General features: G+C 38.6%; 1 protein-coding gene across 1 annotated transcript; it reads right to left on the minus strand.

The window, feature by feature from the left end:
- Positions 1-348: 348 nt before the first annotated feature.
- SV2C (synaptic vesicle glycoprotein 2C) lies at positions 349-125,116 on the minus strand. Its single transcript, XM_064438374.1, has 13 exons — positions 124,857-125,116; positions 86,981-87,684; positions 63,840-64,020; positions 48,020-48,171; positions 26,035-26,168; positions 25,790-25,879; positions 21,330-21,440; positions 19,285-19,373; positions 18,764-18,928; positions 15,879-16,012; positions 14,425-14,628; positions 13,356-13,515; positions 349-2,644 (listed from the first exon to the last, which is right to left on the minus strand). The coding sequence occupies exons 2-13, from the start codon at positions 87,558-87,560 to the stop codon at positions 2,461-2,463; spliced, it is 2,184 nt and encodes a 727-aa protein (XP_064294444.1). The 5' UTR covers positions 87,561-87,684; positions 124,857-125,116; the 3' UTR covers positions 349-2,460.
- Between the last annotated feature and the right edge of the window lie 90,360 nt (positions 125,117-215,476).

Here is a 215,476-nt window from a genome sequence, read left to right on the forward strand (position 1 = left end):
CTTTTAAGTGGACAGTACATAGCAAGACAGTGTAATATTTTACCATTGTTGTTGAAGTTTACTCCAAACATGTACAGAGGCTTCAGATTTCAAAATAAGTTGTGCAGTAAGTACAAGGAGGTGGACACATGCTACACATGAATGGCACAGAGAATCAGGGCTCAAATATAATTCTTACTGGAAAAAACAGACTTGGAAAGATATTAAGACTATGACTAGTGGACAAAAGCCACAGATGCAAAACTAAGGACAGCATTTCTTTCTTAACATGGAACTTGTTGAAAAATAGTTCTTCCTTTTTTTTTTTTTTTTTTAACATAGTTTAGAAATTTAAAAGACAAGTTTAAGTCAGTTTTAAATATAAAATATTTCATTTCAAATATCTTGACTGTTTATATTGCAAAATAAAGACACTTCCTAAACTTTGTTTCTTACTATAACATATTTAAATTATCAATATCAAAAAAATATCCCCACTAGTTTTCCATACTTTTTTTTTTTTTTTTTTTTTGTTAAATTCAGCCACTTTTCTCAATTGTTAAAAGCAGAAAACCACATCTTGGGCTAACACTTTGGTGTTGCAATGTGCAGCACAAGCATTTGTTAATAACTGAAAAGATTTAACTTCTAGAATCAGTAAATTAAAGAGTGAAATTTAAATGTAATGAATGATCTTCTTATGTGGACTTTTGCTGACTCTTTCAATACAACTAAGATGATGACTGACACAGAATGCGGTGATAGATATTACTACCCAAGCTAAGTTCATATACACGAGCAAGCAAAAAAGTAACAACAACAACAATAATCTACCCTACTACATGATTACCTTATCTGAAAGCCTAATTTCTTTGGCAATGATTCAACCACCTAATAAATGTTGTCAGACATAATTAGAAAAAATACTGATAAATTTCCCCATATGTTTTTATACCAGATTTGTTCTTTGAAACTTGAAACTGCAGGTAGTTCATCAGCTGATAAAAGTTGCCTTAGTTCCACTGAAAGCAATGGCAATTTCTGTTATCAAAGGATATGCCCCTTTTGTCTGCTAACTTTATAGATGTATTTCTATTTCATTTTTAATGCTAACATTTGAAAGAGATCCCATAGCCTTTTGCAGAGCAGGAATGGTGGGGAACTCTTTACCGTAATCCACAACAGTCCACAGCATACAGCTTAGGAGGAATATATTTACTATCATTTACTCTCCATCCTTGCACTTGGTCTAATAAAGACATTACCACTCCCTGCAGCCTTGCCATGGCTTGTTTCTTAATGGCCTTTCAGAGAGATATTTGAAAGTGTTAAATGGTGAGATATCTCTAAAACTATTAAAAATCAGGTGAGAAAATGGTTATATAAAGAAGTGTATCAACTGTGAAAATAATGAAGGTGGTTTTTATTATTGCTTTTCTTTGTTTTGATATAATTTTTAAAAAATCTTTTGAGATGTTTTCATTACATTATACTCTATATTGAAATTATTACATGACTAAATTTACTAAGTGGCATTCTACAGCCACATATTTTTATAACCGTTCTGTGACAAAGAAAAATGTATGAGAAATGTAAATACCAAACAAACCTTTCTGAAAGCATCTTACTTTTCAGATAGTTCACTGGCCCGATTCTTCCTTTATTCATACTTAAAACAACATAAATATGTGCATTGATTTACTCCCAGATTAAAATGGCAAAAATATTACAGATGCCATGAGTGAGAAGAAAACTAAATTCTTCTGGGAGGTCAGCAGCAAAGAGCCAAAGTGCTTATTTTGTTATTCGCTTTGCTGCTCACCCATATGGGCTTTTCATCTCCCTGCAGTAGCTGTTGCCTTCTCCTCAGCAAATATAGGGTGTAGCTGGTAATTTTTACTTTAGATTGAATCTACCTAAAAAGGTTTCCCAAGAAATAGGCATTGCCACAAGTTTTTACCTTCTAAGCACAGCTGCAGAAGGTCAGTATTCTCACTACTGATGCAGACTGTAGTGTTTCCCAATTAATGCTGCATGCATTGATACATGTAATATTAACATTCTCTGCACCAATATTGCTAAGTAATTGACTTGCATGTCTGTAATATCACAAAAGCTCACAATGCCAAGGCCAAATTTAGCATGTATTTTTATATAATACGACTGCTTGCATTTTAAATATCTAATTATCAGTATGTTTTTTATGTTCCTGGACATGTCAGTGAAAATGTTTTAAGAGGTAGCTTTGCAGTTTGAAGTTAAGTGGTTTTGAATAGCAATGTATGCAAGCAAACAAAAGTAAAATTTAAAACTTTCATACAGAGGTTTCTAAATCTCTGCCACTCCAAAGTATCTTTTGAGTTTGATTTCTGACATCTGAGCACACTACTAAGTGTTGAGAATCTGAAGCCTTTGCACCATCAGTCGGGAGAGTTGACATTTGTACGAAGGAGGAAATAAATAGTAAATGGCTTTTTCCAGTTACATCAACACCTGGGTTCTTGTGTCAGGAAGCCGAAGTCCTACCAGACCTCCACATACTAGAACAGTAGAAGCAAGGAGAATAGGGATTGCCTTGGTGATACCAACAAGGGAACCGAATATTAAGTTTCCAAGTACAGCTGCTGCTTTGCACAGAGCGTTCAAAAAGCCAAAGCCTGTTGCCCTAGAAGAAAAAAAAAGAAAGTTAAAAAATGGGTGAAAGAGGAAAGCCTTTGAGACAAATCGTCAGTGGGAATAAATCAGTATAGCCCCAATATCTTAAATCAAATTTATGTCAACAAGGTTTCTGTGCTTGTTTTTATAATATGAAATCAAAGCTCAGATGCTCAGATGCTATAGCATTTTATTGAGACAAAATCATTCTGCTGCCTCAGGGACGAAAATGTGAAATGAATGACTGAATAGGTAACTTTACACCACTACAGTAGTACAAAGGACTTGCAAATCAAAATTCAGTAACACTTAAAATGCCAGATTGGGAGACAGGAGGTGGGAAATCTTCTGAGAGCTACTTGGTGATTTGGGAAAGAAGTCACCAGAATAAAAGGATGATCATCTTGGGGTACTGAATAGAACTGGATTTCTTACAGGTGGCATACATGTTCAACCAGTGATTTTTCAAAAGGCTAATAAGACTTCCAATAAAAACAAATGCTTGTCTCTTAGAGCTAAAGGGAATAGGGCATAAACACACACACACACACAGATGCTTGGTGCAGAAGAGATATCTGAGGAACTTTGGAAAAAAAGGGAAAGGAAATAGATTGCCAATAGGAAGTATGATTGGGCAACTCAGAGGGGCTTTTGCATTGCAGTGGTGTGGTTTTAGTAGTCTGGATTAAGTATTTTAGATGTTTGGCAACCCATATATAGATGCATGCAAACTGCAATCATTTTAACAAATTCTGTTTTGACATGACTATATGATACATAGTAGCAGGAATAAACTTCTCCTACCAAAAGTGTCCTAGCCAAAATATCTGTATGATAGTAGAATCTCTAACATTTCTCAAATCTCTTAGAAGTGAAAGAGAGGACTATGCAAAGCTCACAGTGTGCTCACTGGGATAAAAAAATAAGAAACTTCTTTTCAGAATAGAATGTTTCTTTTTCGTTAATATGAAATACTGCCGTCAGAAGGAAAAAGCCCCCAGTATAAAAAGGAGGGATTAACAGAAATGCTAATGGTCTGAGTGACTAAAAATAGCCCTAGTTACTGTACTGAGGTGCATGTGAAGGAAAGGAAGAAGTCATGTGCTCAAATGCAGCCTGAATTCCTAGGAGGTAAGTTTGAGAAACTTCTACTGCAGCTCCTAAAGGGCAGCCCAGATCAACTTGAAGTAAGCAGACTTGATCCCAGCTGACAGCAAGGATATAAACTCTCAATGTTCTTCACAGAACCGTTTTGGTTATTTTTAAAATTTTTATAGAGGAGACCATGGTATCAAGAGAGAAGAGATCCTCTCCCTCAAACAGCCAATGGACATGGCCACAGCTCAGAGTGTCACTAGTTCACAGAATTGTAGAATCTTAGACTTAAGGCTGGAAAAGACCTCTAGGATCATCAAGTCCAACCAACAACCCAACACTACCATGTCTCCTAAACCATGCCATGAAGTGCTGCTTTTACATGTCTTTTAAATACCTCCAGGGATGGTGACTCCACCACCTCTCTGGGAAGCCTGTTCCAATGCCTGACCACTATTTCAGTAAAGAAGTTTTTCCTAATATCCAATCTAAGCCACCCCTGATGCAGCTTGAAGCCATTTCCTCTCATGCTGTCATGAGTAACTTGGGAGAAGAGACCAACACTCACCTCACTACAACCTCCTTTCAGGTAGTGGTAGAGAGTGATAAGGTCTCCCCTCAGACTCCTCCAGGCTAAACAACTCCAGTTCCCTCAGCCTCTCCTCATAAGACCTGCTCTCCAGACCCTTCACCAGCTTCATCATCGTCAATGTCCTTCTTGTAGTGAGGGCCCCAAAACCGAAAACAGTACTCGAGGTGCATCCTCACCAGTGCCGAGTACAGGGGCACGATCACTTCCCTGCTCCTCCTGGACTCATTATTCCTGATACAAGCCAGGATGCCATTGGTCTTCTTGGCCGCCTGGGCACACTGCTGGCTCATGTTCAGCCGACTGTCAACCAACACCCCCACGTCCTTCTCTGCTAGGCAGCTCTCCAGCCACTCTTCCCCAGGCCTGTAGCATTGCATGAGGTTGTTGTGACCCAAGTGCAGGACCCTGCACTTGACCTCATACACTTGGCCTCGGCCCATCGACCCATCTCTTCTGCCTTTTTGTGACTCTGGCTGCTGGATCTCAATAGTGTTAATCAGTCAGCCTTTGATGCCCTATATCCAATTCTTATACTGGGGGAGAGGTAAAAACTTCTATCTGGTATAGCTGACCAGGATACGGGGAGTTTCAGCACTGACCGTGCCCTGACTACCTGACATACGGTGCTTCAGAATTATACCAGTCCTGGTATATTTGAGGATTTGCACCAAAAGAATGATGAAGGCGGTCTAGATCCTTCTGGCATATTTCTAAATCACTGTGGTTTGCTCTGAGAAGCAGAACTCTAGATAATGTTCAGAGTCAACTCCAGAAGCTGAACAAGATTCAGAAATGTGCTAATTTGAAGTAATGGTATTTTGACTGTCAAATTCTTAAATCCCTTAAAATGATGTTTGCAGATTGAATTAAGACATAGAAGAGACTAGTTAATACACCCTCAAAAAGTTTTTTCTTTTTCCATTAACATTAAATATTCAGTTGTCCATGGTTGCAGACCAAAGTCAAACCTCTTTGCCTAAAACATTATTGAAGTAAAATCAGAAGAGTTGATACTGTTCCAGTGTCAGCTCTGTGTAGTACATGCCTTTTCTGACCCCAGGAAAAGACAGAAGTTAGTCTCTTTTGCTAGGTAATGATAATAATGGTAAATTTATTATTAGTTTGGCTATATGTCTCTTGCAATTAACAGCAGAGTTTGGTCTCTTTAAAATACCTGCAATTTAGCAAAGTAATTATTATTTTCTCTGAAGTAACCATAATTCCCCTTTGTGCAAAACATGGCACCCATTGAGATACTGCATTACCACAAATATCAGCAATATCTAAGGAAAGAAAGACAGGTCATTCTGATGGCAGAACAGAGACTACCCAGAAACACTGCGAATAAAACAGCAGAAGAGACTCAGATATGCCTCCTGGATATTCAAAGCCCTTATGTGCTTTTTTCCCCCCTACATTTGATTAAATGTGCAGTACTTTTACACGCTACTTATTGCCAAGAAAAACTAAACATGCACATCCTGGAAATAACCATCTCCAAAGTGACATGATCTGCTGGTCAACAGTGCAGTCCAGTGAGGGCTGCCTGAGTTCAGATAAGGAAACTCTGGATGTCTCTTTTGTGAAGCTTTCTGACAGAGAGACAGTTGTAGCAGCTCTTTGAAGATGCCTTTGTCAGAGGAGAAATAAGAAAGCTAAAACTTGCCCATTTTAAGGAAATCTGTTGGAGGAATCAGACCAAAGGGGGAGTGAGAAATGCACTGAAGGAAGCAACGAAGAACCACCCTACTGGAGTAATCTTTCAAAGCCTATAAGAAGACGATCAAATCTCTACCACAGGAACATCTGTACTACAAAGGAAGATAAAGTGGAGCATCAGAAGAATATCTGGAGGAAGCTGGCCAGAATGCGGAGAGGCTCCTGAGAGGGAAGGAGCTCTAGACACATCTTCTAGGGTGAATGAGAGTGTGAATAGAAAGGAGGAGCATCAAGAGGAAAGACTGTGGTAAAATAGGCTTTATTGCAAACAGGTACGAAGAGGTTAAAGAGAACACAGCCAGCCTGGAAAACAGAGTTTATGTGATAGAATAACGGGCTGAAGCTATTTTGAAAAAGACAGGGAAAGAAGGAGAGGAAAAGAGTCAGAATTGTTCTAATTTCAGCCTCTTTTATGCACAGAAAATATTTCTAAAGTTATGGTGGTGACTGGTTGTTATCAGTGTCTGCACATGTAAATACAATTTCTTCAGCTGCCAGTACTGATGTAAAACCAAACTTGCCCCCAAATAACAGTAACAGGCAAAAAACAGTGTTCACATAGAGAAAACAGACAGTTAGTCATCAACAGCCTCAGTATATTCAGACAGATACCAGAAATCCCCAAAGAACACATAAATCTAGCTAAAGCAAATTTGGACAGATACAGGCAGGAAATCTTTGGAAAGGCAATAGCCCAAAACATATGGGGATGCTTTACTTAGATTCAGTGTTGTTTTATACCCTTATAAAGGTAAGCTGTTTCACAGATGCTATTTGCTTATATTAACTAGTTATAAGGTGGGTCTGAACATAAATTTCTGAGCAATTTGGACCACTCCTTTTCACGTGCTGGACTCTACAGATAGCACCTTCGGGGCTGCCACTGCAATCTAGATCTGTTATAGACTACATACCCAAGATTGCCTTATTAATTTTTAAAGTAATTTTGGATTACAATATCTCTCATATCTGATCAAAATCAAGGTAATTCGTTGGCACTGAAAAACCAGTTCTGCTATGTAAAATGGACTTACTCAATTTTTCCAGTTGTAAGGGGTTGTTTTTAGACTAATCCCATTAATGTTACCAAATTACAAACAAAGAAAAGTAAGACAAAGTAAGACCATTTTCATAGCCTTTGGCTGTCCTGATGATACAAAATGAACAACTCAGCAGAATTTCAGTCTTTTGATCTTTAAGCTGTTTTCAGGCATGTCCTTTTGCCTAACATATGCACATCATTGGCAGGAACAGTAAGATTTTTACAGGCTTAAGTAAAATGTTGTTGCAACCTGTACCTGAAAAGCATTGCCACTGTCCAACCTGCTGACTTCATATCCTTTAACTTCAATACTATATTTGAATGTGAACTTCTTGTCTACTAGTAGTCAGTATGAAGTCATTGAGCAAATTGTTGAGCTCTAGGGGTAGCAAATTCAGACTTCCTGGTTTTTAAACATCTTTCTTAGAACAGTGTTTATGATTCAAATATGCTAAAAATTGTATTAATTCATGCCTTTATGACAAATTCTACTGAATCCAGGGGATTAAAAGCAGCAGACAGTAAATATGCTGCAATTCAAACATATATGTGCATAGTCTTTTCTTGCAGCACTAGTATAGTCTTTGCTACAATGTTTGAGGAAAGTGCTAGAGTACACAGAAAGTCTGCAAATGATCAAAGATATGTGATGTGTCATCTCAGCAGCATGAATGAATTAAGTGAAAAATACCAAAGGCATAAGGCCATTACCAAACACACCAATTTCCGTTATGTTGATCAGTTACTGGGCAAAGCACTGGCACAAATATGTCTTTTTGACTCCGTGAGCAAACCTTATTACTAGTCAAGGGTGTTCAGTAGCAAGAAACCCTTGTCCAGCTACAGAATGTCAATAAATCCTTCAGGCACATCAGTAATAACATTGGTGAATCAATTTGGGATTGCCTTGAAAAAAAAAGTTACAGATTTTGACACTGATAGGAGGAAAATGCAAAAGTCCTATAAAAATGCCAGGTCTGAGAGAAAGTTGGATAGTAGAGGAAAGGAATTTTTCCCAATGACTTTTACTTCTCTTGCTGGGAAAGCTGTGACAAAGAAAAACGCTTAGCTTCCTTTCACCCAAGCCCCCCACAAAAATGGCAAGAGTCCAAACAGTTAAAAATAGAGGGATTATCCAAGCCTTTAGATTAGAAGAGCTTGTTTCCTGGTTGCCACGTATGCTCCTTCTTAGACCAGGTACTTATATTCCTACATAAACTACTTCAGGCCCACTTTTTCATTGCTGATAGAGCACCTAAAAACATCATTGTTCTGCAGTGGAATGCTACTAAATGTGTCGCACAGATATTTGATAACCTTCTTGCCAGAGCTAGTGCTAAGCCTCACCAACACTTTACAAAGAACTCTGAATATCACTTTTGTGGGTGTTGTTAATATGCAAAGCTATGAAAACAGAGTTTATGAATGTACTATGGGGAATTTTTTAATGTCCAGACCTTTAAGATCTTTTAAAAAATTAGTACAAAGATGCATATTATAGCCTGGCTAATTAGAGCACTCAGTGTGAAAATAGAACTGCGGAATTTACCTTCCTGCCTTGGACTACTGCCTAAGGCATTGCATAGTTTTGGCACGTGATTCCTTAAAAACATTAACATGAAATTTCAGCAAAATTCTATTGAACCACATCCACAGGATGGCAGTAGAAAATAGCTGTCAGGAATTCTACTGTAAGTCAAAAACTGCTGTCATGACTCAAAAGAATAGAAAACTTCTCTTCTGACAGCTACAACATAAAAAGTTGGACTTAAGATACACTCTGAATAATGTTTATTACTCTGGGGATAGATTCTCAGTGCTCAAGAAGAGAAAAAGGTAAATATAACGAACAGAAAATAGGTGGCTTATTTCTTCACTATGACCAAACCCTTATGAACTTATTTCTGAGGTAATAAAAAAAGGCAAAACAAGATGACTTCATTTTATAGCACACCTTGAATTCTAAATATTCCTGGCCAAGATTCAAACCAAGATGTCTGGCACCTGTGGTAAAACTGATGAATTGTAGTTTATCTGATGCAATCTGACCTTGATTTATTCTGCAGGAGATTACTTATTTCTATTCCACTTTTTGATTAGGTTTGGCTAATTTGTTGTGTCCACTCCTTGATGAAAATCTTGACTTATAAAATTGGTGCTTCCCAAGTTAGTTCACAAAAAGATATTTATCATTTATTTGAAAGTAACAAATGCATTTTAAAGTCACAAAAGTCTCCTAAATGTTAGTTCTTCAGAGAATTTTAACTTTCTTCCATTCATATTTATATTACAGGCAGGGCTAGGAAACTGTGCAATGTTATTGCAAGCCCCTTGGGCATACACATTACAACACAAGCCATAATTACCTCATCGCACAGTATTTTTTCCCCCGCATCGCTCTGCCAATGCACGGAACAAAGAGAGCTTGAGGGGTAAAACGTAAACATAGCAAAGAAAACTTGGTTTCCCTCATGTGCTGCAGAATTTGGAAGCTGCACTGTGAATGAGGCTGGGGACTGCAAGATGAGAAAGCAGTCTCATGGTTAGGTAGTTGAGTGCTCTCAGGAGAAAGTATAGACTCCATGCCCCTCCTGCAGATTTTGTACATGATGCAAGCAAGTCACTTAAAGCTAACTAAACAGTCATTAAATATGCATTTCATATTTTCTGGGTGCATGCTTAGCACCTTCAGGTTTGTGTTGCTGAAGTGCTGAGCACTTACAGCTGCAGTGAACTTATGCTTTCAGCCCATTCCCTCTTCTAAAATGCTCGGTGACTGGGATTGTTGGTACAGCACATGTCAAATTTGGCTCCTAAAATCAGTTTTAGCAATATAATTTTCCTCTGTGCCTCAATTTCTACATCACCTCTTTTCAAAACAGTGTTTGAAAAATGTGGAAAGTTTATGAAAGAGTAAGAAAGCACACTAGGAAACCCAAAAATGTTTGCAAGACATTTAATATCACTCATTCAAAGCAGAGCTTCCATGGCTATGGAGTAGTTTGGTTTGGACCTCAAGAGGGTCGCGACCAACCAAAGACTTCTCAGAACTTGCTGACTGCTGAGCGGTCCAGAATAGCATAGGCCATTAAGAAGATAAGGCAAAAAGACAAGAGAAAAGATGAGGCAAAAGGTGAGTTAATACAAGTTATTTACATTGTGGTGCTGGATTAAACAACTTGCTTATTAGAAATCAGCTAGTTTATAGCTAGTCATCATGAATGTCCTTTACAATTTTTGTATTGAAAAGTATAAAAATTATCGAATGATTATTCATTACCACCAAGTGCGACATCTGGAAGACAGAAACCTACCTACAGCTAGCAGTAGTCACGTATCTTCACCTTTTAACACAACTTCATCATCTATCTGAGAACCACTTTAAATCTATAGTGTCTAGCATCTTATGTTTTAACAGTTGTGCATATCAACTGAGATTTTATAAAGACTATGCAGGCAAAAGCTATGCTAAATGGCATAAAATTTGAAAGTAGCCATCAAGAAATTAAAACAAACTACTAATTACCTGAAGTCCAGGTATTAGTAAGTGAAAGTATAAAGAGGTAGATGAGTGCGAATGCATTCATAATCCAGATCTGTTAAGATTTTGAAGGAACCTTAACTTTGCCCTGTGGGCAGCTGATGAAGAGAAAACTGAAATATGTGCCATGTATCATATACACTGCACTTTTCCAAATTGCTCACCACACCCCTACCTGGCAAAAAGCCAGTATGATCCCTAAATAACCTGGAGTACGATTTATGAAACACCTTTTGTACTTCTTTGCATGACGCTGGCAAAACCCCAGCAGTTTGGCAACTGGCTGGTCTCCAGGAGGAGTCATGCAGGAGGAAAAGGAGGCGCTGCCTAGCCTGGTGTCTTGTGCATGGTAGCATGAACTAGCCTCCTTCCACACACTTTTTCTCTAGCCCAACATACAGCTGCACTTTGCTGCTTGTTTGTGGTCATTTCACTGGTTGGGAGTAGGAAAAAATGTACATATTGGAACAGTAAAATAGTGACAGAATGCACAAAGTTGTGCCTAGACTGCCTTTTAAAGGGAAACTGGAAGCCAGTTCCAGGTCCAGATTCACTCTGGATGCAGCTTTAAAGTGAAAGAGGACATCTCTTAAGCATGAAGAACCCCATATGCAAAAACAGGTCAGGCAGCTTTGTGTACCATATATGGCTGGAAAGGGTGTCCAGCCCTACAGCTACTTGTAGAACCTGGATATTCTTGGCAAACTGTGGCAAGTTGTGCCGGGCTATGGAGACCAGATCTTTCCTTCCCTCTTAGAAGGAAAGACCGGACCGTCGGAGGTGGGGAATGGTGGTTGTTAAACTGTAGCTGGTCTAGATTAAAAAAAGTAGTCAGGGAAAAAAGTGTGGGAAAGAAGTTATCTGAGTGCCTGCAGGTATTACTTTTCAAATGGTTCTATGAAAGATAAAGAAGCTTTGCCCAAGCCTATAAAAAAAAAACCCAAACAACATATCTGGGAAGTGACTTCTAGAATTGCTTGTTTCCTTATAACCCAGCTGGCAATAACTGGCAGTGATGGTTCCATTGCTTTTGGAAGTTTGGAGAAAAAAATCTCATCTACGCTGTATATCAGCAATGTCTTTCCCAGCACAGGTAGATTCTGCCTTTCAGCCTTTTTATATCAATAATATAAAGTGATAAGTTTTCTATCTGAGTTGTTGCAAAAAACCCCAACAACCCAGCTGCAAGTAAATTTCTGAGGTGGAATTCCAGACAGCTATTATTGCACACATAAGCTTTTTAAAAAAAGAAAAAATGGGGAAGAATTTGCTGCAATCCCAAAGCTAGCAGAAATTATTAAAAACAACTATTAGCTACAAATACAGATGCTCTAGAATGGAGTTACATTCTTTTCATTATTCCTAGTAATGATGATTCGTTTTGCTTCCATTAACATCAACAGCTTTTCCAATTATTTTCCTTTACTTCATGTTAAGAAAATATTTGCGGCTGCTACATTCAGGAATACAAAAAGACAGCTATTTCTAAAGGATATTTATTAGAATTATATCATAGAGTTTATATGATTGAATAATTCTTGCCAGAAGAGCAATTTCCTGAGGTGTAATAAAACCAGTAGTGCTTTGGATTAAAGTAGCCTAGTATGGTTATTCGATACAACCACAACAGTGGACACCAATTTCTTGTGTGAAGAAGCATATATTTTTAAAATGCCAATGAAAAGAAAACAGAGAAGCCAGCTAGAGTCTTCATCCCCTGATGGACAATATTAAAACCAGATGCACCTCCGTCCAAAAACTTAGACTTGCCAGCAAGGCACCACACATTTATAAACTGGAAATATTTTTCACCATATTTGAAACTTCTAGTGAATGACATAATGAGTAGCACTGTGACATGAGAAAAGACACACTGTCCTTTGGCAGGAGTCTAGACAATTTTGCCTAAAACTTTTTTAAGGAGGGGAGGGGAAGAAATATCACAGTCTATTCAAGAAAATGCAGCTTTTATGTTTTTACACTCTGCATACAACAGCATATGACTTGACTGTTCTTCCTTCAGACCATTAAGTGACATAACATCAGCATTAAAAAGTACCCTGTATCTGAAAAAAAGCCCATGTCACCTAGCAGAAATGCTTGCAGGATATGAAAGGTGTCCTGAGCTTTCCTGCACAAGCCATGAAGGGTCAGGAGCAGTGCCTGAGATATTTTTATATCCACTTAATGCTGAATATGTACACTGCTAGCAAACCTGCATACAAATTTCTAGCAGACTGATTAATAGCTCAGCATGGTTCAAGCGCACAATCTCTTCCAGAAAATGCTGTTCAGCTCCAGACAGTGATTTTTATTATTATCCCCACCATTTCGCAGCCAATAGACAAACGCAGCTATATTGCTATTTTGGACCAGCTACTCCCTTCACAGCCAGTGGCACTAGGGGAAACCCAGGAATATTTCATTACTGTTTTCAGAAATACTACTCATTAGCTGTGTTTTAAATGAGAGTAGCAGTTAGACCTTCTTTTTTAGTATGAAACTACATTTGTGGTATTTTCCTGATTAGGTGATATTTGATGCAAAATACATACCAAATAGGTCAAAAAATATCTTTTTTCCCCTTGCTATTCATAAGACAAGCTATTTGTTCAGCTCACTCAAAACATCACTGTCGCGGTAAAGCTCATACGTAACCATTTCTATTTACCATTTCTGCTGGTACATAGAGATAGTGTCAGTGAGATTAGGGGAGGTCTATCTGCACATACCTTCTGTCTGTAGGATACAGCTCCACAGTAATGACATCCAGAGAGTTCCACGCTGAGATGGTGAGGCCATTGTAGAGGCACAGCATACCTATCATCATGGATTCACTGGTCCCAAACCAGAGAAAAAAACAGCTGATGCCAGAGAGAACCATGGAACCACCTAGGTACGAGAAAGGTGAAATGAACACAAAGAGGACCTGTATTTAAAGAATGGTCTTTGTTTGTTTTGTCTAGTGTTTCTATTCACTTAGTGTAGCTAAATAGCTGACCCATATATCTGTGTTAAAAACTAGAGCAACCTCTTCTACTTGTTAAGGCCAGCCAGGCAGACCAATGTTATAAGGGGCTCATAGGAAAAAACATGTAACTCCTCAAATATTAGGATATATCATAAAGTATTAAGCTGGAACCCCCTCTGAAGTCCCAAAGGAAGCTGCCCAGGGAAAATAACCCCCATTCTTCCTTCTTCATCATCTTCTACAATTACATGAAACTCATTCATATATTGTAGCAATAAAAACACTGAGTGGAAATCACTTTTATATATTCTCCTAGAAGACTAACACAATGAACTACCACTTAGTTATTTAAGTAAATTGAAAACAGATCTGTCATTGAAGATAATCCACAGGAGATATCTTTCAGCTGTGTTACTTTGCAAAATAGATAACAGACAAAGGACTGTAGAGTCTTCTGAGAAGCTGCTCTACTAGCTGAGGGTCACCTGTGCACATCTTGCTTTCCTTTCAGCTGGAGCAAAGACAAGCCAGTGGCCAGCACTCTCCAAAATCTCATCCCAAGTGCCTAAATAATGGTCTTGTAATATCAGCGTAGAAGAGTAATGACTGATAATGTGGCCTGGCAGAGCTGGTTACAGAACCCTTTGTTCCTAGAGTTTCTAAATTGGGGGCTTTTTAAAATGGCACTTATGATGCTGCATAAGCAAAGCATATGCAGAAGGGATGTTTCACATCTCTCTGAACCAAATCCTTTAAAAAGTGAACATGTTACTTTATCAGGAGAGCTTTAGGTTCTGGTGTTGTTTCCCATTTTAAAGTGATGCCCCTACCTAGCATCGTTAACCGTCCAATTCTATCCATCAGGAGAGCGGACACAATATTCCCCGGTAACACTGCCAAAGTTCCCAGGAAATTAACAAAGTAAATCCAGTAGGCACTGTAGTCATCATCGAAAGAAATCTGGCATCCTGTCCTGATGTGGAAAAACGTGCAATTTATCAGTTCACTGTCAACAAATTTATATTGCTCGAGATCTGTGGAAAGAAGAAAAAGAAACATTTCAGCTAACAGCTGACTCCATGTGCAGCTTTTGATTAAAAACATTTCAAGTTTAGGCAACTTTAATGACAACTCAGAGATTTCACTGCTTCATATAATGGGACTAGTTATTGCTGTTAATTTTGATACCTTTTTATCTTAATAGAAAAATATGCAAAGCTCACGAAAAAGAGCAAACTAAAGCCTGGAATTAGTCAAGTTATATTAACGTATTTCAGCTCTGCTTGGACTGTATTTGGTTAAGGCCTTTCAGCACCTTGCATAAAATACACTGGCTATCTCTATCTGCAAACTTCTATCACTCCATCTTGCTCAATATCAGACCTTCTATTTCCACACCAGACAGCCTTTCAGATGAGACTGCTGATCATACTCGGTGATTTGACTTCCTTTAAAGCAAAATGTTCCTACAGTATTCAGATTAAACTAATTCTCACTTCTGAGAAGACCTAATGGTTTTCAGCTCAAGCACAGATGACTTACTACATACAACTGTTCAGACTATTCTTCCTCCAGCAATATTTCAGAGATCTCTCCCTATACTTCCACTTTCTTTCTGTCCCTTACAACCCTGAATCAGGAATACCTTCTTTCCACACAAAGTTGGGCGTTGCTTGCTCTGAAACTAACTCTTACTGTTATGATTGCTGGAGTTACAGGAAAGTGATAAGTGCCCCATCTTTCCAATAAGATTAGTTGGCCATGTTCTACTTTCAGTTATGTTTTATTAAACGGAAAAAAAAAAAAAAAGAGTCCTCTGTTTAAAAATATGAAAGTACGCATTCCTATTTTTGTTAGAATAATTAGGAGAGTGGAAATTATTATAGATTAGGTAGCTTGAATCCTGAACTCAGATTCCCATGCCACAGCAAGCACAATGAACAAAATACTTCACCACTCCCCTTTAGACTAAATAAAATACACTATTTAAAGCTACCAGTAAAGCAGTAAATATGTTTTCTCCTCTTCAGGCTGAATGTCTTCAGAGAAGATTAAAATCAATGAGATGTTTATTATCTGAGTCAATATTACCTGCAGTATCTCTAGTATGGGTATGATCCTTTCACTTTTCTGTTATAACATTACGGAGCTCTGTTGTTTTTTATAGCTTTTTATTCCCTACAAGAGGGCTTCTAGTACATCTTATTAGAAATCCGGAAATCATAAACATAAGATGAGAACAAGCAGCTAAACAATGGATGTTCAGGGTTTTTTCTCGTAATACCTGTGTTGTAGAAGGTGGTATTCACGAAAGTACAGTTCCTGAAGTATGTGTTCAGTGAAGTAATGTCTTCAAACACACAGTTCTTAAAAAGTGAATCTTCAAAGGTTACCGATTTAAACTTCATCATAATAAACCTGCCCAACACAAATACTTTCTGTCAGTCTACCTTCATAGGTTAGAAAGAGCAAGAGGTCAAGCTGATGCAGCTATACGGGTCTAAAAAATTTCAACCCCAGAAACAGTGATTCTGTTAAGGCATTCTGGAGGTGTAATTAATGATTAGCTGATTCTAGAATATTGTTCTTCAGAAAAAGCATTAATGAGGCAAATATCTCCACATAGCTACTGGCCACAACTGGTAATACAATTTCTTGGATAATATTTCTGTTGTTACTTGCCCTTAACCATCAACCAAAAACAATATTATGACCCTCATGGAATAGCCTTGTAAAATCACTATTACTTGTAATTTGACATTACAGTCATGCTCCAGAAACTCAGTCTCTTGGAACAAACAAGCACCTGCTGGTACCAACAAGCTGGAAATAAAAAATTTTAAAAGAACTTTTATTTCTCTTGATGAACACACTGGGCACCATGTCAGGCCCAAATGGAAAACATACTGGTCCAAGTGTTAAAAAATTGTTTTGCAAAATAATTTAACATGAACACAACATTTACATTGCCATTTATACAGTTAGATATCTAACTGGAAGTATGTGTTTATCCTGTGTCTGTGGATGCAATTGCAATTACTGCATATATAAAACATAAAATCAAGTAATTAACAGAAAAAGTCAATGACAAAGTGTATTACTAGCAGTAACTTTCTACATAAATGTTACTAGATTAAAACAATGCTGTAAGCCTTTTTTTAGTATAATTCAACCAAATAACATCATTACGCTAACAAAAAAAACCCCACAGATTAGCAATACATCATTATTTTTGTGATGTCTTTTACCTCACATGAAGCTGTGGAAAAAGCTACAACTAAAAAAGGGCAATTTTGCTGTCACACTTCACCCAAAGTGTCAAAAGTTTGAAAAGCAGTGCTTTAATTGTTATATGGCAGTAAGAAGTGTTAAACTGGCAAAGACTGCAGGACCTGGCTCTACTCAAACTAAACCTGTTGTGACTAGCTAAGTATTTTTCTTAATGCAAGACTAAAAGCAGGACGAGGAACACATGAAATATGTTACCTATGAAATAATAGGAATAAAACTCTCTCACCAATTAAGTTGTTGGAATCACACCTTTGTGAAAAAGGAGAGCAAAAGGTAACTGTGTTTATCAGAGGAGAGGACCTACTAGCTAATGAATTCTATTTGTGTATTGGTCAGAAGAACGGTGTTTTCAGCCTGTTAGTTTTAGTTACTATATCATTTATAATTTGTGACAGACTCCGATTAAAATCAGGCTGGTGTTCAGTGTCAAATCATTATGTAGCCTAATTCCAGAGGAGAACAAAGAAAGTTTAGCAATTGGATTAGTCAGTTGGAACCAAAATGACAGACTACATGTCCTACATTCTTCTGATGCACTTTTTACCTTTAGACAGGAAACATGTTGTGACTATATTAAAATTGGTGTTGCAATGATTCAAATTAAAATCCAAGAGAAATGTAATGAAGTAAAAAAGTCAAATATTGATGGATTTTCTAGATAACAAAGAACATGAAGGAAACACTGAGACTGAGGGTGAGTGAAGGATTGAAACGTTTGTGGAGGAAGAATATCAAATGAGTTCATACTTCTGTGGAAAATATTTTGTGAATCTCAAATAACTGTCAGAGACCTATTAAATTTCCACATTTGAAAGAGTAAATCGGTGTTTTAGAGTAGATTCATCTTAGATTTAGTGTTTTACAAGAATTTTCAGTTTGAATTTATAAGACCTAGGTTGACAGAGTGCTGTCAGTTACTGACAGTAAATGGTTCCTTGCTTTTAGGAGAACATCTACCTGCTGGAAAGGAGCAGAACTGGGAAGCTATGGCTAGTTTAAAAATGAGATAACTGCTTTTTTTTTTTGTTTCTGCAATGCATTAACCTTTAACGGTGTCAAAACTCAACTTCTTATAAAAATAATTTTAAACCCCCCATATTACCGAAATAATTAATTTTATTTACTTAGATATAGATTTTCCTAAGGAAATAATAATTACTTGGCACCATGACATCCAGGAGACCATTCACATGGTTGTTCTGTATATGTCTTAAGAGAAACCAGATACCTGAAACAGCTGTGTTTAATTTTCCCCTGTTATCTAGTTATCTGTAAAGTCCAGATAGAGACTTAATATGTTTGGATTTAGTTAAAAAAAAACAAACCACCCCCCCAAAAAAAAACCCCAAAAGGCATTGCCAGCATGTTTCCTGTTTCAGAGCTGTTCATACTTTTTATTGATTTATAGTAATATTTAGCTTTTATTTTTCTGTGGTAAGATCCTAACCTCTCAATGTTCAGTTTTTCACAGAAAAGTCTTTCATCAATATAAGAAAAGAACCAGCAACGGAGATGAAAGTACATCCTTCCCTAGCCCCCTACAATATGCTGCATATGTTGGGTCTTAAAACCTCTGAATCCCACTGTGAAAGGAAGTGTCATTAATTTAGGCTTTTTGGTCTGTTTTTCAGGATGACAAGGAAGCTGGGTTTGCATGGGGGATCCTCACACAGGAACCACCAGGGCATGTACAGGTCCACTTCTCCCCACTCCATGAGTCATAAGACATCATGAACAGAAATAAACTCCCACCAAAAAGTAACAAACCCTTCCCTTCTATCATTACCTGATGGAGAAAAACATTAGATTATTAGGACATGTTTTAAAACACTTATTTGTTTATTCCAACTAAGCCAGGATATCAGGAAATCTCTACACCTGTCATTGATGTATTCTCCATTGCTGTGAATCTGATTTTCCAGCGTGAAGTTGAAGACAAAATGTGAAACCTCCTCATTGCGGAAATGTTTCACTCGGGATGCATACTCATCTGACTGCAGATGTTTAATGACATCGGGGAACCAGACAGATAAGCCGTAGTAGCTGTGAAAAACAGAAGAAGCTCAGTTGCCAATCTCGCTTGTTTGGAAATCTGTGCAAGGTGAGCGTGAGCATGAGCAGCTCCCTTGGCTGCTTACATGATAGAGCAGTTGCTCCATCATAATAAAATCCTCCATAAAATAAGAATACTGATAGGTGCTGACCCCAGAAGATCCCTGTTTTCTGAAGCAGATACTCTTGATGAGTCAGGCTTGCAACCGAGAACAGACTAACTGATAAAATATAACATTTTGTGGAAAGATACTGAATAAATATCATAGTGACAGATATTTGCATGCAGATAATTCTTCTGTCTGTCAAGTATATTAAAAATGTTTTAAGATCTCAACCACTCTTACCCAAAAGACAGGGTGAACCATACAGCTGTAAGCTTGATTGTATTATCCTTCACCGGGTAGTTGAAGCATCTCATAAAAGTCAACCAAATCTGTAAATCATTAGGAAATACATTTATTTTCAATTTTATTTTGAAAAATTTTGTTAAATGACAGAAGCTTTTTGATTCTGATTTACTTGCTTCTTCAGGGCATCAGACAGAGCAGATCAGCTCTTTGATATTGGTCATAGATGTACTTCTCATACAAGTATGTTAATCTCCAGCTATAGCCAGGTTGTGCGTGTTCTGTGGCTTTCCAGCTTTAGTTTAAAACCATTACCCCTTGTCCTATTGCAACAGGCCCTATTAAAAAGTCTGTCCTCATCTTTCTTATAAACTCCCTTTAAGTACTGAAAGGCTGCGATAAGGTCTCCCCAGAGCCTTCTCTTCTCCAGTCTGAACAATCTCAAGTCTCTCAGCCTGTCCTCCTAGGAGAGGTGTTCCAGCCCTTGGATCATTTTTGTGGCCCTCTCTGGACCTGCTCCAACATGTCCATGTCTTTCCTGTGCTGAGGGCCCCAGAGCTGGACGCAGCACTGCGGGTGGGGTCTCACCAGAGCAGAGCAGAGGGGCAGAATCACCTCCCTCGACCTGCTGGCCACGCTTCTCTTGATGCAGCCCAGGATACGGTTGGCCTTCTGGGCTGCAAGCATGCATTGCCAGCTCAAATATAACATTTTATCCACCAGTATGGACTGTGTCCATTAATTCCCCCCTGCTCTAATCACTTCAAAGTTTCCTAATCCCTAGGCAGCTCCATTTCACTATCTCAGATAAACCAGAGATCTTCTCAGAAATGTTTTCTTCTCACTTTTACACTGCATTAAGTTTAGGCAAACTGTATTCCATAATTCAACAGGGACACACTCAACATCTGATCCATTATAACCTATGACAGAAATTGGTACTTTAACTATATGAAGAAAAGATGGGACTACCATGTCAGGGACATTACAGCAGAGCTGACTGAGAATGGTGTTTTCCTCTCTCTCTCTCATCTCAAGATGATCTCCTCCTTTTGGAGAGAAGAGGCAGCCTGTCCTAGGAGGTTTCAGCACACACCATGCAACGAGAAAAGTGCTGTGGCCCACAGCTAGTCCAGTGAGATAACAAGGATGTGAGATAACCAAGCAGCAAGTCCTTTAAATCTGGTATGGTAACAAGGCCAAATCATAGCATTTCAATAGTAAACTACTCCATTTTTGGACAAGTAACTATAAAAGAAGACACTTTCTGGATTATTTATTTTTCATAGGGAAAATGTCATTTTTCTAAGCAAAGCAATTTTGTAACAAGCCTGGCTTTACAACACTTCATCAGAGCTCTGGAGAGTTTTAAGATGTGAAATGCTATTTTTGACTTTTTTTTTTTTAATTAATGAGAGACTTTTATCATTTTTCATTACAAAGTTCAAAGATACTGTATCATTTTGTTTTTGCAGAAAAGTAAAAAAGGATATGGAGCACAGCCCCAGTGAGCTTGTACTAAACTCACTGAAATAGCTCTAACATAGCTCTCTGTTAGAAGATCTGACATGGCTAAAAATACATGCAGATACAATGCATTATAAAGTTTTTATTGACATTCATTTACACAATTTATTCACAACTTTACCATTTGTGAGTAATGTGGCCACCTCAAGTCCCTGCTGATATTTTTCATCTCATCATGTGTCATATCTTTCCATAGGTATATATTGAAATGCATTGCCAGTACATATTATGTTTTGGTGCTTGGGAATACGGCTAAGTAACTATTAGCCATCACCTGTGTGAAGACTAATGCAGCATTTTCCTCCTCAGAAGTTGGGACCAACCTCTGTGATTCACCTGTGCCTCTTCTGGTCAGGAAACCAGAACCTTACAGTGGTTCCTGAATCTCCTGGATGCATGGAAAATGTAGCATTGCAGCTATCACCAGCATAAACTCAATCAATCCATCCCATTTCTGAACGCTAATTAAAAAGAACAAAAGTAATTACAGAATAAACAGAGATGTTGTTACTTACACCATATAGCTCTGTGCGAATTCTAACAAAACACCTCCTGTACCAAGTCCCCGTATCACTCTCTATTTCTATGAGCTCGTCTATCTGCTTTGGAGTTTTGATTCTGTTAACCTAGAAATAAAAACAAAGCAGCAAATATTTGCATTTTCTTGAATTATTAACTGCCTGTCAAGGAGTATTGGAAGGTTTTAATAAATCCCATAAACTAAAAATAAGCAGATATTGAACCTGTGTCTACACTAGAAATGCTTTAGAAATAGAAAGGAATAGGAGCACACTATAATGCCAAAAGTTAGTTACGGATACAACTGTATTGGGAAAGTGCTACTTTCAAAGCGTGTAGGAAATCCATTTCCTCCACCTGAACCAAGCTATTACTGTTAAGATTTGACAGAGTGTTGCTGTATGTATCCCTAATGCCACAAAGAACAAAACATTATTTAAACCCTCAGTTAACCATGGGCAGAGTTTGCTATCAAGTTGTTTCTGCGTTGTCATCACAACAGTGTTTAAAATCTATTGACTAAAGATGCAGTAATGAAAATAGAAGTGTTTGAAATGTCAAGAATTAATAGTTGAATAACATTTTCTTTTGTTCTTATTTCCTGCAGTGTTAGACAGGAAACCCTGTCTTTTGGACGTTGACTTTATCCTTTTTAATGAAGAGAGAAAAAGTTAGGTGAAATGATGTGGAACCACGCATGTTATTGCTATTATGAGCAATCATCTACTTCATCTAAAGTGAAATGAGATAAATAGACATCGGGGAAAAATTCAGAATTACCAGTGACAGAGAATGTGTTGTTGCATAAAACGCTAATTTTCACTTACACTTTCTGGCATAGCAGAACAACAATGTGTTATATGGTCTTTCCAGACACTGGACTTGACAAACATATACCATTGTATGGTTTTGGTTTTGGCTTCCGCTCTGGTCCCAGGTATCACAAACGTCAGTTTGTTAATCCACAGTTTATTTAAAAAGAAGGCAAATAGAGAATGGAAAGAAAATAACTAAAATGGGGAAAGGGACTGATATATAAGGAGGGAGAGAGCAACAGTGTTCAACATTTGGCCGCAGTTTCTGTAGGTAGTAATAGCTTATGTTTCTTCTGAACAGAATGAGGACACCACCACCTAGAGATGTATCACAGTGGGTTACAGGACATCAGGGAATCAGGTAAAGCTCTAGTTTTCAGTCCACTGCTTTTACAGATGTACACTGTTTAAGATGCACCAGCAGCCTCATCCCTTGAAAAAAAGCAAACAAAAGCCCACTGAGCTGTTTTAGCTATAACCACCCTCATTTCTGAAATACTGCAGCCCACTGTCTTGTCAAACTATATCAAAAGCCTGTACCTGTCTCATCATGCCTCTTTCAATAGCAATAGTCCTGTCTGCATCATTCCATTGATTTTAAGCTTTTCTTAAACTGCTTTTATGAAACATGTTGTACAAAAGACTGAGTTGAGTCCTCCAAGATTATTTAAGATCTCGTACATACAGACATCCTCACATGCCACACCTCCGGGCAGAAAGGGTATGCATTTTGAATCATGCTGTATAAACCAGTACCACTCTTTAGGCTCAGGGGCAGCCTTTTCACTGTCCTGGCCAGCTGGCTCGTTTGGAGCTGTAGAGGTTGGGGAAACATGTATATATCCTAGGACCACTGTATGTGACTGGGGAAAAAAAGCCCCTGGCCTTGATCGTTCTTTAACATAAGAAAAGTCCTATTGAATCAGGACAATGGTCCATCTGGACCATGCAAATTCAGCTGTCAGTATATGAAGAATGAAAGAAAAAACAGTAAAGAATACCTATTTTAATGAGAATGGAACTTCTGTTCAAAAGAAATGGCTAGAAATAGGCAGCATTTTAAATTTTACAAGATCAGGACATGCTGCAAAGGAAGATGTTTGCAGAAAAAAAAAAAGATTAATTCACGGCAATGCAAAAGTGGAGAGAATTTGTTTTTTAAGATTATAAAGATTTTTTTTCCACTTAAACGAACAGATCTAATGAATGTATATTTTAAGGACCCAGGAAGGTAATTAAGCCTGTACATAAACTTTTAACTTTGGTAATCCCATAATAGAAGATACTATCAACTTAATGCAGTGACTAACTGTGACTGTTAGTGTCACTGCTCTCAGGAGTGATTTTCAAAAGTATTAAGAGCCACTGCCTCCACATTCAGTAACTAGAATACATCCATTTTGGGATTTCTAACTCTAAAACCAACTGTTCATTAGTTGATACTTCTCTTTTCTAAAGGTTTGAAGATAAAATCCTCAATAATATGAATAATAAAAATAAATATGACTTGTGAAAAAGGCTTCTAGAAAAAAATGGCATCAATATAATTAGGAAAACATATAAAGGGGAAGGACACTAAATCAGTAATGTTTACCACACTATACCAGTAATGAAGAAAAAGTTACATCAGCTTTAGACTTAGAAGACATGCTGTCAAAGTGTATCTGATGTAACTAGTGACACGAAGTGGAGGAAAACAGTAATTCTTAAGTCATAGAATGGTACTGGATGAAGCAACAGGGTTTAATAGAGCTATGTGAATAAACTACTGAGATAAAATACCACAATATCCAGGACTAACTTATATTAAAAAAAAAAAAAAAGAGAGAGAGAGAGAATAAAAGCATGTCCCAAACAAATCATGCATAAGTTCTTTGCTTTCTGGGTTTTATATGATGAAGTGTTGATATTGTCCAATGAGGCAACTATGATGCATTTTCTGATCACATTAATGCAAGCTAGAAATAGGGACATGTGTAACCTTGACATACAGTACAGTATTTCTAATCCTTCACCTTCCTAATAACTGGAGTTGAGCTTTTACAATGGTCATGGCAGACATTGGCAAAAATCCCACGGAAGTGATGGCTTTTCCATATTCATGCCTTATTCATGGCTGAACAATTAACAAAAATAGCTATAAATAAAGACCTGAGTTCAACATGGTTCAGTGTCACATTTTAACAACCACAGAGAGAAAGACTTCTTAGATCACAAGAACTGGAAACAACAAGCGTGTGCTTTGTTTTCTCCACGGCTGCTTTAGGACGTGATTATGATTACATCAAACTGATGTGAGACTGTGGCTGATCCTTCCTCCCACCTTTGGTCCCAGCATGTTTCTGTCTTCTTCCTCGTGCCTAAACCAACACCACAGGGGGACAGGGGCTGTGCTATGGCTGACTGTGCAATCAGTCAATGAGTATCAATGCTGGGAGAAGATAAACAAAGAGTGACTGGGGGCAGACATACTCTGTCTGAAAGCAGCTCAGATGAGCAAGAGCCAATTGTGAAATTACACCCTAGGCAAATCCCTTTACTTGTAAATGAAATCAGAAAATAAAGCATCAGGTTAGACGGGATTAAGGGTAGGTCACTGGTGTATAAGTAACTGTGGATTTAACATGATATATGTGCTAACCAGCCTTCTTTCAGGCTGAATATAGGAGCCCTTGAGCTGCTTTGTGGAAAAAATTAAATGGAGGCAATGGAATCTACATCCAAGGCAATAAACTGCAAGTCTCAATCGAATAAAATCATATGGTCAGATGGTCATTCCCTGAGACTGCCTGCAAATGCAGAACCTCTAAGAGGATTTCTTAATTGAGTTGTATGTACATTAAAGTAAGAAGAAAGCTTCTGGAAGGGGAAAAACACCCCACATATGGCTTTGAGAGGGAGCAAAGTGCCAGCACTCCCGCTGCACAGCTTAAGTTGGAAAGGCAAATTGGATTTTGAAGCAAGAAAACGCCTTCTGCTGTTTGGTCCTACTGTATCCAGGAAGACAAAATTGTTGTGTATATTCTTCATAAATAAGGAAGATGCCATAAAAAGTCCCACATCTGAAGTGCCAATTTCTCCTCCAAATAGAAACAGCCCATCAATACTTTGAATATGATCTTATCATTACACCTGCAAGCCAACAAGATGCAGTTGAACTTCCAGGATATTTTCTCAAAATTAAATGTCTGAAATTACTATTTCACAAAAGTGAAAATGAATTTTTAAAAATTACTGCTTTAGCTGGCAAAAATTAAAAATAAAAAACAACTTCCAAAAGCTTTAAAGACATGATAATCAACTAATTTGGACTTCTGTGTTCCTGCTGTTATGATTAAGGGTGAAGTAAACTTAATAAATAAAACACAGGTGGAGTCTTTTAAGTGTCTTGGTACATCAGACAGAATTATCACACTGTGGGTTCATACACTGAAGAATATGCTGGCCAAAGGCTGATATCTTAACATCGGCTGTATGTATAACAATTTCAGTAGGAATTCAGTTCTTTTATATATATTTAGAGTACAAATGATTGGCTTTGTCGTGCAGAGTATTAATACTGATTGCTTAAGTCCTCCAGAGCTTGCCAGTCAGCAAGATCACTGATGTCCCGAGTAAATAGCTTTAAAAGCAATACTCACCGTGAAGACTTTCTCAGGCTGACCACGAGCTCGCATGTTTGTGTCATGAATTTGCTTGAGTATCATCCAAGCTTCATCATGTTTTCCAACCTAAACATTTGATCAAAACATTTAAACAAAACACACATGCAGGTTAAAATATTCACTATAGTCACTGAACAACCTTAATGCCTGTTAAGTAGAGGTCATGATGCAAACACAGAAATAATTTGACTGCAATCTAAAAATGGTTTGGAAAGTTGTACCTCCAGCAAGAACCGTGGGCTTTCTGGCATGAAGGTGAGGGCTACCACAGAAGAGACACAGGGCAGTGCGCAGACAATCACAAATACTCGCCAGCTGTGGAATTGGTAGGCAGATCCCATGCTGAAACTCCATCCTATGAAAGCAGAAATTCACAAAATGTATAGAAATAAGGAGTATTGTATGTGGGAGTCTGCAGCTTCTTAGAGATGCAAAATGATACCTGTATTTATCTGAAGCCTGATCGATCTTTTCTAGTTCCTCAAATATTGATGATCTCACAAATAATCTTACATTATGACTTTCAGCCTCTTGCATGTGACTAGTCATGCTAGAAAATGGCCATATTATGCAGCGTGGGAGACTTCTTTATGTAGGGATGAAGAAGCCTCTTTCAAGTCTCTTAGCAAAATACGCATGAAGGTAGTTATGTGAATCAAACTGGGACAAACTGGGACGCCATCACCATACATAAGAATATATAGACAAAGAAATAGTTTTCTATGAATACTGGAAGAAGGAAGAATTAAAAATGTACACTCAGATGATATATTTTATGGAATTTTACAGCCTTCCTTATTAACATTTTCTACAAAGAGTTAATTTCAATACTCTTAATAAGAGTCTCCTAATATTATACAATGCAACACATAAAGCATATACAGTGTCTAATCTCTGTATCCATCTTGTTCCAGAGCACTATACCACTCCTTAAATTCTGTTAAAAGTAAACTGACACTTGTTCCCCCCACCTCATAACTAGATGTACAGGAAAAAATACTCAGTATTTAAACTTCTATCCGAGAAGACAGCCTTAACACTGAAGTAAAGAGAGAATTTATGATTATATAAAGATTTTAAGAAAAAAGAACAATAGGAAAACAACTCTTCTCATCTGAAAAATTGATCTTGTGATACATCTGAGTGCTGACCAATAACATGCTGTAGAAGCCATTGTTAAAATATACTGAGAAGAACACAAAAGGAAATACTGGAAAACCTGTATGTGAAACTGTAGGGCTTGTAGTTCAGCTTTCTAATAAAATATCATATTGTTTTGTATATTATGACTGGACTATTGAAATGCTAGAATTGTAAGAAACCTAAGAACTTCTCTTAAGAGAGAGACAAAAATTATTTGGGTAACTACCTGGCCTTTTAGTCTGGCTTCAATATAGCAGAAATTTTCAAGTAAAATTTTCAAGGATTACTTATGAGAAGATGAGTAGAAGGTAAGAATAACAATAAAGGACAGAAGAGGTTTCTGGAAGAAAATGGAATGCTGGTTAATGAAAGAGCTGACGCTAGATTAATTTAATGTTTCTTCCCTAAATAATTTTTCTAGACAAAACACATGGTTAATTAAATCTGTCTGGATGTTGGTAAACAACCAGCACAACATGGGACAAAACGGCTTATTAAATAGTTCTTCAAAGGAGGTATTTATCTGTTAAAAGTATAGTGTATTTTGGAATTTAAAGATCTCATGCTGTGGATCATAAATACATTATTGGAAAAAAAAAGCCTTCTCATATTAACGTACTTACATATTACCATATGAAAAATACAGTGAAACCATGATTTATTTTTGCCCTTTGCCAACACCTTGGTGAAACAACTTGATCTGCAGACTTGGGAACCTGTTTTTCTCTTTTTGTGTTTCTGAAATGATATCAGCTTGCTCTACAGTTTCATTTATTCCTGACATCTTTACCCCAGGAAGACAGAGGTAAAGTCAATTACAATGTTGGTAATGATCTTGGAAAGCTGTCTTACTTTTTTTTTAAGTAAGGCTCCAGATAAACATACCTTCCCCCTCCAAAGTTCCCTCCAACAATAAGAGGTTGTCTAAAATTTAATGTTAAATTTAATTAAAAATAAAACTTGGTAATAAAATTTAAGATTAAAAAATATGAACAAAAAAGCATGAAGAAGTGTATTAATATTTACTTTTTACTGATATTTGGAAAATGTAAACTTTGGATCTTATGGCATTCAAAATCTTAAATAATATGGGCATATTTTACATCTAAATTGGGAAGGGAAGGAAACAAAGGAAAGGTTTACAGTGAGTTAATGAGGCAATTAGAAACCATAGCTGTGTTTTGGGTATTCTGTACACATTCTATTATAATCATTGGAATCATATTCTTCATTATCTACTCTAAACTATAGTACAAAATCACCTGACACAAAACTCGCAAAATTACTTCCTTTTGGTTAATTTAGTTTTTGGTTGGGCAGCTGTGCAACTGCAAGCGCCACAGGAAAGGTGGCACAGGATGGGGGTTTTAATCTCTCAGAACAGCACAGTTAAGGTACTGGCTCTTGTTGTCATTAGAAACTGGCCCAGAAATACACAAAGCCATTGGTATAGTTAGACAATCTGCATTTTACTGCTCTGGTTTATGTTTTATGAGATTGAGCTGCATAAAGGGCACTTCTGCGGTGAACAAAATCAACCTGGCTTTATACCCGCTACAAAAAAGCTGCAATATCTTGTGCCCTGTAGCCAGTCCTGGAAAATGCTGATGATAATTTATTTTAAGGTGTCATTTAATAATGCAAGTGAACCATACTACACTTAATTAGAAACCTATGAGTGCACCGTTCATCCTGCTGTCATTCTGCCAACCTGCAAAACATCTTTTTTACTCCTCAAACTATCTGAGGGGCACGTCAAGTGAAATGTTCATTATGGTTTTTATTGTTCTTATTCTGTCTTTTTCTCTATGTATTGTATTAGCTGCTGCAATTTGTCTTGTGATTCAACATATCTGTTGAATTAATGATAATAGTTAATGTCAGGATTTTAAGAAGCAAAAGGTAGAAAAAAAGCCAGCTGCAACACAGCTTTCTCGTGGCACTAGATCAGGAAAACAAATATGTATTTTAAATGCAAAGCAAGTTTAGATTTATTCTTACTTTTAACACATCCCATTTTCCTAGGTCATGAGCTAATCTCGAAAATGGAGCCATTAGAGTAGCTCTGACTTTAGCTCACAAAGTGGCTTTCATTCCTATTGTAAGTCAGTCTTACAACCAAATGGAAGTGTGTTCTTGGCTGTAACTCAATTTGCCTCTTCCTTCCCTGATTTATGACACAATAGCAAAGACAGGGCAGCTCTACACAGTTGCGTTTAGAGCACTGTGCAGCTACATAGAGCTAAACTTCACCCTTGCTCCATGGCTATGCCATATGCAAGAGTCATTTATCTCAAAAATGGTAACAAGTCCCAGTGTTTTATGAATTGTTAAAACATTTGGCCCAAATGCAGCTTGGGAATGATGTGCGGCAGAGCAACGTAAAACCCTCAATGACTGAATCTGAAGCTGCTGCAGCAACCTTTGCGCTGAATACCATTCTCTCACTTTACTGACTGCTGGAAAAGGCCAAGTGAATCACAGACATGGCAATTACCAATTACGGTGGCAATTGCTGATTATAGAAACACAGCAGCACGCAGCAGAGAAAAACCAAAATGTACAAGATGCTAATCTATATCTAAGCACCAATTTATATGACTTCAATGTCAACAAAATCTTTCCTCCCAATACAGCATTTCATCTGCTCCATAATATTAATTAATTAAAAGGTTGTTATAAACAAATTTTTGCTCCAAAGGAGAGAAAAAAGAGTTTATGTTGTAGATTTTCTGAATAAATATAGAGGTAAACCTGCCCATATTATGCTGAATTTTATAAATGTATATTACCTGATAAACAGCGAGTAACTTCAAGGACAAGGATCATCTTTTACAGTGGCTAGGTTCCTCAAAAGTAGACTAATGGGGATGATTTGCTTAATTTTCCAAAAGGAGGGCTGAAAGGGACCATGATAGCTCTCTACAAATCTGTAAGGGTTACGAAGTGCAATGAGGGCAATGAAAAATACGGGTGCTCAGGCTCTATATAAATACTGGCTAGAAAGGGAAACGGTTCAAATACCAAAGAAATAAAGTTGTGAAACACCTTTCAAAGAGAATAATATGGGCAAAGAAAGCCCAACTGAATACAGGGATTTTATGACATGGTTAGCTGAAGCCTGACCATGTTTGATAACAGTTTTTATTAGTCATTCAGTAGGAATCAGAGGAACTAGATTCATGGCAGTATCATAAAATGTCAAAAGCCAAGTATGCATAATCTTCTGTCTTTTGGTAGATCAAAAGAGGGAGTAGATGCAAGAATATCCCTAAATTTAGGGGCACAGGAGAAAGATAGCTGAGGAATTTATAAGAATTCATAGACTCGATAGAGTCTTCTATGAATCCTTTCTATGATTTTTCTTATTTCGGTCTTAACAAAAAAATCTTTGGTCATACCTCAGCTTTCTAGCCTTAATTTTTAATGTTTTACGTTTGAAAAATTTCCAGTAACTAAAACGTGTGATTGCGGGAAATTGCCACGTGGTGGCACCATTACCACACGTAATACAAATACGTTCAAACACCCTACGCAGAAAGCCTTCTGCTATTAAATACTGTTGTTTCGTTGAGTATTTCCCAAATCTAAGCTAAATCAAAATTATATGGAGAACTGGAAATAGTTTGCAGCTGGAAGCACTGAAATACATTATTATTGCACTTTTATTTGGTCTGTCCTGGCATTACCAAGTTTAACTGCAAGTGACATCTAGGATTTGAATCCATATATTTTAATGGTACTGATTAGAACAATGGTAAAACAACACTGTAACTGAAAAAATATAGTTCAGGTGAGTTATATAGCTGAGGAAGCTCAGTTAGACATTTTTACAAGACCAAGTGAAATACATGATTTCTGACAAATGCAGAAATAATGTTTTTAGAATTATTCTGTAATTGCATTAATGTGAAATTCCAGTAACACAAAGTAGAACGGTTGTCTTTCCTGTGATTTGATTATTAATATCACATGGGAAAGGCAGTGTTATTTTTAGCCTGTATAGGTAGTAAGATACTCTACAAACCCACTGGCTCAGCAGGTCAGCTGCTGGTAATTTCTGCAGGAAGAATCCAGAAATAAAATAGCTGAAAAGTGGCAGGCTGTGACGGAGGTACCTCAACAAAGACGCTTGTAGAAGACTCTCTAACTCTCATCTGCATCTGCCTGGCTCTCTAGCTGATGCTAATAGTCCCTGGGAGCCATGAGGATCAACAGTTCAATGAAAGAAAGTAATAGTATTTTGTAGATATATTTTACAAATATAGTAAACTCAGACTTGGTCTGCTGACACTTCAGACTATGATTGAAAGGAACAAGGTATTTTCTAAAGACACATTTCCTTTCCTGCAGAGGAGCCACTAACACTCATCACTCCCCTGTGCTGGCACTGATCTTCTGAAGACCTGATATTATCAGGTCTCCAATCACTCCAGTAACATTATCTGTCATCCAGATAAGCCCAGGACAGCTGCAAGCAGGGCTGACCTCACATAGAAAATAATTTGCACTCTAATAATATCAGACACAACTTCTCGGTACAGTGCATGGCACTACAGTCTCGGTGAGAGCTCCACCTGTAGTACCTCTGAACAGTGACATCAATAATCTACTTTTTAAATGTTTCTAATACCCACTGTAGTACTGCCCAGTTTTATTTGTCATTGAGGAGAAAGCTTGTATATCCTCACATGCCCAAAATTCGAGCTTTAGTAATAATGATATGTCAGCCTTTCACATAACCTTGCGTATACTCTGCACAGAATATAGAGCTGTTAGGTTTATTTCCTTGCTATGAAAATTTTAATATATCTGTGACAGACCTGATAGAAAAACCATAAAAAATAGTTTCAGATCAGCAATGCTGGGGGAAGAAAAGACAAGGGAAGCTTGTAAGTCATTGTGTGCATGCATTGCAATGGTCTGTCTGAAATCTCACTTCATTTGGCCCTAAAATATGTCTGTATCAAGATGCTGTGACTCACAGTAGCCAATACAGGCAAGAAGCTAATCTCTGAGATGGCAGAAGATATGAACAACTGTAACCATATAAGAGAATTAAAGCAGCAATTCCTAATAAGAGAACTGCAGGTACCCAACAGCCTGGTCATGTCATCTGTCTAATCTTGGCAGATGGTAGAGGTGGCAAAAGATGTTTAATAATAATTATTATTATTACGGTCTATTTAGGATTAGGAAATCAGGATCTCACTTGCCTTCCTAGCTAGATAAACATGAATACATGTAGGGACTTGAAGTAGGCTGTTGTCAATACTGAGCCTAATGGGAATGGCATATCTGTATCTTGACTTCAGCAAAGGAAGTTATTCTTTTAATTCAATTTTCTTTACTGGGAAGGATATTGGGCCAACTAGATAAAACAGAGATATAAATAAGGCAAAATCACTCATTAGTGGTTCACATTCTATGAAGTCTTACAGGGCAGACAGGAAGTCATACAGAACCAGAGAGAAAGGACTTGCAAACTCAATTGATCATAATAAATTTTCTACATATTCACCCCATATTCTCCCCTTCAGCGGACTATTCCAAAGATACAATAGTTAAATAGTGGTGAAAGAGTAAAAGAGCTTTCACAAGAAGCAGCTTATGGCTTTTTCAGAATTGGCTTTCCCTCTTCTGCACTTTCTATGTGACTCAGAAAGGTATCATAACAAAAGGATTCCTGTATACTTCACAGCGCTGGAAAAATAACCTTTTTACTTATATAAAGCGGCACTGAAGCAAATAAATCTTAATGAGTACTCATATATGCAAAAAGGATGTTAAAAAGAAAAGAAAGAGAAAATATCTTGGGTAAATGCATTTTGCAGGGAACATTCTGGTTTGAATGGCAGCTGTAAGAGTCAGCTGACAAGCAAACCACCTGACAGGAGATGGAGATTCCTCTCCTTCTTACTTGTCTTACGCAGACATATACATTTGGTTTTTTTCTTTAGTTAATCTCCAAGCCACCACTCTCCCTAACATCATCCAATTACAGGACAAGTTACTGACAATCTGCAGTGTTTTATTGTGCTTTTCTGAGTATTTATATGCTGCATCCCTACCTATAAAACAGTAAGAGCCATCTTACAAGATTAAGTCTTAACTTAGTGCTGGAAGATCTCTGTAACACTGAAGAGGCATGAAAATAAGAGAAAAATCAGAGCCAAAATATACAGAGTTTGGGAGGAGACTGCACTGTCCAAATCCAGAAAGAAAGATGTTGACATGAAATGCAGAGCCATCACCCCATAAGGGGAGAAAGAAGGGATAAACATCAAATTTATGCAAATTCCTCTACCTGGTTTCTTGGTATACCGGCACCTCATTCCTAAGATAATTAGGGTTGTTCTCCAATACCTCCTCAGCCCTGGAGTGGTGCTCAGCTGATGTGGGGTCATCATGGAATCATCACACAGAGCTTTGTGAGCCTTTCCTAGACTGATCCCTTGATTTAAACTATTTGTTGCACCCACTGATATGATACTGCATGAAAATAAGTGCTAAAAGCAAAGTGTCCCACTTAAAGGAAAGGAACAAAGGATGTCACTGCTGAGGAGTGGAAACAACCGTGCAGCCCTTTACTTCTGTTTGTTTAACTTTGGCCACTTAGAATTTTCCATTCTCAAAATAGGGAGAAATACTTGAAATGCATCTTGCTAAGATGTCATGCTGATGTAAATGTCTCCACCTGGTCCTCACCATGCAGGATCCAATTTTGAACTTTAGCAGTTCTGAATACAAGCACATGCAACTATCCTATAGAGCTGGAAACCTACCAAATCTCAAAGACCTCCAACAAAGAATTGCAATGTCTTGGCTTTGGTCACCATTAAGAGTTTCATCTCCATCCTGAGTAGTTTTACCGGACTTCAGACACCTGTTACCAGGAATCAAGGCCGAACAACTTCTGTGTGGCTTCATTCTGTACACAAAAGATGCTATACTCCTTGGGCAGTGGGTATATCCTCACTCATTACAGCCCTTGGATAATAAGTATAGATTTTGAAAAATTTACAGGGAAAATCTATAATTTTCTCCTTAGAATTTAAATCAATGTTTCTGAAACATTCTACTTGTGTGTCTTCAAAATAGTTTCCTTCCTCTCTAGTTCATACTTTATAAAACACAAATCAGTGCAAAAACTCTCTCAAAAAGTATGTAATATATTTCTGAAATTTAAAACGAGAAACACCATGTTGCAATTGAAATTATTAAGTAACTGTGCATATTCCTGTCCAGAATGTTCTGCACTTCCCTTATGTGTACTCATCACCATTATTCAGAGAAAACTGCCCAAGACTACTAGAAATTAATGTAGATGGACACAGGTCAAATTTTGTCCACGGTACAGATGCAAAACTTGGAAAGAGCTGCTACTTGTAATCAAAAAATCAAATGTTCAATTTCCCTATAAATGGCTGGTTCTTTCACATTTCTGAACCTAAACTGGATATGGAAAATTTTCTTCTTTCAGTTTAAGATCTGATACGGATCTACATCTACTTGTAAGTTGAGCTATTAGGACTCGTGTGACACCCTCCTCAATCCTGTCGAAACCAATGTTTCCTGTAAGTGTTTGGATTTAAGATTCTTTTATACATACATTTGCAATCATCCCAATGCCCTTGTAATACTATGGCATCAGAAAAAGTCAAAAGTAGCGCTGGGATGCAGTAGGTCAGTGGTTTGCAGCCTTCCTGAATTTTCATTTTTCAAATGGATGTGTACAGTCCTACAGAGCTAACTAAGACCTATGGATGAAAGACTCATTTGTCTTAATTATTTTTATCGGCATATAGCCTAGAAGCATTTTACAAAATCCCTGCTATTGAAAACCACAGCAGTAGCTGGCAGCATATGGAAAGAAAACTGAATCAAAGAATGGTCTAAGAATTTTCCTACCTTAACAACCAGATAAAAAGTGAGCGTAAAAGTTAAAATGTATTGTTCCAATATGAGCAAGATCTATTAAATAATTGCACTGAGTTTACATTATAGTCCAAAGTGGAGCTGAGACTGAAGAACTGGAAAGATGATGTTCTAATTACTCACATATAAAAAAAAAAAAAACTCAGAATAGGCCACCAAGGGTTAATATTTAGCTGATACCATCAAAAATCTCATTACAAGCACTGTGAAACATAATTGATCTGACTGGCTGACTGAGTCAGTGGCCCCAGAGATTTATGTACTCATGCAAAGCCCTTGCTTGAGTATGGCACTGTGCAGCTGTTCAGTGAAGGCACTTCACAATCTGCAAAGCAAAGGGGTAAAATCTGCTGGCCATGACTCTGACAACATCATAACTTAGAGGCCCATCAGTCTAAGAAGAAAAGGCCATGTCATGCTTTCCAGAGATGAGGGATCAAGCAGATGCAACTAATGTCAAAAGAAGGGGGGGGGGGGGGAATACGTGTTAAAAGATGCTGCTGTCAGAGCTTAAAAATATCATGGTCAGTGTCAACATTGAGACTATGCGATCAAATGTCACTAAAACATGCTTCAAATTTTGTTTGCATCACCTTACTTTGATTTCTTGTTAAGATTTCTACCTCTGGTCTCCTACATGTACGTAGTGGTTTCCACTACTTAATTTTACTACACCTAATCAAGAATTGAAAAATGGTTTGCACAAGAAGTTCAAAACATCTCTTTTGACAATGCTAAAGGCTACAGTAAGAGTAAATCACCAACAGCAGACAAAATAAACTTTTATAAGTAGTCAATGCAAAATTGCCAAATGATTTGTGCAGTAGTCGTTATGAACCAAATCTGAAAGAAAACACTTGTCTGCAACAAAATCTGGTTATCTTGTTGTCCTACCAATATGCAAAAAACACACACAGTGATCTCAGCGTATTTTTCTGTGGTGCCCTCCACAGCCCACCCGTAGCTCTGAGCTCACAAATTGTATTACATTTGGCATGACAAGTTGTTGCAGACACTACTAACAGCAGCTGTTAAATGTGGAAGCTAATTGAAAATTTAAGTGTTCCTGTCCTGGTCCAGGACTTCCAGTGATTTATGGGCATCTGGACTAAGGATATTTAAATGATGGGCTCACAGTGAAGAAGAAAAGAGACGCAATTAATCAAAAAAGACAGTCAGAAAAAGGCACAATAAAACACAGCAGTTTATGAAGAGAAAATGGAGCCTATTTACCTAGCCTAACTTTTACAAACAAAGCAATCACTGAAATGCTGGAACATTTTCTGAAGAATACAGAAAGGATGTGTCTTTTACCAGTGATGTGAGTTTTACCTTTCACGTGCTGCTGCAGTGTAACAACAGAACATGTATGCAATTCAAGAAACTCTTTCAAAATTTAACTTTATTATATTTAATTGAAATTAGTTGCAAGAAAAATCTTGTTTTCAATGAGCATTTCAGTGCTGTGATTTAAGTCTCATTTCCTTTTTTTGTTATTTAATTTACCTCTTATTATCTTATTTTTTATTTTAAACAAAAAGGACCAATATTGTATCAGTAAGAAAGACAGACAGACTAAACAGGCAGTTTATGTGATCTAATAATTAGAAGACCTGATATGCATTCTAAGAATTATCCTTTAATCTAACAACAGTCAATTAAACAAACCTGGTCAGTTGAACACTTTTCTGTACATATGGTGAAACATGGGTCAGAAGTCCTGAATTCAAACTTCAAACACTCCCAACACAAATATTACTTGCACTCACAAATCAAGTGCTGTCAGTTATAACCTATCACAGCTATCCAAGTGGTGGCTGGGGGGAGGTGGATTTTGCCTATGGAAAGGCAGTCGCAGTGCTTCAAATACAATTATCAACAAGGAATATATAGTATATTAAGGAATATATCAACAAGGAATATACAGTATATTAATTAAACAGGGGATTATGTTACATTTTTCCTTTTAAAAAGCTTCATGACTTCCTTACAGAGTCTAGAATATCCAGATATCATGAAGGAATCACATGTTTATCTCAGATTGAAATACATAAGTTTCCTGTGGGAACCTTTAACATTTAATATTTTTCTTTGAGGAAAAGTATAAACAAACTTCCTGAAAAAGAAATCCAATACCATTCTGCAATTGATTATGTTAATTTTATTTTAAAAGCAACTGCACTGCAAATGGAAAAACATATATATCCAATCCACAGACAGACTACAATACTGAACTGAAAACAAACTGTTACTGAAAGGACAATCACTAACTCCTTCAGAACAGACAGTTTTATAAGCCAGACAAACAATATGGAAGTATGGTCAACAAATTTGTACTGTCATAATGTCGTATTGTGAAAATTAATATAATTAGAACATGACCTCTTCTTTTGCCCATCTGTACAGATCACCTCAATTTTCCACCTGTTGTACACCAATCACAAAACCAAAAGCTTTTTTGTCTTTTTAATACTAAAAATTTGAACAAAGAAGGAATCTCATCAGATTAGCGTCTTATTTGTTTCTGGAAGTGAAAAGCAAGGGTTATGCCTGACCCTGCAGACATTTCTGATGGCCATTGGCCAGACTTCTAAGGCAGCTTCTTTAACTTGGGTGTAATTTTTCTTAATTTATACTCAAGGCCAATTTATTGTGTGAAACTGAGCTTTCATTAAAACTAAGGCTGAGGAGTTGCCATTGTTTTATTGCCGAAAAGAATGACTATTACTATGGTTTCTGTGGAAAATTATGTTTATGGCGTTAGACAGTGAAGTTTACAGCAACAATCTGTTCACCTGTCTGTCAGTTCCTCCATGAGCATTGTTTAAAGCCATTGACCTCCTTCAGTCAAACCTGACAGGAAGGAATAGTCTCAAAGATAATCAAATTCCTCAAAGCGCTGTGAAGTGTACTGCTCAGACAGAGGGGAGAGACCCCACCAGATGACAGACGAAAAGGCAGGAGAAGTCAGTGGTCCCTCAAGGGTGCTGCAGCCAGCCTGGGGGCTGGGACTGTGCTGTGGCCATGCCATTCATCAGCTCTGGCACTGGTCTGACCCAAGCCAAGTGTCCTGTCTCCTCCCTGACAGCAGCTAGACCACAGCAGGGCTGTAATACATCAGAGAGCATGGTGAGGGTGTGGGAAGCTGAGTGTTTCTTATTGTACAGTGCTGGGAAAAGGAAAAGGCAACTGTAGAGACTATAGCAGAAAGGGGTCTGGAAAAAATGATTAAAGTACTTCCATGGTACCTTGTAAGGAATATAGGGGAAGACTGGAGAGAAAAGGGTTAGCTAGGATCACAAGTACATTGACAGAAACCCCTAGGAAACTGGGCCTCATAACTTCTCTGCTAACGAAACAACTTGCTAGTTTTTTACTGAACCTCTCAATAAACGTTTTTTCTCTTTCACAATCAACCTAAAGAGCCCAGGAGAAGGTTATATTTGAAGCTCACTAATGAGCATCTTTAGTGCTCATCACGTAGATGTGCTAAAAGCTACTTAAGCTTCTAATGCGTGCAAATATAAACATTTAAATGACCATATCAAACCCATTAGGGCACAGAAAATCACAAACTGATAAACAAAGTTATTTGTTTTGCTTTCCTAGCTGGATTTGCATAAGCAGCTGTTCTAAATTCTGCTGTGTTCTGCCATTCTTGTTGTTCCTGAAGATTAAGATTTTTAAAAAATTATACATATTGAGTATAATCTAATTTCATAGGATTATTTCAAATGAGGAGCAATTCACAAGTAGGAGTTGATAACTCAAGTTAACATTAAAACTGCCTCATAGCCACTTTAATTAACTTGGATTTAAAAAGTATAGATATATATTCAGCCTGCAGAATACCTGATTAATGGAAGTGCACTAAGTATGGGGGGAAGCACAGCACATTGGGGATCATTTTGCCTCTTTGTGGAATGCAAAACAGATCAACAGCTGTTGCATTATGTTGTAGATGTCTTTATGTCTGATTTATTCCATTTGTTCAGCATGACACAGTCTCATAGCAATTTCAGGCTCAACCTTAACAAAGCTCCAACTTCTTATTTTTAAACCGCAAACAGTATTTTTCGTTGGTTGAGGTATCTACAGATCCGTGGATTCTGAAGACAGAAGATGTATCCAAAAAGGCAATTGTATGGAGAAGGCAAAATTGAAGAGCTGCTCTTGGTTTTAAAAACTGGATCAAATGCTTCCTCCAAGTTAAAAAAAAAAATATTCTGCAGATTTATTAGTGTGTTCATGGGCTTTTTACAACTGAGAAAGGACACATACAGCTCTTCCCCAGGCCATCTTCTTTGGCATCTCTCTTTGTTCTGGATGACTAATATAATTCCAAGATCTTCTGCAGAGAACAGAAGCTACTGTGTAATAGATAATGGAGCCTTGGGCTCAGCTTTTTCCAAAACAGCTGCTGCCATGGCTTGGATTTGTTCCGAACCACTACAATAAGGCAGACTAGTACAGAAAGATTTGAGAAAAATTAAAAAATGTTTTTTAAATTAAGAGTCCAGAATTTTCAAGATTAAGGAATTATACACTATTTAATTTCTTTTTCTACCAGTGCAAGGTTATTCAGCAGAGAAACCCCACCTTCCTTTTGCAGCTACCAGCAAGCATAGTTTGATAGACATGTGCTGGGAATGTCCAATGCTTTTCTTTTTGTGTGTTTTTTGTTGTTGTTGTTGGGGTTGGTTTTTTTTTTTTTTGAAGTTGCCTCCTCTTTTTGTCTATGTTTTCTTCATTTGCTCTTTTCTGGCCTACCCCAGCACCCTCTGGAGCTACACTATCTGTTTAATAATTCCTTAAGAACAGGGGCCAATGGGACCTTGAGGGCACAGCCAGAGCATCCACTAGTTCCAAATCAGAATCAAGGATGACCCCTACATTATTCTCAAAATATGTTCAGCTAATTTTTTCTTAAAGACTTACAGTGTCTGGGATTTCACTACTTCCATAGCAGTTTTATTCAGATGTTTACCTAATACACTGTTAGAAGGTCTTTTTCATTATCTTTACTATCTCCCCTTGATAGAAATTTCAGCTCATTACTTTTTGTCTTATCATCAGCAAGCAGTTTATTCCTTTTCCCTTTGCAGCTAATCATGCTTTTCTCCTATTTGCCTTCTTCAAGATTAAAAGACATCACTGATGTACCTTCTGCATGTCTAATAATTGATGGCATCCTATTTCAGCATGTTCCAACTTCGAACAAGGAAACCAAAGAGCCATCACATAATTGTTTTTCCTATTTCCAACTCACATTAATCAGGTGTTGACGTACAAGGAGCTGCAGTAATTCAGCTCTGTAGATATGACTATTGAGTACAGTTTCTTTCTCTGGTTGTTTTGGGCACAGTTACCACAGTGACGCAGCAACAGGAAATCAGTCAGGTATGGATCTTTTTATTATAAATCACATAAGCTCATCCTGGTCTTTTGATTGGATGGGTGCGCTGCCTCAGAGATAGTCATATTCCCCTCTGGGGACTACAGCAAAGGAACGGTGGAAGAAGAAATTTGGTGATCCTTTCCCTAAGATGAAACCATGATTTATAATACATTTATAAGCTGCTGGGCACCTCGCTGCTAAGGAAATGCTGGGAGCAGCTCATGAAATAGCCATGAGTGAAATCGAGCTCTGATGCTCAGACCCACCTCTAACATACATTTCAGAATAGAGAAGTGCCACAACAAATGCAGCAATATCTGTAAAAGTAACAGCCATTTATTTACAGCATCACCATCAACTTTGACACTTTGAAGCTTATAGATTTGAGCAGACAAATTGTATCTAAAGACACTTTACAAATATTAATCTGTGCAATCTCAACAAAGTAATTAATAGGTGTTTTCTACAGACAAGTAATAATGAGGTTAAGACCCTAATGTTTCATAGTAGTCAAGAATCTTCTATACTCACCCTGGTACAGTCCTGATCTAGACCTTCAGATACCGAAGTTCATGGGTTACTGTTGAAAAAATGTAGCCTATACAAGCTGCTACAAAAAATCTGGCTTCTAGTCCTTCATGTCAGTTACAAAGCCATTCATTAACCTTTTAATTTCTACAAAAATAAACGCTGACAAACAGGGAAAGTGACACTTTTTTCCTAATATTCTCTAAAACATATACCATGTAACATTTACTTTCTGGGAAACAACTGTTTCATGGCAGTCATCTTGGAATAATCATCACCACAGAACAGTGCAACCTTTTGACTCTACCTTGTTAATGCAATAAAGTCTTGTCTCCTCTTAATGGGAAGAGTCCAGCAGGCTAGACTGAAACCTCTGTATGTCCAACTTGCAGCTCCCACCACACTGAAAGATCCAGTTCTGCTCATCGGAAGTGCTCAAAGATGGATGGCTCCTAAGATCCTTCTGCTTTTACTGCTCATCAAGTACTTACTATGCCCTATAACTGCACTGATAATACAAAGCATTGGCATAGGATTTTTCTATCCCGATACTGCTGCTGCTATGTGCCGCTGAGAAATCCTTCAGACCAACATAAAAAAGATAGAATAAGGGAGTTAAAAGTTTTTCTGACTTCATTGCCACTGAAGAGTTTTAGTCCATCATGTTCTCAGTTTAGTCTGTATGCTGGTTTTGGCTGAGTTGACAGAGTTAATTTTCTTCATAATAGCTAGTATGGGGCTGTGTTTTGGATTTGTGCTGGAAAGAGTATTGATAAAACAGAGATGTTTTTGCTATTGCTGAGCAGCGCTTACAGAGAGTCAAGGACTTTTCTGTTCCTGACACCGCCCCACCAGCGACTGGGTTGGGGTGGCACAAGAAGCTGGGAGGGGACACAGCCGGGACAGCTGACCCCAGCTGACAAAAGGGATACCCCATACCATACGATGTCATGCTCAGCATATAGAGCTGGGGGAAGAACAAGGAAAGGGGGGACATTCAGGGCAATGGCATTTGTCTTCCCACGTAACCATTATGCGTGATGGAGCCCTGCTTTCCTGGAGATGGCTGAACGCCTGCCTGCCCATGGAAAGCAGTGAATTAATTCCTTGTTCTGCTTTGCTTGTGTGTGTGGTTTTTGCTTTATCTATTAAACTGTCTTTATCTCAACCCATGAGTTTTCTCACGTTTACTCTTCCAATTCTCTCCCTCATTCCACTGCAGGTGAGTGAGCAAGCAGCTGTGTGGGGCTTAATTCTGGTCCCCACTATACAAAAAGGATGTGGACAGGCTGGAAGGGGTCCAGAGAAGGGCCACCAAGATGATCAAAGGACTGGGAAGCCTGCCATATGAGGACAGGCTGGGAGAACTGGGTTTGTTCAGCCTTGAGAAAAGGACGCTTAGAGGGGATCTCATCACCATGTACCAGTACTTAAGGGGCAGCTACAAAGAAGATGGAGACTCCCTTTTTAAACGGAGTCCCATGGAGAGGACAAGGGGGAATGGACACAAGTTGCTCTTGGGGAGATTCCGATTGGACACCAGAGAGAAATTTTTCACAGTGAGAACAGTCACCATTGGAATAATCTCCCCAGGGAAGTGGTTGACTCGGCCACGTTGGACACCTTCAAGAGTCATCTGGACAGGGTGCTGGGCCATCTTGTCTAGCCTGTGCTCTTCCTAGAAAGGTTGGACTAATGACCCCTGAGGTCCCTTCCAACCTGTGATTCTGTGATTCTGTAATTGCAAGGTGGGGTTAAACCACAGCAGTCTGCCACAGGTTGAGAGATTAACTCCTCCATTAACATTGCCTGGTGCTGTACATGCTCTTAGCTGCACAGTGATCTAGTAGCTCTCCATCTCCTCACCTGCATAGCTGCTGCGTGCGGCTCTGCTTAGCACCTTATTTATTTTACTACTGTGCAGTTCATGATGTTTTCATACAGAAGGGGGTTTTACTGCAGTTTTGAAGGTACGTTGGCATAACAAGATGGCAAGATTACACTAGAACAAGGCACATATGACAATAGAAAATACTACAGAAGCCACTCCCGAGGCACCTACCAAAAATGTGATAAAAAGATCTTTTTAATTGCCTGTCAAGTTAATTTCTCAGGTGAATTGATCTGCTTCACCTCAACAATCTTCTGCTACAAACTGAGAAACCTTTTTCAGGCTACTTGGCAAGCCACTTACTCAAAGGGAAATAGATTGCTCCACTCTAATGACACTCAGTTAGAAACAGAAGCCATTTATGGACTCCTGTGCCTAAGAAAAGACTTATGGAAAGTAGAATTAAGATCAGGCAATGGGGGTCCAGCAGTAGGCTTGGTTAATTTAGCATGCTCCTAAACTATTGAAGACTGGCTGTGGTTTGGTGTGCCCTTAAAAACCTCCAGTAATGGAGATTCTGTAAACGCATTTGGTTATTTTCGTTAGTACTTTATTGTATCTGTATTTAAAACTTAATATGTTTCCTATCTAATCTAAATCCCAGTTTCTGCCATTCAAACTCATTTAAGGCTATTGGCAGGAGAAAAGTAAAAGGTGAAGATCTTCAGACAAGAGTGGGAGCAAATACATTTTACAAATCAGAAAAAGAATACAAAATTTCCAGTAGGAGACATAAACAAACATTTTAAAAATAGAAGTTACCGTTAATCTTTTAAATAGTATGTTTTGCACGTCAAGTGTGAGTCCATTGTTTGGACCCTTCTATGTCTGCATTTTAAAGTTCTGTGTTACTGTAAAAAAAGCTATTCCCTTTAAAAAAAATATTCAGGAAAAAATTAGTTTCTTTAGTTTAATAAATTCTAGTCTCTGGAGTAGAAATATAGTTTGTAACTTGTCCTCTTCCAGTCAGGGACAAAACACCATTTGCAGATGCAATGGAAAAATCTGCTTAAATAGCAAGTAAGTTAATACTTTCCTACTTATACCTAGAAAGACACATTACAGCTAGACAAGAAATCTTCTATTTTGAAATGGAATGCTTTTTCCTCAGATTTCTAATTCCACTTCTTTCCAAATTTGTGTTCCCTGAATGGTGCTAAATACCTCTCTTATGAACATAAGTAGCTGATCCTCAAGTAAGTGGAAAAAAGTTTCTACTGATGAAAAATGAATAGTTTAGATGAAGACCTGCTATGCAATGTGATTACACCAGTCTGAATAAAATATTTAGATTAAAGACTTAAATCTACTTTTTGCATTGAGTGTGTTAGAATGTAGCATGTTTCCTATTTCCTTCATTCTGCTTTATTAATTTTTTAGCCTTTTAGTGAATAATCTAGCCTAATTTATTTGGAATTTGATGGATATATATGGAAGTAATGTCTCTGCCTCTGATCATACCATGGAGATTTGTTCACTAAAGCTGTTTGACAAGGTTATCTCCCCTCTCCCCTGCTTAACACCAGAAGTGGCGGGCTTGAGTGTGGCAAAAGCTTCAGATTTCAAGTGCAGCTTATGCTGTAGCAGCCTGGACACCTGCACCGTCCTGGTCATACTCCCCATCACCTGCAGTTCTCTGCCTTGCAATCTAATTTATTTTTTGGCCATGCATAACCCTTCTTGTTCAGGAATAAGATTTACAAATCAATGAGGTCAGTATTTGTTTGTCGCTAAGCAAAATACTGTAAGGAATGTTTGGAATTCTGAAAGGTTTTTCTGGTGTTTATGAAGCCAGAAAAGGCTTATATACATCATGTATGCAAAACAGAAAACTACATAGAATACCAAAACTGACAGGTTAAATAGACTGAAATCCTTATGCAGCTTCCCCTGGTTTTTACTTTGGAGATATGGTACAATAAAAATCAAGACTGATTTTTAAAATAATACATGAGTATGGCAGGCAACTTTTTTTTTTTATTTTCTGTAAAACTGATAATTTTAGAACTTTTTTGTTTTTCTTTTTTATTTAAAAGGGTAAAATAGCTAGAATAACTTGCATATTTCTTTTTTATTCCTATCCTCACCCTAACATATAAACTTAGTGTAACAAAATGGTATATATCACTGTCTGGATTTTAAACTGAAATGTTATTTCTTACTCTAAAGGTTCTTCATTATTTGAAAAATGAGCCTTCTAAAGAATATAGTAATACACATTTGATGCATTTCACAGTCTTTGACCTAATCTACCTTGAAACATGATGCTAAATTTAAAGTTGCACTTGCAAAATGATTTATGAAACAGTAATTATCCTTCCTATCCAGCCTGACCTAAGTAGTGCATAAAGCAATTTCTTCATAGCAGCCTAATCTGGGACTTCGCTAATTGGCAGCAATTAGAAGCATTCCTCTGCAGATGTTTCTTCTAATAGCTTCTCCATGACCTGAACTCCTCTTGCAGAGACCCTGAACAAGTCTACATCCATTTTCTATTTTTAGACAAAAGCCAACAGCTATAGACTTTCAAGAAGCCCCAGGACAGAGATCCTTGTCTTCCAGATGATATTAGCCTTTCTGTATGTGGTCACTGCAGCACTACATCATGCTGATTTCTCTCTTAACAACACCCTGATGCCAAGGCAACTGTTAGCTTCTTTTTATTTTGTGTTTCAGAGCATCACTCAGGTTTCAGACACTCCTATGCTGCTTGAACAGAAACAGAGATAAACTGTTACATATAGAGAATGTAATCTTTGTTTTCTCACAGAAAGATAGAGCTAAATGTTCAACTGTTAAACTTGTATAGCTTCACTGGTTGCCTTGGGCTAGATAATGTATACCAGCTGTGAATCTAGGACTTTTTAAAGTGGCTTACATAAGCGGCAGTACAAATGAAAGGCATACATTTGTAAAAGAGGAAGAAAAAAAAAAAACCAAACCACAAAATGGTTCTACTCGGTTGGCCTGGTATTTTTCTGTTCATTTGAGAATAATTCCAATATGCTCAATGGCAGTTTATTGCTTTCCAGCAGATGCAACTTCATTCACTGCCATTGAGTACCGTCTGAGTTCAGCTGGGAAATATCAGCTCTGTTTAGTCCTCATGTGAGAAGCAGAGAGCTCAGAAATCCCTGTACGCTATATAATGAGCCTTAGAAGTGGGTGGGCTGTTTTGTTTATAATTATGTTTTGCTTCTTGGTCCGTGGAGACATGAATGATGAGAAGGACTGGAAGTGATTTGGATAAAAATCTGTATCTTTCCTTAAAATTCTGGCAAAATACTTCCATGGAAACCATGTAGAAATTGTAAAAGAGAAAATACCGCTACAAGAGCCTCCTCATGAACGCACACGATAAAAATGGTGCAGAGATCTGCGCTGGTATTCACCTGGCCTGGAGTGTTTCCAGGAGGGTAGAGCAATAGGTGACTGTGCTCCCCCAAGTGCCAGAGCAGGGATTGCCGTGGGAGCCCTTGGCAGTGCCTGAGAACTTGGCGCCATCATGATAATGGAGCAGTTTGCCCCTGGTCCTGAGCTGGGGTTATTCCATGTTTGTACTAGAAACTAAGACACAGGTTTTAAACTTCACAACATAACAAAAAAAGTCTGATTTAAAGTGAAGACAATTTTAAGACCTCATGAAAACCCATAAATGCATTCTGTTTAACTTTGCCAAAATGATGCGTAAACCCACTTCTTCTCCTGTGAGAAGAGATTGTTTCTGTTTATAGCTTGCTTTTTAGCCCCACTTTTGGCTATTACAACTTTCTTCAATATAGAGCAAGGAGAGTGATTTATATCTGAAGAATACTCTTTTTAAAAATTGTTTTTTTACATTTTTGTGCCTTAAGTTATTTCATAAATAATTTTGCAGGACACACAAAAAAAATCAGTGTGGCATGGCTTTCTGTTGCTGATACTCTCCCACTGCTAAAGAAAGAAGAAAATTTATTCCCTTTAGTGCCACTGCCTGGGTATAAGGAAGTGTATTATTAGTCATTGAGATATACTGCCATGTGACATTTTAAAAGCACCTCAGTAAAGGTTATTCAATTATTTATAAAATCTACAATGGAATTAGACAACTTATGTAAATCAGTCTGTCATAATGTTTGCTTTTTCCACTGAAATATAAAGAAAATAAAAATCCATAGGAAAGCAAAAAGTACTTGTCATCCAAAGCAATTTACTAACTGGTAAAAAACCAAATCTATATTGTGCCTTGTCAGCAAAATTCCTCTCTTTGATTCCAGCAATTCAAAGCCAAAAGGCAAGGTGGAAGCCATAGATTCAGGTTGTGTGTACTGGACTTCAAAATTCATTTTAATGCAGCAGTCTAGATATTTGATTAGCCCGCATGATTATGATTTATTTCTGGACATTACATATTGCTAAATGTTCTAATCACTTTGGGCAAACCTTATTAAGTTGTCCTCTCTTTCACAATCCAACCGTGATAAACCTCATTGCTTGGCTGAAGCAAGCTGCCTTGGATGCCAGCTAACTCAGAACACTGCTCTACTTGTCTTGAGGAGTGCCAGGGAGAAGTGCTTGCAGAGACAGATTTTAAGAACCCCTGAGCAGTCTCAGCAACCTTGGAGACCCATGAGCACTTAACTCATCTAAAAGGCAAGCCCAAGAGACTAAGAATTGAATCTGTACCTCCACAAAATGTCAGGGCAGTAAAGAGCTCTTTAACAAAGTGGCTTGTATTGTATGTGTGTATAACTTCAGCCACTGCAAACTTTCTGTCTTATTCGCCCTCATTCACCCCTACACCTCTTAAGTGCACTCTGTCCAATTTCTCTATTTCTACACCACTAAAAAGGTCTACTAAGAATGAAACATTCTGCACAGCTTTATATTCAGAACTAGCGCTGCAAACATTAAAACAGTCCTTACTCTTCTTTCTCTAGAATGTAAAACTGATGTTTTATCACTCTATCAAACAAACAAGCAAGCGAGCATGAATTTGACATCCAGCACTTTATTTTCTCTGATGGAAGTCTCTACATCACTTATTTTCTCCAGATTCAACAATTACACCAATTGTACTTTCATGTGTCCATGTTTTCAGTAATTTAAAGATTCTGACTAAACATAGGCATTGGCTAGTTTTTGTGCCTTTTAATATGTTTGTTATTTAGGGTACAACTTATTATTTCCACCAAGAGGAATCAGTTTCTTTCTTAAGAGCAGGGTCAGTATTTTGAGAATGGACACGAAATCCCCTCTTTAGACTATATTTCAAGAGCTTTACTTTTATACTAGAAGAGCTAAAAATTCACAGAGGTGTTTTTCTTACCGTAATGAGGAATTATTGCCCAAGCCATTGCAGAAGCATAGATGCCGCCAATCATCCAAAACATACAGAGCCAACTCAGGTGTTCGCCTCGTTTCTCCCGAGCGAGCACTTCCGAAAAATAGGAGAAGACTGTTGGCACAGCTCCACCAATCCTAAAAGGAGATATAGGTGGTGTATTAAGTCAGAGAGTAACAGCTAGTTGAAGCTTGAATAAGCCCATAGCTGCAGTCATTGAAAACCCAACGTATGAGCAGCTTTTCTGGCAAGACTGTTTTTTCTCAAATTGCACCATGTTTTGGGGAACTCCTGAGGAAACTTTCACCAGTTTGGACACACTTTTTGTCGAATATTTCCTTGAAAATTCTATGTACATTTCATTGCCTTCAGTGATTCAAGGGGATTGTCAATGTGCTAGACGCTGGAACAGAAACCACCATGGTGCATTGACTTTCACCAATAAGAAAATGCTGAAATCATGGCACTCTACTGACAGTTGTGAAAAAACATTGCTTTTAACTGAAAATATTAGTCCTTTTACCAAAGAATAATAGATATATATATATAGCCAGGCCCACTAGAGAGGAGCCTAGGGATGGCACGCCAAGGTTGGGAGTGAAACCAATAGCCCAGCTCAAGTGCATTTACGCCGATGCATGCAGCATGGGCAACAAACAGGAGGAGCTGGAAGCCATTGTGCAGAGGGATAGCTATGACTTATTTGCCATCACAGAGACACGGTGGGATGACTGTTATGACTGGAGCGCTGCAATGGATGGCTATAAGCTCTTCAGAAGGGATAGGCAAGGAAGGAGAGCTGGTGGGGTGGCTCTGTATGTTAGGGAGTGCTTCGATTGCATAGAGCTCAGCGATTATAAGGATAAGGTTGAGTGCTTATGGGAAAGGATGAGAGCAGATATCCTGCTGGGAGTCTGTTATAGACCACCCAACCAGGATGAAGAGGTAGATGAAGTGTTCTACAAGCAGCTGGCAGAAGTCCCACGGTTGCCTTTATTCTAGTGGGGGACTTCAATTTGCCATATATCTGCTGGAAATACAACACAGCAGATAGGAAACAGTCTAGGAGGTTCCTGGAGTGTGTGGAAGATAAATTTCTGACACAGCTGGTAAGTGAGGCTACCACAGGAGGAGCCTCGCTTGACCTCATGTTCACAAACAGAGAAGGAAAGGTGGGAGATGTAGTGTTTGGAGGCTGTCTTGGGCTTAGCAACCATGGTATGACTGAGTTCTCAGTCCTTGGTGAAGTATGAAGGGGGGCCAGCAGAACCACTACCATGGACTTCCAAAGGGCAGACTTTGGCCTGTTCAGGGCACTGGCTGGGAGAGTCCCCTGGGAGAAAGTCCTGAAGGGCAAAGGAGTCCAGCAAGGCTGGGCTTTCTTCAAGAAGACAGTCTTACAGGAGCAGGAGCAGGCTGTCCCCAAGTGCCACAAGACAAACTGGTGGGGAAGACAACTGGCCTGACTGCGCAGGGAGCTTCTGCTGGCACTCAGGAAAAAAAAAGAGAGTCTATTGCTTTTGGAAGAATGGGCAGGCAGCAGAAGAAGAGCACAGACATCTCGTTAGGTCTTGCAGGCAGAAAAATAGGCAAGTAAAAGCCCAGCTAAAACTCAACCTGGCCACTGCTGTAAAGGATTACAAAAATGTTTTTAAAAATACCTTAACAACAAAAAGACAACCAAATAGAATCTCCATCCTCTATTGGACATGGAGGGGAACATTGCAACTGAGGTTGAGAAAAAGTCTGCGGTACTAAATGCCTTCTTTGCCTCAGTCTTTAACAACCAGGCCAGTTATCCCAGGGGTATTCAGCTCCCTAAGCTGGAAGACAGGGATGGATCACTGAATAAACCCCCAATAATCCAGGAGGAAGCAGTTTATGACCTGCTGCTCCATCTGGACATGCACAAGTCTATGGGGCCAGATGGGATCCAACTGAGAGTACTGAGGGAGCTGGTGGAGGAGCTCACCAAGCCACTCTCCATCATTTACCAGCAGTCCTAGTTAACAGGGGAGGCCCCTGACGACTGGAAGCTTGCTGATGTGACGCCCATCTACAAGATGGGCCAGAAGGAGGATCAGGGGAACTACAGGCCTGTCAGCCTGACCTTGGTACTGGAGAAGGTTATGGAGCATTTTGTCCTGAGTGTGCTCACCAGGCATGTGCAGGACAACCAGGGGATCAGGCCCAGTCAGCATGGGTTCATGAAAGGCAGGTCCTATCTGACCAACCGGATCTCCTTCTATGATCAGGTGACCCACCTAGTGGATGACGGAAAGGCTGTGGATGTTGTCTACCTGGACTTTAGCAAAGTCTTTGACACTCTCCCACAGCATCCTCCTGGAGAAGCTGGCAGCTCATGGCTTAGACAGCTGTACTCTTCGCTGGGTTTTTTAAACACGCTGGATGGCTAAGCCCAGAGAGTTGTGGCAAACGGAGCTAAATCCAGTTGCTGGACAGTCGGCCAGTCACAAGTGGGGTTCCCGAGGGCTCAGTTTTGTTTAATATCTTTATCAATGATCTGAATGAGGGGATCAAGTGCACCCTCAGTAAGTTTGCAGATGACACCAAGCTGAGCGGGAGTGTTGATCTGCTTGAGGGTAGGAAGGCTCTGCAAAGGAACCTGGACAGCCTGGATCGATGGGCCAAGGCCAATTGTATGAGATTTAACAAGGCCAAGTGCCGGGTCTTGCACTTGGGTCACAACAACCCCATGCAACACTACAGGCTTGGGGAGGAGTGGCTGGAGAGCTGCCTAGCAGAGAAGGACCTGGGGGTGTTGGTTGACAGTTGGCTGAACATGAGCCAGCAGTGTGCCCAGGTGGCCAAGAAAGCCAACAGCATCCTGGCTTGTATCAGGAATAGTGTGGCCAGCAGGAGCAGGGAGGTGATAGTGCCCCTGTACTCAGCACTGGTGAGGCCGCACCTGGAATACTGTGTTCATTTTTGGGTCCCTCACTACAAGAAGGACATTGAGTTGCTGGAGCGTGTCCAGAGAAGGGCAACGAAGCTGGTGAGGGGTTAGAGAGCAAGACTGATGAGGAGCGGCTGAGGGAACTGGGGTTGTTTGGCCTGGAGAAGAGGAGCCTGAGGGGAGACCTCATTGCTCTCTACAACTACCTGAAAGGAGGTGGTAGCGAGGTGGGTGTTGGTCTCTTCTCCCAAGTTACTAGTGACAGCACGAGAGGAAATGGCTTCAAGCTGCGTCAGGGGTGGTTTAGATTGGATATTAGGAAAAATGTCTTTACCTCAAGAGTGGTCAGGCACTGGAACAGGCTGCCCAGAGAGGTGGTGGAGTCACCATCACTGGAGATATTTAAAAGATTTGTAGACATGGCACTTCAGGGCATGGTTTAGGAGACATGGTAGTGTTGGGTTGACGGTTGGACCTGATAATCATAGAGGTCTTTTCCAACTTTAGTGATTGTATGACCCTATGATTCGACGATATTTTTCTAAGTCTTACCTCTCATGCTTTAGGTAGTCAGCAAGTGACTAAATGGCAACTATGTTACCAATATGTTTTATTTCATGGGTATTTACAAAGATGTTCTGTTCAGTTGCACTATGTGAGTTGCTAAGCTGTTTTTTACTTAAATTTTCTATGAAAAGCCTATGCATTCTTAAATATTCAGTTTTTCATATGGTAAAAATAAACACTGTCTGAAGGTTAGTAGGGTAAAAAAAGAATTCAGCTTGGTTTTACAAAAAAAACAGAGTAACTCAAATTATGTATCATTTTCAGTACCAGCTTCCAGGTCATCTTCTATTGTCAGTCACCTCTTCACTACAAATGCAAGCTGCCAAATGTTCCACAACAGGACAAGTCCTTGTGGATTTTATTTTTTCTGCTGCAGAAAATACCTGTGAATCTTGAAGAGATATTCTCACATACTGCATTACATATTTTAAAGCAGTATCTTGCATGGTTTGAATTTTTAACTGAATTTTAAAGATAAATGCATATTTATGCTGTCATCTGGGAGCTCCCAAACTGGGACCAAAAATAAGGAAGCTTGAAACAGATTTAAAAAAAATATTAAGAAGAAAATATTGAATACAGAAATGATATTTCAGTCCAAAGAAAATTCAGTTTCATAGAATACATTCTATTTAAAGATGTCTTCAGGTACAGTGATCAAATACTGGAATGAACTATTATACTTGTTTCAGGGGTCTGCTGTTTTGTCCCTTCTAACAGCTCTTCATGAAGTACTGGTGGTCAACACTTAGCTTTAAAGTAAATGTTTCCCATAGTTGAGGCTGCTACCGCTTATACTTTCTGCCATTTCTGCTAAGGCTTATACCTCCATGAATTCTTGTTTGATATACAGCTAACAAGGTCTGTATCTCATTTCTTCTCATGGGTGAAAACTCCAAAAGCCTTTACTAGTGAACTGCCATGTCACAGGCAATGGGACACATTTTCCTTGGAGGTTCTCCTGGAAGCCCAGGGTGAGGAGGAGCATAGCCAAGCTTGGAATCACAGGTCATTTTCCTGTGGTAGGGTAGCCCTTCTGCCTCAGCCATGCTAGGCACTCAGGTCTCTTGAGTTCCCAAAGTCTAAGTGGATTACGTCTATGGTTTCTTACCCTCCAGGGCTCAGGCACAGCTTTGAATTGCACTCCCACAATATTGCCCAAATGCAGCACTCCTGGATCTGGAGTTCTCTTTCTAATTTTTAAAATTCACTAGCAGAACCAGAAGCAAGGTCTTCCTTTTTTCTGCCTAAGCTGGTGCTGATGAAGAGTTAGAGGTGCCCACTTCCAAGAAGACCTTAATTAATAGATTGCTCATGGCATGTAGAACAGTATCATTCATGCAATATCACCCTACCTAAAGAATATAATTTTTGGTGTTTTTTTCTCTGATTGCTTCCGCTCATTAAGATAAGCATAGAGAGTGGTAAGTAAGTATATATTTAGTAATTTTCCTGTTTTATTATCTGACCTGTTCTTCTAAATTTACACTTTTCTTCATTTTATATGTCTTTTCATGAAGTACAGAATCTTGTCTTTATACCATAATTTCTATGGTAGTAAATATGACTGAAACTATCTGTGCTATATAGCATAATTAATAATAAATCTCATTTAGTACTTTAATAGTTTTCCTATTGCAACGTCCTTGAAAACTTTCTCTAAAGAGGGTTCATTTCAGGCAAATACAGTCCTTATGCTTATGAAAGGCAAGACAAGATACAATCTTCTGGAAATTGCCCTGAAATCTCCTACGCTGGAATTCCAGTGAAGTGGGTCTTGTGGAAAGTTTCCAATTGGTGGAGTAAGTCACGCATCTGTAGGTCATACAAATGTTTGTGGGATGATGGTTTAGGAAATGAGTGCATGTTTCAAGAGGCAAGAACATATCCTATCTTAATGTCATAAAATGTACAGAGACCCTGAGCAAAGGCAGGAAAAAAGGCATCTCCTACCTGTCAGCATGAACCAGCTGTACCATGGAGGATGGGAGGTAGAGGCAGCTTTAGCATTTAAAACTGATCCAGGTAGGTTGACTCATATGCTATATCCCAAAGGTCCTCCAAGACTACAGAAATAGTATTGTCTGTACTGACCAATTTAATAGGGCAACTTTTCAACAAATAGACCTTTTAGATGTGTAAGAGGAATTTTGGAGCCAGCAAACCAAAATGTTTATTTAGGATATGCAAATAAACAGAAAAAATTAATTAGCTTTGAAAAAAACCAGCTATTCTGTTTCTTCTGATGTGATTGACCCTTCCAATGAGTACACCAATGGGCTAAGAAAAACTTAAAAGTCCAGATATTATGTTCATATTGATTGAACAGTGACAATAACTTGGCTACTAAAGGAGAAATGAAGGATGTATTTTCACCATACAGACAACAGCTCCTATTTAGAGTTGTAGGTCTCTGTTTCACAGCAACTGTGTAGTAAAGTGTATTGTGTACTACTTCACACCTTAAACGTGAATGGAAAACTTACTTCTCAGCTGGTTAAATTCTTCCTTCTGGCCTCATGTAAGAGCAGAGTGATATTGCTGGAAGGTTTTAGGATATCAGTACCTAAAAACCTCTTCCCATGTCACTAATGCAAAGCTATTACCGTGACTAAAAAACTATTATGAAAATCTTAGAGAGGATAATCAACAGCTGAATTGGAGAGAGGAGGGAGGTGGAGAGGAAGCATCCTGCTGCAGAAGACTGTTTGCTCTTAAGCCGGACAATCTCAGGGTGGCAGTAGGTATGCCTCCACTCTCTAAAACTTGTTCCCAAAAGCAGAGCAAGCGACAGCAGAAAGGGAGAACAGGAAGAGCTACCGCTGTTATCACACCAAACAACAATGAGGAAACTCCCTAAAAACTGCATGGACCTAGAGAAGGTTTTTAAGGAGAAAAGACATTTCCGTCTGACTCTTGCAGCAATTTTAATGTGTGCTTGATTCCACAGCCGATTACTACTATACAACTAACATGGTGTCTGGTATATTGAACTTTGTTAGCAGAAGCATAAACTAGCTTTCAAGACTTGGGCAAGAGAAGATCAGAGCACCTCTGACTTCTTCCATCACGCTTTTGTGAGGATCTTTCACATACTTCAGCAGCTATTGAACATTATGAATTAATTCATCAAAAGTTTGTGTTTAAAAACCCCCACCATATCACCCAACAGCTGCAAGAAAGAATGCACTTTCTATAACAAAAAAAAATCCGAGGCTACATCCCACCTTCACCTACACTCATATAAGCCCTTAATAATTCAGTGGCTCTAGTTAAGCCCTTCCATATTTACCTGGAAGGGACTGAATTTGATCATCAACATTTTTGTGTTGTGAGTTTGAAAGCAGACTGCCTCTTTGGTATTGCACCAACTTCGTGTGGAATGGACAGTGGCATGCACAGACGGAAATGCCAAATAAAACCAAAGTCAGAGCTGCCACTGATTTTAAAGTAGGAAGACTTCATCTTTTGTTTTTCAGGAAATGCAAACACTATTTTCCCACAAGATACAGTATTAATTGGTTTGATACAGTGAGCTCTTTACTTTTATTGTGTTTATAAAGTATATGGGTCATCTTCATTTGTAGAAGAGTTTGATACATGAAACGACATTCTTCCCTTCACATGTCTGCACGTGCAGATGAAAAGCCTGTGAAAACCATGCTGCCTTGAGAAGAATGTTTATTCTAAAAGATGGGAAGGATTTTAACTTTCTCAAATACAAATGATTCAAGCAAACTGAAGTTTTTACATCTTAACTGTTATTCATATATGTTATTTCTTCAGTCATCATAGCCAAAGCAGTGGATATAAACTTGTTATCCACAGATCACACTGTGGTCCTTTACAGCAGTAAAGGACCTTTTACTTTTTACTTTTTTTTTCCCTTTACACCCATGCATTACTTCCTAAAGGGTCACAAAAAGTATCTTTGAGGTGTAAATATATTGTATGTACAAATTAACTATACAGGGTTGTTTTACCTCCACTCGAAAATTGCGCAGAATCTGAATATATTTATAAAATATTAAAACCCCACTGGTCTAAAACTCTGGGTTGATGACCATGATAACTGTCTCCAGAATAGGAGATTCTGCATTGAGGCACAGTCTAATACTAGCAAGAGGCAAAACTTTGTTGAGCTTGGCTCAAGGCCATAAAATAAACTTTCTCACTCTACAAGGATCAGTCTCTGCACCTAGAACAACAGGATGCAATCCTTCAGTCTTGTCTTTTTTAATAAATATGTAGGAATAGATGCAAGAATAACATTTAATAAACAGCAGGAGCCTTTTTCTACTGCACATATTGCTCCATATGTGGAGAGAATGGCATAATGGCCATTAAAAGAATGACAAATGTCAGTCATGACCTTCTCCAATTATTTTTCACCTTCTGTAATAAACCCCATCAGAAGTAGGCAGAGCAAGAGCAGAAAGCATAATTTTTTTCTATTTTTGCAGAAACATATAATTCAATTGGAAGGAAATACCAACTAATCAGCATTTTGTTACCCTTTTCAATGCAAAAGATGAGTCAGTTTTGGAGCCTAATGGGTTACTTCTGTATGGAGAAAAAATTAATGACTGAATATGTTATTTGATGCCCCCAAATTCCTATTTTACTCTGAGTTCTTACTCCACTTTTTTTTTTTTTCAGGATTATGTTCTTAATGTCTTTCTAGCTACATTTTACAGTTTGGGCTATTCTTTCTGTCTGCTTTTGCTCATATACAGAATCATACACACAGAGTCCTCCAGTGTCTGGTGTCTATGCCCTGAAGCTGCATTTAGTCTCAAGTGAAAGCCATCTCCTACACAGTTCAGCTTTCACTCAGTGTGCATATGGCATGTGTTTTGGGTGGCAGGTCATATTTGCTCATTTCTGTTACTTCAAAAAAAGAGTTATACTGTTTCTTCTGTTTATTCACAAAGAAGAATTCTCCTCATCCAACACTTTGATGCATTTTTTTAATTTTAGATTTATTTTAGATTAAAAAAAAAGAACAGTTAATCAGGAGGAAATGACAATACAGACATAAGCAACTGATCTAATCCCACTTTTCAGCAAAAGAAGGTTCAATTTTTGACCCCAGAAAATAATCCAAACTGAAAGCTATGCTTTTATAAAGTTGCTTCTGTACACTCTCTGTTCATGTTTCTTCTGTGAAATTGTGGGGAGGGGGAAACCAACAGGGGATTGAACTGATGCACCCTAGGAGAGTGGGATTCAGTGAAACAAACAAAAAGCTAGGGTACATTGCGTTTTCTTTGTCACAAAGAAAGATTATACATGTCTGCTAATCTACCTTCAGAGCTGTGATTTGTCACAACAGATTTTGGCAACTGCACAGTGTGACAGCTGGGATGAAAACATTTCGGCGAGGCATTCAAGAACCTCTGGCTTCAGATAGAAACATTTGTTTATTTGCAGATTCACTAGCCAAAGGGGCTTGAAATCCAAAACCATACAAGGACTAGAGACAATTAGGAAAAAAACCCCTTACAGAATCCTAAGTGCACAAGGCAGGTTGGTGTTCTTCTGCAATACCATATCTTCTCTCTCAAACTTTGACAACATCCAGACTAAAAATTAAGACGGTGTCTGTGTGAGATGGCATTTGCAAGTTGTCACCTTATTATATGCAGTTTGTTAAAAAGTGACAGACCTCAAACACAGATTCAGTGTTACACTCCTGAGATTTGGAAACAGCCCACCACCCTTTGTCTTGTCCAATTTAGCCTATGCTTCCCTCTTCTTACTACAGGTCTCTACCCCCACTATCACAAGTCTTATTAAAAATTATCTGTCATTTTCTTTTCAGAACTGCCATTAGGCTGGCAAAGCATCTAAGAGTGAGCAGCCAGACTGACCAGTTCTACTTGAGAACTGTGGTTAAAGCCCTACAAAACTGCAAGGTGGTATAGACTAAGCTTTACTGATCATTCTACCCGTGTTTAAATACACGTGCCTCTTTGGACGATGTGTACTAGAGAAGTTGTCTTTCAGGTACATATATGACCTGTATGCTATTAATAGCAAAGAGTCCTTGTGATAAGGGTTCATGTGATTATTTATTGAACTGTCCAGCACTGTCATTTCTGATGGAAGCGGAACTGGTGAGTAAATAATATATTCCCCGAATTTACCCAACACTATTTTAAAAAATCAAGTAAAATTTGATGTCAAATTCAAACTTCTAATTGCAAAGAATTTGCCTGCAGTACTTCCTCAGCCAGATATGTCAGATAAATTGCTTTCATATCTGCCAGTATTGCTAATCACAAAATAATTGTTTATGAAAACTTCCTTCTGTGATTTTCTTCTTCTTTTTCATTTCACTTTTCAAGTTTTTACTTTTTCTTTTGATTGTTTTCTGTCATGTCTCTCTACTTTATTTACATGTTTCCTTTGTCTAGTCTTTCTCTCCCTGTTGTATAATCTTCCTTTCCTCATAAGAATACTGTCCCCTTCTCCTAACAGTGTTAGGAAAGACCACTTCTCTCCCGGCTATCCCAGGTTTACATTAGTCAACATTTACCCACAGCTGAAGCAGCAAGGCCTAGATCAAAGCTATGTGGAAAGCTCAGACCGTGCCAACTGCTTTCTTGGCTTGACTGATAAGCATATCTACCCTTGGCATATGCTATCAGCTTTGAAGCCAGTCACCTGCAGAGCTCTTCATTAGCTCGCAGTGTAAAAACACTGATAGCCATGGGTGGGAGACAGCTGGGAGCTGGAGAGGAATTAGAGGCGGTAGGATTACAAACTTTTGAGGGTGAGATGGTGCAAGGTGTTTTGTGAGAAAGAAGTGGAGCAAGTGGGTATGAAGATGTAAAAGTTAAATACAATATGATACTAAATACTGATGACACACAATTACAAAAGCAGCCTGTTGGTCTAGATTTGAAGCTCCTGAAGGCAACCGCTTGTGTAAGCAAAACCATCTTGTGCTGTGTCCATATGGGCCATATATCTACTGGAACATTTTTACAGTTGTCATCCATATGGGCTGCTCGCGTGTCATTCCTGCCTTGGCCATTAAGAGAAGGGGGATATGCAACACTACACGTAATTTACAAAAGCAGTGGTAAAAGTCGGTGTGGGTGTATTTGATGACAAGAAACTTCATTGACATTTTTGGATTTTTGCTAATTGTTGAATCCTCACAAGAGTGTGAAGAATTTGAGAAAAGATCTAAATGATGAGTTTAGTGCTACTACATTGACACCAGCACTCTTTGGTAGATCCCAGTAATGTGGAAGGAGTACCTCACGTAGCTTTAGAGATACTTTCTGAGGAAGATTTAAGAAAGTTGTCTGAAGGTGAGTCTCAGGTTTAATGAAGTATATGGAAAAGAAACACTATATGATAGTAGTTCTACAGAGAGACTCTTATTCACAAGGGGCAACTGGCAGGGAAAAGGCTATGTAATACATTTCAGTTACATAAGTCAACCACATCTAAGCTCTAGTTCCTAATATTTCTGTGGGTTTGGAGAACAAATTTGGCCAAACCGGCAATTTTGGCAAAATAAAAGAAATGTCTCTAGTCTGGACATAATGTCTGTCTAGGACACACTTATTTAGCATTTTTTACTTTACTTATGAAAAAGAATCAGTTTCATCTGGGAGCAAACACATCAGGTTGTCTAAAGAATTTCTAAACTCTAGTTTGTCTCAGGATCTTAATCTCAGATAGCTTTTTACTGCATAAAAAATTTCATTAATTTTAGAATTAACATTTGGACTGGATAAGCATGATACTTTTTCCCAAATTGTATCATCTTTGGTTATTTCAAATAAACCAAAATTAAATTTGCTGGGATAATATAAATATATAGTGCACTTTTAAACACTTTATTCTAAATTGGGTTGTCCTTAGAAAAACTGCATCTAAAATTACCTAAAATTATGAAAACTAATAACTTACATTAAATAATTTTTTTTATAAAAATTCTCTAGCTGAGAATAATACTTCACAGTGGCAGTGTTGAATAGGCTACAGCTCCAGTTCCAGTCAAGTTAGCAATGTTATGAGTCATGTTCTTGTATTAGAGGAAGCTTCCTTTGACAATTTCAGACAGATCTAACACGGTCCTTTTCAATGATAAATCTTTGCTCAATCCCCCAATGATTAATGATGAATAAATCTCACAGCTTCTTGTCTAGGTCTTTTTACTTTTTAGGAAGCTATGTCTAAAGCCTTCCCAGATCTTTATCAGGCTTTTGGATTCAATTTCCTTTTGAGTTTTGATTTTAGATTAATCAATGGATGAATCACAGTTATGATATTATTTTCTGTAAAAGGAAATTATTTTGCAGACTGTTGAACATTTCTTGATTTTTTTTGCTAGCTTAAGTTCACCATTCAGATTTTAATATCTCTCAGTGGCCTCTACCCAGCAATATCTTAATATAATTCATACTGTTTTGTATTCCAAATCACTTTTTTGGATACAAAATTTTTATAGTTTTAGGGTTTTCAGATTAAAAAAAAAATTAGAAGGGATTTGTTTTTTTCCCAGAGTAGTTTAATTCTATAAACACATTTTAACTGGAAGGGAATCTGAGAAGAATCAATTTTATAGTATTTTTTATAAATAAAATCTTCCATTAGATACTGGTTTTATTTTTCATCCTTCTTACTTTATTTTTGTATTATCTAGAAGATAACAGACCAATTTAAACTCTATACACCTAAATGATTTTATATCTTTTGAATTCTTCTCAATATTTTATTGACTTTTATTTGTATGAAGTTGTCCAGACAACTCTCTGCCCCTTCAGAAAGCTCTTCTCCAATCTGAGTAGCAATACTATTTTGCCTGAATGAATATTTTTGTCTGTATGTTTAAAACATATCATTAAGTTCTTTACTTCAAATTATTCCTATTTCATATTTGGGCTCTTTGATTCACACAGAACTACTGGAACAAAACCTCCTTCCTTGGCAACAGAGATATATATTCAGTGTCTTTCAGTAAGAAAGGGCAACTCACATCTACTGTCCAAAGACAGGACCTCTAAAATGGGGAGAGGTTATGAAGAGAAATTAAGTTGAATTTCTATTCCCATCTAACTGACACAACTTCTTTTTCATTTGAGCAAGAGATGGGATGTAGTAAAGAATGTAATGAATGTTCAAGATTTAATTCAAACTGTTTAAGCAAATTTCCTGTCATACTGCAAGAAGATATGGCTTCAAAGTTGGCACAAATATCTGGAAGTTCTTCAGTGAGCAATACCAAAAAGAGTTTGCCTTCTTATACAGCAGCTGATGCAAACTGTCTGGAAGCAGAGACCTGTAAGATGTATGCTCTAGAAGTGGGTATATTTGTGCCCAGCTGTTTAAAACTGACACAATTTTACCTTGCTGCCTCTGCAGCTGGAACATTCTAGCCTCTCCCTTCTTCCTTGGTGTTTGGCGTATGATGTGTCTGTTGCTGTTACAGCTACTCTCAACATAAGATCATATCCCAAATGGGGTCAAAAAGCAGGGGAAAGGCAGATGTGACACAAATATCGTCTTGAATATTGCACTTAAGTGAAAAGTAAGCCTTCTCTGAGACCAAGTGAGCCGGTGAAAAAGAAGGGCTCCAGACATGCAAAGCCTGGTGGAAAAACTGCATCATTACAGGCAAACAGTGAGAATGGTAGAAGGAAGAGCTTTCCCTCATCTTGAGAGTGTGTAGCACAGATTCAGTTCTAGAAACCCTGTGGCTTTTATAATGCAACTCTGATACTAGCTGAAGGATGTTATTCTGGGGAGAAATCCAGTCTTTGAAGAAAACAGCAATGAAAAACCAGTCATGAATCTTTCTCTGCAGTAACTGGTATGATGAATGACTCTGCAGCTCACGCTGCCTGGGGTTTTTGTTCTTGTTGCTGTTGTTTGGTTGATAGGTTGGTTGGGTTTTTTTGGGTGGCTTAAAATATTGTAGATGGTGGCACACTATCTATCATGTAGTCATGCAGTTCTCAAAGATGAGGTGGGAGTAAACACAGTAGGGACCCACACAGAGGTATAAGATACAGCTGTGAATGGCCTGCTCCTTCAAAGGCCATTAATCATAAGCTGGGTACACAATGGAACATGCTTCCCAATCCAGGACATACATCTATCGTGAGTAAAGCTACAGGCACTGTGTGTTACTGGAAAAGCTACTGCTACCCATGAGAAGACCCTGCAGTCAAGTTTGGTATGAGGCGTGACAAATACATATTTTGCCATATGCCCCGAGAGAGACAACCTGCCTGAAAGCTACCAGTGTCCCAAACCTATCTGCCAAAAGACAAACCTTTGTGGCACAAGGGTCCAGTACTGCCCTTATAAACTGGGCAGGCTATGCAGATGCAGGAAATTCTGAACTTGTACAGGATCATGGAAGAGTGAAAGTGTCATGTACAATGTTTCTCTATGGAGAGACAAAATGTAGCACCTGGAACTGATAGTGACATATATGATATGAAGAACATGTAAAGAAGCTGGATAGGATTTTTTGATTTGTTTTTCTCAGTTGTTTTTTTTAAGAATTAGAACAGTTGCCATTTCTTCTTGATCTGTTTCAGAGTCATAGCTGACAATTTGTTGAAAGACTAAAGAGACTCTTCTACCAAGAGGACTCCTCACATCTCCTTCCTACCTCCCCTTGCCCTTCCATACCACTTCATAAATCAGCTTACTAGTACTTAGTGTTATGGCAACTTCTTTTTGATATGAGTGTCTAGCCCTACCCTACTTCAGACCAGGTCAAGGGGTTTCTAAAACTGCAAGCATCACACAACATTAGTGCACTAAGGCTACATCTGTCAACTGAACATGAGCCAGCAGTGTGCTCAGGTGGCCAAGAAGGCCAGCAGCATCCTGGCTTGTATCAGGAATAGTGTGACCAGCAGGAGCAGGGAGGTGATCGTGCCCCCGTACTCGGCACTGGTGAGGCCGCACCTCAAATACTGTGTTCATTTTTGGGTCCCTCACTACAAGACAAGGCACCGAGTTGCTGGAGCATGTCCGAAGAAGGGCAACGAAGCTGGTGAAGGAATTAGAGCACAGGTCTTATGAGGACAGGTTGAGGGAACTGGGGTTTGTTTAGCCTAGAGAAGAGGAGCCTGAGGGGAGACCTTATTGCTCTCTACCACTACCTAAAAGGAGGTTGTAGTGAGGTGGGTATTGGTCTCTTCTCTCAATTTACTAGTGACAGCACGAGAGGAAATGGCTTCAAGCTGCATCAGGGGAGGTTTAGATTGGGTATTAGGAAAAATTTCTTTACTGGAAGAGTAGTCAGGCATTGGAACAGGTTTCCCAGAGAGGTGGTGGAGTCACCATCACTGGAGGTATTTGAAAGATGTGTACATGCAGCAATTCAGGTCATGGTTTAGGAGACATGGTAGTGTTGGGTTGATGGTTGGACTTGATGATCCTAGAGGTCTTTTCCAACCTTAATGATTCTATGACTCTATGATTCCACAAACTGCAGCCAAAAAACCATAAAAGCAGTGGACTTCATGTGTGTGGCTTTACAACACAGCATACTGTGCTGTCCCCAGCTCTGTCTGTTCAGCATCCTAAAGATTGTTAGTGGCCTGAAATGGAATTTTAATTGGGAGGTTTGGTCTGAGCAAGCAACTGACAGAAGTGTTAAACTATCTGCTCTGCAGAAGAGAGCTCTTGATTATCCAAGGATGCAGCAAAAGTAGAAGCTTTCTCATAGTACTTTACTTGTGTCCCTCTATCTCGGCTCATGAAAGTTTAAAATTTTAAACTTAATTAATTGACCATTACCAGTACCCTAAACTTTTCCAACAGCTGAGAAGTTATTTAAATGAAACGGAAAGCAAACACAGGGCCACAACACCATTCTTCTGGAGAGAGCAATAAGATTTGGCACACTCCAGGGCCCCATTTTAAATGCGACAGTCCTGACTGCAGTGGTATTATAAACAATATTATGCACACAAAGACGTTAGAAACTTTACAGATATCACCAAAACCTTATGGTACACCTGTGAGGAGGGTATTGTTTTGCTGACTGACCAAGTAATACATAGAGAAGCTGAGGCATAAAAGAGTTAAACAAGTTGATCAAGTTCACAAAGCAAGTCTGTTCTAAAACAAGAACAGAACTCAATCTCACAGTTTGCAATTTGTGTCTTTTCCCTAAAATCATTATTCTTCTCCTTCAGGTTGTTATTTAGGAGTGTAGTAGCTACCTTGTTTAATTCCTGACATAGATTGCATTTCTACATTAAATAGCGTGCAAACAGAAAAATTTTATTAACACACAGAATTGCAGAAATGTACAAAATCAGAGGAGCTTACCCAAATCCAGAAAACAAGCGACAGAAGAGGAAGAAGCCATAGCCCTGGACAAATGATGACAGGAAGGCAAAGAATCCATTGACAGACATGCATATCAGGAGTGACTGTCTCCTTCCCACCTTGTCTGCCAAGCCTCCCCAGAAGAATGACCCCACCATCATCCCAAGGTATACTATGCTACCTGCAATACACAAAAAAAAGATGTTGTTTTGTGAGCTACATAACTGACCACAACTGACCACACCAAAGACCACTGATTTTCTGTATTTACAAAACAAGCAGTATAGAGATTAATTTCTCAGTGAATAGAAATCACATGCATAGCTTTGCAAATGTATCTAGGGAGAACAAGTTTCCTACAGTGTCTTTGTTATCTGTTCCTGGACATACTGAAGCTTAATATGATTATTGAACAAGGTGCCTCTGGCTAAAACAATTAAAATACAGGCAAATAGGACTGAATTGGAGAAAGAATGCCACTATTTCCTTAGTAATAAACTTTATTAATGTTAAATACTGCAAAAACTTTACCTTCTTCTACAGAAACAAATTGTCTTAACATTTCTAGAATATAAGCAGTCCTGCAGGGTGAATTTTTTAAATGTTGCTGTTTTCAATGTAAAGTACTCTCCACAGAAAGATAAGCTGGTATGTTTAATACTCTGACCATTCGCATCTCAGCATACTGACAAACCTTCTGTGTGACACATTGAGCAGACAGTCAGAAGAAGAAAAAGAAGACAGAACCAACCAGATTTGTATTTTGTTTGATACAAATATTCTGCTTCCTTATTGAACTTCCAAGACTGGGTTTCATCTATGTAGCAGTTGCTGCCATCTTATATGTCTACTGCAGAGCAGGAATTAAATACAAAGTAGCTGGAAGCAGCTGAAATACTAGCAATCCTTGTCCTGTGTCTCTTTCTGATCAGCCACAAGAACGGACAAAAACCCCAGCAACTCTGCTGGGCTTTAATCGCTGTTGTGTAAAATTCTAGTTGCCAAAAGGATCACCTCTGTCCTGCAAGGGTAGTTGAAAGGGAAAGAAAGCTGAATGAAATACTTAAATGCCTAGGCTTGGTTAACTGCATATTAACATAAAGGTCACTCATCAGTATTTCCATGCTTGAAATTCCAGATGTTGACATCTGAAGTGCTGGCATCTGCAGGGTCTCATGCACCCAAAATGTCCCTGTTCCTCCTCACATTTGGTACAAGTTGTTTCCACTGCTGTTTCCTTATGAGACATAGTTTTAAAACATCCTTTTTTAAATACACATAATTGAACACTCATTGTGTTAGAAGTATATTAGCAAGATAGTTATATTTTGCTTAGGTGAGTAAGCTGTTTTCATCCATGCCTTTTGCCATTGATTGTGACCAGTACTAGCAAATCAGTCTTTTCTGCAGCTGTCTTTTTAGCCATCATAGAATAAGAACAGGATATTTCTAGACTGCTCCATGAGTCCATCAGGAGAGGTTGACAGACCCATTGCTGTTCATCACAGGAGCATTAGCTACCTCTTTACCTAAGCAAGATCACCAAGCTCCTTAAGACAAAGCTAAACATCTTCTCAAAACAACTTCTGCCATTTCTCTAATTGTTACTGGGATCTTAGACTTTCATCAAAGGATATTGATGAGCACGTATGTAAATCCAGAATTTGCGGAATTCTTTCATCTTAGCCCAGGAAGAACACAGACACTACAATGTTCTTTTTGGATTAGAGTTGTTTAGCAGCAGACCTTTATCAGATAGCTCCTTCATTCTGATCAGAAATTTTTGTTTGAATAATTGAGATTTTCCTGAGAACGCACACACAGCTCATACATTTTCTGGTCCTAAGGAGACAAAGCTTGGCCAGTGGCTTAGCATATTTGCTCAACTGCTTTAAGATTTCTCCTGTGGGCAAGGTTGCTTTACCATGCTGCTGGTAGACCAGTACTCACAAGCACTTTGGAAACTCCATCCAGTACAGCTGGTGCTTGCTTGTCAATTTTAGTTGAAAGAACTTACCAAAATAGTTCAATAGCTGCATTGCCAGCAGACCAATTTCAAAACAGCAAATAAAATGGTTAATATTTACTCTATAACTGAATTTCCTTACATTCTTCCATACATAAACATTGTTGGGTTTTCCCAGTCAACACCCTAATACTAGAAATGCTCAGAGAAGGCCAATCAAATCTTTATATAGGTAACTTTGAAATATTTTATGCAAATCATCTTGATTTTACCAAGTAACTACTTTCCTTGTGATGCACAGAAATATCAAAACACTATGGATGATGGAAGAAAAAAGATTCCAAGTCTTCAGAGTTTAAAAACATTAACCTTTCTTTTTGATAACAAGTCCTTTGGTCATTGTACTGCCCTTTGGCCTCTCTTATGTCCATGTAATTCTCCCAAAGAGCATTCAAAAGATGCTGCTAAAAATAATATTCTGCTCCTAAAATAAACTGCTATAAATAAGCTGCTCTCTGAGCTGCACCATTAGCTTATTCTTTCTCATTATATTAACTTTGAATTTTTCTTAATTGCCTTGCAGACTCTCCATAATCCCTCTCCCCCATCAAAGATCTGTATCCCTTCCCTCCTGAACCTACTACAACTACCAGTGATACCTGTTTGTGTGTTTTCCTGTCTTTATCCTTTTCCATATTTTCTGTCTCTTGTTGGACAGAACATAACCCTAACTGCAGCCCATAATGGAAGTCCCCTTCTTCTCAACTTTCAAATCATTCCTGAAGACCTTCCCCCCCCCGCCCTCCCCCCCAGTAATATTCACGATAAGCCATAACAGTGACAAAGGGCAAAGGAGAACCCTAACTATGAACTGTTAAAGTAGCCGAACAACCACCTAACAAATGCAATGAACAAATGCAATGACATCAGATTATCATTTTACCCTTCATCATCCTTTCCTTTCTAAACTGTGAAGCTCTTGTTTATTATGTCATCCCACTGGTCAGAACACAAGTCTCATGGGGAAAACGCTATAATTTTTTTTACAACTTCTATAAATCGCATTACATTTTGCATAAATTTATATATGTAAAAATTAAATATCCTGTTGTTGGTCAGATGTTGCTGCCTTTTCTCATTACCTTTAAACATTGGTCATCAAAACAATAAATGTATGGGTGTATATATATGTTTATCGATTTTAATCTAGCATGTCATCCTGAGGGTGGTACTCCCTTTTTGAGCAGCTAGCTACTACCAATCACAAAACTGGTTGCTTTGCTTTTTCTTTTTGCTACAGCATATTTGTGCCTCTGAAGAAGTTAGCTTATACAACACAAGGCACACACTGATTTGACATCCAGCAAGATCCTAGAAACATCTTTTTAAAAATAAAAGTTTATTTTAAAATGCAAAGACTACTAATGATATCTGTAATATGAGTCTCTGATTTCCCCCACAAAGTAATGTGTAATCTCAAACTCTGTAATTTGGTGGAAAGGCACTGAGAAGAGGCAAGTGGCAGCTGAAAAGAAACTCATGCCATGCTAAAATGAATATTCTCTTCCATTGTTCTTTTACCAAGTTTTAACAACCTGTATTTTCTTTCCACAGCAGAAATTCTACATACTTAAATGATTTTTCCCATTATATAAATGTACAAAATACACACTTGCATCCTTTTTGGATGAGGAGACCTGAGTCTGGAACTCATTTACACCATGCACACACTTTGACTACCAGGTGGCTAGATATTTTTTAAACAGGTGTGCACACAGCATCTTTCAGGTTGCTAGCAACAACTTAACCTTACAAAGCAGCTGACCAAGAACTCTCTCAGTATCCCAAAGCTAGTTATGGACAATTTAAGCAATGGGATAAAAATACATGTATGATCAGTCACTGAGGTTCAGTTAAGCAGTATTTCACTCCTTGTGCTGTCATAACTTCATTACTTGCCACTGTCCATTGCAATTCATAGCCTGGTATCTAAATGATAGCCAAAACCTTCTGAGAAATCAGTCTGTAAGTATACAGTTCACTGGGAGAAAATAAAGCAATGAAAGTAGTCAGACTTTTTTGCAACAGAGAGGCACAGGCTATGGGGGTCACTGATGGTCATCCTTTGCTTGAACACACGTACCATAAAGTAGATATAAAATTACTTTTTTCCTGATGTGTTGTTTAGATCATTTATCTGAGTGAGGAATGCATTTCATACAACTGTAAAAATATTCTCATTTAAAAAAATTAATCTAAAAATAAGATTAAAATATTATTCATATTTTGGAAAATGAGATTATAAATGTGATCCTAAGATAGCTCCAAGAGAAGAAAACCTCCTTTCATAAGAATTATACTGTACTTTAATCAGTGTTTTATCTACTTGTACTAGGATCTTCCTATAGGCTATTGTTTAGAATATAACAATTCATAGTGAAGAACTCCAATGTCTATAAGTAGCATAATGAGTAAGAATATCCAGATTTATCTTTGTTTTAACCCCGATAAACAGCATATTCAGAGTTTAAAGGTGATCATCTTTCAGAACTATACTTAATTATAATCTGTTATTAGTTTCTTTGATCAGAAAAGACTTTGACAGGAATTGCAACTTGTCAAACATAATGTCTAATTAACTTTTTATAATAGGAGGTAATTAAAGCAAACATTTTTCCATTAAGACAACAAATATAAGAAAACTGTAATAATTCCAAAATTGGAAGAATTCCATTTTCTAAAGCCACCATCTTTGGATGTCTAAAACTGCCTGTGTAGTCAGAATATTGAATATTCAATTTGTATTTGTTATATTATGCCATTCCCTCCTCAGAGGTACTAATACGCCATCATTCTTACACAAAGAACTGCCAAAAACCTCTCTGTACAAAAACCTCCTCTGTAACAACTATTTCTTCGTTTCTCTGAACAGTGCTTGAAGTGGTGGAACAACAAGCTCTGTATTTTTGGAATGGTAAATTTTTAAGGTGTAGATCTAAGTGGTTAAGGGAGTAAAGCATTAATTGTTCAGCCATCTTAAAAAGTTGATGGGTACTGTTTTCCAACTGGCATGTGAGCCAGCCACCATATTAACTAAAATGAAAATTTTGCGTGAGTCTTTGCAAGTTCAATACTTCTCAAGCCATGGATTTCCTTTATCTAAATGCTAGCTGTTTCCCACATCAATCATTTTGTGTCTTAGCTTCAGATGTTAAATGATTGCTTTTACCTAATAACACACAATATATGCAAATCCCCAAATGCCAAAACATATCAGGCTCTCTTTTCTGTTACTACTCTTCAGACTAATCCTCTCTTCCTGCATTCCCTTTCAGGACAGCTGCAGACAGGCTTCAAGCTGCAATTTCATACTCTCTAGTGTAGATGCTTAATTACACATTCATTTTGAAGCTTTTTGCTCTTCTGCTTGACACATATATATTTACAAACAGTCAAGTTTTACTTACTATTACATTATTAGAATTATTTTTAGCAATCATAGTAATAGGGTTTATCTATTTAAATACATGGAAGGTATAAAGCTATTTTAAAATGAATGCTGAAGATCTTCAGTTTATACAGTGTTTATTATGCTGCAGTGTTTCTTGGACATTCAAGTGTGGCTTGTGGCTGAGTAACCTGTATGCTTGCTTCTCTAACAGTAATAATTGCAAAGCAACAAGTCTTCGCGTGACAGGAACATTTAGCTTTTTTTTGTATTTTTTTTAGCTGCTTAATGTACAAGACATTCTGGATATCCTTCACAGTCAGTAAAAAAGGACAACTTTATCTCCGTAATAACTAAAGAAAGATATAAATTCACACTCATTGAGACAAAGGAAGATACTGAATTCCAGCAAGATCAGTGAAAAAAAAGACTACTTCATCTCCTCTTCTGAAATATGTTGAGCAATACAGAAACATTAATGTTTTCATGAGGGGAAGAAAACTGAAAACTATTGTTTCAATCCAAGACAAGTTTTAAAAGACTTGTTTTTTAAATTTCTTATTAATTTTAATTGTATATAATTAATTTTAATTTAAATTTTTTATTAATTTCTAAAAGTCTGTTTCTCTCTTATTTACATAGGAAAACAACTCAGGGAAATGCTCTGGTGTAAAGGTGACCAAAAATACATAGCATATAATTCATAACTCAAATAAATCAAATAAAAACAATACAATAAACAGCCTGGTTCATCAACAGAAAAAAGAAAACAAGCACCTCCTTGTACCACTTTCAAACATACATACAAAATATTTGCTGACATTCAAACTGATACCAATCCAGAAATTTCACAGAAATAGAAATCAAGTGAACTGTATCTGGTTCTCAGACAAAACGATCCTGTTCTCAGATGATACTGATGAACTGCAATATTTGATAGAGGAACTCAACCATGAAAGTCTGGAAAATGGAACTGAAAGCAAAGCTGAGCAAAAGCAAGGTCATACTCAGTTGACCAGCGTAGGCAGGAAAATGAAAGAGTAACTCATCAGTCCTGTGTGCAAACCTGTTTATGATCTTTACGATAATAAGAGAAGAAACATTATCAGTAACACAAACAACTCAAATAATATAGGTTTGTAATAGTATGACAGGCATAATTTGATGACTTAGACAAACAAAAGCTGTCATGAGGTATCCAACCACTGTACCTCTAAAGAGAAGCCTCATAAATACAAAACAAAGACAGAGCCTAGAAGAAGTAAAAAATATTAAATAGAAATTTAAAAAAAACAACCACGTTTTTTCCCATATTTTTTCCCTTTCAAAAAGATCAGGTCCAAATTTTCCAGAGAACTGAACTCAAAAAGGGAAGTAGATGTAGTAGATGTAGAAGCCCACTATGGAACGTCAAAGAGAGTTGGAAGGCAACTGAAACTAAGTGAAAGGAACTTATAGCATACTCAGAAAGCAGAAAATAATTCTAATGTAAGACAAAATTTGACAATATAAAATTTTATGTCAACAAAATCTTGCACTGAGAAATACCTACAACGTATTTGTCTTGATCTAACATAGAGACTGAAGCAAAAATGGTGTCTCAGCATGGCTACCCAAACTCATGATCACCCAGCTGTGCTCTTCAAAGATGAGCCAGGAAGACAATTATTTTTCCTGGGAGGAAAAGAGAAGTGAGAACAGTGCTGTCCTCTCCTAAATAAAAAAAAAAATACCCACAGGTTTTTCCAGGAAAACAACTTCCATACATTTCCAAATCATGAATCTACTCCAGAGTGTGCTCACCTTGAGGGAAATTCTGGAGGTGAAAATCCATAGCTGGGAAGGTTTGACCAAACCTTTTCCAGTGTTATAACAGAAATACCACCCACATGAAAGTCAAAGGGTTCCACAGCAATCATTCACACAAATTTCATTCAGGTATTAGTTAATTTTTTGGTTTCTTCTGGCAGGCTTGTATTAAATCTTGTGCCTAATATGTCTATTTTTGATTTGTTTCCTGTATTTCAGGTGTGAGATTTACAACCAGAACTGTTTGTGGCATAAGGCTCAATTCAATTCCAACAGGAAAAAAACTGCCATTTTGACTTCATATTTCCTCTCATTGGGTTAATGAGACTAATTCTGTTTTACGTATTAAGTGCAGAACAAGGTGATTTTGCTCTGGACCTTTACTTTATCTGTTCATCTTGAAAACCAAAATATTTTCTTGCTTTAAGAGTCTGTATGTTATTAACTCCTCTTATAGACTTTCACCTTATATCTAAATTTACAAAAGCAAGTGTGCTGATACATACTTCTTTACTAAAAAAATAATGTCTTAACAAATGAGTTTCCTGTGTACTCAGATATTATTTTAACTGAAACACTGTAATAACAAAAGGAATAACTGCTCCTGCTTTTCCTCAGATCTAAATTAGATAAATTAATAAATGCATAGAAGAAGGTCAGTAACTGCAGAGATTGTGACAGGTAATAGATTACTGGCTAGGACGGGCAATTTTCTTCACAGCTGTATTTTCTGATAAGGCAGCAGAATAGACAATATGGTAAACTGGTACCTTTGCAGTACATCGTCACCATCACTTCTCTTTTAGGAATGTTATCATGGCAATAACTAAGCCTTTAAAAACCATACCATCTACTACCAGATACTAGTATCGTTTTTATTTATCCCATAACAGATTTCTCAGGATAAAAATTTGATCAGAGTTATTCCATTTTCTTCATTAGAATCATTTACAAACTGAATACTGGTAGTGATTATTGCAGCAAACAACAATACACTGCTATTTCATACTGCTATTGCTGAAAAAGACCAAAGTACTGCTTCCTTGACACTCACAACAGGAATAATCCATCAGCATTCAAATTTAGCAACACAGGGCTGTAAAAACCAGCCAATATGTGGTATTTTTCTTCCCATAAAGCAATATTTTCACCAGACGGTTATTACCAATATGCAATACACAGAGCACAGACTTTATCAAAAAAGCAGGTAATCCCAGGTGATGATGTGAAGCTGTTTACAGACTCCTTAGGTGTTATCACTGAACATACTATTTTCATCCTATCTTGTCCTTTGATCCAACAGTTCCTTCTGGTATTAGCGAGAAAATCCTAACAGACAAGCTTCAGATAAAAGGCACCTGGATAAGCTGTCCTAATAGCCCTAATTCCTGTTTTCTTCCACTGCAACTGCAAAGGTTTCTCTGGATTTTTCTACTCTCAGGTCTAGACGCTAAATTCAATGCATTCTTTGTCCAGCTCTGAATTGACCCTGGCATGCTAGAAATTGCTGTGACTTTGCAATTTGAAATGCACTTCCATGGAAATCCTAAGAAACAGAATGTTTTTAAATGCTGCATATGATTGAACAGTGCATAGCACTGGGCAATGTGCTAGGATTAATTAAATCTTTAAACAAAAAAGTGAATTTCACTAAAGCTTTAAACTGTCCATGCAGTCATCTACATTTATTATCTCATTTCATATCAAAACTGTTCATTTTGGCTGCAGGTTTTATTGCCTGAATGTTAATTTCATATTTGCCTAGTTCTGCTTCTGACTCAAAATAGAGCAGAGTCTGTGAATATCACTAACTTTTAATTAGTGCTGAATTAAAACAAAAAGCCCAAAGTATACACACATACGTTAATAGCAGATGCATTCAGCTCAGCAAACTAAAGCATGTAATACTAAGAACTAATTAATAGAACTACACTCCTAGTGAAGGTATCTGTACAATATTAAAGCTAACAATGTATTATTTCTTCAGTGTTTAATCAGCCATTAACTCTTCTTACTGTATCTATCTTCCAGTACTGTGTAAACTTCTTTCCTTGCAAATGGGAGGAAATAACTTCTTAAAATTTTGCTTCATCCATAGAGTGGTTGTTACCACCTTTGTTCTAATGAAATGAAAGGGCTGGGGAAGAGAAACAATGCTTAAAAAACAACAACAACAACAACAACAAAACACAAAAAACCAAAACAACAAACAAACCAACCAACCAAACCCAAACAAACCCAAAGCAAAGACCTTCCACTGGTTTCAGAAAAAGACATTGAATTAGGCCTAACCTCATTAGGAACAGGTTAGCAAAATTAATAAAAGTCCGAAACTCACACATCTCCCAAAATGCCTGACAAATGACCTGGTCTACCTCACCTAGCACACAACAGCATATGAGTGAAAAAGGAAATTTCCATTGCTAATGGTCCCACATCTCTGTTTTGACCCATTTAGAGTCAATAAAATAGATTAAGTAATCCAATGTCAGAATTAACAATAGCAGATCAGAATAATCCTCTGTATGGTGCCAATACACCTGCAGGTGCTGGTGATGCTAAACAGGCTTTTTAATTACGTGTTTACAATAGTGCCAGGAGGCACTGTTATAATGTCTAAATGGAAAATTGTTTAGATGACTGTATTTATCAGTTCATGATCTCTGTTTAACAAGGCTTGCAAGTGGGAACTTCAGAACCAACCTTGAAAATCGCCCTGAGTTCTAGCAGATTAGGAAAATATTTGTGCTCTGTGAAAATGAGTGGGTCTGGCAAAAGCCAGACAAAAGCAATACACAGCCCAATAGAGTCACGCATCGCATGGGTTATATTCATCCATACTCCCTCAACTTCATATAAGGCTCTCCACTGCTAACCAGTACACATGCATTTGCCTATCCTTGAGAACACAGACCTTTTTTTAACATTATGAATGTAAAGCCAGTGTCACTTCATACTATTTTCTTAATTTTCCTGCTTTACATTACTCTCACAAATTCCTACAGTTGCCCCAAAAAGTCAGATTAAAAACATGTCTGCCTGACAAACGGGTTTCTGTAAGTCTTTGATGACACTTTGTCCACCACATGTTTATCCTGAGAAAAGCTACTCATTAAGAAAAGCTTGCTGTTAAGAAAAGCTAGAATAACTTGACATATGTAATGTGCCATCAAAAGGCAGATGTTGGATAAAAGGGTCATTGGTTTAAGAGAGCCAGGGAACAATATTTTAGTTAGTGTAGGGAAGAGATTAGTTTATTCTCTTGCCCATCTAGAAGTCTGAGTAGTAAGTAGAATTGTCCTGGGTATAAAATCTGAAATTCTTCAATGAAAAAAGTAGCACATGAAACTGCAAAACAGTTTATATTTATATCACACCCTCCTATTGAGCATTCCTGTTCTGTATAGAGCTGACAAAATGTTGAAAAATAGGTAAGAATAGATCAAAAAATAAATTGTATTATAAATGTCAGTAAAGGACAGTGTCCTGGACAAACTGTTAACTATCACTATAGCTGTTGTTAAACAAGTTTTTGCATGAATAGTTTAAAAAAATTACATATGTCATATTCATGTATCTATTCTGGTAATAACTCAGTATCATTCCATCATTTATGTATTTATTCTTGTATAGCATAGTGACTTTGATTCTGCATCAGCTATGAAATTAGTGATATTTCATGCATTTGAAGTAATACCAAACTGGTACTTCCAAAAAGGGAACCAGGTGTGTACAGTGAGAATAGATGCATCCATCACAAGGAAAGAATTATACCTGCTGTAAAATGCAATCAAAGTAGATTAAAAAAATAGTTGCGTTCCATGCTTTTCAGCACTGACATTCCCTTAAACAAGCCAAAGGTCTGGAATAAGGAGCTATTTCAAACCATATCTACCACAATATACAGTTTGCTTCCAATTCTTCGAAATACTGATAGTACAAGATAAAATGACAAGTCAAACTTTGAAAGATTCTAAAATCCTTGACTGATCAAACCCATGGATAAAATGCATACGAAGACATTTACTCAGCTGTGACAAAGAGCCATTATGTTCGTTGCATGTCTTACTAAGGTTCATTAACACTTACTTTCTCTGTGAAAATATTCCTTCTTGCCAAGGAGCTCATATGTCCTTTCTTTTATTTCATAGCTCAACATTAGATGCAAGGTGCTAAATTAGAGCTACAAACATTCAAATAATGAAGATCAACATTTCTATAAGTGAAAGCTTGCAGATCATAATTTAAATGTGTTGCAGAATTAACAAAACAGGGACTTCGAAGAGAACATACCATCATGTTTAAAACGTTCAGTTCGGCTAAAAAACTCCATTTGACACATTGATTTAAGAAGTGATGTATCATCAGCCAGAGAGCCCATAGCAGTTGAGAGAGGGAGGAAAAAGTGGAGGTGACAGCCAGATTAAATGTGTGAAATCACCATGGCCCTCAGGCTTTTCCTTTGGGAGGCATTTCCTTCTTTTGGCCACTTTTGTAAGATTATAAATTTGTGTGACATAAATGGTAAAATCACTGATCTGTGATGGGATAGGCAGAGCTGGAAAATAACCTGCAGTGCATGAAAAAGCACCCCAGTGATTTTTAACCATTTTAGACACAATCAGTCTCTGAGACAGAGATTTGACGATAACCACAGGTGCATAATTAATTAGCTTTATTTTTGTGTGCAAATAAATGGTACAGGCATATTTGCACATGGTGGCAATGCATGTTTGAAAGTGGCTAAACGTATAAGTATCTTACTGGCTACTCATCCAATCTTCACAAGTACATACGTTATCCCAATTCCCTGATGTATTTTTTGTCATTTAAATAAAAGCAAGTTTCCCAATATCCACTGCACTCATTGAATTCAGCTGAAGCAAGCATAGCTTAAACCTTGAAGAAATTTTATATTCTGGCAACAAATGTGTTGCTCAAAAAGTGACCTCGTACTTTACTAACTGTGTGTACACTGATTGATGGCTGACATTATTCTAAGGCATACAAGCGTAGTTAGGGCCATTTAAAACAAGTAAGTATTATGTTACTACAAAGCTCACAAAAGCTAAGTTGGTTAAAACGGCATTTGGCTGGGCTTAAAATGCATACAAAGACCAAGACTCTCAGCTATGAACTGCAATGCAGTCGTTTCATGTTGGCTTGTATTGTGTGTGTTACTCAGGTTAAAACTGCATGACTGAGACTGGGCATTGAGCCAGGGAAATATTATATTTAAGCCCAGGCTAAATGGTGGAACTCTTGAAAGCAAAGAGGGAATGTGTAAGTTAATGGTGTCAAATAGCTTCTATTCCTCAGTAAGGCTGCATTTGGGAACATGAAAGAGGAAAAACATTTGACATGGTGGTATTCTCCCTGTTAGCACCAGCTTCAATAAGCTGGTTTGGCAGAAACATCATCCTCATAAAGGAAGGGCAGCTGTGACCCACCTTAAATACTGGCTTATAATGGGAGCCTGCAAGAGCACAGAGGACTGAATACACTGCAGTTCATTAATGGCTCAGATCTGTGCTCCCAGTTCCTGTCTTGTGAGAAGCCCATGATATTCTGTGTGAAACAGGTTTGGTCCAGTTCATAACAGACAAAAATTATGTTGCATACTCTCACCGCTGTCCCTTTTTCCCTTCAGAAAAGAAAAACAAACACCTCTACCAGTCCACATAATATAGCTGCTTAGAATGGATAAGGATCTATCACTTAATTTTTGTCCCTCAAATAATTGTGTTTGAAAGGCAGGCAAAAAAACCACTGCAGTAGGAGTACTTTAATAATGTCATTGCAAGGGAACTAGACTGTACCAAAGGTGAACAGCATGCATTATGGCGTTTGCATTTCTGGCATCTCCCCCTGAAGAACAAAGACATTAATCCTACAGGCCAGCTTTCACCTTGCTCTGGAATATTTAGCACACATTTCAATGACTGCAGCTCTGTTTCTAAATCTTTCTAAAGATTTATTAGTACTGTTAACTGTAAATGGAATGGATGCTCACTGTTATTTCAGTAAGATTCCTCAAAGGTCTGTATGGTTTCACCAAGTATTCTTAAACTAGTTGCATTTCTTATGAATACAGTAATTCTCAGATCTGTCTATGAGTGCCTAACATTTTGACCGCTGTGCTCTCTTCAATAAAATTTATACCATGGCCAAAAGTCTGCATTTTAAAAAAATAGTACTGAATCTCTCCCTCTATCCCTGAAGTTTAAAATAAATAAATAAATAAAAACTTCAACATGCTTTCCATAATAAAAATACAGATCTTCCCCTGGGAGTTTCAACCCTATAGTTAAAACAGTAGCACATAACAGTGAAATATAGAGTAGCAGAGCCTGGTTTTCCTTTATTTTACATCACTTGTGGCCTATTATGTCATCACAAATCTGGTACCCTGCTAATAACTGGAATATAACCAGAAGACAATCACTTTCTCCTCACTTTCTTGTACTGTATTGTGTGCAGGAACACACAATAAATCTCTCCTGGATCTAACAACCTACTATAATAAATAATAATAAAGAGAACACTGCAATACATAGAAGCCTACTTATAGCAGCAGGAAGGAGTTTTAGTCACTGCTGTGTAAGGACAGTTTTGTGACAATCTATTAAGATTCAGACCTTTTAATAAGTCAAAAAGTATCAAATATATGGTTAACTGTTCCTGTCTTTTGCATGATAGTATATGGAGGAACAATGCTGTCAAAACCATGTGTCACTGGAATTGAGTAGATAAGAGAAAAACATAGTGCCTGAAGTAGATTTTGTTTTGAAATAAAGTCTTACATGTCTCAATTCTAAGAAGAAATGCAAAACATGAAATCAGCTGCTCAGTATTGTACTTCCCTAGTTTTCAATCACTGAATTCTGGACTTGGCCCAGAGGGCCTAGCAAGCCTAAGAAAGCTCCTCCTCCCCTCCAGATCATGATGCGTCTAGGTATCTGGCCTACACAGAGAATTTATAGCTACTTAACAGAGGGGGAAACAAAGGAATATCACAAGCACTGAATGTCAAAGATAACTCAAGGTAAAATTTTGCTTAAGATCATTTTAGTTTGAACCTCCACAAGAAGAGAAATTTCTCTGAAAGGGAAGTTTGCTGCTTCAGCAACAAGTTACTTGAAGAAAACCTATCCAAGCATGAAAAAGGGAAACCACAGTCTGAGAATAACAATTTGATTCCAGATTTGTCCATATATTTCTGTCTCTAAGGAGGCGTCTGAGGTGTCTAGTGACGTAATGCAGTGCCTAAGCACATTGGAGAATCCCTCTAGGCACGTAGATGCCTGAATATTTGTAAAGTGGACCTCTCAGACTCAGGTCCTGCAGTCCTTTACACATTGAAATTTCGTGTCATGCTCCCAGATTTCTACCAGATCCAGGGAAAATCCATACAGGCTCAAGAGGAGAACAAATAACTCAAGCTATATGACCTTGCCCAAAGAAATTTAAACTCTAGTCTGTGTTTAAACCAGCAAGCCTGTGTACAATGCATGAGTTCAGAACACTATTTCCTTTAAAGGTTTGGTCATGTGTAACAACTGCAGTATGTCTTAATTAGAGGAAGCTGGAAGTGTGGTATATTTACAGACAGTTATTTCTTAATTAATGGAATCAGAAAAACTTGAGTTGGGATGGACCTTTAAGAGCTCTAGTCCAAACTCCTGCTAAAAGTAGGGTTACCTTCAGAGCTAAAGCATGTTGCTCCAGGCCTTCTTCAGTCAACTTTTGAAAATCTTCAAAAGATCGCACAGCTTCTCTGTGCATTGTCTCCCAGTGGCTGACCACCACACTGTGAACTTTCTTTGTTATACCAGAAGTTTCCTGGTTGCAACTTCCAGCCTCTTGTGCTCTTGAGAAAAAATTGATTCTACCTTCTCTATAGCCCTCCTCAATTACATTGGCAAATAGTGCACACAGATCCACTCTTACACACCTTTTCTCCAAGCTAAACAAGCCCAGCTCCTTTTGCTTGTTTTTATATGCCATATATTCCAGCCCTCTAACCACCTCACTGGTCCTTTACTGGATTTGCCCAAATTTGTTGAATCTCTTCTGTCATGTGGCTCCACAACAGGACAGACAGTCCCATGTGTAGCCTCATTTGTGTTGACAAGGGAAAATAATCACTTGCCTCTACTTACTGGCCTTCATCGCTGCGAGGCATTGATGACCCATGTTCAACTTGTTCCCTACTAGGAGCCCTAGATCCTCTTCTGCAGTGCTGTTTTCTACCTACCTGGTCAGTACCTAGCCAGTACAAGTGATCTGGGTCATTCTGTCCCAGGTGAAGGACTTGTATTTGCCATTGAAAAGTTTCATGAAAGGTATTTGTTGTTGCAAAAGATCAGTGCAAAACCAGAATGAAATTAAGTAGCAAAGATCTAGCAAACTAGTACTTTTTAAAACTAGGCAGGGTAGGGAAATTCCGTATTCATCATCTGGTATTCTTAGCAGAGTTTGTAAGCACTTCGCATCAGCTGCTGACCTCTGGGGACCACTTCCTTGCATGTAAGATGAAGGACTGTCTGAATTAGAATTATGCTGGGTTTTATTTAGTAGGTTTTAAAACAGAGTAGATGTAGGAAACATTGCATTAAACCAGCTAATATGCAAATTGGCAATCAATGCAGAAGCGATAAGCGCATGCCTGTTGACCCAGACTGAAAACTACTTCAGACCAGAAGACCTAGTTAATGCCTTTGATACTTTTATTCCTCCAAATATTACACAAAATGTGATTATTATATTCTGATAATAGAGAAAACTATTACATCAAGGCATTATTTGATACTAAATGTGGGGTTTCAGAAAATCCTGTGATATCCAAAAGAAGGCTCTCTTGAGCATAGCAAGCATGAAATGACAAGAGTTTTCAATTATTGGAGAAGCAAGGTGCAGAGTCAGCAGAACTGCTAACTTGGACTTCCAGAGGGCAGACTTCAGCCTGCTTAGGAGACTGGTTGACAAAGTCCCTTGGATGGCAGTCCTGAAGGGCAAAGGAGTCCAGGAAGGCTGGACATTCTTCAAGAGTCTTAAAGGCACAGGAGCAGGCCATCCCCATGTGCTGCAAGATGAGCTGGTGGGGAAGAAGACCAGCCTGGCTGAACAGAGAGGTTTGGCTGGAACTCAGGAAAAAAAAGGAAGTTTAGAACCTTTGGAAGAAGGGGCAGGCAACTCAGGATGACTACAAGGATGTCATGAAGTTATGCAGGGAGAAAATTAGAAAGGCCAAAGTCCAACTAGAACTTAATCTGGCTACTGACATAAAAGACAATTAAAAAAATGTTTCTAGAAATACATTCACACCAAAGGGTGGCCTATGAAGAATCTCCATCATTTATTGGATGTGGGGGGAAACATAGTGACAAAGAATGAGGACAAAGGATGGGGTACTTATTGCCTTCTTTGCCTTGATCTTTAATAGTAAGACTAGTTGTTCTCTGGGTACCCAGCCCCCTGAGCTGGAAGACAGGGATGGGGAGCAGAATGAAGCCCCAGTAATCCAAGGGGAAACAGTTAGTGACCTGCTACACCACTTAGATACACACAAATCTATGGGACTGGACGGGATCCACCCAATGGTACTGAGGGAGCTGGCAGAAGTGCTCACCAAGCCACTTTCAATCATTCATCAGCAGTCCTGGCTAACTGGGGAGGTTCCAGTAGACTGGAAGTTAGCAAATGAGATCCCCATGTACAAGAAGAGCTGGAAGGAGGATCTAGGGAACTACAGGCCTGTCAGCCTGACCTCAGTGTCGGGAATGTTGTAGAGCAAATCATCTTGAGTGCCATCATGCAGCATATACAGGACAACCAGGGGATCAGGCCCAGTCAGCATGGGTTCATGAAAGGCAGGTCCTGCCTGACCAACCGGATCTCCTTCTATGACAAGGCCACCTGTTTAGTGGACAAGAGAAGGCTGTGGATGGTGTTTACCTGGACTTCAGTAAAAGCCCTTAACACTGTTTCCCACCACATTCTCCTGGAGAAACTGGCTGCTTATGGCCTGGATGGGCATAATTTTCACTGGTAAAAAACTGGCTGGATGGCAGGGCCCAGAGAGTTGTGATGAATGAAGCTAAATCCAATTGGTGGTTGGTTACAAGTGGTGTTCCCCAGGGCTCAGTGTTGGGGCCAGTCTTGTTTAATATCTTTATCAATGATCTGGATGAGGGGATCGAGTGCACCCTCAGTAAGTTTGCAGATGACACCAAGTTGAGCGGAGTGTCAATCTGCTTGAGGGTAGGAAGGCTCTGCAGAAGGAACCTGGACAGCCTGGATCGATGGGCCAAGGCCAGTTTTATGAATTTCAACAAGGCCAAGTGCCGGGTCTTGCACTTGGGTCACAACAACCCCATGCAATGCTACAGGCTTGACGAAGAGTGGCTGGAGAGCTGCCCAGCAGAGAAGGACCTGGGGGTGTTGTTCAACAGCTGGCTGAACATGAGCCAGCAGTGTGCCCAGGTGACCAAGAAGGCCAATGGCATCCTGGCTTGTATCAGGAATAGTGTGGCCAGCAGGAGCAGGGAGGTGATAGTGCCCCTGTACTCAGCACTGGTGAGGCCACACCCTGAATATTGTGTTCAGTTTTGGGCCCCTACTACAAGAAGGACATTGAGTTGCTGGAGCATGTCCAAAGAAGGGCAACAAAGTTGGTGAAGGGTCTAGAGAACAAGTTGTATGAGTAGCAGCTGAGGGAGCTGGGTTTGTTTAGCCTGGAGAAGAGGAGTCTGAGGGGAGACCTCATTGCTCTCTACCACTACCTGAAAGGAGGTTGTAGCGAGGTGGGGGTCAGTCTCTTCTCCCTGGTAACAAGCGATAGGACAAGAGGAAATGGCCTCAAGCTGCACCAGGGGAAGTTTAGGTTGAATATTAGGAAAAACTTCTTCACCAAAAGGGTTGTCAGGCATTGTAACAGGCTGCCCAGGGAATGAGTTAAATCACCATCCCTGGAGGTATTTAAAAGATTTGTAGATGTGGTTCTTAGGGACATAGTTTAGTGGTGGACTTGGCAGTGATAGGTTAGCAGTTGGACTCAATGATCTTAAAGGTCTTTTCCAACCTAAATGATTCTATGAGTCTAAGCTGTTTGTTGCTATTCATATTCACAATACCTGTATTACCAGCCCAGCCTTGATACTTAAGTGTTTTAGATGGAAGAAACTGTCTGTATGGCTAATCAACTAATAATATCTTTACATATAAAGATTATTTCTGGTTTTGTTACTGTACTTTCTCTACGAGCCCTTATCAAGGACTTGGGTAACACATTGCTTAACACAATGGTGAGTCACAGAGAACAAAAAAGGACTATTCATGCTCAAGAGATTATTCAGCCTAAACACAGGATGATATATGGATTCAAAATAGACCAGGGAGACTACCAGGAAGCAGTGAGGAACCATTGGTCTCTGGAAAGGATGGAAATTAGAACATATGAGTGGCTAACCACTTGCCAGGTTTTATTGCCATGAATGAAAAAAAAAAAGTTTTAAGGAAGATAATCAGTTATCCTAGGACCTTTTTATGATTTTATTTTCCTAGTGCCAAGGTGATAAAGTACAAAAAAGTGACAGAGCTATCTGTCTGAAAAATGTGCCAACTGAGGCGATTAAGACTGGCCAGTCAAGCAGAAGTCAGCCTGTGTCTACTGCTAGCACTAGCAAGAGCAGTGCAGCTGTCAAGCGTCTTGTACACAAAGGTGAGCACTTTCGTGTCCTATGGGAGAACCAGTGAGGAGGCAGCCAGCAGTAGCATGGCATCCTGAACAGATATAGCTGGGAAAGGCTAGCTTTGCCTAGCTTAGGGAAAAGAATATTTCATTATTTCAGATGCCAAGATGCTGAGGAAAGAAAAGGCTGTAATTTAAATTTTATTAAGAACAATCTGCATGTGAAAACAGAAAACAAAGTTATGTAAACATGTACATCCAAATCAGAGCCCAGAGAACTAACCTAAAACCAGTCTACTACTGAGCTGCATGCAAAACCAAAGGGATAAGATACAGGCAAGAAAAGGGACATCTTCAGGCCTGAGCCTGCAACCTGTCTCATGAAGGTACAGTCCTGCCTCATCAGTGCCAGAAACCAAGAGGTCAACATGGATCCACATACATGCTGGAGTTCACAAGTACAGCCAACTTACAGGTCAGGGAGAGGAGCCCTTTCCCTCATGCATAGTGACATGTCAGTATAATCTTGGGAGACTTTAAGCAAGCCACTTCCCTATTTTTAATATAACAACTTCTTGGAGATGAAGAAATATATTATTTTATTATTTAACTCAAAGGTATAAAAAAACCCCAGTTCATAATTTTGATCGACACTTTCATCACGTAACTTTACAGGCTCTGAAATGCTGCTGGTGATCAATCAACAGTGACCTCAAGCTCATACAAGGGCCAATAGGGAGGGATTTTGGGAAATTGTCCTGGTGCAAGTAAATAAAAACAATGCAACAGGGAGGCTCTGTGAATATTGTCACATGTTTTTAATTAGCTTATGTTCCCTAGTAAACTATTGTGGCGTGACGTATCAGAAATCAGTTTTTACAACTCAGTCAATTAGTGTTTTTTCAATGACAAAATAACAGGTTCTTAAGGTGTTTCTTAACAGTCTAGAAAATTGCCTGGAAAATAAATACTGTTTATGTGTACCAATTCCACCTTATAACTCCTAGCACTGGCCCCATGACTTTAGCATTCTAACAACATTAAAACCCTCTGGATTATGGAATTATAATAATAAAAACAAATTATGCCTGTCTGGAAGACCCCAGTTAGGATGTAATTACGATTGAAATCACAACAGCAAAGTAATAGAAATGCATAGCTGTGAGGGGCTAGTTATGATCATATAAAAATGCTTTCACTAAGTATTCATTGCCCTGGTGAATATTTTGCATCATGGAATTATGGTCATGCTGTCTATAAAGGCTGTATATCTGCACTGGTTATAAGCAATATGTTCTTCACTGTACTGATGTATTGTAGTCTACAATACATTTCTATTAGCAATGGGCAAGTAATATCATTTGTGTGAGGTTATTGATAAAACCACCATGTGTGCAATGCCTTCAACACACACTTGGAAATGAACTGCTTTATCCCTGTTCTTTCCTGCTTTTGTTAATCTTTTACAATAGAGTTATTTGTTTGTTAATACCACAAAACAGAGGCTATCGTTATATTATTTGAAAAGGAAGACATGGGGGTATCCATTACATCTTCTGTATTCTGGGCATAAGAATACATTGCTTGCACACCCAAGCCTTCCAGAGCTGTTTCTTCAATTTTATCAGCAAGTATCTTTCATATATATATATACACACACGCATATATATGAGGTATTTAACAGCTTCTGTACTGAACTTTAGTTAAATGTTGACAGAATCATTCAAATATATATCAAGACCACATCATAAGAAGTCTAGTGACAGGAAAACCCTCAACCCTCTTCTTGACATAGGTCAAACCTTAACAGGTGAATCCTCATGCTCACCTGCTACTGTGGGGACAATACTCCCCACTCCCAATCCCAGACACCTCCATAATGCTTACAACAACTGTTTAAATGAAACACTATTTTTAGAAAATATAATGTATTTGCCCCCAAATTTCAATTCCATATAACAGGTGTAAAAAAAGAAAAAGAGTTATGGCCATGTTCTCCACATTCATAAATTGACAGTCAGAGAAGCCAGGAATACTAAACTGTTCAGAATGTCTTAATTATTAAAAGATCCATTTCCCAGTTTAGCATTTAATATAAATGGAAGAAACTGCACGTGTGGATCAGTAAGCTACTGAATGTGTAAGCACCATGAAGCTCCCTTTTAATGTTGCATAACCTTGTTCTTTTCCTTAACCCCATAGGAACTAATTGCAGAGAGATTTGGTGGCTACACTTATACTGCTATCATCCTGGAGAACAAAGACAACTTTGACAATTCAATGTGTTGGGAACGTGCATGTGGTAAAATAAACAAGGTTGTCAGTAATCAAAAAATGGGGTTGAGATCCATCATTTTTGTTCCAGCGATAGAGAGGACTTAAAAAATTGATTAGTAGAGTTAAAGGGTGTCCTCAACTGCGAAATACAGGGTGACAAAATCACGTTAAAAGCAAGTTGGGCGTACACCACTTTTAAAAAACATGTTACATGTTATTATCTGCACTGACACAGTAACATTTATCTAGAGATAGCTTTTGGGGTTGTTTTGGTTTCTCTGCTTTCTCTCTACTCTTTGAAATACTTCCACAGCTCAAAAATGGCTATAAATAGACAAGTTTATGCACTTTCTTTCTGTAAGAAGTAGATATGGAAACTCACAAGTCCAAGCATGACAAATACGATGTTTGTAGATTTGTGTAAACAAGCAGTACCAAACAGATTATATGCATGCAGCCTCTTTAAATATAAAAACTTAGATAATTTCATTTCTTTTATTAGTTTAATCAATGCACTGTACAAATAGGCAGGGTAGTTCATTTATAACAAGAAATGATCAAATGGCAAGGAATGCCTCAAAGGACCCAGCCATCTGAGAACACAGCTCCTGTTTCCACTCATGGTCCTCTGACCCACAGGAGGTTTAGAGACATAAACGAGGGTGAATACAGTCTACTTTATTGAAACCTATACAGCCAAACTGCCAGTAACAATATGACAGGAATCCAACCTGTTATGGGCTTAACAGTCTACTGAGAAAGCTTCTGTGTTATTTAAATAGCACAAATAGCCTTGTGCTATTTAAAATTCTGGATCTAATTTTGATGCAGTTGGTATCTTAGGGTCCTAACTGATAGTGAACACAGGAATAAAATCAGGAAACTGAGCTAACTTAAAATGAGACTGTTGCAATGGAATCACATGCTATAAAGATGCAGGGGACAAACATCTGCTAGAAGACAAAGGTTCCTAAATATTTTATAAGAAGCCCTCTGTTTCTGTAATAGCCCAGGTCCTTCAGGCCAAGCAGCATATATATAAATATATTCCATTTTATGCCACATTCCAAGCTCCCAAGCTCCTACCTCCCTCTTTCCTCAGGGAACCATTTCTATATCCTTTCTCCTTAGCCCCACCGCATAAGAGCCTTGCTTCATCTGCTGTGCCCAGGCATGCCCAGACAGGGCAAGCATGGACCTGCTCACAGCGCTACTGCTGTCATCGAGTCTCACAAGGTTGGCTCATTCTGCTTATTTGCCGCACCATGGGAGGGAAGAGGCAACAGGATGAGACTCAACCCATCCCCATCAACTGAACAGACACAAAAAGCATACCCCAGGCTCACCTTCAGCCATTTTGACTTCTGTCCCCTGCAACTCAAAATAAACATTATACTTTCGGGATGGCTACAGAAGAGTCATTGGAATAAAAGGTGCAAAAGACAAAAGAAGGGAAAAGTCTAGACAGCATTTTCCCTGGATTTCTTGCACTTCCCAGATTGCATTCCACCTCACTCTTGGGAAGGTTCCCATGCGGGATGACAATGTGGCTGGATAGTTTTGTCACATACTTTTTATTATGCCTGTATAAATCCAGCAGAACGCCAATACTCCAACGGTGGTTCAGTTTCTTTTTCTATAATTAGTTCATCTGGTTGTCTACTCTTGTATATGAAAATAAAATGTGTCCCTCTCCTCTTAAGTTTTATGGTGCAGTCTTCCACTTTAGTGACTTATTTATACTTATTGACTGAAAAAGAAAACAGTTATCTAAAAAATAAAATTATAATCTTCATTAAATCCACGTTAGCTGTTAACACACTTTGTGGCTTATTTATATTCAATACAAACATATTTTCATATAAGCATTAGTGTTGACTCATACATATTTAGGCATACTGTAAGCAACACTTGCAATAACACAAAACCAGAGCTAACACTTTACTCACCAAGCCATCCTGATCCAGAATTAGGTATACACATATCTGTTTCAGCACTGGGCAACACAAATCCAACTACAAAAACTTCAACCCCATCAGCCATTAGGGCCATTCCCAAGACAAAGAAGAGGGCCCACTGGAAACGACCATGACCGCATTCTTGTATTATCAGTTCGTACTGCTGTGCTAGCTCTTCTTCATCAGCTTTCCTCTCTGTTTCCAGTTCATGACGATCCTTATATTCATCACGCATAGGCTGACCTAAGGCCACCATGCCATCCTTGCCCTGCCCTATGTTGGGGATTCCCTGATACTCCCCTTCATAAATTTCATCATCCTCATCATGCCCTTCAGTTGCTTCACTTGATCCTTCATCATCATTAGCTTCTGCACCATAATTTCCTCCTTGGACATAGTAATCATCATCATCTTCCTCATCCTGGAATCGGTTGTAGGACCTCTGTGTGTAGCCATCCTGAGCTTTATCAACAGCTTTACTCACTTTTTTCACTGCTTGCCTCTTCACCTCTTTGGCAATATCTTTCGCCCCTTTCACTAATGAAGTCCTATCTTTATATGTTTCCTCCATCTTATGTCAAAGAAGGATTGCTGTTATGCTGCAGATGAACCTGCTGAATACTGTTTAGAACACCTGTTGCGTCTTGGACATCAGTAGAAAACACCCAACTGCATGTGAAGCTGTAATATTCAACCTGCAAAATATGAGAGGAAAAAAGTTTATACTTTGCTCCTTCTTAGTTGCTTCTTCTCACTGATACTGTACCATAACAATCTTCATTTAAGCACCAGCCACCACAGTTCAGGCTTTCAAATACACAAACCTGGATTTTCTTCCAAGGTGCAAATATCCCAGGTTAAAAGGAAAATACTCTGAAGAGAAATCTAATATCGATACTGGTTTTCAGAATGAAATTCATTACACTGTAATCTTTCAATGGATACCAGGTTTTATTCTGAAAGGAAACAAGCAACTCCTTACACCATACATCGTACTGACCCTGTCTGCAGTGTCCTTCCCCATTTGAACACCCTGCTAGGTAATAAGAGGCTACTAATACGAGCTTTTCTCACAATAAGTTACCATGAAATATCTGTCCTTTGTCCGACCTCCCTCTTACACAAATCTTGTAGGGAGTTAATATTCCTGACATCTGTACCAGCCTCTCAAAGGTGACTGAACTTGGCCAAAGCATTCCCAGTGCATTCACACTGATACTTAGCAATATTTAGTCCCACCCTGAAAAATACCAGCACAAGGAGCTGGGTGTATGGAAGTAGTGACACTTTCACACTTTGTAGATTTCCAATACCTACATCATGGACAGACACATCACTCTCTCTCCTGTCTGTAGTGACAGTAGAAGCAGCCTGGAGCAACTTTACAGTATCAGCCAATATACCCCAGAGTATGTTAGGCCGGCAAGAGTTCATGCCAATCTAGTGTGTGAAAGCACCAAGTCATTTTGTTCCAGTCCCCCTCACTGCTCTGCTGTACCTTTCCATCTCTTCCTTTATGCAGCCCCAGGATCACAAATGCAGACATGGTGAGTCAAGAACAGCTTGCTTATTTATCCAACGACTAACCATGCCCTGCTTTTCTGGGCGGTTTTCAGTCATATCTGCAGAGCAATTTGCTCATCACACATCAACACGATCACTAAGGGTCGTAGAAAGAAATGGCAGCAGCGGGCAAGCAGAGGGAGGGAAGAAGGGCAGGATCCTTCTTTGGCAACAGTCCATAGCTAGAAGAGCTGAAATCAGTTACAAAACTGCACCACTACTGATGTGTCTAAGGCCAAGGCAGTGTGAATCTGGGCACAGCAACAGGATTGCAGAAGCTTCACCTCTGGGACAAAGCAGGCTAAAATTTCTGTAGCACTGCTTCCAAGAAAACACTGCCTGCTTCCAGCTTGGAGAAAAGGTTATTTTTAACCATGGTCATTTTAATGATCTATGTTCCAGCATGACCTCAGAAAAAGCCACAGTAGCACAACTAAGGAGGCTGCAAGATGTAACGCAGGAGTAAGAATAAATGGCTGGAAATTTCTGAAGTAAATCCTATTCCCCCTGTTAAAGTAGTGCGAACTGTCCCCCAAAGCTTCATGGGAGAAGATCAAGGTAGTGCTTTGAGAAGCTGTCCTTTACTCATTCGGTTGTACATAGTGTCCCCAGAAGTATATTCCAGGCATCAATTTTAAGACTGATAATGTTTTGAGGGACAGGAAGAATTACAGGCTGCATTACATAAACTAAGGACATGATGTACCTCTGATAAAAGAAAACCAACCCTAAAATCACACAGACATGCAGGTAGTTCAACTAAAGAAGCTAAAAGATACTTCCCTAGCTTTTTTAATGACTCTATTAATTCACCTATAGTGGGAAATATCTTTAATTTTAGTCCCTTCCTCTAGATTAATATCATACACTCTGAATGTTTCTCAAAGAAAGCAGATGTGATGGCACTTTTCAACTGTTCAATGCAAATGGAAGCATTTACTAGAAGAGAAATGAAGCCTTAAAAAAGCCAGGATGAGATATTTATGCCTGAAAACTATGGCCTAATTTTAGGTACATGATTGTCCTTCTAAGTAGGTCACCCTGGTGAATCTTTTATGTTAAGTCCATTTCTCTAGTTACAGATTTTCAGTTTTCAAGGTGCTCCTTAGAAGTTATTCTTTGTGTACTGAATTAGGCATCTGATCCTTACTGTTACCTGTATGTGACCACAGTATCTACTAGCTGTTATTGAATATGCAATGCATAAAAACATTCACTGGGTCTGCTGTAGCCTTCCACAAATAATTTCAAGAACTTCATGAACTCCTAACAGGTATTCTTCTGAGGGTTAATGATTACACGGTGTTCCTAGATTTTTACTATTTTAGATTCTTTTAGACTGCATGCAACCTATTTAACCTAAACTCTGAATTCCTCTAATTCTTAGGTTTCTGTGGGGTTTTGTGGGGGTTTTTTTGGTTGGTTGGTTTGTTGTTGTGGGTTTTTTTTTTCCAGCGAGTACAGTCTTCTTTCAAGGATTTTTAGTTCTCAAATTCCATTTTACTGTAGTGTATGTCAATGGATGCAAGACAGCAAGAGTTTAGGAATACTGAATGAACATGAAGTCTAGATGCCAACACTGGCAAAACTGTGCTTTGCGCTCTTGTAGTACACCTACTGTGTGAGTTCAGCAGACTATAAATACACAAATTTGCCAAAGCAGCTGAGCTTACACTGCAGTTTATGAGAGACCAGTATCCTGGTTTTGGCTCGGATAGAGCTAATATTCTTCATAATAGCTAGTATGGGGCTATGTTTTGGATTTGTGCTGAAAACAGTGTTGATAATGGGAAGATGTTTTAATTGTTGCTGTGTAGTGCTTACACAGACTCAAGGCCTTTTCAGCTTCCCATGCTCTGCCAGGGGCACAAGACATTGGGAGGGGACACAGTGGGGACAGCTGATGCCAACTGACTAAAGGATATTCCATACCACATGATGTCATGCCCAACATATAAAGTTGGGGGACGAACGAGGGAACAGGGCACGTTCAGAGTGATGGCCTTACTGTATATTAGAGTCTGGTGCTTGTTAGTGGCTGCTTTTTGCTTTTGCTGCTTGCTATACTGCTGGTCATCTGACTCTGCTGTGGCTGGGAGCATTTTAATAACAGCAAGGTTCAGGTGCCTGGGCTGGCAGATGGCCACGGCGTCATTGCTGTTTCTGTGCTGCTGTACTCAACAGTGTGAACTCGAGTCAAAGGGACTGTGACCTGTGGATGACTCCACGTGGGAGCAGGACACCCCAAAGCATGTGTGGCTGTGGATAAGTCCATGCCACAGCAGGTACACCTCAAAGTGTCTGTGGCCATGGTTATGTCTGTGCCACAGCAGCTGTACCTCTGAAGGGATTGTGGCCCAAGGACAAGTCCACACTGGACAAGGTACACATCAAAGCATCTATGGCTGTGGATAAATCCATGCTGCAGCAGGTACAGCTTGAAGCATCAGTGCCTGTGCATGAGGTCATGCTGGAGCACCTGAAAACCTGTAGCCATGGATAAGCCCACAACAGAGCAGGTACTACCCTGGAGGGACTGCAGCCATGGCCAAGGCCATGTTGGAGCAGGTTTACTTTTGAACTAACTGTGGCTGTGGGTAAGGCCATACTGGAGGCATTGCGGCCCATGGAGAAGGCCATGCTGGAACAGGTGCACCTCAAAGTTACTGTGGCTGTGGATAAGTCTATGCCACAGTGGGTATAGCCCTGGAGATACTGTGGCTCATAGATAAGGCTCCACTTGGAGCAGGTACAACCCTAAGGGACTGCAGTCTATGGGTAAGCCCAAGCAGAAGCAGGGGCAAGGGGAGGAGTTCATTGCAATGTTAAACCTGATGATCTGGTCCAAAGGGACCAGGGGTGGAGACTGTGACGGAAATACCTTAAATTGTTGTAACCCAGGATTTTAGCTGCATGTTATCGAATTACTATAGCAGAAACCCCTTGTTGCTAGCCAGGCTGGGAGCAAGGGGAGGAGTTCATTGCAATGTTAAATCCTATAACTGGGCCCAAAGGGACCAGGTGTGGGGACTGTAATGGTTCTAACTTTAAATTGTTGTAACCCATGATTTAAGTTGCATGTTATAGGTATTATTGCAGCAGGAACCACCTGAACTAATGGAGCACAAGCCTTTCAAGAAGCAGTGCAAGTGCAGCAGTGACCCGATCTGAGCTGGCTTTGGTGCCCGGTAACATCATGGAACACATCACTCTCCTGTCCTGAGTGACCACCATAACAGGTGGAGCCCAAAGTCATGGACTAAATGAACTCAGTGGAGATTTTGTGGACATCTGTGGACATTTTAAAGATGTTTTACAGGGGCAGTCACAGACTAAGGGAACGATATCTGTGTATTATATTAAAGGATGAGAAGGGGTGGGAGTCATTAATGAGGTTGTGTTGGATAGTGTGGGACCTGAGCATGACAATGTCAATGACTATGTCAATAAGGAATTACATCTGTTCAAACTCATTAACAGCATAACTCTGCTAGCAAAAACCTGCACATAGACCGAGTCAAATTTCTGAAAGATGTATGGAGTAAGAAATCAGAAATTTCTCTTTGTCTTGCGTAAGTTTCCAAGCAGCACACCTAATTTGAACACTGTTCTTTTAAACAGCTTTGCTTTCTCAATTAGCTGAAATCCCTGCCTTAAGGGTGATAAGTACAGAGAGGAATTATTTACAGCCTATGCATGATAGCTCCCCGCCCTTTTAATTATGTTAGACTGATTGACTACAAGTAAGCAACTGGAAAGTCTGAAAGAGTGAGGATTAATGACTACCTGAGTAGCATAAAGCAGGAAAAGCACAGATGAGAGTCTAGCTGTATACTCTTGTTTGTTCCAAGTGTCTTACCCAACAAGCCTGCTCACTTTCACTATACTAAACACTACATTCCTATTCAATTCCTTTAATTAAAAAAAAAATCCTAGGAAAATAGTGATTTCACCTGAAATAAAAATAGTATTTCAAGAAATACCTACAAAAGTTTTTTTTGCAAAACATTCAAAGATACATGCACAAAAAAAAATATTTGTTTGCTGTAACATTTAGTCTTTTCCATTCTATTACATTCACAAATTTCAGTATAGTTACCACTTTGTACGTTGTGCTACATCTGAAATAAAGGTCAGACATTACAGACTATATCAGTGAGGTCTCATGAAGAAGTAAATCTATGAAATGTCAGAAAAAGCATTCCCACAAAGACTTACATCTTTGGTTAACATAACACATGAGAAGACTCACTCCAGACTAACAACACATGATATTAACTATATGCCTATCTTTAGATAATACATTTTTCAGAATGGGCCTGGAAGTCACACTCAGATGGAGCTATGACATTTTGATACACTTGGGGACTTAGTATAGCGTCTTTCCTGTTTTGACTCTGTAATTCTTTTTCAAAGAAAAATAAAATAATAAAAAACATTTCTTATTTAAGTCGATGCCTTTTTAAATGCACCTTTTACCCAACGTTTTAATTCTGGTTTCATTTCTGGTTTTCTACCTTTGTTTTTTATTATCAACGACCTTTGCATGGATACAAGTGTTTTGTTTCTTCTGAATTTATCTGTTGCTCCAAGTTAGTCTACATCTGAAGACATGCTTTTCTGTTAGATCATAACTGCTTCCAATTATCCTACTCTGATGTGTGAAATGATTTTACTTCCAGGTGAAATATAGGAACATGAACTACATAAACTCAGAAACAGAAGATATATTGTTCTTGCATGGGCTCTCAGTTATAAAAAAAGGGTAAGAAATAAAAAAGGATTATGCATTGCTGTCTCACGACAAAGAAAAATGGTATTTAAATTTTTCTAAAGTTCTCCAACAATTTTTACATGGTACAGTTCAAATAACACAAAGGATTTAATCCTACAAGTCACCACAGACCTGAGACATATGCAGAGGTATAATCCATCCTTGAATTTACTGGGATACCAGCAAACTTCCTCTCCATTTCTCCACGCACAAAACTGTTCTAGAAGAGCTGTTATTTTATTGTTCCAGGCAGTACTTGTTTCAGTATGCCCCGATAAAGAATAGATACCTCAATAAGAGGTATTTATTTATTTATAATAACTAAGAGCTGGCACCAAAGCTGGTAAGAGTGGGATTCTTTTTCTGGTAGTATTAGTAGATTCAGAGATAAGCTTCTATAGTCTAAGCACATTTTCTTTCTCTCATGTCAAGAGTCACACACTCAGGCTGCAGCTCTTCTATCGCAGGCTACAATTGCCAAAGCCATATAAATCACTGTAAGGCTGCAGTGCCACCAACAGTGGCAGTCCCCGGCCCTCTCCCAGTTCAGATGGCATCCTCACCACTTGCCCTCTACCAGCACTTTTCACCATTTATCTTCAGTGCAGCCACAAAATGTATATAAGATGAGTTTGGGAATTCATTAGTCTAGTGATCAGTCATGATCAAAGATCATGAGCTCAGCAGAGAAGGGGGTTTCATGGAACACTGCAATCTCTCTGTTTCTCTGTAACTGTTTCTCTCTCTGCACTACATGCTCTACCTGCCCAGCTTCTCTTAAACTATTTAATTAATTTACCTAATCAGAATAAACCAAAAGGACTTGCCTTTAACTTGTTTTTGCTTGAAATTTGATAACCTTTGTCAGAAAAAAAGGGACATTTTTGCCTGAAAGCATGTTTGTCTTTTCTGTGTACATCAGCCATAAAAGTACTATCTTTAACTGCCTCTTAGGGCCTTAAATGATCACTAAAACCAAATAATTCCACTAATTCTGTTCTCACAATGCTTTTGATAACAGGCCTAATTCTTCCTCACTTACAGCTGGATAAATAAGCACAGAAATAGGATCTTCAAAAGCCTAAAGCAGTACAAAACCAAAAACCTAATGGCACTGTAAAATCAGACCAAATGCATGTGTAGGACCAAAAATGAAAAAAATCAGGAAATCTTAACTGAATAATCAGTGCTAAATATTCAATAATATAATAAAAACGAATTCTCATTTATCAAAGGTCAGTGCAAAGTTCGGAGGTGAGCCACTCTTCACTTTGTACTTGCACTATATTACTCCTTCCTGCACTACTTCTGAGCTCTAAATATCTTTCAAAGAATATCCTAAAGGAGCGTTCCACAGTACTGATAAGTTTTTTCAGCACCACCATCCTTTTAAACAGTGACATAGATACATCTAATTCAGCTGGCTGTCATTAAACAGACTCAGGCTTCTAAAGCCCTCTGATCCAGTTTCACCTAAGGTCACAATCTGGATTGAGGATTCATCTGTGGTCCACCCTGTTTTATTAAGCTCTTTTCACACTTTGACTACACAATAGCAAGGAAAGATACTATCTACTCTCTGGTTGTAACACGTACCAACCCACCTAATTCCTCAGAAGTAGAGTCAGCTCAATGCCCCTCCAACAGTAGAACAAGGCAGTGTTACAAAACTGAAACAGTTGTAGCTATTCACAGAATCACAGAATGGTAGGGGTTGGAAGGGACCTGTACAGATCGTCTTGTCCAACCCCCTTGCTTGAGCAGGGACACCCAGAGCAGGGGGCACAGGAACGCATCCAGGCAGGGTTTGAATGTCTCCAGGGAAGGAGACTCCACAGCCTCCCTGGGCAGCCTGTGCCGCTGCTCTGTCACCCTCACAGGAAAGAAGTTTTTTCTCATGTTTAAGTGGAACTTCCTGTGTTCCAACTTGTGCCCATTGCCCCTTGGCCTGTCATTGGGCACCACTGAAATGAGTCCAGTCCCATCATCCTGACACCCACCCTTCAGACACTTACAAGTATTGACAATATCTCCCCTCAGTCTTCTCTTCTTCAGTCTGAACAAACCCAAGTCTCTCAGCCTTTCCTCATATGGGAGATGCTCCAGTCCCCTGATCATCTTGGTAGCTCTCTGCTGGACTTGCTCAAGCAGGTCCCTGTCCTTCTTAAAGTGGGGGGCCCAAAACTGGACACAGTACTCCAGATGTGGCCTCGCTAGGGCAGAGCAGAGGGGGAGGATAACCTCCCTCATCCTGCTGTCTACGCTCCTTTTACTGCAGCCCAGGATACTGCTGGCCTTCTTGGCCACAAGGGCACACTGCTGGCTCAGGGTCACCTTGTTGTCCACCAGCACTCCCAGATCCTTCTCAACAGAGCCGCTTTCCAGTAGGTCAGCCCCCAGCCTGTACTGGCGCATGGGGTTGTTCCTCCCCAGGTGCAGGACCTTACGCTTGCTTTTGTTGAATTTCATTATGTTCCCCTCGGCCCAGCTCTCCAGCCTATCCAGGTCTCATTGGATGGCAGCACAGCCTTCTGGTGTATCATCCACTCCTCCCAGCTTGGTATCACCAGTGAACTTGCTGAGGTTACACTCTATCCCTTTGTCCAGGTCATTGATGAATACACTGGACAGCACTGGACCCAGTACAGACCCCTGGGGAACACCACTAATTACAGGCCTCCAACCAGATTCTGCCCTGTTGATCACGACCCTCTGAGTTCTGTTGCTGAGCCAGTTCTCAGTCCACCTCACTGTTCTCTCATCTAACCCACACCTCCTTAGCTTGTCTGTCAGGATGTTATGGGAGACAGTGTCAAATGCCTTACTGAAGTTGAAATGAACTACATCCACTGCTCTCCCTTCATCGACCCAGCCAGTCATGCCATCACAGAAGGCTATCAGGTTGGCCAGGCATGATCTTCTCTTGGTGAATCCATGCTGACTACTTCTGATAACCTTCTTTTCCTTTACATGCCTAGAGCTGACATCCAGGATGAGCTGTTCCATCACCTTTCTGGGGATGGAGGTGAGGCTGACTGGCCTATAGTTTCCCAGTTCCTCTTTCTTGCCCTTTTTGAAGACTGGGGTGACATTTGCTTTTCTCCAGTCCTTGGGCACCTCTCCTGTCATCCATAACCTTTCAAAGATGATGGACAGTGGCTGGGCAAGAACATCCACCAGCTCCTTCAGCACTCATGGGTGCATCCCATCAGGGCCCATGGATTTGTGAGGATCCAGTTTGCCTAGGTGAACTCTGACCCAATACTCCTCAACCAAGGGAAAGTCCTCCTTTCTCCAGATTTTCTTTCTCACCTCTGGGGGGTGTGATGCCTGAGGGCCAGCCTTAGCTGTAAAGACTGAAGCAAAGAAAGCATTCAGTAACTCCACCTTCTCTGCATCCTTCATCACCAGGGCGCCTTCCTTGTTCAGCAGTCGGCCCACTGTTTCCCCAGTCTTTCTTTTACTGCTGGTGTAGTTAAAGAAGCCCTTCTTGTTATCCTTGACATCCCTCGCCAGATTTCATTCTAAGTGGGCCTTGGCCTTCCTTGTTGCATCTCTGCATACCCTGGCAACATTCCTATATTCCTCCCAAGTTGCCAGTCCCTTTTTCCACACACTTTGAACCTTCCTCTTCGATTTGAGTTTCTCTAGAAGCTCTTTAGTCATCCATGCAGGTCTCCTGACTTCTTTGCTTGACCTCTTTCTCCTGGGGATGCACCGATCTTGAGGTCAGAGGAAGTGGTCTTTGAATACTGACCAGCTCTCTCGGACCCCCCTGCCTTCTAGAGCCGTAGCCTATGGGATTCCTCCTAGCAGTTCTTTGAAGAGGCCAAAGTTGGCTTCCTTGAAATACAAGGTTGTAATCCTACTTGTTGCCCTGCTTCTACCATGCAGGATCATGACTCTACCATCTAATGGTCACTGCAGCCAAGACTACCCCTAACTCTCACATCCTCAACCAGCCCTTCCTTGTTTGTTAGTGTAAGGTCAAGTAGCACATTTTGCCTTGTTGGTTCCTCCACCACCTGCTTCAAAAAGTTATCCTCAATGCTCTGCAGGAACCTCTTGGATCGTTCATGTTGCTTTTCCAGCAAATATGAGGGTGGTTGAAGTGCTGTTAAATAAATTATAGCAGCACAACTGTAAAGACTCTACAGTGGAATGATCCTTTCCTTTGAGTTTTTTTTTAATCAAGGGCTTACTTTTCTAGGAAAATGTGACTGAAAAAGAATAGGGCATACTTAGAAATTTCTTGTTATCTTTTACACAGTAAACTAATAAAAGAGAATAGCACGTGAAGAAAATAAGTTTTTTTTAAAATCTAATGCTAATTACTGCTTTGCCATATTGTATGCAAATACTAGAGTTTTAATTGCTTTTGTTGGTTTTGCAAACAGTCTGATCACTATCTGGCTACTCGAAGATGTTACTTGTTTTTACATGGCAAACACCGAAAAAGTTGTTCTCATTAAAGACAAGGCAAGATGGTTGGAATGCTCTTCCAACATTTTGGTTTTAATTGGCACAGTGAACACTCTTCCATGACACCTCTGGGCCTCTTAAATGAGCATTTCCAGAATCTCTGCTGAGTGATGGCTACTAAAATGCCATCACTATAATGCCATACTAACTTGTTCAGTAAGTATTGACAAGAATCAAGCAAGGAGAAATTTCAGCCAAACTGGATGACAAAAACTAAGTCTTTTCAGTGAAAGTTAATGAGATTGCATACTATACCCACACTACCTGCGATGACTACTCAAATCTTGGGGAAGTTGAAATGTGATTATTTTCAAACTTTCATTTTAACCAAATACATTTAAACATATTCTGAACTTTTCAGACTGTCACAGTGAAAGAAAATGATATTTCCTACTGGAATCAAGAGCTATCACCCTTCTCATACCTATTTCTCTTGAAAATTAACTTTCTTCAGAGTATGTGCATCAAATATGTTTTGTACTTTTCTGTTGTCAGAGTCACAGTGAAAACAATTATCCTGCAATTCAATAGTGAGGGAATAGCACAAAGCAGGTGGGCAAGCAAATTTCGATTGCTCAACGCTGCCAATCAAAAGAACCCTATCAAATCACACCAACCAGCACCTTCTGTCTTGTGTCTGCCATGGTCATGTATGCTGCTGCACACAAAGGATACCTGAGTCTCCTCTGAAAGTAAAGGCCCACCAACTGTCAAGAATGGCTCAAGGTTGAAAGAAGATGGAAAAATTATTTCCCTTACAATGGAGAAGACAGATAGAAAACCAGGGGATAGGTATCTAGAAAAATGTAGTTTAAAAGCACTGAGCCTGAAGTGAAGTTCTAAGAACAATCAACAAGGAGTCCTGCCCTGGAAGAAAAATAACAGAATCATGTATTGTAGAAACTGTCCAGGGAATAAAATCTGTGAATGCAACAGGATGGGCCTCAACCACTCAAGTAGCCGTCTCTGAAATCACCCTGCAGAAATCTGTGATGCACAGGTACCATGAAACAGCAGCTGTACAAATACGAGACGAGCAGATGACACAGAACAGCGCTGGAGCTTAGGGAAAGCACGGGAAGGTTGAAGGGCATCCTGTAGGGCAAACTGTATTATAAGCTGGAATTAACGCCTTTCTTTTCTTCCTGGAATAAAATAGGCAAGCGTTCTTTACACTTCAGAAGGAAATACAGGGTCACAGTCTCAGCTCCCACTGGGAAGAACTTTCTGAAAAGAATCAGGTTTCTGCGCTGTCGGGTTTCTGCTGGCTTTCTGTGACTGAAAGCCCATTTTCTCATTGGCAATCAGCCAGCATCCTTGCCAAAATATCTGGTGAAATTAGATAAATTATAAAACAAAGAATGACATACTAAGCATTTCTGCTGAAGGACTGCTTCAGCTGTGGGAATCTGAGAAGAAACTGAGAATTCATCAATTTGACCTAAATAGCTAGGGGGAAAAGGAATAATTCCAGGTGTATAGTAAAATGAAATGAGCCTGGGTGGTGAACATGAGTGAGCATAGCTAACAACACCAAATTTACATATATATATTTATAGATGTGTATGTCACTATTAATATATGCATATAATTAATATATATTAATGTATGTTGTGGTTTAGCCTCAGCCAGCAACTAGGCACCACACAGCAGCTCACTCACTCCCCCACCAACTAGATGAAGGAAAGAATATCCAGCACAGCAGCACTCAGTGGCAGAGTGACTTCATTTGGGCCACAACAGTCTACTGTTAGTCTCCACTCTCCTTTAGGCTTCTGCACTGGCCATATGGGACTGGTAAAGGGTGAGCAGATCTTACTGATCACTTCTTGGTGCTCCAGTCAACGAATGAGCTCATGGATGAGAATTAGAGAGTCTTGGTTGGTGCAATATTGCACTGCTGTGGTGGCAATTGACACCTGTTGTTCTTTGTCCCTCGGCAACCCCACAACAGAAGGGTCCTTTGAGAGACCAGGCAAGGTAGACAGCTGTTTAGTTTCCTCCGTCTCCAAGGCAGCTACACCAAAAGCCCACCTGTACCCTTTGGTCCTTGAAATACCCTCTCCTGAGGCAGTCTATGCCAAGGATGCACGGAGCCTCTGGGCCAGTCACAATGGGGTGCTTTTGCCGTTCATTCCCGGTTAGGCTCACTTCGGCCTCCAATACAGTTAGCTCTTGGGATCCCCCTGTCACTCCAGCAATGCTGATGGGTTCTGCCCCTGTATAGCTTGATGGCATTAGGATGCACTGTGCACTGGTGTCCACTAAAGCTTTAAACTCCTGTGGGTATGATGTGCGCGGTCATCGGATCCACACAGTCCAGAAAATCCGGTTATCCCTTTCCTCCATCTGCCTGGATCTACGATCCATTCCTGATCATAATAATCACTACTCACTTCTTGCAAATGTGAATCAAAAGTCTCTCCTTATTAAGATCAGAAATAAAAGCAGCGCTAGTACTCCCCTGTCTGGGGACCTGCTCACTGGGAACTGGAGCAGCAACTTTCCTCGAAAAACCCCCAAAGTGATAGTTTTTCCTTGCAATGTACCCGTGCCTCTAGGGCTGAGGTAGGTTTTCCACCCCACTTCCTCATGTCCTCTCCATCGTCACATAGATGAAACTGTAGAGTGCCCCATGGTGTATATCCTCTCCTTTGAGCAAAAGGATACTTACTCCTAATGGCTAAGACACCAGTCCATAGAGGTGGGGAGTAGAACATATCTTCTTCAAGTTGCTGGACCTCTTGGGACAGTTTCTCTACAGCAGAGACAAGGGAGGAAGAGATATGTGCTTCATAATCCCAGAGTCTGTCAATCACATCTCTCACCATAGGTGCCTTGTCGTCTTTCCAGGCCAGTATTGCCAATGAGTTTACATGGGACGATGGTGTGCTCCATACAAACTTCTGCCACATGGGTCATGTTCACTGGGCTTCATCTGGATCTTTGGGTCACTGTTCGTTATCCAGGTCACCATAAATCACCTCAAACATGGCTAATTCCCTCATGTATTGGATACCTTTCTCCATGGTGGTCCATTTTCCTGGGTGATATATAACATCTTCCTTGAATGGATACCTTTCTTTCACACCGGACAGGAGTCACCTCCAGAGGCTGAGGGCTTGTGTCCCTTTTCCAACCACCTTGTCAGTGCCCCCTTCCCCAGAAAGGGATCCCAGTTGTTTGGCTTCCTTACCTCCTAATTCCAGCTACTGGCCCTGTTAGCCCAGCATTGGAGTAGCCAGGTGACAATGTGCTCACCTATGTAATGGACGAAATCTTTTCACATATCTCACAACTCACTCAAGGACAGGGATTGGATGGTTTCCATTTTGTTTTAGTTCTTCCTCCTCCCCTCTTCATGATGACCCTGCTATTCCAACATCTCTTTCTAAACGAGTTGACTTTCCCTTCTAAGATTTCTTCTTGTGTATAGGGGCGACTGGTACTGGCATGGATTGATTTTCTGGTTCAGCTGCAGTGCATGCCGTGGGGGTTTGAGTAGCCACAGTGCATGTCATGGGGGTTTGAGTAGCTGCAGTGCCTGTAGCAGGGTTTGGAGTAGCCACAGTGCTTGTCGCCTTGCCTTCAGATCCAAAGGCCTTCTCTTCCCCTTGGGTGTACTGAATAGTGTCGAACAGGGCTTGGTAAGCATGGGCCAGGCCCCAGAATGTTAGAGTTATCTGTGTCTCTCTGGAGTTACCAGGGTAACAACATGCTTTCCCCAACTATTGTACTAGTTTTTCAGGATTTTGTACTTGTTCAGAGGTGAAGTTCCAAAACACTGGAGGTGTCCACCATCCTAGGTATTTGCCCATGCTATCCCACATACCCTGCTACTCACAAACATCAAGTCTTGGGGCAGATGTCTGGATTATATTCTTAAATTGCTTACTAACCTTAGACAAAACCAAAACAATCATGAAAACATAGAATCATAGAATCGTTAGGGTTGGAAAAGACCTTTAAGATCATCAAGTCCAACTGCTAACCTATCACTGCCAAGTCCACCACTAAACTATGTCCCTAAGAACCACATCTACAAATCTTTTAAATACCTCCAGGGATGGTGATTTAACTCATTCCCTGGGCAGCCTGTTACAATGCCTGACAACCCTTTTGGTGAAGAAGTTTTTCCTAATATTCAACCTAAACTTCCCCTGGTGCAGCTTGAGGCCATTTCCTCTTGTCCTATCGCTTGTTACCAGGGAGAAGAGACTGACCCCCACCTCGCTACAACCTCCTTTCAGGTAGTGGTAGAGAGCAATGAGGTCTCCCCTCAGACTCCTCTTCTCCAGGCTAAACAAACCCAGCTCCCTCAGCTGCTACTCATACAACTTGTTCTCTAGACCCTTCACCAACTTTGTTGCCCTTCTTTGGACATGCTCCAGCAACTCAATGTCCTTCTTGTAGTGAGGGGCCCAAAACAGAACACAATATTCAAGGTGTGGCCTCACCAGTGCCGAGTACAGGGGCACTATCACCTCCCTGCTCCTGCTGGCCACACTATTCCTGGTACAAGCCAGGATGCCATTGGCCTTCTTGGTCACCTGGGCACACTGCTGGCTCATGTTCAGCCAGCTGTTGAACAACACCCCCAGGTCCTTCCCTGCTGGGCAGCTCTCCAGCCACTCTTCGTCAAGCCTGTAGCATTGCATGGGGTTGTTGTGACCCAAGTGGAGGACCCAGTGCTTAGCCTTGTTGAATCTCATACCGCTGGCTCCAGCCCAGTGATCCAGGCTGTCCAGGTCCCTCTGTAGGGCCTTCCTACCCTCAAGCAGATTGGCATTTCCACCCAGCTTGGTGTCATCTGCAAACTTACTGAGGGTGCACTCGATCCCCTCATCCAGATAATCAATGAAGATGTTGAACAGGACCAGCCCCAACACTGAGCCCTGGGGAACACCACTCATGACTGGCCACCAACCAGATTTGACTCCATTCACCACCACTATCTGGGCTTGGCCATGCAGCCTGTTTTTAACCCAGCGCAGAGTGCACTTGTCCAAGCCGTGAGCAGCCAGCTTCTCCAGGAGAATGCTGTGGGAGACAGTGTCAAAGGCCTTACTAAAGTCCAAGCAGAGAACGTCCACAGCCTTCCCCTCATCCACTAAGCAGGTCACCTTATCATAGAAGGAGACCAGGTTAGTGAGGCAGGACCCCCCTTTCATAAACCCATGCTGGCTGAGCCCAATCCCCTGGTTGTCCCGCATATGCTGCGTAATGGTATTCAGGATGATCTGCTCCATGACCTTTCCCAGCACTGAGCTCCAAGAACTAACAATAAGTATATCTTAACTATCCAAGGATGTTCAAGATACAAAAAAGTTGTTGTAATGAAGGAGGAAACATCATAGAAGAAGGTAGCAAAGGTGCCATTCTGTATTTCCCCCATATAAAACCTCTCAGAGGATAAGGTATAATTGCTAATTGTCTCCATGAGATGGTACCTGAAGTACAGTAATGGCCTCAATATAAAACCCACATATCCAATAAAGCTGAAGACTAGGGTTTGAATAACAGATCTCCTAGGCAAAACATCGCTAACCAGTGCAGCACAGCAGACTACACAAACCAACAGCAATCTTTAACATGTACTGCAAAAATAAGAGCATGGTGTAGATCACATAAACTGATATTGAGGACAGATGAGTCAATGTTGTGACCAGCAACTGTTATTACCTCAGACCCTTTGAGACCCACCTTGGGTGCCAAAAGAGACTGTTGTGGTTTTGTCCCAGCCAGCAATTCAGCCCCACATAGCCGCTCGCCCACTCCACTGCCAGCAGGATGGGGGATAGAATCAGAAGGGTAAAAGTGAGAAAGCTCGGGGGTTGAGAAAACTTGGGAGGGGGGAATGCTACAGGGGTTGCTTCTATGAGAAGTTGCTAGAAGCTGCCCCCATATCTGACAAGAGTCAATGCCAGCTGGGGCCAAGATGGAGCTGCCGCTGGCCAAGGTGGTGGTAGCACTTGTGGGATAACATGTTTAAGAAGGGGAAAAAAACTCTGCTGTGGAAAAGAAGCCAGGAGTAAGGAGTGAGAATAAGTGAGAGGAACAACTCTGCAGACACCAAGGTCAGTGAAGAAGGAAGGGAGGAGGTGCTCCAGGTGCCAGAGCTCCAGGTGAAGACCATGGTGAGGCAGGCTGTCCCCCTGCAGCCCATGGAGGTCCACAGTGGAGCAGATATCCACCTGCAGCCCGTGAAGCACCCCACACCAGAGTGGGTGGATGTGCGCAAAGGAGGCTGTCACCCCACGGGAAGCCCATGCTGGAGCAGGCTCCTGGCAGGACCTGGAACCCCATGGAGAGAGGGGCCCATGCAGGAGTAGGTTTGCTGGCAGGACTTGCAACCCCACAGGGGACCCACGCTGGAGCAGTCTGTTCCATGGAAAGGACCCACACTGGAGCACTTCTTGAAGAACTGCAGCCCGTGGAGAGGACTCCCATTGGAGAAGCTTGTGAAGGACTGTCTCCCATGGGAGGGACCCCACACTGGAGCAAAGGAAGAGTGTGAGGAGTCCTCCCCCTGAGGAGGAAGGAGTGGCAGAGACAATGTGAGATGGACTGGCCGCAACCCCTATTCCCCGTCCCTCTGCACCACTTGGGGGGAAGAGTTAGAGAAATCGGGAGTGAAGTTGAGCCCAGGAAGAAGAGAGGAGTAGGGGGAAGGTGTTTTAAGATTTAGTTTTTATTTCATATTATCCTACTCTGATTTGACTGGTAATAAATTAAATTAATTTCCCCAAGATGACTCTGTTTTGCCCATGACAGTAACTGCTGAGTGATATCTCCCTGTCCTCACCTTGACCCATGAGCCTTTTATTCTATTTTCTCTCCCCTGTCCAGCTGAGGGAAGCAATAGAGCAGCTTGGTGGGCACCTGGTGTCCAGCCAGGGTCAACCCACCACAGTGGCATGGATTGGTTTGTTTGGAGTTTGTTATCCCACTAGTGCTAGAAAGCAATGAAGAAAATGAACAAACAAAGCATTCCCTGATAATTATTTTAATATAGAGTCATATTATTGCTATATCTCATTAGGCTGGTTATACAAAAATGCAAATTTAAGATGGGGAATGTAATCCCTGAATTAAATCAATATTTACACGTTAGATTTAATTCACTGCATTAAGTCTGCAGAAATGGACCTGAGGGTCTAGGTGAATAACAGACCAAACACGAACCTACAGAGTGCCCTGTCCCCTGCGACATATGCATCATGTCCTGAGTTGCATTAGCAGGAGTGCTGCCTGCTGGCTGAAGGGAGTTTTTTCCCTCTGTGTACCCACACCTAGACTACCACGTCCTATTTTGCCCCCTTCATCACTACCACAATCTAAAAAAGACAATGAGAAACTGATTAGAGGCCTGGGATGCATGATATACAAGGAAAGGAATCTCTGTTTGCTCAGCCTCACCTGCTCTACCATCTAATGAGGGATTATAAAGACAATGGAGTCAGGCTCTTTTCAGAGGTAAAGAACAAAAAGAGTAAACAGCTGCAAGCTGCAGCAAGGAAAATCCCATCCAGTTCCAAGGAAGAAATTCTTCACATTGAGGCTGGAATGGCTGCACACAGGAACTCTAGGGTCCCCAGCCTTGGAGGTATTCAAAACTCAAGGCTCTGAGCTACCTAAGTCCAGGTCTCAGACTAGATGACTTCCAGAGGTCCTTCCTCATCTAAAGTAGTCTACCATTCTAATACATGCTTTTAAAAAACATTCTATTGTCCCATATTAAACAAAGAGCTCATTTTTATAAATTAAAATTAAGTGTCAAGTGTTGAATATGACAGTGTACAAATATATCTTTCACAGGATAACTTTAAAGGTTCAGAATCCAGTCTGGAAAACTAGAGAGAGAGTTAGGGACACCTCAGCAGACCCTGGAAAATAGGTGGCATATACACACCCAATTAAATGGTTAGCTAAAATTGATTAAACCACTATTGCCATTAAGAGAAAAGGATAACAGTCTTCTGTTTTCATACAAATTTCATCTTGGAGAAGCATTCGGCAAATAGGTCAGAGCTGAGCAGTAATTAAATATGGATCAGGTATTTGTCATGTCCCTGTCACGTGCCATAAAAATGCCAACATTTTTATGATTTTGCTCTAGTTCAGAAGGTCTGATCTCTAGTGATTTTGAAATGCAAAAAAAGTCACTTTGGTGAAGGTGCATGCTAGTTTTGCTCTGTTTTGAAAAGGAAACATAGATGGCATATAGCCTTTATGTTTCTTGTTGCAAAATAATTAGGATATACAGGAAATATATAACAAATCCTTTAGACTATAAGTGTTAAAAAGCACAAGAATTTGCTTTTAGATGAGTACCTTAGATAAACAAAACAGGCAGGGTATTTAATAATTTTCTCTTCTCTGATTTGAAACAGTAGCAACTGAAGCACAGAAATGTTAGGTCACTTGCCCAACTTGACATTGGCAGGTAACAAAATAGGTCTTAAAATTAATATTTGGTGTTTTCAATGCATTGCTCTTTGAATTGTAGATCATTTCTTCCTTGTGTATTTCTATAAACTTGCTACCTCTGAGAGAAAACAACACCAAAAAACCCAAACTCAAAATAGAAATCTGCCTACCTACAGAAGTAAATGCTGTACACGTCGGGACAGATCATTATGCAGAATAAAGGAATAACATAGTTGATAAGAAATGTACTTGCACGTAAGTAGTAACAATGACTTTCAAAGTCTGTGACATGGAAATTCATCAATGTGGGAACTCTGCTATAATCAAGAATGACAAGAACAACATTCATAGAGAGCTGTAATAAAACCAGCCTGATAATATGCAGATAACATGTACCTTGGCAAAATGTATTTTCAGAGCTTTCAAAACAGATTTATAAATAGCAAGAAAATTTTCCTGCATATTTAATTAGGAATTAAATTTAAAAGTTTTATATAGTTTTACTTTATTTTTCATTCTGAAATAAATAAAAGATCATTATCTGTCTTAAAACATCTTTGCATCTCATATAAAAGAGGAAGGATATTAATGAACAGATTACTGTATTTTAAAAGTAGCCTGCAAACCTAAATTCTTCTTGAACATTTTTTATACAAGTACAAACAAGGCTGCTAGGTTCCTTCTTGCAAACAAAGTTATTTGGTTTTACATCCACTTCAGCTTTTCTCCATTATTCATAAAGAACAAGGTACTTTCTAAATTATTTGGCTGAAAAAACTGTAGTGTGTATATTCCAGATGATGTACAGCAATCTTTTCTATTTCATCCTGTTTCTTTAGGGTTTTTCTAGGACTGCCTTCTACACCATGCCAGATATAGTGTTTTTACTGGAAACTTTTGATCATAGTAACAGGTCCCCCTGCTTCAGACATAACTTTGCTATTAAAGGTTATGGAACACGATATCTAAATAAAGCACTTGTTCTGCTGCATTAAAAATAGTGATTCTGCACACTCATAAGGTCTTACCTCTCCCTGGAGGAAAATCTAAGAGTTTCAGGTGGAAATTACATTTTTCACAATTAAGGCTGACTCATTGTCTTCGAGGCCTTAACTGGGTAAGAAAGGAAATCATGGGTGCTCTAACCTCCCCAAATACCTATGCTACAGCTAAAAATCTGATTGCATTTTTTTTAAGGCTGCACTGACTTATATTTGTAAAATTTGTTTACATAATTTTATTCCACATTGGAAAACAAAGACGTCTTAAAGATTCCCATAAACTCAGGTTTTAGCCATATTCAAACTGCGTCATTTGATGGCAACACATTTAATTAGGTCTCTTCAGTTTGTTAACCTGAATGGCAGTATTATTGCAAGTTGCACAGTGCGCATGTGCCTTAGCACATGCAGGTTTTCGGCAAGTGTAAGAAAACTTCAGCCCTAAAGTAAATAAATCCAAGTGGCTACAGGTGCATGGCTTCCATTAAATCACACATTTAACATTTTAGCATCTATATTTTATCTGGTTCACTAAAATTCATAAGCCTTTATTTCATGGATTTGATAACATAGATGAGAAGAGAGTCCAGAAAGAGACTTAAATAATGGACCAATAAACAGAGTCTGTACTGAAAATGCAGCAGTCCCTAGTTTTTCAGATTTTGCAGCTTAGACCTCTGACAAAACGGGATTTATGTGCATCTCAGAGTACATTACACTGTCTGAGCATTACCTCAGTGTGTCTTTCTTCCCCTGGGTAGAATATGTGGAGGTAGATAGCACAAATGAACAAACACTTTGAACTTTGTCACTGAAAGCACAGAATAGGTAGAAAAATGTAGAGCTGGTGAACAGTTTTTTCAATTTCAGTAAGCTTCCTGCAGCTTTTTTTTGGAAAACAACCTACTTCCTAACCTGAAAAAATGTTCTGTACCCTGTGTTTGACTCTGCACAGCAACAAGGTGCAGTGAGCTGAAACATCTGAGAAATAAATTCTGCCATATGAAACCAGTTTTACTTTATTTGAAAGCAGAATGACACATCAGCCTTCTTTTTATCAGTGTGTGCTTTATGGACATGGACTGTTCTCAAGTTCACTGAGATCCTCAGTCTTCCCACTTATTCTTAGCCTAATTCTTAGTCTGGTTCTTAAAACACTTGACACCCAACACTGAAGTTAACCATCTTCCTACAGGTTCCTGCTTTGAAATTATTTTCCCTTCTTCTCTTGGAGAGTTTTAATTTACTGTCAGGGCCCCAAGTGCCTCAACAGGACTTAATCAACCCTGACCAGCCTCACCTGGGACCCCTCCCGGGCACTCACATCCTCTGCCAAGGACTTGAGCTCCCTTGAAGTTCAGACCCGGGCACCCCGACTCTGCTTGAGCTATATCATTGGTTACCTGTCTTCTATCCCCTGCTGCTCCTGAATCTCAGACTGAATTTCGTTGACTGATCTTGGACATAACACTAACTCACCTTGTCTGATAAGTACCAGACTGTTGATGAAAAGCTGTTACCCTCACCACCTCTGCATACCCTGCCTGGGGACCATGCTCTGTTAGCAAACACACTGCCCTGCCTACACTGTGGTCCCCCTCAGCTTCTCCCTCCTCTTCCCTCCTGGAGCAATCTCGTGGTTGCTGCTCCCTGGTGGCACTCACAAAGGCTGAAGCCTGAGCATAAATAAAGCTCCTGGACCAGCAGGAAGAACGTACTTGTGCAAGGGGTCCAGGTGAGGCTCATCAGGGCAAACAAGGTCTGCTGGGACACTTGACATCCTCACAGAGACTGAGGATATGTGCCTGAGTTGCAGACTACCCTAGGACTGTGAATACTCACTAAAAACAGACAGCAAGGCTGAAATTCTCTACACCTAGCTACTTACATCCACTGGAAAATCTGAAGGCATGTCTAAACTCCAAAAGGTTGAAAACTGCTTTATGCATGCAGAACAGTATACCCAAAACTATGAAGCTTGTCGCGACCAAAACTACAATCTACAAGAGCTCTGGTAACAGCCAGAGGAAGACACACATTGGAAAATGTGGCACTATTTTTCATTACCAATCACTGATTATAGCTGTTATCAGAATGGCTAGTAGAAAGCTCACTTTTGGCATATGTAGCAAGTCTAGTCTATAAACAGATGTTGGCTTTGTACTCCCTTCTGGTGAAATGTGTGGAAAACACTGCATTTTAGCATCAAGCTTCTGTTATCTGTGACCTCATTTTTCTGTTCTGCTATACAAAACAGCAACGCACTCTTCAAGTCTGAAGAGGCTGTTTGCAAGGGACATTAAGGACGAACTTTTGGGACTGGATTAGAATTAATTAAAATGCTCATACTGAAGCCAGTAGGGTTTGGAATGAAGATGTACCACCTTTTATGGAGCTATCATCTTCAGCAGTTTACTAGGAGTGCATGCTAAAAACATGTAAGAAAAAACCCAAAATTCTGCACAACTTTTAACATTAACCAGGTTTATGAATTTATAGAAATTCATCATTTTTACATCATGGGTAAATATGCAAGGAGAAGATGTCAGTGAAAGAAACTCTTGAAAGGGCAGAAGGCTGAAAGAACAGGATCTTTGCGATGATGATGTTCTTGGGGGCCATGGGTTTGATTTCCTGTTCTGCCACTCAGATAGCATATTAGAAATATTATCAAAGCAGGATTTATTCTATCACATATAAAGACAGGAGCAGGAGCAATTAGACATTTTCTGGAGGGGGTGGTGTCAAAAGTCTTAAGCTGGTTGAGTCTTAGGTTTGGAGCACACTAAGAGAAACTGTTAACCTCACCGCTCTGAAGGGAAGACGACATACTACTGCTGCCAGTTGCTGAGACTCAATGTGTGAATTCCTCTCCTTTCTTAATCCACCTTAAAAGGGTTTTCATTGAAAGGAGATGGAATAAAACCATGGGAAAAAAGTAAAAATTATTCTTTACAGATTGAAAAATGAGCAATAGTTGCTTAATAATGAAGAAAAATCCCTGCTTCGTATTGTATGCCTTCCTGTTAAAAGAAGTATTGTTTTTAATAGTGATGTGGACTGTAGCACTTAGGAGCTATGCAACCATATTAATAGTTTTCTTCTAACCTCCGAGGTTCAATATGATTTGATAAACCAAACCATTAAGAGAGAGAATACACAGCAGCTTTATTTAATTTTTCATGTTACCTCCATATTTTAAAAGCTGGAATATCAACTGTGTTTAGAACTCTTAATATGACAGTCAGGAAAGCAAAAAACCTGTCAAGAATACATGTTACAAGATTAAAAGTATCTGGTAATTTCCTGAAGTCTAACCTGAGACTGGCTCAATTCCTAAACACCATATATTCACCAAGAGGTAAGAATTAACTCTCTCTCTACATATCGCTCTTATCACTCTCTACAACTGCTTGAAAGGAGGTTGTAGTGAGGAGGGCATTGGTCTCTTCTCCCAAGTTACTAGTGACAGCACGAGAGGAAATGGCCTTAAACTGCATGAGGGGAGGTTTAGATTGGATATTAGGAAAAAATTCCTTACTGAAAGAGTGGTCAGGCATTGGAAAGGCTGCCCAGAGAAGTGGTGGAGTCACCATCCTTGGAGATGTTCAAAACTGTGTAGACATGGCACTTCAGAGCATGGTTTAGGAGACATGATAGTGTTGGGTTGACGGTTGGACTTGATGATCTTAGAGGTCTTTTCCAACCTTAGTGATTCTATGATTCTAAGTTTTTCACCAACTTAGGTTTATCTTTGCTAGACTTACAGCAACAATGTTCTTGCATTCTGACACTGCAAAGACCAATCGGTACCATCCTAGCCCAGCTGTGTTCTGAAGTAATTTCTCTTGATTTTCTGTCCTCAACTTATTAATCATTATCCCTATTTTGCACTTTGGGTATTTACTGACATTATCCTTGGAAAAAAAACAACCCTGGCTCTTCAGCAGGGAATCGAGTACAAAAGCCCACATAGTGGTACCATGTTCACATGCGCTTTTTGTGTAACTGAAGATTTGCTATTATTAGCGAATCAGGGAAGCAATGCCACATCAATAACATCCCGATTGCCATGGACAGGGTAGACCATCCCCTTATTGGCACCTCAATTACACACACTCACAAAGCACATTGAAGGACCACTATTCACACTTGGCAGGCTCCTCCATTGGGTTCTCATCTACCCTCATTCTTGGGCAGCAAACTATTTAAATGTTCCATATTACTAATGTGCAATTATATGCATTTCTAGTTTTTTCTTTTCAGACTTGGCCCATTATGATAACTTTTCTTATTCAAAAGAAATATTAAGACTCCCCTTACCCACCCACAGCAGGGAGGTGCGGGGGTGGTGGCGGGGGGGCTGGGGCTGGATGACTCATATTAGATAATATTTTTGATTAAAGGACAGAAAATTATCTGTATGCCACCAGTGCCAGCTGACTAATGAGGGAAGTTGGTGTTATGCTCCAGACAGGTCTCTTGCCTATTCTGTGGCTGGGGGAGGCTGAAGAGAGTACAAGAATAAACCATCATTTGTAAAACACAGTCTCCAAGCTCTAAAAGTAATTTTCCTTTTCTAGAAAAAAAAAAAAAAAGAAAAAGATAAAAACAACCAGATGTCATAAATGTTTAAATTTAACAAGCAAAACAATTTTAGAGATTCTAAATTCTTTAGAGAATTTAAAAAATTTAGAGAATTTAAAGAATTTAGAGCCTCTAAATTAGATTCTAAAAAAGAATCTAAATAAAGAAATTATTGCTTCATCAGCCAGTTAGCTCTCGCTTATAGCTTACAATTAGCTTTTAAAAAATGTCACATTGTGGTGGCCTCAGGCTATACATCACATTGATTAAGTTCTTAGTTCCTTCAATGTATGTATCAGCTTTCATTGGAAATACTTTTGCAGCGTGTATAGCTGGTGCAATGTTCAGTGTTTGCGCCCCTAGAGCAAGGGACATTAAGGAAAGGCAGTTTTTAATTTAATCCAAAATTTCACAGGAATTTGAATCAGCAGATCTTCTCTGTCCGCTGCATGTGCTCTTCCTCTCCTGACTCCTCCACAGCTTTTAGTGGTAGAGTTCACATGCAAGTAGCCCTTGCATTCTATATTTTTATAGCACTGTTAAACAAGCAGGTAACAGGTTTTCTTAACTGTATTTTTAACACTTAATTGGATCTTTTTTAAAACCTCTACATGTTTACAGAGCCCTTGTGAAGTACAGCAACAGTTCCCTTTGTATCAACTCCATTTCAGTCATGCCATACAATTTCTCAAAAAGTTTTATTGAATTAAAATAGCTTCCTAATTAAAAATGCACATTAGTAAAATATTAAAGACCAAAGGCATCACAGAATTATTACTTCCACTGGTTTAAAATATTAAATAAGATTTAACTTAATATTTAAACAAAAGTCATAGTTCAAGGAAAATTCCTGGCAGAATACTTCTGCTCTTAGAAATTAGTCTTCCCAGTCACAGGAGTGGAGGCTGGCAGTGTATTGGAATCTGTGTTTCACTCCTGTTACCAGATATTGAAATACAGACGTACATAGCAGCTTCCATTTACTTCACGTATAAAAGGTACAATGTGAAACAATTTCTCTCAACTAGGAAAAAATTCATTTTTACCTAATAACCAGAAATAAAATGGACCCAAAAGCACATTACACATTTAATAAAGAATCATCAGCATTTGACTGAAAAAGTTTTAATCGGTATTTCAGTTCCATTTCCTACCTGTCTTCTGGCAGGGACCTACACTGTCAACAAACACTTATTTGTCACAAGATTTCCACTTTATCAGCCAAGTGGTCTTATTCTGCAAGAATTTATGCCCTTGAGTAAAATAATTCATATAAACAACCCTATTGCAATAAGTTAGATTATATATATCTAAATAAAAATATTTATAAGAACAGCAATGTATTCCTCTACCCTCCTCTGGGACAGGAGCTAAGTGCACAGACTACAGGAAAGCACTCCTGTAAGTCGCCCAGCATGGAGGGGGCAATGTGGGGGGAACAATCTCCACTAGACATTTTTTAGGAATGATATTTCTGTGTTTTGAATTCTCACAATCTGATTCTGTACAACACTGGCCATAGAGCTAGTAAGAGGGAATATTGGTGAAAATGAAATAGTGCTTTTGACTGCATTATTTCTAAGATAAATCATATGAGAAAATCTCGAGGAAAATATGCCAAAGCTCTTGGGCCCCTACAAGTCAGCAAAAACTCAGCAGCCCAGCATACAAAAACCCTTATGCATTCCCATGAAAAGAGAAGAATTAACTCTGCCTGTCAGATCTGAACTTGGATACTGCAGGCAAACTTTGTATCTCAGAGCAAGTACTAGCACAAAACAGCTTAGACTGGTAAAAAATACCCTACAGCCTCTATGTTTTCTGATCCCATGTGAGACTTATTCAACGTATTATTTCAGCCTTAGAATAACTGTATTTAACTATGAAGTGCAGTAACTTTTACTCAGATCCTCTCTGTGTACTCCAAAGAACAATTCCCTAGGAAAAGAAAAGTGGTTGGAAAGTCAAATTATGGCCAGCTATGAGCTGACACTATGACCTACTGCATCCCCATAAATAACTAACTAAATGATTCAGCAGTTCTACAATTTGGCCTTTTAAAAATAGAACAAATAACCTCATTTATCAGCTAAACCAATTTTTTCATTAGGGTAATTAGCTTGATTTTACCTCTCAGTCTGTGCCAGTACAAGAATTTCTAGCCAAATAAGAGAGATTTTATAGAATGCAGTTTAACAGGATGAAGTATTTTGCTGTTAGTAATCAAATTCCCTCTCAGATGGTAAATTCTTCACTCTTATGTGTACAACTTCTGAATTTGTAAGCAATTGTAAAAAGAGGCCCTGATCATGACCAGATACTGTACTAACGAGTAGAAGGGCTCACAGGAGAGGAAGACTGAATTCTATGATTTATTAACATTCAGTAGTAGATGTTCTTTATACCAGTAGTCCCTCATATCAGTAGAATTTAGAATAATGAAGGTGTGAAGGGATTTCTGGGGGTCTTCTACTCCAGTCTCCTGCTGAAAGGCAAGTTGCCCAGGGTCATGTCTAGGCAAGTTTTGAGCATCTCCAAGGACAGAGATGCCACAACATTCCTGTGCACCTACTCTAGTACTTCATCACCCGCACAATGAAGAATCCCTTCTTTCTATCTTGTTCAAATTTCCGTTCCCTTTCCTGACTCCATCTCCTGTCTAATCACTCATCAGATGATAAAAGACAGCAATTAGATCCCTCCACCTTCCTTTGGCCTTCTCTTCCCAGCTGAGCAAACCCACACCCTCCCCTTATGCATTGTGTACCCCAATCATCCGTTAGACTGTCTGTGTCCTTCTTCACTGGGTAGAGACTGTCGTTGTTCTATTCTGAAAGACTGCACATGGACCAAGTACTAGTGAGGCCTAGAACATTTAGCAAACATTTTCCTTCTATCCCTACCAGAATAACACACGACCCTTAAAACACCAAGTGGGATGGTTCAGGTCACACCCTTGAGTTTATATATTTCAGCATATATACACAACAAAATTACTCTTTGGTGATATCTACAAGAAATATTTACTTTGGAGAACAGTCATACCACAAAAAGGTTGAAAGAAGTTGATTTGCAATAGTTTCCCGAATACTGGAAAATAGATTTTTTTCTTCCTGTGGACTATGGAGCAGTTTACATGACAAGAAAAACAAATACCCATTTGTTACTATAATATAGAAATTAGCAAGCAATTTTTGAAGTGAAAATTTGTTCTTCTCAGCGACACCCAATTTTCCAGGAAAAACAGTTTCCCCATCTACTAAATGATTAAGTAGAATGGCAACAGAGTGTCATTCTACTTAATCATTTTATATAGCTGGTCATAGCAAGGAATCTTCTATATTGTGCTCCAAGACCACATGAATGATGAACACTCACTCAATACTGAAAAAAAAATAAATTTGAAATTAATTCTGGGACTTTTGGTAGTTTTCTGCCATGAAACTAGCTGGAATTAAGCTGAAACTCTAAAATTGAGAAGGAAGATGATACTTAATATTTTTAAGTTATTATGAAGTCAAAGAAAGTTTGTCATGCTATGCGGGAGAGCAAACATCACACAGGAGGTAAATCAGTCATCTTCCTAGGCATGAGGGTGAGCCAGATATGAGAAATAAGCATTACTCAAACGTTTTATGAATTTCAATCTCACAAAGGTATTTGAGAAACATTTCCTGAATTTTCACAAATCAAAGTACACCAATATTTTCTAAAGTGATTGATAAGCCAAAGAATGTCTTTGATACAGTAGAAGAAAGCACGCTGAATGGGTTACTCTTGAGCTGGTCCTTAGTAACTTCAGTCTAAAGATGTCTCAGATAAATTCTCAGTATTTTTAGTGCTTTGCTTTTATTGGTTGTTCCAGTTTTGTAATCAAAACTGTAATGCTATTTTATAACAGTAAAGAAGCTCATTGTTTTAACCATTTAACAAACATGAACTGAAAGAGAATTTCCAGTAGTCTCTTTATTTCTACAAAGGAAGCTAGTCCAAAACAAGCAGCATTCCAGAGAAAACTGCCTTGAGGAGGTAAGGTGTCCAGTACCAAAGCATTACAGTTGCTTCTAGACTACTAATGAGTAGTGCCACATCTTGAAGGCTACATTCTTCATGGACAGACATGATCATGGACAGACAGTGGAGAGCCAAGCCATAACTCCAGCAAATACTATATGAGATGTTTGTTTTGTTCATTTTGATTTTAGCTGTTGAGGTTCTTAAGGTAGGAGCAGGTTTTGCTTTGTTCCGTATAGGACCCAATAAATTATGGTCTTTGACAAGAACTCATTTTAGCCAATTAACACCCATTTTCTAAACATCCATTTGCTAAAATAGTTTGCACAATTCATAAGTGGTTTTTTTCTTCCTCTGCCTTGTAGTTTTTCTGACCAAATACACAGAACCACCCTGAAAGCATTATCTGTTAATGGTCTGGGAGCTTGCTATTGTTTGGTTGTTCAAGGTGTACAAGGATTGATAATATTTTTTTTTAATACAGGTATCTACTGCATTCAACTAGAATATGTCTTCCAGTGACAGAATTTCCAGAATTTCCAGGGCCTCTGAAAGTCAGGCCATGATATTTATGGTCATAAATATGGGCCTGAATGCTTCTGTTTAGAAGTGCTGTTTAGAAGTTCTGTTTAAGGAGTGCGTCTATGGAGTAGAAGATGGCTCAGATCCTTAGCACCACATACTAAGCAAAACCTTTAAGAGCTTTACAATCAATAAGTGCTTGGAATCTCCCATGTTCAGATATGAAATGAACATGGAATTTTATTTGAAGAAACAAAAAGCAGACAAAATTGAATTCATTTTAGCAGACAACTGCTAGATGTTCCTACATGGCATTGAACACTTATTCACCTTTTTGTGTTTTCTAGGAAAAGTATCCTTATTTCTCCATGTCTAAGTTATTTCTTTTTTTCTTTTCAGTACTTCATTTGAAGACAAGAAGCCAACTGGAAAGGAATTAGCATTCCAGCTACATGAACCAAAAAAAATTTCAGAGACTAACATACACGGCTTTCCTGGTTTTCCGAATAAGCGGGTTGAATTTTTGCTGCATCAGTCTTGGCCTACTCAACTTGGAAAGCACTAAGCAATATAATAAACTTAAGAATCTATTTGATAGTTTAGAACACCAAAGAGTGCACTTCAAGCGTACACTTGCTGTTGCCTACAGGGACTAGCCCCTCAACAGGCAAATGTAGTGACCTAAACTTATTTAGAAATCTGAATGCTGTACACTTACAGGAGATGTATATCAGTCAGAGTGTGATTCGATTTGATATTTTTCTGTTCTTTACACAGTAAGTACATTTGTACGTTTACAAAACCAAATAACATTCCTCATTCACATTGTGTATACTAACATCTGAAAACTGGAATACTGAAAAACATTTATTCCTCTGACTACTCATTCCGTATAGATTTAACACTATATGGAAAAGCTTTGCTCTGAATTTAACATGTAAATAGTCAATCAAAATATGCAGCTGATAGGAGCAACACTTCATAAATTGTAATGAGGCTAGATGAGACCATGATGATAAATGGAACTAAAGGGATGCCATCAACTAAAACAACACTCTTTTTAAAAAAGTGTTTGAAAGTGATTGCAGATACACCACTGATTTTATTTTACCAGTTTTTGTGACATTACTACCACAACATGCATAGTTTTGGTTTTTCATGGTCTCCTCTCTCCTGTTTTTACTTCAGATCCATGTGAGTGCACAACCCTTCTAAGTTACAACATATGTGGGGGAAATCTGTGAGAGCAGCTAGATATGAAATAGTGTACACTGCATAAAATACATGGGAAAAGGCTTTTAATTCCTTTAAAAGTAATTTTTCCTTTGGTCATTTTCAACTTTAGTCCTTCCAGGCATCATAAACAACTACAAAAGGATTAAAAGGTACATATAGAAAATACAGTTTTTTCTCTATAAAGCTGAAGGTATGCCTTTATAGCCTTTATAAGGTTTTATAAGGTAGGTATACACCCACAAAGAAGACGTGATTTTTTTACTTACAGTATTGACAGACACATCATCTGAATTTTTCCATGCTAATTAACATGACAATATCTGCCAAGGCTACACACGTAGGTTCTATTTAAATACAAATTTTAGATATCTCCGGATACTTGGAATCTTAGAAGGTACACATTTTCTCATCAAATGCTTGTTTATTTATAAATGTTGTTAAGACTAGTTAAAATAAAAGAGAAAATATCAGAGAAAAAATATCAATGACTTTTCTCCAACAAAACCTCTAGACTGACAGATTCTGAGCCAAATTCCCATCGAATGCAATTCCATCCACCTCATTTGAATATCAGTGGGGTGTACTGGGACCTAAACTAGTGAATATATGTATGTATGTAGATCTGTAATAATCTGTGGTGTACCTCCTTTCACAACTGAGGTGAAGCCACCTGTGGAGGACATCTCTGTTAGCTGACATTTGAGCCCTGGCATAATACTTGATAGCTCAGTAGGACACTTATCTTCATGCCGTTTATAGACAGCCATGTTTCAAAATATTTTACATGGATTATCACACTTCAAAAATCATGCACAGTAACATCTTTCTAAGACATAATGAGAAATGTTTTCTAAAACAAAAATCAGGGCCTCTGGACCAATGCCATTATTATGGCAAAGGAACTCCATTTTAACTTGTGCTGCTATACACAGCGTACCCTGTGGTAATGAAGGATAACCACATCCTGGGATACAACAGCAAGTGTTTTACCTGCAGTAATTATTCCCCTGTGCTTGTGAAGCTACATCTAGATTAGTATGTTGAATTTTGCCCCCTTTACCAACACGAAGAAATTCTTCATGATGAGGCTACTGAAGCAAGGGAATGGTTACACAGAGAACCTTTGGGGTCTTCACCCCTGGAGATATTCAGATTTTGACTGGGCAAGGCCCTGAGCAATCCAATTTAACTCTAAGAGTTGGCCCTGCTTTTAGAAGGGGACTAGATGAAATGACTTCAAGGAGTCCCTTCAAATGCAAATTATTCCAATGTTGTTTGGCATTGCAGTAGTGCTGCGCAGAAACTTTTTTGCAAGTTTTAAACTAGTTAGCTTTGAATGGAGGGCAATCTATCTGCATCACAGTCCACATTGTAGGATAACCTTAAGCATGTCTGTAGTTCGTTCAGAGCATCATACTGGTGTACTAGACTGCAATAGAAACTAGCCATTTTAAACAGCTTCATTATGTCTACAGTACGCTGCAGTCAGCGATGAGATGGCATACTGAGGGAAAGATAGACTCCATCTGCATCGCAGAGACGCCCACAAGCCTTAATACTCTTTTTTTTTTTTCTGAACCGATCACCCTTACAAGACTTCCAGTCACAGTTATGAGTTTGTTAGTTCTATGTTCTACATCGCTAAGTGCATTTTTCTCCTATACTCTCCCTATTGTCAGGACTTGATTTGTTTAACAAAGATGAGAAGTGCTGCTCACAAGCTGAGAAAGAATGTTAAAAGGACAAGTGAATCCTTTGTCATGGGCAGTCTGTGCACCAGCTAACCATGAAGAGAGGCAGCACTGAGTCCTGCTTAGGAGAGGTGATGTCTAGACACCAAGAAAAATACTGTCCAAAAGCAAAAGCCACCATAAACTCCACAGCTATGTGCCAATATGAAAAGTAGAAGGCCAAAACATGTAAAATATTAACATTTGGTATCTTCACCTACTGCATTTTGATTTTGCTTCTTTTAACTTGTTGATGAAAACCAGTTTGAATGCAGCTTAGTAAAAACTGAGAACTTTGCTCTGTAAAATCAAGATCACACATTTTCTATACTCATACGAGACCATGGTAACACTTGGTCTTACCTTTCCTTTCAGCCTTGTTTACAAAGACACACCCCAATCATTCACAGATCCATAAATCCTCTCAAAATGCCCTAGCAAGCCATCACTATAGGATCTTCCATAGTCTGTGCCAAACAATTCACTCTCCTAGCTTGAGAGTTAAAAAGGAAAATGGCAAATAATATCTGATGCCTTCATATCTGTACAAGAAAGCTATCACAGGTGTGCTTCAGAGAGCTTACAACACGCTCAGGAAATGGAAAAATACTCTGTTGATCTTACCTTTATTTTTTGGTGCTTGGATATATTTTGTGATGAATTTTTCAAGTGTATTCCTTTTAATGAAAAGGAATATGTATTTTGTCACATTTTTATGGACAGCATGGATGTGAGACATACCATCAGCAGTCTGAGAAGCAGGATTTCAAGAATCCGCACAGATAAAAGAGAAACAACAAAAAGCAACATGTTAGAAAGCAGTGATTTCCAGCTGGAAGAGCTGCTCCAAGGAGCTTTTGGAGCAGTTCAGAGGACCGCTTAATTTGTAAGGCTATGGCAATGGCTGGGATTCCCAGATAAAAGCAAAATCTACCACGGTCAGGGCAGGGGAGCAGCAGGGAAAGGGTGGAACACAGTTCGCAAAAAGAGCTTCTTGGGATTAGCACTGTGTACTCTTACAGAAAAGGAAGTTTATCTTCCAGTGCTATATGGCATGAAAATGGTGCCACTTAAAGACCCAGAGGTCCTATGAGATGCTATGAGCAAAGTCACCTCTCAGTTCCATGGTTACCTATATTTCTAAATAGCTTCCATGATGTATTTCACAAAGCTTTTCCCTATACAAAAACTCATATGATAATTAAAGGGAAAAAAATCCTGCAGGATGTTTTAATGCCGCTTCCAACCATATTCATTGTAACATGGATTTTCAGTCAAAAATGTAGATGTGCTTGTGAGACACAGACTACCATCCTAAAACAAAGCAAGTAACTAGACTCACACAGCCATGACCACAAAAACAACCTGCTGAGAAGGAGAGAGCCAGCTACAAGGATGCTGCTTTATCTTAAAAAAAATCTTGCTGCTGGCAAGGAGACACGAAGCTGCAGCAACACCATATTTTTCATGAGTCTCAGATCAATATAAAGCTATGTGCCTACCGTGCTGAAATAGCTACATTATGTAGTAGATGTCATTCATATTTTAAATATGATACATTTTTACTTGAATTAGAAATATTTGGATGGAATGCCCACGTAATCATGAAAGTCTTTGATGTTTTGTTGATGCATGACAAGTCTTACTGTCAGCTGCTGGTCAGCAGAAATGCAGACATAGGTAAGAATTCAGGACGTTGAATTCTTACCTATGAAAGGACGTTACAATATCTTAATTGTATTACACTGTATTATACTTTATGCAATTTCATTGTTGTGTCTGCAACATTTAAACTTTTATTAGCCTCTCTGGGTGGGAAAGTAACTGAGATTTTGAGCAACAGAGAAGGAAAGGACGTGCTCGGCATTGCTTTACCCCCTCTGTTTGGTTTTTTAATAAGAGGGCAATAGCTTCAATAATAATCATGCTAAAGAAATTTGCATTTGATTATATTAAATGCACAGGTATTTATCTCTCACTGACATAAAAATGGTAATTTGGAACCAAACCTGACTACCATATCACAGATCAGCAACATATATATTTACAGAAGAATAGGTGCTCTGCATATTTACAGTGTCTCTAGAAGAACCACAAAGCAATATACAAAAATCAAAGATAAATTAAAAGCCTGTGAGGTTATGAACCAGTGTTTTATGGAGAAAAAGGTCCACAACGTTTTGTAACATAGTTACTCAAGAACATATTGCATTTAACTTAAAACTGAGAGAGTTTGCTAATTTAAAAGAAAAAATTAACTACCTTTTTCTTCCTAGTGTCAATACCTTGAGCATACTTTCAATTAATTTTTCCATTTTACTGCTTACAAACACTTAAAAGAAGACCAGCTCTAAATCCAGTCCTCTGAATCATTTTTAAAAGGACTCCATTCTGTTTTAAGAGGAAAATGTTATGCACTACACAATACGAGGCGGTGGCAGCAGCTGCGGGTTCCCTATCACAGGTTTGCAAACACATTTAATCTAATTGATGAGCTTTTGTTTAAACAAGCATTGATATGCATCCTGTGATGCATATGGGTTGCAAAGATTCACAGCAACATACAGCCCAAGTGATCTGCCTGTACTTCTGTATGACTGAGAATGTGAAATACCTTCATTAATACTATTTTCATACAAAATCCCTAGATAATTATATAGCTGGATTCATTCTGGTTCCCACTGAATTCTACAATACAATTTACACTGATTTTAATGGGACAATGAGGACCACTGTGGATAAACATTTGTCCTCTGTGCTTTGGAACACATAATTAAAAAAATTAATTTGAAATCTGCCCTTACTGCAAGCAACTTATACAAGCTTATACACTCAGGTGCATATAAACTCAATTATAGGTTTCACACTGTCACCTGAGGTAACGCCATGTTTTGCAAACGTAACTGAATGCTTCATGTGATTTTCCTTTGTTGCAAACACCTTTCTTGCATGTCACTCAGAACTGAGAAAAAACCTAACACTTCTGCTTTACTATTATTAAAAATTAATTGGATTTCTCAAATATATAACCAGAAAGCACTTGTTTTGATCTTATTTGGACAAATACAAATGTATCTTTCCAGAATGCAATGACGTGATTTTACATCAAGTTGCCATCAGAGGAAGTCTATGTCTAGTCTGTACCACTGATATTCAGGGTTGTCGTTATTGAACAAGCAGTAGGAATACAGCTTCAGAAATAAAGGCATTACATTATTGTTTCTTCTTTTTCTTCAAGTATCATTTGGAGACTCAATGTGTGTCAATAATTTTAACTGACAGACTGCCTTTTTTTCTCAATATTTGGCCTACGCAAAGCTTTCCTCCAAATACAAATAAAAGCCTACTTAGAAGTTACTGTGACTATATATTAGTGAATTCTGCTTTTCTTTGGAATACAGAAAAGCAATGCTTTTCACTCTCACATTATGGAAGCAGATTAAAAAAAAAAAAGACCAAAAAGTAAGTTTTAATGTGTGTTATCATTCAGTAAAATTGCAGAAAATGGCTAGGTGAGAGGGAAAGAATGGGGTCTCTAGTTTACCACGGTGCCTAGTTCTCTATGAAAATGCCGAATAAATGTTTAATTACAGGGAAGACTATGAATATTGCACAAAACAGTGCAATGGTAGTTTTCATTCCCACAGGGGCCTCAATCCATGGAAAGAAAATCCACTGTGAAACTTCAATAATTCAGGAGGGCATACGACATAGTTAAAACAGGAGTCTTTCCCATAGGGAAATTGGAGGAAAACCACTTCAAATTACATATCATTTATAATTATTCTAATTTAAGAACGTTATTTGTTTTGGGTGTTGCTTTTCTATCCTAAAATTCTTTGTGGTTAATTGTACATTCATCACAAAGTTCCTTCCAAAATCTCTCTACAGCTCTACTTCCAGTTCTGTCTGCAATTGCCTCACAAAGCAGTAATTTTTGGCATAGTTTATGCCACCTCTACAGATCAATTCAGCATCTTCCTCTCTCTCCTAAGGCAGAAGTTGCTGTGAGCTCCCTGCACTGCAGTGCAATGCAGCCCAAGTACCAGCAGTACCAATTGTGTTTGTCTGAGTAGGTTTCCCTTGTGTGGTACTAACCTCTGCAATCCGCACCCCCCTCCATCAGAGATACACTCATCAGCCTCCTAACCCTTTACGGGAAGGAGAGCAGGATACTATCAATCACGGAGAAGCCTCTGGATGATCTCAGCATCTTTCGATGAGACGATATCCCTCCTCCCCGCCTATCTTTACATGCTTCTTCCTCATCTCTTCCTTCTCTCCTCGGCCCCCCCCCTTTCTGTACAGATGTGCCGTGGCCGCCCCAGCCAGCATGACTCAGCTCCCACCCTCGCCCCCCACTCGCACTGCACCCACAGTACTTTGCAGGATTAGGCTCCCAAGACTCATCAGTGATCTCCATGCTCAATTACCTCGTGTCACTGGCCCTCAGGTCCCTAGGGTGTCCTTCCTCCACTCAGGACTGCCAGACTAGCTCCTCTGCCTCTTTGCAACCCTTAGGCTCTTCTGCCTTGCAATCCTCTTTAAATTAGATGGGGGTTGCCTCAGAAAACCTCAGCATCTTGTGGCTCTTCCTAACCCTAGGACTTGAACATTGATTTCCCCACTCTTCTCTCTTCCCCATATACAGCCGGAGGCATCTTGGGATTTAATCCCCAAAGCACCAGGAAAGCAGTAACTTAGTGTGTTTTGACTGAGTCCTTTCCTGAAACTGTAAGGAAGGGAGTCCCCCCCTCCCCCTTATGGCTCATGAATGCTGAACTATTCTCCCAACATAGTCAAAATGAGTTACGATCCTGGGAGGCAACCTACAGTGAGAAAAGCAACATAGTTTTCAAAAGCACTTATACTGATTATTTTCTTTATTTTTCTTTCTTTTTTTTTTTTTTTTTCCTGTTCTCTTCTAAACACGTCTTAGAAAGTGTCGGTTCCCTAAGGAGCTGGAATATCGACACCCTTCCTGCATCTTTGATTTTCCTCACCAACCTTACCGCTAGGAGATCTGCAAGCTTGTTTTCTTCAAACATCTGGAGCCTGCGAACCTCAAGCCCCCTGGTTTTTGCTCCCCTAGCGAGCAAAAGTTCTGCTAGCCTTAATATGCCAGTCAGCTTCAAAAGCAGAGATTAGACGCTCACACCGCCTCGGATCTGTGCAACCTGCTCCGTCTGTGCAGAACAGCGAGTGAGCTCTGGATAGGGCTGGAGTGACCAGCAATCGAGCAAAGACTGCTCCCGCTCACCGCCGGGATGCGAGGGAACCCCGCGCTCCCTGTAACGTATGAACCTGCCCCGAAGACAGCTCTCACCCCTCCCCGGCGAGCAAACCCCCGATCAGTCCCGTGGAAAAGTTGAAGTCCTTTTCCGCCGCAAACATGCAAAACAAACAAACAAACGAAAAAAAAAAAAAAAAAAAAAAAACAAACAAACCCAAACAACAGAAAGCAAAGCTGGGGCGGAAAGTTGCCCGGGAACGGCAGGGGCCGCCTGGCAGCCCGGAGCATCACTTACCGGCGGGGCAGGCGGCGGAGAGGCGCGGCGGCCGGGCTGCGGGGCGACCCCGGGTCCCTCGGCTCCGCTGCCGCCCGCTCCCGGCGTGAGGCTGCGGGAGGGAGAGAGGAGCCTCCCCGGGGAGCCGCCGAGCGTGACGGACCAGAGGAGGGGCGGACCGGAGTGGCTGTGTGGGCTTCGCGTTGCGGTGGAGCCTGTGCTGCAGTGCCGGGAGAGAGAGGGGGAGCGGGCGGGCGAGGCGCGGAGGCGCGGCGCGGGGGGCGGCCGCGCCGGCAGTAATTGAAGGCGTGGGAGTGTGGGGAGGGCGATCCCCGCCGCCGGCAGCGGCCAGAGCCGGCGAGGGGGAGGCACGGACAGCCCCCCTCCCCTCCTCGGGCAAGGCTGGGAAGCCTCCGCAAAATAAACAAGCCCCTTTTTCCTGGTAGAAGGGGAAAAATAGTGACACCCACGCACACACTTTATTTCAGAAGGCAGTGCTCTCTGAGAGGTGGCAGTAGGCGAAAGAGTATGAAATGGCTTGTTTCAGAAAGGGTAGCAACAGGCCCTATGGCCACCCAAAGACCACTGCATCCTTCCTCCCTACTGTGCTCTCAGAGCGTGGGCCATGAGCACCTTGTAGCAACAGTATGAAGCTGCCTGCAGGCTACAAGCAAAGACTGCAAGGGAAGATCAGGGTGAGAAGAAGTGAAGTTGGTGTAGGAAGTCCCACAGGCGAGACTCCTTATCCTGAGTGGCAAAATTCCTGACTAGAAGAGTAAAGCATTAGAATGGATGGCCTTGAGTGATGGTGGAACCCCCATCATCCATGGCTTGTAAAGAAACATCAGAAAAACATGTTTAAAGATGATTGTTTTGTCTTGGGACAAGTGGATTAACTAGATTATCTTGTGAGGTCTTTTTTCTAGATTCAGGTTCTATGAACAGTAGGAGTTCCTATGTTTATTACAATTATCACCAATATTTTTAATGCAGTGGCACCAAGGACTGAAAGCGATATTGTCACTTTGCTACACCACATGTTAACAGCCACTATAGAATAAAGAACATGAAGACAGTTCCTTCTTTACGATTTTATAAATTTACACATGCAATTGCACTGGTAAAGTGTGTAATGTGACAAACGCAGCGGTATCGCCAAAGTGAAGACATGAGAGGAAGTGAAGAGAGCAGGTAGGACTCCATAGTAAAAGTACTTTTAAAAATCAGCAAATATTCTACCAGTTTTATTAACAAACATGGGACTTGTATTCACATCTCCAAAATGTGTTAAACCATGTAGAAGGAAGGTAGAGTAATGGGCAGATCCTACCACTGCCCCTGCCCTGTACTCTGCACATGCTTAATGTGTAGCTTCTAGACCGTTGTAATTTCTGATAGCTCATCTGCCTTTCAGTCTTCCTGTCAATATTTGTGAGCTGATATGCATGTTTTCCTGTGCTCCAAAATGCTTTTCTTTCTCTCTGTTGTTGCGCAAAAGACTCAAACAGCAAAGGAAACTGGATTATTGATTGGCTACCCAGGGGAAAAGCTGAATGAACTATGCATGGAGTGCTGTCAAGTGTGAAACGCAAGCAGAGAAAGAGAAAGAGAAAAGAAATACCTATTACTTTCCTGTCCCTTTCAGTAATCCTGGCCTTAGAAAATTGCACCAGGTGTTACAAAACAGCACCTCGATGTTAATAAAATGAACTTCCTGCGTACAATATTCAAGAAAATAAATATTCCAAAATTGTCCTGTGGCAACAAAAGAAAAGGCTATTTGTGATATACAAACAAGAATGATGGTAAAATATTGCTTCCATTCATTTACTGTCAACTATCTAATAGGAACATTCCTGTATATACAATACATGTTAAAGTAACCCCACTTTATTTTACTGAAATAAATTGATTGGGACAGAAGCCATGCTCCTTGTGAGTTCTTGAGCAAATATAGCAACTAATCCTGAAAGAAAAGCCACTACGAAATTTAGGTTTTGAATATATAAGACTAAAATGCTAAGAAAAATAAATCAGTTCAATAAAAACAAAATGGACAGACTCAAGACTTTTCTTAACCTTGCCTTCAGATTCCTCAGAGAAAGGATCACTACAGCTGCCACCTTCCACCTCACCTACCACAACAGAGAAAGGGATATTCACATGATAGATTTCTAGGCATTTAACAGAAAACAGGCAGATAAACTAAAGGATAAAATCAAGAATTTTATCCACAGAAGTAAAAATTGTGCAGTGCCATAGGTTAAACTGAAGTAGCACAGTGTTGCTACTGTAGAGAACGGTTCTTCCACTTTCTCTGCATGCCCTGACGCTGTCTTAATGTCAGCTTCATTGTTTGTGTGGTTTCAGGGTAAAATGGTTTGACGAGTAGATCTGACTGCAGAATAAGCCTGGAAACCAAAGGAAAGTAAGCCAAAGCCTGATGGGTTTTCAGTCACACCACTGACTGACTCATTTGTCTCAGTTAGGCTGAGTTAAGCCAATTCTGAAGCTGAAGGACGTGTATAGGACCGACTCCGCCAGTTCAGAAAGGTTGTTTTGGGAATGTGAAGCATCATTTAAGTAAAGCTGTATACTGTCTCCTTGCTTTGTTTTCCATCTATGAGCACTATTTGTATGATAGGAGAAAATTTCTTCTCCCAAAACACTCCCGCTGCAGATAGGCAAGAAGCAGATTTCATTCCCGCCACCAAGAAACACATCCTGAGGCAGATTGCCTGCACACAGGCAACTCTGGTGGTAAGAATTCCTCTCAAGTTTGAGAACTTTACGTGGACTACCTCTGTTTTCCCTGTTCCTGGATCTGATGGCTTAGACTTGCCTGAAGTTTGTCCTCAAGAGTACTCGTTAGTATCAGAAATAAAATTAACCTTATTACTCATTCAGTTAAGCTCATGAAATCTGCTGCTCTGTCAGTTTTCTGTAGAGACTACATGACACATCTGGACATACTCATTTACAGCTATCACAGACCAAATAACATTATTTTTTTTTTGCTAGCAGATGATCCTGGAATATGACCATGTACACAGTGCATTCCTCTATCAACAGAAGAAAACCAAAGGCCTTGTTTCTATATGAATGGAAAACCAACAAAACCTTAGTATCATTACTTTGTAAAGGAATTGAAAAATGCAGGCACTGGGATCCTTCCAAATTATTCATTCCGTAATAGTTTTAAAAGTATATGGCAAATAAATGTCTGTGATAAAATGCTGTAGGATTGTGTCTGGAGTTTTTGTTGTTGTTATTTATTTTCACTTGCACCATAAATGTTTGTCTGTGAGACATTAGCTTTGTTTCTTCACTATTTTCTTTTCAGGATATAAATACAGTAATATCAGGCTACAGAACCATGACTGAAAATAGCAACCAGCAAAGATTTATAGCATTTCCCTTGAAACCAAATTTACATGCTTCATAGAACCCGGGTCTTACACCATACTCTATGTTCCTTTTGTACAAGTTCCATCTTTATCATGGATTCAATCCTGCAAATACTTTCCTTGACTTGAACAAGGCGATAGGAAATGTAAAAAAATAGATGTAAAGTGCACGGAAGCATTTAGGGTTAATCCTCAGGAATGGGACAGTGACCCACAGGGATCCTCTGCGCTGCTGTGGTAGTAAAAAGCCTACCTTAGGCACTGAAGCACTTCAGTATTTTATGCAGTGTATAAACATTTCAGACTACATCCATGCAGTGACCTAACAGAATAGGACCCACTTGTGAATGAGACATTTGGACACCTCTTTTTTCAAACAAGTAACATCAGGAAAAGGCCACTTAAATATATAGAAGGAATTCATTATGGTTTCAGGTGGCAGAGACAGAAAATAATTCCTATAGTTTATCTAAAAGAAAAAGAAGAATTGAGTTTTCTTTAGTTTTACTTAAAGTTTTCTTTAGTTATACACAAGATACTTGTCTGAATTTAACCCTAAAGTTTGTGTTTAGCCACATCTAATTGGAAATACTAGACAAATACAAAAAGCCCTACAGTGAAAGGGAAAAATCTGATACTTCTTTGCTGTCAAATGAAGATCACTTTTTAAATCAGCCTGCATGGTACTGATTCATACACATAATACGCATCAGACCATGGTTTCCTGTGGCCTCATAAAACAAACAAAAACCCATGACAGGTGAAGGCTGCCATTGATCAAAAGATCCTCTACTTCTTCTAAAATTAAAGAATCACTAAATAAATATTCACATAATATAAGCAGGAGCAATATTATCAGCTGACTAAGTACTCTACCAACAGTATTACTATTAATACCTGAATCTTTTTGGTCATGGCACAGATAAGAAAAAAATAACTCTCTCTCATTGAGAGAGCATTTTTTTCTTTTGTCTCACCGTTCTCTAAATTTCAAAGTTTGATTGGCAGGAATGAGTGGCTTCCTGGACAAGAAGGAACATGCATTAAACACGTATCTCCTAAGTCCTAGCTTAGGGTCTTTTGCTGACCTGCTGCACTCCTCAAGCCACTGCTTCCTTTCTTGTTTTTTTGCTGTCTTATTTATTTAAGATATTGTATCTTTAGACATGCTTGTAGAACTATTCTCATAATTAGTATTGTCAATAATTTGTGATCTATACATCAGTGTCTCTAGGCCTTATTTCCACAAGGATCACTGCATGATCTTAACTAAGCACTACATTCAGCTGAAATCCTGGAGAACAGTCCTTGTATAAAACAGTCCTACTCAGTGCCGTAAACCTTTGCTACATCAAGGCCTAACTTTGCAACAAGATTAAACCCCGTTTTTCTTCATGGCAATGATAGTGTAACTGAAACAATTTTTTACTAGCTGTTTAGATTTTTTATGTATATATTATTGTACATATACTAGTACATTGAACTTGGGTTCTGAATCACATTAAGTACGTAATTTGAAATTTGCTTCTCAAACATCATATTGCTTCTGTGTTTGATCACTCCTGATAAAGTTATTTCTGATACTGTCATGTATTATTTGTAGAAGTTTATTATTTTAGGTTTATACTGTGCTAGAGCATATATCGTGCTAGAGCACAGCCTATACAGGTATGTAGTGTCCCCAGTACTGGGGATCCATGTAGATACTAGGAAGAAAAGTTACTGACCAAGAAGCTCAGACATGAACAGGACCCGGAGAAGGGGGAGTTATTCAAAGCCGTTACAGTGAAAGAGGGCTGCAACAAATACAAAATATCTGTTATTTTCAGTTATTTGTTGACAAAATGGCAGATGAATTTAAAAGTTGATAAATACAATTCAATGTGTATAGTGAAAACAATCTTTCCTATGTGTACAGTGATATGATCCAGAATAGCAAAACCTGCTATAATGTAACTTGCCTTGTTAGTAGGTTACATTAAGTATCTCATACTGAGTATCTTCAGTTTTGTTTCTTAAACATATGTGCTCCAAAAAAAGAAACCAAACCAGAACAAAACAAAACAAAACAAAACAAACCCAAACTATTTCTCTTGTGGCATGTATAACAGATGCAAGCCAGTTGTAAAGCTCTTTCACATATAACATGGCATATAGTTTATTCCATGTTTCCACCTATGAAAAATTGTAACATGCTTCTTCATGTTCCTGACAGCCAGTGCTGAAGTATCTAGAGGCTGTGCAATGAACTCATATTTTCATGGTTATGTATTCACACCTTCATTCTCTAAGGTATATTCCATGGGACTAGACAAATGGCATAAAGATACATTGAAATTATGCCAGGATTACCTTTTAAATGAAGAAATCCTCAAGAGCGTCTTTTATAGTTTAAAATCTGTAAACGAATCATTTAAATAATCTGATCATTCAGTCATGAATCCACAGCCTTCCTGTAGGTATCTCAATCATGCATATGATGCCCCAGAGTATTGAATCTTGCATATATATTTAAGGAATAATGAAAAGTTATGTAAATCACAACTTGACTGAAGCTTCCCTATGGCCTGTATGAGCATCTGAAGAGAGTTGGAAGCATTGTTTGTTGTATAAAGCTGGAACACATCACACAGCTGAAATGTGAGTTGATAAGCTAGTTTCACAAAGAATGTGTACAAATAACGAGTTTAATGGGCTACATTTGTACAGTGTTGTTTATTCATTGTTTCACTTCTGTTTTTTTTTCCAAATAAGCAAGTGAAATGAGTGTATTTGTCCTACCGAATTTCTAAGAGAAAACAAATTAATCCTGAGATCAACAGAAATTCCACAGAAGACTTTGGGGTTATTTTCATTGCATATATTCTGCATTCTTTGAAGGCATGCATCAGACACCAGAATCAAGCCATAAGAAACTCAAATTCTGAACATGAAACTGTAACAAGGGTTAAGAAGTAGCTGTATACAAAATACACAGCAGTGCAAATGGATGATTCACTGTGGACTACAATAAAGTATTTTGTAGAAGTGGAAGAAAATAAACATCATTAAACACATCAAGTGTGCTTTGCATAGGCATTGCTCATTCTAGATTAAGGTCATGGAAAGAATCTGGTTTTCCTAGAATTGTTCTAATCAGCTCAGCAACTCTAGGACTCTTTTCTTAATTTTTTAACACTCTGAGCGTAAAAGACTTCATAACCTGGACCAGCTTCTTTTCTGTTATATTTTCTGAGCCTTCTTCAAAACCTCTGAACCTTGAATAAATTTCTATCTGAAAGGTTCTTTCCAGTTACCAGAAGGCAAATTTTTTTATGATTATTTCGTGCTTTGGGAACCCAGTTCCTCCTCCCCTCTCCTCTCCTTTCCTCTCCTCCCCTCACCTCCCCTCACCGCCCCTCTGTCTCACTCTTACTAAACACTAATAGTGTTAAATCACCAAGAAATAATATATTGGACTGCAGTGGTTTTAAATGTCAGAAACTGTATTTAGAAAGAGAACACATTCTACTTGTTCATAATATTAAAAACATTAACACTTAAAATACAAAATGCTCCACAAAACAAAGAAGCGAAAGAGTTTATGAAGCGAGTGAGTACCACAGGCATGTTGCAACTGGGCTATCTAGCCACCCATGGACCACATAACTTCATTTGCTCATAAAAGGAAAGGCCAAATTCCATCTTGCTATTGCTTTTACCTGGAGTATCTCCATTTATACCAGCAGAATAGCTAACCTACACTGGTGCACAAAAGGACAGCTAGGATTAGTGTATCTGCTGTAGTATATACATTTACTGAATGCTGCTTTTGGAAGAGGCAATTCAGTTCAAAGAGATAAGATATATGGGCCAAAGTTTGCTCCCTTTAAACTACTTATCACCTGGAATTGGAGGCAATTTCTCCAGCATAAAGGTAAGGACCTTCTGGCTGTTCACATTGAAGGGAAGTACTCCAATAAACTGTAATAGTTGGAAGATAGAGAAAAGAACACAAGATTTGGTTTAGGAATTCCATTCATAAGAGTAAAGTAATCCTTGAAACAGGCCTTTAACCCTGCATTGAAACTAACCATATTTATAGAACTGAATCATTCTTCTTTTCTTAGTACAAAGGGAAGTAAAAACACAGACCTGGAGCAAGTGGGTGAAAATCAATACTACATTCTGCAGTGAGATACAAAATCCCTGTGATAGAGTTGCTGGGTTTTTTTATATTCTTGTACAACACTCAGACAATGATGTTCTGAGATGACCGGTTTCCACATGCTGCTGGAAAATATGATCAATAATGTACATGGTAGTGCAATTTATACATCAGTTCTAGCAGTCAGATTAGCATTGCATGTTCATGCATATAAGCAAAAGCTGAAATTGCAGTGAAACTGTAAATAGGGGTCATCACATCCTGGTTTTGTCCTTCCTAGTAGGTGAACTCATGCTTTCCTCCTTGTTTCATAAGTTGCATCCAGTTTGCAAACATCCTAAGTGCAGTCACGAGCCCTGGATCCAACTACTTTACAGGAGAAGGGCACATCAGTTTGCAATGAGTTATGAGCAGGCTATGAGTAGTGTAAAGGGGAGCAATCCCTGAGTGGTTTTATACTTCAGGATTGTGGGGCAAATATTGACATCACTTAAACTAGCAGAGATTTTGCATTTTGGCAGGAGTAGAGTTGAGCCAGAAATCTGCTAAAGAGTATGTGTGGCTGTGTGCAAATAACATGTTCCAAGAGACTGTCTCATTTCAAATATAATATTATTAAACATTTCAAAATTAGAGTGAAGTTAGGAGTGCCCACAGAGTCCATCCATTAAGCTACTGTTGATTCAAAGAATAAGGAGGCTTCTAATGGTTTGTCTAAAATTCTAGCTGAGTCACCAACATAAATCCAAAACATTCAGATATCCTCTGGTATGAAGCAAACGTGGCCACAACTGGAGAAGGAGTAAGTCTAAACCCTGACTTTCCCACCCGCGCTCCCCATCCTAGAACTGTCTGAATCAGCTGTATCAAACACCTACGCACAAAGAGGTATCGTTTCGGTGATTCATAAACATTCATAAGCCCACAGTTACCATGTAATCTTTGCAAGCCAGACTTGAAACACCCTGTTTCTCCCAGTGATCGGTTATTTACATAAGTGGGGTCTAAGTAGATGTTCATGTGACAGATAACTCACCAACATGACTAGATACTTCACACTGAGGCTTCTGAAGGACATCTATTTTTTACCCTTCCTTTCCTAATGATGTCCTGTTATATCTAAATTATAAAACTATTGTAACCAGAGTGATGGAATTAACCAACCATGGATATTGCTATACCCCTTGTACAGCCCTATCCAACTGGACATTAAGTCTGGGGACATGGAGTATACCAATCAGTGTATTCTTTGATCTGTATTTTAGTCCCTAGGTAATCATTAATGTGAATGAAACAATAGACAATGGTGTTCTGTCAGAAAAGGATGGCAAAATATGGTTTCATGTAGTGTACTGAGAAAACTGGCCAGGACTGCCAAGATTAAGAGCCAGGTAGGTAAAAGGTAATTCCGGCAGGGTGAGATCGTGACCTCAGACTCACGGACCACCGACCCAAGTAATACCACCTACTCAAAAGAGAACAATGGGAAAGGACAATTGAGACTGAGCAATAATTTACATGTGAAGCGAGCAAGTTTGTTCCAATCACCAAAGAGAATAATATCGAATGTGTATAGATAAGGTGAATATGTATATTTTTGGTCTATATAAATCACAAGGGAAAGTTGTGTAAGGTATGCACGTTAGGAGGAGTGATCCCCTGTGCATCCGGCGCCATGAATAAAGAATGCCTGCCTTTTAACACTACATTGGTGTTATGAGGTTTATTCCCGATTTCAGTGACACTATGTCCAGTCAAATAATTTGCAGAACAAATCTAAAAATTCTCAGTAAGCCTTTTCCAATGTTAGATAATTAACTTTATCATAATGTTCACAATAAATATGTTAAGATTATTCTATTTCTGGGCAATATAATTTGTTTTGTTTGCATTGAATAATTTTCCAATTATCCTTTGCAGGTCTTCATTTAGTTTTCTTTCTCTGATGTTATTTTTAATATTAAGAATGCCTACTTCCCAGAATGGGAAAACTTGTGTAAACAGCCTACCTGAAGTAAAATTTATTTTACCTTTAGGGTGGCATAGCTTTTATGACCAAAACTGATGAAGTTGGAATAGAGCATTAGAATTTTACATAGATCTCTATTTTTAAAAAGAACATCAAAATACTAGTGCAAAATAATTAAAATTTGGACAAAAAGCACCATACAGGAAATATTCTCCTGAAAGATTTCTGACTTGTGCTATTTCAAAAACAAGTCAAAGATTTGCTTTGAATTAATCACTGTTTTTACAGAGATATGCAGCTGTAGTTGATCTTATCTCCTACTCATCAATTTATAAATTATTGAGCTCATTTTATTTTTGCCTTAGATCACATACATAAAATACGGTAGTGCATAAGGAAGGAAATGGCAAGAAGAGAGGATTCAGTTTTCTTCATCTAATGATATTTTTCTGAATACACATAATGACCATAACTTCCAAATTGAGAATTTTGTTGCTAGGAGCAACACCATGCAAAATATTATCCAGCTGCCTCGGTTGTTACAGCTCCATCTACTTATCATCACATGTATTCTCTATGTGTGATGTACTCAATACTAGTTTTGTTCTCATAAACTTCCAAGTCAACCATTTCTCCCAGAAAGCCCACAGAGACAATAATCCAAATGGTTGTTTTGTTCAGGTAACATATCTGAAATTGGGATGATGTCAGAGAAAAGAGATGTAGAACATACCAGAGTTTAATTAATGCCAAATATTGTTTCCCAGGACTCCAAAAATAGAACCTCTATGCTTCCATTTGAAATTCTCTGACACTAAGGTGGGGGAGTTTTTGACCAACATTGAGGATGTTGACAGGCGTGTGATGAATGAATACACATTAAAAAGCTCATTGCCTGGGTACAGAGACAACCACTGTAAGAAAATGGGAATCACTGAACCTTCTGGGTATGAGGTCACTAATAGGCAAAATGATGTTCACCTACACCTACACCTACATTCATCCATCACTGGAACACCTCTCCTATGAAGAAAGGCTGAGAGAGTTGGAGTTATGAAGCTTGGAGAAGAGAAGGCTCTGGGGAAACCTTATGGCAGCCTTTCAATACATAAAGGGGCCTTTTAAGAAAGACGGAGACAAGATGTAGCAATAGAACAAGGGGTAATGGTTTAAAACCAACAGAGGGTAGATTTAGACTAGATACAAGGAAGAAACTTTTTACAATGAGGGTGATGAAACACTGCAAGAGTTTGCCCAGAGAGGTGGTCAATACCCCATCCCTGGAAACAATCAAGGTCAGGTTGGACTGGGCAACCTGATCTAGCAGAAGATGTCCACGCTCACTGCAGAGGGGTTGGACTAGGTGATCTTTGAAGATCCCTTCCAACCCAAACTAGTCTATGATTCACAGAATCACAGAATCCCAGGTTGGAAGGGACCTCAGGGATCATCTGGTCCAACCTTTCTAGGAAGACCACAGGCTAGACAAGATGCCCCAGCACCCTGTCCAGACGACTCTTGAAGGTGTCCAACGTGGCCGAGTCAACCACTTCCCTGGGGAGATTATTCCAATGGGTGACTGTCCTCACTGTGAAAAATTTCCCTCTCATGTCCAACTGGAATGTCCCCATGAGCAACTTGTGTCCATTCCCCCTTGTCCTTTCCATGGGACTCCTTGTAAAAAGGGAGTTTCCATCTTCTTTGTAGCTACCCCTTAAGTGCTGGTACATGGTGATGAGATCCCCTCTGAGCCTCCTTTTCTCAAGGCTGAACAAACCCAGTTCTCCCAGCCTATCCTCATATGGCAGCTTCCCAGTCCTCTGATCATCTTGGTGGCCCTTCCCTGGACCCCTTCCAGCCTGTTCACATCCTTTTTGTAGAGCGGGGACCAGAACTGTACACAGTACTCCAGGTGTGGCCTGACAAGTGCTGAGTAGAGCGGAATAATGACTTCCTTCTCTCTGCTGGTGATGCCCTTGTTGATGCAACCCAGCATCCTGTTGGCCTTCTTGGCCGCAGCAGCACACTATTCACTCATGTTGAGCTTTCTGTCCACCAGGACCCCCGGTCCCTTTCTACAGAGCTGCTCTCCAGCCAGGTGGATCCCAGTCTGTGCTGCACTCCTGGGTTATGTTTTCCCAGGTGCAAGACCTTACACTTGTCCTTGTTGAACTTCATAAGGTTCCTGCTGGCCCACTCTTCCAGCCTATCCAGATCTTCCTGCAGGGCAGCTCTCCCTTCTGGAGTGTCTACTTCCCCTCTCGACTTGGTGTCATCAGCAAACTTCATCAGGCTACACTTGATCCTGTTATCCAGATCACTTATGAAGATGTAGAGTAATAGTGGGGGACTCCACTGGTGGCAGGTTGCCACTTGGAAAAGGAGCTATTTACCACCACCCTTTGGGTGCGGCCTGTCAACCAGTTCCCCACCCACTGCACAGACCACTTGTCTAGGCCATAACGCATCAATTTCTCCAGGAGGAGACTGTGGGGGACTGTATCCAAGGCCTTGGAGAAGTCCAGGTAGACAATGTCCACTGCCCACCCCATGTCAACCAGGCAAGTCACTTTGTCATAGAAGGCCACCAGGTTTGTCAAGCACGATCTGCCTTTAGTGAAGCCATGTTGGCTTTTCCCAATCACGCGCTTCATTTGACTTGTGATGGCCCCCAGGAGGATTTGTTCCATAACTCTCCCAGGGATTGAAGTAAGGATTGTGGGCCTATAGTTACCCGGATCCTCCCTCGAGCCTTTCTTGTAGACAGGGGTAACATTTGCCTTCCTCCAGTCCTCTGGGACATCCCCTGTTCTCCATGACTTCTCAAAGATTATGGAGAGTGGCCTTGCAATGATGCCAGCCAGCTCTCTCAACACCCTCAGGTGAATGTCATCAGGGCCCATTGATTTGTAGGGGATTCTATGATTCTACGTCTTTTGTACTTGTAAATCTGGTAACTTCTACCTCTAGCTACCAGATTCATGCCCTGCCCTGAATTTATTAGAGAAGTTTAGGTACATAACGAGTTTCAGATATATTAAGGGCTAGAACTTGGTCTAAATGTAATTTCCAATGTTTGGATGCTCAACTTGAAATGCTTCTAGGAAGCTGATCATCGAGTTAAGCACCCATAAATCCAAACGAAGGTAAATTATGTCCATGATTTGGTCTGGATTTAAAAAAATAAATATTATATGTCTTATGCCAGGAACTAGCAAAAGCAGGCTTCTCAGCAAGGGAAACTGGGAGCTAAGCATGACAGTAAGGCAGGCGGGGCAGTGACAAGGAGTACAGGCTCGTGGCACCTGAACAAGACAAGCAGGAGGGGTCCAGTGGCATTGAAAAGGTTCAGCTAAGAATCCTGATCCTCAGACAAGTCCACAGCCACAGGGCAAGTCGAAGCTCAAGACAGGAAGTCAGCAACTCAGTGACAGGATTAGGTCTAAGGACAGTATATAAGACCAGCCACAGTCCAGTAACAGCCAGACTATCCCACAGACATAAGGCAGGTCTGAGATAAAGGCAGGTCAGCAGGTCAGGGCTGGGGTTAGGAAGGCCAGGCATGGGCACAGCTGCAGGGCAGCTACAGTGGAGACAGACAGCAAGGGCCTGGCCTTAAAAGCAGTTCCCAAGCAAAGGGAGACAGGCTCTCAATTCTCACAGCTTTTTCTCACATGGTGGTTTCCAGACAGCTCCCTGACACATGGCCAGGCATCTGGACTACCAAGGCTGGCCCTGAGCCCAAGCAGCCAGCTACTCCGAAAGGGAAGGTGTGTTCAGGTTCCTGGCACCTAACTCCCATCCCTACCAGGAAAGTGGAGTTTCTGCTGACATACTGCACACTATGCATACCCTTATCTTTTTTAATGTAACACTTATGATCTACTTTGTCAGTTGAGGACATGTGTTTGAGAGAAAAAAGATTTGCACAGTAACAGACATGGAGCATTTGGTGAGAAATTTCCAAAGCATGTTTCCCTCTAATAATAGATAATATTAATATACTTGCAGTTTTAATATAGGTGATATACATTACCTTTATGTTTATTATATTATGTACACATGCATACAGATACATACATAGATATATTTTTATATATTACACATACAAACATTTATACACACATGTCAATGCATAACCTGATATATATCGTATTTGTGTTAAGACTTATTCTCAGTATTTCAAGTTGTTTGTGCAATGTGAAAGACAACACTTCGTTATACACATAATCCAAAGCAGTATATTTAAGGAGGAGAAAAGGTCAAAGCAAGGTTAATTGTATTTCTTGACATTTCACAGAAAATATTAGTTCTTTGCATAGTAAAAGTTTAAAGGAGCAGCTGGCAGTACTGGCAGAAAACTAGAGTTGTGAAGAAACAATCAATATACCAACACAAAAGTGAAAAGCTATACTTTAAGTGTAATTAGTAAGGCATTATAAAGAAGTGGGAATGATATAATTGTAAGTACAACATTAGCTCAATAATGACAAAAATAACCCAACTGTTTCTTTTGTGAAAGTGATTTCTTTTTTTCTAAACATACCCTGTTTAGAAACTGGAGAGGAGAAACAAAAACAGAAAAAAGGATCACTAATGGCTTTCCAAATACTATAGAATTAAAAAACTTAACAGACAGAAATCCATGTAATTAAAATGAATAAGCCTATTTCAAAGAACCTCTCCTATTAAAAATCTAATTTTGGTTGCACTTTTTCTGTGCTTTTTGGAGTAAAGTTGAATTCAAAGGACAACAGCCAAAGGGGAAGACTTGGAAACCACCATGAAATATCTTTTTCATAATGAAAATCATCAGACATGTTTTCTGGACTAAAAAAAAAAAAAGGTGTATCTTGAGGAATTTAGAAAAAATTACAGCCAATTGGACTCCTTGAAACACTGATTACTAACACAACCAGTTTCATAGCTGTCACTGAGGTCTCATGTGTAAACTATATTAATCTCTGATGTTTCTAGATGCCTTTAGACTGTGTTTCCTCAGCCTTGGCAGTAGCTGTCTCTCTGCTGCTTATTGCTTGTCAAATGGGCAATGGTTATGACAGCCAAGGGAGACTTCTTTCCACTAATTCAGACTTTAATATTAGCAGTCCTTAAACTGACCATTGTAGGTTAGTGGCAAGAATACACTCAACCCTCTGAGAATCCCAAACACCAAGGGTGGGGTAACATCTCTTTGAGCAGTATTTCTGCGAAAGGAAAAGGTGGACTCGATGTTACCTGGGCAGGGTAAGACACTTGATTACAGCACTGAAGTCTGTAATCCAGTTACAGAAGCACATTATAAATTACCCTGTCCACAAATTTCCCTGTGACACCTGACAAGTCTTCATCTGCTTCATCATCTGCTTTGTATCTCCAAAATGGAGACTAAAGCGCTTCCCTGGTTGAGCAAGTTAAGGAAGCATAGGTACAGTAATGACGGAGGCATCCAGACACCTTAAAGAATGGGCTATATAAGAATATTTGAGGCCAAATTCTGATTGTTTTGCACAGCCCTAACAAGCTCTACTAGCCTTGGACATAACTACTACATTCCTTTGTCACAGATTGCTGATGATAAAGCACTGTTATAATGTTTGATGGATTATGAAAGGCCACTGTTCTCAATTCAGAACGTTTAGAGACACCATACTATACACATATCTAGTGAAAATTCTGTCTTACTTTTCATAGTATTGGCAGCTTTGGTAATTGTTGTTATGTAATTCTGAAGACTGTCTCATATGTCTTGCATTTATCAACAAACAATATCACAAAGAATTTGGGGAAAAATTAAACCTAAATGTGGATCATAGATGATTTTTACTTTTCATCTTTCTTTTAAGATCATGTACAGTTCACAGCAAAGTAATGAACCCAGGTCCCAATGTACATTTTTTGCTGGCATAATGAAGAGATTTTTTTCTAATTCTGTTCAGTTTTAATGGTTATAGCATATCATCCACAGGTAGTCTTAAAACAAACATTAATGCAGCAGTCTAGGGTTAACTGCTAAATGGGATTATAAAGATGTTTACACAGTTGTAGAAAATATCCACTGCAATAAAAGCAATTTAGTAAAACTCTTGAAGCACATCTGCAGCTTGTGGATATGGAGTAAGTGGGCTAAGGAAGAATGGGCAGACAAATACCTATATGAGAAGAAGATACTGTAAGCCAAATGTATTTAAGTCTGGATAACAGAATATTTGTGATTCTGTTCAAAAACCCAGGGTAGTGAGTGAATTTAATTCTACCATAAACCAGCAAGTTTATCTATGACCAGGCATATGTTATATTAAAATATCTATTGTGAGGTTATCCACACAGGATTACCCACACAGCCTAAACATCTTTGGATATTCAAGGTGTATGGTGTCTCCATTTTGTCTAACTATAGTTAAAACTATAGTTTTAACCAGCTAATTAGGTCAAAACAGTTGTGTTCATTAGGAACCAGTCAGGTCTTGGGTTACATGACTGTAGTTACAGGTATAATAGCTGTTCATAATTTATTAAGCTCATCCTAAAGGCTTTTTTTTTTTCCCTAAAGACATAAACAAGTTATTAGGCAGGTTAGTCTAAGAATTTGACAGATATCTGAGAAGTAACTGAGAATAAATTAATAAATATACTCTGCTTTATCATTATGGTATTCCTTCCATGACCAATACTACCTTTTGCATAGTATTTTTCATACCAAAGCACTTTCACACTTCATTAACTTTTGAACTTCATGCCCTCTAGAAACTCAGCTAGTCTATTATGCCATATTGAGGTAAAAAATTTGAGTCCCAAAATATTAGAAACATTCACACTCTTGGAAAAAAAAAGTGAGCTAAAATGTAGCACTGTGGTTCGCAAGACACAATCCAAAGGTTGTCTGCAGAATAAGCAGTGAGACTTCATAAGACTTCATACTCTTGAAAATCAGAAATGGTGTAACTAACCTTGCCCAACTTGAACGTCTTCTACAGAGTTTTGAATAGCATAAATTTATAAATAGCATAATACCGGTAAAAATAATGCCATAATTTTAAATGTCAACATATAATCTGCAGACTATCTGGATAATAATAATTCTATGAAAATTATAACTAATAATACTTTATCATATTTTCATAATCATATTTTTAAAATTGACTTAGCAGCAAACAACATATTTCTGTCTCAACTTTGCCAACTCATCAATATAGTCCTCCTCAGCCTATGAAAATTAGCCTTTGGAAACTCTGAGTACATATACAACAGGTGTGTTTGTCCGCAGTACCCACTAAATGTAATCTGCTTATGTTTACATCACTATATATAACCACAGGCTTCCTGTCCAGTCATAAAACATCTTTAATAATAATAATACATTCAAAAAAGAATGAGTATGTATTGAAGATAAATATTGATGCACTGAAATACTACAAAGATGTCCAGTGTTCAGAAAGTGCTGAATGCTAAAATATTGACAACACCAAATCGTTAAACATTTCCAAGACCTTGGCCTATGTGCTTAGAAACAACAGTAGCTTTAAGTAGGAAGTTTGGTAAGCATGCTTATTTCAAGGCAAGCACTGAACAGTGGAAAGACACCAACATAAAACCATTACTTAATACGAATCTGAAAATAAAACATGACCTTTTTTAATTTCACAATAAGCAGAGTCACAGGAAGTATTTTGAGGGATTAAATACAGAGGCAAACAAGTTTAGACAAATATTAAGTTTAGAAAAGACGTCTAGGATCATCAAGTCCAGCTGTCAAGCCAACACTACCATGTCTCCTAAATCATGCCCTGAAGTGCCACATCTACACGTCTTTTAAATACCTCCAGGGATGGTGGCTCTACCGCCATAAATCTAACACCAACCGTGATTGAGACTCCATGCCCTCCACACAAACTACTGGAGGGTTTCACTATTCTACCATCAAACCATAAATCATGACACAAAGAAGAAACAAGAAGATAAGGTAAATATAACTTAAAGGTAGCCTGAGGACAAATGAGGTGAATGGTACAGAATTACATCTTTTGATGTAACTCCAACTATGTTGGTTTTAATGAGATATAATTTGTCGACGTTTTGTGTGTCTTGTATTGCTTGAGATTTTTCACAAATATTTTTCCATTGCTGATACTTAAAATGCAAGTGAAAGTGCATAGAGGAAGCATCACAACCACTTTATGTTTCTTTACAGACTGGAGGTGCTCAGAGTCATGTTTCTGTGAAGGTTATTTGAGTTCATACAAGCAGAATTTACCTTTTGCCAGTAGTCTCTAACATTTGCTTAATATTTGCTGCTTTCATGAACATTTCAGCCAGCAAGCTTACTTTCTCTAACACTTGCAGAAGTAAATACAAAGAGTAACACGTAATTCAGCTTTAAAAATATTTGATGAATTTGTGAAAATTTACTCACCTCTAACACCATAACAGACTGTAAATACTGGAAGAACAACTAATCCTAAAGTAAAATCAAAATAATGTATTGTAATATATAAGCAGCTGCATGATAATTATGTCAATGAGATAGAATTTAGAAAAGAAAATATAGCCTGATCTTTTTAAACTTCCATATAATGAAGTCTGATGTACTGTGAAACAGTTCAGGGAAATCACTAGATGTCACTGATACTGGACTTTTAAAACTAGTATAAACAGCATTGCTGGGCCTTATGTTGAAACTGCAATAATACCCTGTTCTACTCAAAATCTACCAGGCCTTCAAAAACAGTGTAAATTCAAGATGCAAATGGGTCATTCTTGTGCCTCTCTAATAACCTTAAGAAAGATTTTTTGAATCAAACAAGACCTATGATAACATATAAGCAAAGTCAGCTATAGAAAAATTAAAAATCTGAAGGAGATTGTAGTATTCCCACCAGCAGTGTCAGTAGCAGAAATAGTCAAGGCCACATGACACAGTTGCTTTCCTTTTGTCCTTTATTCACGCTCTGGATAGACCTAAGCCCATGCAAAAAACCAGCAATGTTATTTATATTCTTTCCAATTGTTTAAAAAAAAAAAAAAAGAAAAGAAAACACACCCTAGTATATAAAGCCAGAAGCTGTAACCCAGAGTATACAGAAGAGGCAGATTAAATGAGCAAAGAAGCTGCCAGCTCTATATAGTCACTCTTCAATTGGATTTTATGCTTTCAAGTGTTAGGCAACAGCAGTACAGTCACAATGCATTAACCCCAAGTATTACAAGAGGACTGTTTAAATAGGGCTGCTATCCATCCCAGAGTGCTTCGTCTGGTTACTATTAAACCTTAGGCAATGATTAGAGTCATGAAAGACAGAATTTTGTAAGGTTTCTACAAAGGCAAAGGCTGAAAAAAATTGTTGCTTGCTAATGATCTTTTACTGTCAAAAGCGGGAGGGTTTGTGCTGAAGAGACAAGGAGGAGAAGATGGTTTCTGAACTCTAAAATGTAGATCACTTAAGAGATCTGCCGAACTTGCTACATGCTTATAGTAAAACTATGATTTGTGTCACTGGAACACAATTAGAACTGTAATTCACTGAAGTATTATACTGAAGTTATATTCATGCATTCCAGGGTTTTGTCTGCAGGGGTGATAATTTATGAAAAAGAGGTTCTAGGAGGCTAAAGAAAATTGTAGTCTTTTATCAGTTTTAACTGGTGAAATTGTATTACAGAGTTATCAAAGATACAGTGTCTCAATATTTAGTATAAGTATAACTATATATATACATGGAACTTTCAGCTGATTAGTTTTGACCATTTTTTCTTCAGTATCTGGTTATTGTGGTATTAAACACAGGTTGGTATTTTTCCAAAAAGCTGCTCTAAAATGTGATTCCTGAGAAGCTAATAGTGAGCTTGAAAAAAAGCAAAAGCTAAACAGCTCTGTATTTGGTCTGCAAATCAGATGCAAGAGAGAAAAGACTGACATTGTAAATCACAGAGATGTTCAAGGTTAGGGGGCAGCTTGATGAATGAAAAATGGAGGATGAATTCTACAGTTCCAGAATGCTTTGGTTGGAAGACTCTGTAGAGGAGATCTCTTGTGTTGGTAAACAACTTGCCTTTTCTTTACCCTGAAAAGAAAACCTCTGCAACAAAACATAAGAAAGCACATCACATAGCTGTCAGACCAAAGGTCCATCTAGACCACTAATTTGGGCAGTGCTCAGAAGTGGATTCTTAGGAACTCTAAAAAGTTTTTTGAAGTTTTTTAAAGCAAAAATGGTGCAATAACTGAGCACTGGCACAGGTTGTGGAGTCTCCATCTGGGAGATATACAAAAGCTGTCTGGACATGGTCCTGGGCTCTGTGTGACCCTACCTGAGCAGGAAGGCTTGGACTAGATGAACTCCAGAGATTCTTTCCATCCTCAACCATTCTGTGACTCTGTGAGGAAGGATACAACAACTGAAAAACATACTGCGATATTTTCTTTCAATACATTTTTCCTACTCCAAGCAATCCCTGGCTTAGGGGTCTTTGGAATTAAAGGTTGCCTCTTTGTGGATGGTTACTTGGATGGATGCTTCTAACTTAAATCTGTCCAAATGCTTTTGGAATAAAAAAGGGTCATACCAAGGACTCAGTCTATGGTGGCTTTGTAAAGAAGCACTGGTGTGTGTCTTGTGTGGGGGTCTATGTAGTAGGACTGCCACTCATTCTGAAGAGCACTGGAAAACAGCATTATTTTCTCAATCACGTTTTCACTCTTTCCTTCCTTGTTCTGTCATCATACCTCTTCTTGCAATAAATTTCACTGAAACATCATATTTTCTTTAAGACTTCTCATGCAGCTGAGAAAAAAGGCATACAGACCATCCTCCATTATTCACTGTAACTTCTATTTGTAACCACACAGCCGCTCACTTACTCCCCCCACACCTGTGGGATGGGGGAGAGAAGTGGAAGAGTAAAAGTGAAAAAAACTTGTTGGTTGAGATAAGAACGGTTTAATAAATAGAATAAAATAATAATTATAATATTAATTATGATAATAATAACAATAATGGTAATATAATAAAAAGGAAAAGAGAAAAAAAAAAAAGAACCAGAAACACAAACGATACAACCACTCACAACCCGCCGACCACTGCTGCCCGTCCCCGAGCCACGATTGCTGCCTCCCTCCCCCGGCCAGCTCCTCCCAGTTAACATACTGGCATGATGTTACATGATATGGAATACCCCTTTGGCCATTTTGAATTTGCTTTCTTGGCTGTGCCCCCTCCCCTCCCAGCTTCTTGTGCACCCGGCAGAGCATGGGAAGCTGGGAAAGTCCCTGACTAGTACAAGCACTACCCAGCAACAACCAAAAAATCAGTGTGTTAGCAACATTGTTTTCATACTAAGTCCAAAGCACAGCACTATGACAGCTGCAATGATGAAAATTAACTCCATCCCAGCTAAAACCATGACAGGTATTCTACATATTCAGCTTTTTTCCTGTGTCAGATTAGTCTGAACTTCCAAATTGAGTCCATGCTTTACATATCAACCTCTATATCCCACACATCTAAGAAAGATACTCAAATTACATATTAATATAAGCTTAATCCTTTACTAAAGTTGTTAGGCGATATAAATATTTAATAATAGTGATGATAGCAAAGGTATCCACCCATCTGCTGCATCAGTTATTGCTAATGAAACACTAGAGCACTAAAGTTGTATATAAATTATAAGGCGGATATGTTTAGCTTTGCTGGTCCCCAGGTAGATCATGAAGGTACTGACAGCGCACAGACAGAGTTCTTTGTCTGCGGACTTTCTGTAGAAAGCCTCATGCAGGCACAGCACAGTTCCCACCCAGGTCCCATCCCAGCATTCCATCAGGAGGCAGCTGGGTGTAGACTTGGAAGCTGGGAATTGCTCCCAAGTCATCCCAATTACACACTAAAGCATGTCATTATGATTTACCTCTTGACCATGGTTTTGGAGGTGTTATTACTAATGTCAAAACAGCAGAGTTGGAGAAAAACTCTAAAGCCACAATGAAGGACACCTTGTACTTTAATAATGTTGCCCTACCATTGGATTTTTTAGGTAAATATAATAAAATATCTAAATTAAATTTTTTAGTGCGCTTCTCTGAAAAGGCATGCACAAAGCAAATTTGAAATTAATTCCATTATGTCTTTGCTGGGTTGTTTCTTTATATAGATGCTTGGTAATGACAAAAAACCAATGCTATATGTAAATAGACAGAGTTTACTTGCAGGAAGTATTTAATCTTCTCAGAGCTATTTCACAAGCTATTCAAGTGCTGTAAAAATGCAAAAGGGATTAATTGCAAATTCTCTTCCTGCCAACAGTTTAGAGTATATACTGCATAGTCTCTGTGTCTAACTATGAATACTGAAATTGGTTCAATAATTCCTTGAAATAAAAGGCATTTTTTCACTAACTTTCTAGTTATCATCTGTGTTTTATCTATTTTAGTAGATAATATATTTATAGATATAACGAAAAATCAACATTTTGCCTTCTATTCTCTTTTTGAAATTGGGCAGTACCTATTACATAAACATTAATCCTTTCACAACTCTCTTTTAAACACATTCAGAAAGCTTAGATTTTGCATGGGTTTGGTTTAATCTTCCTATATATATGTATATGATAAATATGCTAATCTAACAAAAAAATCTATATTCTTTCCATATACTGAGACTAGAAGAAATGTTCCAACTTCAAAAATCTTCCTGTTTATCACTGTTTTGCTAAGGCTTCTTTTGGCTTTTACTATGGCACATGCCCAGGGGAACAGTGTTCATAGGTAATCGGAGACCAAAAGTCCTCTCAGAATTACAGGACTGCTATTAGCAACATGTTGAGAAATAAGTGACTGCAGCAAATCTTAAGTGAAATCTGAAGTGTATAACTTCAGAAACTTAATTTTATCCCTATTGTGACTATAAAAGTTTGACATTAAACCTGCTAAAACTCTCTGAAAACTTTTTAAGTTAGCACAGTGGAACATGGGGAAATGGCCTATGCCTGTGTTACCTCCTTTCTCCCAGTTGACTAACTTAAATTTCATAGAATGCATAAATACAGATACATATATGTATTTAACAAAATCAACAGTGAAAGGAAGAAACAATTTATGGCCTTTTTCCTTCTTCTTTTCCATTGTCAGATTGTTTTTGTGTGGTTTCTTTCCTGCTTGTTTATGAAAATCAACCTTTATAATTGCCTGAACTTAGTCTGAAAATATAGCATAGAAGCAGAAACTATTGGCTCAGTTTCATATATGTTATGCAAAATACAGCAGACAGGGATCATAATTGATAGATTTGCCAATGAATGTCTATTGCCAATCAGAGATCTGTACCTTGCTTTCAATCTTCCTACAGCACATTCTGCATTATCCTGCAGTTGTCTCAGATAACATACATTAAAATCGTTGCATGCACTAGGTCAAGTTCAACTAGTAATCAACACAGCAAAAATCAGGCCCTTCAGAATTACACAAGGAATGGAATTTCAATAATCTCAAAGTAAACTGGCTCCAGTTTTTTAAAGGCGCTAGGTCTTTTGAAGTGGTGGCTTCCTGTACTTCACCTACGTATGCCCCAGTAATCAAATAACATCTGACTAATATTTCTTTAGGGTGCAAAGACCACCACATTATTCATATTCCATTTTGATATTATATGCATTTGGAGCAGATATCTGGAAGATTTTCAGATTACTGCCAGCTGACAAAGTCAAGAATAAGATATACTGTTGTTACACTGCATCATGAGGATCAGCTAGCATGAGGGGTATAAAATATTTTCTGATGCTGAACATTTAGAGTTTCTCTTGCTTGCTGCACAACTTCATAACAGCATATACTCTGAGCAAGAGCAAGAAAAGCTTTGCAGTCATTCCTACACTCTCACTGAGCAAGTTCCAATTTCTGCATGCAGGGACATTATTTCTGCTGATGCCCATCTCATTGTTTCTAAGAACAACTTCTGTCACTTCACATCCCTAGTAATCTGGGAATCACAAAAGGATAGAAAAAAGAGTGTCTTAAAGCTAAGGATAAGGTTTTACTTAACATTCAAGTGATTTCTCAGCATGCTATGGAGAATCAGCACGGAGAACACAGGTTGGACATGATATACTGCAGCTCTTAAACAGAAATGCTGTCTTGTGTGTCGCAAGCTCTGACATCTTCAAACTATATTGCTAAAATTTAGCTGGGAAATGGCAAAGTTAGATGTACCATTGAACTAGCCATTGTTCTTCAAGATAGGATGTGGTCTACTCACCATTAACGGGTTATGCTACACTAAGGTCAGCAGAAGAATGTTTATCTGTAAGCAAGAAACCAGAGAGTTAATTATGTCTCTTCCATCAAAAGGGAGAATCCTGTGGCCAAAACAAACTCTGAGCCCTTTCTTCTGACAATCAGCATAGCCTGTGTTTTGTGGCTTCTGTTTTAACCACTTGATCTGTATCCTCCTCTATTTCTCAGCAAAGTATTGGGCTATATTGGTGATGTGGTATCCTGTGTTATATAAGACACAAAGAAGCATGCAATGTCACACTCAATCTAGAGCACTGAATCAGTAATTTCTGTGTTTATTAATGTTTGATAGAGGCAGACAGCATGCTAACTTTTGTGGAGCTCCAGAGGTAAGGAAGATAGAGTTTCTCAGCATGACTAGTACATCTCTTCTCCACTAAGAACATTAGGTAGTCTGTTTCCCTGGAATTCCTCCATCTCCCTCAGACATGTAGTGCCAGAACAACTGACTGACTCAAAAAGCTTTGTGTACAGTTTACCAATGGCAGGAGACCATCCAACAGTGAGATAACATTCCCGTTCTCTGTCTTGACCTAAGTCCAGATTGTGCCAGGTCTAGGATATTTTGTGTAGTTCGAAGTGTTTGAAAACAATTTCAGACCCCTTTCCATAAGCTTGCTTGGGAAAGGAGGATTTGACAATGGGCAGTAATTAACTAAGTCAGGTTTATTCTGGACTGATCATTGTTGCTTGTCTGACTTATACACAGTTAACTACTTCAGTGGGAAGGACCATCACCTCGTTTAAACTCACTAGTACAGAAAGAGACAACATCTTCCTCAAAGATTGCTTGTAAAAGCTCACTGGCTTAGGAAATTTGTCTCCTTATGCTCCTAGCATCTTCCTGAATGGGGATGATCTCTTCAGCAGATGGACTTTAGACCTTTCCTGTGGATTGCAGGATTTCTTGTTTAATTAATTTACTTAGCCCCCTCTTCAGGACATAAAGTAACATCTTCTCCAAAAGCAGAGAGAAAATTTCTCTGTGAATGGAAACTTTGCATAGGCTTAGGTAATTTCTGTATTGCATTGTCTGTTTTTTCTTTAGTTTTACACTTGCATCCTTTTGCCTACCTCTAGCACAGTACCTCAGAGAAATCTATATGGTAACACTCCACAGCTTCAAGACTTTGATTTATAGATTGTTAGTATCTACCCTGCAGTGTATTTTTTGAATCTGATGTAATCATTAGCCCAAGATCAGGTACTTGTTAAGTCTTTTTTAGCTGGAGAAGACCTACTAAATTTCTGTGACTCTTCAAGAAAAAGGGTGAAGGCTGTGTAGAGATAAATGGCTATTATATGTAGAGGATTAATATAAAGGCAGGTTACATGGAAAGAATACACAGACATACATATGACAGGATATCTATAAGAAGTGAGGAAAAGAATATTTAGACACTTTCTTTGAGATGTTATGATAAAGATGGTGAAGTCTCTTGAGATGATGAATCTCATCATTATGACTAGAAACCTTAGTGATGCTGTGAACCCTTGGCATGATAGAAACTAACATAATAGCTTTGGTGGTGATTTCTAGATGAGCAATTTGAGAAGGCTCTGATTTCTGGATGCTTTGGATTTGAACTTACAGAATTTCTATCTGTCTCCCCGCCCCCTGCCCATTAGAGTTGTTATGTTTCCTCACTGATTTTGAAGGTTTCTCTCACTGCCTAAAAATACCCTGGCAGGATCGCAGGACTATGCAAGAGTAACATACTCCCTGTGACCTTTGTGGTTCATACATGCTCTCCAACACCATAAAGCCTTCATGGTCATCAAAGGATGTTTCTTCCTCTCTTGCTTCCCCAGTGTCACCCCAGTGTATTTCTCCCTTTGGCCTTTGCAGGTGAAATAGAGGTCCATTACACTACCCTTTGGGCACAATAAGGGGTGTGCTGGTGAGATAGGAAATCCCTTTTTATATATTTGTCACATTTTTGAGAGAAGATTGCCATGTTGTTGCTCAGCAAACTTATATCATGCTGATCTGAAGCCACTTTTAGGTCAAATCCAAATAAAATCATTTATGTGTGACTTTCAAAATAAATAATGTGCTTAATATTTGTAAAAGAGTTAGGTAAATACACAGAATACATTTAATCTACCTATGATAAACCTACATTGGAAAGTTTCTCACCCCATTGTCTTGCTGCATGTTTCTGTCAAGGCTGCAGTCAAGGTTTCCATCTCTGTGTACACCTTACAGGTCAGGATGCATTTATAAGAGAAGTTGCTTCCATAAGCAAAGTCACCCAGGAGAGGAGGCCTCCCAAAAAGACCTTCCTTTAAAGACTTCTTTCAGAAACCTAATCAAATTCTTCTGTCTTAGTGGAACAAATGATGTTCCTAGGAGATCCTGACAGATACAGCCTTTCACCCTGAAACTCAATCCTTTCTCTTCTATAGGAGTTGATCTGGCCACTGAAAGAGCAGTTTCATTTTGGGAGGAATATACAAAGATCTCAATTGTTAATTAGTCTCTTAGTGTAATGATCTGTACTTGATGGACTAGTTTACTTTCGAGCAAACTGTAGAATCTAAATATGAGAAGTCAGTAAGAAAGCTGAGTGATTTATTGTTATATATGTCGGAAGTATTTTTTCCACAAAATCTTAATTCTATATTAGGCTGTAAATTAACAAACCTTCTTGGCATAAGGACATTAGGAAAATATTATTCACTGGGAGAGCACTGCAACCCTGGAAGAGGTTTCACAGAAAGGTTGTGGAATCTACATCCTTGGAGACATTTCAAAGGCCTGAGCAATCTGATCTAACTTTGAAGTCAGTTCTGCTTTGAGTAAGACATTAGATTCCAGAGGTCCCTTTCCACCTAGATTTCTCTCCATCATTTATTTAAATGAGACAAACATAAGTATCTGATTAGTAGTTTTTGAGTGAGATCAGATGCTATTGTAATTAAACATTTTGGGGTGGATTTGGGATAAACTCAGAAGACGTACAGAAGGCCTACAAGATTTAAATATTTGTTTCATTTCTGTTGTTTCCGGTAAAATTCCCAGTGAAAAACATCAAGATCTTGTTTTTTAATGCAGGAATACACCTCCAGTTGATAAGTAGCCTGCTACTAATGTAGTGCTTGCTTGTGGAAAATTTAAAGTACAAACTAGCCGTCACTTGGGCAAGTCTTTGGCTGCTGGGGGAGACCTATGTAAAGAGCCTTGGAATCTAGTGGGAAAAAAGTGTTTTAGAAACAAGCTCTTTCACAGTAATTGCTATCTGACAGAACTGTTTTGCAGATCCATTAAACAGTTTCTGTTCATGTACTTCTCAGCTTCTATTGTTGCCACGTTGCTTTTGACACAACATAGTATTAATAAGGAAGGTGCAGGTAAATGTTGAGGGGTAAAACTTAAGGTGAAAATTTAAAATGTGGAAAGACAAAACAGTCCAAGTGATGAGATATTCTTAAGTTTTTACTGCTTAGCTCTTACGGACCAGACCAAGTATTTGAAAGTATCTAATTTGTAGATTCCACTATTTTCCCTTCTGTTTTTTTCCAGTCATGCTTTAAGCAAAAATATTTTGCAAATACTTTATATTAACTTGCCTTTAGCACAAAGAATTTAAGATCACTTTTTGGACAGAGTCATGTACATTGAGAGATAAGCTCCCTCCGTTTACTTCAGGACATGGCTAAGTACAAACACATTTGTCACAGAGCAGCTGACACACTGCAGCATCACCCCCAGCTTCAATTTCCAGTAACTTTTCTGCCAATACTTACAATCATATTGCCCAAAAGCAGGTCATACTGTATCTGGCTAATGAAGAACAGCATGTACCCACTTAAAGTATGGGCTCACTCAGCTCAAAGCAGTATTGTTATTCATGAATATGTATTAAATTATTTTTAGAAGTATTGGATCATTTAAATTCAATTAAAAACATTTTAGCAACTCCATTTCAAAATGTAGTGAATGTGAGAGATACTTGGCTTAAATGTTTATTAAGTAGGGAACAGCATTTCCAAAAATTGTGTAACTAAGTTAAGGTTTAGAGACAATTTTACTGATTGAGTGTGTCTTTGTATATAAATAATCTCCTCCCACATACATCTAGTGGCTATAATGTTAATTCCTGTGTTTGTTACTGACCAATTTTCACAAGTAGTTGCTGCTGTAGGTCGGTCCAAGGCTTTACTGCAAGATTACCTACCTCAGGAAATATATATACCTCATTTCAACTCTAGTAAGTCTCAGAAAAAATCATACCTGTACTTCATACAGTCAGAATATCCCCATGATACAAACTAACTGAGGAAGAAGCTTTGGATGCCTCTGCTGTCTCTGAATATTGCACCCCTCTTCCTGAAAGGAGAGGACATACTCTTGCAGCAGATATTTTTCTTCCCAGTTCTTCAAAGGTTTATAGCTCTTTAGCTCAGGATACAGTAGATAACTAAGAAGATGAGCTCCTTTAGATCTTCTTACCCAATCCTCGTCAGATGAAAAGTGTCTCAACTGCTAGAGAACTGGAGATAGTAATGCTTCTCTACTTTCCTGCAGTGGATAGATACCTTAATGATTATGGGGTGTTCAAATGCTAAAGTGCTGGAAATGAGAAAAAAAACTGTAGCTGATGGATGACAGTGGGAGTTCACAGAACTTAGGCTGTACCTTCTCCAATCTGCATGGTGCAGCAGACTGAATTTGCTGTAGTTGGCTGAAATCTGAGATCTGAGGTATACGCTACATGTATGGCCTACCATAGTTGCAACAGCAACAATAATAAAAAAGAAAAACAAAAGGAAATAAAATAAAATTGAAGTAAAGCATGCAACTAACAGTCAGAAGGTGTCAGAGCATGTCAACAGGTCTGCTAGCTTGCTGTCACCTGCAGACTTGATCAGTCTGCACTCTCACCTCCTCCAGAACATTGGTGAAGATGTTAAAGAAGACATGTTCCAGGTCAGATCCCTGCAGTACTACATTTATTTTCAGCATTGAGGTAGAGTACAACCCATTACCCACCAGCCTTTGAGCTGGTCACTCAAACTGGTTTTAACTCATTGAGTTAAATAAATCCATATAGACTGCTATATTCTAACCTGGATATAAGAATATGGTGAGACACAGTGTCAAAAGCCTTGCTAAAGTCAAGGTAAAAGAAATCTACTGCTCTCACCTGTATTCACATCAATAATTTTTAAAATGGTTAAAAATGTTGTTTTGCTGGATACAGTCGAGAGATGTACCACCAGGTAGCAGAAGCCTTTGCCCAATGGTGTGAAGTCGCTTACTTCAATTGTCTTTGCTTTAGATTTCTTAGCGCTACCTTGAAATTTGGTGCAAGCTAGGATTTTGCAAAGCAAAATTTTAAAGGGAAGTATGAAATGGTGACACAGCAGTTGAAGTGGAAAAGCTCGGTTCCTCTATGGTATTGAATTAGGTCAAAAGTCCTAAACATGATGGACAGACTGCTGAGAATTCTGGACACGTTAGCAACCAAAGGTCAATTCTTAAAATGCCATGTACCCGCTCAGTCCATCTCATCATCATCTACTTTCTGCAAACCTAAAAAGTTTGAAATTAGAGATTGCTGGTGATGTCTGCACTTCTGCAGAATAGAAAACATAACATGAATTTCGCTTAAGGATAGTAAGCCCAGCTACCTAAATTCAAAAGAATGCTGAGACATTACTTCCAAAGTAATCAACATTACAAGGTACATTAGTCAATCAAAACTGAATTAGGCAGCAAAATTATCCAAAATCTCAAAGTTCTCATACTAAGTGCAAATATTACAGAAACACCACTTTAAGATACTCCTCACATATAGGTTCCATTTTCCACAGTCATCTGAATAGTTGCCTTTTCTTGATGCAGATCAAAATACCAGCCTAAAGAAAGATTACTGTAATCAGCTCAGAGGCATTGGTGAGCTGATCCATGCAAAGCAAATTTTGCAAAATGATGAGGACAAAAGTGAACTTGGTGGTACAAACAACCAGTGCAGACTGGTATAGCTTCAGAGCTCTATGTTACACTAACACATGCTTTCAGTCACAATAGGGCAATTGCTGTTGCAGTTCAAGTGGTTTATCATTTTACATAGGCACAAAGGACATAATATATGACTTAGAGAAAACAGACTTAGCAAAAGAATTAATTTAAAAAAACCAAGATTAATATTTTTCATGGGGTATTTTTTCAGAGCAATAAGCCACTATTCTCTACATTTTATTTCAATAAACTTCTGTAATATGGAAAAAAAATTTAGCACAACTACATTTCATGTTTCAGTAAGGTACAAAAGGACGTAGAACTACCTGGACACATACTAGATCTAACCATATCTGAAAGTTCAAACATCTCTTACCCACACAAAATCAAATATTTTGGAATCAAAGATCCAAATAAATTAGAACAGGCTTAATATTCAAAGTGATGAAGCCTATCCACCCACTGCCAGCGGTTACCAGCTGTTAAGGAAAGACAGTGGTGGCGGTGATTCATTTTGCCATGGAGTCATTTGCACATACAATTTGAAGAACTGGGAAAAAAAACCACAAATAATTAGGTGAATTTTCTTTTCCTGAGCAACCTGAGCATGATAACAATGATGCCCTCTGTAGCAGGGCCACCTGCTACTGTAAGCAGTTGGACACCATACAAGCTGTGTTTCCAGTCCAGCATTCCTATTACAGAACTGAGCAACTTTTAATTAGATGGTATTAAAATTCTTTAGGTATCAGTGGTGATAATATTTCACCCAATTATTTTAGAACAGTAGATCTTGCTAATCCTAAACTTTGCTTTGAAATTCCTAGAAGTTCGATTGAGTTAGTACTTTGTGTCTGTATGTGTAATGAGTGTATGTGTGCACCCAAGGACATGTATTTATGGCTCTGATTGCCTTCATATAAACTTATTAAACAGTAAAACTAGGTTTGATTCATCATTTAAAAGAAATGGTAGTATTTTTATCACAAAAAATCTCCCACCCCCACCCTGCCCCACAAAACCAAAAGAAATAAGTCTCATATAAAGAATTAGGAAAATTTGGCAAAAGAGATTTTATCAGTTTTGGAGTAAGGAGTAGAGAAATCGCTTACTTCTCATGCCCCTTAAAGATGGAATATTTTCACCTACAAATTATCAGACACTAAAGAATCCATGCTATGAAATAGAATTTCTGCTTTAGTAAATTGACATCTAGAAGATGCCAGAAAAGCTGCAGAACAAGAGTTGGAGGCTATGCACACATTTACATTTGGCAATAATTCAAGACAGTCATAGATCTTTATTATGCCCAGATTTTTTTTTTGTCTCATCTCTAAGTCATTTAACGTATTTGTGCTTACGACTTATAAAGAAAGAAAGACAAAAGGAAAGAACTGCTCGGTTAACTCCTTCTTTTCTAATTCCAGGTGGGTGTATGACATTTCTCATTTCTAGAAGGAATATGCAGCAAAACAGGAATTATATTCAGTTCCGAATACGTGCTTGTTAGATAGTAATCCCAGCACAAAGATCTATAAATGCTCATTAAGAGGTCACTGATCAATGTTAGACTTCAAAAAAAAAAAAGTTAGTATTTCAAAACAAGTAGACTCTAAATCACATTAATACAATAGAAACCTGGTTGCCTAAAAGCAATCTTTGAGAAGATTACTTTTCAAATTATACCTGGCATGACTTTTGAGGTCAGAGAGGTAAATAAATGTGTATAATAAATTACTAAAAAATAGCAGTGAATAATGTATCTCTCATTGTCATATGAAAACTTCTGTATACAACCAGCCCAAATCAATTCAAGATATTGTCTTTTTTTCCCACACATGTGAAATAAGATCAGTAGTTTTTAAATAAAATAGCATCCTTCATGAAGCTGTTGTGGAAGGATAAACAGTTGTTACAGAAGTCCTCCATTGATTTGTTTACCTAGGAACATATTGGTCATTCTGGATTTCATAATGAAGGAAGAAACAAGTTATGGACAGCTTGAAGCACGGAGAAGTGGCTACAACTCAGCAGTCTCAGGACGGTGGTGCTAGAGTCTGCAGTCAACAAGAAGGAGACATAGGATAATCTCACCATTTAGAAGAATTTACTAGAAAACATTCAATGTATGCCACACTTAAGCAGAACCATTAATTCCAAAGTGGGAATAGACAGCAAGTCACTGGAGTCGCAGTTCCCTGTCTGTGTTTTCACGTTTGTGACACACAACATGAGAGTTCACACTGTCCCTATTGAATTTAGTTAAAGAAATATCTCTACACTGGATTTATTAATCGCTTTTTTAAAAAAAGAATCCAAACCCATCTCCAATTACACTTTTTTACTCTGTAACAGTCAGCTGAAATTCATGCTGAAATAATCTGAGTCTTGTTCTGCAACACGAGAAATGGGATTTATGTTGCAACCTGATTCAAGCATTGATCAGGAGGATGGATCAGATGAGCTCCAGAGGTCCCTTTTGGTCTAAATTATTATACAGCTCTGTACATTATCAAAGTGTAACACTGCTGTTTCTAGGTGGGATCAGGCTGGAAGAAAAGCTAACCAAACTTCCAAATTTCCTTCTTCAATGATACATTTTCCTGGATAATTAAATAAAATTGTATGTAAGTTTTAGGAGAAATTGTCGAGACTGGTTTCAGCTTAAAAGAGTAAGTATAAACTTGGATGCACATTTGGCATCTCCTAGGCCTTTAGAAGTAACTTCAGTCAGTGAGAGAATGATTTTGTAATCAAGTGCTTGTGGCACTGGAAGATGAGAAGGATAAAAGAGGCCTCCTTTCTTATATAGTTAGATGTTCCTTTATTTCAAGAAAAGCAGCAAGAAGGATTTAGAGATATTTACACTCAAACATCCTACTAATCATTCAGACGGAGAATTCGTATGAGAAATAGAAGACATAAATTTCAGTCTCCTTAGAGACAGGAAATAATTGAAATGGGGTCCCATACAACCACAGTAACTAGTCTAATCATGGGTCCCGTGGAAAAGTGTGGTCACCCCTCCTGGTACTATGCTGAACCAGAGTACTGTAGTTTCAGACACAGAGAAATACTTATGTTCCAACTTGAGTAGGCTTGGGTAGGAGCAACAGACGAACTGCTTCCCACTGGCAAGACCTGACGTCCTTTTGTGCATTCTCATTAATGGCTATTCAAGCATTTTGGCAGTTCTCTAAGGAAAACGTTGGTGGCCCAGTCCACCAGCCACTCATGAGTCCAGAATTAGCTGATCTGGAGTTTGGGGATCCATGTTTTCCCCTTCAATACTTAAGTTTTATTTATATATCTAAGCATTGGTGCATAAAATGGGGCTAAATATATACAAAGAATTAACATGAGGGGTTATGAAGGCACACAAGAGAGAGGGAAAATCCATCAGTCTGATAGTGGTGAGAAGGTGATTCTAATAGAGGAAAGTGCTCTCTCTATAATGAAGGAGAAATAGCTGCCGGTGGAAAGGAGACCAAAGGTCAAAGGCACAGCTTTTCAAAGCACAAGATGCAAGAAGCACACACTTGGCTTCACTAATTTAATGTTCAGTCAAAATTTCTGCAGTAATCTCTGCACACCTCTGTCTTTTAAAATCAGTGTTGCTCTTCTCCAGTAGCTTTGATGCACTGAGAAATCTAAATTTTAAACTCTGCTCTAGGTTTGAGCAGTTACATTAGCTCAAAATAATTGTTAGGAGGAATAGTTGGCTTATTTTTGAAATACATTCCATTCCTTTCATCCTGCAAATGTTTCTTAACTGATGAACCACACTGGGGACTGAAAAAAATAGGTATGATTTTTCTGGGCATTGCAGGCTATGCAAGGAAAGGATGCTTTTTGGTGATGAGGAAAAGATGGCTCCTTCTTACAGTTCCTAGGGCTGGGGGAGTTGGTCTTGTATGGATAAAGGCAGCCTTCTCTGAGCATGGAAAGGAGGTTTTTTGCTCTAAGGCGTGTCTCTCAGTTAAAGGGAGAAGAAAAGAAGAAAGAAACTAACAATCAATTTCTGGGTATCAGCCAAGGAAAGATATGCCTGAATCCATTAGGCTGAGAAGGTTTCATTGTGTAGCTGTTCTAAAAGATTAAGTAGCATGGCTGACTTCAGACTAAAGAACGTGAATTAGAATTACAACAATCATTGATATAAGTGACTGCAGATTGTACTTTATAGGCCAGTATAATACCCTGTCCTGATGTAAAGGTGACTCAACAGGCCAACAGCTGGAGAACAGTATCGAAATATTAGAACCTGTACTGCTGAAGTAAAGCTGGACAAAATTGAAACAGCATTTGAAAATCAAAACATAAAAAAAAGAACTTCCTTTTGCTTAGTGACAGTGTTTAAATTTAATCTGGCAGAGCTCAAAAGTCACAAACGTTACTGCAGTTTTTCAGATAATAGCCTACAGTGCCAACTGGAAAAAATATCTGTACTCTAATCTCTTGTCAGCCATGACTAAAGAAGAGATTTTGAAAATCAGCACTGTTTTAGCATGATTTTCTCTCTGTCCTCTGACTTACGCATGGGTCCAAAAAAACCTCACACCTGAAGCCAAGACCTCCGTCTATACTAAAATCTCCACCAGTTTCCCTGGGAAGAGCTGAGCACTGTGTTTCAGCATTCTTATGTACCTTTTTTCACAATAAAAGAATAGAATTCTCTGTACAATGAAATGTAGTTAGCATGAGAGTAGCAAGATAAAATGCTTAATATCTAGACTACATCTCAGTCCAAGGAAGAAATAATAGCTTATGATTTATATTCAGAGATCTAAGGTCGGACAGGACAGGTCACCTCATCTGATTCTTTGTATCATAGGACACTACATCTGAGATCTTTACATTTAGTTGTCATTCAACTCATAAATCATTTTTTGCGAAGCTTCGCATTTTTTAATTTGTGGAGGGCAGAATTGCAGTATTCCAGCATCAGTCTCACCAATGATGCACACAGAGACAAATAGTCACTGCCTTTCTTCTTGTCTTTATATAACAAAAAATTTCGTTTGCGTTTGCTGCCACAGTGTCATCTCAGGAGTTCATACAAAGGAGTTTGTATTTGTCCATTAATTTCTCTAAGTTCCCCAATTAGAGAATGCACTGTGTGTATATAAATGCTGGTCCCTGTCTCCAGCTCCATGACATTGTGACCCGGTCTATGAAACCACACTTTGTTGGAAAGGACCTATTTAAGAATTGATGTGGGTGACTATTTTCATTATTTACTCTTCCATGCACTTTGAATAATCACATAGTGTCAAATATTGATAATCTACTTCCAGGTCACTAATATAAATGTTTAAAAGAACTAGAACCCTTTCAATGATGAATCCTCCAAAACTTTTTGAGATCCACCAGTAGGTTCCTAATGTTTGTTCATGCTTGATCTATCAATATTAAAGAACAGTAACATTTTTAAACAGGGTTCTATGCAATAATGAATTAACCCCTTCTAAAAGCTTAGTTATTACAACTATACCATTATTTTTATTAATTTAACTTACAACCTTCTCAAAAAAAGAAATGCTTAACAAGATTTATTTTCATTAAATCAAAATTATGGAGATAATTGTATTCTAATCCTTTGTCATCTGAACGCTGTAGAAGCTTTTCTGTTATTTTGCCTCAGACTGAGTAGGACTTCAATTGGCTTATGAAAATATTTACATTATCGATGTATCTTCCTTGAACACTGATCTAATACCTTATAATCTTCAGTAGTGACTCCAATATTCAGAAGTCAGACACATGTTTGGAATAGGCACAAGTTTCCAGACCTGATAGTGTTTAGTTATAAAGGAGTTTAGGGAGAAATGATCTACAGTTACTGAGGTATGACTCACTGAGAATATGGAGGACAGTAGCTTATTTAAAGAAGTGTTTACTGTAATGGGGCACCTTGTATGTAATCTGATAAAACATATAAAAATTATCATCACTGAACACTCAGCTTTCCTACCTAATGCACAGTTCTGCCTCACCCTCCTTGCCCTTGTATTACAGGCTCATGTTTCAAATGTTAGTCTTCCAGAAGCATCCATCCCTTCCACAATCAAATTTAAGTGCAAAGGAAGAGAAGAGGGAAATTCATATACATTTTCCTGAAACATAAGACTGGCTTCCTGAAGATGAACAGTGAACTCCACAAAACAGGTACATGTATATGTCTCCACTTCAGTGCATAGCAGTGCTCTTACTTTCACTGCAACACAACAGATCAAGCATCTTTCCACTAGGGCAGATAGTCGTATTGTATTCCTGTGCTCCAAATCAGAGCTTGTTCCCGCCACAAAATATAACTACTTCTGAACAGCAGTTTGGGGAGGAAGTACCAATATGTGGTGCTGTTGGGTCTACAATTACACAGATTTGTATTATAGGGAAATGGAAGGAGTAAGACTGAGCAAAAATGGGACTCGTTATGCCTCTATCCCATGTCCAGGTTTGAGAAAAGGACAGCTGATTTCTCGCCTGAGAAGAATCCATTCCTAGGATATAACTATCTTAATTATTACCATAAAAATAGATTTCTGAGCCAATGGAAGAGAATCTTCAGCAAAAAAGAACATCAGAGGATGTCTCATACATTTTATGGATTATACTCTACAGTATTTTGTGGCAGGTAAAATTCAGATACCATATGCTATGGACAAATAAGAAAGAAACAAAAGCCCAGCATTTTTAGATCAGTAGGCAAAACATGCCAAAAATATCTCTCTCTGCACTGAGACAGTAAGAAACACAAAAGACAAAAATTATTGTGAGTCATTGCTGAAATACCCCTGCTTCTGTGAGAAGCCAGATAGGGACAGAACGTATAAGAGTCACTAGTCAGCATGTGCAAGGGAAGCCCACACCAAGATAAAACTGTTCCAAAACATGAATTTTGTAAAACACATAAGGAGAAGTTTGAGTCATTCACAAAACTTGACAGAAATAATGCTACTTAGCTTACAAAACCTACAGCACTGAAGCTGCAAACATTTCTTTGGTTCTGTAGAAAGACAGTGACTTAAAGGAGATAAATTAAATCAGAAAATTATTTCCATTCTCCTGAAGCTGGTGGCATTTGTACCACTCCCAGATTGCATGAAAGTGCAGATAAACTTTACATTTCTGCTGATATTTCTGCTTTTCTTTAAAAGTAAAATAAGTTGTTCTCTTAGTATCCAGAGTAGTGTTGGTCCTACCTTCTAGCAGAGTGGCTGGAGAGATAGCATGGAACTCCTGTGCTGATGTTTCATTTTTTCTGGTTAAACAAACTGATTTTTGAAACAATATTGGCATCAGATAAAATTTATTTCCTTGCTAAAATGCAGCTTAATATCTAGATTTTTATTTCTTTCAGCAGTGTCCCTTGTACACAGTGTTACTGCCAGGAATTAGAACAACAACTACGAGGTTTTAGTGCGATGATGCTTAAAGCTGAAGGGAGAAGTCTCAGGTTTTGACCTTTGTATAGTTCTTTACTGAGGAAATATACCTCTCCCATTAATCTGCACTGTGAAAGATCAAAATACATATTGCAGTGAACTATGCATGACAGACACTGAAGATGTGATTCCTCCTTAATTTGAAAATATTCATTACTGCAGATGCAAAACCACCTCAGGCCTGGACGCCAGGAAGCTCACCAATGTCCATCTCTGATTCTTTATACAGACAGTTTCAAAACTAGAACCAAAGACAGAAAGTCTTGAAGACCTTTTAAATGACCAGCTTCTGTAGATTACTAGGAAAAGGCTACCACAGTAGGACACTGAGAGAATTTGTAAAAATAGTAAGAAATTCACTGTGTGAAAACATTCTTGTGCCAAGAAGGCTTTTACTGATTTAAAAAAAAAAAAAATTGCTTCAATCTTATTAAAAAGCAAATTATAATATTCGTGATGGAACAGATGAGCAGCCTGAACTTCTCACCCATTGCCAAACTCTGAAATCTGAATTCTGTAGTTACCTGCCAACTGACTTTATTTGCTGACCAAGTATTTTAGCACTGTGTGGAGTAATGTCCCCATATAGTTTGAAGCCTCGACTGTAGAGGTAACAAAAGTGAAAATTAACTTCTAACACATGGCGTTTGTTAGTTATAATGATGTAATTTTAAATTATGCCATTGTAATTATAATTTTAATATAAATTATATATTAAAAGTATTTTTAAATCATAGTTTATTTTATTTTATTGATTTATTCATTAATAAAAATTTAAATTTTAATTAAAATTGCTAACTTAACATTAACCAGCTCTGGCTGATGTTGCTCTTGGAAGGAAATCTTGATGGCCTTGGAAATCTGTGTCCCCTTGAGTGAGGTTAGAGAAGAAAAGCTAACCAGAGAATAAGCAGGAGAATCTGGCATTGATTTATTGCCTTACAGAGATGATTTATTTGTTCTGATTTCCAGTTGCATCTCTTAGATTCTGTAACACAGTGCAATAATTCAAAAAGAAAACTTTAAAGAATACTATTTATGCAATCCTTAGTAGTGTATCCTGCAAATATTCCTAAAGCACATGCTAAAAAGGGATTTCAAGAGATCATCCTACTCACCATCCTGAACCAAAGTATTTCTACCTCATAGCTGGCAGCATGCATATCTCACTAATTTTTAGAATAGTCATAATTTCCATATACAATTCAATCTGAAGGGTTAGAAGGTTCTTTCCACTGTGTAACTAAAGTCTCCTTCTTTACAATTTGAGTTTGTTACTTCTCATCCTTTTCCTAATGACGAGCTCAAACTGCAGGAGGGAAGAGTTGAATGCACTAATTTATATTAGATCAATGACTTATATTAGGCAGTAAGTGAGAAATAACAACTGTGTCATTGACACCAACTCTGCTATCTGATATCCTCTGTGAAAGGCAAGAACTTTGTCATGTTTCTCACATGTGTGCTAATACAGATAAAAGAGGTAATAGCAAAACTGAACTGTCCCAGCCACCTACTGCACTGATCTGACTCCAGGCAGCTGCAATATGAAACTTTTGTCACTTTCCTGCTGCTCTAACCCAATCTCTGTGTTATAGTGTCTATAACGCATACATCCCCAGGCGCTCCACCTAAAAACATAATTAAAACAAATATTACACTGAATAAGCTTTTAGAAACAAAGTATCCGTTTACTGTCAGTTCCTTCTAGCAAGGAGAAATGCAATGCTGTATATTCAAAGGGTCAAACTGCAAAGATGAACCCAGACAACGTTTGGAAGACATGAATCAAATGAGCACAGTGTCCTAACTAACATGCTGATACTCAGCATTCACCATGGGACAAAGACAATGATGAATCTGATGCATCAACAATATTTTCATGTTAATTCCCAAAGCAATTGACAGCCAATGCAGCTGAAACCAAGTAAGAGCTGCAGCATGTGGAGTAAGATTAGCTTTCATTAACATGAATGCCAAAGTATTTTTTACAACTTGGGAGCAAGAGCTTGGATAAAATCAAAACAAGACAAAGGGAGATGCTCATCCATTGTGGTCTTTTTAAATTTGTTTATTTACCAATGGCAATATACCTTCTCCAAAATGACATTAACTGGTGTGAAAAAAAGTAGATTTGAAACAAACAGGCATTGAACAGCAGAACTCTATGCCCTTAACCAAAATTCTGTTTATTTACAGAACCATCTCATGTAACCCAAGAATTTTAATTTTAGCAGCCCAAAAGAACACTGTCCAAAGAAGCAGAGAAAACTGGGTCGCCTTATATTCTGAATGTTCTGGTTTTAAACTTGAAAAACTTCCAATTCTGCTAAGACAGGCACTCATTAGAACAAGTACTGTTATAAGTTTATCATAATCCTTTTATTTTTGAGGGATGTTTTTTCTGTATTTGTTCTAAAAGAAGCTCACAGATTAAGACCTCTTGAATCTCTGTCTTCTATAATGTCTTTATCCCTTTACCCTTCCTCTTACATCACAAAAATAGATCTTCCTATGGAAAAGAGGAATTTGTGATTTTAAAGATAGCTAGGTTGGAATATTCTAAAATGTCTTTGAATTTGGTATACCCAGCTTGACATAATTAGCTCTACCCGTATAAAACTAATTAAAGCTCACACGCATAACAAACAAATTCTGTATATGTGCAACACAAACAAATAAACAAATATACAATTATACTACACAAATTTACACTACATATACTTGTGTAAGCCCAAGCGGTTATTATTAATCTCCATTATAGAGACAGAAAAACCCCTTAGATCTCCCCAGACATCCAAAATAGATAACTTATACTTGTAGTGATATAGGATATCAGTATAATTATGTTGTCCAGTGTCTAGATCCCTTAGAAGTGACCCAATACCCATAAGAAGAAAAATACAAGAACAAATGTAAATTAAGAATTACAATATAAGAAAGGACATAAAGAATTGGGGGAAAAAAAAACAAAACCAGAAAAAACCAAACCCAGCCAACAACCCAATGGACAAATCAATCAACTTGTTGAGAGCAAATAAATCCCACCTTTTCTGTACTTTAATTTTGTCTCTTTCTGAATATTGTCTTCATTCACTTGCATCCCTAGACCTCCAATAATATTAAATAAGCTGGCATGTGCGAAGGGTGGTCACACCTAGTAAAAAGCAGTAAAATTATTACCTTTGCAAGACTAATATAGTGATGACTTGATGACTTTCAGTTTGAACTACTGAATTGCCTCACAGCCTTCAAAACAAAATAATAACATTAATTGGCTATAGCAGTTCCCTTAGATCCTGAAACACTTCTAGAATTTACATAAATCAGAGAATTTAAAAGCCCAAAGAACCCTTCAGCACAGTCACAATTTTAAAAACCAAGTTATTTCAGTTCCAAACTTCTTAAAAGTCAACTCAATTTTAACTAGTTTCATAGCCACTAGAAAAGTAGCATATGATGGAAGTTTTAACCCTCAGACTTGGCAGGCTTCCTGGAAAATAATGAATCACGAAAGCTCTAAAATTTATTTAAAAGAAGACTTCAGAGTTGACCTCTAAGTTGACCCCTTCTATACACACAATACTGGAATTAAAAGCTGTGCAGGATCTAATTATTTAAGCTCTGTTTACCGGAGAAATATTACCTTCGTTGCTCTTAATGGGGAAATTCTTTCTTTCTTTCTCTCTCAAATACAACTAAGTAATCATGTAAATAAACACAAATGAAGGACAGCAAATGCAACATTTCTTTCAGAACAGTGGTGGGCTTGTAAAGTTCAAGGTCTTTCAACTAATTTGGTAAACAAGGACAGTAGTATGATCACTTATTTAGGAGCAACAGAAATTTAAAATCAAGATATGCAGAAAGAAAACATGGCTGTCCTAATGATCACATGGTGATTTCTTCCTCTACAATAAAATTATTGAGAAGCACTTTTGGTACTGAAATAATGTAAGGACATTGCTCTCCATTCTGCATATTCCTTCTGGAGCTTTTGTCCCAGGATTTCTCATTTATATTCTGTTTGGTTTAGCTTGTCTGACTTTTGTTTAGTGTATGTGTTCTGTGGGTGCTGGAATATAAATTAAACTGCCATGGGTGCCAGATATCTGATGGTATGAGCCAGAGCAGGGGCCCATTGAAACAATGTTTCAAATTCAAATGGCAAAATGAATAACTTAATGTAAGCAATGATGAATCATGCCTGCAGATCCACGTCTGAGGGAACAGAATGTACAGAATGATGATTGTTTATTCCTTTACTAACATGGTCAGATATTGCTATTAATTTGTTCTCACTGTAAGAATGTCTATCAATGTTTTGTTTCTTTCTCCTCTCCTTTCCAGCCATAGGAACAACCTGAAGGAAATGGAAAAAAATTTACACTTCTTGTTTATGCCTACTTAGACACTGGTTTCTATCTGGAGAGGCATGGTTGCCTGCATGCTCGTGGATTTTGCAAATGCTGTTTGTACAGTCATTATCTTTTCTTCTCCCCTCACTGTTGAATAACGTGGTTAACAGACTGACCATTTAAAAAAAAAGATGAAAAATATTATAGTCATCAGAAATATGCCTGCAGTTATGATTTAGCTTAGGAAATGTTAATGTGTTTGTGAGGTGAAACCCTTGCTTCCTCAAATTAGTGGGGATTTTACATCTGACTTTGATCACATCGATATTTTACTCACAGAAAAGAACCCTTGAAGCTCTCTGTCTAAAGACTCGAATGGCAAGTATGCCTTGCTATAGGATTGTAAAACTGCAAACCTGTACCATAGCGAAGTGCATGTTTTAATTCAGTCACTTCTTAATGTATTAGCCCTATTCATAAGTCATATTTCCTGTACTGAACAGGAGAACCAGAATAGGGTAACTGGAACTACTGGAAGTTTTAGGATGCCAAATCTGCAGCCTTTTGAAACACAACTGCAAAAGCTGCTTTTTGAGGGTGGAAAAGATTGTTCTGTAATGTTTACGGTATTTATTAATCCTAATGTAGATATAATGGCATTTTTAAAATTATACTGTTTCATACTTGAGGCAATTTTGCATCTTTTCTGGCTTCCTGTTTAGAAGGTTATTCCACACAAAGAATTTAATGCAAAACTGTCAAACGTGTACTATTCTTTTTCAGTGAATAGATGGATGGCCGTCTGAAAATGTGTAACAAAACTGATTATTCTTCTTTTCCCTTTATAATGATAGAGGTAATCTTCCAGCACAGCAGTGGCTGCTGCATTTTGCTCTTTCTTGTATCCTTAGCAACACAATCTGTTCCCTTACTCAGACAGTTCAGTGCAATATAAATGTGTCACATCCTTTCTGAAAGGGTATGTATCAACAATTCCTATCACTCAGTATGCAAATACAGTGAGGACTTAAAGAGTTCATCAGCTCAACAGAAACACATGTTGTTTAGGAGGCCAACTGGTGTTGTAACTCCAGCACATCTTTAGAGCTATGGTTCAAAATAAAATCTATAGGAAAACTGATCTCCAGGTCTTGTCTCTGATATAGACAGCTTCATTATAAACTACAGTTTAAGCCCATATTTAAAATGCCAAACAGATTAAAAACTGACTATTTTTTCTGTTTTGAATCCTGACATTTCAAAAATTATAGGGGAAAATAAATTTATGAAACTCAGGATCAGCCACAATAACATGAACAAGACAGAGCTACCATAAACATCCAGCAAAATATGGAAAATTACTATCTTACTTATATTGATTTCATATGAACATGCAGAATGCAAAAGAGGGGAATACCACTGATTTAAAAGATACTAAAAATATTAGAACTTTTCACTGCTTCATAACCCATAGAGATGTCATTTTCAATGGGAAAATTACATCATTAACTCAAGAGAAGAAAAAGTCATTTATTAATTTTACCTCAGATAAAATGTGACTGATATTCATTAAAAAGTTATAAAATGAAATAAAGAAGCTTTCAGGGTACTGCTATGGGTGATATTGCTAGCACATGAAATCAGAATGAAACCCTATACATTAAGAGGTAAGAGGTAAGAGGTGAAAATGAAAAGTTTTACTTTCTTAATATTGCCAGTTCTAGGTAAATTTTGTAATCTTTTATATAAATAATATTTAGGACAATATATTAAAAATATTTAGGACAAAAGCTAAGTAATTGCACTCTGTTCTTCAGCTCATAGCAGTAAGACTATGGTGAAACTTAACCTTCTTCAATAATGATAAGTTTCTCGATGTGTTTATGCTGTTCCATTTTACCCTATCTAACAGCTATTCATCAGGACACTCAGTGGTACACCTCCTCCAAGCAAAATAGTCTGTGGGTGCCAGATAGGACTGCCATTTGGAGATATGTTATTTGGAATCATGGGAAAGAAAGCCTTGCTGATTTTTGTATTTTTCTTCTCACCCAATTAGGGTTCCATCTCTCAGACCTATCTTTCTATACAGGAGCAGAATAAAGCCCTACCGTGACAATCAATTACAGTTCTCTGAAGTAGCTGCAGGACAATGGGGGACATGTCCCTATTGTAGGGCTTGTAATATGTTCACATTTATTCCATTTCTGATATCAAACATAGCATAGAACTCTCATATTTCAGGTTATAAAACCACCTCACAAACCTTCTCTTTTAAAAAAGCAGGTAGCTCCCACCATTATCATTAGCAACCTTTGCCAACTGACCTTACATCACTATCTAATCAAGGTTAATCTGCTTATGGGTCTCTGAAGATGCCATCAGGGCAAAAGGACAAACCACACCTGAGTTGGTGGTTGCTTTTATGTATACCCTGTAGATGATCAGCTCAGAGCAGACATGTAGTTCAAACATTATTTGACTCCTCTAGACATTCATCACCCTAATTCCCCAAATAAGCTAACACAATAAGCCACATATGACTTGACATCTATGTCCCTATATCTCTGGGAATCTGAATGACTTATTTCCACTGTAGTTTAAAAAATAAATCCAGAATGCTTACAGAAAAAAAAAAAAAAAGAAAGAGAGAAGAAAAAGTCATACAGCTCTATTTTGGATTTTGACCTTACTTACATTTTCAAAACTTTCCCTGGCTGCTTCTACAATGTCCTTCCCCTCAGCTAAATCCGTCTCTGGTTACGTGAAGCAGAAGCAGACAGACCTAACATAGCATGCCTCCTGTCTGTCAGATGGACAGACATCCATAACAGTTGTCTGACCTGTACTTTCAAAACACCTCTTCCTTCTCTAGCTTTGTATTAGGGTTTGATATCCTCTTCAGTCCCAGCTATTGGTTTGACAAAAGTGACCCAGCCTACCTGTGAAGAATCAAATGGGCAATTTCTTTTTATTGTTAGCAGTCCATTGTTATCTGAAATCCTCAAGAGTATATGTGGTACTTCAAAGTTAATACTGATACTTTCTTACCAGTATGAATTAAAAGACATGCCTCATAAAACACAATTGCCTTTGAAAGAGGGATTCTGATTACCTGGTACTTCAAAACATACTCAAGTTTAATAGGTCATCAAAATTTTCCTGTACCTCATGCAAAAGCATAACTTTTAAAAATACAATTGCAAGTAAATGAAAATTAATGTCATATACGAGATTAAGAGTAAAGGAAAAGGCTAGAGAGCAAATAACATGAAGAGGACAGGACTCTTCTGTGAAACAACGTTAAAAATGTTAAAAACTAAATTAGTACTTCTTTGAATAAGACTACCAAATTGCAATCCATTCTCCCATGGAAGTTTATTCAAAGAAAGAGCATATGGGAAAATACTTGATAGACAAAGTATCTTTAACAGGCAACTAATTCTATCATTGCATGGTCTAGAGTAAGTGGAATAATAAACACATTAATTATCCCAACTGAGTTATATCATCAAAAAGTCAACATAAATGAATATTTGATGAAGCAGTAATGAAAAACATACAGAAAAGTTTCCAGAAAAAGCAGAACCAGAAAATGAATACATTAGTGAAAGAGTCAGTCAGGTTTACAGGAAACCTTTGAAACTCTGTTTAAGAAGTTCATTATGCTCAAATGAAGTCAACTGAGCAGTCAGCCTGTCTCTCTTCTCTAGATAAAGTTGGAAGATGTGCATGATTGATTGAGTATAGCTGAGAAACATGGTAAAAAGATACAGGCATTAAACTTGAGAGCAATGAAAGGACACAGATAGTTCTTCTGAAAGCTCTTTTTTCACAGCAGATTAAATGTACCTCACATTCTGAGACAGAAGCCAGATCACAGACATCACAAAATATAAATGCTTCACATTTTTAGAAAGTTTCTTTTTTTCTCCACCAAAATGCTTTTAGACAAAATGAACAGGCAAGCTATGGACTCACAGTTATTTTTCTATGTAATTACATTCAGGATGGTATATTGACAATCCGGGTCCACAGACTAAATCTAAGAAGCATCTCAGACACGCTATTCTTTATGGCTGCGGGTGCTGCAGTCTCAACTGGGGACAGAAGAGAAAAGCAGACTCCAGAGCTTTGTTTCATCCCATAACATACCATAACAGGTCTTGCCACCTTGAGATTCTGTGCTACATGGGACTATGACAGACTACAACAAGGGGAGCCCATAACACTAGACCATTAAAATTTGATCAAAAAGTTAAAATAATGATAAATCTTACATATATTATATATTGCAGTTGTCAGACGTCATTCAATCACATATAACCAGCTGCACCTATAGAAATATATTGTTAGAATGCTTGATTTTATCTGGTGAATTAGAATTTAACAGACTTAGTACTCCAAAAATATCAGGTAAGAATTAAAATAGTATCTGAGAGTCAAACAGATTAATGTGTCCCCACACAACAAATTCAGAGAAGTCTGTACATGAACAGTCCTCTGTGTGCCAGTATATGACAACACTATATGTTCATTCAAGTCAAATATCAAAGGATGAACTAACAAGTGATGGAGACCCTCCTACTGATACAAGCTGTAAACAGATTTTTTGTGTTAAATACATATGTCTGTTATAACAAGAGATCTGGGGGAAAAGCCTCATATTGTTTATTACTTCACCTTTCACAGGCTATAGGGGTACCTAGAACTTTGCGTTGCCGCTTCCTGTTGTTATTAGTTCTCTTAGGTTAACGTTGCTATTGGAGCGTTGGAGAGAATCAGTTCACATCTGGAGAACGAGGTGTCTTACTGCAACTGACTTTAGAGAATTAACAGTCAGCTCTTAAAGGTGTGTTTTAGGCTTCCTGGGGATAAGGAAAAAAGACTTGTGGTGTAAAGGTAGCATACTTTTATGATCAGTGTTTGTCATTCTGGAAGGGCTAAAGCTCCCTCTTGTAACAATGCATGGCCAAATTTGGTCCTTCTTGCTTATATCCACAACACCCTGCTTCCTCCAAGCAACAAGATTGTGTAAAGGCCCTATGATGCCCAATCTCTTTATTTTTGCAAAATGGCAGAAAGAACACTTACTCCCTGTCACATCCTTGAAAGCAATTTTCTGCACTCATGGCTGTTGTGTTTTATCAAGCCCACCCATCAAGTTAATTAAGACTCTTGAGCCCATTATACGTCCCCATCCAGGATTTTTTCAGCCCTATGCTACATTGAGGTGTAAGACCCTGTTAAATCACATCTGGTAGCAAACATCTGACAAGTAAACACTACTACTAAAAACAAAAATCACTACTGTAATATTTTTTGTGTTTCTTCACTATTGCAAAAGAGAATGAATTTTAATAAAGGTTCATCCTACCATAGACATGCTTCTGAAGACATGTCAGAAGATTTGACTTAAAGGTAGGGAATTTTTGCATATAACACTGCTGATAATAGACAAGGCATTGCTTAAGCATACATAATCTGTTGGAAGATGGATGATCATGAAATCACAATTCAGACACAAGGACTCCACTACCAAAGGGGATAAACTGTAGGTATGAGAGAAAGCCCTTGTTTAAAACAGACTATTGGCAGCTCTGAAAGGAGTTTTAGAAATTAACAGTAATGAGATCCATGATGTATTTGCGGATCATATAGAAAGGTATTGCTGTTGGGGATGAGTCCATTCTTCTACAGAGTTTACTGAAGAATATTCTAAAGGAGAGAGGGTTTTTTTGATATTTCCTCAAGGAATCAAATTTATTGTGAATTATGGCAAAGAACCAATTAAAATTAAGGAAACAAATTAGGTGATGCATTGACCCAACAGCAAATAAGAGATAATGTTTACTTAATGAAGACAGCAGAAATAAATTTTTAACAGTAATGAATCACATGGCTGTTGTGATGTGTTCATGTGCTCATTATGTATTTTCTGCTGTGGTGGCAATGCATCACAAATGAGACTGCTGATGTGTATGATGTGCTATGGGCAGACTTCCTGAAGAGCACTGTATTTTTTATAGGATTCTAAGACAAATAATGCTATTCGTGAAATAGCATGAAAGACAGAGCATTCATCATCATGTGTCATGAAAGGTGGCGTATAAATACCTGAAGGGAAGAAGTGAGACCTGGGATTCTGGGATGGACCTTTACACAACCAACAAATGTGTGGTATGAGTATGATTTTATTGTAATGAATGTTGGTTTTCTTATGAGTTACTTTTGTCTTCCCTTTTTGACAAGGGAGTACTATGACCCTGCCTTGGCCAAGAGCTAAATACAAAATGAGCACAAAATGAGTATAATAAGCCATGGCAAGAAGGAAGAGTGTAATCAGCAACAACCAATGGGAAAAATCTGCAAACATAGAGATCAGGGGGACATCTGTATGCAGATGTCCAACACCACATAGAAGGCATATGCCCAGACAGAGAGACTGTAATACACAGGAACTAAGCTGTTGCACAAGCCTACAATGGAGATGGTCACATTCCCCAAAGATTGGTTGCACCACTTAGAGTGGTAACAGGCAGTTTGAAGTTGAAGATATATGTATAATGTATGGATATGAATGAGAAGGTCTCCCTGACACCACATTTCACTCACTTGGTCTGCCTAATAAATCAAACTTAACAGTGTCATGTTTGGTGTACATGACTTATTTTTGTGCCATCTTTTCACATCATAACTAAAACTGGACCAAAGGAGAATTGCCACTACTAGAATAAGCTCCTTTGACGTCTTCTATTAAACCTATCCACCTGCATTCAGAGGAAAAGTGTGCAACCTCTGGTTCAGAGATGTAAAACCTGTTTACCCTCCTATTATTGTATAATGGTGCACTATAATATTAGTCACATTGTATTACAAGTAATCTTGGCAACTTATGACAGTTCTGGAAGAAAAACTCTCTACTTATTGTTGCGTTAGCCAAGCACAAATTATAATCACAGAATCACAGAATCGCAGAATCCCATGTTGGAAGGGACCTCAGGGATCATCCGGTCCAACCTTTCTAGGAAGAGCACAGGCTAGACAAGATGGCCCAGCACCCTGTCCAGACGACTCTTGAAGGTGTCCAACGTGACCGAGTCAACCACTTCCCTGGGGAGATTATGCCAATGGGTGACTGTCCTCACTGTGAAAAATTTCCCTCTCGTGACCAATCGGAATCTCCCCAAGAGCAACTTGTGTCCATTCCCCCTTGTCCTCTCCATGTGACTCCTTGTAAAAAGGGAGTCTCCATCTCCTTTGTAGCTGCCCCTTAAGTGCTGGTACATGGTGATGAGATCCCCTCTGAGCCTCCTTTTCTCAAGGCTGAACAAACCCAGCTCTCCCAGCCTATCCTCATATGGCAGCTTCCCAGTCCTTTGATCATCTTGGTGGCCCTTCTCTGGACCCCTTCCAGTCTGTCCACTTCCTTTTTGTATAGCGGGGACCAGAACTGCACACAGTACTCCAGGTGTGGCCTGACCAGCACTGAGTAGAGCAGGATAATGACTTCTTTCTCTCTGCTGGTGATGCCCTTGTTGATGCAACCCAGCATCCTGTTGGCCTTCTTGGCCGCAGCAGCACACTATTCACTCATGTTGAGCTTTCTGTCCACCAGGACCCCCAGGTCCCTTTCCACAGAGCTGCTCTCCAGCCAGGTGGATCCCAGTCTGTGCTGCACTCCTGGGTTATGTTTTCCCAGGTGCATGACCTTACACTTTTCCTTGTTGAACTTTCCTTGTTGAACTTTGGCCCACTCTTCCAGCCTATCCAGATCTTCTTGAATAGGAAGTACAACTTCATCTCAGTCTCCTCCACTTCTGACCCACAATAAGGTTGTGTTCATGCTGGTGCAGTGACTTAAGCATTCTCCAGAAAATTCACATAGCATAGTAGAAGGAGAAGAATGGGCAAAGAGTTGTGGTAAGGCAAGATGTCTAAAAAGATGGGGAGCATTAATTGATGGCTATTTGTGGCAATGAGTGAAAATAGCCATGAGCTCCTATCAGCTTGTAAGGGAAGGGAGAAAAGCATTCTAAAGCTGCCATGTATTCTCCACACTCTACACATTAAAACTGAAGTAAAGGCTTTTGTTGAATGAGAAAGTATCTCCTCTTTGGGTGCAAACATTGTCCAAAGACAGCATTCATACCATGCAGATATTTGTGTGGCATACAAAATCCTAAATTAAAACTGAGATAGGCACTTTACTATTTTTATTTGTTCTGGAAAGCTTAATACCCATGGAAATTTCCTGTGAAATCAGTGATTGTTTCAGTTGATTTTCCCACTGAAAAATTAAACCGATAACTTAATTCTACTGAAAAAGTGTCTCAAACTGCTATGCCATTCATTGTTTGACTCCATATGCACAGATATAGAAAAGGTAAGGACACATGACAAGTTTCAGCTTCATGATCCAAGATGAATCTTCCTTAGTTAAAAGACTAAAATAAAAGACTGACTTCTTTTTTTAACCTCTTCATTATGTGCCTGAAGCTGGGATTTACTCTTTCATTGTCATTTTACTTCATGGCACAAAGTATTGTCAGGCCCAGTACAAAAGATAAAAGCATTATCTCCCCAAACATCCATGAGGAACTCCTACTGTTGTCGATGAGCTGTCAGAGATGCCTAGGACATCAGATTCAGAACTTGAGATTTCCCCTCCAGACTTTGTTTAAAAAGACAGCTTACTTTGCTTTTGTAGTTTGTGAAGTTGCCAATGAGGCTGGATAATGACCTTGCACTGCACACCATTCAAAAATGACCATTTGTGTCTCACTGAAAACTGTAAGTTCAGCAGAGCCAATAAAGAACTGAAAAACACAGTAAAGCCTGATGACTAAGTAGTCCCCTAAAGCAAGGCCTGACAAGTAAAATTGATTCAATTTCTCAAGAAAAACAGACAGATTGTGGTCAGGACTCATGAGTCTCCCAGATCAAGAAGAACTAAATCTTAACCATCACAGAAACATCTACTTTGAGTGAAAGCTCTAAATATTAGTTCTTTGACAACAAATGGGAGAGGAAAAAAATCACTGCTTTGAAAAATATGTAGCTTCCATAGAAGTGTATGTACCTTACAGTAAGTATATACAGAGGCCCAGATTACAGAGAACTGTAAATCAGAACAAAATCAATACATGTCAGAAAGTAGCATGGAACAAAAAACCAAAAGCTCTGGAAAATCTGAAGGAATGTAAGAAAAGTTCGTTCTGTCCATACAAAATACAAAAGAAAATGCTTTTAAGAACAAAAATCTACTCAGATATATTCATTTCCAAAGTATGTCTTAAACTATAGGTATGCCTGGGAAGAAGAACAGAACCACTTTGGCCTTCTAAATCAGTGTAGCGCTGCTTTATCCTAAGCCAGTCATTTATTTTTTTAAATGGCTACATACCCTTATGACACAAAGAATTAAAAACATTATTTCTCACTGTTCTCTGAGGTTTGGTTTTAGCTCCAGCTCTGCAAGATGCATCTTTACTTTTAAAAGGATACTAAGAACCCTGAACTTGGAAGGGCAACGTTAAGAGAAAAAAACAAAGCTAGATTTACAGCTGTGATAGGAGGTGTGGGGAGGATTCTGGATTCTTTATCAGACTGTCAGGATACTGTGATTATTTTCTTCATTTATCAGTTGAAGGGTGACCTGCTCTCTCTGTATTTTGAAGCAATACAGTATCTTCTGAGAACAGTTGAACTCAGCAAAAAGTGAGATTGCTTCTCATTGCTCTGCAGTGAAAACGAAAAATGGAAACAAAAATGAACCAAATAGGTACATTTATGATCTCTGTTCATATGAAGATCTTTTATTGTTTTTACTTAAGATATAAATATCTGGATTCAGCAAATAGTGATATTAACACTAACTTTTCTACTGACCTACCAAGAGTGAATTCACGCCACCTAACATTTCCATCTACATTTGCATTTATACTGGCTGTGTAAGTTTTCTTTGCAGTTAAGTAAGAAAGGCAGCGGCAACTGTAAGGTGATTCCTCCTATTTCACATGGGTATTTATCTCAGGTTAGAACGATTGCTTCCCTAGAGATACCTGCTTCTCTCCATTAGGTATTGAGGGAACCCAGGAAACTAGATTAGACTGGCTGAAGTTTCGTGAGCTCATGATGGTCCCGTACGTCTTGCTGAATCAGGAGTCACGCAAGTGTGTCATCCTACAGCTAATTAAAAAGTCAGTGATTACTTTACCCATTATATACCTTGTTGAAGATCTTAGCAGAAACAGGAAGCTCTAACTGACAGAAATAGGTAACATTGGCAACAATTCACTAGTATGTTTTGAATTTTGTATGCTTGCAACTGTTGTCAAACTATGCAATTATTTTGTGCACTGGACCTTCATCTTTCTAGTGGAGATCTGTCCATGGCAGCTAACAGCTGTTTTTTCTCCAGCCTAGATGCAGCCAAATACTTCGTTTCTTTTTCAGAATTTATTTCATTTTATCCTGTTTCCTGACTTTATATTACTATTAAATATGACAAAAATGCACACTCTGAAAGTACGAGGTTGCTGTACCTAAAAAAGAAAAAATCATAGTCTTATGAAATATGCAACAATAAAACTAAAATTGAGAAGGGTATCTAATTATTTCAAACTGAAGATATGAAAAAGCTATTTTCTGTGCAATTTTCCATAATCGCATAACAGTAGTAATAGCTGTATGAACATTCTTCAGCATTAAGTAACAAGGACTGGATCTCCAATTTCGTTCCTCTAAACCTCGTTTTAAAATGTCATGAGTAAGTCACAAGTAACAGATCTGAAAAGAGCCTCCCAGCTATTCACTTGCTTATTGTCTGGGTTTCATAATTACTATGTAGGATTTCATATAAAAGCCCTGGAAAAAATTCTGAACTAACAATCTAGAAAAGCCCCTGCAAGCAATTACTACTAGACTTGCTGTAACTTCCAGTTAGTAAAATGCAGGCTTTTCGTCGTACAATGACAATGTACTATATATTCCGATACATAAGCCTTTGTACAGCAAAAAATTATTCTTGAATTTTCCTGAACTAAGAGGGTATAGCCATATCATTTCACAAACTGCATTATATTTTATGTTTTTTTTAAATTTCTTACACTTCTGTGTAATTTCATTTGAATAAATATGCAAATATGACTCATGACTTGCACAGTAAAGGTAGGCCTTAGCCATAAATTAGACAAAAAATCTAAGCTAAAAGTTGAATGGAACACAGAATCCCATTGATTACGCAAGGGGGAAAATGAACAGATATTCATTGACTTATCTAAGATGTGATGTAAGGATAAACAAAGCAATTTTGAGGAATTATTCCTGTTTTCAAGCCACAGAGAATAGATTAACAGATCAGCTACTAATGTCAGAGGTCATTTAACTTGTACCTTAGAACTATACTTGCAGCCTTGGTGGAAAGGCTTTTGTCCTGTTTTTAGGTATGTTATATGAAAATATTTTAACTGAAATGCTTTTAGAATTTGCACAGACAGAAAGGGGTTGATTCATATGCTGTCATTTTCTACCATCTCCTTGGGATCAAAATGTTATTAAATAGTTCAAAATATATAATGATATTGCATTTATAGAGAGGGAAAAAAGGTCCTGTCATCATTTATCAGTCAGTGGAAACATGAAGGCAAAACTGAAATTCAAAGTTTTAAGATCTTAGTGACTTAAGATCCCAAAGTTTCACCCCACATTTAAAGAAACCTAACTCACCCAGCCCAACGCAGATTCTGATCTGGATCTATTCTTTGAGGAACTTGCCAATACTTATTCAAAAGTTGAGTATGAACTCAAAGAAGTTGAGTGAAATATAAACATTCAAAGAAGAGGAATTCTGCATATGTAAATATCCTGAACATTCATAGAAAAGGTGCAGAGAGAGTGGAGGAACGTGCATTTTCATTCCTGCTTTCTAAAACTGCTTTAGTAATTAGCCAAATGTGATTTTTATAATTTTTGGCCATCACTTACATATTTTTATTTCACAAGATGAGCAACATATAACCATATATATTGCTGGTAGCTCTTTCCAAATGTTTTTCATTCTGCTTTTGAGTACAAGTTCTAAAAAGTTTGTACTTTCTTTTTCACTTGGTTTGTAGAGATTAAAACTCAAAAGTCTCCAGTTCTGATGTGCACAGGCCTAATAGCTGATAGGTATAACTTGCCTATGCTCTCAAGATTGATCCTGTGAAGACATACACAACTAAGTAATTTTATTCACAGGAAACCTACTTGTGCATAAGCTAAATATTGGCATAAATGTTTGCAAGTTCTGAGCCTTAGCCATGCCACAAAATAGCCTGCAATGTATATGAACGGTTCAAAGATTCCTCATAGAAATAGAAACCCTTTTTTTCCTTACTCTATTTGGAACTGATTTGTAAATAGATGGTTTGTCAGAAATACCAGCCTTTAGTCCTGACACATGAGGCAAGCAATTAACCCAACAAGTCATTCCTCCTTGTGGGTGTTTTCTGGCAAAACAACACTTTTTAAGACATAACTCACCATAATTTATTAACTCCATCAAAAGGGAAATAACTGTGTAACTGACCTTACTAAATAATGTGGGCAAAATACTCTGGGTAGCAAAAAAAACCTAAGATGCAAGTGAGTGAAAAACAGGGATCACTCCCTTTTCTGGTTTAGATCAAGATCCTCAGGATACATAAGAGACATCATGCAGCATGAATTTTCTGAGGTAGACAGATCCCCTTAATCCCTACTAACACTTTGCACTGTAGCATTGCCTCTTTTCAAACACTATAGTAATGGCTGCTGGCTGCATCTCCTCTTCTATCCATATTAGAATTTCAACCAAGCTTGAAGGCTAAAATAAGCCTGGCTTTCAGATGTATTTATATCTAAAAGCAAAATCAGTTCTAAGGACAACAAATTTATCCTTTTTTCTCCTTTCTTTAGGCCTTATCTCACTAAAATAACAAATGTTCTCACTATCTGTAAATATTTAACAGAATATATATATGTTCCTAGATCTTTCATGGTTACAAAAATATATTGTTGGTATTCTCCTAGGAATCTAAATAAATTACATTTTGCTCCCAAAGTCGACAGAATTTCAAAGGGATGGGAATAACTGTGTTTTGAAAATGCCTAAACAGCTAGCTATTCAGATGTTCAGCCAAAAACCCCAGACATTACATCAAAGTTTTAAAAATAAAGCCATGAACATAAATATCTCTTTTTCTAAAATACTGAAACAGCATTGAGATTCCTATTCAAACTTAGAAATCTTTCCAAGGTAATCTGTCCAAGGATCCCAACTGGCCATATATAAAAAGTCTATGTTTGATGTTACTTCACAGAGGAAAATTGTAAGAAAATACTTTTTAAAATCCAACAGAGATGAAACATTCTAGGCTCAATCCCAGAAGTGCAGAGTGGAGTGACGTATATCACAAGGTATGTCACTAGTCATCATAACATAGGTCATAACAGTGTTTTGTCTTCATATAACACATCTAATAAACCAAACATCTCCAACTGTAAATTACTGAAGAATAAATTACTGGACTGTCTTTCCATTTCTTCTGGTTCCCCAGACTGCTTTTTAGCTCTCCGAACTACTTCTCTGTTAATCAATACTTTATTCTAATAATTTGTTTTTGTTTTTAGAAACATCAGCATATTCTAAAGAAGGTTGATGTGACAGCCCTTGGCATTATTTTGAGTTCTTGAAAATTACAAATACTGGGTTTTGCCCATGTGACTTGCCATATCTAACTTTTATGAGTAAGACCAATATGAAACTAGGTCTCACGTATTAGTGATTTGGCAAGACCATTACTTCATATAAATTACTGAAATTATTCTTTTAAACAAATTAATATAAAATTATATTGGATTAATGTTCCTGGGATTCCTAAGCTATTAAATAAGCTAATTCTACCTGGAAAAAGAGAAGAAAAAATATATTCTGTATAGATTTCCAAAATTGTGTGTATTAAATGATTTTAACAATAAATGTATGTCCTTATGTGGTTCACACAATAAAAAAACAGCTGTGTTACATGATTTTGTGATGAACCATTAATGATTTAGCATAAGATAATTCTGTCATTAAAATAGTTAAGGATGGAGACACGACTTGTAATTTTGAGAAGAGAACAAAGAGACAAGAAATTCTAACTCTGCCTCTTAGCTTCAGTCTCTTAGTTTCCCTATTTATTATATATTCTAAGTTACTATCCTGTTATGAGTATCAATTAATTATTTGTTGGTTTCAAAAAAAAAAAAAAGGAAAGCGTGGAGATCAGGAGTATCATAACAATAACTTTTTAAAAATATCATCAGTTGAATTGTTTAGACCGAATCATTCAATCATGGCAATGTTGACTGTATGAGACCTTTATAAGACATCCAGAGTAGCCTCCTGCTCATAGGAGGACCACGTCAACTTTAGAGTAGGCCAGCTGTGGATACATCCAGCTGAATTTTGGAAATCTCTCAATATGGAGTTTCCACAGACTTCCCCAGACAACCCATTCTAGTCCTTCATTAACCTTAGGGTGAAGAAGTTTTTCCTAATCCATAATCTGAATGTCCCAAGATGCAATTTGTGGTCATTACTCCTTGTTATACCACCTGCTACTATCAAGACAAATTTGGCTTTATCTTTCCAACTGCCTTTCATGTTGTTGCAAGCTGCTACTACATTACCCCTTAGCTTTCTCTTCAAAGTAAACAAGCCCCCTCACTCAATCTCCATCTATAAATCACATGTGCTAGACTCCAACCAACTTTGTTGCACTCTGCTGGACCTTCCCCCAGTTTCTCTGCAACTGTTTTGAACAGGGCATCCAAAACCAGACAAATCCAGGAGGTCCAGTCTCACCAATACTAACTGTAAAGGAACAGTAACTTCTCTCGACCCATTGGCCGCATGCCTCCTCATGTAGACCAGTGTATATCATGTGATTTATTCGCACTGAGAGCACACTTTTGGCCTAAATTTAAGTAGGTGTTCGTTGTGACTCCCATTTGGGCTACTACTCAACCCCTTGGTACACAGCCTGTACCTATATGCAAGGTTATTCCAACCCAGATACAGAGCTCTGTATTCCTCTAGACTGAATTCTGTTAATCCAAATTTCAAGTTTCTCAGGGACTCTCTGGAGTGTAGCTTTACCATTAGGTATGTAAGCCACCCCCATCTAATATCATTCACAGATTTGCTGAGGGTCTATTTTGTCTCATCATCCAGGTCACCGGTTGTCATGGTTTAGCCCCAGCCAGCAGTTAAGCACTAACCAGCTACTCACTCACTCCCCCACCAGTGGGATAGAGGAGAGGATCAGAAGGGTAAAACTGAGAAAACTTGTGGGTTGAGATATAGACAATTTAATCAGTAAAGCAAAAGGGTAATAGTAATAATAATAACAATAATACTATAATGAAAAGTAAGAGCTGCGTGCGTGAGCAAAAATGAACAAGGAATTCATTCACTACTTCCCACGGGCAGGCAGGTGCTCAGCCGTCTCCAGGAAAGCAGGGCTCCATCACATATAATGGTTACTTGGGAAGACAAACACCATCACTCCAAATGTGTCCCCCCCCTTCCTTCTTCTTCCCCCAGCATTATATACTAAGCATGACCTCATATAGTATGGAATATCCTATTGGCCAGTTTGGTTCAGCTGCCTTGACTGTGCCCCCTCCCCTCCAGGCTTCTTGTGCCTCTGGCAGAGCATGGGAAGCTGAAAAAGTCCTTGACTAGTATAGGCACTACTTAGGGACACTTAGCTGCAACTTAACAACAACAAAAACATCAGTGTACCATCAGCACTTTTCTCGTATCAAATCCAAAACACATTATACGAGCTACAGTGAGGAAAATTAACCCTATCCCAGCCAAAACCAGCACGCTGGTGAAGATACTGAACAATGCTGGCCCCAATATTGGCCCCTGGAATACTCTCCTTGCTACGTACTGGCTGTCAAGAAGATACCAAGCCACTGAGCTCAGTGTCAAGCCAATTTTCAATCCACCCAGCAGTCCACTCATCCAGACATACTTTCTCACCTTCTTAATGATAATGTTCTGGATGTTGGTGTCACAGGCCTTACTAAAACTGAATATTTTTAGAAGTTTTGACATAACTTGGAAATATCAAAAGAAAATCCATGTTTGGAGCTGAACATTGCTTTTTTGGTATTGTAATGCAACAATCAAGTGCGTAAAGACACCAGCCAGAACATGGCCATAACTGCTTGAGAGTATGTGTTTGTTGCTCAACAGAATGTGAAGAGACTTCAAGGCCAGTAGCAACCACCAATACATGAACAAGGTGTACCATATTGCTGCATCGAGATAACAGCTGGGATCCTGAAGCAGCTAGCTGACTGTTAGCTAGCCGGTGATAAGCTCGTTTCTGAACAGACTAAAATTATTGCAGGATTTTGAATCATAGAATCATAGAATCGTTAAGGTTGGAGAAGACCTCTAAGATCACCAAGTCCAACTGTCAAGCTTGCTTTAACCAAAAAAGTAGAAGTAATGTGCTTTATGGTTAAAACTAAAGCAGTTGTTTACCTACTCTAAACCAGGCTAGCAGAAGGAACATGGTATTGTAGTTAGAAACACCATTGTTCTGTCTCATGTATTTTAACATTGATTTACCAACTATTTCTCAGCTGAATTGAGTACATAACATTGTTACTCTTACTGGCTACAGAATTCACTTTTATCAGGGTCACATCAACAGCTAGCCTTGTTTATTTCTTTGGTTATTGTGAATTCATCTTACATTTCATAATTTCACCCTGCATTTCATCATTCTGTCAGAGGAAACAAATTTAAAACAAACAGACTTAAATCTCTTCTGGCTGTAGTCCTGAAAATCTGAAACACTTCAATTGAGTTTAATAGAGTTTTACCCACCTTTTTTGGTGGATACAACCTGAGTCTCTGGATCAAGGATTGAGTGTTCTCAGAAGATCAGGGTTTTCTTCTTTCTATCAGCCTGCAAGAGGAAATCTGAGATTGGAGTTTATTAGGTGATTCCTTAAAAGACTCAGTCAAACCAGCTAACACAGTGAATGCTCCAGCATCATCCAAAATACCCAGGATTTCTTCTGAGCTCCTGAGCCCAAATGCCTACCCCAGTCACAGTAGCATCAGATATTGGGGGTACAAACCCTTTTCTCTTCAGACATTGCCTTCTATGGAAAGGAAATGTGGATGTGTGCCAGAAGAGATCCATGACATAGCTCAAAGCATTAGGACTCCAAGGCTTGCCACAGCACATACCTAACATTCAGTGAAAAAGTATTAATTTTATTTTCATCTCCTTTGGTCAAACCCCATTTATTCCAAAAAGCCAATGCACCACAAAAGTAGCACCTGAGAAACAGCTCAGAGTTCACAAGGTTGCAGCATCATAGTGCAGATCTACCCCTACTGTAATGCTCACTTAGCCCTATACTTCTTCCTTCTGTGCCACAATAGACAATAGTAGGTATGTGGGTAGAATGAATCACTTGAAGTTGACAGTTTGTTATAGTTCCTGAGAGCTGCACAGAATTCTCTCTGAGTCACTTTGTCAGGACTACATTTCTCTTAGCCACAGAAATAATTGTTCTCAGTAAATTGGAGCCTCTTCCCTGCCCTGCAAAGGAATGTACTTCAGGAAAAAAAAAAAAAAAAAAGGGACACTAATACCTGTAAGTGGATCAGATTAGAAGAAAGTAACATAAATATGCAGTCAGCTGAAAATCATATTAGACCTTCTTATCTCTTACCTTTCTAAGATCTCTGTCTTTTTTAGATTACAAAGAACACTCTATGTACTTCAAGTTCTAGTCTTAGGGAGGCTGAAGTTATTTATGTGACTCCATGGGCATCCACGTCCAAAATATGTCCCTTAAAATTCACCATCAAAACCTGGAGGCCTATGAATTTTCTCATAGTTGTCAGGACTCTATATTTCTGCTACTGGACAACTATAGAACCTCCTAAGGACTGGGTATGCTCAGTTTATCTCATGCTAAGCTCAAACAAGAATCACAGAGAAAGAATCCCCCACATAGCTTACCTCTGGGTTCCAAAGCCTATCAGTAGTGCTTAGAAAATGACAAACTATCCCACAAAACACAGTCAAAAAGGCATAATACCCTGCTTCTTATCCTCTACTACCAAATAAGGCACTCATTCATAAACTGAAATTTCCTGAAATTTCTTTTGTATGGATATAAATCTTTCTCTTAGAAATGTAGCCTCAGCGTAGGTCTGTACATTAGTGTTATGATACTCTTAACTTGTTAGTAAAATATCTTCATGAAAATCGTGTCTGCACACCTGACATTCCCTAAGCAATGGACAGGGAGAGAGGGCATCTGACCTGGGGGCTGAATCAGAGGACATAAGAAGGCATTTAAAAAATAGGTTAAGGTTTTCAGTGGTGCAGCACCAGCACAAATGCAGACTATGCTAGCAGAAGACTTTGAAGGTGCCCTAAGCATACTTGAAAGTCTGTAAGATCTATACGCCAGACAGACTTATGAAGCCTGAAATTCTCCTACTTGTACTGTTGACTGCCTCACCCCTAAAGTTCTCATTGCATCAGCTTCTTAAATAGAAATTAGAGACCAGGAAAGAAAGAGAAAATGCGTGGAGCTTTTAACCGAGGTTTTGTTGACATCAGTCCATAAGAAAAGTTGGAGAAAAACAGTTTTGGAACAGAGCATGTGCAATTCTTGTGGAGTAAATCAGACATACAGCAGCCCTTGATCTTCTCATGTAGTTTGGTTCCAAATATTAGAAGTTATTACTGCCTCATGAACCAGGAAAATTCAGTGTGTGGTTTCCTCAGGATTATAGCACTTCATTTCCACATTTCACCTATTGACCTTTTCATTCATTCTTGTCAGTGACATTTCATTATACAGTGCAGACGTGATTTGGAACTAGGAAATCAATTCCAAGAACTCATATCCCCTTCTCACACAGGGGATGAAATTTTTTTTAAAATAAATCTACAATGAAATCAGGGAAGTACTGGCTTTAAACAGGAAAAAAGTAATAAATAGATGAGTTTCAAAAAGGTCTTGTGTTTAGTGGATATATTCAATTGTAAAAATGTGAGAAGGAGTCTAAAACTAAAGCTTTAGCTCTAATTGTCTGTCTGATAAATTACACAAACACAGATACAGCCAAATAGAATGAATGACCCCACAGAGAGTTGGTTCCTGGTACCAAGTTGACATAGTAAGACTGTAGTAAAATAAGTCTGTCTTATCTTTTTAGTCCACCATGTTTCTGCTCTCCTAAATTCCATGATTATCATTCTGTTATTAATCTTTCTCACTTCTCTCAGTATCTTAAACGCTACTCTTTCATGATGGCTGAAGCCAAAACTGTCATGACCTTCACACTCCCAACCAGTTCTTGTTGAGAGTAATAGATCCCGTAGACCGTCTTCCCTAGTCAGCTTGTTCATCAAGAAATTGTATGAAACATACTCCAGAAATCTCCTGGATTGCTTCTGCCCAGCTGTCTTTCAGTAAGTAAGTTTGGAGTAGCTCATATTCCTCACTACAGTCAGGGCCTGCACCTGTGAGGTTTCTTCCAGCTGTCTACTGGAAAGCTTCATCTACTTCTTGTTATTAGGTGGTCTGTAGCTGACACCCACCATGAAGTCACTCTTGTTGACTCTCTGATGCTCCTATACCCATAAACATGTAAATTTGAGCTGCTTTGTGCTTTTTTGCTTTCTGCCCTTGTGCAAACTGCAGCCCCTTCTCCTTTCTTTCCTGATCTGTCCTACCAAAAATGTCCACACCCATTCATCACAACACTCTAATGGAAACCATCTCAAATTCAAGCAACCTATCTCACCATGTCTCTGTGATACCTATTGGATCATAGCTCTGCAGCTGCACCTGGACTTCTTCTGTGTGTTTCCCATGCTGTGTGAATTGATGCAGAGATATCTGAGGCAGACCTCCAGTCACACTGCTTTCTCATTGGAAGTATGAAAGCCTCCTCATGCTATGTTCCCAGGCACTCCCTTAGTGCCTCTCATGCCTCCCTACGCTTCTCTTCAGGCTTTGGTCACCATTCCCTAGCAAACCTATATTAAAGTCTTCCTCACTTGTTGGCAAAGACGCTTTTGCTCTGTGATGTTAGTCCATTTCTCCCCTGTGGATTTTATTCTTCAAAGTGAACCAAGTAGTTATTAAAGACAAAGCCTTGCACATGACCTCAGCATGAAACAAAGCATTGACCTGCCAGATGCCTTTCTGCTCCACTCAGTATCCAGAATGTGAGGTGCAGGAATAAAGAAAAGATAAAGGAGTTTTCAGCATAATACGTCATTTTCCCTGGGTTGTTTCTTTGTCACAATGAGCTACATATCTTGTCACTGTTCTATTTTCCATTGGATTTTGTGTTTTCTATGTATCTTAAAAATTACCTATTGATTTTTTCCTTTTTGTAAATTTTTTATGGCAAACACTAGTGGGAAGATCTTTTTATTCAAAGTACAAAACCAGAAGATAAAAGTTAAAAAGTCACAAACATCAGAGCTCTGATCTGTATTGAAAAAAAATCCAGAGGACCTTGAGAGGAAAAATCAGATCATGACTGGTAATGAAATAACAATGTTAGTGAATCAAAGGTTGCCTGCCTTTCAGAAAACAAGGCTGAATCTAATCATTTGTCTTTGGTCTGCTCCGAATATGTCTAAACAGCACATTTAAAAACAGAAATCTTTGTACAAAGTTGTTCTTTGTTATTGCTTCTGTGACAACCTTAAGCATAACGCAGAGGAAGAACTGGGTGCTCTGAGAGGTTTGTTTGGGGTTTTTTGCTGAGCTGCCTCCTCCAAGTATATTTGCTTTCTCCTGTGTCAGTACATGAGTTCTTAACCTGGAATTAAAATGATTACCTCATTTTTATCAAAATATGTTTTGGGGGAGTGAGAGAAGAGATAGTGGTATAGTTTAGAAATTAAGTACCTGGTGGTCTGACTATCGATATACCCAAGTTGGTAAAAGCACTTAACAAACTGTGTTACAACAAGCTGCTATTTGCCAGATGATGTAATCAGTGTTACAGACTGATCTTTACATTTTCCTGCAACAATACTTAATCAGTGTTCTCTTTCAGTCCACATGTAAGGCATCAATGAATTGTTACTTTGGGAGCAAATACCCATTTTACCTGAGTGGGGTCTGTCAATAGTTTATTCCAGGTGATTTAATTGAAGCAAAACAGAGAAAAAATTTCACATTCAAAAAGCAGACTGAAACCAACATGCCTAGTCTTCCAAAGATGACAAAGAAAAATTATTTAAAAAAAAAAAAAAATCCCTGCCTACTGGCAGTAGAAGTGACATGGCAAATCGGGCCAGATAAATGCCTCCCATGAGTATCCACTTGTAAAGGGGAGAGAAGTCTCTAGACATCAGCAGCAGGAAAGCTTGTAAACACAATGTTGAAGGTCTGAAGAAGAGAGGACCAAATAGAGGAAAATGAGACAGCTTCAAGAAGACCTACTATAAGAGTATACTTCCAAAAATGCAGGGAAGTCTCATTGTGCACCCAATGTGGGAACACCATGTGAGCCCCTAAATTTTGTCTACTGTTTTATTAATATTTCCCTTTTCTTTTGCCTCTTTCTCACTCTTTTTGCTCCACTATGTCTTACCCATCATGAAGCACTGCATCTTTTACTTTTCTACATCGATCAAGACATTAGTCTTAGCTCAGTTCTCTGTTGACAGAACATAAGAAATGTTTTCATCCCACATGAAATAGTACAACCAGAAATAAAATTTTCAGAATCTTTCTCCATGTCTGCCAGTAGTCAGTCAGCAAGGAAAAATCACACCCTACCTGCTATAAGCCTTGCTTGTTTAGAATCATTCTTGCCTCTGAAGATATTAGAAAAAACCAAGAGACTTCTCTAAACCTTTTGGTGAACAATCTGCTGAAAAGAAAAGGCATAATCACATAAAAAATTCACCCTAAACAATTCACCCAGCAATACCTTTCCTATTAGTTCATCTGCATTACATTAGTAAAATTTTTCAACGTTTGCAGATTAGTCCTTTACTTTTTGATCTGTCCTTAAGGACTGATTAAAGTAATCTGACTGTTTAGCTTGCCCTCCATTTTATACTCTTTTCCACATTATAAATATATCTATTTCCCCTCAGTTTTCCTCAAACTAAGGAGCACTAGTGTTTGCAAACTGCTCTTGTAGGTCTTACTTGCCAGGCAAATCTTTACTGCTCTATTTAAATGCACTAGAAAGTTTTACACTTAGTATTCAAAGAAGTCTAAGCGTGACTCAGTTAGCAACATTCCGTCACAATTTATCCACCAGAGATCACTGGTCCCCAGACTTTTTAGAGTCCAAATACCACTACCTTACATTTGCTAATTTAAAGTATATATAAATCATAAGCTACGTATTAGTGAGGGTCATGATGGAAAACCCTAAAACTGCATTCACACAGTGTAACATGCATTCTGCATGCACAACTGCTTGAATTTTTATTTTACATTGTACTGCTAATCTCAGATTAAATCTAAACTCATATGCATGAATAGCATAGAGTAAAACAAAGCATTATGTGCAGGACATTTGAAAAAATCATTCTATTTGTTATGAGTATGGCTTCTGCTACAGTACCATGTTGTATGCTGCATATAGAACCTGAAAGAAAGACATGACTCCCTCAGAAAATAAAGTTCAAAGAAGAGTATCTCGGATGATCAGAGGCTTAAGAAAAATAACATAAGAGGGAAGACTGACAACTGGATTGATAGTCAAGAGAAGATGAGAAGATCATGAGAACAGCCTTAAAATATGCAAAAAATTTTCCACAATGAAATAACAGGTTCTCCCTGACTCTATGAAATAGACAAAATGTAGTGGACTAACTGCAGTAAGTGAGATTATTTTAAGCATCAGGAAAAGCTTCCCAAAGACAAGACAGTGAAGCACTGGGACACATTGCCTAAGACTGCGAAAGCTTCATGACTGGAGGATTTTTGAAAAACATTTTGTTTATACAAATATCTATCAGGAATTATTTAAGTAGAATTTATGTTGCTTTGAAGCAAGGAGATGCTAAAACTTATCTCCTGAGGTCCTTTCCAATTCTACTTAGCAAGTTGAGATATTTCCATCATTACCATTAAGGAAACAAAGAGTAAGCCAAATCAATAGAGAGAAAATATTCCATTTAAAGGGATGAAACAAACAAAAAACCCAACCAAACAAAAAAAAAAACCACCACCAAAACCTCACATTTTTGCTGTGAGGGCAGTCAAAGATTTCAAGAGATTGGCCAGACAGGTTGTGGAGTCTCTGTCCTTGGAGACATTTTAAACTTGACAGGATATATCCCTGAGCAACCTACTCTAGATGACCCTACCTGGAGCAGGGGGTTGGACTCAACAATCTCCATAAAGCCCTTCCAACCTCATCTATTAATTATGTAACATGTGATCAAATGTTTCAAACATACTTAAACCAGTTATTCCCACCTGTCACTCAGGCTGTGACCAACACTTCGATCCAGCTTCTTTGCAGTTATTAGTCTTACAATTTATTTATTCTAGCGTTTGTTATAACTCAGGCTGTCCTGTTTCTTAGAGAAACTACATGAAGAGAAGGGCTGGGCAAAGGCCTTAAGTATCAGTAACTGCAGTCTTACAAATCAGTTCTTACCTTGGTCAGAAGGGAAGCAACCCAAGCATCTGGGCATTCAACCATGATTTTGAGAAGACAATACTATTAAAAGTAGGCAAATATTCATCTGCGCTGCTATCAGATATAACGAGAACTGTGCTACAGAAGACTTCTTCCCAAAAACGCCCATCTTTGCATCCTGTATCATAAAGATTCTTGCAATCAGTGCATTTTTCTTCATGATTCTTTTAAATAAACAGCTACTAAATTCTGAACACAGGCTGTCATTACCATGGAATAACTGCTCAATTAAAAATGCAGATTAAATTAAGCGCTTGTCTTTAAACACTAGTAAATAAAAGAGGCGTAAATACATCATTTTGCTAAGTTGTATTTAGAAAAATAAAGATTTTTAGCAGTACACAACCCTTTTATTTTTTTAAGATGTATTGAATATTAACACTGTGATATTTGGAAACTCCAAAATACATTTAAAGTTTTCATGCAAGCATTCCAATAACTCATAATAACATGGAAGCCCATAAACAGGAAACATCTAAATTCAAGCTAGGCTCTACACTTTGACACTTCATTAAAATACAGATAAAAATCCCTTTTATTTTTTTTAGTGATAGCCCTATTGAGTGGTAGTCCTATTTAGATAAACACATTAAAAAACTATACCAATCAACTTTTTAATCAGTGCATTTTTCCATATTCTGAAACACACTGTGTTTTAAAATAGTCTATATAAGAATAGGATTGGATATCTTATTTTTTTCTGTGGTATGCATTACTGCAGTTTTAGAGTCAATGGCGGTCCTCAAGAAGAGAAGTAAAGGAATGCATTAATATTAGACAATTACACCTATGTAAAACCATTCATTTAAGGCTACACTTGCTTGAACTGTGAATGTTGAATCTTGTAAAAACTCTCCTAGTGAAAAAAGACACACAGGTTTTCAAAGAACTCCAGCGTAAAAAAAGTTTCATTTTTTTAAATGGCATAAGAAACTCCTTTTTTATGCTTACATAACTCAAATAGTTTGAAAGGATTGTTTTCCAATTTCCCCATTAAAAATAACCACTTTTGATGAAGAACAAGCAGGAAAATTCCAGGCGAAAAAGTAGTTTTGGGGAGGTGATATATCACTGTAAAAGCTTTGAAGAAAACTATCGTGTGACCCATAATCGTAGCACTCTAAGAACAATGCTGTATTAAAGTAAACCTCGTTGCCAACTAGTTGTTATACTACTGCTGAAATCATTCTTTGTGCAATGCCAGCAGACATAACATTTTGCTTTCAGTGCCCACTCACAGCTACTCAGAAGAGAAAGCACATGTACAGCACTTGTACAATTAGCCAGTCAGAGAGATTAGAAGAAACTGTTCAGCTTTGTCAGCTAAGCAAATGGCATTATAAATACACCTAATATGGGTATAAAGATAACTTTCCATTCTCTGCATTTTCAGTGAAACTTCATGGGTCTTCTAACACAGCATAGAAGTCAAAAGTGGTAAAGTTACATTGCAGATTTCTTGCCCTTTAAAGAGCAGGGGATAGTATTTGTCATTAAACAGACTAACTGCAAGGATGGTGATTCAAAGTAGAAATTAACTCAGAGTAGAAATTCACAGTGAGAATTCATTCTTTTTGTTTTCTCACTATATATGGAGGACCTAATACCATTAATGCAGTGAAGTATTTCAAGAAATACTGATTCTGGAAAAGAGACAAATTTTAGTGTCACATACAAACACAAGCCTCTAGCAGTTATGTTGTAATGCCCAAGATAGGAAATTTCCTTTAAAAAATTATGAACCCCTGAGAAGAATCTCAAAACTAATGACAGGCCTATCACAAATAGCTGCGGAGAAGCCACTCCAGAACCTTGCTCTTTCAGTCTCCCAGAAAGAACGGGGAATTTTCCTTCCAATTATTGAGATGAGAAGTATTTTCCATTTTTCCTTTTCTTTATTCCACTACAACACAAGTCTATCCTGTTCAGAGTGAAATAATCAAAAGAGCACATTTTGACAGACTACTATGTGGACTTAGGTCTCTCAACCTGATAGAGCAATAAAGAATTCATATCATCTCCTGACAGCTGTCCAGTGCTGCTAGGTTCTGGATCCTGTTGTCTACCTGCTAGAGGGCTGTACCTTACTTTATGGACACCATAAAACCTCTTAAAATTAGACGTCACATTGAATTAAGATGATAGCGATGTGTTAAATGTCATTGTAGGGAGTCTAATTCTGTAGATGCATAAGGAAGTTACAGCCCATGTTTATTTACCTTGCTTCATGGCTGTTTTGCTTCCTGTGGTGGTTACACTGTTACCAGGACTAATTATTGCAAAACTAGTTTGATTGACACTGCCGTTCTTTTCACTCCCTCCAATACAAACAAACCTATGGTTAAAATACTCTCAGCAGAGTTACATCTTTTACTGGCCACCGCAGTCTTTCCACTGTGGGATAACATAGCTGGAACAGAGAGCAGAAAATCTTTATTGTGTAATAAATTCAGTCTTATGGTATTGGTTTAGAGAAAGTATTACAATGATAGAAGGTCTAAGGGCAAGTTTCTCCAGGATATGCTTGATAACACAGCCATTCAGGAGAATTTCCAGTAGTGCGTTCAATTAAATCATCAAATTCAGCATACAAATAAGACATTAATTATGTTTCATCTGTTGTCCCTCCTATCCCAAATAAAGAGAAGAAAAGAAACTAATGTTGTGTTCATATACCAAGGAATGCTGCAATATTTGTTAATAAAACTATTGCAGGGCTACAAAAATATATTTTTTTTGCTGAATATTTTCAAGGGATCAAAACTGTGTTTTTTTTTTTAAAGAAGTAAGTCATTATTTAGCAAAAATGGGAAGAAATTCCCCTGATGCTTCCATGTTATGGACCTTAATAATGATGAATATGACGTATGGTTCAAGTTTTTTACTGCTCAGTTAATGCTGGACAAAGTGCTTCCCTCCACTCAGAAGTCTAAATTTCCCTGCTGCCAGTTACTCTCCCCCCATTTTTCCTAGCCAGATTTGAGTTTCACTGTTACTGAAAATGACCTTGAGACGTTACTTTCTTGCCTGAAAAAGCCTCTGCCCCGTGGAATGTGTTTTGAGTTTTTCCAGTTAGTTTTGTTAAGGACTGTGTCCAACCTGTCTTACTGAGACGTCTTTTCACTTCACGTTTGAAAAATGGGACTGTCTGCATGAGTAAAAAGTGACAGGATCAAATCCCTGATATGTAAATTCTTCAAGATTTTGGAACCAGTAACACTAACTCTACCAATAAGGACTCAATTATGTCAATAGGGAGTTCCTAAAAACAAAAGATTCTTGATGCAGTGTTTAAAACCTAAGGTCTACAATATGACTAGGTATAGTCAATTATGATGGGAAAGAGTGGAAAGGGTCAAGACAAGTGATTATCCCTCTACTCAGCACTTGTTGGACTGCATGTAGAAACTGTGCCCACTGTTGGGCCCCACAATACATAAAAGACTTGAGTCAGCTGGAGCAAGTTCAGTGGAGAGCCACCAAGATGGTCTGCCCTATGAGGAAATGCTGAGGAAACTGGGCTTGTTGACCATGGTAAAGAGAAGGCTTCAGGCAGAGCCAATAGCATTCTTGCAACACCTACAAGATGCCAGGCCAGTCACAGTGGTGCATTCTGGGAGGATGAGAGACAGCAGATGCTACAACAAGAGATGTTCAGACTGGATAGAAGGGGGAAAAAACATCACTCTGAGGACAGAAAAATCAAACAGGTTGCCCACAGAGGCTGTGCAGTCTCCATTTTCAGTTGTCCTTTCTTGTACTGGGGAGCTTCCCCCAGTACAAGACAGACAGATTTATTGGAGCAATTCTACTGAAAAACCACACAGTTCTGGAACTGGATCATCACTCATATGACAACAGGCTGAGAGAGGCTTAGGGGAATCTTATTAATGTTTATAAATAGATGATGGCAGTTTTTAAAGATGGAGCAAGACTCTTCTCAGTGGTGTTCAGTGATAGAAGAAGAGGCCATGGGCACAAATAGAAACACAAGAAATTCCATCTGAACACAAGAAAAACTTTTTCACTGCAAGGGCAATCAAGTACTGGATCAAGTTGTACAGAGAGGCTGTGGACTCTCACTCCCTGGAGATACTCAAAACCTGACTGGATGTCTCTCTGAGCAACCTCTTTTCCTGACTTTGCTTTGAGCTGAGATGGGGGTTGGTCTAGGTAATCTCTAGAGGCCTCTTCCAACCTCAGTTGGCTTGGGATTCTGTGCTATTCTGTTGGAGGATGTGTGGTTATGATCAGACTAGATAAATCCCTGAGTATGACTCTCTGATGATGAGCTGTAGAAAACCCATGAGTTTCTGCAACACTGCAAATAATTTATTGGCACGGTCATGTCTAAAATTTCTTTTAGGTCTACTACTGTCAAAAGATAACAAACACGAAATTTAAAACATACTTGGATCCATGAGAAACAACTGAGACAAGTACACTTATTAGCAGCAGACTTCACACTGAACTTCATAGTAATACTATTTGATGAAATCATACTGAAGTAATGAAGCAAACCATTTTAATTATCCCCACATGCAAAGCTGTGAAAGATATGGTTGAGAAAAGATTGGAAGATGATAGTAACAGCTGAAGAAAGGACTAAAAAGAAATTCTGAGGAATATCTTTGTGAAAGTTTTAGAATCATAGAATTATAGCATCATCAAGGTTGGAAAAGACCTCTAGGATCATCAGGTCTAACCATCAACCCAACACTACTATGCCTCCTAAACCATGCCCCCTAAACCATGCCCAGAAGTGCCACATCTACACGTCTTTTAAATATCTCCAGGGATGGTGACTCCACCACTCCTCTGGGCAGCCTGTTCCAGTGCCTGACCACTCTGGAGGTAAAGAAGATTTTCCTAATACCCAATCTAAACCTTCCCTGAAGAAGCTTGAGGCCATTTCCTCTCGTGCTGTCACTAGTGACTTGGGAGAAGAGACCAACACCCACCTCGCTACCGCCTCCTTTCAGGTAGCTGTAGAGAGCAATGAGGTCTCCCCTCAGACTCCTCTTCTCCAGGCTAAACAACCCCACTTCTCTCAGCTGCTCCTCATAACACCTGCTCTCCAGACCCTTCACCAGCTTTGTTGCCCTTCTCTGGACATGCTCCAGAAAAAACAAGTTCCTTCGTGTAGTGAGGGGCCCAGAACAGAACACAATATTCAAGGTGTGGCCTCACCAGGGCCAAGTACAGAGGTACTATCACTTCCCTACTCCTGCTGGCCACACTGTTCCTGATACAAGCCAGGATGCCATTGGCCTTCTTGGCCAGCTGGGAACACTGCTGGCTCATGTTCAGCCGGCTGTCAGCCAGCACCCCCAGGTCCTTCTCTGCTGGGCAGCTCTCCAGCCGCTCTTCCCCAAGCCGGTAGCGTTGCATGGGGTTGTTGTGACCAAAGTGCAGGACCCAGCACTTGGCCTTGTTAAACTTCATACAACTGGCCTTGGCCCATCGATCCAGCCTGTCCAGTTCCCTCTGCAGAGCCTTCCTACCCTCAAGCAGATTGACACTCCCGGTCATCTTGGTGTCATCTGCAAACTTACTGAGGGTGCACTCGATCCCCTCATCTGGATCATTGATAAAGATATTAAACAAGACTGGCCCCAACACTGAGCCCTGGGGAGCACCACTTGTGACCAGCCACCAACTGGATTTAGCTCCATTCGCCATAACTCTCTGGGCTCAGCCATCCAGACAGTTTCTTACCCAGCGAAAAGTACACCTGTCTAAGCCATGAGCCGCCAACTGTTAACCAGGACTGCTGGTAAATGATGGAGAGTGGCTTGGTGAGCTCCTCTGCCAGCTCCCTCAGTACTCTCGGTTGGATCTCATCTGGTCCCATAGACTTGTTCGTGTCCAGGTGGAGCAGGAGGTCGTAAAGTGCTTCCTCCTGGATTATTGGGGGTTTATTCGGTGATCCATCCCTGTCTTCCAGCTTAGGGAGCTGAATACCCTGGGGATAACTGGCCTGGCAGTTAAAGACTGAGGCAAAGAAGGCGTTTAGTACCGCAGACTTTTTCTCAACCTCAGTTGCAATGTTCCCCTCCATGTCCAATAGAGGATGGAGATTCTCTTTGGTTGTCTTTTTGTTGTTAAAGTATTTGTAAAAAGATATTTTGTTATCTTTTACAGCAGTGGCCAGGTTGAGTTTAGTCGGGCTTTTGCTTACCTATTTTTCTCTCTGCAAGACCTAACGAGATGTCTGTGCTCTTCTTCTGTTGCCTGCCCATTCTTCCAAAAGCAGTAGACTCTCCTTTTTTTCCTGAATGCCAGCAGAAGCTCCCTGCTCAGTCAGGCTGGTCCTCTTCCCCACCAGTTCATCTTGTGGCACTTGGGGACAGCCTGCTCCTGTGCTTTCAGGACTACTTTCTTGAAGAAAGCCCAGCCTTGCTGGACTCCTTTGCCATTCAGGACTTTCTCCCAGGAGACTCTCCCAACCAGTGCCCTGAACAGGCCAAAGTCTGCCCTTTGGAAGTCCATGGTAGTGGTTCTGCTGGCCCCACTTCATTCTTCACCAAGGACTGAGAACTCAGTCATACCATGGTTGCTAAGCCCAAGACAGCCTCCAAACACTACATCTCCCACCTTTCCTTCTCTGTTTGTGAACATGAGGTCAAGCGAGGCTCCTCCTGTGGTAGCCTCACTTACCAGCTGTGTCAGAAATTTATCTTCCACACACTCCAGGAACCTCCTAGACTGTTTCCTATCTGCTGTGTTGTATTTCCAGCAGATATATGGCAAATTGAAGTCCCCCACTAGAACAAGGGCAACTGATTGTGATACTTCTGCCAGCTGCTTGTAGAACACTTCGTCTACCTCTTCATCCTGGTTGGGTGGTCTATAACAGAATCCCAGCAGGATATCTGCCCTCATCCTTTCCCATAAGCACTCAACCTTATCCTTATAATCGCTGAGCTCTATGCAATCGAAGCACTCCCTAACATACAGAGCCACCCCACCACCTCTCCTTCCTTGCCTATCCCTTCTGAAGAGCTTATAGCCATCCGTTGCAGCGCTCCAGTCATAACAGTCATCCCACCGTGTCTCTGTGATGGCAAATAAGTCATAGCTATCCCTCTGCACAATGGCTTCCAGCTCCTCCGCTTTGTTGCCCATGCTGCATGCATTGGCATAAATGCACTTGAGCTGGGCTAGTGGTTTCACCCCCAAACCTGGCATGTCACCCCTAGGCTCATCTCTGGTGGGCCTGGCTACATCGCCCTCCCCCTTCAAATCTGGTTTAAAGCCCTCGATGAGCCTCGCCAACTCATTTTGTATTTGGAGAAACAGTTTGTCTGCAAGTATAAAAATGAATGGCAATAAAATGTTTGTCATGCATTCGAAAAGAAAATAAAAAAGAAAACTGCAATTGCTGCATACATCCTATGTGTAAAAAGGTACAGTGGGCTAAATCTTGCTCAGTTATATATATCTGGAGTCCAGATTTTATAACATATATCTGATGATGGAAACTATCCTGTAAAAGAAAGAGCAGAAAGGATGCCCATCGTGACTGCATATTCAGAAACAGAGAGACAGACAGACATGTGCTCATCTAGCCCCGTTAATTGTTTAAAATTAAGGAAAACAACTGAAAATTACAAAAAAGTTATAAAGTTTTCATATGAGGGGACATTGACAGACTAATGGCTTGGCATCCAAAGAGAAATCACAGTAACAGCTGCCCTTCAAGCAAAGTGGTAGTTCTACATAAATTAAACATAAGCTTGCAGGAAAACAAAGTCTGCATACCCATTAGAATGTCCTCCAAATTAAAAGAGCTTTGGAGAATAGCTTCTAATTCCTTGGCTCATCCTTGCTAGTGAGAAAAAAGTTTTGAACAAGCTACAGCGGATATTTAGGCCCAAACACTTCTGAAAAAAAAAAAAAGCCACAAAAAATTGATTGATCCGAAACAGTACATACTGAACCAATGGCAAAACCAAAACTGGTTTCAGTTACTTTAATATGTCTATGTTAGGACAGCATTATCTGCGAAGGGACAATAGAAGAGAAAGCCATTACAAGAGAAGCAATTAACTGAAAGTTAGAGATTCTCAGCATCAGCAAAGGGAAGGAAATGCTGTGAAAAATTGAAGATTAAAAAGAAAATATTCAAAGTATTCTTCTAAAGGTCAAGGAAAATATCAAAGAAACTACTCAACAGAAATGTAATTAGCTTTAAAATCCCGAGAGTAGCAGCAAATAGAATTACTTGTACAGTATGCTTGGTTGAAAACATACCGAGTGGCCTTTACTACAGCTACAGTTAAATGATGTATCATATTGCGAATATGATTTGTTTAAAAATTTTTTAAAATTGTCTGTTTCACATTCCAATGAAGAAGAGAGAATACCTTTCAATAGCCCAATAAGCTGTACATAATAAAAAGCAAGAAAATCATTGTTTTATTTAATATACAGCTCTCAGAGATTAAAAGAGTTGAAACAAGAACAACAGTAAATCAGGGTTATTTGAACATTTAATGTTTAGCCCAAAAGTTCAGATCCATTTTACTGGATAAATGTCAGCCCCTCCTACTGAATATACTTCTACTGAACATGGGCTTTGTTCTCCTTTTGTACAATTGCTGTAGTCTCTTTTAGAACATTTCCATTTTTCTATACATATTTTTGGTTTCTACAAATCCATCTCACTTTTTAATTCCTCATGGTAATCCTGAGCAGCCTTTTTTCCAGATGAATTTTCAGTTTCTGAATAGAGAAAAAATAAAGGCTAAAATTTTCACACTCTTCTATTTCCTGTTGGAATATGGACTACATCTCATTCAATGCAAATGGACAAAATGTCAGGAAAAAATAAAGAACAATGAAAGAACATATTGACCCCCCACTACATTTTAAACCATGATAGTACTACTACTGTCTAGGAATATATCAGAGAGCATGAACTGCAGCTTCAGCATGGATTGGGAAATCCACATCCAAAAAAAAAAAACAACCCAAGCTATTTTTATTGAATGTACTGATGCTGTAAAGCCAAAGATTTATTTCAAAAGAAGGACTCAATAAAACAGAATCAATTGGTTGCAATATTATTTTCATTATTTACAAGCTATTAGTAATATGCAATAATAATTATAATACTGTGATTCTAGCAATTTGTGATTGCATGGTTTTTAAAAAAAATTGTTAAAAAAAGATCAGAAGACCAGGAAAATCACATTAATAGGTATTCTGGATGACACAGTAATTAGATCTAGGGATCTCATGTCTATCCAAAGCTGAAGAGCAACAAGTATTGAAACAGAGAGAGGAATTCCCTCTTTGCTAAAAACCAGAAAAACTCATTTAACTTCAATTGGATCAATGTTTCACCTACACATAAATCTAATACCTTCAATGGAAACAACTCACTGAACTGGAGGCTACAGGCTATGACTTGAACTTCTTTTAACAGATTACAAAACCAGAGTATATGTACAATTTACATTTGTGTAGCCCTGCAAACAACTCTTTTATCTTCTACAGAATTTCAGTACCTTTTCATTTTTCTTTAACTCCCACAGTCTTCCACACAGAAGAATGGGTTTTCCAGAGGAGCTCTCTGACTAGTCACAAACCATTTATTCTACAAAGGTTGCTTTGTTTGACATTTTTTTAATAAGTATGGGCCACTAACTTGAAAAAGCCTTGGAATGTCAGGGCACTATATATAAAAAAAAATCTTGATCTGCCTTAAAAACACTCTTAAAAAGATTTTAAACCTTACAGTCTGAAGGAAGTTGGTGAAGGTGAAACACCAGAACAGGTTGCCCAGAGAGGTGGTAGATGCCCCATCCCTGGAAACTTTCAAGGTCAGGTTGGATGGGGCTCTGAGCAACCTGATCTAGTTGAAGATGTCCCTGCTCACTGCAGGGGGGTTGGAATAGGTGACTTTTAAAGGTCCCTTCTGACCCAAATCATTCTATGATTCTGTGAATGAAGAAAAATTAGCATAAGCATAAGCATTTTTCTTCTGTGGTCCCTCATCTATACCTCTACTTCTTATTATTTCTTTATAATTAGAAAAACAGAGGCATTCTGGACAGTTTTCCAACAGAAAAGAATCTGTGTCCATTTTTAAATTGGATTACAGTAACCCAAAAAAGATTGTTTCTCTGCTCTACTGCTGGACCTTTCTTTATAACTTTGACTGCTTTGAGAAGAGCATGTAAGCATACCAAAGAAGATACAGCCTTGCAATTATTCCTTACCCTATGGCCATTTTGGATCAAGTGCCCAGGGAGCCTAGGCTGCTCCAGAGAGAGGCAAAAAGCTGGCATTTCCTATAACAAAAGGTCAACAAGGAAAGTTTTTTGATGTTCCATGCAAATATTCATTCTACAGTAGTCCTAAAACAATGTCCCGCCCTTACTTAGAGAAGTCTGTAAAGTTATGAGCTACCCTAAAATACAAATCAAGGATTTTAACATGCAGAGGAAAAACCTTCGTAAAGAGTCAAAAACTATCAAGGGGTTAAGAATGTTTTGATTACATTTAGTTTGGGCTACATTTGATTAATAATGCCACAATAAGGAATTTTGTATATACTTCTGGGATTTCTTATAAATAGCTTACATGCATACACAGCTCGATTATTTAACCATAAATGTGTACTCTGAAATTTTCCAGAATTTTTCCACTTCAGTTTGCATCACAGACTTACTGTTTTCTGTTTTCTATTCCCATTACTTACTTTGTGACTTTGCCAACAAAACTGATCCTGCTCCTCAGGAAACACTGTAGAATAATTTCCTCCTATCTTCCTCCCACTTCGTAGCTCAAGACCATCTGCTAGCATTTCTCCTCTGAAGTACGCTATTTCAGTAGCTACAACAGATACTAGTAGATGAGTATCATTCTAAGAGGTGTGCTGGAAAGGGAGAACAAGATGGAAAATAAACTTGTAATGATATTTGATTTGCTTCTCCTCATCTCCATCCTACGAGGACAGGCTGAGAAAGTTGGCATGGTTCAGCCTGGCTAAAAGAAGGCTCCAGGGAGACCTTATAGTAGCCTTCCAGTACCTGAAGGGGGCCTACAAGAAAGCTGGAGAGAGACTTCTTACAAGGGTATGTAGTGATAGGACAAGGGGTAATGGCTTTAAACTGAAAGAGGGTAGATTTAGATTCAATATTAGGAAGAAATTCTTCACTACGAGGGTGGTGAGGCATTGAAAAAGGTTGTGCAGAGAAGTTGTGGATGTTCCATCCCTGGAAGTGTTCAAGGCCAGGTTTGATGGGGCTTTGAGCAACCTGGTCTTGTGGAAGGTGTCGCTGTCCATGGCAGGAGGGTTGGACTAGATGATCATTAAAGTCCCTTCCAACCCAAACCATTCTATGATTCTATGATTCTGTGATCTTTTCTGCATCAAAAAGTGACAATAAATACAAGAACAGAAGGGTATTACAAATTAGAACTACTTCTTGTCTTTTACGTGCTCTTCTATTGATTCCCATGAAACCAAGGGGATTGTCGTAACCTAAGAGCCAAAGGCCTGCTTTCCAACATGATATGTACTTGAAACAGTACTGCATTGGGTCCCACGTTCTATATAAATACTTAAAGGGATCAAAGTAGGTCCTGTGCTAAAGGAGGAGGTCATGTGTAAACTGTTGAAACTGCATCAAAAGCGACAAAGATGTGCTGAAGGTATTACAGACCTGTCACTGGGAGAATAAAATGGGACACCATCTTTTACCCAGATCAGAACACAGTCACATCTTTCACAGGAATGTTCATGACCATTTCTGCCATGTAAGTGAATCTTTGAGACATTTTTTTCTTTATGTCTGAAAAAGTCAACCAAGGAAAAGGTTTCCAGAATTCTGCAGTGTCTACCTGAAAGCCAGGTCAGTAAACAAGACAGAGTATCAGTAATACACAAAGTCAGTCAATAATTTAATAAAAATTGTCTTTAAGTGGTTTAATATATGTGTTGTGATTTTCACTAAATTGCTTTTTTTCTCCTGTGTCACGTAAATTTCTATGGCCATTACTAGAATTAAATGTGGGGTTTATTTTAGTTGCCAGACACCTTGAAGAGGTGAATATGTCTGGGATTTTAGGTCAAACCTGAACTTACAGAAACTGAGATCAGAATATGGCCTTTTTTGAGGCTGATCAGGGACTGTGTGTTCCTTACATGAGGGAATGAGTACCAGTAAGTCTGGGAGAGAGTGCTTATTACACAGTGTTGTTTCCATGGTTCCATGAATAATTTGTATTCAGATAGTATGGTATGACTGTAGTGCTGAATTAACAGACAAGTTCACATAGCTACAGAATTATTATATTTAATAATAATAAAAATTACACTTGCCCTTATGAACCAACAAGAAAAATGTACCTCTGTATTAAGAATGAAAGCTCTCTGGGGCTCTACCTGTTTCCTGAACAAAGTATATGTCCACACTCCTCACTGAGAAGCAGTGTAGCGAGAGCACAACTAACACCCAAGAAACGAGTCATGGTGGTGTAGAACTCCATGCTACTGTCACTGCATAGTTTTACTCCTCAAAGCTGTTTCAGAGCTTCAGTAGACTGTATTGTGATATGTACTAGAAATGTATATACAGTGTCAGACCCTCTTATACTGCCTCCTTCGTATTTTAACTAGATCTTCCTTGGGTCACTTAGAACTAAAGACTGAATATGGCTTATTCAGTGTTGCCTTATAGTTCAGTAGAGGCAAGTCAATTTAACATTAAGGTGTGTTTTCTTCTTTAAATTCAAACACACCATTTATCCTGAAATGTTCTATCAGCTAGTGTGCAATCATATTGTAGGAAATAAAAACCTCAGACAAGTGGTTCCAATGCCAACAGTGTCCCAGATATCTTGCAACTTTTCCCATATGGAAGGCTAAGTGACTTAGAGCAGGGCTAGTGAATGAGTTTCCAACTTAACAATTCTTCACCAGAAAGTGATGATTTGAAGAAATATGAGCACTCAAAATACTGTCTATTTCATCTGTTATTAACATGAATTTACCAAAATCTGTCCTTTCATAGAAATTAGACCTTTTTCTTCTGATACATTAATTTTATCTATACAATAAGCAGTTACAAACTGCTGTAACTGTTGTAAAGCAGCAACAAACTTTCTATCCCCAACTAGTAAAACCACCAACTAGAAGCAAGGAGGAATCATCACCTGCAAAAGAAAAGTCTGATGTATGATCTGGAAATCTGATCAGCTTCTAGTAGGAGGAAAATATTTATGATTATTCCATTCCATGCTGAAGACTCACAGGTGAAACCTTGACAAAAAAAAAAAATATTAAAAACTAAGCCCCATATGTCCACTCCTCAAGCAAACAAAACAACTTACTTAAAAGTTGAAAAAGTTGCAAATAAAACTATACAGACAACCAGTTTATTAACTAACCTCACTAGAAATACTCCTTTTGCCTCTGAAGTGATCTGTATTTGTTACAAGGATATGCAGATCTCTGAGACAACAGAATTTTATTCCGCAGCAGCATTAGCTGTGGCTGAATACATCCTAAGTGTCAGGTTGTCAATTTAAATTGAAAACAATTAGTAATTAATGTTATTGTGTATCGTTTTGACAAGGATATAGCCGTAATGTGTAGAGGTCTTAACCAAACTCTTAAAAGTCTAATAGGAAAGTAAGAGCTAATGTGTTTCCTTCCCAGCATAACATATATTAAGTAAGCATTAAAGCAAAAAAAAAAAAAAAAAAAAAAGCATTGGTTAATGAGGAAAAGGTCATGTAGACTTAAATCACACCTTGTGCCAGCAAGTGCTGAAAATGCAGAAATACAGGAAACAGGTGTTCATTAACCCAGTTTAACAAAATGATTCTAACACATTACAACAAATGTAAAACCTGTAGAAAAACTATAAAGTTCCAAACAAAGAGTGAAGAAGCTATTTCTAATGTCCTAAATCCCATAACTGAGAATGTTCAGAAGACAAACATGACCAAATACTCCTAAAAAGTTGGTTATGTTCTATATTAAAATGGGGAACAAAAATAGGCTAATGACTGTTGCTGATGAGATGAGAATGGAAGGAATTTCTGGCTGATCCTGAGTCTGGCTTATTAACCATGAATATACAAACACCACACATCAACCAGCTATCCATAAGTTACTCAACAAACAACATAAATATATGTATGTACACACATGCACATGCACCTTTTCCTGTGATCATCTTTAGCAGCTGAGAGGAAGATGGAAATATATCTCCTTAAACTAAATTATGCCCTGAGAGGAAAAGAAAATTTTTCTTGTTATGAGTCTCGAGTGTGGGATTAATATAAAATAAATATTACACAAACAAAGAATAAATAGTCTTATTTTAAAGCTTCTTGGAGATATCATTAGAGCCAATAATCTAAAACTTTAAGTGTTAAGTTTCTCTCTCCAAGAACTCTGATATTCTATCATGCAATCCTTCAGTAGTTTACCAAGTGCAAAATAAAAAAGGGTAAAATGTGAATATCTCTTCTTCATGGGCAGAACAGAATGGTATCTATCAGCGAGGAAACAGCTGTTATGTGCCAAATCAGAGGTGACTGATTTCATCTCCTAGCTGGTGCGTTCATTGGTTATTGTCACTTCTGACAAAGGAAAATACTGGTTGAGGTAAGGGAAACACAGGAAAATTAAAGGACCATGGCTTGCGCTAAGGGCCACGACTTCTCCCAGAAGATTTTTATCAAAATCAGTCTACCAGCTCACCTGTATTTCAGGTCAAGGGGATATGCCTTTCCATTATGTGGAATGTCCTGAATTCAACTCATGAGTCTGAGTTTCCTTGCATAGCTGTAATAAACAAGCTAACTGCTTTATTCTAGCTGATCAGTTAAATAGTATCTCTGGTAAATCCATCTTCTATACTTGACACAATCATAATTGTTTTCCTATAATACATTTCCTAAAATATCCCTAAACCCAACAGCAAATACTATGCCACCTCTCTTTCTGAATCTGTTGATATTCAGCTTTTGTTAGTGCCTGCCTGTTCTAGCTTTGGCTACATCACGATAAAAGGATTTCATCAATACTTTGTTAGATGCATTTATAGTGACAGGCAGTGCTAGGCAAACCTGCAAGGCAGAGTAGAGAACCCAGCTAACTCTCTCCTGTTATCACCTTCTTTACACATATATAGGCTAAATACACAGGATAAAACTGTTAACTACTTAAATTCAAAATATGTGACACAAATATTGGAAAGTGTGATGCCAGTTTCTGTTGCATCACAGTTCAGTCAAAAAATCTTTCCATTTTCCTTTTATTTTGAGTATGTGCGTAATCCGGCTATTCCATTAGAAATACATGTTACAGAACTGGAAGCTCCAGTGTAACTAGTGTTGAGACAGAAGTTAGTTCAGGCGATTGCAATATATAAAATGAGATTAAATAAGACAAAAGTAATATCAGTCTGGACCCATAGAAAATAGCTTTTGATGACATTATTTTATTTAAACGGTATGTTAAGACACCAGGCAATAAAATTTCCATGCTCTCTTTTTTAAGACTTGTAGATGCATTAAAGGGAAGAAAGCAATAAAGTATACAATTGGTTTAATGATAACATTAATAAATACTTGACTTTTGTAACGCACTGATTTAGGAAACTGTAAGTGGAGACGGCTAACAATGTTGTTTTGCATGATTGCGCTGTAATTGCTTTTATGTCATTGATATCAAGCTGTGCATGATTAGAGGCTATTTTAATTCTAATAACAAATAATGCATCTTTGTATTGCTAAAATAAAACTGCACAAAGCTACTGTACAACAGTACCATTGTGACTAATAATAATTTTAGGTAAAAGTAAAGTTACAAGCAAGATGCTGTGATTGAACTAGTAAACAACTATCAGTTTAGGTTTGCGAACTGTTCATCTATGCGCTTATAGCCAACTGAGAGCAGAAAATTACCAGGAGAGGTCATTCAAGCTAGCTTAGCTACAAGTGGAAGAGAGGAAAGCTCATTCAAATTACTTTGTGTTTCTTACAGGCTAGAAGCATCTCTCAGACAACTTCTGTGAATTCCCTGATATATTCTGAGGTATTGCCTGATATATTACCTTGAGACTCTTTGTCTCATGGTAACTTGTTCATTTTTCTGAACCCATTGCTACACTTGAATTTTATTTCTCCATCTAAAATATACTTTATTTTTTTAATAACCAATTTTTAGTCTGTTGCAAAGAAAATCAATCCCCCCAGATTCCTCCTCACAACAGTTTTTCCCCAAAGTAAGTTTCCTTTATGTTTTATAGAAGTCATAAAAGTTTATGGTAATTCCAAAACCAGCACTTTTGTTTACACTAGCAGTACATGTAGAATGACTTGGTCTACAAAACTTGTATTTAGTTTTGCTTCTAAAGTTACCTGCTGTTTTTTTATGACAAGAATAAAGAGATTATTTTATTCCTGCAGAGGAATAATGGGAGGATTATAAATTTATAAACAGCTAATATGAGAGAAAGGAAGAGCTCAAATGCACCAGTAGAGACATTTAAAGGAACTAAAGTGCACAACAGCATAAAGGGAATTCTATTTGTACATGAACTACAAATTCCAATAATTACTCTTTTTCTCCAATTGTTTTTTAAGTTGGACCCCACAAACAGGTACTGTTTGCGGGCTGATACTTTTTCCTGTTCTTTAACATTTGCCAACCTCTGTCATTCTCATTCTATAGGTGATACTCCTCACAAAAACAATGATCTCTAAACAATGCATTTCTCATTTGAAGAACCCTCCTCGGGTTAGTCCCAGTTTTAATCTTCTCTTAAACTGCTTCTCTTCTGTCCCAGATCTGTCTGGAACTCATGGAGCTTAAGCTGATAGAAATCTTGGAATCAGAATAATAATGCCTGTGGCTGATTTCATCTAACTACACATATATAAGACAAAAAAAAAAAAAAAAAAAAAAAAAGCATCATATGGATCATTAAATTGAAAACAAATAAAGAAACAGATAGAGAGGCTGCACAATACAACCATATGTCCATATGCATCCTGCTGGGCACAAAGACCTATCTGGTCATCACAGTACAAGTTCAATCACATAGTATTTAGATGGATACAACAACAAACCATTTAGCCATTTACTGCACAGACATAGCCTCCATCTGGTCCGCTGCAGGTCTAAAATATTCTTGCTCTTCCTTATACAAGGTCAAGGAGTCTGATCATTCCCTTAAGTTGCAGCACCAGCAATTCTGCCTTTACAATTCCTAGCCCACTCAGTTTTGGGGCTCACCTAGTAATCACATTATCATTGGCACCATATCACTGATACTTTGCAGCCTCAAAGCTAAACCAGCAATGCCAATGCAACCTTGATCTGCCAAGAATAGCAGATCTCTGCCAACCATAAATTAAGGTCACGTGTATGCATTAGGATGGGGATCAGTAAACAGTTGCAACTCCTTAACATTTTAACTCATCCAACCCTGGAAGCTGCTCTAAATTCAGCCAGCTGACTGTGATGATAGATAGTCATACCCAACTAGCAAGTCTGAGCTCTTTGCTCTGTCTCTAAATACATCAGAAATTTGTGAGCTAGGAAAATCATTAGATACCTATGCATAGGTTTCATCCACACCTATGGTCTATAGCTGAAGTTGAAGTGAAAGATTTCATTTGCACATATTCTCATCTTATACACTCTACCTTAATTTTAAGTTCTGCTTGTAAGTCATCTGTAGATGGATGGCTACTTATATACTCTTCTCCTTGTAAGTATTATAATAATATCTGACACATGGTAAATACAACTGTGCTCAGAAATTCTTCCGACTTAACAACTTACCATGGAATACTTACAGGTAACTTACCTTTAACTTACAGGAATACGTACAAGTAATTCCATGATTTTTTTCATAAAAATATGATTATTCTGTAAGGTTACCTTTGTGTCCCATAATACACAAGTTATTATGTGCCCGTACATAGAAATGCAACCAGAATAACTACGGGTTTATGAATTAGAGGGCAGTACAGTACTACTAACCCAGCTGAAGAGAAGGTAGCCAGTGTTCTGCCCCCAAAAACAGGGTACCTTCATCTCATGAGCACCTCTCATCTTTTCATAGTGACTGTTATTTGCTCATTACGTGGCTGGTTTTAGGAACATGATTACAGCTGAAAATCATGATCGGTATCCTTAAAATGAAAATATCCCCGATTTCTAATGTGTATCTCTAACTTTCCTTCAAGCATTCCCTGCAAATTTCACACAAAAAGTTTAATGAAACTGTTGGTTTTGCACAGATGCAGACACAACGTATTTTTTCATTTCTTCTGGCTCCCCACACATAGGTAAAAGAGACAGCAAATATCAGAACAGTGGGAAAGAAGGAACAGTAGAGGTTCTATACATTTAGAAAGATGGAGATATAGATTATGTACTTTACATACATTTATGAACTTTACGAAGCCAAACCCCTGTGCTTTTCCATTTGAAGTCCTTAGCTTCTTGCTTCTTGATGATACAGCCTATTTAGAAGTTAGAATTTCTTATTTTCTACAAAAGTACTTTTCAGGCTACTGATTTTGCTGTAGAAGTGCTGCAGAGATTCCGTGTGGTTTGGGACGACATTTGCAGCCCTGCTGGAAGATGATTGTGTTTGTGATTATAAGAAAAATTCCCCTAGAGATCTTTGTAGGCGGAATTAGCAACCATAAAGACAGGAAGGTTTAATTATATGTACTATTCTTCTGCTCTGTACAATGTAATCTTGACAGACAATGCGGATTATCTGTAACATTTCTCTACTGTTTTGTTTTTTTTTTTAATATATTTTCAGTATAGATATATATATCATCTGCCAGGAACAAAAAAAAGCTCCAGAGCTACAGTGCTACAGCTAAAGATGTGGGGGAAGAAGGGAGGCAATACTGACGTGCTCCTCTTTCTTTTGTGGTTAATTATAGGACAGCCATTGTCTGCTTGGAGTGTGAATGCCTTTAAGAATACAATTACTACTAAAAATCATAGCTGGTTTCTTGTCTTTCCTCAGGGAGAAATGGCTTATTATGGAAGCACATAATTTACACTAGAGTTGTGATTTTGAGAAAGTATTTCCATTACAAGCAGAAATTTCATTCCATCACTAAGTGCCCCTCACATGGGACTATTAGAGCCAGAGGATTCCCAGAGCATCTGCTTGAGAAAGAACTTAAATGGTTTCATAATGAGAATGCATAAAGATTTAAAAAAAAAAGTTCAACCATTCTTCTTTCATTGCTTTCACAATAAAAATAAGAACACAGGATACAACATTCTGCTCTCTACACCGTAGTAAATTATGGACATAAAAAGCCCCAGCACAAAACATCAGTGTACCAGCCACAGACCCATTCATTTCAAAAGTCAGTAATGACTTTCTATGGCTCCCTAACAGGCATGTGGAGAATCAGGTGCTTTCGAGCTGCAAAGCAGATCATGAAGCTACTTCTAAATAAAAAAAAAAAGGAACTCTGACTAACTACAGAAAGAAGACACCCATGTACCTTGCTGTATACAACTGTGCATAGACAAGTTCCTCAAAGGCATTTAGACATTTAACTCCTATGTAAACTCTTAAATAGTACTGAATAGACCAATATACTGTCACATATAATCCAGACAATCTGTCATGGGTTCCTAATCCATGTGCATTTAGTTCTGTATCTAGTGTCTTCTCAGCACATCACTTAATGATGTCTTTCAAAAAAAGAACCCATAGATTTCATTATATATTCAGAAAGTTTAGAGAAGAAAAGTGTTAAGCTGGAAATTAGATTCTGTCCTTATTTCTTTTATTTCCCACATTTAGTTCAAAAAATAACAAGAGAAGAAGATGACAATAACAATGTTGCAAGACTTCACACAATATACGGCTGACTTTTATTTTAAATAGCAAATCAATGTTAATTGATTTGTGTTCCAGTAACATAATAAATAATTAATATCCTTCCATAATTTGCAATAAAGTGACATAACAATGTTGCTGAAGAGTCTTGTTCACTTTCCTGGAAGAAATTTAGGGGGGAATAAGTGAAGCAGTGGTAAAAAAAAGTATGTGTTAAAAACATCTGACACAAAGTATCCCAAGAAGACAGTAAAAACTTTCTAAAAAGGCACATAAAATTTAAACTTACCTCTTATGTACACAAGCAACAGCAAAAATAGGCAATATTTTTTGTTGCATCTGCTTGCTAGGTACAGAATATCATCCTTTTCCCACTCCTGTTCCAGAATAAAGTATCCACATTACAGAGTTTTGCTGGCAAAACCATATGTTTAATTATAATATTATTCTGCAAACTATACTGGGAAAATAACCAGGGGAGACAAGCCTTCCTGAAGAATATGTCTTCAGAAACAGACACGAATACATGACTGAGGTGGGTGGAGGCTACAAATTAAGACATGAATAAGAGCCAGCCATGTGCCATGGTATGTCGCCATATCCCTGCAATGGCTTTAACAGACAAGTATGGAAGCTGAGAATCATTTCAGCATTACCCACTTTGCTGTAGTCATCAAAGCTGTACTCTTTGTCATCAGAGGAGACTCCTGTAGAGTAGTAATTTGCCTGTAAACAGCTAAAGCAAATTAAGGTCTGCCTCATATCAGCAATATGTTGTTTACAGGCTTTATGCCACAGTAAGTATCAACAGGCACAAAAGGAAGCTGGACATTGAGGAACGATCTGTCATATGAAAATGCCATGAAAGCCCTCAGTCTAGATCGATAAGACATACCTAAAGGAGGAGCTGTGAAATTCCTGGAATTACTATTAACAACACTTCTGAGTCATAGCATCCATGACACAATTCAGACTTCTGATAACATCTCCCTAGTTAGCCTATGCAATTATTTTTAAAGACAAGTCAAGTTATTGATGGAAACTAAAAATGCAAGCAGCAAGTTAAATATATCCTTCATATTGTCAGATATATCAGGGAAAACACCAGTGTTGTTTGACTTATCAAACAAAATAGCCTTGCAAATGCCCTACATATTTAAGAATGTGTAAGGTATTGTAAAGAAGCCCATCAGAGTAGTATGTGACTACTATCTGTGCCTAAAAAGTATTTTTGCAGTCATAAAGGAATTGTTTAGGGGAGGTGATTTCTTTCAACACTTCTAATTGGCACAATCAGCTCAGCAATATTTTATAGTGGAGATTTGAGCTGTTTTTTAAATCCCTTTTCAAGCACAGGTATGTAAATTTATCCTTGTACCTATAAAGAAAGAGACTAACCAAACTGAACCTGATGAGGAAGCAGGCAGAATTCTCAAATGATTGATACTTTTAATGTTCATAAAGATTAATAACAAACCTTTGAGATTCATCCTCCTAACTATAGTATGGAATTCAAATGGATATTAACATAAATGGTCATGTATTGTGGCCACTAGTATTACCAAACCCAGTCTCTCAGCTTCATGATAAATCCTAGACTAGAATATGTAACTGAAAAGGAAAGATCAGATGTTTATACAATCATTATTTAAGCATTCAGTTAGATTCCAAATTCCAGTAATAATAATCCTTATGCTGGTACTACTTTAATAGTGAAGTTATAGGTGATAACTATCGTATTTAATGCAGTGCTGAGGTCCATTTTCATCACCATTTCCATAACCAACATTGTGTCTTGCTAGAATTGCAAAGCCCACCCAAGTGATTTCTGTGAGAAGAGCTGGAAAATGCTTTAGAGATCAGACAAAATTTTTTGAGGCATATTCTGCAGAACTTAAATGCACTTTGCGATAAGTACTAATATATGACTGGTCAATTCAGAAGTTTTGGATCTCCAGTCTACCTGGTTTGAAATATTCTTTACAGCCACACAATGCATCCTATGTCAGGGACAGCTGATTAGGTTCAGATGCACTTTTGCAGTATGAAGTTCTGGACACCCTAGGAACCTTTTCACAAAACCTCACAACTTAGTTGTATGTTTTCTGGTATTATTTATTTCAGAAAAAGCTCCTAACTTTACTCTGCATACAGCACAAGCATATACAGCCATTTCAAGATAACGCTTTTCTCTGCCTCCTAATCAGTCCCAACAAAGTCCTTGATTTATCCCTATAGGAAAAGCGCAGTTTTGAAAATAATGATCTTCTGGGACAGTCTATAGAAATCCTTCAAAATCTGGACGCTCATGGATGTGTCATGGCCAATATTAAAATGTTAGGAACAACTGCCACCTTTTCTCAAAATGCCCATTTTTGCAGTCCTGAATGGTGAATCTTAGGCAAAATGTGGCTTGTATTTTGTGGGATGACATAGAATTTCACTTTCTTTTCATATTTTAAGATTTTATCAGCTGATTAGTGGGTAGGAGCACTTAACATCAGGAAATAGTAAAGTAAAACACAACAACAGAAATTTTGAAGAACTATCCAAACTGTAAGTAGCCAGAAGCAAAGAGCAGCAAAACATTTTACCAGTTTCTGACACAGATTTATTTTTATTCACAATACCTTTCTGGTGATCAATGAGGTGTTATCAGTTCCACGGTCCACACTATGAGGAAGCTGTTTAGTAAAAAGAAGATTCTTTCTGACAGATATGAACGTCCCAAATGAATGATTGGAAGAGATCGAAGCACTGGGGCTTTCTCTAGGCTTTTGTAAGCGTAAAATACTTATTTTTTAGCATTTTATTTCTAGCTACTGCTTACTTAGCAAAATTCTATGTAGAAAGTTTGGTTGCACTGATATCAATTTAAAACAAACAAACAAACAAAAAGATTTCCACTGATTTCCACATCATGAACAATATTCTCAAAATACTCAGATTGCAGCCCTTTGCTGGTGCGAATTCATAGAGTCTTTCTGAAGTCTGTTTTCTGCATCCTGTTAAAATTATTGTGCTTCGTGTCCCAGAGTTTGTTCCTGTATGTTCTGCGGACTGGACCAAATTTCATAACCAAATGAATTTATACTTTGGAAGTGTTCCATCTTAGGACTTTTAGCATATTCTCCATCAACTTAAGCAGTGTTTCCTCACATTTTTCTGAGTTTACTTCTGAGTTTTTTAACCTGGTGTCTTTCCTAACATTTACAGTAGGGTGCAAATCTGTCTGTGTCTTTGCAGTCATAACAATATTCATGTAGTTAACTGGTGAACAAACTTGACTCCCAAACATTTTAGTCCTGTACCAAATTTGCAAGAATTTCACTCCTGTATCACAAAAAAGATCCACAGTATAATAATTTCAAGATTTAATGTATGCTATACATAATCTCTCCTTGAGTGAAAAAATAAATCTGATTATGATAACTAACATTTATTAGATGACTTGCCTTAAAAACTCCAAGAAAATTAATAGTTTGACATTTTAAATAGCCTCCCCTCTATTTATTGAGATACTCAAAGGAGTTAAAGGCAAATTTATTGCTTCAGCATCAAAAGAAATTAAACTAATCAATGTTTTTCTGAAGAGAAGCAATTACACTGAAGAAAGTAAAAAAGATGGTTTCCAAGCAACTCTGATCAGCCTACATACACTGTCTATTCATAACCTCTGGCAGAGTACAGGAAATGACAGGCTGTCACTACAGAACAGAGACATGCAGAATTATGCCATTTCTTTGCTGTGTTACCTCCTACAGGAGAGAGATCAATTATATCCTACATACATTGATTAGGTTAAATAACTTCAGTAAGTTTGAAATATTAGGATGTCTCAGAGCAGTCGCATGTATACAGTAAGAATGCTTCCAAGAATATAGCCACTTACCTCTAAAACATCACTACCATCTATATGCTGGACAAACATCCCTTGCATGGCTCTCTGGGTAAAGACTGGACTGAGTTTCCCCAGAGTTTCAGAGGCAGAATTAGCATTTCAGTTTGGCCCATCAATGTTGTAATTTACAAGTCATTGTCTTCATCCTGCAATTATAGCAGATGGGCAGATTGTTGTGCCAGCATGAAATGCCATTAACTTCAGTGAGACTCTGCATGGGTGTAACCTTCAGTCTATACACAGTAAATTACAGGACTAGGGCCTATGATTATTTTTTCTGGGCTTCTAATAAATGACAGCATCACAATCTCCCAATGGTCCATCCTTGGTGACTTTCTGAATACATGACAGAATCAAGGCTTAAATGAAGTCAGTAAGAATTCCACCATTAACTTCTTTGACAACCTCATTAATTTCTTTATAATCTTCATATCTAAAAGTACCATGAGATTAGGGGCACTTATTTTCAAAATCAATTTGGGAAAAAAAAAAAAGGGAAAAATCTTGAAAGCTTGAAATCTGCTATTGCCGCAATTTTAGCAATATGGCTGGGATAATAAGAACTTATTCCTCTGTTGCAATGATGACAAAAGTACTTGAACATGTACTCAGGCAACATGTAACTCACTGTCAGCAGCAAAGAGATACTGTAAAATAGAATTTGAAATTTTGTAAAAACATTTCATTTGGCTGTATTGTCTTTTCCCTCTGTTTTCCCAAAGAGATTCCTCTTATCATAGACCAAAGGGAAAAAGAAATGTAAAAATAGTTGTTTTATTAGTTGGTTAATTGAAGGAAAAGAAGACACACACTTTCTTCCATATTCCAGAAAAAACACAAAGCAGCAAACATGATTAAATAATGAGAAAGACCTAGAAATTACAATATCTATGTTTGCTTGTCTTTAGAACATGGACTTTATTCTCCATTTTAGTCCATTTTTTCATGCTCTGACTGCAGAAGAACTCTTCAGAGCATATTTTCTTTTCCTTATTACTGCATTCATGCAAGTTTGTCCTGCCAGGAAAAACTTACCCCTTTTCAACCTCAGAAACAGAGATCTTTCTGACCTTGTTTTGTGCTAAGATCTACAGATGCCATCCAGAATTCAGGCTCTGTAAATATCACTATGGAGGGATTTAGAGAAAGGACAGGGGTGTGGAATCTGTTTAGAGGAGCAACAGAAACTGCCTTTACCCCAACACAAAATACTGTTTGCACAAAAAATCCATTTTCTTCTCAGATGGCAAGAAAAGCTATTTTCTAGGACTCCACACAACACTGATCAGCTGCTTAGGTTGTGCGTAGGGAGCAGGCATCTTCTTGCATCTGTATCGCATTTCAAATAATATACCATCAAAGCAATTTAAATCTAGTTACCAATAATGTTGGGAATACTGTAACAGACAACTATTCTGGGGCCAACAGACCAAACTATGAGGATTGGGCGGGGGAGGGAGGCGGAAGTTCCGCTGTATAAGGAAGCATTATTTTATGCTGAGCTTTATGTATTTACTAGTGATTATGTAT

This window comes from Phalacrocorax carbo, chromosome Z, assembly GCF_963921805.1.
Source record: "Phalacrocorax carbo chromosome Z, bPhaCar2.1, whole genome shotgun sequence".
NCBI lineage: Eukaryota > Metazoa > Chordata > Aves > Suliformes > Phalacrocoracidae > Phalacrocorax > Phalacrocorax carbo.

Excerpts from the sequence above, each read along its gene's own strand:
- SV2C (XM_064438374.1), bottom strand. The coding sequence starts at position 87,560 with ATGGAGGAAACATATAAAGATAGGACTTCATTAGTGAAAGGGGCGAAA. Across the intron at positions 21,441-25,789 it reads AGCCTGAGAAAGTCTTCACG|GTTAACAGAATCAAAACTCC; the intron begins GTGAGTATTGCT and ends TTTTATTTCTAG. Across the intron at positions 14,629-15,878 it reads TACCACCTTCTACAACACAG|ATCTCGAGCAATATAAATTT; the intron begins GTATTACGAGAA and ends TTCTTTCCACAG.